Raw genomic sequence first — 225,785 nt, 5'->3', positions numbered from 1 at the left:
AAGAAAGAAAGAAAGAAAGAAAGAAAGAAAGAAAGAAAGAAAGAAAAAGAGAAAAGCAGCAACCTAAGCAAATACATTTGGTGCAAAGAGTTGTAACGATAACTCAAGAGTCCACATGTTCCAACTATCAAGATAGATAACAAGCTGAGTCATCAAGCATGGCCTCTTGCTAGTCATATGCCCTCAGAATCACTTCCCCTTTTCTACACCTCAGTTTTCCCATGTGAAAAATGGAGGCAGAGTACCTACCTCACAGGGCAAATGAGACCTCAGGTGTGATCCTATAAAGTTCCGTGCTCACTTGGGAAGTTATTATTCACATAATTCCATAAACAAATTAAGGTAGACGGTGGGCTGGCATTCATTACTGCAAGAAGGGAGCCCCCATTTTCAGCCGATGTCTCATGGTCCTAGTCAGCTCAATACTTGAAACTGCTAGTGTCTGGAGACTTCACACCCTGAAGAAGTATCATGAACTCACCTTTGGTTTCTTGAGCTCCTCCACCACGTAGTTGACATTATTCCAGCCATCAAAGGACCACAGGCCCTGGTAGAAGGCCATGCCAATGCGCCCGGCCTGCTGCGTGGTATTGTGGAAGGCAAAGAGAAAGGCTTCCGTGTAGCCATGGCCCTGGCCCAGCACCACAGCCCCACCCCCCATGATGACCAACAACGAGAACACTTTGGCGACCGTGCCTACATTCATCAGCATGGTGGTCAGCCTCGAGCTCCAGCAGTTGACCAGCATCAGCAACAGGATGGTAGCCACACCCTTGAGCACAGCCTGAGGCATCGAGGAGCAGCCAGGGTAAAAGGGAGCGACTGCATACTCAATAAAGCTCAGAGAGACAGCAGCAATGGCAGCTGGTCTGACCAACAGCACAAACGTGTAGATGACCAGGAAGGCTGGCAAGGAGCCAAAGATGTGCAGGATATAGGCATATTCCCCCCCGGATTTGGGAACCAGAGCACCCAGCTCAGCATAGCACAGGGCACCCATCATGGCCAGGACACCACAGACTGCCCAGACCACGAGACTGGCCCCAGGGCTGCCTATGTAGACCAAGACCCCCTGTGGTGACATGAAGATGCCAGAGCCAATCACACAGCCAGCAATCAGGGACACAGCACTCCACAGGCCAATCTCCCTCCTCAGCCTTAGCCCCCCACCACCTGGCTCCCATCCTGCCACCCCCTCACCGCCATCTCTTTCCTGATTTCTCTCCATCTCAGGACTTCAGTAGTCGCTGTGTCTACTTCGCTTGAGCAGAAGCAGATGCTCTGATAGATAATCCGTCTTGTGAGCTTCCTGCAGGAGTTAATGATTACAGCACTTGAAGAAGTCTGAACCAGAGACCAGACTACCAGGGCATGGCATTTAGAAGGGACTGAGCCTTCACCGATCTACCAGTCCAGTATAGGCAGTTTGCAGGAGCTGTTTGCCAATGTAACCCAGGAAAGATCAAGGAAAGGAAAGAGGGATTTAGTAGAAATCCCTGCTGCCCAATTGCACAACACTGTGTGTGGAATAACAGCTGGATGAGTGCTCTGTGCCAACAGTAAGAATGCTGAGCAACTGCACATCAGGAACCTAAAAAAAAAAAAAAACTCTACAGTAGTTTTATCAGCCAAGCAATAAAATCCCTATTTTATCAGGATTCCAATTAAAATTGCATGAGCCCTGCTTTAAGGAAGAACCAAGATGATCAAAGAAGAGAATTCAAATAGTACAGAACAGAACCTGTACCCCTAGCAGGAAGGGAGCAGGTGGTTAAAAGTAAGGTACAGGGTCTGGAATGGGATCCTGCATTCAAATCTTGGCTCTAGTCCCTCACCGTTGTGTGAACTCAGACAAGGTCTCTGAACCTCACCCTACTCATCTGTCAATTAATTACAGTTCCCACCGCATAGGGTTATTCTAAGGATTAAATAGCATAGTCCATTCAAAGCAGCTAGAATAGTAGATGAAATGGAGTAGGCGTTCCTGAAATGTTAGCCATTACTATGTGCCTAAGAGTCTCATTAGTTCCCTAGTTTCAGATATATATGAATATTATATATGTATATAAATTTAAATATGTATTTCACTGATTTATGAATAATGTTCATTTTAGGATATAGTGTATAACTTCTTTATTAACCCTCCCTTATGTTTTTTAAATCTTGGGTTATAGAACCTTTACCAGTGTTGTTATAGAAAGGTCAGTGAAACTCACTAGCATTTGGAGTAAAGATGCTGATACCCAAAGTGCGAAGAAAGGTACTTACAGCCTCCCAAACAGGCAGACCTAGCTCAAGGCAGCCAGCCAGATGGGCTACTTGGATCTCATGTACATGTGCAATTAATAAAGCTCTTGACAGATGCAGGAGCTTTGCTGTTAGTGGTTCCCGGGGTGTGCATCCTCCCTTTGTTGCACGGAAGCCTGTTTGACCTAGGTCCTCAGACAATGTAGAGCCATCTTCTTCAGAAAATCCTGAAGAGGGGACCCTCTAACATTCAGAAGGAGGTCCTCCAAGATTCCTATCCAGTAGGAAGAAGGAGAAAAAGGCAGAGAAGTAATTAAGAAGAAAAGGAGCTACAAGAATTAGAGGGAAAGAAGATAAGAAAGTAGAGAGTCCCGGAAGCTCAGGAAAGAAAATCAGCTTCCTTCCTGGCCACAGCAAAGTAGTCAATAAGACACTCTTCTTTTCCAGGGGCTGCCACTGCAGAGGCAGAGGACAGTCCGCAAGACCACCCACACCTCTAACACCGATGGCAAGATTGGAGGTTCCCAAGACTATCCTTATGTTCAATAATTTGCTAGGAAGCTTCACAGAACTCACAAAATGCTTTTATACTCAAGTAATGTTTTATTATACTTAAAGGATCCAGATTAATGTCAGCCAAGGGAGGAAAGACATAGGGCAGGATCCAAGAGAATTCCAAACATAGAGTTTCCAGTTGTCTTCTCCCTGTGGAGTCAGGACAGCAGTATTCTCCAGGCATTACTATGTGACAATAAGCCCATCATATTGCCAACCAGGGAATCTCACCCGAGCCTTGGTGTCCACTCTTTGTAGGGGTCCTATTGCATAGACACGGTTGACTGCTCATGTGGCTGACTTCAGTTTCCAGCCCCTCAGGAGATCAAGCTGATATTGCATGACCCAAAGCCCCTATCCAAAAATCACAGTGTTACTATCTGGCTGGCCCAAAGCCCCCAGGCAAATAAAGACACTGTAATCAGGCATGACATTCCAAAGGCTTAGAGATTACCTCCCAGAAGCTGAAGGCAAGGGCCAGACCTCTCTTGGGGCAAGGTTAAATTCTTTACTACAAAGATGTGGAGGTTCCTGTGACCTGAAGAACATTAGGAGAACATAAAGACTGTTTTGAATGACTCATCTTATCAAGCAGTGTGTCTAAAGAGGAGGACACTAAATGCCAGGCAAAGGAGCTGGAACCAGCCAGGAATGGAGAGAAGAAGATGATGAGTGGAAGCAAGTGGGGAAGGGCTCTCCTCAGGGCTCTTCCTGAATGAAAAGAACCAGAGACACTGAAGTTCTATGGGCGTCAATGAGCAACTCCCACTGCCCTTCCAGAATCTGACACGGGTGGTCTTCAGCTCCAGGGTCAGGCCTGCCTGTAAGGAAGGGACCTCTGAAGCAGAGCTGAGCCTCTATGGTGTCCCTCTGCTGCCACCACAGGTGATGGGGTAGCTGAGGGACCCAGTCTGAGGCTCAGTAAAATGGATGGCTTAGGAAGAAATTCAGCACCCAGGAGCCAGAGAACTGTGTTTTACCTCACTGTGCATTCGATGGGATCTTTATTATTTCCATTTCCAATCAGGAAAATGGGGCTCATGATCCTCCCACAAAAGTGTTCACGAGAATAGACCAAACGCCCTCAGGTCCCATTATCCTATGGAGATGAATGAAATTATGTTAACTTCTATTCAAAGAAATAATGGCAGAAAACTCTCCACATTTGATGAGTAAACATTAATTTACATATCCAAGAAGTTCAACTCCAAATAGAATAAACTCAAAGAAATACACAGACACCTCATAATCAAACTATCAAAAGTCAGACTGTGAGGGAAGCTTTAAAGCAGCAAGAAAGAAGCAAATCGTCTGGTACAAGTGTTCCTGGACAAGATTAACAGCTGATTTCTCATCAGAAACCATGGAGGCCAGAAGGCAGTGAGATGGCATCTTCAAAGTACTGGAGGGAAAGGTCAGCCATGGATTATATTTCCAGTAAAACCCTCCTTCAAGATAAAAAAGAAATGAAGAAATTCCCAGATAGCCAAAAGCTGAGATGATTCATTTCTAGTGGACCTGCCCTCCAAGAAAGGCCAAAGAGAGTCCTTCTGGCTGAAATGAAAGGACACGACACAGTAACTCAAATCCACACAAAAAAATAAAGAACACTGATAAAAGTATCAACATAGACAAATATAAAGACAGTATAATTAATTTTTCCTATCTAATTTATTTATTTATTAAAGATTTTATTTATTTGTTTGTTTGTTTGTTTGTTTGTTTGTTTGTTTGAGAGAGCGCACGCATGCAGAGGGGCGGGGGGAGAGGGAAAGAGAGTCTCAAGCAGAGTCCACGCTGAGCAGGGAGCCCAACTCTGGATGCCATCTCATGACACCGAGATCATGACCTGAGCTGGAACCAAAAGTTGGACGCTTAACAGACTATGCTACCCAGGTGCCCCTTTCCTATCTAACTTAAAAGAAAACCACAAATGCTGCTGGGGCATGGGGTATCTACATGAAGAAGAATTAATTTGCACCTCTGTCTCACATTATACATAAAAATTAATTCAGAATGGATCAAAGACCTAAATGTAAGCTCTAAAACGATAAAGCTCTTGGCAGGAAACATAGTTGCAAATCATCATGACCTTGGATTGAACAGTAGTTTCTTAAATACACCAAAAGCATAAGCTACAAAGGAAAAATAAATGGGACTCCATTAAAATTTAAAACTTTTGTGCATCAGATGGTGTCAAAAAAGTGAAAAGAATGGGGAACGTGGGTGGCTCAGTAGGTTGGGTGTCTGCCTTTGGCTCAGGTCATGGTCTCAGGGTCCTGGGATCGAGCCCCACATTGGGATCCCTGCTCAGTGGGGAGTCTGCCTCTCCCTCTCCCATTCCCTCTGCTTGTGCTCCCTCTCTCACTGTCTCTCACTCTCAGATAAAAAAATAAAATCTAAAAAAAAAAAAAGTGAAAAGAAAACCCACAGAAAGGGAAAAAAAACCTTTGCAAAACTTAGACCAGACAAGAGTCTAGTATTCAGGGGTGCCTGGGTGGCTCAGTTGGTTAAGCGACTGCCTTCGGCTCAGGTCATGATCCTGGAGTCCCGGGATCGAGTCCCGCATCGGGCTCCCTGCTCAGCGGGGAGTCTGCTTCTCCCTCTGACCCTCCCCCCTCTCATGTGCTCTCTCTCTCTCTCACTCTCTCAAATAAATAAATAAAATCTTTAAAAAAAAAAAGAGTCTAGTATTCAGAAGATATAAAGAACTCTTACCATTCAACAATAACAACAACAAAACCTGAAACAAACCAATTTAAAAAATGGGCAAATGATTTAAAAGACATTTCTCCAAAGACAGTCAAATGGCCACCAAGCACATGAAAAGATGTTCAGTATCATTAGTCATTAGGGAAATGCAAATCAAAACCACAATGCGATACATCTTCATACCCCCAGGACGGCTATAATTGAAAAACAAAAAATGTGAAATTTTACTGAGGATATGGAGAAACGTGAACCCTCACGCACTACTATTAGAAATATAAAGCAGTGTCACCACTGTGGAAACAATTTGCAGTTCCTCAAAAATTTAAAAATAAACTTACCATATGACCCAGCAATTCCATTTCCAGATATATACCCATAAGAACTAAAGACATATTCACACAAAAACCTGTACACAGATTTTTATGGCAGCATTACTCTTAATAGCCAAAAGGTGGAAGCAACCCAAATGTCCATCAACTGATGAATGGATAAATAAAATGTGGCATATCCATACAATGGAATATTATTTGACCATAAAAAGAATGATATATGCTACTACATGAATGAACCTTGAAAGCATGATGCTAAGTGAAAGAAGCCAGACACAGAAGGCCCCATATTATTATGTGACTGCATTTCTCTAAAATGTCTGGAATAGGTCAATCCGAGGGCCCGAAAGTGGATTAGTGGTTGCCAGGGGCTGAGGGGATTGCCAGGGACTGCTTCAGAATGGGAATGGAGTTTCTTTCTGGGGCAATGAAAATATTCTGGAATTATATAGTACTGATGATCATCCAATATTATGGATATACTAAAAACCACTGAACTGTACCTTTAAACAGTTAAAAGGGCAAATTTTATGTTATGTTAATTTCATCTCGATTTTTTATGTAAAAAAAAAAACAATTAGCTGCAGGGCTTTGAAAGAAGCAAGTCCACGTGAGGGGTCAGTCTCAAATCCTGCGTCCTGTTGCCTGTAAGGGAAATCTGCCTCTGTACCCACCCCCCACACACACACCAAGGGAGCAAGAAGACCAGTCTTTCCCCGTGGTTCTCCTTCCCCAATATCCCCAAGGCCCCTGGGGGTGCTTACACTGCTCTGTGAGCCAGTCTTCCTGTTAATCAGCTGCTCTGCAGGCATGCCCCTGGAGGCCAGATCCAGTGATTCCTAGCTTCTAGAGAGCCCCATCTGCTGGCCTTGGCTTCCTTCACTACAGAATGTACACGGAGTGCCCAGAAAATCACACGCTGTGGAGACATAAGAGACTGTTTATAAATGCACACTTTTTTTTTTTTATCTAAAACAAACTAAATATTAACCTATCCCCCATGAGGCACAAATGTACCCCCCACTGAGCCACTAAAGGCACAGGCCCTAGAGATGAACTGGTCCAATTCCATCCTGCTTACTGGGAAGGACACGGAAGGGCAAAGTAGGGCACTACAGGGCCCAGGCCACAGGGTCAGCTAATGATTCCAGCCACGCTGAGTGATGACCACAGCCTCTGCTCACTTAGGGAACCTCACTCCCAGGCGAGCAGGTCAAGACCAGAGCCATGTCAGTGGCCCTTCCTGAGTTTTCTCTCTCTTCTGAGCTTCAGTTGCCTCTGTATCCTCTATGGTATTTGTCACCTTCTCTTTCGTTTTCCGATTATTTAATTGCTTTTTTAGCTTCCCTCTCACCAGCTGAGCTCCTGGAAGTTAGAAACAGGTCTCCTTTGCTTCTATACATTTTACAGTTGAGCCCAGCAGGAATGACGAGGAAATGTTTTCTGGAGGGATGACAGAGTGAGTAAATAAATGAGTGAGCGAGCAAATAAATAGATTAGGTCTAAGCCAATAAATGAGTGAAAGTATGAATAAGAGAAGGTGTGAATGAACAAACTCCCACTAAGCCCTGAATCCAGAAATCTCAGTCTGAGGACCAAGTGATTGGTGCCCACGGTCTGGCTGGGATTTCACAACGAGGGTCCCCTGGGCAAGATGGGATGTGGCTCAGAAAATGCTTTTAGCATTACGCAGGCCTGGAGAACAGTCCATGAGAAGTTCAGAGCAAGGAGACAGGAGAATGAGCCCCTGGGCAGAACCCCCGAGGATGCTGCCTGGAACAGTCTAGAAGAGGCTCAGCTGGTCATTCTGATCACTGATTAAACACTGGGATCTCATCAGAAGCTCACCTGTGTTGTCCCTAGTCTATGCAGCATGGTTGACCTACTCTGCCCATCCACGAACTCCAGAAGTGTCCATACCCAATGGAAGCTTGAACAAGGATCTTGCTAGGTCCTTGCACACAAGCACAGACCTCTCTTCCTCCCTGACTCTCAGGGGTCCTGATCCCTGCTCCTCTCGGCCTCCAGGGGCTTCAGCCCCTCTTCTCTTTCATACCTGACCCCAACTACACAGAACCCCTAGGTTGACCTGGCTGAGGGAACCTGTCAGTCCTCACCCCTTTGCCTGCCCAGGCCCCTGTTCACCCATTCCTACCCCAACCTAACACTTCTGCCTGGCTCTGGCTCGTGTTCAGGATCTTCCCAGAAGGAGCATAAGAAGGAACAGGTACGAAAGATGCTAAAGATGGGAGCCTGGGTGGCTCAGTTGGTTGAGCGACTGCCTTCGGCTCAGGTCAGGATCCCGGAGTCCCAGATCGAGTTCCGCATCAGGCTCCCTGCTCAGCGGGGAGTCTGCTTCTCCCTCTGACCCTCCCCCTTCTCATGTGCGCTCTCTCTCTCTCTCAAATAAATAAATAAAATCTTTAAAAAAAAAGAAAGAAAGAAAGATGCTACAGACACCCCACTTCTTCCACTTGATTAGACCACGGTTGCGGTATGCAGCCGGCCTATGTACTATCTATAAGAGGGGATGGGAGGAGCCAGGGGTTGTAGCTGGGGCCTGACTCTGGGCAAGCACTCTGGCCCCAGCCTGCTGCTATAGGGGTTCCCTCCCACATCATTCCATTTTTCTTCTCCTCACTCGGAAAAACAGTTTTTCTTGGCCTAACCATGCCTTCGGAAACGCAGGCCCGGGCACAGTGCTCAGACACAGTCTCTCTGAGCTGTGGTCACAAGGAGCCTTGCAGGAATCCATGGGGCTCAGAGACCCAGGTAAAGAGACCCCAGGTGAGGTGGCATGCAGCGGCCCAGGGACCAGCACTGGGCTTTTGACACCCTGAACAGAGCCTGTTATTTCCAGGAAAAATCCTTTCAAGAACACCCTGGGACACAAACAGTAGGAATAAGGTCTAGCCACAATTTCTGAAGGCTCTGTGGACCCACAGCCCCATGACAGAGAAGGGGGATCTGATCATCAACTCAGAGATCTCAAGGAGGTCCTGGCCTTTCTCTGGGCCTGGAGGTCCCCATCGTCCAAACTCAGGTACAGCGGGCACCGTGCCTCTATACTTCAGGAAAGCAGGGCAAGGAAGAAGCAGTTCCTGCCCTCCCTGCTGAACGTGGCCTTTCCCCACATGACAGCCCTGTGAGTACGAGCCCGACCCAGGACAGGAGCTCCTGGGGCCCGGAGTGTCATCTCGGTGCTTGCTCGGCCCACCATCCCCAGAACGCAGAACACAGGCAAAGGCTCTGACGGTGGGCTTGGGGGCCAGGACTGGGAGCTGCCGCCCTCTAGTGGTCCCAGGGGAGGAAAGGCGAGAACCCCAGAGAGGAGAAAGGAGCCTCAAAGCCAAAAGCCTCAAAACAGGTTGAGGGAGATGGAGGAGGGAGGGCATGGGAGAGGGTGTGAGCTGAAGGGGAGAGTGACCCCGGGTGGGCATCCTGTCCCGGGGGCAGTTCCCCACGCAGTCACTATTCCCACCTCATTTGTACATCAGCTCAGGGAGCTCTATCCGGGTGAGTGACCAGGACTCTCGACTCCAAGAACTCTCACCGAGTTGGGAATTCCTAAACTCTCTGTTTTTTGCTGATCTTATCCAGATGTCTCCTCTTGTGAGGCCCCTGTAAGGACCGGCTGCCAGATGGTGAGCTCAGGTTTCATCTCTCCCTGATTCCAACTGCCCCAAAGATTCTTCTGATTTCCACTCCATTTTTATGGCTTCACTGAATCTGTATTTCTGCCTTGACCTTTCTCCGGAGCTTCAGACCCTATACACCCAGCTCTCCACTGGACAGCCCACCTGCCTAGCCCTTAAACCCTGAAAACATATGTCCAAAATGGAACTCATCACCTTCCCCAGACCTGCTCTTCCTATGAACCCTACCACATTTCCTAACTGTCGTAGACCCAGCGACGGCCGTCCAAATCCTGCTCGGGAGTGACGGGGTTATTTCCCCAACTGCCAGGAGTGCGGGTGCTGGAAAGCCCTCAGCTGTCAGTCTCCAGCTGCAGGGGATCCCCCCCCCACATAAGGCCACTCCTTTCCCAGGGAGATCCTCATCCAAAGACCCGTCAGTGTGGGGACATAAAGCCCAGCCCCGTTGCCTAAATTGGCACAACTCTGCAGGGACGTCCATGTGGGGGTCAGGTGAGCTCTTCACTGAGGCTGCATTGCAGCTCAGCGTTCCCATCTTCCTGATTCTTCGATCTTCCCTGCCTCAGGTGTTGATCCCATGAGAACAGCCTAGTCAATCTCTGGAATGAATCTCTGCCTCAGAGACTTCTGGCTAGGGAATGCAGGCTGCACACCTGGTCACCAGGATCCAAACCCTAAGGGTCACGGCTGACATCCCCTTCCCCTGACCCACAACCCAGACGACCAGGCCCGTCTTGCCCTGCTGTGCATCTCAGACCCATTCGCCCCCCTCACACCTACTGCTGCCACCCCAGGACCCCCGCAAAGCGACTCTCATCCTCAAACCCTTTCAGCACCAGGAGTCAGGGGCATCGCCTGAGCACTACTCTCCTCTCCAAAGCTGCAGTTGAACTCAAGCCCGAAGGCCTCACTGGGGCCCCCTTCCCTGAGCCAGAGGCCCTGCCACCTTTCCTTCCCTGGGCCACCGGTCAGGCCCCGCCATATTCCCTGAGCAGGCCAGCCTGAGGGCCTTTCCTTGTTGGAGCTTGAGGCCAGGGACCCAGACTTCAGCACTGACCAGTGGCCCCGAGAGACAGGGTGGAATCTCTCCCCTGAGGCTGAACTCACAGGGCCACTCCCTGGGCTGTGACAATTAACAGTCATGAGCAGCACCAGGATCAATGAACCCCAGGCGGAGATGGGGCCCCTGGAGCAGGGTCTCAGGGTCACCCAGACTCGTTTGTCCCTCTCACAGCCCCCAGGACCCGAGGGAGGGCCCAGGACAAGCGAGGATGAGGCTGCTCTTCTCTGCCAAGTGGCTACCTTCCTACTCAGTTCCTATCTCACCATCTAGACTTCTGTCTTTTTTTTAAGACTTTTCTTTGTCTTATATCACTGAATGACAATCAGTCTGATTCAGTGACACGGACCAAGTGATACATTAATCTGATTAGCCTCTCTGTGAAAGCAGGCCCATGAGTGCTATTTACTCTCGGAGTCAGAGGTTTTTCTTTCTTTTCATATTTTTTAGATTTTCTGTTTTTAGCTTTTGAAAGTTTGTTTTTAAAAATTTGTTTTTAGTTTTGCTTTTTACACTGCATTTTTATTTTATTTTATTTTATTTTTTAAGATTTTATTTATCTGTTTAACAGAGAGAGACACAGCGAGAGAGGGAACACAAGCAGGGGGAGTGGGAGAGGGAGAAGCAGGCTTCCTGCTGAGCAGGGTGCCCCGTGCGGGTGCATCCCTCCACTGCGTTTTTAAAAGAACATGTATTTGCTCTTTGCTCTGTAAGTTTTAAAATAGCATTTAGACAAAATTCTAAAATTCTGCCCCCTAAAAAATTAGTGAATATGTTTTCACCTTCATAAATTATAGATTGTTTTTACATTAAAAAGATGTGTATATACAGATCCAAACTTTACTTTCAAAAAAATACTTCATTTTCGGGGCACCTGGGTGGCTCGGTCGTTAAGCGTCTGCCTTCGGCTCAGGTCATGATCCCGCGATCCTGGGATCGAGTCCCGCATCGGGCTCCCTGCTCCGTGGGAAGCCTGCTTCTCCCTCTCCCACTCCCCCTGCTTGTGTTCCCTCTCTCACTGTCTCTCTCTCTGTCAAATAAATAAATAAAATCTTTAAAAAAAAAACAAAAAAATACTTCATTTTGAAGTGATTTTCAGAGTTGTGTGCCTCTTCCATTATTCACTTAATTCTTAGTGTTGCTCCTAAATATTTCACAATTATTTCCAGGGATCCTTGTTCCCCATTAAAATTAGGGATCAGAGTGATTTGCTTAAGAAACCCAGTCGCATGTTTCCATTCTTAGGAAAGGCATCCAAATAGAGGTCCTTTATATCAATCAGCAACCAGGCCAACATTTGGTGTGATCCTATTTGTTTTTCACACATGCACGCATACACACACACACACGAGCATATATATTTGTGTATGCTTGGAAATTTTCTGGAAGGACAGAGAAGAAAATGGTAACCACCGTTGCCTTTGAAGCATGAGCTTAGGAAGTGCATACATGCTTCTATGACCGCCGACCTTTCTGCTAGCAAGCATAGTCAAGGAGACGTTCGGTTTTCCTGTGGTTGCAGAAACAGAAATCTCAGTGGCTGGTACTAGCTTTGTGGTTGCAAAGAGACAAAACATGGGCATCCAATTGTTTTATGTGAAACACAGCTGAGTGGTCTATCCTCAAATCAGCAGCTGGGATAATGATTTCCTTGGCAGGCCAGCTGTGCGGTGCTGTTATAGGGGAACCATTCCTGGACGTTCAGCCTCCAGGCTGCCCCTCCTGGCCTTCCAACAATTTGGTAATCACCTAACTCCCTGTATTAAGTCTGTTTCTACTTCAATTGTCTGGAGTCATTTCCACCATCTGCAACCACACCCTGAATTGACACAGGAGATGAGGGTGGGGGGTGTAGAGAGAATTACAAATGCAGAGGAGCTCTTTAGATCCTATTTCCAATGCCCCCCATTGTCAATTTCACCAGCTGGGGAGGAACAGGATCCCCTGACACAGATCCTGTCTCTGCACAGCAATACTCACCCTTTCCTTGTCCTGGTTTCTCTGCCTCTTCAAGAAGCTATCCATGTTCCTGTCTTGGGACTGACTATTTGGTTGCAACTGACAAAAACTGTTCCATCGTCTTTAGGAAAAAAACAATACTATATAGATATAGATATAAAATTAGACACAACCAAAGAGTAAGAGGGACTAGGATGAATTTGTCTTCTCCTCTCTCTCTCCCTCAACTCTCTTTCTGTCTCTTTCATGCAAATTTCGATATGTTAGCTTTTCCCTCTGAGACTAGCTGCCCCCACAAAAGTGTGATTATGATTGCTGGCAGCTCTTGGCTCTTCACAATTTGTAAGAGAAAAAAGAGGGACTTTCCTCCCCCAGCTTCAGTTTGAAAAAACCCTGGGGAATAATTCTGACTAAATTAGCTTGGTTCGTGTGCTTGTCCTTTAGATAAATCACTGTGTTATGAGAGTGGCTTAGCTTGGTTCGTGTGCTTGTCCTTTAGATAAATCACTGTGTTATGAGAGTGGCTTAGCTTGATTCGAGCAGGGTCTATTACTAGAAAAGACTTTAAAAACCACTGCACTGTGAACCATCGACTTCTCAACACATACACAACCCTACGTGTGTGTGTATGTATGTATATATATATACACACACACACACACACACAATTCAAATAATGGTTATGCTTAGAAACTGTGACTCTCAAATAAAATTACAAAAATTCACTATGACATTTTCTTTCAAAAGCAGCTGCTATAATTCCTCTCTGTGTAGCTACGTCCTCAGATAGTCCTAGTGACATATTGGTAAACGACCTCTCTAAAAAGAGGAGAACAAAGCCCTGGCTTATAGCATTTGCCAATTCCTATGGTGTAAATACCCCCACAAGAGGACCAATTTCAAGCTAGGAGCAGTTTAACAGGTAGCTTACAAAATTCCTAGAAATTTAATAGTTGGCTTTCAAGCCGTCATATCACTGTCCCCTGCCAGACTAGTCCAGGGTGTGGCCTCATGTCACTTCATGTGAGCCAGCAGAGACTTTAAAGGTGCTTGCAATTTTTTTGTATTTTTTATTTAAATTCAATTAATTACCATATGTATTATTAGTTTCAGGGCATCAGTTGCACATAACACCCAGTGCACATTACTTCAAGTGCCCTCCTTAATGCTCATAACCCAGTGACCCCATCCCCCCCACCTCCCCTCCAGAAACCCTATTGGTTCTCTATAGCCAAGAGTCTCTTATGGTTTCCCTCCCTCTCTGTTTTCATCTTATTTTATTTTTCCCTCCCTTCCCCTATGCACCTCTGGTTTGTTTCTTAAATTCCACATGAGTGAAATCATGTAATTGTCTTTCTCTGATTGACTTATTTCACTCAGCGTAATACCCTCTAGTTCCATCCACGTCATTACAAATGTCAAAATTTCATTTTTGATAGCTAAGTAATATTCCAGTGTGTGTGTGTGTGTGTGTGTGTAAAGGTGCTTGCATATTGAAGCTTACCCTCTCATACTCCACTGGGAACTGACATCAACCATGCGAATGAGCTGGATGGGGAGAGACACAACCAATTGCCCCATTTTCCCCAGCCATTAGCTAGAAATGTGAGGTGGAACATTGACTAAAAGGCTCCCAAACTGGAGGAAGGCCACAGAACCTTGAGTGAGCCAGCCAAGACCAGAGGAACGGTCCCAAGGATCCAGCCCAAGTCGTTGACATACAGAATCGTTGGCTCATCAGTGATGACTGTGATCCACCACAGTATGTGAAGGTAATTTGTTATGAGGCAAAAGCGACCTGATACACTTATCCTATTCCTCAAAGGGAAGCAACCAAGGACTATATCCAGTCATTACACTCCAGTGAGTTCAGGATCTCTTAGTGATCTCTGTTCTTCCCTGAAAGTTCATCATGCACCAACCGGATAGTGAGAAATTGGGTCACCTCCAAAACACCTGGTAAACAATAATGGAGTAAAAACAAGACAAAAAGTCCCTTTCAGATAAGAGAGAAAGAAAAGTAAAATCTCTATCTAATAACATTGCCATGAGTTTTAGCTACCCAGCATTTGAATTCCTCTTTACATACAAGAAGTCCCTCACCTTATGAAGCCGTCTGTATCCCACTATCAAAGCCACAAAATACTCCTCAGACTCCCTTCCAGCTTGGGTAGGGGCACATGGCCTCGGTTCTGCCGATCAGATGCATTTACATTCTGAATCAGAAAACTGCGATGTGAAGAAGTAGAAAGCCCATTTGGTCAGTGAGTGGTGGCCATGGTGGCGGTTCTAGGGACGGTGACCAATGCCAGCATCAGGGCTGTAAGCAGGGCAAGCCTCACAGTTTCTCCCAGTGTCTTCACCACATCGTTTATATGTTCTGATCTGGAATATGATTCCTGATTTAATATCCTTCAATCCTGTCTTTCAGTCCTTCCCCCTCCCCGACACATGCAATGCTTCTACCCCCCATTCCACAGAGCGGGCAACAAAGAATCTCTGGAGCCCACCCACCTAGGTTTGAATCCTGGCTTTATCAGCTATGAGTTGTACGACTGGGGTAAGTTCCTTAACTTCTCCGTGTCATCTCCCCACCCAAAATGTGCAGTCAATCACAGACTCAATCTCAGAGGGACTATTCTGTTGTTTTGAAGTTTGTGAAAAGGATTATGTGAGTTCCATACACAAAGAATTTCAAAGAATGTTTGGCAAAGTATAAATGTTTAATGAATGTTAGCTATTGTTGTTACTACTTAAGATCACATGAATATATGTTCCTTTTTCTCCGTAAATCAGCTCCTGTTGCTTGCAACTAAGATTGCTGCCAGATACAATTAGTTACCAATCCAGAGGGTATACCATACCCTGCTAAATAGGAATGATAAGGTACATGTAATTATGATGTTTCAAATAAGTCACTTTGGTCACTAAAGATTCCACTGACCATGGGGATGCACCTTGTGCAGGTCCTCCACGGCCATTGCTGAGGTCTCTACCACCTTAACAACCAATTTGCTTTGGGGATAGATGAAGGATCATGGGGGATGTGTCAATACTCTGAGCCACACTCTGGAGCCATAAGAGGCCAAAAAGGATGTCTTGAGGCAGTGTCTAAAGATGCCATACCGACATTTCCACATTTCTATGGACTATGGTGCACCTTGGTCCATGGACCTGGACCATGCTGCCTTACGTGGTGGGAAGGTTCTGCCCTGCACCATGGGGGAATTCTAGGACCTGGCATGTTTTCCTGGGTCTCCCTTGGAAGATCCCCAAACCTATCTGGAGGTTCCCTTGCCTCTCTGTGACTCTTGTCCTAAGACATGTACACCTCTCACCACATGAATGTTACTGCGGGCCCTCCAATCTTATACACCAAGACAAGACTAAATGTGCAAGAAATGTATTAGGGGAAACGCCAGGGAAGGAAAATGAGGAAGGAGTCAAGAAAGGCTGGGAGATATGTCAGCCCACACCACAAATCTGGCCTTGAGTGGAGGGGAAAGGCAAGGAAGCTGGAAGGCCAGTGCACCAAGGACGATGAGGAGTCCTCAGGCCAAAGTCCACCTTCAAAGGGGCCCCAGGTCTTCCAGGAGTGGGCCTGCCGTGGTATCTCTGCCACACTCGGTGACTGGCTGGGAGCAGCTGGGAGTGACACGGGCTCAGGGGAAACGCAGAGCTGGATTTCAGAAGATGAAGGGGTTATTCAGTACATGATATTGGTACAATCAGCTATACACAGTGAAGAAAAAAACGAATGTCCTTACCTTATGTCATTAAAAATCCAAATGATTTTTTACATGAGAGATCATATAAAAAAAAACCCAAAATTATGAACAAACGTAAAGAAAATATGAATGAACCAAAAGACAGAAATGTACTCCTGTAGAAATAAGAAGTCTAAATGCCGGGGCACCTGGGTGGCTAGTTGGTTAAGCATCTGATTCTCGGTTTCGGCTCAGGTCATAATCTCAGAGTCATGAGATCGACCCCTGCGTGGGGCTTCCCACTCCGGGGGGAGTCTGCTGAGCATTCTCTTCCTCTTCCCCTCCCCCACACGCCCACACTCACTTTCTCCCTCTCTCTCTGTCAAATAAAATAAATAAATCTTTAAAAACAAAACACAAGGGACGCCTGGGTGGCTCAGTCGGTTAAGCGTCTGCCTTCGGCTCAGGTCATGATCCCAGGGTCCTGGGATCGAGTCCCACATCAGGCTCCCTGCTCAGCGGGGAGCCTGCTTCTCCCTCTGCCTGCCACTCCCCCTGCTTGTGCTCTTTCTGTCTCTCTCTCTCTCTGACAAATAAATAAATAAAATGTTTTTTTAAAAATTAATAAATAAATAAATAAAAACAAAACACAAAAAGAAGTCTAAATACCAGAAGAAAGAAGAAAAAGTGGTACCCTCTGGGATAGAAGAGGAGTGGGAAGGAGTGCAACTGGAATCCATGATATTATGATGGTTTTTGTTTTTGTTTAAAGATTTTATTTATTTATTTGACAGAGAGAGAGACAGTGAGAGGGGGAACACAAGCAGGGGGAGTGGGAGAGGGAGAAGCAGGCTTCCCCCCGAGCAGGGAGCCCGATGCGGGACTTGATCCCAGGACCCTGAGATCATGACCTGAGCCAAAGGCAGTCGCTTAACCAACTGAGCCACCCAGGTGCCCCCATGATATTATGATGTTTTAAACAATTAAATACAAATAAAGATAATTCAAAAAAAGAGGGTAAGAGAACACTTTTCTTACAAGTCTAAAATTAGGGAAAAAAACAGACGACTTGTATGCTATTATAACCATTAAATAAATTAAAATCGGGAGTTAAAAATCAACCAAAGAGGTCCAAGTGGCCTTATGGGAACATTCTGCCAAATGATAAAGAACAGATAATTCTAATACAGTGCAAATCTCTCAAAAGAAAAATGGAAACATTGCCCGAATCATTTTATGAAGTTAGGATAGTCCTACTACCACCAGACAATAGGACAAGAAAGAGAAATTAGGGGCGCCTGGGTGGCTCAGTTGGTTAAGCAACTGCCTTCGGCTCAGGTCATGATCCTGGAGTCCCGGGATCGAGTCCCACATCGGGCTCCCTGCTCAGCGGGGAGTCTGCTTCTCCCTCTGACCCTCTGACCCTCTTCCCTCTCGTGCTATCTCTCATTCTCTCTCTCTCAAATAAATAAATAAAATCTTAAAAAAAAAAGAAAGAAAGAGAAATTAAAAGTCAATCCCATTTACGAATATGGATGCAGAATTTCTGAACACAGTATTAGAAAACTGAATCCAACAATGCATTTTTTTTAGTTTATCATGAAAAAGTTGGTTTCTCTCACCAACGCAAAGATGTCTAACTTTCAGAAAATCTATTAATATAAATTGTTTACTATACTAACAAATGAAGGGAGAAAAACCTATTATCTCAACAGCTACAGAAAAAAATATTTGCTAGAGTTTAACACTAACATGAAAAAAAACTGAAAGTAACTGAAGAGATCTGCTTTAATCTCAGGTCAATCTACAAAAAAACTACAGTAAACAATGTACTTAAAAACTAAAGTAATGTACTTAATAACTGAATTCTTTCAAAATCAGGAATGAGACAAGAATGACTACAATCACTGCTTCTATTAAACACTGTGCTGGGAGTCTAACCAATGTAGCAAGGCAAAAATTAAAATAAAATTATAATAATTGAAAGTGGAAAAACAAAACTGTCATCATTCACAGGCAATATGATTGTCTACATAGAATCAACAATTATTAGAATGAAGAGGGTTTGGCTTAGAAACAAATCACAGCTTGGTACACTAATAACCAAGAAATTAGAAAGTGTCCTTTTATAAAACACACTAATTGTATCAGTAATCAATTGCCACAGTAATGCTGTGTTACAGATCATCTCAAACTCAGGCGCTTGAAAGAAGGATCTTGTATTCTTGCTCGCACACCTAAAGGTAGTTGGCATAGAGCAGATCTGCCCCTGGCCCGGCTCTGTTTCACACTGTGGGCTTGGGGTTTGGCTGGGGCAGCTCTGCTCCTCCTGTCTCTCCCTCTTCAGAGACCAGTGGGCCACATCTGCGGTATAAGAACATGCCTAAGACAGAAGCACAAGAGGGGAAGCAGGAATTCACAATTCACCCTAAGACCTGGTCTCTATATTAATTGTATGTTCTATATTGCTGATGCTCTGCCATTTGCTGGCCTTCCAGAGTTGAGGAAGAGACTGCTTCTCCCAGAGCGAATTCCCAAAGACAGTAAACAACTGAACTAGGAGTATGCCTCTCATATGCAGGGTGACCACCACCTTTATCTAAATCACCCCAGGGTCAGATACCAGACAAGGAGACACCACCCCCATAGCCCAAACCCTGCCAGAATTAGTCCATCTAGCCAATCCTAAACTGTTGACCCTGCCCTGCCTTGCCTTTCCCAGGGGAAACCCCAAGAAAGGCTGTGGTCTATGCCTTCCCCTCCCTCTTTTCTGCCTCCTGACCAAAACTGGTCCTTTCTGCTGTGGCCCTAAGTGGCCCAGCAGGCCCCCTTCGCCTGGAAAATGGAAGTAAAGCATTCTTCTTCCAATGACATTGGCCTCTCCACATCAGCACTCAGTCATTGCCATAAATTAAATCCTATGGGTACAAATGAGACAGCGTCAAAACTGGCACATTGTGACGTCTACCCAAATTCCACGGCACAAAGCAAGTCTGACATCAGTATTGAGGGTGGATTTGACTCCTTTTCTGAGAACAATTGCAAAGACACATGGCAAAAGTTCTGGATATGGGGAAGGATGAAGAACTGGAAATAACACAGACTACCATCTCATTTTATAGTAATAATTTTTAAAAAGATACCCAGGAATTACTCTAATAAAAGATATTTCATGACCTTTACAGAAAGATGTATGCAAATTTATTCAAAGTATTTTAGAACCTACACAAATGGAGAAATAATATCATGTTATTACATAGAAAGACTCAAAGGTATAAAAATGTCCATTTTCCCCAAATTAATCTATAATCCAATGCAATTTCAATCCAAGAAAATTTGGGGAGAAAAAGAACAAGGTGAAGAGTCTCAGCCTGAAGCAAGACTTACAGTAATTAAAACAATGTGAGGGGGCGCCTGGGTGGCTCAGATGGCTGAGTGTCTGCCTTCAGCTCAGGTCATGATCCCGGGGTCCTGGGATCAGGTCCCGCATCAGGCTCTCTGCTCAGCCGGGGAGACTGCTTCTCCCTCTGCCACTCTCTCTCTCTCTCTCTGTCTCTCCGGAATAAATAAATAAAATCTAAAAATAAAATAAAATAAAATAAAATAAAACAATGTGATATATTGGTAAAGAGAAAGAAAAAACACAAGGAGCCAACCTGAGAGCCCAGAGAGGTACATATGCACCCAAACAAATTTAATCTATGTCAGCAGTACATTTTCAATTATTGGTGCTGGTAAATAATTTAGCCATGTTAAAAAATAAAGTAAAATTTAATCCATATGCAAACATCAATTCTACATGGAAAACACTAAATATGCAAAACTAAGTTTTTTAAAATGTTAAGGAAAGGGCGCCTGGGTGGCTCAGTTGGTTAAGCGACTGCCTTCGGCTCAGGTCATGGTCCTGGAGTCCCGGGATCGAGTCCCACATCGGGCTTCCTGCTCAGCAGGGAGTCTGCTTCTCCCTCTGACCCTCTTCCCTGTCGTGCTTTCTATCTCTCATTCTCTCTCTCTCTCAAATAAATAAATAAAATCTTAAAAAAAAAAAATGTTAAGGAAACAAGCATAGAAAAAAATCTTTCTGGCCCTAGGCTAGAAAAATGTTTTTCTTTTTTTCTTTTTTTAATTTTTTTTAAGATTTTATTTATTTATTTGAGAGAGAGAGAGAAAGCACATGAGATGGGGGGAGGATCAGAGGGAGAAACAGACTCCCTGCCAAGCAGGGAGGCCAATGCGGGACTCGATCCAGGGACTCCAGGATCATGACCTGAGCCGAAGGCAGTCACTTAACCAACTGAGCCACCCAGGAGCCCTATTATTCTTTTTTTAAGTAGGCTCCACATCCAATGTGGAGACTGAACACACGCCCCCAGGATCAAGAGCCACACGCTCCAATGACTGAGCCAGCCAGGTGCCCCCCAAAAATATTTCTTTTTAAAACAAGACCCTGAGGGTGCCTGGGTGGCTCAGATGGTTAAGCATCTGCCTTCGGCTCAGGTCATGATCCCAGGGTCCTGGGATCGAGTCCCGCATCGGGCTCCCTGCTCCTTGGGAGCCTGCTTCTCTCTCTCTCTCTCTCTCTCTCTCTCTCTCCCTCTCTCTCTCTCCTCCTCTGTCTCTCATGGATAAATAAATAAAATAATCTTTAAAAAAAAAATAAAAAAAAATAAAACAAGACCCTGAAAGCATTAACCAGAAAAGAAAAGATTGATGTTATTCTATTTAAAAACTAAACTTTTTGAGGCGCTTGGGTAGCTCAGTTGTTGAGAGACTGCCTTCGGCTCAGGTCATGATCCCAGGGTTCTGGGATCGAGCCCCGAATCGGGCTCCCTGCTCAGCGGGAGGCCTGCTTCTCTGTCTCCCACTCCCCCTGTTTGTGTTCCTGCTCACGCTGTGTCTCTCTCTGTCAAATAAATAAATAAAATCTTTAAATAAATAAATAAATAAATAAAAACTAAACTTTTAAAAACCAAGTGGCACTACTGAAAACAAGCCACAGACTGAGAGAATTCATGTGAACAGGCAACAAATTAGTATCCAGATTATGTAACATCTTTAAATCAGTATTTATAAATGAGTAAGAAAGAGAAAAATAGCCCCTATAAGAAGACTTTGGGGGACACCTGGGTGGCTCAGTTGGTTAAGCATCTGCCTTTGGCTTGGGTCATGATCGCATGGTCCTGGGATGGAGTCCCACATCGGGCTCCCTGCTCAGTGGAGAGTCGGCTTCCCCCTCTCCCTCTGCCCCTCCCCCTGCTTGTGTGCTCTCTCTCTCTCTCTCTCTCTCTCTCTGTCTCTGATTAATAACAAAATATTTTTAAAAAAAGACTTTGGCAGTAAATTCTAATTACAGGGGACAGACAATTTGCAAAATAAGGGGGAAAAATAAATGGCCAATTAAAATATAAAAAGATGCTCTCCGTTAACAATAATAGGAATGCAAAATAAACTTTAAAAAGCAAGATTCATTTTAAAAAGTTTTTTTAAATTCAGGGAGCCTGGGTGGCTCAGTCAGTTAAGTGGCTGCCTTTGGCTCTGGTCATGATCCCAAGGTCCTGGGATCAAGCCCTGCGTCGGGCTTCCCACTCAAGAGGGGAGTATACTTCTCCCTCTCCCTCTGCCCTTCCCCCGCTCATGCTGCCTCTCTCTCTCAAATAAATAAATAAAATCTTCAAAAATTAATTAATTAATTAAAAAATAAAAAGTTTTTAAACTCTCTTAATGGAGATAGATAAAACCCTAGAACAAGGGCGCCTGGGTGGCTCAGTCGTTAAGCATCTGCCTTCTCATGTCATGATCCCAGCATCCGGGGATTGAGCCCTGCACTGGGCTCCCTACTCGGCAGGAAGCCTGCTTCTCCCTCTCCCACTCTCCCTGCTTGTGTTCCCTCTCTCGCTGTGTCTCTCTCTGTCAAATAAATAAAATCTTAAAAAAAAAAAAAAACCTAGAACAAATGGAAAGTCAAACCAAGACGTAGGTTTGGAGAATAATTTTTCATTAATTAGTTAGACATGCTGATTCTAAAGTTCTTATGCAAATCAATTAAGAATGGCCAGGGAAATTCAGAAATAAGAGTATGAGAGAAGATTAGCTCTCCAGGAGATAAAAATACAAAATTAAAATAACTAAAAGTATAATCCCAGCAGAGGAATAGACAGGTAGAGCAATGGAAAATTAAAAACCCAGAGTGAGACCCACAAACGGATATTAGTTGACGATAAAGGTGACATTACAGAATTTCTTTCCTTTAGTGCCTGTGGTTCTTGGTCACACACTTGGAAGAATGCTAAGAGGTAGACCAGATGGAGAATGGTGGGCAGCAAGGCAAAGTTTATTTAGTGATAGTAAAGTGCAATACAAAGCTCCCAAAGAGGGTGGGACCGGAGAGGGTCGACACCGGAGTTTCTAAGTCTTGGGGCGTTTTACAGACTTTGTTGGAGGGCTGTTTTAATCTGATTTACCCTCCCTGCGCCTGTCATCCAATCAGGTTTTTGTCATCTATCTATCACAAGAGAAAGGGTGGAGGGCTCCGTTCAGAGTGGTGTAAAATTCTTTTAAGGGTGGTTTCCTCTTGGGGCACCTGGGTGGCTCAGTCGTTAAGCATCTGCCTTCAGCTGAGGTCTTGATCCCGGGGTCCTGGGATCGAGCCCCGCATCGGGCTCCCTGCTCGGCAGGAAGCCTGCTTCTCCCTCTCCCTCTGCCCCTGCTTGTGTTCCCTCTCTCACTGTGTCTCTCTCTGTCAAATAAATAAATACTTTAAAAGAAAAGAAAAGGGTGGTTTCCTCTTAGGGGAGGGCGGTCCTTCCCCTTCCCTCACCTTCCCCAAATTATCCTTTATCAACCTTTAAAATTCGTTGGGGGGGGGGGGCGCCTGGGTGGCTCAGTCGTCAAAGCCTCTGCCTTCGGCTCAGGTCATGGGATCGGGCCCCACATCGGGCTCCCTGCTCGGCGGGAAGCCTGCTTCTCCCTCTCCCACTCCCCCTGCTTGTGTTCCCTCTCTCGCTGTCTCTCTCTGTCAAATAAATAAAATCTTTAAAAACAAAACAAAACAAATCAATGAGGGAAAAGATGGACCATTTAATAAATGGTGTTGAAACATCTAGGTAACCATCTAGAAAAAAACATTAACATATCTATATTTCATGCCTTATGCCAAGATAAATAACAAATGATTCAAGTATTTAAATGTAAATACAAAAATCCTAAAAGGACTACAGGAATGGAAAAACTTATCACAAAATCCAAAAGCCGGGTGCCTGGGTGGCTCAGTCAGTTAAGCATTTGCCTTTGGCTCAGGTCATGATTCCTGAGTCCTGAGATCGAGCCCCAAAATTGGGCTCCCTGCCCAGCAGGGAGGCTGCTTTTCCCTCTCCCTTTGCCCCTCCCCCCTGCTCATGCTCTCTCTGACTCTGTTGTCTCTAATAAATAAACTTTATTAAAAAAAAAAAAAAAACAGGGCGGCTCGGTGGCTCAGTCGTTAAGCGTCTGCCTTCGGCTCAGGTCATGATCCCCGGGTCCTGGGAGCCCGCATCGGGCTCCCAGCTCAGGGGGGAGTCTGCTTCTCCCTCTGCCTCTGCCTGCCACTCCCCCGGCTTGTGCTCTCTCTCTGTCAAATAAATAAAGTCTTAAAAAAAAAAAGCCATATATATCTGCCTGAGTCCAATCAGGTGACAAAAACCACACAGCAATTTTATTAACAGGAGGAAGTAAATATAAAGAATTGTTGACTACAGGGCGCCTAGCTGGTTCAGTCAGTTGAGCGTCTGACTCTTAATTTTGGCTCAGGTCATGATCTCATGGTTGTGAGATGGAGCCCCACATTGGGCTCTGTGTGGGGCTCTGGGTTAGGCTCCATGTTGGGCTTGTGCTGGGCTCGTGTTGGGTGTGGAGCCTGGTTGAGATTCCCTCTCTCCCTTTCCTTCTGCCCCTTCACAACCTCCCATTTCCGCCCCCCATTCGGCACACACACACGCTTTCTCTCTCTCAAAAAAGTTTTAAAATCTAAAAAAAAAAAAAAATTGTCAACAACATAAAAGCATTGAAATGGCAAAAGAAGAATGACCTATGTGAAATAATAGGAAATATCAAAATATCTACATCGGTGTCTGCCCCTGGTTCCTGCTAATATTTGGTCATTAAACTAAACCACGGTTCCTCACAGAGAGCTACTAAAATCCTTGTAATTTCCTAAGTGACAGGATGATCGGAGTCTTACAAAGAGCTCCTAAATCCGCATCTTTTGTTCTTTTTATTTTAAGACTTTATTTATTTATTTGACAGAGAGACAGCGAGAGAGGGAACACAAGCAGGGGGTGCGGGAGAGGGAGAAGCAGTCTTCCCACTGATCAGGAAGCCCAATTCGGGCTCGATCCCAGGAGCCGGGGATCATGACCTGAGAGCCAAAGGTGGACGCTTAACGACTGAGCCACCCAGGCGTCCCTGCATCTTTTGTTCTAATGGGATGAATCTGGGGCCTCTGGTTGGGGGCAGGTCACGGGAAACACTAAACAGGATTAGAAGCTTGGAACTTTCAGCCCCACCCCCATCTTCCCAGGAGAGGTTAGGGGCTAGAGATTGAGTTAATAATTGAACATGCTATGTGATGAAGCCTCCATAAAAATCCCTAAAGTATGGGATTCGAGGAGCTTCTGGAATAGTGAATACATCAATATGCCAGGAGGGTAAAACACTCCAACTCCATGCATAAAGAAGTTCCTGCACCCGGACCCCTGCTGGACCTTGCCCTATGTACCTCTCCACCTAACTGTCCAGTTGTACCCTTTATTGTATCTTGTTTTTTAAGCTTGTATTTATTTTTTGACAGAGAGAGACACAGCAAGAAAGGGAACACAAGCAGGGAGAGGGGGAGAGGGAGAAGCAGGCCTCCCACTGAGCAGGGAGCCCAATGAAGGGCTTGATCCCAAGACCCAGGGATCATGACCTGAGCCGAAGACAGACGTTTAATGATTGAGCCACCCAGGCACCCCTCCTTTATTATATCTTTTATTAAAAACCAGGAAACATAGGGCACCTGGGTGGCTCAGTTGGTTGGGCGACTGCCTTCGGCTCAGGTCATGATCCTGGAGTCCTGGGATTGAGTCCCGCATCGGGCTCCCTGCTCTGCGGGAAGCCTGCTTCTCCCTCGGCTTGCGTTCCCTCTCTCGCTGTCTCTCTCTCTCTGTCAAAAAAAAAAAAAAAAAATAAAAAAAAAAAAAAAAAAAAACCCAGGAAACATAAAGTGTTTCCCCCTCTTCTGTGAACCGTTCTAGCAAATAACCAAACACAAGGAGAGGATCATGGAAACCTCCATTCTAGAACCAGTTGGTCAAAAGTACAGGTGATGGGCTGAGACTTGCAATTGGCTTTCGAAATGCGTACAGCCTTGTAGGACTGAGTCCTTGACCTGTGTGGCCTTCACTAACTCCAGGCAGGTAGTGTCAGAATTAAGTTAAATTGTAGGACACCTGGTTGGTATCCTCCAAAAATTGGAGAATTGTTTGGTATGGAAAATCCCACACATATGGTTGTGTGTGTGTTCGTAGAGGAAACAGGAGTTCTTAGTATAGATCATGGGAAAAAAGAAAAAATTTCATTTTCAGCCCAATTAGGAGACAAAAGATCCATAGACTCCAAATATGCATAAAAGCTACCAAAAGCAGCTGAATTCCCTTCATAATCTTTACAAAGGTAAAATGAGGAAGCTCCCCCCCAGGGCAGAATAGGGAAATAAAATGCAAAACAGCCCAAGGGCAGTAAATCTAAGACATCCCCCCCCCCATAAAGACTTCCTTTAGGCAGAAGCTCAGCCTGAGGTGATAAATCAATACCCCTTGCATACAGTAAGGGCTGTGTCAGTTAAGAAGGCCCCAGAGACATCTCACTGGGAGAAGTAAAACAACCAGTAACGACCAAAGGAAGAAAAACATTAGCAAAAATCCAGCCTGTGAATCAACCTCTAACAAATGGGTAAGCCAGGGACATTCAAAGGCAGCCAGCATTCAAAGAAAGAAAGAAAGGAAGAAAGAAAGGAAGGAAGGAAGGAAGGCAGGCAGGCAGACAGACCAGAAATTGCAACAAAATTTCCCAACTATAAAGAATCACCCCAAAAAGCTGCCTTGAAATCTATGAAAATCCCAAACAAATATTTGGCCATGACTTAAAAAGACTTAATGAGAAAGTAGACTTAGTGAAGGAAAAGATACAAAAGAAAAATCTCTCCTCTCAGAGAAAACGGTGTGAGAAAACAAGAGAAGATAAAACTTGATCTTACCCATTTGCAGAACTCAGAGCAGAGGTACAAGGGGAAAAAGAAACATCACAGAGGGCGCCTGGGTGGCTCAGTTGGTTAAGCGACTGCCTTCGGCTCAGGTCATGATCCTGGAGTCCCGGGATCGAGTCCCGCATCAGGCTTCCTGCTCAGCAGGGAGTCTGCTTCTCCCTCTGACCCTCTTCCCTCTCGTGCTTTCTATCTCTCATTCTCTCTCTCTCTCAAATAAATAAATAAAATCTTTAAAAAAAAAAAAAAAGAAACATCACAGAAATCAAAGCAAAAGCCAGGGAGCACCAGGGGGTATAAACACAGTGGGAAACACAGGAGAAGAACCAGGGCATAAAAATGAAACAGGTGTAGAAAATGAAATGGAAATAGAGTTTTAAAATAAGTCATAAAGAGGGGCGCCTGGGTGGCTCAGTCGTTAAGCGTCTGCCTTCGGCTCAGGTCATGGTCCCAGGGTCCTGGGATCGAGCCCCGCATCGGGCTCCCTGCTCCGCGGGAAGCCTGCTTCTCCCTCTCCCACACCCCCTGCTTGTGTTCCCTCTCTCGCTGTGTCTCTCTCTGTCAAATAAATAAAATCTTTAAAAAATAATAAAATAAAATAAGTCATAAATATGCTGATACATAGAGAAGACGGGCAGTGGAGAGGCAATAAACAGATAAGTGGAGTCCGCAAAGGCAGAAAACAAACTAACGGAACCGAACAAGTAATATGAGATGATGTTCCTGAAATAAAAGGCAACTTGACATACTGTGTACCAGGGGAAATGGACACCACATGGTCACTGCAAAGACATAGTAGATGTTAAAAATAAAGGAACAGTCCCTCTTCCTCTTTCACTTCCTCTTTCTTTGTCCTGTTCCTTCTAATCAATTCAGACAAAAGTCATTTGTTGGCACCAGGTCAAACTGGCATGCATGTAGGGAGGGAGAACACAGGCAGAGGCGACCCCAAAAGTAACAGTATTGGAGCCTGAGCAGAGGAAGGAGGACGTCCGTGTACAAGAGCACAATGGATGGAATGTTTGTGTCCCCCTGGAATTCATATGTTGAAATCCTAACCCCCCAATGGATGGTATTAGGAGGTGATTAGGCTAGCAGGGTGAAGCTTCACACAGAGCCCCCTTGCTGTCTTTCTACCATGTGGGGATGCAACGAGCGAGAAGTGAGCAGTCTGAAACCTGAGAGAGCGTCTCACCCCACCTCAACCCTGTTGGCACCCTGATCTCAGACGTCTGGTCTCCAGAACTGTGGGAAATCAATTGTTGTTTATACACCGCCTCGTCTGTGGTATTTTGTTACAGCAGCCTGAAGTCACTAAGACAGAGACTGACCTGTCCTAGGATGTCAGAGCTTCATTGGGGTAAAGAGGGGACCCCATGGGGAAGAGCTGGCTGGCACAGGGTGTCACAACCCACGTGGGGTGCAGAGAGTGTCCATGTTGGAGGGCAGCCTGGCATGGGGTGCTGGAGCATAAGTGGGGGAAGAGGGCTTCTGCATGGAGGGACAGCTCAGCATGGGCCCAGGTCTTGTGAGAATGGGATCAGTGCAGGAAAGGAGGCGGCCCAGCATGAAGTGTAGCCCTCTGACAGCGACCTGCGGCCATGAGAAGCAGCCAGAGCGACGGGGCTGGTGCATATTCCGCAAAGCTCAGAGAGGGCGGCATGACCAGCCTGCCCAGACCGCGAGGCTGGCCTCAGGGCTGTCCATGGGAGCCACACAACAGCAAACACACAAAGGTGTCAGAGCTGATTGGGAAGGCGGTGCTCTGCAGGGCATTTCCATCCATCCCTGGTGCCCCACCGCCAGGCACTTGCCTGTCCCTCTCTCACTTCCATTTCTTTCCTTACTTCTCCCATCTCAAGACTTCCAAGAGAAGCGACCTCTAGTTGATCAGAGGCAGATCAGAGGGAGCTTCCTGCAAGAGTTAATGATTACAACAGCCCAAGAACATTTGAACCAAAGGATAAGCAGGCTACTCTAAAGACCTTGGTTCCGGTCCTTGGCCCCGGGTCTGGGACCTTACTGACTCAGGCTTAGGTAAATCCTGCTCCCTGGACAACTCGGCCCCATTCCAAAGGAGAGGTTTCAATGAGAGCTCCTGGCACTCACTCTCTCAAGTTGGTGCAGCACTAGTTGAAGAAATTTCTGTACCTAAAATGTAAACTCCAAGCAATTGCAGATGGAAAGACCAAATTCGTTTTAACAGGCAGTTCAGCAAAGATATCAAGAGACGTTCCTTCCAGGCCAGACGGCGTGGGACGAGGGACACAGATAAGCCTCTGAATCAAGGATGAGGAACATACAGACGGGAACTCCAGAGTGTGAGGAGGTTAGATTTAATGACATTCTAGAACTCAGCTGAGGTAAGACCGTCGAGGATGGTAGAAACGTTCTTTCCCTGGGCTGACTAATATGGCCGCACTAGCGATGTGTGGCTACTTAGTGCTGGGAATACGGCTAGTGCAACTGAAGACCTGCATTTTCAATTTTACCTAATTGTCATTAAATAGAATATTTAAATAGGCCCATGTGGCTAGTGGCTCCCATACTGAACAGCGGGCAGTTCTACAGAATTTGTGGTCGTTGCGTAATTGACTGCTGGTGAACTGTGCGAATTATTCTAGTAGTTTTCAAGTGTCTCAAATAATCAAAAAGAATTATTTTTTGTATAAATAAAATTCTGAGTGAAAGAACCCTTTTTTTCTTTTAAGATTTTTATTTATTTATTTATTTGTCAGAGAGAGCGCACACACAGGGGGAGCAGCAAACAGAGGGAGAAGCAGGCTCCCTGCGGAGCAGGGAGCGGGATGTGGAACTCAATCCCAGAACCCTGGGATCATGACCTGAGCCAAAGGCAGACGCTTAACCGACTGAGCCACCCAGGCGTCCCTGAAAGAACCCTTCTTAATTCATGTAAGTCAAATTTGCAGGGCTCTGGAGTCCTGCTGAGACAAGTTACGTGAACTCGGACGCTAACTGTGGTCCAGATGGTGGTGTCCAGAGTGGTCAAACCACTCCCAGATAGGCATTACCAGAGCTTGATGATGACCAGTTGCTATCTGGGTGTTTGTTCCTGGTGTATGAAGGGGCTTTGTAAATGGGTAAAGTGCCTTGTAGACCTCCCAGTGGGGGAGAATTCCCCAGTGTTACCATCCCTACCTAAATCTTCCCCACAAAAGCCTATCAGAGATGTGTCAGAAGAAGTAGCATGGTTTTCTTCAGACCAGCACTCACGTGGTTTCTTATGCATGGGAAGTAACACAGGGAGGGTAACAGAGATGGGGAAAGAAGAACACAGATGGGAAATGAGGGGATAGAATGGATCAACAGGAAAGGAAAGTCATCTTTTTTTTTTTTTTTAAGATTTTATTTATTTATTTATTTACTTGAGAGAGAGAGTATGAGAGAGAGCACAAGAGGGAAGAGGGTCAGAGGGAGAAGCAGACTCCCTGCGGAGCAGGGAGCCCGATGTGGGACTCGATCCCGGGACTCCAGGATCATGAGCTGAGCCGAAGGCAGTCGCTTAACCAACTGTGCCACCCAGGCGCAGGGAAAGTCATTTTCTGTCTGAGGTAAGAAACCAGCAATTTCTAAGACCCCTTGGTGAGGATTTATTAATGTGTAAACAAGATGTTCCCCTTTCAACCCCAAAGACTCAGAAGTCTTTTGGGACCCATAAACCTGCAGGAAGAAGGGGCCATGAGGTGGGCTAAGCCGCTAGGCCAGTGGAGCCTGTGCCCTGAAGAGGCAGGGAGAAAGTAAGGTTAGAGCTTAGAACTGCCAAGAAAATAATGGGGAAGGAGAGGAGCCAGCTCAGGGTTTTCTTGGTCTAAAGGGACTAGGGAGGCTGAGGCCTCTCCCCCAGTTGTCTCCCACCTGCCGTACCTAAGTGTCCTGCAGCTTCAGTGGGGGCCCCTTGGGAGGCCATTGCTGGCCTTCCATCACTTGTGTGAGGGGACAGACCCTGCCTATGGCCCTGTCTGCTCTCAGCAGTGGGGATGAAGAGGAGCACCTGAGGGCCAGGAAACTTTGCTCTCTGGCTGTTTCCCTCTCTGTAACAGAAATCCTGAGTGCCTCCCAGGACTCTTGTAAGCATAACCCAAAAGCCCCCATATCCGTCAGTCTGTGGATACAAACAAAATTATGTTTGCGTCAGTAAGTGGAGATGTCCTGCTCTTGTCCCCACTTGCCCACTCTGGGCTCCAGGGCCTGGCATGTTGCCCTCAAGTATTTTGGGCACTTCTCAGGAGGTGTGTCCTGTGTGCTCAGAAACCCATCTGTGGGCTAGAGTCAGTGTCAAGCACTTTCGCCCCGTCCTCCCTCCTGCCCTGCTCCTCTCCGCCAGCGTCCCCCGTTCACAAGCCTGCGGCGAGGGCACCTCACCTCGGCCTCGGCACAGGTGCCCCTTGTGAAAATGCAGCGTCTGTCCCGTGAATGCTCTCCCGTGCTTCTAGCGCTGTGCTCAAAGGTGCCAGGCTCTAGGCAGAAACTTCTCTGATTTTGTGAAATACTTTACAACCCTGCTTGTTTCACTCCAGTGACCAGACCTCAGCAACCTGTGGCTGCCAGAGAAGGTCATTTAAGAAAAAAACAAAAACAACTTAATTTTGAATAATAATAATGAGCTCCCCTTTTGCCTCCCAGCTCCCTCTTTCTGAGGTGGAAGCCCGGTTCAGCCTCACCTCACTCTGGGTATTTTGAGGTCTCAGGGAATGCTCCTGCTGTCCTTGATTTGCTCTTCCTTGTCACTTGCTGGTTCCCCTGCCTGGGGAACTGATGTTCAGTCACAGCCCTGTGTCCAGACTCTGCCAATGCTCTGGTCAGCTCTGCAGCAGGTCTGGGTTCTCTCAGCAGGATCTTGTACAAATATGCCCTGAAAAATACAAACCACTGCACTCAGAGCTCGGAAATGTTCTTATATAAAAACTGAAAAGTCTACGAGCCCATGAGATACATCTCTTCTCCTCTGAATCAGACAACAGCGGTGCCGGAAGCACCCCTAGCAATGACCCAAAGTCATTATTCTTGTGAGGACAGCCCCAGCCCCTGATCATGACCAGAACTCCCTGCACAGGCCAGGGAGAGAGTGCCAAATTCTGGAAACCAGGTCACGTCAGCCTTTGCGTGTTCTTCGCCTCACCCAGCTTCTTAAGATCTACAGGTGACTTCACCCCCTCCAGCTGCCAGGGAGAACACAGACATCCGCGGTCTTGCCACTCCCAGCGTCCTGTGGGAAGCCGAGCTGGCCCTGTGGCCCGTGCCTAGGGGGTGAGTGGATTAGGCCAGCCTACAAGACTTCAGGGTTAGTATGTCCCACTGAGCATTCGGTGGATCTTCCATTGCCCTCCAGGCCTTGGCAGGGTCAGAACAGGCCTTGAGTGTCAGTCCCTGGGGGGCCCGTGTCAGGGACTGGGGTCCATTCTGAATTCCCAACATGACCCACTGGCCTAGAGTTTGGTCCTCTCTTATGGCTACCTGAGACCTCCTCACCCACAGCCCTGGCCAACATCCCTAAAGAAACGCCCCTAGGGCGCCTGGGTGGCTCAGTTGGTTAAGCGACTGCCTTCGGCTCAGGTCATGATCCTGGAGTCCCTGGATCGAGTCCCGCATCGGGCTCCCTGCTCGGCAGGGAGTCTGCTTCTCCCTCTGACCCTTCCCCCCCCCCATGTGCTTTCTCTCTCTCTCATTCTCTCTCTCTCAAATAAATAAATAAAATCTTAAAAAAAAAGAAAAAGAAAAAGAAACACCCCTAAAGATATGCCCTGAAGAAACATACCTTGCTCCATTTCCTGCTTCTTGACCGGACCCAGCCGGCTTCCTCGCCCCCAGCAAGCCACAAAGCCAGAGCCAGTAGCAGGCTCTAGGGCAGCTGGGGGAGGGAGGCCATCCGCAGACAGAGCTCTGGGTCTAGAGCACAGAACAGCAGGTGGTGGAAATGACCCTCTGTCCCCTGGGGAGTTTGCAGCAGTTAGGACAAGGGGCTGAGGAACCCTCATGGTGAGAAGCCGTGGTGGAAACCTCCGGGGGCTGCCCAGTGCCTCCCTAGGTCGCCAACATCCTCGGTGCAGGTGGAGAGGCAACCCAGCCTCAGCATCCAGGGAGAAAAAAGTAAGGCTCTGAACTGAAGGGGAGATCTTGGCACTCTCCTGAGCCAACTTGGGCCCCTCCCTGTGGCCCGTGGCCCATCCCCCAGGCCTCCTCAGCTCCTGGAACTGTCTTCTAAGGCCTAAAGTCATGCTTGGCACATAGCACAGGCTCGGTAAACAGGTGCCAAATGAATGGATGAATCTGAAAGTGAGGCCGGCTCACCTGCAGTGTCTGCTTTCATGGCAAAACAGACTGCAGCTTCGATATCCTTTGAGTGTTGGGACGCCGCCGCCCTGTCCCCCTCACTGTCTCAGCCCCTGTTCCTCAGCGAGAGTGTCCTCCTTGCCCTTCTCACTCGGCGTGGACAGAATCAAGGCTTGGGAGGCCCCCATGATTCTCTCTTTTTTACTAGTCTGGGCAGAATCCTGCCCTCACTCCTGTTGGACTGGTTTGGATGGCTCCATTTCATGGGGCCTGCCCTCCTAAGAACAGCGCCATAACCTCACAGCGACATCTCTCACACAGTTGAACCTCACTTTCCTGGGGCCACAGCCCTCTGTGCTGAGGGCAGAAGCAGAGCACCGTGTGAGGGCTAGCACCCTCCTTGACCACATCTCCTCAGGGGCTCTGGAGGAAATCCTTATAAAATCTTTTTTTTCCCCCCTAAAATGCTTAAGCAAGTAGGAGTAGACACTTCCTGTGTGGAGTTTATTCATACACTCCACACATATTTCTCACCTGCTTTCCCTGTGTCAGGAGCTGCGCTAGGAGCTGGGGTCCAGCAGAGAGCACAACAAAATGCCCTCATGGAGCTTCCATTCTACTGCAGTAAGAGGGACGATAAACAAGTAAATAATACCTCAGGCGGTACTAAGTGCCAAGAAGAATCGGTCAGAGTAAAGGGGTACATAATGGCTGGGAAGGACATGAGAGAGAGAGAGTGTGTGTGTGTGTGTGTGTGTGTGTGTGTGTGTGTGTGTGTGTGTGTGTGTGTGTGTGTGTGAGAAGTTTATCTGTCCGGGAAGAAATTAAAAACACAAAGACCCTGAAGCAAGAGTGTCTGGTATGTTGAAGGAACAGCCAAGCAGCCGGTGTGGCTTAGGTGAGGGCAAAGAGCAGCAGATTTGAGAGGTAGCAGGGAGTCAGAACCCAGATGTCGCGGTAAAGATTTTAGATTTATTCCAAGTGATATGGGAAGCCATTACAAGGTACTGAGCGGAGGTGAGATATTATCCAACTTGAATTATCAGAGGAACACACTAAAGGATTGGTCTTTTATAGAAAGCTAACGAGGGAACTTAAATCCTTTTAACATCTCTATTGATATCACCATTGAGCAAGTACTAGAGATAATACCTTCAATGGCTTACTTCCTTTTTAGGGTCCGGTTATTCTTTGTTGGTCACTGGTAATTATCATAAAAAAGACTCCCACCCCAAAGCCTAGCGCAGGGGCAGGGCGGTCCGGTTTGTTTCCTTTTCCCTGGTTTTCCCACACCTCCACATTTTTGGGATTTCTGTGAGCCTGACAACCTAGCCCCACCGGTCCCTTACTCATTGTTTCATACATTTGTTACCATTCATGATCTAGGATACACTGTTTCTGCTTATGTCTCTTTCAGAGGAGGATTTGCTTCTCTCTAGTATCCTCTATAAAATGCTGAATGCTGGGCACCTGGGTGGCTCAGTTGTTTAAGCGACTGCCTTCGGCTTGGGTCATGATTCTGGAGTCCCGGGATCGAGTCCCGCATCGGGCTCCCTGCTCAGCGGGGAGCCTGCTTCTCCCTCTGACTCTCCCCCTCTCATGCTCTCTCTCTATCACTCTCTCTCTCAATAAATAAATAAAAATATTTAAAAAAATGCTGAATGCTGTCTCTACATGATGGGGTAGTTCTGTTTTCCCTGCCATGCCGTGTTTTCTCTCTAGGAGAAACTTTCTCCTCGAACTTCTGCTATGGGAGGGATATTTTAAAGCCCCTTGACACCCACAGCACACCGGGGACCATGAACACTGAGGGTGCGTAAGTAGGAAAGACTCATTTCCTCTGCTACAACAGCTGAAGGGAAAAACTCTGTTTCTTCATCTACTACCCTTAATACTTCATTCTGGTCACCAAATATGGGGGAGAGAGGTTCCCCACACCAAGCAATTCTCTAATTTTCTGTAGATAACAACTGGGTGTCCTAGAATTCAATTCTGACATGACCTACCTTGAGTTAGAGCATACCCCACTGGTTAAGAGCTAGTCCCAGAAGACTTCAGCCCCTCCCCCACTCCAGATAACAATTACAAGTCCATGTTGTTACATGTGCTTGTGACCAACTGGATATAAGTCAGAGGTTCCCAGGTTCCCACAACACCCACCTTGGGTCTGATAATTGGCTACAGCAGCTCACAGAACTTATAAAAATAGTTTACTTACTAGATTACTGGTTTATTATTTAAAGGATACAATTCAGAAGAGCCAAATAGAAGAGGTGCATAGGGCAAGGTATGGGGGAAAAGGTGTGGCGTTTCCTTGCTCTCTCCAGCACCCTCACATGTTCACCAGCCCAGAAGCTCTCTGAACCCCACTGTTTAAGGGTCTTACGGAGGTTTCATTACGTAGGCATGATTGATTATATCACTGGCCATTGGTGATTAATTCAACCTCCAAACCCTCTCCCCTCCCCCAGAGATAAGGGGATGGGGCTGAAAGTTCCAACCTTCTAATTACCTGGATGGTTCCCCTGGCAGCCAGCTCCCAGGTTAGAGGCTTTCAAAAAGTCACCTCATTGGGCGCCTGGGTGGCTCAGTCGTTAAGCGTCTGCCTTCAGCTCGGGTCATGGTCTCAGGGTCCTGGGATTGAGTCCCACATTGGGCTCCCTGCTTCGCGGGAGGCCTGCTTCTCCCTCTCCCACTCCCCTTGCTTGTGTTCCTGCTCTCACTGTCTCTGTCAAATAAATAAATACAATCTTTAAAACAAACAAAGAAACAAACAAAAAGTCACCTCATTAACATAAAGTTAGATATGGTTGAATAGGACTTGCTATGAATAACAAAAGACACTTTTATGTCTCTCATCTCACGAAATTCCAAAGATTTTAGGAGCTCAGTGCCGGGAATGGGGATGAAAATCAAAAATATACTTTTTATTATAATTCACAGTATTGCACTGAGCCTGGTGTACTACCAGGAGGTTTTCTTTCTTTATTTCTTTCTTTCTCTTCTTTCTTTCTTTCTTTCTGTCTTTCTTTCTTTCTTTCTGTCTTTCTTTCTTTCTTTCTTTCTTTCTTTCTGATTTTATTTATTTATTTGAGATAGAGAGAGAGAGCACACAAGCAGAGGGAGCTGCGTAGAGAGAGGAAGAAACCGACTCCCCCGTTGAGCAGGGAGCCTGACGCGGGGGCTCCATCCCAGGATCCTGGGATCATGACCTGCGCGAAGGCAGACGCTTAACCGACTGAGCCACCCAGGCCCCCCTACCAGGAGGTTTTCAATAATAATTTGTATATATTTTTCCTATGGGAATGCATCTCTAATTTAATGACAAATGAGAAAATATAATCAACTTGCAAAATCTCTATTCCTGACAGTCTATAAAGTAGAAGATATCAGTAGATTTTCCTTGCCACCATGGACTGGTGGTAATTTATTTTTGAATTTATGAGCATTATTTGACTCCCTGACTCACCACACAGCCTGAGAATCACCCCGATGGCATGCAAGTCATACTCTGGGAATTATGGAGGTGTGGCATGTCTGAGATAGTACAGAGTCTCCTGGTCCAGTTTTGCCCTTGCCTAAGTCAGAGACATTGGACAGAATATCCTAGAGCTCCCTGTGTCCAGGACCTATTCTTCTTATTTTAAGTCAAGGAAAGCCCTACTCTTTACTATGCCCAAATGCGAGGACCAGCCAGGTTCTCCCCCCTGAGAAACTAGAACAAGCTGGGAAAACCTCACTCTACCCAGGCATGCTCTTGTTCAGGGAATTGCCTCTGGCCCTCCCTCTAATATTCAGTTGGCTTCTCCTTCGGGGCAAAAGGACATACAAGGCTATAACAACACTGGCCTCATGCACAAACATTCAGAGAATACAAGCAAACAGACCCACAGTTACCACAGCTTCCTCATACCAGAACAACTGTTCCTAGAACCCCAAACATACCATGATTCAGATCTCCACTGTTTTATTGCCTGTCATTGGAGAATAAGTAGTTAAGGTTTACCCAACAGTGGGGTCTTTGTTTTGTATAGGCTTTAGAGCAAAGGTGGGGATTCAAGCCACCACTGGCCAAGTTGTTCCTGACAATACCACCAGAATGACAGAAGGTAAGTTCGAAATGATTTTGAGTTGGGAAATAACAGCTTTGGAGAAATGCTCTACTTAAGACTGGAGGCCTCACTTGGAGAACAAGAAATAATTCCATGTTCTGCGAGGTCACTAGCTAAGACGATCTAAGAAAATTTTCCTCATAATTTTGAAAATGAGAAAGTGATATAAACCAATCTTCCACAATATACAATTTCTTTTTTTTTTTAAAGATTTTATTTATTTATTTATTTGACGGAGAGAGAGAGACAGCAAGAGAGGGAACACAAGCAGTGGGAGAGGGAGAGGGAGAAGCAGGCTTCCCGCTGAGCAGGGAGCCCGACGCAGGGCTCCAGCCCAAGACCCCGAGATCATGACCTGAGCCAAAGGCAGATGCCCAACGACTGAGCCACGCAGGCATCCCACAAATATACAATTTCTTAAGAAACTGGGCTATGTCCTGGAAGGGGAAAGGGAAGGAAAAGGAAGCTTATTATAGCTATGCATAGGCTGTTCCGGGCTCTCACTTAGCTTTCGTACTGAGACAGGGCTCTCACAGACCAGACGGCTAGGATGGAACACGACAGGAAACAAAGTGCACGTCACCATGGTTTGCCATCTCCCTGGACACTCTGAGTTGACAGAACAAGCTGAACCGCACGGGGGTGGAATAAAATCCTTGAGTGGGTAGCATGGGCCTTGGCAAAGAATGTTCAGGAGGATCTCTACTGAGTGACCAGAATCTAGGTCCTCCAGCAAGAATCCAATTTAGTGCTGGGCGCCTGGGTGGCTCAGATGGTTAAGCATCTGCCTTCGGCTCAGGTCATGATCCCAGAGTGTTGAGATCGAGTCCCACATCGGGCTCCCTGCTCCTTGGGAGCCTGCTTCTCCCTCTGCCTCTCTCTCTCTCTCTGTCTCTCATGAATAAATAAATAAAATCTTTAAAAAAAAAAGAATCCAATTTAGTGCTGAATAAGCTTATTCCCTCCTCCACTATGGGTTCCTCGGGCTACAGAAAAGTGGTATAAAACGGAGACTCCTACTCAAACTATAGCTCTGAAGGGAAGACACATTGGTCCCGGATGAGTGAGAAAGCTCACACTTGCTCAAAGCCAAAACGAAAATGTGCCAGGTCTGCCTACTGTGACATTGAACAGCAAGAAAAATAAGTGGCTTTTCCTCTAGGCAATTAGGTGAACATACAAGGGAGAAAAAGAAAGAACACCTCATACAAAAGGCAGAAAACCCAATCGAAGAGAAACTACAATCTAAGAACAAAGACACTGTACCCAAAAACTTGTTCACGAACATTCACAGAGGCATTATTCATAATAGCTGAAAGGTGATAACCACCCAGATTTCCAGTATTTGATGAATGGGTAAACAAAATGTGATATATCTGTGCAATGGAATATTATTTGGCCATAAAAAGCAACAAGGTACTGATGCATGCTCCAGCACAGGTGAATCTTGAAAGCATTATGCTAGGGACACCTGGGTGACTCAGTCGGTTAAGCGTCTGCCTTAGGCTCAGGTCATGATCCCAGGGTCCTGGGATCGAGTCCCGCATCTGGCTTCCTGCTTCTCCCTCTGCCTGCTGCTCCCCCTGCTAATGCTCTCTGTCAAATAAATAAGTAAAATCTCTTAAAAAAAAAAAAAAAAGCATTATGCGAAGTGAAAGAAGCCAGTCACAAAAGACATACTTATATGATTCCATTTCTACAAAATATCCAGAATAGGCAAACTATCTATATAGACAAAAAGTGGATTAGTGGCGGTTTAGGCCTAGGAGGTGGGAGGACAGCAGAGTACTACCCAAAGGGTATGTGGTTTCATTCTGAAGTGATGAAAATATTCTAAAATTGACTGTGCTGGTGGTTGTACACATCTGTGGATATCCTAAAACCCACTGAATTGTACACGTTAAATGGGCAAGTTGTATGGCATGTGAATTACAGCTCAATAAATCTGTTTAAAAAATAAGAGCTAGGGGTGCCTGGGTGGCTCAGTTGGTTAAGCAACTGCTTTTGGCTCAGGTCATGATCCTGGAGTCCCAGGATCGAGTCCCACATCGGGCTCCCTGCTCAGTGGAGAGTCTGCTTCTCCCTCCGACCCTCTTCCCTCTCGTGCTCTCTGTCTCTCATTCTCTCTCTCTCAAATAAATAAATAAAATCTTAAAAAAAAAGAGCTAGCAACGTTGTCTAAGAGACTCATTTATTTTTATTTTTATTTATCTATTTTTAAAGATTTTATTTATTCATTTGACAGAGAGAAACAAAGAGAGAGAGGGAACACAAGCAGGGGGAGTGGGAGAGGGAGAAGCAGGCTTCCTGCTGAGCAGGGAGCCCAATGCGGAACTCGATCCCAGGACCCTGGGATCATGACCTGAGCCGAAGGCAGATGCTTAACGACTCAGCCACCCAGGTGCCCCTATTTTTATTTTTTTAAGAGTTTATTTATTTGACACAGAGAGAGAGAGAGATAGTGAGAGAAAGAGAGATGCAAGCAGGGGGAGCGGCAGGCAGAGGGAGAAGCAGACTCTCCGCTGAGCAGGGAGCCCGACGCGGGGCTCAATCCCAGGACCCCAGGACCATGACCTGAGCCAAAGGCAGACGCTTAACCGACTGAGCTACCCAGGCCCCCCCAGAGACTCATTTAAACCAACCAACAGAAAAAAAATAGGTGCAGAAAAAATGCAATAAAGGCATGGGGAAAGATTTTTTTTAAAGTCAAATTTTCTGCAAATGCTTATGCTATAATATTTAATCACAAAACTTTAATAAATTCTAGAAAGTGATGCATCAGTTTAGGACCAGTCAGGAAAACAGAGACCACATTGGTTATTTTAACGGAGAGAATGTGGGGAATTGGTCAGACTGACAAAACAAAAAGCATGAGGAGAAGCATGATGAGGTAGGTAGTAGAGTTAGTAACTATAGCTGCCATCCCTGGGGAAATCGAGAAAAGAGGGGGACATTAGCTGAACTTAGAAACAAAGGAGGCGCCCCACAGAGTTGGGACTTGGATCTCTGAGGAGGGGACACCCTGGTTACTCCTGCTACCTCAAGAGTTTGGAGTTTGTCCCCAGAGAGCAGGGTCTCAGTCCTCTGAGGAGGGGGCACTGTTCAGTTACTGCTTACCTTCCAAGGGAGAATCAGCAGGCTGGTTCTAGGAACAGGCAAAGAAGTTAGAAACTGGAACCAAGTGCTACACTTGGGCTGAGGTGCTGTCTTGGGATCCTTCTGACAGGAATAACAAGTGGAAAGAGCAAGAGGCTTCTTCTCTCTCCCACCCTCTCATCTCTTTCCAGGTACCCACTATTGACAATGTTTACCAGGTAGCCCACTGGTGAAGTGTCGTTTGCAGAATCCTAACCTCAGCACCGCAAGTTTGGAGCTGGGAGACAATAGATTAATAGCACAGATGATGAGAAAACATCAAAATGAGATGAAAGGGATGATTGGAGAGCTAAGGAAACATCAAAACCAACGGTGACATTGCACCATTGACAATTTGGCTGAAAATTGAATTTATAACATGGAGAAAATGCTTGATGTAATCGTAGTAAATTCAGAAGAAAAAGACAGATATTAAAGCAATTAACAAGGAGATGATACATGTGGAGGACAAAGGTGTTTCTTTCTTTGTCCCCCAAATTCTTTTTAATAGTGTCTTCTCATTGGCTTTAAGTTGTACAAGATGTTTCAAACAAGAATAATTCTTATCCCTGAAGTAGAAAAATCTATCCAAGGTCAGAGAAAAAATATTTAGGGCTGTTATACAGCCTGAATTTCCCTGAAATGATTAAAGAACTTAATTTCAAATATCAAGGTTATACTGTAATACTGTTAGGAAATCTGTTAGGAACTGACTGACAGCGAGATACATTGTGGTTAAGACATCAAACTTCAGGGGCTCCTGGGTGGCTCAGTCTTTAAGTGTCTGCCTTCAGCTCAAGCTAAAAAAAAAAGACATCAAACTTCAAAAGTAGAGAAAAATATTCTTTTTTTTTTTTTAAAGATTTTAATTATTTATTTGACAGAGAGACAGCAAGAGAAGGAACACAAGCAGGGGGAGTGGGAGAGGGAGAAGCAGGCTTCCCCTGAAGCAGGGAGCCTGATGCAGGACTTGATCCCGGGACTCCAGGATCATGACCTGAGCCGAAGGCAGATGCTTGACTGACTGAGCCACCCAGGAGCCCCGAGAAAAAAATCCTTAAGTAGGTTAAAATCAAATCAGCCTAAGACTTTTCCATAAGATTCTCATGTAAGAACAGTGTCCACAAAGTCCTCGGGTGTGAGGGTGGTTGGGGGGCAGGGGAGAGACAGCAAGACTCAAGAATAGTTGTTTAAGGGGTGCCTGGGTGGCTCAGTTGGTTGAGCATCTGCCTCCGGCTCAGGCCATGATCCCAGGGTCCTGGGATCCAGCCCCAGAGCCCCGCGTCTGGCTCACTGCTTAGATAGGAGCCTGCTTCCCCCTCTGCCTCTGCCTCTCTTCCTGCTTGTGCATGTTCTCTCTCTCAAATAAATAAATAAAATCTTTAAAAAAATTAGTTGTTTAAGTTTAAATAATACAAGAAGGCATTTTTTTGTTTTGATTTCTTTTATTTAAATTCAATTAATTAACGTATAGTGTATTATTAGTTTCAGAGGTAGAGTTCAGTGATGCATCAGTCTTATATAATACCCAGTGCTCATTCCTTCATGTGACCTCCTTAATGTCCATCACCCAATTACCCCAATCTCCCACCCCCCCCAGCACCCTCAGTTTGTTTCCTATGATTAAGTCTTTTATGGTTTGTCTCCCTCTCTGATTTCATTTTGTTTTATTTTTCCCTCCCTTCCCCTATGATCCTCTGTCTTGTTTCTTAAATTCCACAAATGAGTGAGATCATATGATAATTGTCTTTCTCCGATTGACTTATTTCACTTAGCATAATACCCTCTAGTTCCATCCATATCCTTGCAAAAGGCAAATTTCTTTTTTTGATGGCTGCATAATATTCCATTGTATATATATACACCATAGCTTCTTTATCCATTCATCTGTTGATGGACATCTGGGCTCTTTCCACAAGTTGGCTATTGTGGACATTGCTCCTATAAACATTGGGGTGCAAGTGCCCCTTCAGATCACTACATTTGTGTCTTTGGGGTAAATCCCTAGTAGTACAATTACTGGGTCATAGGGTAGCTCTGTTTTCAACTTTTTGAGGAAACTCCATACTGTTTTCCAGAGTGGCTGCACCAGCTTGCATTCCCACCAACAGTATAAGTCAATCCCCTCTTTCTCCACATCCTCACCAACATCTGTCTTCTCCTAACTTGTTAATTTTAGCCTTTCTGACTGGTGTGAGGTGGTATCTCATTGAGGTTTTGATTTGTATTTCCCTGATACCTACTGATGTTAAGCATTTTTCACGTGTCTGTCGGCCATTTGGATGTCTTCTTTGGAGAAATGTCTGTTCACGTCTTCTGCCCATTTCTTGATTGGATTATTTGGTTTTTGGGTGTTGAGTTTGATAAGTTCTTTATCGATTTTGGGGACTAGCCCTTTCTCTGATAAGACATTTGCAAATGCCTTCCCCCATTCTGTCAGTTGTCTTTTGGTTTTGTCCACTATTTCCTTTGCTGTGCAAAAGCTTTTTATCTTGATGAAGTTCAAATAGTTCATTTTTGCCTTAGTTTCCCTTGCCTTTGGAGACGTGTCTAGGAAGGCATTTTCAAAACTTAAGGAGTATAAGGCTGTCGAAAGATTGCAAATACACACAAATTCTTTGTAGCTTCTCCCATCAAAAGATGAAGTCTGTTTCTTCATCTCTTAAATCTGGGCTGGCCTTATGATTTGCTTTGGCCAATGACACAGCAGAAGGGACATGACATGAATTCCAAGCTGGCAGCTTCCATTCTCACTCTCTGCCACTGTTGTGAACAAACCCAAATAAGTCTGCAGGAGGGTCTGTCTACAGGTGCCTTAGCTGACCACCAGACCTGAGCCATGCAGCCCAGCCAGGTTTGATACTGGCTGACCAGTTGTACAGGTAGGTCTAGGAGATATCAGCTGAACCTCCCAGTTGAACCCAGCCCAATTGACCAACTCACAGAACCGGGGGCTAGGAAATGATCGTTGGGGGTGGTTTGTAACCCACATAAATAAAGGTCAACTGATAAATAATGAAATCCCTATAATTGAATCAAAATCAAGTCAGAAATGAAGAAGCCATATACAGTAAATACATTTAAATACTGAAATTAAGAAAAATCAATAGGCAGGGGCGCCTGGGTGGCTCAGTTGGTTAAGCGACTGCCTTCGGCTCAGGTCATGATCCTGGAGTCCCGGGATCGAGTCCCACATTGGGCTTCCTGCTCAGCAGGGAGTCTGCTTCTCCCTCTGACCCTCTTCCTTCTCGTGCTCTCTATCTCTCATTCTCTCTCTCTCTCAAATAAATAAATAAAATCTTTAAAAAAAAAAAAGAAAAATCAATAGGCAAATGATGGATAAAAATAGAATGTAAGTGGGCACCTGGGTGGCTCAGTTGGTTAAGTGACTGCCTTTGGCTCAGGTCATGATCCTGGAGTCCTGGGATCGAGTCCCGCATTGGGGTCCCTGCTTGGCAGGGAGTCTGCTTCTCCCTCTGACCCTACCCTCTCTCATGCTCTCTCTCTCTCATTCTCTCTCTCAAATAAATAAATAAAATCTTTTAAAAAAAATAGAATGTAAGTATTATAAACCCTGACAAAGTGAAAAATAATATGATCCCAAAATTAGGAAGTACAAGGAAGATAGCAGGGAACTCGCTACTGAGCAGTATTGAAGCACATAGTTGAAAAAGTCCCTCTGTCCTATTATGATTTTTTTAATCATTTTAACCTTTGAGAAACCTTTTATGAATCAATCTCTCTTACAATGAAGAAACATGCATTTGAGCAGTTCTTTCAGTTCTTTTGTTAAATCCAAGTTCAACGCTGTATTTTAAAAATAGCATGTGCAGGGGCGCCTGGGGGGCTCAGTCATAAAGCGTCTGGCTTCGGCTCAGGTGGTGATCCCAGGGTCCTGGGATCGAGCCTCACATTGGGCTCCCTGCTCCGTGGGGAAGCCTGCTTCTCCCTCTCCAACTCCCCCTGCTTGTGTTCCCTCTCTCGCTATGTCTCTCTGTCAAATAAATATAAAAAATAAAAATAAAATAAAATAAAAATAGCATGTGCAAACTGAGCCTATTCCTGTCCATTACCTTATGTAGCTCTCTATCTGTCCTTCTCTCTCTGTATTTATGCTTGTAATCATGCTGTTCACCACATGTGGATATTAGTGTTTCTGTGATACTGAAATTGGGATGGCTTGAACTTTTATTTCTTGAAATTTTTAGAGGGCGCCTGGTTGGCTCAGTCGTTAAGCGTCTGCCTTCAGCTCAGGTCATGATCCCAGGATCCTGGGATCGAGCCCCACATGGGCTCCCTGCTCAGTGGGAAACCTGCTTCTCCCTCTCTCACTCCCCCTGCTTGTGTTCCCCCTCTCGCTCTCTGTCAAATAAATAAATAAAATCTTAAAAAAAAAAGAAATTTTTATAAAAGGCTTATTTTTATAAAAACAACAAATTTGTAAAAAGAGTTTACAAGAAATTTCATTAGCAGTCCCAGTGGAAAGTGACATTTTCATAGGGAATATTAAAATGGCATTATGCTCTAAGATGTGGTCTGTCTAAACTAGTGGTATGCAATGGCTACATGCTATAACCACCAGGGAATGTATTTAAAAATATCAATATCCAGGCTTCAGTCAGACCAGAACCATTCAATCAAAATCTCTGGGATGGGGCCTGAGAATGATATAATTCAAATGTTCACCCAGGAGATTCTGATGTGCAACTCTGGCTGAGAACCACTTGTCTCAACAAGCCATAAAGACACATTCCTAAAATGCAATGTGTGTTGCTGGAAGTCAGGCTCCTCATTCTACCCTATGCCTTTTCCAGCCCACAGGGACATCCAGAGGATCTGTTACTAAAGAAGACAGGGAGAATGAATATTCTGGGTGGGCTACTAGCAGATAGGATGCCTGTCAGCACCAACTGGCGGCAAGATGCTTTCTTGTTTACATCCAGAAGGAGAAAGAGCCTGGCTTTTTCCCCCCAGATGCTCTGAGTTGGCAGGTATTTGTGTCCCACAGGCTCTAAATGAATCCACTACAGAACCAGTTCCTATCAAGTGAGATGGAATTATTGTGATTGGTTTACCAACGCTTCTTAAACTTTATTATGTAGAGGAATTGCCCAGGAATCTTGTTAAAATGCAGATTTTGATTCAGTAGGTCTGGAGTGGGGCCAAGATTCTGCATTTCTAACAAGCTCCCGGGTGATTAGAATGGCTGTCAGGCATCAATTACAATGTCCACCTTAACTATCAAGCACACCTGATATTTACAGTAGCTGAGGAATGCATTCTTTCCTTGTAGGTGAATATACAAGAGAAGCCAATTATAATCAGAAGGTGCCTAATGAGCTAAGCCAGATTGCAAAGTGTGTATGAAGGCACAGAAGCAAGAAACTGCTCACATGCAGGGTGAATCAGGAGCTGGAGGTAGGCAGAGTCAGATCCCTGAAGGGTTGGACTTTGATTTGTATTCTGCAGAGCTTAAAGCCTCTAAGAGATTTAGCATGAAAAAAAGTCTTTTAGAGTCAAATTTGCTTGGGAAGTGTTGTACGCTATGTCCCTCATTTGGATATTTACTATGCATAATTTGATTTTAAAGATACTAAGAAGCCTTTTGTCAAATAAATACCTCATAAACAGTACAGGTTATATAATTTGTGGAGCCCAGTGCAAAATGAAAATTTATCTTTTCCAAAAACTTAGGATTTTCTAGATGACAATGACAGAGCATTAAACCAATTGTGGAAGTCTTCTAAAGCTTCTAAAGCTTCAGGCCTTGTGGGACTGCAGGTCACATGCCTGTGAAGCTGCCCTGTTCATGGGGATATTGGGAGCATTAAATGAAACAATGTATGGAAACTGCTTTAGTGCTTACATACTGTAAGCATCACTACCAAGGCTACGGTTGGGTCTCAAGCCTGGAATCACCACCACCAAAGCTTATATACTGTAAGCTTACATACTGCAAGCACTAAATAAATAATGATGATGGTGTTCACACAGCTTTCAGTTAGGACTCTTGGTTGTAACAAAAACTCACTTCATTAAGCTTAAGCAAAAAAAGCAGAATTTATTATAATGATCCAGGTATGTGTTTCAGAATCCAAGGGTGGGGCTCCTGGGTGGCACAGTCATTGCGTGTCCACCTTTGGCTCAGGTCATGATCCCGGGGTCCTGGGATTGAGCCCTGCATCCGGCTCCCTGCTCCACGGGAAGCCTGCTTCTCCCTCTCCCACTCCCCCTGCTTGTTTTCCCTCTCGCTGTCTCTCTCTCTCTCTGTCAAATAAATAAATAAAATCTTAAAAAAAAACACAACAGAATCCAAGGGTAGACGCAGCTAGCAAGGTACAGGAACAAAGGGAAAGAGAGGCATTATTAGGACTCTCCTTTTCTCTCTCAACTCAAGTTTTCTCTATGGGTTCCCTGTCCACACTGTGGGACAAATCAGCCCAGAGATGCCAGGTTCAAGAGACTGCTCAGAGGGAGATTGGGGTCTCTTAATCCCAATTCCACATTCTGAGGGAGGGCTTCTGATGGCTCCATCTATTTTCACCCAGACTAAACAACTGTACATAAAAACTCTTCAGCTATTATCAGCCCAAAGGAAGGGGAAGAAGGCAACATATGTACATCCCAGTGTCTTCCATTCTTACTTGATCATGAGACATTTCTTGAAGGAACATCTATTAGTATTGAACAGAACATACTTGGGAGGGCGCCTGGGTGGCTCAGTCGTTAAGCGTCTTGCCTTCGGCTCAGGTCATGGTCCCAGTGTCCTGGGATTGAGCCCTGCATCAGGCTCCCTGCTAGCAGGGAGCCTGCTTCTCCCTCTCCCACTCCCCCTGCTTGTGTTCCCTCTCTTGCTGTGTCTCTCTCTGTCAAATAAATAAATAAAATCTTTAAAAAAAAAAAAAAGAACATACTTGGGAAATGCAGTTGTGGGTGACAGGAAGCAATGGAATGGCTAGAGGAGAGGCAAGAGAGCCAGGAATAAGATTTTCATTTTAGATGGCAGGGAGCAGAACTGACTAGAGAGAACAAGACTGAACACAAGAAGGCTAATTAAGAGCCTCCTATAGAAATCCAGACCTGAGATGCAAGGCTAGTATTAATGAGGATACATGAGGAAAAACTCTCCAGAAATATTTGGGAAGTGAAAATCCTATACGGCGAGAGAGGTATAAGAGAAAGAGACAAGGAAGCCTCAAAGGACTAACTTGGGGTACTCAATAGGTCATGGCACTATCAACTGTTGAGATAATACAAGAATTGGGGGGTGGGGGATGGGTGTAAGTTGTTTTTGTTTGGTGCCAGGAAGAATATTCAAGTGGAAATATCTAGAAGCCTGGAATGTGGGCCACACGTAAAGGCTTGAGACAGATTCAAATGTCACACATTTTCGATAACAATTAAAAAAGCTCAGGTATTCAGCATGATTGTTGAACACTACTATGGCCCAAGCCCTGGGGGACACAACACACCTGCGTGAACAAAACACACATGTTCCCTGCAGCCCCTCGTGGAGCTTACAGTCGCTCAGGAAGATAAATTAAAAGGCACTCCGTTTCAGAAATACAGAATGTCCGAGTTGTGCAAACCATGGAGAACAAGGTGGACACATTGCCGGTGGCCCTACCACATTACAGCTGTGTGACAGGGGCACGCTACGGTTGGGTCTCAAGCCTGGAATCACCACTACCAAAGCCACGGAGCCAGGAAGGCAGCGCGGGTTTGGTCTCTAACTGCTGGGGGTGGGGGATGGGGGGCCGGACAGGGCGGGTGCACTTGGCGAGCGCGGGTGATGAAAATCCGCGGCGAGCGAGAATCACTAGCCCAGTAGAACGACCTGACTCTCCTTTGTGTTTACCCCGGCCAAGCAATGTGCTGAGCTGGCTCCACTTGCCCAGGAGGCAACGACTAGAATGACAGTCCACGTAAGGGGTTCCCTTTTCCACCCAAAATGTGTCTCCATCGTCTTGCTGCGGGGAGAGGGTGAGGATGAAACCTAAGGGCCTGGATTACTGTCTGGCTCCTGTGGGTGCCAGCACCCCAGAAGCGAAGTTCGAGGAGTACCGCGCGGTCAAGGGCAATGACACCCGCACAGGCTGTTGGCGGAGAACAATGAGCTACCGGGGAGGAAGCGGAGGGTAAGCGAATTCGGAAGTCGAGGCCCCACGCGGGAAGACACAGGCGAACGCGGTGCTCGGCGACATCACGCCTGCGCCGCCCGAACTCAGGCGAGCGTCCCCGTCTGGCGCCGCCGCCGAGCCCGGAACCAGCGGCGAGCCCGCAAGGTGAGGGCGGGGGAGCACACGCCTGAGGGGCGGCAGAAACGCGCGAGCGCAGAGAGCGTGCGCACGCGTAGAGCTCCCGCCGGCCGGCGCCCGGAGCGCGGGAGAAGCGACGGAAGCCACTGAGAGGAGCCGCACCTCGGTGAGTGCTCCCCCTCCCCTTTCTCCCGGAGTGCCTTGCGCGCGCCCGGTGGGCGGGGGGGGGAGGGGAGGGGAGGCGGCGGTGGCAGCCATGTTGTTGTGAGTCTCTGTGTCTCACCCTCGGTACTTCGGTGGTTCGGAGGAGGAGGGGGAGGAGAAGGAGGAGGTGGGGTGGGGGGGAGGGAGGTAGGTGGAGAAAGAAGATATTGCCGCCACCGAAGGCGGAGGAGGGAAGGACGGCCAAGAGCGACGCCGCCGTGTGCCCAACGGTCGGTGTCCCCGGCTGAGGCAGCGCGGCCGCAGCAGCCCCGTAAGTCAGTCCGCCTTTGCTCCCTCTCCCCGTGCTCTGGCGCCGCAGGAGCTGGCTTCCCGGGCTTTGTGTGGCGGTCTCGGCGGGAGCAGCCCGCAGGGCGGGAGGGCGGACGGGGCCTGCAGCAGCCCGGGAAGGCTGCGGCCTGGGGCCCGGGGCCCGCTCGCACAATGCGGGGGGAGGGGTGCCGGAAGGGGGTGTGCGCCCGGCTCGGGGGGGGGGGGGCTCGGCTCTCCCGCTTCCTTTCCTCCCCCACGCCACTGCCTTTCGGCGCTGGGGGACCCACCCCACTAGTCCTGGGTTTCTCGGCGCTTGGGGTTAGGGACCGAGCTGTCCGTTTAGCCCATGGTCGTTAAGAGGGGAGAGGCCGGTAGATCCAGAGAAGTGTGCGAGTTGGAAGTGGGCGAAGAGGAAGGAGTGGGTTTATGAAAACAAGTGTGGGAATTTTCGGGGAGCCGAGTGTGTCCGGGAAAAGCTTTCGGCAGACAGGTGTGGGTATGAAAGAAACAGCGACTTGGGTTAGACACGTTAGGTGCCATTATTAAGGAATGTTATGTTTCTGTTACCGGAACAGATTTCGACACTCAGGTGTATAAATTAAAACGAAAGAAAAGATTAGAAGCTTCAGGCATTTTAGCAATAGTTTTGTGTCTGAATTGGGCCAAATTTTGGAATAATTGTTTAAAGTTTTATTCCCAAACGCGTGTAAAAGTTAGAACACAGCTCGGGAAAACCCATTTTTCTTAACTTCGTTTTTCATTCTAACACATATTTAAACATTCTGGGGGTTAATATTGCGAGCATATTAGGTGTAATAAGACAGTCATGTCAGTTAAAGTCAGGATTTCGGAGTTTGTGAGATTTTAACATAAAACTGGTGATAGGTTTTTTTCGGTAAAGGTTTTTAGGGAAAGCTTTATAAGACAAATGCTTTTAAACGCTTACGAGAAATATAGTATCTGTAAAGGTATATCAAAAAAACAATTTTAATAAAGGGAGTTACCTAAGGATTTTAAAAGCTTGTTTACTGCTTAGATTTCGTGTTTAATAGGTGACTCACCATGTGACCTGGAGTATCGCAGGACGATTTAAGGAATTCTGGCTAAGAATCGTAGGACAAATATTTTTAATTGGTTTCTTTTTAAAGATGATTTGCTTCATCTGCACAGGCAGCGTGAATAGTTGTTGATATTTCCCTTTTGCATGAATGTCTTTTAAAGTTCAATTTTTGGTGAACTTAAGTTTTGTAGAATTGTCCTTTGGTGTCCTGAAGGGCGGTTTTTTGTACCCAGTAAAGGTTTACACTGATTTAAAAAATCAGTTATATTTCAGAATCCTGGTTCTTAAGCTTTTAAGTTCTTTTTTCTTATTTGTACAAGTCTGGCTATTTAATCTTCAAGTTAGATTTGCTATTAACAAACTTGAACATTTTCAAGAAAATTTAAACTTTAATTTTTATACATAGTTAATTTGAGTGCGAAGTTCCCTTAGATGTTTTAATATTTAGTAAGATTTCAACTTAAAAGTCTAAATTACTGCCATATTTAAATTGGTCTTACAGGGTTGTACACTTTAATAGACCAGTTTTTCTTAGGTAAGCCAAACTGTGCAGTCTCAACAAAGGTAATACTAGGATTTTGTTTCTCTTAAACCTTCCATACTTGTTTATAAATCTTTCTGGTGTTGAAATAATTTGTCTTCCTGTGTAGGTACTTAGAAGTAACTATAATAGAGATTTGGGCCAGGTCTGACATCCAAATCCGATCTGGTCAGTGACCAGATAGTTTTGTTTTTATAGACATTGACAAGATCTTCATACTTTTAAGTGGAGGTTGGTTCCTGTCTCCTGGACTCAAGTTCTCCATACTTCCTAATTCAATGACCTTTAAATTTGTTGGATTTCTAACATAGCAAAATAATCGGTATTTTTTTCATGTTCTTAAGATTTAGGATTTTAAATAACTGAGTGTATCTCGTATGGCTTTGGCTTGCAGCTTGTGGCTGTTTTACTGACGTGTATGATTAATATAAAAATTGTACTAATAACTAATAAATTGGTTTGTGATGTATTAGATTTCTTGCTGTTTTTAAGGCATTAAAAACAGTCTGACTTGGCTCCTGTTGTCCCACTTGACTCCTGCCGGGTGAATTTGTAAGAAGGAACTGATAAGAGTTTGACATAGCCTCCTTTCTCTCTTTCTCTTTGGAAGTCTGCCCCCTGCAGAAAGCACTTTGTTCTGCTTCTTGAGGCCACCATGATAGACTCTGTGCCTTTTTGGAGGACCATCAGTTGTCCATTGCTATCTGTGACTGGTTTAGGATAACTAAGGGCTATGGTGGTAGGAACCCCACTGGCCTAGGTCTAAATTAGTCGTTCCATTGTAGCTTGGTCAGTAAAAGGAGATAGTTGAATTGCTATCAGTCTAGTTCCTGTGTCTCTCACTTCTGAATTCTGATGTGGTGGAAAAAGTTTTCCTTCAAACTTTATCATTTAGAAGCTAATATTTTAATAGTGATTTTTATGTTTAGGAAAGTAGATTTTTTCACTTAAAATGTATTGCTTTTGTAGTGGGAAAAGTGAATTTACAGAGCTATTACTTTGAAGCCTTTCCAGTGAAACAGTATAGAATTATTACATAGTTTCATGGTAAATGCATTTTTCTTCTCAGAGTTTCAGGTAGCAGTGTTTTTACAGACATAAGGTTAATGTATTTTTTTTTTCTTAGTGCCTTTTTCATCCAACTGATCCAACTTCTTTATAAATAAAAAATTAAGACTTGGGGCGCCTGGGTGGCTCAGTCGTTAAGCGTCTGCCTTTGGCTCGGGTCATGATCCCGGGGTCCTGGGATCGAGCCCCACGTCGGGCTCCGTGCTCCGCGGGAAGCCTGCATTTCCCTCTCCCACTCCCCCTGCTTGTGTTCCCTCTCTCACTATATCTCTCTCTCTCAAATAAATAAAAATCTTTAAAAAAAATTAAGACTTGCCTAATTAAACAATGTCACCTTCTAAAGAGTCATTTAATTCTTTTTTTAAAAAAAGATTTTATTTGTGGGGCGCCTGGGTGGCTCAGTCGGTTAAGCATCTGTCTGCCTTCAGCTCAGGTCATGATCCCAGGAGAGTCCTGCATTGGGCTCCCTGCTTGGCGAGGAGCCTGCTTCTCCCTCTTCCCCTGCTCTTGCTCTTTCTCTCGCTATCTCTGTCTCAAATAAATAAGTGAAACTTTAAAAAAAAAAAAGGATTTTATTTGTCAGAGAGAGAGCACAAGTGAGAGAGCACAAGCAGGGGGAGCGGCAGGCAGAGGGAGAAGCAGGCTCTCTGCTGAGTAAGGAGCCTGATGGCCAGACTCAATCCTGGGACTCTCCCCAGCCGAAGGCAGATGCCTAACCAGACTGAACCACCCAGGCGTCCCAAGTCATTTAGTTCTTAATGAAATTGTGGACATTTTTGTCTTTTGTTGACCTTTTTCTCAAATGAAAAGTTTTATTTGACCGTTTCCTGGCTCCTTTCTCTATTTTTCTAAAGTGCCTTTTTTTTCTCTTAAGATTTTATTTGACAAAGAGAGACAGAGAGGGAACCCAAGCAGGGGGAGTGGGAGAGGGAGAAGCAGGGCTCCCACCGAGCAGGGAGCCCGATGCAGGGCTCGATCCCAGGACCCCGGGATCATGACCCGAGCCGAAGGCAGACACTTAACGACTGAGCCACCCAGGCACTCCTCTAAAGTGCTTTAAAGAATTAAAAAAGTATGGGTTATTCAAGCACGTTGGCAAAAATCATAGTTTCTTTGGTATATTTCACCTCTGCAAATTTAGCTGCTGTAATCCCATCCATTTTTAGTTTACGTATTACAGATTATTACTTTTTTTAAAAGATTTTATTTTATTTATTTGACAGAGAGAGAGAGCGAGCGCGCGCACGCGCAGACTCCCCGCTGAGCAAGGAGCCTGATGCGGGGCTCGATCCTAGGGCCCTGAGATGATGACCTGGGCCGAGGTCGAGCCACCCAGGGGCCCCTGGATTTTTACTTCTTATTCTCTTACTATTCTACTTTAGAGAGATAAAAGATGTTGGAGTAGAGTACTAGAAAAACATGCAAAGGTGTACACCTTATGTTCATATCCCAGGATTTCGCTTCCAAGTACAGAAAAGGGGAAGTGTGAAGGGAGAAGGGGTAGCTGGAATGTCAGAATACTTTGGACTGAAAATGGGACAGGGAAAGAAAAAAGGCAGTCATGACCTACCTAAGGCGAAAGATGCATTTGAACCACAAAACTTCCCTTCCAGGAAGGGATTGGTGAAATGGACTATAAAACGTTACAAAACCATCTATTGAACACCTGCCCAGGAGAATAAAACCTGCAACTGACTGCCAGAGTATATAAAAAATGGTGTGTGATGTGACAGGGGTTGGGGTATAAAAGGCTCTTTTTACACTTTTTTTTTTTTTAAACATTTATTTGAGAGAGTGAGAGCACAGGAGGTGGGGGGCAGAGAGCATCCTCAAGCCGACTCGCTGCTGAACGTGGGGCCCAGTGCAGTGCTTGATCCCAGGACCCTGAGATCATGACCTGAGCCCAAATCAAGAGGCAGTGCTTCATCAACTGAGCCACCCAGGCACCCCAGATCTTTGTGATTTCTATTGTAGTGGACATTTCATATCAAGAGTTTTAGATCTCAAAGTGGTGATCTGTGATTTTAGGCATGGTTTTTGAAAGACTTATTTAGGGATCAGTGGGATATCCTCTTGACTGTAAGATGCAACTGGTTTTATTCATTCAGACATTAAAGAAGGTAAATGAGTAGAGACAAGCTAACCCTAAGTATAGGTCTTTTCTAGGCAGTCAGATAAGGCAAATTGTAGGTAGAGAAAAATATGGATGGTTTTGTCTGATTTTGTTAAATACCAAAAATTATATACAGATAAGGGCTACTTGTGTTTTCCATTTTGGTGATCAGGTCATTTATTAACATCTATTTAGTAGTTTATCAGCACTTTAAGCTTGAGTAAATGTAAAATAGTAAATTTTTTGTAGTACCATCTGAATCTTTAAAACTGATATAAAATAAGCAAGATTAGAAGTTTTGAGAAGATGATAGCTGCAGTTTTCCCTGGAGATGTTTTCTTGGACCACCTTGCAGTTGAAATACAGTTGATTGCTGAAAAGGAATGTAAGGGGAAAGTCTTAGGTGCCTTCATTTAATCTCTACGTTACATTGCTCCTACACTAGCGGAAATGGGAGTACTCTGTGTAGGAGCTTGCCAAAGATAAATTGTTAGCTAATTTTTATTTTAAGTCTGGTTGACAAGATGGTCGTGGAGTATTATTTGAGGAACATTCAGTCCCATTTGTTACTCTGGATATTCTAAGTTTTATCTTCTCATTAGAGTAGACTACCAGAAACTTGCACACATTTTTTTTTTGAGATTTGTAGGCCTGTGATGTGCCAGACTTTCTTTAGATATTGGTGGTACCAGATCCTTAACCAACTGAGCCACCCAGGCGCCCGGTGGTACCAGATCCTTGTTAATTGAGTTTATGGCAAAGCGAAGAGTAAGACGATTAAACTTGTGATTGCAGTGCAGTACACAAAGTGCTACGCATGTTGTGTTAAAGTGCTGTGGACTCACATAGGTAGACATTGCAGGGGTCAGGAAGAGCTTTTCACATGAGGTTAAGTTAGTCTTAAGACTTGAGAGGGGCGCCTTTTTTGGCTCAGTCAGTAGAGCATGCAACTCTTGATTTCAGGGTCATAAATTCAAGCTCCATGTTGGGCGTGGAGCCTACTTTTAGAATGAAAAAAAAAAGACTTGGAGAAATTAATTTAGTCAAGAGATAGGTGAAACGGCATGCAGCTGGAGGGATTAATATGGGTAGTGACCCTGATAAGGGAGAATAGCGGAACTTGACATGGAAGTAGGGAAAATGGAAAAGATATGACTGGGGGCACCTGGGTGACTCATTCGGTTAAGCATCTGCCTTTGGTTCAGGTCATGATCCCAGGGTCCTGGGATCGAGCCCCGCATCGGCTACCTGCTCAGTGAGGAGCCTGCTTCTCTTTCTCCCTCTGCCTGCCTCTCTGCCTAGTTGTGCTTTCTCTCTCTGTCAAATAAATAAATAATCTTTGAAAAAAAAGATATGACTGGATGGGTGCCTGGGTGGCTCAGTTGGTTAGGAGTCTGCCTTCTGCTCAGGTCGTGATCCGGGGACCCTGGAATCGAGCCCCATGTAGGGCTCCCTGCTTAGCGGGAGCCTACTTCTCCCTCACCCTCTGCCTGCTGCTCTCCCTGCTTGTGTGCATGCACACATGCTTCCCCCTCCCCATAAGTGACTGGAGAAATAAGTAGGGGGACCCACCAGATTTAAAGGCTTTTTCTGATTTGGATAATCCTGAAAGACTTCGGATATCCAAGATTATAACCTGGGAAGATTTAGACCATATTGTCCTGGAACCCTTACAGAATTAACTGTGGAATTGCTTTCCCTGGATTGTGTTACAAGTTAGGTGCATGGCTTTCCTTGAGGGACTGACTATAAAAAATAAGATTATGAAACCTTGCATCTGTTGAGAGAATGTTGTTGGGATTTTCTGTTATAATTCTGTGTCCTCTGTAATATCCCATATAAAAAATTTCTTTGAAAGCTTAGTGCTAGAAATAGGGTTACCTATGAGGAATTGTTGGTATATTTTTTTCCTATGGGTAGTGAGAATTGTAATTGTGTTTTCCCTTTTATCTTTGTATCTTCAGAAGTTAAACTTAAGAGTTTACTTACTATTTTGTTATTTTCCTAAGATGAGTTTTGTTTTAGTGTGTATATTTCCTATGAGATACTTCATGTACCTTTCAGAAATTGTTATTTAGGGGCGCCTGGGTGGCTCAGTCACTTAAGTGTCTGCCTCAGGCTCAGGTCATGATCTCAGGGTTCTGGGATTGAGCCCCACTTTGGGCTCCGTGCTCAGTGGGGAGTCTGCTTCTCCCTCTCCCTCTTCCCCTCTCATGCTTTCTCTCTCTGTCTCAAATAGATAAAATCTTTAAAAAGTTTTTTTTTTTTTAATTTAAGGGGCACCTGAGTGCCTCAGTAGGTTAAGCATCTGACTTTTTTTTTTTTTAAGTTTTTTTTATTTGACAGAGAGAGACACAGTGAGAGAGGGAACACAAGCAGGGGGAGTGAGAGAGGGAGAAGCAGGCTTCTCGCAAAGTAGGGACCCTGATGCGGGGCTTGATCCCAGGACCCTGGGATCATGACCTCAGCTGAAGGCAGATGCTTAACTGCTGAGCCACCCAGGTGCCCCGAGCATCTGACTCGATCTCAGGGTTGTGAGTTCAAGCCCTGAGTTGGGCTCCACACTCGGCATGGAGCCTACTTTAAAAAAAATTTTTGTTTATAGCAAGTTTCATTTAAAATCTACTCAGGAATAGGGGGCGCCTGGGTGGCTCAGTCGGTTAAGCGACTGCCTTCAGCTCAGGTCATGATCTTGGAGTCCCGGGATCGAGTCCCACATCAGGCTCCCTGCTCAGCAGGGAGTCTGCTTCTCCCTCTGACCCTTCCCCCTCTCATGTGCGCTCTCTCTCTCTCTCATTCTCGCTCTCTCAAATAAATAAAGAAATAAAATCTTTAAAAAAAAGTCTACTCAGGAATAGACCTTTTTTTGGTATATAAGGTAGTCCTGGAAACTTAACAGATTTGGTTTCTCTTTTCAGACATTGTAGCCTAGGCATTTGGTTTTCTTTTAAGTTATTTATTTATTTATAAAGATTATTTATTTGTCCGAGAGAGAGTGAGCGAGCACAGGCAGAGGGAGAAGCAGAGTCCTCGCTGAGCAGGGAGCCTGATAGGGGACTTGATCCCAGGACACTTAACCAACTGAGCTGTCCAGGCATCCGTATCTATCTATTTTTTTTTTAAAGATTTTATTTATTTATTTATTTATTTGACAGAGAGAAAGCAAGAGAGGGAACACAAGCAGCAGAGGGAGTGGGAGAGAGAGAAGCAGGGCTCCCTGCTCCTCAGGAGGACTGCTTCTCCCTCTCCCACTCCCCCTGCTTGTGTTCCCTCTTGCTGTCTCCTTCTGTCAAATAAATAAATAAAATCTTTAAAAAAAATAAACTGATCTCTATACCCAACTTAGGGCTGAAACTCACATCCTGGAGATGGAGTTGCATGCTCTTCTGAGCCAGCTAGGTGGCCAGTAGGCATTTGTTTTTTTGTTGTTTTCTAAGCAACAACTTGGAAAGTTTTTGTTTTGTTTTAATTGTTTTTTTGTTTTGTTTTGTTTTTTACATGAGAGAGAAAGAGAAGGAGAGCACAAGCAGGGGGAGCAGCAGAAGGAGAGGGCTGAGTAGGGAGCCCAACATGAGGCTCAATCCCAGGACCCTGAGATCATGACCTGAGCCGAAGGCAGACGCTTAACCAACTGAGCCACGAGGCGCCCTGGAAAGTTTTTTTTTTTAAAGATTTTATTTATGTATTTGACAGAGAGAGACACAGTGAGACAGGGAACACAAGCAGGGGGAGTGGGGGAAGGAGAAGCAGGCTTCCCGCTGAGCAGGGAGCCCGATGTGGGGCTCCATCCCAGGACCCTGGGACCATGACCTGAGCTGAAGGCAGACGCTTAATGACTGAGTCACGCAGGCGCCCCTGGAAAGTTTTTAAAAACTGAAACATCTTTAAGAAATTGGTTAAGTCACATCACTTAAAGTTATTGGGGGAAAAAGTGATCATCAATTAAAGACTTGTTCTTGAATATTTGAGGAATTTTAAAAATCATAACTCTTCACCTAAAAGATTACTCTTACTTAATGGAAAAGTTTATACAGCTCATATTTTTTTCATAGACTGTTCATAGTAGTCATAAACTAAATATATTTTAACTGTTTTTTTTTTTAAGATTTTATTTATTCATCTGAGACACAGAGATACAGAGAGAGAGAGCATGAGCAGGGAGAGAGGCAGAGGCAGAGGGAGAAGCAGGCTTCCCGCTGAGCAGGGAGCCCAATGTGGGGCTTTGATCCCACATGACCCGAGCCGAAGGCAGACGCTTAACCATCTGAGCCACCCAGGCGCCCCTATTTTAACTGTTTTAAGTTGTGAGGTTTTCCTAGACAAAAGTTAAGAGTTGAAATATGTTATATAATTGACTAATTTTTTTCTTTTTCTTGGAAATGACTAGAAATACTGCTCAAAATAACTTCTTTTGCATTAACATATTTACAGAAGAAAGTTATGGTAATATTGGATTAAAGTTAAGCCATTTTAACTGTAGGACTTACTGTGTGAGAATGAATTCTGTAATGACCATGTGCTCAGCTTGCAAAAGAACAAATGGGTACCAGGGAGCAGCATATAAATGTATTGGACAGGGAACCTCTTATTTCAAAGAACACTGTGAGTTGTTGATTAAGGAAAACACTTTGGAAAATTCTGGTCTAAAGAAAAAAATCCGGGACACCTGGGTGGCTCAGTCGGTTAAGTGTCTGCATTCAGCTCAACTCATGAGCTGAGAGTCCTGGGATCGAGTCCCACATCAGACTCCCTGATCAGTGGGGAGCCTGCTTCTCCCTCTGCCTGCTGCTCCCCCTGCTTGTGCACACATGCACGTGCTCTCTCTCTCTCTTCTAATAAATAAATAATACCATAAGAAAAATAAAAAGAACATTTAGAAAAAAACCCCTTTTAAAACTGCATTCGAGTCTGCTGCTTAGAATGGTTTTTATTTTTTCTCAGTTGTCTCAGATCATGCATTGAAATGACTCCTTTAGTTCTGTTACACCCTAACATTTCTTAGGATATTTCTCCTTGGTGCTATATTGATTCTGATTGATTATGTATAATAATTGAAAACTGCTAGACAACCATTTGAGACAAGTCTTCACTTCTTACGCATTCAACCTAGTACTAAAGTGAATTGAAAATAACACAGGATCACTGGTACTTTATTCTGTGATAAAGCCTCTGAACTATGGGGTGCCTGGATGGCTCAGTCGTTAAGCGTCTGCCTTCGGCTCAGGTCATGATCCCAGGGTCCTGGCATCGAGCCCCGCGTCAGGCTCCCTGCTCCACGGGAACCCTGCTCCACGGGAAGCCTGTTTTCTCCCTCTCGCTTGTGTTCCCTCTCTCACTGTGTCTCTCTCTGTCAAATAAATAAAATCTTAAAAAAAAAAAAAGCCTCTGAACTATAGTGCATTTAAACAGTATTAATATAGGACCTTTAAAAAAAAAGCTTTATTTTGCTAACTTTAGTGAGCGTTACAACACAGAAAAAATTCAAAGATAAAGCCAGTCGTACCTCCTATCCTACCAGAGCTCAGTGTTTATTTTGTTATAGTCCACACAAATACATAATTATGGTATTGCTTCTCTCTTTTAAACAAAAGGATTGGGGCGCCTGGGTGGCTCAGTCGTTAGGCGTCTGCCTTCAGCTTGGGTCAAGGTCCCAGGGTCCTGGGGATCAAGCCCCACGTCAGGCTCCCTGCCAGGCGGGATGCTTGCTTCTCCCTTTCCCGCTCCCTGTGCTTGTGTTCCGTCTCTCCCTGTGTCTGTCTCTGTCAAATAAATAAATAAAATCTTTAAAAAAAAAAAAAGGGATTGTATGATAACACCTTAGGCAACTTGGTATTTTTATTTAATATCATAGACATTTTACTGTATTTGTATATGTAACTTTAATAATTTACAGCATTCAATACATAGATTTTTATTTTGCTAAACCACTTTTCTGTTGAGTTTGTGTTCAATTTTTTTTGTTTCCTATTTTTATTTTATATTTAAATTCAGGTAATTAACATAGAGTGTATTATTAGTTTCAGAGGTGAGTTGTTCAATTCTTATTTTTGAAGCACTGGAAGCGGTGCTGCAGTAACTATTGTTATGCTGTTCATCCTTCTTGTGTTGGTGCTGTTTATGTAAGGTAAATTCCCAGAAGAGAAATTCTGGGTTAGAGGGTTTTATGTTGATTTTTTAAACAAGAAGATACTCGCGCATTATGGTAGATCATTAATACTCTAGAAAGCACTTATATTTTAATTTCATATATTATCTCATTTATTTTTCAAAGTAATCCTGTGAGGGAGGCATATTCTCATTTGCAAACGGGAAAAGAGGACCAGTGTTCAACTGTTCTGAGTTCGTTCACCTAGATTGGGACAAACATGGAGCCATATTCTAGATACTTTGATTCAGATTCATCTGTTACACCATGATGAATGATTAAAAATTTTTTTATTTGGAAAACCAGTAGAGTGTGTGTGGATATATTCCTTAGCTATAACTGATATGGTAATGTGTGAGGGTCTCAGTCCTTTCCATACAGGGAAGCATCATTTGGAGAACTTTAAAAAAATACTAATAAAAATCTGTCCCTGTTTCCCTGCCCGGAGTAATTCAAATAAGTTTTATGTAAGTGGGAACTGAGTGTGCAGATTTAAATCTTCTACCTAGATTCTGATGCACTCAGGTTTTGAGAACTAGTGGCCTTAAAATTGGGGATACATGAAAAATTTCCAAAATGTTAGCACATTTAGTTTTCTGGGAATCAGTTAACAGGTCCTTCTTGTATATACTAAGAAATGCATACCTCTGATCCGTCCCAAATCTTAATGTGGTGTGTTTTACAGATGGTTAAGCCTTTAGGGCACAGAACTTAAAAAGTTAGCGTCCTTGAGGCGCCTGGGTGGCTCAGTCGTTAAGCGTCTGCCTTCGGCTCAGGTCATGATCCCAGGGTCCTGGGATCGAGCCCCACATCGCGCTCCCTGCTCCGCAGGAAGCCTGCTTCTCCCTCTCCCTCTGCCTCTCCCCCTGCTTGTGTTCCCTCTCTCGCTGTGTCGCTCTCTATCAAATAAATAAAATCTTTAAAAAAAAAAAAAAGTTAGCGTCCTTTAGTGGTTAATCTCATTTAGTCTTAATTCATTCACATTGCTGTTAGGAATGAAAACAGGATAGAACGGTGAGTATTTTGGCTTCTATTGGGAATTCAGATCAGTGGTTGGGCGATAGGAGTAATGGCAATTTTTTTTTTTTTTTTTTTTAAAGCTCACCATGGGATGTCTGGGTGGCTCAGTTGTTTGAGTGTCCAGCTCTTGGTTTCAGCTCAGGTTATGATCTTAGGGCAATGGGATAGAGCTGTTCATGCTCAGCAGGGAGTCTACTTAAGCTCCTCTCCTCCTCCCTCACTCATGCATGCACTTTCTCAAAAATCCTTTTTATTTTTAAGATTTACTTGAGAGAGAGGGAGGGCGAATGGGGGGAGGGGCAAAGGGAGAGAGAATCTCAAGTAGACTCTGCATTGAGCATGGAGCCAAACGTGGGACTCAATCCCAAGGCCCAGAGATCATGACCGGAGCCAAAAATCAAGAGTCAGGTGCTAAACCAACTGAGCCACCCAGGCATTCCATAATAAATCTTTAAAAAGTAAGATAAAAGCCTAAAAAACAGTTTGTGTTTTCTTTCCTAAGCCTTTCTCAGTACTTACTAAGCAGAAACAATACTATGAACTTTACTTTGAAAGCAAGAAATATGGGGGCGCCTGGGTGGCTCGGTCAGTTAGGCATCTGCCTTCAGCTCAGGTCATGATCCCAGGGTCCTGGAATCGAGCCCTGCATCGGGTTTCTGCTCAGCAGCAAGTCGGCTTCTGCCTCTCTCCCTCTGTGATCTCTCTCACTTTTGCTCTCTCTCAAATAATCTTTTTTTTAAAGGATTTTATTTGAGAGAGAGAGAAAGAGAGAGAGCACATGAGAGGGGGGAGGGTCAGAGAGAAGCAGACTCCCTGCTGAGCAGGGAGCCCGATGCTGGACTCGATCCCAGGACTCGATCCTGGGACTCCAGGATGATGACCTGAGCCGAAGGCAGTTGCTTAACCAACTGAGCCACCCAGGCACCCTCAAATAAATAATCTTAAAAAAAAAAGAAGGCTAGAAATATGTAAATCCTGTTTGTCACAGCATACTGTCAAATATATATTGAGTTTAAAAGGTATGATTTGGTTGGTTCCTTTTTTTTTTTTTTTTTTACACACTTTGAGGAATATATCAAAGAGGGTAGAACTAACCTACATGAAGTGGTTAGAAACTAAGTGCTAGCTACATACGTACAATGCCTTTAAATCAGGTGATGAGAAAATATTTAGATCTACAAATTAGATTTTGCTTTCTTAACACCCAAAGTGTCATAAAGGTGTGGTTAGAGATATTGGGTATACGTGTAAATTCCTTTATATTGCCTTAAAAACCCTTAGAAGTTTACAAACAAGACCAGAATATTTTTCTTTTAAGTGATGACCTAGTTTATGGAAAAGATGTTTTTCTGGTGTGTTTCTTTGTAAGTTGTACATACCTTATGTATAGGTGTACTTTTTTTTTTTGAAAGATTTTATTTATTTATTTGACATGGAGGTGCAGGCACAGGCAGGAGGAACGGCAGGCAGAGGGAGAAGCAGGCTCCCTGCTGAGCAAGGAACCCGATGTGGGGCTGGATTCCAGGACCCTGGGATCACAACCCAAGCTGAAGGCAGTCGCTTAACCAACTGAGCCACCCAGGTGCCCCATGTGTAGGTGGACTTATGAAATACTTGAGTTTTACCATGTAAGGCCTTTGATTTCCAAGCTGACTTGACTAAGAACTATATAAATGTGTTTAGTGATTTCCAGCATGTATATATTTAAATGTTTTCTTCCTTTTTTTATGATTTTATTTATTTATTTGACAAAGAGACACAGTGAGAGAGGGAACACAAGCAGAGGGAGTGGGAGTGGGAGAGGGAGAAGCAGGCTTCCTGCCGAGCAGGGAGCCTGATGGGGGGCTCGATCCCAGGACCCTGGGATCATGACCCGGGCTGAAGGCAGACGCTTACCGACTGAGCCACCCAGGCGCCCCTATATTTAAATATTTTCCAAAGAGATAAGTAATGAGTGGGAAATATTCAAGGAGTAAATAATTAGAGAATATAAAATAAAAATCATGCATTCCCTTTTCCCAGATGTGTCACTAATAACATTTGTGTCACAGTTTCTGATTGTTTTCTATTCTATACATAAATGTTTTTTTTCCTGTTTTTACAAAGCTGGATGATAGAGTGCTTTTCACCTTGCCTTTTCACTTATATCCTGGCTTTTTTTCCCCCCATATATGCCTAAATACATTTATCTCATGCTTTTAAATGGACTCATAGTTGATAATGTGATCAGTTTCCCTCTCCCTATTAATACTATCCTTAGTATTCTTCCTTTGATCCCCTCCCTCATTTCATGGAACACTGGTGTGACCAGAATAGTTTGCATAATTGTGCTACATGTTTTTTCCTATCCTAATTCTGATATGGAGAAGTTTTAAAGTCTTTTTTTTTTTTTAAGATTTTATTTTTTTGTCAGAGAGAGCACAAGCAGGGGAGTGGCAGGCAGAGCAGGTAGAGGTCGATGCAAGCTCTCTGCCAAGCAAGGAGCCCGATGTGGGACTGGAGCCCGATGTGGGACTCGATCCCAGGACCCTGGGATCATGACCTGAGCCGCAGGCAGATGCTCAACCAACTGAGCCACCCAGGCGTCCCGAAGTTTTAAAGTCTTAACAGGTGGGCGCCTGGGTGGCTCAGTTGGTTACGTGTCTGCCTGCGGCCCAGGTCTTGATCCCAGAGTCCTGGGATCGAGTCCTGCGTCGGGCTCCCTGCTCAGCTGGGGATCCTGCTTCTCCCTCTGCCTGTCTGCTGCTCCCCCTGTTCGTGCTCGTGCGCTCTCTCTCTGTCAAATGGATAAATAAAATCTTTAAAAAAAAAAAAAAAGTCTTAACAGGTAATATGTTACTAATACATTGAAAATACCAATTAAATGCCATGGGAATTAAGAAAAAGATTGTTTGGGAGTAGGTTTTGATGGAAAAAGTGGCATTTGAGCCAAACTTTGAGTTTGTAGTATTTACATATGAACAGATAAATGGCAAAGACCTGTCCAGGGGACTTGAATAGTGTAAGCAAAAGGATGATGGGCAGGGCCGGGGGGGGGGGGGGAGCTTGAAGAGAGTTGTATAGTTAACATATAAGCTGACTTATGGTTTATGCTTGGTTGGTATGGAAAAGAACATGGAGCCTTTGGAGTCTTGACAGTATCAAAAATGCCATTTTAGTAGTTTTGTCTATTAGGATATGGAAATTGGCCACAGTTTCCTTATTTATAAAGTAAGAATACAGTACCTACTTTGCTGGATAATAGAATTAGATATAATGTGCCTAGTACAATCTCTGGGATGACATTGAGTGAAATAAACTTTGTTCCCTGGGGGCATCTGGGTGGCTTGGTTGAGCTTCTGACTCCTGATTTTAACTAAGGTCATGATCTCAAGGGTTGTGAGGTCAAGCCCCATGTTGGGCTCCACGGTCAGCAGGGAGTCTGCTTGAGATTGTTTCCCTCTCCCCACAGGTGCATGCTCACTCAAATAAATAGATCTTAAAAAAAAAAAAAGTTCTCTTTGGGGGATGGTGTCTGATAAAAATTAGTCCAAAGATGTTTGTGTTCATTTGGAAATCAGTGTTTGGGGAAAAAAATTCATATGCCACTTGTCAAAAATATAGTTGAGAAAGTAATCAGTGATACTGAGTTTATACAATAGCTTGGAACCTAAGTCCGTTAACCTTGTGGGGAGTAACTACTTTTATAAGCTGCAGTTTATAAATGTTTAAAAAGGGGGGAGTGGTTTCAAATTGTGCTTATCCCTCAAGGCCCAGCTTGAATACCACCTGTTTCACATGGCCTTCTGTCATATTGTTATATTTATTTTATTAAGCTTTATTATGGAAACACTAAACACAGAAGTAGAATAATGCATTGCATCTTCAGGTATCTATCACTGATATTCAACCTTACGTGAAATCTAATATTTTACTTTTTATAAAATAGTGTTTCATAGCAACTCCCAGACAGCAGGCCAGTTTAAGCATAAATTCTCTGGGGCTCCGAGGTGGCTCAGTTAAGCATCCAACTCTTGATCTCACTCAGTGCCCCTGATGAGAACTTATTAAAATATATAATCCTCTTGCTATTATTACCACTAACAAAATTCATGAATATCATATATACTCATTCTGCATTTAGATTTCCCTGGTTTTCTCAAAAAAGCCTTTTTTTTTTAAGATTTTTATTTATTTATTTGTCAGAGAGAGAGAGCACAAGCGGGGGGAGCAGTAGAGGGAGAGGGAGAAGCAGGCTCCTCACTGAGCAAGGAGCCCCAATGTGGAACTCGATCCCAGGACCCCAGGATCATGACCTGAGCCGAAGGCAGACACTTAACAACTGAGCCACCCAGGCGTCCCTCAAAAAAGTCTTTTTTATAGTTGGTTTATTAAAATCATGATTCAGACAAGGTTTCCACAATATATTTGACATTTTAGCCTCTTAGTCTGAATAATATTCTTTCTTCTGTCCTCCCCCTTTCCACATTCTGGATTAGATGATTACTTTCTTGTATTATCTCTTGACTTTGTGCTTTTATATTGCTCATATGTCTGATAAACAGTATTTAGATCTGGCGACTTTATTGGCTTTATTGAGATTGGGGTTTAGTGGGTTATTTTTTTGAGACAACTTTTCATAGATGGTGGTGCTGTTCCATATTTTATCATGGGGCATATATTTGCTTGTTTTACTTTTAAGATGATAGCATATTAAATTACTTAAAATGTTAATTTAGAAATACTGCCTTTGGGGGAGCTCATTTCATAATATATCTTTGATATTTCACATGTATCTTTGACTCATTGGAGTCATTTTGTGTTATCTCAGTTTTTTCAGGCATGTCATCTTCACTTCCAATTTATTTGACCTGCTTCTCTTAGGTGTTATCTAAAAGTTTGTTTGAGGTCGATTTAGTTTGGAGATCTTCTCTAAGCAGTATTTTGTGTTTCAAAATAAAAGAATTTCCTTAAGCAGTATTTTATTTCTCAATATAAAGCAATTGCGAGAATGCCTTTTAAAACAAGAGACTTCGTAAGGACTCAAATACATGGTAATATCCTTCAGGAGAATTTTAAGGAAAAAAAATCTTGCCTCATATTTGCATATAGGTAAGTTAAATATCCTGTTTTGCCTGTTTGAGAATATGTTCTCTGTGAGATTTATCCTCAGCTAACGCAGCCTTGCATGGAAATTCTTGGTAAATTTGTATTTAGTGGCTAAATGCTGATGTTGGAATAATCTAATTTCTAATTTTATTAGACGATTTGAGGTAGGGTCTTTGAAGATTTCTGGTTTCTGGGAATCTGTATTAATAGTTGTGTTTGTGTGTGTGTGTGCACACACGCCAAATTTTATTCGAAACATGAAAACTTGACTTTTCCTTAGTATAGTTGTCAGTCATACTGTTTTTTATTGCTGGGAAAACAAGCATCTATAATTACCCCATGAAGTATGTGGACAAACAAGTAGCAAATTATCAAAAAATGTTGATGTGGTTCTTGGCGCAACTACTAGCTAAGTGACTTATTCAGCACCATTAGAGAAGTGTATGATTCAAGGGAAACAAGCAAAAATGAACTTATTGGGACTTCAAGATGAAAAGCTTCGGCACAGTGAAGGAAACACATCAACAAAACTAAAAGGCAGCCTTGAGAATGGGAAAAGATATTTGCAGATGAAGGGTTAGTATTCACAATCTATAAAGAACTTATTAAACTCAACACCCAAAAACCAAATAGTCCAGTTAAAAAATGGGCAGAAGACATGAATTAGACAGTTTTCTAAAGATTTCCAGATGGCTAACAGACACATGAAACAATGCTCAACATTACTCATCACCAGGGAAATACAAATCAAAACCAAGATGAGCGACCACCTCACACCTGTCAGAATGGATACAGTTAACACAAGAAACAACAGATGTTGGCGAGGATGCAGAGAAAGGGGAACCCTCTTGCACTCTTGGTGGGAGCCACTGTGGAAAACAATATGGGCGTTCCTCAAAATGTTAAAAATAGAACTACCCTGTGATCCAGCAATTGCACTACTAGGTATTTACCCAAATGATACAAAAATACTGATTGGAAGGGGTGCATGCACCCCAGTGTTTATAGCAACATTACCAACAATAGCCAAACTATGGAAAGAGCCCAAATGTCCATCGACTGATTAATGGATAAAGAAGATGTGTATATATATGAGATGGAATATTACTCAGCCATCAGAAAGAATGAAATCTTGCCATTTGCAACAATGTGGATGGAGCTAGAGTGTGTTATGCTAAGTAAAATAAGTCAGCCAAAGGAAGACAAATACCATATGATTTCACTCATGTGGAATTTAAGAAACAAAACAGATGAACATATGGGAGGGGGGAAGAGAGAGAGGGAAACAAATCATGAGAGATTTTTTTTTTTAAGATTTTATTTATTTATTTGAGAGAGAGGGAATGAGAGACAGAGAGCATGAGAGGGAAGAGGGTCAGAGGGAGGAGCAGACCCCCTGCTGAGCAGGGAGCCCGATGTGGGATTCGATCCCAGGACTCCAGGATCATGGCCTGAGCCAAAGGCAGTTGCTTAACCAACTGAGCCACCCAGGCGCCCATGAGAGACTCTTGATAGAGAACAGACTGAGGGTTGATGGAGGGAGGTGGGTGGGGGATGGGCTAGATGGGGATGTATTAAGGGGGGCACTTGTTATGATAAGCACTGGGTGTTGTATATAAGTGATGAATCACTGAATTCTGTTCCCTGAAACCAGTATTGCACTGTATGTTAACTCGAATTAAATTTAAAAAATTTCTTAAAGCCTCAAAATGTTTAAAGTTACACTTAATAAAACATACACACAAACACACACACAAGAAAAGTGTATGATTCAATTCATGCCCCCAGAAAAAGTAAATTACTAGGTGTTGATGGTGATTAGTAGAAGCTTGCAATGTAAAATCTTTGAAGGCTAATGGTCTACTACAAATACGTAAGCCTGGATAGGTTTACTTTTGTTGTGGATAAGAAAAGATAATTACTAAACAAATTTGTTGGCAAATTTGCTAAAGTGATTTAATATGCTGAAGAAATGAAGATATTCTTGGGGCGCCTGGGTGGCTCAGTTGGTTAAGCGACTGCCTTCGGCTCAGGTCATGATCCCGGAGTCCCGGGATCGAGTCCCGCATCGGGCTCCCGGCTCAGCGGGGAGCCTGCTTCTCCCTCTGACCTTCTCCTCTCTCATGCTGTTTCTCTCTCTCTCTCTCTCTCTCTCTCAAATAAATAAAAAAAAAAAAAAAAAAAGGAAGATATTCTTAAGGATTTTAGCTTCTGTTTACATTGGAAACCACTACTGCTCAATGATTATGTTCATTAAAAACTATCCAAGATGGATGACTACCAAGAATATTTCATAAGCCTTTTAAGTTACTCTTTGTATTGGCTTATATTTAATTAAGTTTTCATGTAATTTTGTTGTTTTTGTAATTTATGCACAAGATAGCAGTAGCCTTCAGGTATTATAGAACTAATATGGAAAAGTAGTGCCAATAGGAAGTTGCTATCAGACATTTTATGTTGATAAATGTCTTCATTGTTACAGAAAGTCTGAGGAAGAGCCTTGTTCACATCTCCATTAGAATGAGCATTGTGTATTAATACATATGAAGGCATTATAAGCAGTTACTATCTGATACTTGATTTCTTGATCTGAATTTGCATTTCATACCATAAAAAATCTTTTTCATTCAATATATATTGAGTATTTATAGATAGCTGAGACACAGTTCCTAGCCCCTTTGACCCCAGAGCTTAATTTCTGCTATGGCCTTAAATACTGTGAAATTGTGATTAGTGTCCTTTGGTAGTAGAAAGTGCTTTAATACCATTTATTGTAGCTCTAAGTGGTTTTCCCCCCACCTTATTTTTTATAGTAGACATATGGTGAGGAATTGGATCAGATGTTGTCTGAGAAAAATTAGTACTCTTAATGATATAAATGTACTTATTAACGCATATTCTTGGTTCTTTACACAAACTTACTTGTAAACCTTTTGAATTACATGTTAGTAAATATGAAAACTTAGAACTTAACCAAGTTATTAACCTGTTATTCAAGGTGCTTTATCTGTTTTTCTCATGTAATTAGCAGTAATGTTGCCTACAAAGAGTTGGCTAATGTTGGTAAATTTTATAATTTAATGAGACACTGTTCTTTTTTTTTTGAAACAAAGAATCAACCTCAAGAAACTAACTTTCTAATTCAGACTTACTTAAGATTACAGAGTCTTGGCCATAGAAAAGTTTCTATTATATATCTTCTATATGAGCTAATTCCAATGGTTTATTAAATAATATTGGGGGCGTTTCACCGCTTAATGATGCAAACAAAAAAAATTTGAAGACAGACTTTACACCCCAAGTAATACTTTGTACCATAACTTTTGGATACGTTTTCTTCAAAATAACATAGTCAATTCAATATTCTGTACCTGGATGCTAGATACTCTGTTGCTTGTTAGAAGAAAAAAGTGTTCTTTCTTCCTAAGATCTAACCATTCTGGATAAAGTTGTTAAATTCATGTCCAAACTCTTTTCCCTTGCCACCAAATGATACCAAAATTTGTAACTTCATAGGACATAGAAAATTGGCATTTTCCCAAATTTTTGAGAGTCCCACTTAATGGTATATGTGTGACTCCTGCCCCCTCAGCTTTATTATTACTAACATGGAGATTATTGGCCTGAGTGTTAGTGTTTACTTTCTATCCTGTTTTGCCCACTTTATCCTCCAGTTTTTTCAAGATTGAAATAAATTGTAATACCCTAACCTGCAAAACTGAGTTTGAGTCTTCTGTGGATTTTGTTTTCTTTTGTATTTTAAAGTCTTTTCCTCATAACCTACTCAGTCGCCTCCATTTAAATGTAACTTTCATTATAAGAAGACATATGCCTGGGGATAGTGTAGATGAAAAAGTTGGAAGCAAAGCTCTAATGCTTTACTTTTGGCTTGCTCATATTTGAGAGTGGATTATCTGCTTTTGATTTTTTTTTTTGTAGAGCAAAGTGAATCCACTAGAGCAGAGGTCAGCAAACTGGTCTACAGTCCAGATCTGGCCCACAACCTGTGTTTTTTTTTGGCCCACTTCTCTAGAATTGGTTTTTAGATTTTTAAATGGTTGGGTGGAAAAAGAATATTTTGTAACACATAAAAAATACATGAAATTAAGATTTCACTATTCATAAATAAAGTTTTATTGGGACACATTCATGCTCATTTATTTCGGTATCATATGGCTGCTTTTGTGCTACAGAGGTGTCATTGAGAACATAGATCATATGACCTGCCAAACCTAAAATGTTTACTGTCTGGCTCTTTACTGAAAGAAGTTTGTTGACCCCTGCCCTGGGGCGTGATTCACCACAAAAGTAAGAATGGCTCCTAGAGACTTGTCACATTTATCTGTAGGTTCTTTAACTTAGGCATAACCTCATTTATTTGGACCACAGATGAAAACCTGGAAGTAAGGAAAAGTAAAGATTCAGTCCTGGGGCGCCTGGGTGGCTCAGTTGGTTAAGCGCCTGCCTTCGACTCAGGTCCTGATCCCAGGGTCCTGGGATTGAGCCCTGCATTGGACTCCCAGCTCAGCGGGAGGCCTGCTTCTCCCTCTGCCCTTCCCCATCCTCATGCTTTCACTCTCCCTCCCTCTCTCTCTCTGAAATAAATAAATAAAATATTAAAAAAAAAAAAAAGATCCAGTCCTTTTTCACTCTTGAGAAAATTTCTTGTCTTCTATTCTGTTCTTTTCATTTTTCTTAATAAAAATCTCCCTCCTGGGAAGCCTGGCTGGCTCAGTCAGTTGAGTGTCTGCCTTTGGCTCAGGTCATGATCCCAGAGTCCTGGGATCAGGTCCTGCATTGGGCTCCTTGCTCAGCGGGGAACCTGCTTCTCCCTCTGCCTGTTGTTCTCCCTTGCCAGTGATTTCTTTCTCTAATAAAAAAAAAACAAAAAAACCTCTCCTTTCATTCATGGACCATACAGATACATTGTAGAAAGGTAATAAAATACAGATAAATAGATAAAAAAATGATGTACTCTGATCACTTAAGGACTGTATGAATTTTGGGTTATTTCCTTTCAGTCTTTGTCTATTTTTTATTTTTTAACTTATTTTTTATTTTTTAAAGATTGTGTTTTATTTGAGAGAGTACAAGCAGGGGGAGTGTCAGGCAGAGGGAGAGCAGGCTCCTCACTGAGCAAGGAGCCCGATGTGGGGCTCGATCCCGGGACCCAGGGATCATGACCTGAGCCAAAGGCAGACGCTTAACCTACTGAGGTCCCCAGGTGCCCCAGTCTTTTTGTTTTTTTAAAGATTTACTTATTTGAGAGAGAGCACGCCAGCCGGCGTGAGTGGGGGGAGGGGCAGAGGGCGAGGGAGAAGCAGACTCCTCTCTGAGCTGGGAGTCCCAGCACAGGGCACGCAGGGCTCCATCCCAGGACTCCTAGGGCTCCCTCCCAGGACCCCCAGATCATGACCTGAGCCGCAGTTAGATGCTTAACTGACAGAGCTATGCAGCCACTCCTCCTTTCAATCTTTATTAACATTACTATCTAAGCATTTTCTTAATTGCAAACTCAAGTATTTTTAATAGTTATGTGATATTCCATTTTATAAATGTGTTGTGTCACTTAACTATTGTAGGGCAGTTATGTGGTTTGTAATTTCAGAATTTCAGTAATCTGCAAGCAATACTACTGCAAGCATGTTTGTAATAAAGCTTTATATGTATTTATATATTTGTCTTTACATGTTGTCTTTACAGGTGGTTTTCCTTTCTGAGACTTCCTTCCTCAGTTTCCAGCATCTCTGGTTGCCCCAAAGTCTGTCCTTTGGTTCTTCAAGCCTTTAAGACTGGATTCTCTATAGGAATTTTGGCGCCCCACCTCCAAACCCAGGCCTGTCCTCAGGCGAAAAACCCATTGAAAAACTCACTCTGTGCCAGTTCTTTCTTCTAAGTGTAGACTGTCTTCCAGTTTGTTTTTGTTGTTGTTGTTTCCCATCACCTTCAAATTGTTTAATATTTGTCCAGAGTTTATACTTATCTGCAGGAGGGTTTAGGTTAAAGGACTACACCTTCAATTACCAGGAAACCTATGCAGTTCGTTTAAACTCTTTAAGAACAGTGACCATATTTTAATTCGTTTTTTTCTCTACAAAATCTTTTTTTTTTTTTTTTTTAAAGATTTTATTTATTTATTTGAGAGAGAGAATGAGATAGCACGAGAGGGAAGAGGGTCAGAGGGAGAAGCAGACTCCCTGCTGAGCAGGGAGCCCAATGCGGGACTCGATCCCGGGACGCCAGGATCATGACCTGAGCCGGAGGCAGTCGCTTAACCAACTGAGCCACCCAGGCGCCCTCTCTACAAAATCTTAACACATTGCAGATGATCCAGTAAAAGCTTACTGAGTAAATGAAATGTTCACTTTGTGAGAACTGGTAATGAATCCAGCTTTTCTAACAAGAAAATAGCTTATTTGCCATCCATATATCTTCTTTGATGTAGTATCTCTTCAGATCTTTTGCCCATTTTTAAATTGGGTTATTTTTTTTAAGAGTTTTTAATATATTCTGGAACAAGTCCTGTATTGGGATATGTGATTTCCAAATATTTTCTCCTGGTCTGTGGTCTTTTCATTATTATCAGTGTCCTTTGTACAGCGTGTTTTTTTATTGATGAAGTCAGATTTTTAAGACATCAGTTTTTCTTTCATTGACTCTGCTTTTGATGTTGATCTTAAAAATCATTATCAGACTCTAGGTCGCACAGCTTTTGTTTTTTCTAGAAGTCTTATTAGGTGTTAAATTTAGGTGTATGATCCATTAGTTAACTTTTACATTAAGATTTTTTTTTTTAAGATTTATTTATTTGACAGAGAGAGAGCAAGAGCAGGAACACAAGCAGGAGGAGTGGGAGAGGGAGAAGCAGGCCTCCTGCCGAGCAGGGAGCCCAATGCGGGGCTCGATCCCAGGACCCTGGGATCATGACCTGAGCTGAAGGCAGACGCTTAACAACTGAGCCACCCAGGTGCCCCTACATTAAGATGTTTAAGTTAAGGTTCATTTTTTGCATATGGATATCTCATTGTTCAAGTATCATTTGATGAAAAGATTGAAGAGCCTTTTTTTTTTTTTTTAGAATTGTTTTTATTTATTCATTTGAGACAGAGATACAGAGAGGGAGTGAGAGAGAGCATGAGCAGCGGGGAGAGGGAGAGGGAGAAGCAGACTCCCCGCTGAGCGGGGAGCCTGATGTGGGGCTTGATCCCAGGACCTGGAGATCATGACCTGAGCTGAAGGCAGACGCTTAATCATCCGAGCCAGCCAGGTGCCCCTGAAGAGCTTTTTTTTAATAGCTAACTTTTTTTAAAGATTTTATTTTTAAGTAAGGTCTACACCTAACGTGGGGCTTGAACTTAGAACCATCAGGCGTTGCATACTCTATGGACTGAGCCAGTCAGGCACCACTTTAATAGCTAAGTTCTGAATACTTATGTACCCAGTACCAATTTAAGTGTTCTGTTATCTAATTCAGCTTTTCCAATAAGCCATGTGGCAGCTGCTGTTACCCTCCCATTACCCTCCCCTACCCCCAAAATTGAGAAAAAACAAGTTTAGATTACCTGTCCAGAGTTACAAAACTAGTAAGCTGCCAGAACTATAATTGAATCCAGTTCTATCCCCTTGTAAGGTAGGCGTCAAGGATTAAAATATAGGAGTTACATGAACAAAGTACAATTCAGGAAGATGGCTGATTACACTTTGAAGATTAGATCATATGGGAAGTTAGGAGATGATCGCAATATTTTAGGTAAGAAATGATGGTAGTCTAAACAACCAGACAGCTGGTGGGGCACCTGGATGACACAGTCGGTTAAGCATCCATCTTTGATTTTGGCTCAGGTCATGATTTCAGGGTGGTGAGATCAAGCCTTGTGCCGGGCTGCACCGCTGGGCGTGGAATCTGCTTCAGATTCTCTCTCTCTCCCCCTCTGGCCCCCCAAAACAAAACAATCACACAACAACCAGATGGAAAATGGTTAGATGTTAAGTGAGGTAGGAGGTTGATATTAGTGACTGGATATTGGTGTAAGAAAGGAAAGAATGAAGTTGTAAGTGGGGAAGAAAGAAGAGTAATGTTGGAATTTTGCCCAGGGAATGGGAAGGAGATAATTGGAAATTTTTAAGAGGAGAGAAATTTGGCTCATAAATAGAAACGTTAGAGCCAGTGTCCTAAGCATATATATGGTTTTGAAAGCAATGAGAGTGGATGAGATTACGTAGGATAAAGGGTAGAGAGGAGACTACCATGGATAGAGTACTAAGGAACTCTAACATTGAAAATGGAGTTGAAGAGACAAGTTGAAGTCTGTGAAGAAGCCTGAGAAAAAGCATCGAGACACCGGAAAGTAGAAAGAAGAATTTTAAGAGACAAAGTAGCAACAAAGAACAGTTATTATAGGAACGGAGGCGTGCTTTGTAATGTCACATGCTGTGGAGTTTTAAAGAGAGTTTTAAAGGGGGAAATGATAGGGTTATATTGTAAGGCCCAAAAGCAGGAAGGCTAAATTTGTAGTAGCTTCAGTGTTGAGTGATTTTTTTTTTTCCAGCAGTACTTAACATTAGAAGGCAAAGGACCTCTGACTCAAGAACACATTGTCAAGTGAATGATAAACTAAACAGTTAGAAATGGAAAGATAAAATACACTTTAGTTTTAGTTGAAGGAGAAGGGAAAGGAGCTACTCTTACGGAAATTTCAATATTGCTCTCACAGCTGATTAATTTGTATGTTTCTTTGAGGTTGAACTGGATCACCACTTAAATATTTTCAGTGACTTTTTATCATTGGTATAAGATCTACAAATAATGAAATGCTGAGAAGTTTTGAAAAATGTTAAGTAAAATAGTAATTTTGTAATTGGAGCTATAACAAAAAAAACAGACTGTATTTTAGTATTTGAGCTTGCTTCCTTTATTCTTTATTACTTCCCATCTATTTTGCTCAGCTAGTAGGGGTTTCTCTTGGCACACAGAATAGCCCAAGAACCTTTGACTCCAGGGTGTTAATTTTCATTTTAATGTAGATTGCTGTTATGTGCTCTATTCAGGAAAATCTATCTTCATAGAGAAATCGATTTTTGCCCATCTCAACGCATGCTAATAGCAGTAATAGCAATATAATATAAAAATATTTGTTGCAGTCTGTTTAAATTTTACTGATTTTTGTTTTTGTTATTCAACAGGTTTGATCTGTGGATGAAATGAATCATGATTTTCAAGCTCTTGCATTAGAATCTCGGGGAATGGGAGAGGTAAGTATTTATGAAAACTAAGAATGTATATACCTCACTTTGATTATTTGAGCCATTGAGACTCATTTTTTTTTAACCGTAAATATTCTTGAAAATAGTGGTTATGTCTTCCACATGATGTGGGTTTTTTAAATCTTGGATTATACAATTCTGTATTGTGATTTCAGCTTTTTTTTAACCCCTAGCAGTAATTTTTAGTGAGATTGTGTCTAGTTGATTGATCGACTTGGTTTAGAAATTAATGTTTTATATTTTGGTAATGAACCACAATTACTTTGCCCTGAAAAGAGCCTTTCTTTATCCTTGTCCTGCTGTTTTATATATGTATGCTGTTGACTTCAGCCACGCTTAATTGTTCACTATTCTCTCTTCCAAAAATCTCTCCTCATTTACTGTTTGCTTAATAAACTTCTAATCCTATACAAGACTGTGCTGAGAAATGAGAGTCTTACTATTGTACCATTGCTATCTGTAGTAGAATTAATTACTTCCTCTTCTGACTTTTCATAGATCTTTATACATATTATATTACTTTGTTACAGTTTGTTTTATATTAGTCTTCTCTGTAGATTGTTAGCTTTGAATGACTGACACACAGTGAGCACTCTGAATTTTTTAATAGATTTTATCAGTCCTGTTAATATATGATTTTCATTGGGGCATCCCACTTAACTGCACCATAACATAATATAAGGCATCAAAAATGCTGTTTCTGTATACCTAAATTATATTTAGAAAACTTTAATCGCTTATAAAAACCCTTGTGGTCACATCTTTATTTTGTCATGTTCTATGGTACTAACATAATGTGGACTTTGCTAATAGAACATAACAGTGAACAGACATAAGATGTGTAATTAACTGCTTGCTCCTGGAGATTATTTTACTTTGGTAGATTAGAGACCTTCATGAGACTTACTCCATCCAATGCTGTGTGCTCTTCAGATGCAGAAAAAGAGTCCAGTCACTCCTCTGGGCCACAAGAGGGCACCCTGCAGCTAGCTAACCCTTCCCTTCTCCAGAACAGCGTTTTCCAAAGAGTTTGTCATTTTCAGAGGACTGATTTAAGGGTGAGTTAAGGTACTTAAGCATAAGTATTGCCAAAGTAAACTTGTTAGTCTAGTGCATAAGGTAAAATTTTAGTCCCTAAGAAAGATTTGAAAGAGGGAATAATTTTTTAGTCAACAACAAAAAACTATAGAGCTTCACTGCAATACAGTGGCTGCTTAGGCATTATTTACACTATGGGCGAATAAAAAGAAGCAGTTGAAAAGGGCTTTTGTTTTGTTCACTGCTACTTAGTCTTTAAAAAGTAGAATAACCTATCTTGAAAGCAGGTTTGAACAGTGTTTCAGCCTAGTCTCTGACAAACTTGAACTTGATTTTTAAGAGCAAGTAAAGTCACACCATTAACTTAATTCTTCTAGACCCCCCCCAGCACTTTGCTTCCTAGATCTACATTGTACATATATTTACCAATTGGCTCATTTTCCCCCTCCCTTTCCAAATAGTAGTTGATAAATGCAAAGACATCTTTGCAGTTAAAAAAATGTCATGATCAGAAATAGTTGGAAGAGTTTGGTTAGTTACTTGAGGGTGGAGGAAGTACACTTGATGTTTTTGGAAAAGAGACAAGCTGGGTTGGAATAGTATGTTGATCTAAACTTAAATCTAGGCTTTCTTAATGGAAATTTCAGATATGCAGAGTACAAGTGGCTGGCGAGGGTATAGACTGCCTGCTTTTTTGGGCAGATAGCAGTAGGTCAGTGCTTCTGTGACCTTCATTCAGTAGAAATGTATTTTTAAATAAGCTGTTACTCACTAATTATTTTTTCTTAACAGTTTACCAACTAATTCTGTTACCTCTAGGAGATAGATAAGAAACCTGCTCAGGTTTCTGTCTCTGGGTTCTGTCTCCCACAAGCCTGTCTATCTTTCCTCATCTCACAGGCAGCAGGGAACCTTCTGGGATTTCCTTCTTTGCCTGTCTCTCTCTCACCAGTCTTCTCCTCCTTTCCTGACAGGTGAGGTGGTTTGTTTTTGTTTTATCCCAGAATCCATTCATTTTAGTAAATTAAAAGTAGCCCTGAGTTTCTGGCTCTTCCGTTTTCTAAACTTGCTTGTTTATTTTTTTAATGTGACATCCTTTTTTAATGGATTGCCCTATTCTTGACTTTTTCTTCAAAAATAAAGTTTTCTTTATTATGTCTTAAGTTGTTGTAGATCTCTAATGTAGAAAGCACTGCATTACATACAGGACTGTTTTCAAATGTACTGGGTTTTATAGATCATGGTATTCTGTGCTGACCCATCATCAGAAGGGCAGTCTTTTCTATTTGGTCATCCAGAAATGGGAACAGATCTGTATATTCATCCATTCATAAACTCATTCTTTCCATATTTTTCCATAGCATGTTTTTGTCAAAAGACTTCCTGATTTGTATTACATCATACCGCTTAAAAAGAGCAAAGCTCATTCATAGGAGGTTGGACTCAGTTTCATTAGCATAGTGTTTTAAAACTACACTGCAGGGGCACCTGGGTGGCTTGGTCGTTGTGTCTGCCTTCTGCTCAGGTCATGATCCCAGGAGCCTGGGATTGGGCTCCCGGCAAGGCGGGCAGCCTGCTTCTCCCTCGGCCTGCTGCTCCCCCTATTTGTGCTCTCTCTCTGTCAAATAAATAAATAAAATCTTAAAAAATAAAACTACACTGCAGAGGCACATACCTGTTGTTTTATACACAGACTGTATGTTCCTGTTTATTTTTTAAATAGGGGGAAAGAGGCCCCTGCCTGAAATTCTTTAGGAAACCCAGAATTTAACTTTAAGTCACTGAATTAATGTGTTTTTTGGGGGGAGTATTCATAACTTAGTATGATAAATAATGCCCCCTTGTTTCTTACACAGTAATATTTAAAGAAAATTATGTGCTGAGATCCTAAGTGGTGTGGTGAAGTGGAATACTGGATAGGGGAGTAAGGAGACTTCTGTTTTCTCTGATCTATCATTAGTGCTATGACCTCAAGTAAGACTGACTTCTTTGGAGACAGTAATAAGAATAACCTTTTATATGAATTACACATATCTCAGATGTTCTAGCTCTGATCTGATCTGTTAGGGATGACTGGAATGGAAACCAGCTACTTGAAGATAGATCATAGTTTTGTCTACATAAATCTTTTTCTTAACGATTCTACCTTAAAGTTTATCCGCAGTAATGAATACCCACATTATATAGGCAGAATATCATGATAATATTATTAAAGTTTATTATATCTAGTGGTATTCTAATACTGGGAATTTTCAGAAATACTGATGAATTAGACTGTGATTGAAAAGAACCATCTTCTATGGTAGTTAAGTGTAAAGAGAATGAACGTTAAAATTATAGAGATTGATGGGTTCAAATCCTAATGCAGCCATTTACTAGCCATATGTGTAACCTTGGTTCTGTTACCTTATGCAGAATGGGACTGTATTAGGCATCTGTTCTTTGTTTCACCATTCTCCTACAATACTCAAATGGACTTGAAAAAGAAGGCAAATAGCTATAGACGAAATTTTTATAATGAATAACGTCATAGTTCTTAGCCAGTTAAATATTGCTGGTCAGTGTGTTACTTTTATAATATTAGAAGATTCCTATTTTTTGTAGTAAAGATATCTAATACTTATGTGTCTGCTGTGTGCTAGATACTGTTCTAGGCAGTTTACTTATGCTGTTACATTCTAGCCTCATAGAAACTCTGACAGTTGTTTTATTATCCTTACAGATGAGGAAACTGAAGCTCAGAATGGTTAACTGGCCTAAGGTCATGTATAGTAGTGATGGAATGGTATAAACTCATGAATGCCTTGACTATTTACAATATTGCTTCCTATTGGAAGTGATGACATCTAATGTTTTCTGTTAAAGGATATGAGGAATGGAGAAGATTGAGGAAGTTGTATGATTTGAAAAAATGAAGAAGTGTTGATCTCTTTTCTTAACAGAAGAGATGAAAGTCTGGAAAAGAACTAATCTGGGGTTATAGGGAATTACCTTGTGTTTTTTGTTCTCTACACATTTAGTTATTAGCATCTATGCCTCTCTTTTCTGAACTTCCATAGATAGTCATCTTACATCCTATTTTGCCCAGACAGTCCAGATGCATATCTCTTGTCGTGGCATAATTATTAATAGCACCCCCTTCCTCAAAAGTGTTCCAAGTTTGGATGTTTTATGAACACCTTAATTTAAAACACCATATTGTAGACATAAAGCTTTTCAGATTCTTTTGATTCTTGGGATTATGTTACTTTGGTTGGTTATGTGATTTTATGTAATAATTTGTATTAAATCAGGTGTACCTCTAAATTCTAGTAGGAATTTGTTAAGTATTTTGAGGCAGTATGCTAGGTTGTTGACTGATTTCTTTGACAGTGGAGAGGGAAAGCCATAAATGCTTTTTGAAAGAAAGAACGAATAATATGGTGGACAGTTGGGGGATGAATTTGTGTGTTCACCCAGTCATTTCTCAGTTGGCAGGACAGAGGTGCAGGTTGACAAATACTGAATTGTTTGACCTTGGTTTAAAGCTTTTGTGAATTACGGAACTAATATGAAGTGGTAGTGGATCATATATTTTACAGATCTTTAAGATCTGTTAGCCCTTGTTTTCTGTAATATTCTTCCCCATTTCTACTACAGTAAAAGAGTCTCCAGGGGCAAATCTCTACTGCTATTACAACCAGTGTACTGCCTAAATCTTTTTGTTTGTTTCTGTTCTATCCTGAATTATTGCCTTCCCCTATAATTAGTTCTTTTTTTTTTTTTTTTGAATTTTTAAAACTTTAATACAGTTCAAAATCAGTGGGCCAGGTTCACTTCAGCTCCTTCACTGCCAAACCTGGGGGCAAGGACTGCTTCAGTTTCTCTGCCTTCTCCTTGTCCGTGATGACCAAGGTGTAAAGGTATCTGCTGCACCGAACTTTAAACTTCACATTATCCTTATTTTTCTTGATCTTGACGGATTTGGCGTCCTTTTGCCTGGCCGTGAGCAAAAAGTCCTTGATTTCCTCGATTTTGCGAGGCATGGCTACGGGGGGCGCACGGGAGCGCGTGGCCGGCACAGCAAGCAGCAAGAAAGCTATATTTAGTTCATTTTAATTTAATTTATTCTTGGTCACAAACTAGTAGTTTCTGAAAGTATTTGGAATCAGTGTCTAAACTGTCACAAAAAGTTGTTTCTAGAATGTACAGGCCTTTGTCAGTAGAAGTGTTAATTTTATTAACTACTAAATTGTTTTCCTCTGCATGATATCTTATAAATGTTTGCAAAATGAAAAGATATTCATAGTGTAGTGCTTGGCAGAAAGTAGGCACACTGCATAAGTGCTTAACATAGATTTTTTTCCCCTAGTTGTACAATTTGTATTTTAAAACAGTGATATATGAGCTTCTCTGCTAAAACGCTACATAGAACTTTTATTACAAAGACTTTGGAATGGTTTCCTCAAAGAGTTTCTATTACTTCTGCTACCTTAGAAGATTAGTTTTAAGCCACTTCTCTGTCTATGATGACTGCTTCTATTAAGTTGTTAAAATTTTATTCTTAGTTCCTTATTTGTTACTATACTTTGATATTGAATCTTTTTTCATGATGTGTGGGATAAAAACTTTATTTTCTCAGGAGCCATTTTTTTAATGGTATTTTGAAGGATTAAGGTGGGTTTTACTGTGAATGAATGTTCAATTATTTATATCAGGCACAGTGTTTTAGTATTAATCAGCTTTACATTTTGTACATGAACTTTTATAGTGAGATTAAAAAAAAAAAAAACGAAGGAACAGAGGTTGCATTTGGCTGGGATCTTTGTTAGAGCAGATTATTGTTTAAAAGTCTGTGCACAAATCATTTGCAGCCCAGCCCAGTTCCTAACATGGAGAAACTTTTCTTTTTAAACTAGCCCAAGTTGGTTTCCTTTAAAATTAAATATATTATATAGTTTAGCAAAAAATCTGTAGATTAGGAACATGCCCAAATTGAACTTTTCCCCCTGCCATCAAAGCTGGTTCTGGTTTTTTGTTTGGTCAGTAGTACTACATTTACCTTATTACCCAAATTTAAAAATTTTATCAATCTCCTCCCCGTTTGTAATCATATCCTGCTGACTCTCCTAAATATCTCTCAAACCATTTTATTTTTCAATTCTTTCTGTTAGTACCCTGTTCCAGTTCTTACCATCTTGGCCCTGTTGTAGTTCTGCTAAACTGATTTCTTTGTCCGTAGTCTAGAATATCCATTATTCTTATAGCTTACAACTTGAGTTGTTTTCTGAAACACAGTATCACTCTTAACAACCTCTATGGATTCCCTTATTTCAAAGTAATGTGCAGTTTTTCTTTAACTTGTCGTTAAGGTTCCTCAGGATCTGACCTAGAAAGCTTTACCAGCATCAGCTTTGACATTCCCTCATCTGTTCATCATCTCATACCTTGTTGTACACACAGTGCAATTTATTAGGTTGTGCCTTTGTTCATGATTTACTTTATCTTCCTCGCCTTCCACTCACACTTTCACACCCAACACACAGTTTTATTTCTCAGATCCAATTCGGGTTTTACCGAGTTTGTTTTATTACATTTAGTTTGTATGTTTGTGAGCTCTCTGAGAATAAGGTTACCCTGCCCCTAAGGAGGCAAACACAGGTAATTTAGTGTGGTAAGTATAGTGTTAGAAGTATATACAGGTTTAATTATGACCACTGAAAGACTGGGTACCTAATTACGGGCTGAGAGGGAGGAGGTCTGAGGAATGCTTATTTAAAATGCTAAATGCATGCCTCAGGAAACCAATCTATTGTTTTCAAACAAACATATCCCCAGTCCATCTTCTCTGAGTATCAGGGAAGGTAGACAGGAGAGGCTAGGATGAGTGATGAAGTATCATTAGGAATTAGCCAAATGTACATTTTGAATAATCAGTGAATCATTATATCAACATAATTTTTATGTGCTCTGTGTGTCACATATATGGTAGATAGAGCATGGGGCTTTTAGATTATTTCAGAAGTATTTGAGGTTCCTTTCTGTGTGTCTTCCACCATCCACAGGTTCCTGATTTGAATTGATAGATTGCTAGCATTCCAGACCTAGGAAGAGTCATGAAGTTAACTTCCATTGAATAAATGAAGTAAAAGTGAAGATGTATTTTCTATCATGGAAGCTATGGGATAGGAGGTGATCCAAGGACAGTAAAGGAGAGGAAGTAAAGGAGAGGTTTTTACCTTTTGTATAGATGTTTTTATTATCTATATTAAGACATTTAGTAGGTTTTTTGAAGAAATTTATAAAGAAAGTCACAAGATGGTAAAACCATTTCAAACATGTAGAAGAGTCAGAAGTGGACTTTGACTAGTGTTCAGGGTTAGAATTACTAGAGCCAGTACCCAAACATTAAGTGGGGAGTTATTTTATTATTAACAAGACAAAAATAGAAAATAGTTCTCTGTGAATTTTCCTTAGTATTGAAAACTCGTACATATTGGTGGTAAGTTCTCTTTCACTCACGTAGAATTAGAATAAATTTGCAATTAGAATGAAACTTAAATTAATATTTTTTTCCCTCCCAAATAGCTTTTGCCTACCAAAAAGTTTTGGGAACCTGATGATTCAACAAAAGATGGACAAAAAGGCATATTTCTTGGGGATGATGAATGGAGAGAGACTGCATGGGGAACTTCTCGTAAGTTATTGGTGTTATGTGTGAGAATTATGAATTTACTTGAATTTTTTGAAACCCTGCCTGCCCCTGGACAGACAGTATTTGGAGCAAATTTCTGATGACTTTGTTGAAAATTTTATAAGTTATTATAATGTACATTTTTAATGTAAATTAACCCTTATCTAATGGTCTACTTAATAATTAGAAGTTTTTGTCACAGTAAAATATTACTGGATGATAATTAATCAAATTAACTTTAAATTTTGAGTGTAAATTACCTGGGTGTTTCTTTATTCTCCCTCTGCCCCCCCCCCGTGCTTTTTCTCTCTCTCGCAAAAATAAAATCTTTAAAATAAAATAAAATTACTTGTGCTCGAAAACTTGATTGGTAGACATGTTTTAATTTTTGTTTTGAAGGTTGAATGCTTAATTACTTTATTTACCAGAACCAAATATTTTTTAAAGCATTCTGAAGCAAAACATCTTGAGCACAACATTACGGTAATGAGAGATTATTTTCAAGATGGATGGTTGGGAAATATTTTTGGTATGTTATATTTGGAGGACAACTCGTACAAGTGATGAAATATTTAAGCAACATTATATATTTCTTTTTAGTGTCAAGTTTGTATTTTTAATTTCTTGTGCCACTTCCTCTTGCAACTTAACTTTTTTTGGCTGTATGGATAAAATTTTGAAGATGAATATTAGTCTTTACCAAGAGATAGGAAATTAGAAATGAATGAAAAATTAGAAGTTATTTTGTTTATAGAACATTTATTGAATGCCAAGTATGTTACAAATATGAGTAAGATATTCCTTGTTCTAGAGGAATTGTTCTAAAGAAGAGTCTTTCCATGACTGCAGGAGACTTTATCATATGGTTAGTTTCTCTAACTGAAGTTACCTTTTTTTTTTTTTTAAAGATTTTATTTATTTGACAGAGACACAGTGAGAGAGGGAACACAAGCAGGGGGAGTGGGAGAGGGAGAAACAGGCTTCCCGCTGAGCAGGGAGCCCGATGCGGGGCTCCATCCCAGGACCCTGGGATCATGACCTGAGCTGAAGGCAGACGCTTAATGACTGTGCCACCCAGGCACAGTCTAACTGAAGTTCTCTTTCTCACCCTCACGTTCACCTATTTTTTGCTCACTTTAACTCTTGAGCTTTCATATCACTTCCTTTGGGATTCACTCTAAGACTGGGAAGGATTAATGCTCCTTCTTTCTGTTTCCGTAGTATCCTGGATCATTTTTACTGATGCACTTTTACTCTGTTATGATTGTCTTAGGGCAGGGACTGTCTTGTTTGTTCTTGGATTCCCCATACATAGCGCAATGCCCAGCATACGAGAGACCATAAACCAACATTTTTTTGAACTGTGTTAAAGGGTGAATGATTGAATGAAAAAATATAATGACTAATCTCTTGTGGATAAAGGTACTGCAATGAAATGTTTTAATATGCTTTAACAAAAGTAGTAGTCATTTAAAAACATAAGACTTAATGAAGTAATGGCCGAGTACCGCCGTTGATAGTTCAGCCTCTTAAGGACTGGACCTAATAGTATTCTGTGTGATAACAAATGAACCAGAGGTAGCTTATTGGTGCCTTAAAAAACAATATTTGAATGTTGCCTCAAATGTTTTTTTATATTTGTATCCCATTTGTTCTCTAATCTTAAATATTGCTTTTTTTCTTTTTGTCATAAAAATGTGTTGAAAAGGTATTCACACCAGATGAATAATTTTTTGTTAAAAATAAATGGAAAACTTTTAAACTAGGAAGGGACATTTATTTATTTATTTAGATTTTATTTATTTGACAGAGAGTGCACACAAGTAGGGGGAGCTGCAGGCAGAGGGAGAGGGAGAAGCAGGCTCCCTGTCAATCAGGGAGCCCAATGTGGGGCCGGATCCCAGGACCCTGGGATCATGACCTGAGCCAAAGGCAGACGCTTAACTGACTGAGCTACCCAGGCACCCCTAGAAGGGACTTTTAAAAATAATCTTTAGGTGACAGTTTTTACACCCAGAGTAGAAAATTCTTTGATATTAACTGATTTTTTCCAAACGTATTTGTTTGTGTTTATAGTGGTACAGCCATGTGTTCTGAATCTGTCCAGTATATAACTATGAGCTTGAGATGTGCTAGGTTTCTGTTTTGAATTATTATGAATCACAAAGAAAGCTTTAATATTTTAACAAGATGCTTGTAGGCAGCAGAGCCTTCAGGTTAATGTTTCTGTCTCCGTTGACCTTTCTGGTTTGACTGTTCATATCGGCTTTTACTTTTTTTTGTTAACCAAATGGCTCTGTCTGTATTCCCAAGAAATGTACCCAGGCCAGTGAGTCTCAACAGTATGAAAGCTTTTTATTAAGATTATAGTAACATTCAAAATAAAACAGTATACTGATTTTTTTTTTTTTTACTTCAGTATATTAATTTATGTAAATACATTTTGGTTAGTTTAAAAGTACAGATGTGTAATTGTGTTCTTCCTTCCAAACAGACCATTCAATGTCCCAGCCTATTATGGTACAGAGAAGATCTGGACAGGGTTTTCATGGAAACAGTGAAGTAAATGCAATACTGTCTCCGCGATCAGAAAGTGGAGGCCTTGGTGTGAGCATGGTAGAATATGTATTAAGTTCTTCTCCTGCTGATAAATTGGATTCTCGATTTAGGAAGGGAACTTTTGTAAGTATTTTTAATAATTAGTGGTTATTTGGTTATCTTTAAGTCCATTTATTTTTTTGGCTCTTCCAGAGCTCAAGGAAATCTTGCAGTTATTGGAGCTCTGGTTTTCTTCTCTTGGCCACTTCTTGAAATACATGAAATAGTAGAACCAATGGGAATATAACCTTAGCCATGTTACAAAAATCAAGCCATATTAATTACGAAACATAATTTGCAGGATTACAATTGCTTATTCATGGTAGTGTTTGATGTGAAAGTAACTAAAAATCATCTGCATTAAGTAGAATTTCAATCTCGTCTGTGGTGTTACTGCTTTTCCAGCACCGCTATAGTTAAGGTTGCCTTAGCCCTTCTGTTATAAATCACTGTTTTGTGCTCAATTTTTTGGCCTTTGATAAATTAGTTGATTACAAAATTAAAATAAGGTACAATGCTTTTATTGTTTACGTGCACTATAGCGTAGTTTTAGGTCACCTTATGGTGCTTTTTTTTGTGTTCTATTAAACATTCAGAATCAAACAGATTCTTTTTCCTCAGGGCACTAGAGATGCTGAAACAGATGGACCTGAGAAAGGAGATCAAAAAGGCAAGGCTTCTCCATTTGAGGAGGACCAAAACAGAGATCTTAAACAAGGAGATGATGATGATTCTAAAATAAATGGCAGAGGTTTGCCAAATGGAATGGATGCCGATTGCAAAGATTTTAAGTAAGACTTTAACTTTCTCAAGAAGAAAAGCATATCTCTTTAGGGATGATTACTACTAGTTGATGTGATTGATTTAGACATTTTCCAATTTTGGTTTATTTTATTTCCCTTTGTACCTTGTGTCAATCCAGAAGAATATTTAATTTTTTTCCTAAGGAGTATTAGTTGATTGTGAACCTTTTTTTTTTTTTAATAATTCATCAAAATAGTCTCTAAAACAGTGCATTCCATTAAAGGAGTAATGTTAGAAATGGTGTTACCTTTCTGCTAATATGGTAGTCTAAATTTTAACTTTTTCCTACCTGCTAAAATTTAGTGAATTTTAGGTTTAATCTGGTTTTTTTTGGCAAACTCCTTTCGGGGTTGCTCTTGAGCACCTTTCTGTGTAGTTTCCTCTTCCTTCTACCCCTGTATTGTATCCTCCCCCCCACCCCCATCTAACTCTTAATCTTGGAAATGAGGAAACATAATTAGCTTAGGACCTGTGACCTTTCTTCTTAGTATATATGAATTTATGGTAATACTTAATATTCCTGAAATTAGGAAGTAGGGAACATATTAGAGACTTCAGAAAGTTAGCTTTAAGCTTAGAATTCTTTAAGTTGTAACTTTTTAGTTGTCTCTTTATGGTAATTAAGTATTTTCTTCTAGCTTTGATCTCAGATCAGACAGTGTACATTTACCTAGATATTAGGGATTTGTTTCTTCATCCTGAATTCCTTTACTTTATACTTCATTAGTCGGATATTTTGGGGGCTTATACCTGAAAATGAGCTGTTTCTTTGAGATCTTGTGAACCATGAAATCTCAGTTAACTTGAGTATAACCATATATGTGGGTGGTATGCTTTTACATTTATTGCCTTTAATTATCAAAAGCAGAGTAAAATGCTTCTTAAAACAGTGCCATTTGTATCTGTTCTAAGTGCAAAAAAGCATCCGAAACCAGTAAACCTCTTTTTTTTTTTTAAAGATTTTATTTATTTATTTGAGAGAGAGAGAATGAGAGAGAGAGAGCACGAGAGGGAAGAGGGTCAGAGGGAGAAGCAGACTCCCTGCTGAGCAGGGAGCCCGATGTGGGACTCAATCCCGGGACTCCAGGATCATGACCTGAGCCGAAGGCAGTCGCTTAACCAACTGAGCCACCCAGGCGCCCACCAGTAAACCTCTTTGATAAGAAATAAATTTAATGCTTTTCAGTTTGTTTTAGAACCTTATCCTGATTTTACTTTTCTGCAGTTGCCTAATCTGAGTTTTAGTCAAGGGCCTGTATTTAAACTGAGTTGATTATGAGCCCTTCAGAGTATGCATTTATAATTGAAGTGTTAATACACCATTAACTATAGCAAGAAAATAGCACCACTTAATAGCGCAATGCCTTTTTTCTATTATATTCTCTATTTATTGGTATATTAGAGTTGTTTGTATGAAAGGCTATGCTTCTCCATATTATGAGCTTTTCCATTTATTAGCATTTTAATTTTATTCCATTAAGTTTGGGGTATGCGTTTTAAATTGTTTATGAAATATTTTACATACAGTATTATACTTCATAGTGTAAAAATGTTTCAGACTAATAGCTGTGGCCATATGGTCACTATTGCTAACATATCACTAATATGTACATTAATTGATAGCAGCATCAGTATATAATCACTGGAGTGTAGAACTGAAAGGAAGGGAAGAACTATAGCAGGCTTTATTTTAAAAGGCTAATTTTATTTTTTTAAAGATTTTATTTATTTATTTGACAGAGACACAGTGAGAGAGGGAACACAAGCAAGGGGAGTGGGAGAGGGAGAAGCAGGTCTCCCGCTGAGCAGGGAGCCTGATGCGGGGCTCGATCCCAGGACCCTGGGATCATGACCTGAGCTGAAGTCACCCAGGCACCCCTAAAAGCTTAATTTTAAAGAAGATCCTTCCAGGTTTTTTTTTTCTTTTCATATATATTCTGAATGAAAAACCTTTGAATATTCACATGAAAAATTAGGTATGGTTAAAGGGGAAAGGAAGTAGAAATTTCTTCTAAATATTGCAAGGATAGTGGTTGATTTTTAAATAAAATTTAAGTTCACCTAAATATCTGGAAACCGATTCTTACAATTAAGTATTTTTTTTAAGTAATTACTTTGTAAAATGCTCTGCACATGTTTGCAAATTTATCTTGATGCGAAGCTCCTGAACTTTGGGGCAGAGTTACATAGGTGTTAACAACTGGCACTGAAAGCCAGGTAAAATAGTTATTGTCTTTTACTTAATGTACTTACGTTTGCATATACTGTGAACTCACGTTCCTCAGAACAAACTTATTTCTTGTGAGGGAAAAGATCTTGCATAAAATATTTTTGTAGAAGAAAAGACACTGTAAATGAGAATAAATTATGTCTAGAAATAAAGTAAAAATAAGGTTTAGACCATGAAGGATGTTGATAAAAAGAGTTGATGCCCAGTAAATTTTTGAAAAAATTAAAGAGGCTAGTTAGTAGAGGAAGTTGATGTTTTGTATGAAATATACTTTTTATTGATGGGCATACTTAATTCTTGGTAAATATGTTACAAATTGCCATTTCTTTTTGATGATTTTAACTGAAACAATTTTGTGTGATAAAGATAGTTTTTGGAGAGCTGTCATAAAGGCTTTTCACACTTCGTTTTTTGTCCTTACTTGAAACAATAAGCACAAGAAGGTTATGTCTTCAGTCTCACTTAAACTGAGGCCTGGAAGATGAAATGATTTGCTCAAAATCGTATTTAAAGACAGTCCGGAGTCAGCCTTCATCTTAGTTCATGTTGTTTTCCATTGTATCCCACATTTTACACTCTGAAGTCATGAAGGCCATCCTTTATGGCCAGTGTGTTTTTTGTTGGTTCCCCCCCGCCCCCCGAACCATTATTAAGCAAGATATGGCAAAATTCTGTGCTGGTGGACAAGACAGGAGTATGGTAGGTGGGTTTTGGTTTTGAGTCTTCCCATGTTTGTTGCTTGATAGTCTGCTATTCATACACCATTCATTTTGTCTGTGATTTGAGAAAAATTTCAGGTAGTTTAAGCCCTAAATTGTGATATTGGCTCATTTTCTTATCTGTAAAATTGAGTTAAATCTTGATGCTATTCAAATTAGAGAGAATGATCATTAGTAATATGAAAAAAAACAAAACCATGTCAGTTCTTAAGAAGAAGTTAGATTAGACAGAAAAAAAAAATGATGCAGTGGAGTGGTTAGGGACCTGGGGTGCCTGATTTGCCCTCTGTATTTTACAACCTTTGTTTTTCATGATTTTCCTACTTTCCCATTCCAACTGTGACTGACTTACTACTTTTACTCATAAAGTCTTTGTTTTCTTTATATAGTCGTACTCCTGGAAGTCGTCAAGCCTCTCCAACTGAAGTAGTTGAGCGCCTGGGCCCCAATACTAATCCCCCAGAAGGATTGGGGCCTCTTCCTAATCCTACAGCTAATAAACCACTTGTTGAAGAATTTTCAAATCCTGAAACTCAGAATCTGGATGCCATGGAACAAGTTGGTCTGGATTCCTTACAGTTTGACTATCCTGGTAATCAGGTACCCATGGACTCTTCAGGAGCTACTGTAGGCCTTTTTGACTACAATTCCCAGCAGCAGGTAAAGCATGAAGCTCCTTTAATGAAGCTCCTCTTAACTATGTACTGGTGTAGCCTGAAGTACTGTGAGGCATTGACGTGAATAACAGGAGTGTTGTTAAATACTTAATGTTTTATAAATAAAATGTTTTTATAGTTGAGAAAGTGATTGTTTAAATACACTGTTCACAGCTTTTTAAATAGAAATGAAATGCTTTGAGACTAATCTTTGTATTAAATGTTTTCTCTAATAGCTCTTTCAGAGGACTAATGCACTAACAGTTCAGCAGTTAACTGCAGCTCAACAGCAGCAATATGCATTAGCTGCAGCCCAGCAGCCACATATAGGTGAGTCTTTGTAAGTTACCATTTTGATGAGACTTAGAAAATCTTGTGTTAGTGTTTATTAGAACGCTTCATTTTTCTTTTACTGAATGGTGTTATTTCGTTATGTTTTAAAACATCTCATTGAGATCAAAGAGTAATTACATGGCAAGAGTAAAGATTTAACTAGGGAAGAACTGTTTCTGATTATTGTATCCTTGATTAAATAAAAATCTAACTTGATGAAAGCTGGAAGTACATAAGTTTTTCAGTGTCAAAGTTGAGAGTCAAACACTTGGAAATTTGGAAATTCAAATGTATGTTATATCTGTTAGCAATCACAATGTTTATTTAAATAAATCAGATTTCCAAGAAAATTCCTTAAAATATTTTCTTCTTTACTTCATTATTTGGTCCTTGACTTTTAGCCTTTAATGTGAATTATTATAATTACACATTTGTTATTGCTAACGCATTGGTACGTGTTATCCATGTTGGGGTTTTATGTTTGCTTTTTAACTTTTTAATTTGAAATAATTATAGAGTCACATGGAGTTGCAAGAAGAGTACAGAGAGGTTCCCCATCCAACTTTCCCTATATAACTACATCTTACATAATTACAGTACAGTACCAAAATCAGGAATATGAAATTGGTAAATGTATATGTATATGTTACATCATGATGTAACCATTTTTATCCCTGATTTTAGCTGACCTTAATTTATTAACTAGTTGGAAAAGGTGTGAATATTCCCCACATCATAATCTATGGAAGCAGGCTTGGGAGGGAGTGATATACTAAGTTGATTCTCTTCCCTTACCTTAGTATTGTTCTGTGTCAATCCATAAAGGTCTCCTACATCCCAGATTTTATTTTTGGTTTTAATCAAAGGTGACCACGCATTTCTAGATGGCTTCTAATAGCAGCATGCATTTTTTGCCACCAGCTTCCTTTACCCTTATATTTAGTCATTCTTACTAGAAATGTAGTGATTCCTGGGGTACCTGGGTGGTTCAGTCGGTTAAGCATCTGACTCTTGATTTCGGCTCAGGTCATGATCTCAGGGTCATGACATTGAGCCCCTTGTATGGCTCCACACTCAGCGCTGAGCGCTGAGTCAGTTTAGGGTTCTCTCGCTCCCTGCTTGTGTGCACATGTATGCACATGCGCACACTCTCTTTCAAATGAATAAATAAAATTTTAAAAAAGAAAAGAAATGTAGCGATTCCTGTCTACTCACAGACTGGTATAACCCTTTTTTATTTCTTGAAGGCTCTAAGGTATGTTTTAGTATGTGACAGGCTAGTATACCCATTGCTCTTCCATTTTAAAGTTTTAAATTTTCTCCTCTTACTTGCTTTTTTAATATGAACTTTAGAATTTGCTTATTTATTTACTTCCAGAAGATTGGGTTTAAATTTTAAATTAACTTTGGGAAAATCTACATCTTTATGACCTTAAGTATTCTAACCAGGACATTTTGTATCTTTATATTTGTTCAAGTTTGCTTTTGTATTGTTTATCAGTGCTTTAAAGTTTTTCTCATGTAAGTTTGCATATTTCTTGGTAAGTTTGTTCTTAGGTATTTTATCTTCTGCTATCAATGTAAATGGCCTCCTATCTTTTATTAAATCTTTAGATATCTATGAAAGCTCTTGATCAGCAAATACTAAAATTTCTGAGTATATGTTCTAATTGAATCATTCTTGTGTTCACGGAATAAAAAAAGTGCGTATAATCTCTTAACGAGCTCTTTCAATTTGCTAATGTTTTATTTAGGAAGTCTGCGTCAATAATGTGTACATGAAATTAGTCCTTAAGTTTGTGTGTTTCCTTGCATTTTTGTCAGATTTTGGAATATGATCACTTCATAAAAATAATTTAGAACTATCCCCCCTTTTAATACCTTAAAAGAGTATTTCAAGTAACATTGGACTTAAGTTGTCTTTTAAAACTTGGCAGAACTTCTTTGTGAAGCCATCTAGGAAACCATGCATTTAAATTTGAAAACCTGAATAAAAATGGAAATATTCCTAAGCATAATTTACCAAAATTGACTCCACCTTTTAATCTTTGTTCTGTAGTTAAATATATTCATTGTTGACCATTAGTCTTATTATCCAAGTTTGCCTAGTCATCTCTTGGCTGGCTGAAAGCCCATTTTAGAACAGCATTGTACAATAGAAATATAATATGTGCCACATGGAATTTTAAATTCTTTGGTAGCCACATTTTTGAAAAGTTAAAAGAAATAGGTGAAATTAATTTGAATATATTATTTAACCCATTATATCCAAAAATGTCATTTTAAATGTGACCGATATAAAACTTACTAATGAGAAATTTAAATTCTTTTCTTCATATGAAGCTTTTCAAATCAGGTATGCATTTTTCCACTTGAGCAGATGCTCAGTAGCTGTATGTGGTTGTAACTATTGTAATAGTGTGGCTCTAGAAGATTCTTCTAGAATGGGGATTGACAAACTTTTTAATAAAGGCCCAGATAGTAAATATTGTAATTTTTGTAAGCCGTATGATTTCAGCCACAACTAGTCAAATCTGCTGTTAAAGCACAGAAGAACCTTAAGTGACATATGAATGAGTATGGCCGTATTCCTTTAAAATTTTACCATGGATACTGTAATTTGAATATCATTATAATTTTTATGTGTTGCAAATTATTATTTTCAACTGTTAAAAATGTTAAAATTGTTCTTAATTTATGTAAAAATAGGTAGCAACCTGGACTTGGCTCATGGACAGGGCCAGAAAGAGATAATAGATACAGTATATTTTTATTTTTTAAAAATAGACCTCTACACTGGAAAGGGAGGGAAAGAGGAAAGAAAAAGGATTGTTTAGATGGTTGGGAAATTTTTGTAGTTTAGGAAATTGAGAGATAAGCCATAGGAGTAAATTAGAAATAAACCTATAGTATAGTCTGCAGAGGGCTGTAAGAGGGGCAAACCCATAGAGGGCCTGCATGTTACCAGGAGTGGAGTTTGAGTCATGCTAACGATGTGTGGTAAGAGCACCCAGGTTGCAAATAGAAATAAGACTTGGTTTGGAGATTTAACTTTATGATGTGTAGTTGGCAGTCTTGATACCACCTGATGGACAGGTGAGTGTAAGAGAATCTCACAGATAGTATCGCAAACAATATTCACAGTGTAAACAAGAAAGATCAGCCAGAAAGCAGTCAGGCATATAACAAACAGTGGAATTTACACCCAAGATGTAGAAATAAGAGAACCTTAAAGTTTCAGAAAGAACTTGTAAAAAGTTGATTCACAGTCTTAGGAGATAAAGGACTTAAAGCCATCAAAGATCAGCAGTCTTAAAACAAAATGATGTGAAAATCGACCACTTCAGAATCTTGTAAGTAAAAAGACCTAGGTGGGCTTCATTATTGAGTAGTTGTCACCTAGGATGAAATGAACTGGAGAAGAAAACTTAAGAGATCTCCAAGAACACTTAACCCATAGTAATCAGTACTTGGCAGAGACGAGAGAAATGAGAGGCTAAGGAGTGGAGTTGGTAGTAACTAAAGATATGCAAGGCATAGAAGACTAACTTTTCCTCACGTCTCAGATAAATGTGGACACATACATTTTGGAGAAAACTCAACATTATAAAGATGTCACTTCACCTAAGTTAATTTGTGGTTTTAATGTATTCTTGGTTGGAATCCCAGTAGGATTTTTTTTTTAGAACTTGAAAGTTTTTGATGTTTGTCTTAGAAAAGTAAAACGAGAAAATTAATGGAAAACTAAAGTGGAAAGAGGGAGACCTACTCAACCATATTTCAAAAGTCACTATTTTCAGTGATTAAAACTGTTGTACTGGCTTTGGCATATACAAGTAGATAGTAGACAAGAACGCTTTGCAATAGACATGTGAACATGTGTCTGTTTAGTATGCAGTGGTGGGAAAAGATTTTAATTTTAATTGACATCTCAAACGATAAAAGAGTGTATGTGGAAAATAGCTTGGAGATAATTGGGTCCTCTTCCTGACAGATTAAAAATTTAAATGAGAGGGGAGGCTGGGATGGCTCAGCAGGTTAAGCGTCTGCCTTCAGTTTAGGTCATGATCTTGGGGTGCTGCTCAGTGGGGAGTCTGCTTGTCCGTCTCCCTCTGCCCCTCCCCACCCCACTCGTGCGCTTTCTCTCTCAAATAAATCTTTATTTGAGAGACAGACAGACACAGCGAGAGAGGGAACACAAGCAGGGGGAGTGGGAGAGGGAGAAGCAGGCCTCCCGCCGAGCAGGGAGCCCGATGCGGGGCTCGATCCCAGAACCACCTGTGCCAAAGGCAGACGCTTAACGACCGAGCTACCCAGGCACCCCTAAATAAAATCTTTATGAAAAAAATTTTGTTTTAATCTCTGGTTCTTTGTCTATCAAAGAGACATAACTGTTAAAGTTTTTTAAACATTTTATTTATTTATTTGAGAGAGTGAGAGCCAGAGAGATCACAGAGGGAGAGGGAGAAGCAAACTTGCCTTTGAGCAGGGAGTCCAATGCGGGGCTTGATCCCAGGACCCCGAGATCATGACCTGAGCCGAAGGCAGACACTTAACTGGCTGAGCCACCCAGGCGCCCCAAAGAAGAAAAATTTCTTAATGCTTTATTTTACTTCTCAGATTGACAACTGTTCAAAAAGTTTGGTAATGTCCAATTTGGCAGGAGTCTGGGTGACATTCTAATATATTCCTGATGAGAATATAAATTGGTACAACTTTCCTGGAGAACAATATGGAAATGCTGAACAAGAATTGATATATATTTTCCATTTATGTGAATGTTTATAAAGGTACAATGATAACGCAGAACCCCTTTGTACTTAAAGAATAATAGGAGCACTGTTATAACAAAAGATAGTGAGCCATCTGAATATATAGCAGTAGTAGACTGATTAAATCACATTCCTTCTATACGTTAGAAAGAATGACTTGATTGTTTTGTTTGTTTGTTTGTTTGTTTTTTAAGATTTTACTTATTTATTCATGAGAGACACAGAGAGAGGCAGAGGGAGAAGCAGGCTCGGGAGCCAGATGTGGGACTCAATCCCAGGACCCCGGGATCATGACCTGAGCCGAGGGCAGACACTTAGCCATCTGAGCCACCCAGGCGCCCTAGATTATCTTTTGACATAGAAAGGCATCTATGGTTAATTGGCAAGTGAAAAACATATTTTAAAGTATCATCATAGGGGCGCCTGGTTGGCTCAGTCGGCTAAGCTTCTGCCTTTGGCTCAGGTCATGATCCCGGGGTCTTGGGATCGAGCCCTGCATTGGGCTCCCTGCTCAGCGGGGAGCCTGCTTCTTTCTCCCTCTCCCTCTGCCTGCCTGCCTGTCTGCCTACTTGTGATCTCTCTCTCTCTCTCTCTGTCAAATGAATGAATAAAATCTTAAAAAAATAAAGTATCATCATAGCCTACAGTATAAAATGTGTGTGTGTTCATTTAAAAATGTGAAAGGATGTATTTTTATACTTGTGTGCATGTATAAACAGATACAAACACATATTTGGATGTGTATATATATGTGCAAACATAAATAGGTATATATGTAAATACACAAGCATATTGTTTGATGTCTAGTATGTTGTAAATATTTCTTCAATGACTCGTGAGCTTTTAAAAACATGCAAGAAACGTTTTTTTCAACAGAAGGTTTAATATGTATCCATTAGGTCAAACTAATTCCTTATTTTTCAAATATCTGAAACTTCCTATCTGCTTTATAAGAAAGTTGGAGAAAGCTGTGTTAAAATTATTTCTAAAATTGAAAAATTTAGGAGGAGATAAAACAGTGGTCAGTAAAGAGTACATGAGGACTTTGGCTTTACATTTTACATGCTCTAATAGTATTTGAGATTTTAAAAGCAGTCTTTTTAAATCATATAATATGGAATATAAAAAAAATTACATCTTGGCTTTGAGATTTTGTAGTGGTATGAGTGGTTATGAATACCACTGCATCCTTTGTTTTCTACTGTGATAAAGATAATTTATGGTAGAGGAACCAGAAAGAAATCTTGAAACCTTTGCCCTCAGGTATAGTTAAAGATGCAACTCTGAGCAAATGATTTTTTAAATAGTGCGGGGATTTTATTGAACCCTCTAATTCTTCCTCTATTAAAAGCAGATTTTTCATATGTCTTTTTTGTGCCTGTGCATGAACTCAGTGTTACGGGTTATGGCCACTATATTTAGAAATTAAATAGATTTATAGACATTAATAAAAAGAAAAATTAAGTAAAAAATAGGTTGTGTTGGAACTTTATAAGGATAATTTTTTTTGAGATATTTGTGGCGTGTGTGTGTGTGTGTATATATATATATATATATATATATGGACACTAGGTCAATGTGAAATACATTTCATATTATGGGTCAGTCAAAACATTTAAAAACTGCTATAATACAGAATGAGGTTTCTGAATCTCAATTTTTAAGATAAGTGCTCCTTTTGGATACTTTTTAAAAAGTTACTTATAGGGCGCCTGGGTGGCTCAGTTGGTTAAGCAACTGCCTTCGGCTCAGGTCATGATCCTGGAGTCCCGGGATCGAGTCCCGCATCGGGCTCCCTGCTCAGCGGGGAGTCTGCTTCTCCCTCTGACCCTCTTCCCTCTCATGCTCTCTCTCAAATAAATAAATAAAATCTTTAAAAAAAAAAAATAAATAAATAAAAATAAAAAGTTACTTATATCCACTTGCTTTTATACTCCTAGTCCCCCTTCTTAATTTAAGATTTTATTTTTAAGTAATCTCTACACCCAACATGGGGTTCAAACTCACAACCCTAGTATCAGGAGTCATATGTTCTACCACCTGAGTCTGCTAGGCACCCCATTAATTATCTTTTAAACTGAACCTTTTTGAGCTCTTTTAACTTTAAACACACCCCTTTTGTTATTTCCTCACCCTCACCTTGTCTCCATTATTTTCCAGAAGAGACGGCTCTGGCAGTTAGTACTTTATGGTAAATGGTATACACAGTGATTCCTCGAAACCAGCAGTTGTCTTGTCTCTAAGTACTGCAAATGAATATTTTAAAATCTTTCATAGCCTTTGCTAAGTTCACATTGGCATACATTAGATGCAGAAGTGGCCTTAAAATCACCATACTACTTAAAGCCCTTCATTTTTCTTCTGTTGCTTTTGGGGGGTAAAGTCCAAACTCCTTAACATAACCCAGGAAGATGTTTATGGGTCTTCCTTCTGTTTATAACTAGTTTTGTCTTGTCTTGCCCTTTAGTCCCGCTTCATCCTACCCACTCCTTCTGAAGCTTAAGTACCCCTTCTCTCTATGCCCATAGCACTTACTATGGCTATATTTTAATTGCCAATTTGCTTGTTTGTTTTTCTCATTAGATGGATTGATTTGTGAGGACAGAGCTTATCTGTCTTCCTCACTGGAATCCCTAGCTCATAGTATAGCTTAATAAAGATTGAATGAAAAACTACTGTTGAACAATAGTAGTTCTAGCTCTCAACATTTATCATGTGCCTTTTGTGCTAGTTCTATATAGTCATTTCATATTCAGGACCATTTAATTCTCACAAAAATCCTCTTAAGACGTGGTGATACGCCTGTTTAAAAAACGAAGAATCTTAGAGTCAGGTTGTGTTACATGCCCAAGGTCACTCATTTAATCAGAAGTTGAACCATTATACAGTCTCTTCCCTCACTCCAAATTTAGTGTAGAAATGATTTTACCTAATGAAGAAACTCATACTTTACATTTTCACTCATTATTTCCTCCCTTTTTAAATACAGCTGGTGTATTCTCAGCAGGCCTTGCTCCAGCTGCATTTGTGCCAAATCCATATATTATTAGTGCTGCTCCTCCAGGGACTGATCCATACACTGCAGCAGGATTGGCTGCAGCAGCAACATTAGCAGGTAACTTACTCTTCATCCTTGTTGCTTACTATGGATTTAGTTTTAATTCTGGTATAAGCTTTATTTTTGTCAATTTGAAGTTCCTAGGAAAATGAAACATTTATCTAAAATGAACTGAAGTTTCCAGAGAGTTAGTTTACTACTTTTCCTATTGTAATGCTAGGAAAAAGCCTAAGCCTGGTAACTCTTTTCCTCATGTACATAGTTGATTTATATTTCAGTTTTGTAGTTTCAGAAATCTTATATCAATCCCAAATCTTCCTTTTTGTGACTGTTTCTATTGCCCACAGAGACAGTGCAAAGTCAATTTACTTCTCATAAAATAAACTGGGGGTAGGTGCTATAAATACCCATGTCAGGGAGAGTATGAGGTAAGGAGCTTCAGCAATCTTGAAAGAATGAATATCTAGAAAGTAGTTTATTTAGCAGTATTAAAATGTGCAAGCCAACTGAGGGGCAAAATGGAGGGATGGAGTTGGAAAGAACTTAACTGTCAAAAACCTGAAGCGACCACTCAAAATCTGAAATGAAAGCCAGAACTATACAATGTTACATGTTAGTGGTATTGCAGTAAAGCTGGGAAAAAAATGTTTTTAAACCCAGAATTATATTGCTTATTTAAGTAGGGAGAGTTGTGTGCTGGTCAGGTGCTATCCTGTTAAGCAAAGCAATTTGTTGATCTTCTGTAGGGTTATGAGGAGGTTATTTTAGGCTGAGTTGGGTATAGAGACAAATGAATGAGTCTTAGGTATGGGTTATTATGTTGGTCACAGAGGCAGAAACAGGGTAGTATCAGCCACAGATGCATGTTCACTGGAGTAAGCCTGCCAGTTGAATTTCATTAACTCTAGACTACCATGATTTTTTTCACTTTGTTCACTGATGTGAATTGTCAGTAAGTGCCACTTACTGCGAGTTGTTATCATGACCATAGAACAGTTACTTTTCCTAAGAGTTTGGGACTTTTTTTTATACTCAAGACTTTGTTTTAAGAAGTGAAAAAATAAATGTTAATGTCAAATTCTTGTTTGATAGCTCGCTTAGACTGAAACTAACCTGTCATATTCAGTAGTGTTTGGTGTAGATCTGCATGTGATTCCATAAAGAAGGGATGAACTGTCTTGGTGCCATTTAACTGGATGTTAGTATGTAAAGTTCTGGTGTATCATACAATCTGTGGAATCAAAAGAAGCCCCTTTAAGAAATTGTTAGTTTTGAGAGTAAGTAGGCATTCTGGACTGAGGCTTTATGAGACCAGTGCTACCTAGTAAAATACAGTGTGAGCCAGATAATGTAATTTAAATTTTTCTAGTAGCTACATTATAAAATAAGTAAAAAACATGAAATTAATTTCAGTGTTTGATTTAGCCAAAATACCTAAAATATCATTTTAATACAATTTTAAGTTACTAATAGATGTTTTACACACACACACACACACACACACACACACACGTGCAAAGTCTTCAAAATCTTGTGTATATCATACTTATAGCACATCTCAGTTGGGTTATCCACAAGTGGCTTCTCGCTACTGTTTTGGGCAGACAGGTTTTAGGTAGATGTCTGACTCTTGTTTTGGTAATGTATTCTTCCTTCATAAATCCTGTTAATAGTTCTCATTGTAGAAATACATTTTATCTTTAAAATTTTAAATGCTTTTTACTTTAGTTGATTCAGTACAGTTGTGTACTGGGCTCTATTTTTCTCCAAAACAAAGTAAAACCAAGAGTTTAACTTTATAAAATGTTAAATAGCTATACTAAAATCATACCAGTGGAATTTTAGACCATCTTTATTATATCAATCCATAATCATGACATCTTATTCATCAGCTTAATGATGGGGCTATATGTGCATGCTATTTCCTCTCCTGGAAGCAAATTTATCTTAAATAAATAGAATAGAGCAATAACAATTCATTCTGTTTTTCCTACTTTGCTTTCACATGTCTGTGTCTGTCTGTCTGCTTTATATTACCTAGTTCTTTCTTGTCTTGACTCGCTAGTCCCATTTTCCTAACCATATAAACACTGAAGTTTATTTGTTTTCATGTGATTTTCAATTGTTTTGGGAAAATTGTGACTAATTCTGTTTCAAATGTGAAGAATGTGTTTAATAAAAACTTAAAAATATTTTTAAATTCAAGATTTACAATTCAGGTAACAGTTGTAGCAAGCTTGGTACCAGGATGTTCCCTAGTTTTATGTTCTAGATTGCAAAGAAAAAGATAAAAGTGTTTTTATTGTTGTAATTCTTTTCAATAGTCAGAAAATGATCTTTCTTAAGAGAATTTGAATTGAACATAGTAAATCTTAAAATTTTATGATGTCTAATGTTCCCTAAAAATATTATGTGTTTGCCAGTATCAAACCCATAAACTGGCATTCAGTAAATGTTGGATACATTGCTAAGTATCCTGTCAATTCATTGGTCCTCTTGACATTAGCTTTACCATCTCCACTAAGGCCGCTGCTGTCACTCCTGAATACTTTCTCTTTTAATAAACATGCCTGAATGAGACTGTCCCCCTAATAGAATCAGAAAAAAATAGAAAGTATGTAGCAGATGTTAAGTTTTTACTTTACAACTAAAGTAAGAAGCAGATTATAAGGACATTTGCTCTAAGTCTTATACACTGTTCTTTTTATGATCTAATGGTAACTGACCTCATTTATCTATAAAATGTAAGTAACTTTTTTTTTGGGGGGGTGGGGTGGGGTGTGGGGTTTAGGTCCAGCAGTGGTTCCACCTCAGTATTATGGTGTTCCGTGGGGGGTGTATCCAGCCAATTTATTTCAGCAGCAAGCTGCAGCTGCGGCAAACAACACAGCAAATCAGCAAGCAGCATCACAAGCTCAGCCTGGACAGCAACAGGTATAGGCCTGCCTTCATTAAATTAATACCTGAAGAGTCTCTGAAATTGCATGAGTTCCTAGTCAAGATCTGTGTCTTTTCATCTTCTTCAATATGTAGTACAGTACCTAGTATATAATTGATATACAAGTATTGATTACATTTTTTCTAATTATAAGAATTTAAAGATTTGGATGTACTCCATTTCTATGTTTCTGTTATTGAAACTCTTGAAATCTCTAGGAATTTTTAATTTTCTTTTCATCACCTCTTCAAGTGTGCTAATTTTCCTAATTAACACTTCATTTTCTTCTGAGTATTTAAATTACTATTTTAAATATTAGTATATATCTGAGCAGAAAAAGATTAATTACTGGGTACTTTATATTTTTAAGCAAGATGAAAATATATTCACTAAACATTAGATTTAACTTCTTAAAATAGAAAATCTTTATTACAAAGTGCTGCCGCGCCCCCCCCCCTTTCCTGGAACTATTTTAATAATGTAGAAACACTATTGATGATTTCAGAATTCTGGTTGTCAATTTCTTCATATTAATACCAAAGAAGCAACTTAATTCCAAGAATAGTGTTACTTGACAACTAAATTTTGTTCTAAATTTCCTTTATATACTTGAATACTATATTGATGTTCTGTTGAAGCTGTTCTTTGGCTCAGTCCTTGTAGATTATACCACAGCATGATTTAATAAATTCTTTCTTAACCTATATCTTCTTTGGGCAAACATGAAAATACCATACTACCTGAACAATATACACACCTACATGTGAGGCTTACTTACACAGGTGGTGTTAACAGTAAATCCCCCTTGTCCTGAATTTCCCTCTCCAGATAAATTTCTCTTATTTTTAGTACTACATTGGTGAGTTAAAGAACACAAATACTAGAAATAATTTCCCCCAAAGGCCTTCTAAAATTTCCATGTTACTTAATAAATTGTTCTAGTTGTCAAGAGCCAGTGATTGTGTTTTTGATTTTAAGTATTCTATATTTTTTCATGCCAAATCAACATTTCATTGCACATAAATATGTTCAAAGAATATCCAGAGACCGTGTGTCATACATAGAGAGTTGCCCAGGATAAATTTATTTATCTGTTACTTTATAATTTCATTTTTAAGGAAATCATTTGTCCTTTGTAGGTTCTTCGAGCTGGAGCAGGTCAGCGCCCTCTTACTCCCAATCAGGGCCAACAAGGGCAGCAGGCAGAATCACTCGCAGCAGCAAATCCAACTTTGGCTTTTGGTCAGGGTCTTGCTACCGGCATGCCAGGTATATAGTTATAGTTAGTTAATTGTAGAAATTTGCATAGGTTTGAAATGTTAAATGTAGCCACATTGAAGAGTGAAAAAAATCAAGAAATGTCTTTAGAGTCTTGCCTACCTTGCAATAAGTTATTTAGAACTCAGATGCCAATAGTTGAAATCAGTACTATTCATGAGACTTAACATGAATGGCATACATGTACTAGAATCCTCAGTGCATCCATTTTTTCTTCTGCATATGGCATAAGCTGTAGCATTTTCCCATCCTAACATAGCCCAGAATTCTTGAAGCAGTACTTCAAGAAATAAAATCAGTTAGAGTTGGCATGTAAGGTAAAACTTCTGTTTGCCATTGCTGCCAAAGAAGGAGGTCACTTCGTTAATATTCAGAAGTTTGCAGCTAAAATTTACCAATTTGAACATTGTTCCTTTGTGTTCAGCCCATTTATAGTATTTAAACTGTTACTTATAACCTGAATAGTGTCTTTGAAAATATGCCTTTGAAAGCCTAATACAAAGAAAATTATAAAAATTTCTTCCCATTGCCACACTACAACTTTCAGAAAGGGCCAACAAAATATATTTTTTTGTGAAGTAGGTATTTATGAAACCAGATAGAAAATTACTACTTTAATAATAATGGAAGGAGGAAGGTATTTTTCTTAATCCAATAAAAGCAGCACTTGCTATGTTTTTAAAGTGAAATTTAAAGCTGCATTTGAATATCAGTAGGTAATAGGTCACTTCCTATTCCTTCATTCTCTCCACTCCTAAAGACTCACATTCTCTTTTTTTCCCCCCTCACATTCTTTTAAATATGCTGCTTTTTCACTTTTAGTATATGAGTAGTTATATAGATTGCTAATTAATGAAATGTGAGTTCCAGTTTCCATTTAATTGTAATGTAGTTACATTTTCTATTCATATCACTTAGGAAATGTGTTTAATATACTGGAAAATATGTGTAGTTGAGGGTTTCTTTTATGTGTTACGCTGCTGAATACTTCTGTATGTTACTTTAAGGACTTCTCAATCGATTGCATTCATTCTATTTTCTCTGAGATTCTGAGGTCTGATTTTATCATCTTGCGTAGCCCTCTGGATAAAGAGAAGATGTTAATAAACTGCAGTCCCTGAAGTACAAATAATAGAATGGAAGTGTTCTCGTTCTTTTTTTTTTTTTTTTTTTTTTTTTTAAACCCAGCCATGTACTTGCTTTGGGGAAGCTGCTTTCCTGGAGCCATTGTGGATTAGAGACCTTTGAAAATGTACAGTGAAGCTGAAGTTACAGATGTGGAGGGACATGGAAACAAGGCTAAAGGGAACTGAGCTGAGTTTATGGAAGACACTGATAAGACTACTCTGGGCTCCTCTTTCTACCCCTTACTTTTAAGCCCTGCCTCCATGATTCCTTTGCAGTAATCCTAATATTAACTCAGTAACAATTGCAAAGTATGACCTCCTCTCCTCCATTCTTATTTTTCTCAGTTCTTTGTTGTATTTCATCATATTGATGATGTCCAACTCTTCTACAACTGCTCTCTACCATTACATTACCTTCTGTGATATTTTATTCTCCTCACTTTCCTTTCTCATGCTTTTTATCAGTCTCCCTTTCCTCTTTGTATATCCTTAAAAATGAAAGATAGTCTGGCTTAGTGACTAGATGCTTTGGAGTCACATCTGCCTAATTGCTGTAGCACTTAGTCATGTGACCTTGGCCAAGTTCCTTTCCTTTTTGAACTTAACTTCCAGTATTGGGACAATAGATACTTTACTTTTTTGTAGGGGAACGTCTGTCTACTTTCAGCTTTCCAGCCATCATACCTATACCAGTAAACTAATTGAGTTTACATCTACATCTTGGATTCTTTGCTGAACACTGAACACATTTCTGCTTTTGTATAGGACATTACTGTGTGTATGTTTCAGCCACTCCTCAAACTGACAGTGTCAAAAAATGAACTCTCTCCCAGATTTACTTACCTTACTGTTTACTCTATTTCACTATTAATATTAATTCCACTATCCTCTTTTTTTTCCCAGTACCAAAATAGTTTTATTTTCAACATTTACGAAGTTTAAGTTGTGCTAATTTCTGATACGTAAAAATTCGTATCCACTTAACTAGATATACACACACATAAATACATACCAACATAATTCATATCCATACCAACATAATTCATATCCATAGTAATACTTTGTTTTATCTATACAATTTCAATTCAGTTCAAATATTTTATCTTTTATGATAAACCTAATCTGTTCATGAGAATCTTCATTCCCTCTGAGGTAAGGAATATAATCCTGGGTAGAACTGGGATATGGTACTGGGATGGTCAGAACTGCTCCTAGCCCATACAGGGTACCTTGGTACAACTTAGGAAAGAAGCCACATTGTCTGAGTAGATACGGCCATATACCCATAAACTAAGCTTGGTGAGTGGAGCCTGATAGGATTTCAGCTCTCATTGCTTATCTCAGCCAGGTCCCCTTGTATAGGACACAACCTGCATGTAGGAGGCCATCCTAGAGAGCGCTGCTCAGTGGTGTTGCAAGCAGAAAGTGATCAGGCCACCTTTGTACAGCTTTACTCCTTGCTCCAAAAGACTGATCTAATTTGGCTGAGTTTGGTCAGATAGGGGGGGTCTCTTCTTCAAACCACTAATGCTAAATTAATTCAAGACAGCGGTCTCCTTGATGGAAGATCATTTTCACGCTTAAGTGTGTGAATGGCTGTGCCATATGCAAGTGGACTTTCAAGCTTTAGTCTTAAGAAAACAACCCAGTGTGAATTCTTGACTCCTAAAAATTACGCTGTCCAGCTGGCTATGGGGGAGCTATGCAATTCCCTCTTTTAAGTGTCTTTAGTCTTGAAGTACAAACTGTAAGGAAGGCTTTTTCCAAAACTATTAAGATGAATTCACCACTTGGAGTGGGAGCTCAAACCACTGCTTTCGGAGCCTCGGCTTGGCCGCCTTTACCCAGGAATAGTCTGGACTGTCTGAGGGGAGGAAAGAGGAGCCAGCAAGCAACCTCGGGCCTACAGGCCAGAGGACCAGGGCCATGGACGTCCCCATCTGCACACCTCAGCAAGGCAGATGCTTGGTACCACGCCCTCGAGGCTGTCCACTATCCTCTTGAACTAGAAACTTTTGGTTTCAGCCTCTGTATCATCTTCAACTCTTGATTTTCTTCTGTGCTCCACATTCAGTAATTTGTCCGTTTTTTTTTTTTTTTTTTAAGATTTTATTTATTAGTGAGAGAGAGAAACAGCATGAGAGGGGAGAGGGTCAGAGGGAGAAGCAGGCTCCCCGCTGAGCCAGGAGCCCGATGTGGAACTTGATCCCAGGATTCCGGGATCACGACCTGAGCCAAAGGCAGTCGCTCAACCAGCTGAGCCACCCAGGCGCCCAGTAACTTGTCCGTTCTTAATTATTCTGTCTCCTATTCATTTCTTTTCATCTGTGCTATTCTTGTTCAGCCTCTTCCTTACCCTCCCACTAACTGTCTGCCTTCAGTCTTTTCTGTTCATCTTTTTATTCTTTCATTTACCTTTCAAAAATACAGGTTAGTTTATACCATTCTGGTTCTTAATACTTTTAGTGATCTAATCCCAAACTATCTAATTGGTAGTATCCTTCTACAGTGCTATGCTTTAACACACTAGATCATATACTGCCCCCCAAAAATGCTTGTACTTTTATGCCTCTGGCCCTAGCTGATGACTTTTCACTTAGAGTACCTTTTTGTACATTTTAAGCAAAATTGAGATAGAGTTTAACATTTTCCTTTTTTTAAACTAGCTTTATAAACATTTTGTAATTAGCTTTGCTTGTCATCCTTTATATCCTTTCCATGATGCCTTCCCAAATCTTCCTTTCCCAGTGCTTTTTCATCAATAATTATCCTTTCTTCTCTGTTCTGTAGCACATAACTTGACCTGTCTTTAGTACTTCTGTCTGCCTTATTTCATTTAGCTATTTGATTTATTTTCTCAATTCTGCACTTATTTTTACCATGTTTAAAGGTAGAAAATGTCTTAAAATTAAAGTGGAACAGCTTTTTCTGTTTCTCCCTGAATGGCAGTTAGTAGATCAGTGTCATGTCTTAAAACAAAGTGGCATCTTAGAATTAAGGAAATAATACATTACACCCTCTACTAGATGGTACAGGTTTTGAGTGTGGGGACCATGTCTTTTTTTTTTTTTAAGTCCTTGGCTCTTTTTAGACTCTCTCAGTAGTAGAGAGGTAAGTACAAATTAGAAGCTTTTGAATTGAAAGATCATGAAAATGCTAAAAATTAAGCTTGTGAACTACACCTAAAACAACAGAAGACGAATATAAGAGGCTCAAATGCATACATTAGAAAATAAGTTTCTACTTAGGAACTATGAAAGGAAGAGAAAAAACCCAAAGAATTGTAGAAGGAAACCAAATAATAAAGATGGGAGCTGATGTGAATGAAATAGTTGGCAAACATACAATAAAAAGAGTCAGGCCCTCTGATTTTGCTTGATTCGACGTGCCGGCGGTTTGCAGGGCTTGCTTCCGTGGCCCCAGGTGGGAGAGATGAGCATGCTCAGGCTTCAGAAGAGGCTTGCCTCCAGTGTCCTCCGCTGTGGCAAAAAGAAGGTCTGGTTGGACCCCAACGAGACCAATGAAATCGCCAATGCCAACTCCCGTCAGCAGATCCGAAAACTGATCAAAGATGGGCTGATCATCCGGAAGCCTGTGACTGTCCATTCCTGGGCTTGGTGCCGTAAAAACACTTTGGCCCGCCGGAAGGGCAGACATATGGACATTGGTAAGAGAAAAGGTACTGCCAGTGCTCGGATGCCTGAGAAGGTCACCTGGATGAGGAGGATGAGAATTCTGCGCCGGCTGCTCAGAATCTAAGAAGATCGACCGCCACACGTACCACAGCCTGTACCTGAAAGTGAAGGGGAACGTGTTCAAGAACAAGCGGATTCTCATGGAACACATCCACAAGCTGAAGGCTGACAAGGCTCGCAAGAAGCTTCTGGCTGACCAGGCTGAGGCCCGCAGATCTAAGACCAAGGAGGCTTGCAAGCGCCGTGAAGAGCGGCTCCAGGCCAGGAAGGAGGAAATCATCAAGACTCTGTCCAAGGAGGAAGAGACAAAGAAATAAAACTCCTTCTCTTTTGTCTGTACATAAAGGCCTCAGCAAGAACACAGATCAGTTACTCAATAAAACCAACCTTTATCTGCTTTAAAAAAAAAAAAAAAGATTATCCCAAAAGTTACTGTCTTTGAAAGACAATAAAATTGATAAGCCTCTGAGAGACTTATAAAAAAAGATTTAAAACAGGCATAAATAGCTAGTATCAGATAAATAATCATTGGAAGCTATTAGGAACAATCTCCCGTTAACAAATTGGAAAATGTAGACAAAATGGACAAATAAATACTGAAAAATGTAACCAAACAGACTTGAGGATATATAGAAAATCTGAGTTCATTACTATTAAGGAAAACAGTTAAGTAATCAAAAATTTTCCCCCACAAAAACTTTAGGCCAGCATAAAACTTCAGTGGTGAATACCAGGTATTTGAGGAGGAAATAATTTGAATTTTTAAAATTCTAGAGAATAGAAGAGGACAGTGTACGTCCAAAGTCATTTTACAGGACTAGCAAAATCTAAATACTAGAATGTGTCACATTCAATGCAATCCCTGTCAAAATCCCACCAGCATCTTTCACAAAGCTAGAACAAACAATCCTAAAATTTGTATGGAACCACAAAAGACCCCAAATAGTCAATGCAGTCTTGAAAAAGAAAAGCATAGCTGGAGGCATCACAGTTCTGGACCTCAAGCTATATTACAAAGTTATAGTCATCAAGGCAGTATGGTACTGGCACAAAAAGAGATACATATATAAATAGAACAAAATAGAGAACCCAGAAATGGGCCCACAACTATATGGTTAGCTCATTTTCAACAAAGCTAGAAAGAATATCCAGTAGAAAAAAGACAGTCTCTTCAACGAATGGTGTTGGGAAAATTGGACAGCCACATGCAGAAGAATGAAACTGGACCATTTTCTTACACCACACACAACATTAAATTCAAAATGGATGAATGACCTAAATGTGAGACAAGAAGCCATCAAAATCCTGGAGGATAACACAACAGCAACCTCTTGAACATCAGGCCATAGCAATTTCTTACTAGAAAAATCTCCTGAGGTAAGGGGAAACAAGCAAAAACGAACTACTGGGACTTCATCAAGATAAAAAACTTCTGTATAGCAAAGGAAGCAACAAAACTAAAAGGCAACCTTCAGAATGGGAGAAGATACATGCAAATGACATCTGGGGGTTAGTATCTAAAATCTATGAACTTATCAAACTCAACACCCCCAAAAAACCAGATAATCCACTCAAGAAAGGGGCAGAAGACTTGAACAGACATTTCTCCAAAGAAAACATACAGATGGCTATAACAGACACATGGAAAGCTACTCAACATCACTCGGCATCAGGGAAATACAAATCAAAACTACAATGAGACACCACCTCACACCTGTCAGAATGGCTAAATTTAACAATACAGGAAACAACAGATGTTGGCGACGATGCTAAGAAAGGGGAATTCTCTTAACACTGCTGGTGGGAATGCAAACTTGTGCAGCCACTGTGGAAAACAGTATGGAGGTTCCTCAGAAAGTTAAAACTACAACTGCCCTGTGATCCTGTAATTGTACTGAGTAGATACTCGCCCAAAGGATACAACAATACTGATTCAGAGGGGTACTTGCACCCCAGTGTTTATAGCAGCAGTATCAACAATAGCCAAACTATGGAAAGAGCCTAAATGTCCATCGACTGAAGAATGAATAAAGAAGAAGAATGGCTTCTACTCAGCTATTAGAAAGAATGAAATCTTGCCATTTGCAGTGATGTGGTTGGAGCTAGAGTGTATTATGCTAAGTGAAATAAGTCAGCCAGAGAAAGACAGATACCATGTGATACACTCATATGTGGAATTTAAGAAACAAAACAGATGAACGTAGGGGAAGGGGGGGGGGAAGGGGAGGCAAACCATAAGAGAGCATCTTACTGATAGAGAGCAAGCTGAGTGAGGGTGGGTGGAGGGATGGGTATTAAGGAGGGCACTTGTGATGAGCACTGGGTGTTGTATGTAAGTGATGAATCACTAAATTCTACTCCTGAAAACCAATATTACACTATATGTTAACTGGAATGAATCTGTTTATTTATTTTTAAAGATTTTATTTCTTTATTTGATAGAGACAGAAACAATGAGAGAGAGAATACAAGCAGGGGGAGTGGGAGAGGGAGAAGCAGGCTTCCCACTGAATGAGGAGCCAGATGCGGGGCTCGATTCCAGGACCCCGGGATCATGACTTAAGCCGAAGGCAGATGCTTAACGACTGAGCCACCCAGGCGCCCCACTAACTGGAATTTAAATAAAAACTTGAAACTTTAAAAAAAAAAAAAGAAACTTCAATATTAAGAAATAGAAATAAAAACATCTAAATTTACATCGGTTAGAAAGTCAAAATTATTCTACTGTAATCCTTCTTAGTCTTCATCTCTTCGTAAAATCTGCTTTCAGATTACAAATCCTTAGAAATATCCAAATAGTTTGGGGGGCGCCTGGGTGGTTCAGTCGGTTAAGCGTCTGCCTTCGGCTCAGGTCATGATCCCAGGGTCCTGGGATCGAGTCCCGCATCAGGCTCCCTGCTCCTTGGGAGCCTGCTTCTCCCTCTGCTTCTCTCTCTCTCTCTCTCTCTCCTCCTCTGTCTCTCATGAATAAATAAATAAAATCTTTAAAAAAAAAAAATACAAATCCTTAGAAATATCCAAATAGTTTGGGGGGCGCCTGGGTGGTTCAGTCGGTTAAGTGTCTGCCTTCGGCTCAGGTCATGATCCCAGGGTCCTTAGCAGGGATCCTGCTTCTCCCTTTGCCTGCCACTCCCCCCTTCTTTGCGTGCTCTCTCTCTGTCTCTCTGTCAAATAAATAAAATCATAAATAAACTTCTAAAAAACCATCAGTGTCCAGATATTTTTTAAAACAAAGATAATATGTTGCATTTAGAAAATAATGTAAAACCTGTCAAGGACCATGTATAGATAAGGAAAATTACAGGCCAATCACACAAATACGGATTTAGAAATCCTAAATTATATATTAGCAAGCCAGATCTAGCAGTATATAAGCAGGATAATATATGAAGAATAAGTTGGTTTTATCCCTAGAATTCAAGAGGAACTTCAGGAAGTCACATAGTGTAATTTGCCACATTAAAAGATTAAAAGAAAGCAATCACAGGAACTTAAAGCCTCTTTAGCAAGTTAGGATTAGAAGATAACTTAATATGCTAAAGGGGGAATCGACACCCTCCCCCCAATGGATAACAAACTACCTCTTTATGGGAAATACTGAAAGTTTTAAGACTGGGAACAAGACAGGGATTTTTATTTACACTCAGCATGTTAGAGACCCTGGCCAGTGCTATAACATTAGAGAGAAATGAGAAAATTCTGTAAAGAAGAACTAAAAATGTCATTAAGAAAAAATATGACTATATTAAATGAATCTGTAGATAAAGTATCAGAATTAAAATGTTTTTTTTTTTTTTTTTTTAGATTTTATTTATTTGACAGAGACACAGCGAGAGCAGGAACACAAGCAGGGGGAGTGGGGGAGGGAGAAGCAGGCTTCCCACCCAGCAGGGAGCCCGATGCGGGGCTCGATCCCAGGACCCTGGGACCATGACCTGAGCCGAAGGCAGACGCTTAACGACTGAGCCACCCAGGCGCCCCAAGAATTAAAATGTTCTTGTTAAGGTTTTTGGATATGAAAATCAATTTAAAAATCTTTTCTGTTAACAGCATACTGTTTGAAAATGAAATTTTAAAGATTTTTAATTTATTTGAGAGAGCGAGCATGAGGGGTTGTGGGGGAGGAGCAGAGGGAGAGGGAGAAGCAGACTCCCTGCTGAGCGGGGAGCCAGATGCGGGGCTTGATCTCAGGATTTGGAGATCATGACCTGAGCCGAAGGCTGATGCTTAACCATCTGTGCCAACCAGGTGCCCTTGAAAATGAAAAATTTTAAAGCTAGTTACTTAATAGTAGTAGCAAGTACCTACGACTAAATTAAAAAAAAGTGTGCATGATTTCTATGGGAAGCAGGTTTGCTTGGACATTAAAGGAGACCTAAAGAGAGACACCTCTGGACAAGTAGGTATTTTAAATATGTTACTTCTCCCCCTATTAACCTGTGGTTTCAGTCATTCACAGTCAAAATTGCTAACACATTCTTCCTATGGTATTTTGACAGTTGATAGGATAATTTAATGAAAATACAAAGGGTCAATCAAGATGAAGCCACAACACTCCTAACAAAAATAACTAAAAAGGACTTGCTCTATTCTGAATTATTCTGGAGTCAGATTTACTCTAAAGCTGCAGTTAAATGCATGGAGAGAGAAACAGACCGGTGTAACAGAATAGAGACCCCAAAGGTGAGATCCCCAAAGAAATGGACAGCGAATAGCAAAGAAACCCTACAAAGCTGCGAATAGCAAAGAAACCCTACAAAGAAACCCTACAAAGCCCTACAAAACAGACCGGTGTAACAATAGAGACCCCAAAAGTGAGATCCCCAAAGAAATGGACAGCGAATAGCAAAGAAACCCTACAAAGCTGTAAGGGAATGACTTGTTTTACAAGAAAGATGAAATGAAATTGGTTGTTTTGGAAACTGAACCCTAGCCCTGCCTTGTGTTCAGTAACCAACTCCATTTGGATTTTTAGACCTAAATATGAAAAGTGGAATTTTAAAGCTATTATAATACAGGGAAATTTTGTTATAAAAATAAAGGAAATAATAAATTTGACACCATCACACCAAACATCACCATAAAGAGAATAGAAGGTCAGGCTAGGAATGGAAGAAGATATTTGCTACATATTAAAATTGTGAAAGATTTAGATACAACATAAAGAATTCTAAACTAGTAAGATACGGCAGCCCAGTAGGAAAATGGGTAAAAGATTTGAACAAAACTCTTCGAAAGAAAAATCCAAATGCCCAATTTGCATATGAAAAGAACCTCAGCCGCCTCAGTATGGGGGGGAATCAAAACCACAACAGATTACTTCTGCTTATCTTCCAGATTAGCCAGATTTAAAAGTCTGAGAATTAAAGACTTATTAAAGTCACAGAGCAGTTGAAACTAATACCAAAGTAGCAAGAGTGTAAATTTGCACAATCGGTGTCAACTCCTTAGATATATACCTTGGAGTAGAGAAATCTGCACACTTAACATACCAAGATACATGTACCAAATTTTTATAGCAATACTATTGGCAGTGTCCCCAAACCGGGAATGCTGTAAATGTAGAACAGATAAATGCATTGTGGTATCCATTCAGTGAGGTGCAGTAATGGAAATGTATATGTACATATACATGTACATATACGATAATGGAAATGTATATCTGTATACAACCACACGAATGAATCATACATGCAAATTTTTGAGTAACCCAAAACAAAAACGATGGTTAAGGAGGGATGCATTTATGGGTGGTAGAGTAGTGTGTAACACAAAGAGAAAGAGGAGATTGCGGTAGAGCAGGGACCTATGAGAGGTAGGGTTCTGGGCAGTGGTTCTGTTTCTTAACTTGGATGGTGGTTACGGTTTTTTTGGTTGTAGGCATTATATTGTACTTTTGGGTTTTGTACTCTTTTTTTTTTTTTTTTTTTTAAGATTTTATTTATTTGACAGAGACACAGCGAGAGAGGGAACCCAAGCAGGGGGAGTGGGAGAGGGAGAAGCAGGCTTCCCGCCGAGCAGGGAGCCCGATGCAGGACTCGATCCCAGGCCCCTGGGATTATGACCTGAGCCGAAAGCAGATGCTTAACGACTAAGCCACCCAGGCGCCCTGGGTTTTGTACTCTTATGTGTTTTATTTCACAACAGTAGATTTTTAAACACAAAGTATTGTGCTTTGCTTAATTGAGTACATTTTCTGTACTTTAAATAAGAAATTAACTCTCAACATCCTCTTTCTCCCCTCTGGCCCTTTTTACAGCAGAACTCCTCAGAAGCATTGTCTGTACTTGTTTGTGGTTCTTCCATTCTTGACTCAATTCACCACAGTTTGGCTTTCATCCCTTACCATAATGACTTCCATGTTGCTAAACCTATTGGTCAGTTCTCAACTCTTCTTAATAGCTTTTAGCAGCATTTGACATTGTTGATATCTTAGCCTTCATTGAAATTCTTTTTTCTTTGGCCTGCAACACATCACATTGTTCTAATTTTCTTTCTTCTTACTGGCTATTCCTTCATAGTTCTTCCCTGGTTCCTTCTCTCTCCAACCTCTTAATCTGAAGTTCTTTGTCCATAGATCCCTTTTTAATTTTCTTGGTGATTTCATCCTTTACAGCTCCAGCTTGGACCTCTCTTCCAAAGTCAAGACTTTTATATCCTATTTTGACATCTCCAGTTGGATATCTAATAATCTCTCTTCAGATTTATCACATTCGTTCTCTGAGGAGAGGGCTTGAAAGCTCTGCCTTCCCTCCTAGGTTTTGCCCTATATGTCTCTTTATTTGGCTGGTCCTCCTAATTTATATCCGTTTATAACGAAACTAATTGCAAAACAGAATTATGTATTTAATTAAAAACAACCTTTGCATATGAAAGTGTTGGCCCTAGTGGTGAAGGTAGTGTTTAAACTTAAAACTATCAGAGGTTGCCAGTGCCTTTTTGCAAATGGTGTCAGGCTGCTGAACCTGAATCCTTGTCGCTGTATAGGACAGCCTTTCTCAACCTGACTTCTGGGAGGGGAGCTTTCCTGCATTGAAGTATCTCTTGTATGTAGTTAACTCCTCTCCTGTGCATCTAGAGTGGTACTTGTTTTATACTATCCTTGGGAGAATTGGCAAAATAGTCACTTTTCTGTTCACAGTAGTTACTTTCTGTTCTGTGGTTAAGATAAGGAATCTCCACTGAGAAAGGCTGCTAAGATAAAAACTTCACTCTTCTGTAGTTCTGAATAGTGCAAATTGTCACCTGTCTTGTGCTTAGGGCTATGATAAAAACTAATGCCTGCATGATTTTTATTCAAACTTTAGCTTGAGAACCTTTACAAAAAGAGTTACCTTAATGATTTTAAAGTATCTGTTTATATCATGACTTAAGTTTTTAAATGAATGCTTACAAATGAAAATCTAAGGGAATGCTGGTAATGAAGCACTTGGTTTAGAACTTATTAAAATTGCATAATTGACAATTCTTATAGCATTCTATCTCACATGCCTTAAGTCTTTCCAATCTCCTCTCAGAACTAATAGGTAATATTTTTCAAATATCAGTGCTTGATAGCCTATAGTTTCTGTATCGAAGAAGGTACCTTGTTATTCTGTGGTCCGTAAGTGGAAGCCAGCTCTTAAAATTCAGAGAAAACAATTTTACCTACACTCTTAATACATTTCCATGTATTTAGTAAGTAATATCTTCTCAGATGTGTTTGCTTTTCATATCATAACTAATGATTTTAACAGTATACGATTCTATTTTCTGGTTGATAAAAACAAATGCAGGGGGAAATAAACATGCATGTTCCTATAATAAATGTTTTCATTAGTAAACATTTATTTTAATATTATCTAGGCTATCAAGTACTAGCTCCAACTGCCTATTATGATCAGACTGGTGCCTTAGTGGTTGGCCCTGGAGCAAGAACTGGCCTTGGAGCTCCAGTTCGTTTAATGGCTCCAACACCTGTTTTAATTAGTTCAGCAGCAGCACAAGCTGGTAAGTGTAACTGATGTTTTCAGGGATAATATTTTTCTGGTGTTCTTTGAGATAGTTTAAAAATAGTCTTTTGAGTAGTTTCAAGAAGTATCTGAAATTTATTTTCCAGCAGCGGCAGCAGCAGCTGGAGGGACTGCAACTAGTCTCACAGGCGGCACAAACGGTCTGTTTCGGCCAGTTGGCACTCAGCCACCACAGCAGCAGCCGCCGCCGCCACCAAGCACCAATCTACAGTCTAATTCATTTTACGGGAGCTCTTCTTTGACTAGTAGCTCCCAGAGCAGTTCTTTATTTTCTCATGGACCCGGCCAACCTGGAAGTACATCTCTTGGCTTTGGAAGCAGTAGCTCTTTGGGTGCTGCTATAGGCTCCGCCCTCAGTGGATTTGGTTCATCAGGTAAGTTGCCTTTTAAGATGAGTGTACTCTGCTAAGTGGACATGAGGTATATGTATATTTTTAATAATAAATATTAATAAATAGCTTGTAGCGTAGAAAAGACAGGAATAAAATACTGGTTTATTAGTGTAATTCTGTATGAAAAAAACTACCTCCTGCAAATCTTTAAGTATTTATGAGTGTATTTATGAATGTTTAGCTCATTTCAAACAGCCCATCTTTTACCCAGATATAGTACATTTTCCCCTGGCTTTAAGAATTGTATTACTGTAATTTTTGTTTAGTAAGGTTTGTTTGGAGCAATATATTTTATACTAATTACTAGCTCTTCCTTATTCTTTATGTAATAATGATTGAGGAAGTAAATATTTTGCCATCTTAAATTTCTGGTATTTTAAAAAATTGTCTTTGTGTGCTTATCAGATATTCTTATTAAATGCTAGTGGTTCATTATGGTTTTTTAGTTGGTATGATATATAAAAATAAAATACAATGAAATGTTCTAATCAGAAGCCCCTAGGAAACTACCAATGTGCTTATCTTTTAGACTAAATAATTTAGCCTTTATCACTAAAAATTCATCTAAAAGGATGTTTCTTCTCATATCCTGGTTTTATATATAATACTTAACAAATTTAAATATGAAGTAAGCTTCACAAAATAATTCACCCACAACAGACTGATTCTGTAACTGAGGAATGACTAGGTGAAGTCTGAAGAGGCCCACATTGACTCCCTATTGATACACCTTGTGGTATCATTCTCTGAGGTTTCCATAGTATTCAGGAAACATTAGAGGAAAAATAACTTTGCCTAGTTCTGTTGGTACAGTTAATTGGCAGCCCTTTCTTCCTGAGGGGCAGGGCAATTTATTCAGACCTCAGGAGATTTTCTATTTCTATAAAGTTCTAGAATGTTTTAATACCTGCTTCTCATCTGTTTTCCCACCACCTTAAAATACTGTATGCTTTTCTGGTGTGGAAAATGGCAAAACTAACACGGGCCAGTTATTATTAAATAGGTTTGCCTGTTTTCTAAGAAAGGATCTTCTGAACTTTCAACACTCATAAGAGGAATGGTCTAAAACAGCTATAAACTTTTAGATGCAGAATGCTTTTTTTGTTATAATGAAGTACAATAGGGAAATAATCACAGTTGTAGAAACAAAGTTACCTAAAGAATGGGCACAAGAACTTCTGAGGGAAAATCAGGTGAACATGTAGACTCTTCAATCTTTTAATTTTCCTACTTGAGTTTTTCATTTCTTTTGGATTTCAGTATTTTTATTTCTACCCAAGCACTCCCACAGGACTCATTTTTTGTTTCTAAAACAGTTGACAAGCATTTTCCCCCAAATAATCTAACATGCTGAAGAAAACTGAAAGAACATATAACTTTTAAAAGATAAACTTTGTAGAAATAACTAGTTTCTAAACTAGAGATTATAGACTGTAAATGATTCAGAAAAAAACAGAAAAGCTTTGATAAATCTCCTATTCCCTTTTCTAATAAAACATGTCACTGATGGTCGGAATAGATTTGTAGGTCCCCTTATCCAGTTCTTTAAATTCCCATTTGTCTCTTAGTTGTTAAGGTCCTTTCCCCCAGCATTCAGGAACTGGTTGGCATGAACATATTGTTCCCTACAAATACTTCCTGCAGATGCCTCTTTCCCCAAAACTGATCTTCTTCATGCCTCCCTTATTTATAATCATTGCTTATGCAATTCTGACTACCAGTTTGGGTGCCTCTGTTTACCTTGCTTCAGAAGGCATTAGCAGTTGCCACTCCTGGATGCCAGTACATAGCCTGTCATCTTCCCCTTCCTCTTGGACATTTTGTGAGAGTTCATTCAAGTGCCGCACGTGTGTACTCTTAAAACAGGTCTACCCGCTGCCGTTTCAGCACTATGGCAATTCCATACCTCTATGAAATCTAAAACGATAGTATGGTTATGTGCACATACACACACACACAGAATCTGACACAGTCATTCTCTTACCTATATGATGAAATTATTAACACTTATCAGTGTTAAATACCCCAGCTTATAACACAGTTGCTAGGAAGCTTAGCCATTATAATAGAGTAACGAAATCATCCTTTCTATGACCCATTATTTAGAAAGTGTTGGAAGTTTGTAATTTAGCATTTTATGCACAGTTGACAAGTTAGTGACTCCACTGTTGGTCTAGCCTTTTAGATATTTTAGGTATACTTTGTTTCATATTTCATAGTCACACTGTTGGAGATAATTTAGGCATATAGTAAAAGTTAAAGGAGCCAGATTTTAGGTTTAAAATAAAACTATTTCTGATTTAGTTTTAAATGTTTGGCTTGGCTTTTCCTTTTTGGAGGAAAATAATATTGCATGTATCAAAACTGTGGGGTTCTTTGGTTATTTGCCAGGGGAATGACAGTGCCACTGCTCTCATTAGAGAGCTGTTGTCTTTTTCCTTGTCAGTTACATTGTTTTCTGAAATAAATAGGAATTCTAATTGTAGCCATGTTCTAGAACAATCACTTTGACAGTGTCCTTTTAAATTAGCATAGTTAATGTAGCATATGTTGACAGTTTTGCCAAAAGCAACTCAAAGAAGAAATATTTATTACATTAGTGTTTATATTTGGTTTTGCTATTAAAATGCATATAGCTGTATAGTATTTCCCTGTTAACGATGTCTTAAAATGTACAATTTTCAATAAAACATATGATCAGTCTTTCAGAAACCACACTGGCTGGTATAAAAGGTTGACTTGTGTTTTAATAATTTGCGTCATACAGTGGTGTGAGCCTGGTATTTTTCTTTTATAAGAATCTTGAATTTGGCAAAACCAATGTAATTGTTTTCTATCTGTATTACAAGCTTAACTTGGTCTACCCATCATGTGCTTTGCTTAATTTTTCTCTTAATTTTTTCATTATACCCTAATGACCTACTTAAAATTGACTTATGATTAGAAAACCAAGACCTAATAGAAACTTTAAAAATTCTCTTGAAAAATGTTACCATATTGGTCCGAATACAGAGCTTGCTCTTTAAAAACTTGACAAGAAACATAATATGAAATTCCCTTAGGTGTAAAAGGCATTCAGTTAAAAAACAAAAAAAAGGCCAGTGTTTAGAAATAGGAAAGAAGCACTTGAAAATGTGGCCGCTGAGACTTCAGAATTGGGAGTTTTGAACAGCCCTTTTAAACACTTGGTAAAGAATTTGATTATCCAATGTGTCGATTAACAGATCTTGGGGTATTTTTTTGAGCATGCATCAGTACATGGTAATGAGATTCTACCATTGTTTCATGATTTTGCGGAGTACAAAAGGAAAAAAAGACTAGAAGGTTGAATTTGGGATTAAGTAAAAAGAATTTAGTATGTAGTTCAGTAAGAGATGTATTATGAGAGAATTGTGTATTATCTAAGAAAAAAAAGGCTTATCAGTCTTCACTTGAGTAAGGGCCTTGTAAAACCGGTAGAATCTTAGGAATGGACGATCCCAAGGGGTAAGTGAAAACATGTCTTTGGTGTGATAACAGTAATGAGAGCTATTAATTTTCTAAAAGGACGGTTAGTTTTTCATATCTATTTTATAATTAGTTGTTGAAGGATAGGGAGAATGTGTAATGTGAAAAATACTGAGAAGTTAGTTGTCATCTCTATTTCACAACTGACTGATATTCGGGCCAATATGGACTTAAAGGACAATGGTTTGAACACAAGCTAGAAGCAAAATTAAATGTGAATGGTGAAGGCAATGTATTATTAATCTATTTATCAGGGTAATCCTTTCTTGGCATTGAGTTGAAGTCTAAGAACCTGATTCCAGAGATTAGGACACTACCAAAATTTAACCTTATTGGAATTTAATCTCTAGCGTCTCCTAAAGCCGACACCTTACAATTCCAGGGTTTATAAATCATACCAGGGTATTAAAGCACAGTAATCATATGTGTCAGTGGTAAATATGTGTGATATGAGTGCTCTGTTAAGTATTTGGTTACTTATTGGGGTGCATTTATACCCTTTTATGATTAATAAGTTAGTTTATATAGTTATCACAGTAATTATCTTCTCCATAATGTTTCTAAAAATAATTATTGTGATCACTTCTGTTATTTCCCAGCAAGAGTTGGGGATAGGTTTTATTCAGTTAACACATGTATGTAATTAGGGTTTTTTTTATTTCTTCTTCAGTTGGCAGTTCTGCAAGTAGTAGTGCCACAAGGAGAGAGTCTCTATCTACTAGCTCTGACTTGTACAAAAGATCTAGTAGCAGCCTAGCACCCATAGGGCAACCATTTTACAATAGTCTGGGATTTTCCTCCTCTCCAAGTCCAATAGGCATGCCTCTGCCAAGCCAAACTCCAGGACATTCACTTACGCCACCGCCATCACTTTCATCACATGGATCCTCATCCAGTTTGCATTTAGGTAAAAAAAAAAAACCAAAACCCTTTTTATTTGTATGTATACATGTAAGTGTGTTTGTGTGTGTGTTTATAATATATGTAAAATATTTAATGTTGGATAAAACATGCCAAATTGCTTTTGCTTTTAGATATTAGCCTTTTGAAAAAGTTCTACTTTCGTGAAAATTCAAAGTGAGGGTCTAATGTACAGTAAGGTAAAGACCCCTATTGTATCTTATGTTTCTTTTATGAAATACAGTGGTGTGTTTTTTCTTGTCTGTGCTTTTGATTTGTGTGTGTTTTAGATCATCTGAAAAGTCAACTGTTTAAACCTGATAGTAAAAGAAATTTTACTGTTGCAAGTTTTTGCACACCTAAAGGAAAACATTAGTCACATAGTTAACTGAGGTTCAAATAATTTAGATTAGTACAATGGTTTTTGCTTTGGCCTTTGAGTGCCTGGCCATTTTCTCAAAGGTTGTATCAGGGTATATGAACTTAGTATGTTTATGAGTTGAGTCTTATGGGTTTGGTCCATATACTCTTACTTTTGAATATGTCGTTAGTTTAAGAAAAAAAATGTTTTAGGCTTGTTATACCCTTAAATTTGGAGCATTTAGAACTCTTGTTTCTATCTATATGTTAAAATTGCCCCCCACCCCAAGATGATTGAGATGGTGGTTACCCTTTTCCCTCTCCAGGACGTATTTATTCATGTAGTTAACAGTATTTTTAAGAGATTTTGGATATCAGAGGCTGTGTATGAATCCCTGTCTCTTCAAGGAAAGTTATTTGATTAAAATTAGATTTTGAATTTTTGTAACTTTAGTAAACTCAAAACTGAGATTCTTTTTTTTTTGATTTTTATGTGCTTGGAAAGATTTAAATCAGCTTGTGATTTAAAAAGTAATGTTGGCTCTTGTTAGCAAATATAAGTTAGTGATTATATTTGACCCCCCCCGTCATAAGCGTATAGCAGTTTTTTCCTTAAGTTCATTAATACATAAGTGTCCATGTAACAAAAGGATCTTTTGCAGTGATCATTGTTTAGATATATGTCATTGTGAAGTGGCCTAGAGTTTTAAAGGCTGGTCCTGTGCCCCAAATTCTGGGTCCTTGCTCTTTTGTAGATATTAAATATATACAACTATTAATTTATTTGGGTGGGGTCCTAAGATCTCCTATACAGCACTATTTGTGTAAACTTAGTTTTTAGCCTGACACCTTTGTTCATTTACCATCTTTTCTTGGTCATAGGAGCTGCTCAGTTCCTGATCGCTATTATATCTACTCAGACCCACTCACTCCCACCACCCCCATGTAAGACATGCCTTTGAAACTTTGAAATGGACACAAAAATTTGGAACATAACAAGCCTAAGAATAGGTCTTTCATAATAGTTTTGTGTTTTATTTGTTAAAAATTATATTTGTCATGTCCTGTCCTTACCTAGGTAAGTTCCAGATCAGATTCCTGTCAACTGTTAGTGCTTATGTTGTGCTTAGAGCCTGTAAAAATGGCATTATTTTACATAGCTTACTTAGAAATTAAACACAAATGACTTTTTAGATGTATCTATAATTAAACAGCAATCAAGATATTTTTCTTCAGACTGTAAAGAACCCAGCTGTGTAGATGCTTAGGGAAGAAATTCTTGTCAGTTAAGAGAAATAATCATCATTTGGGCCAGCATTTCTGCATTATAGCCTGATACTTTTGTACCCAAAGTTAAACCCCTTAGTTTAGCTTCAGCTGGAAATCTGGTTAATACACCTCTGATTAGAATTATCTGTAGATGACTTTCTTTTGTGATCTCCCAATTTCCTTTAGTTTTAGCTATAGTAAGATTGGCAATATTGTTAACAAGGACCATATGGACCCTGCCAGGTTGGAATAATTTAATAGATTTCATAAATTTGCTCTTTTTTTTTTTTTAAAGATTTTATTTATTTATTTGAGAGAGAGAGCACATGAGAGGAGGGAGGGTCAGAGGGAGAAGCAGACTCCCTGCTGAGCAGGGAGCCCGATGCGGGACCCGATCCTGGAACTCCAGGATCATGACCCGAGCCGAAGGCAGTCGCCCAACCAACTGAGCCACCCAGGCGCCCTCATAAATTTGCTCTTTACATAGTGTTCATGGAAGTAATCTTTGCTTTCATCTGATTAAATCACAATACAAGACTTACATGTTCTCTGGTTTAAGAAAATAATTGTATATCCTTTAGGTGATTTCTTCATGAATCAAGTTAACAAGGCAGATGATTTAGAAAATACCTATGGAAATGAATTTGCATATCCATTTTTAGAAATCTTAGCTCACATACTAAGAATAGAATATCATGAGATAGGAGTTAGTTCTCAGTTTTATTTTAATTGGTTGGAATTAATTAGTTCCAGGTTATTGTGTTGTAAGATTTTCAGACAGGTAACCATTATAATTATTGATAGGCCCTCCTGATAGCTATATTCTAAAAGTATTGAATGACACACTTTTTTTTTTTTTTTTTAAACCAGCTCTCCCTTTGCTAGTTATTTGATTCACAGAAAGGGCCTAATAGCAACATTGTGTGCTTCTGTCTTTCCAAAAAAGATGTTTTGTTTTTTAAAATAGTTGTCATTTGATCAACATAAGTATTTTCAGCTTATGACTACTATTCACTTTTTCATTAAAGAACAAGCATTTCAATTGATAGGTTTTGGTTGTTCATTTTTTAATTTACTTTTATTTTTTTTTTTAAGATTTTATTTATTTGATAGAGGAGGGGATAGAGCAAGCACAAGCAGGAGGAGGGGCAGAAGGAGAGGGAGAAGCAGACTCCCCGCCGAACAGGGAGTCCTGCCGAACAGGGAGTCCTACGTGGAACTCAGTCCCAGGACTCTGGGGTCATGACCTGAGCCAAAGGCAGCCGCTTAACCAACAGCCATCCAGGCGCCCTGTTCATTTTTTTATAAACTAAAATATTCCTGGTTTGCAACCTTGTTATATTTTTAATGAAGCCAGGAACATGAAATATTTTATTCCTCCATTTCCTAGGACAAAATTTCCAAGAGATAAAATTCCTTTTTAAAAACAATTACAGGGGCGCCTGGGTGGCTCCGTTGGTTGAGCGACTGCCTTCGGCTCAGGTCATGATCCTGGAATCCCTGGATCGAGTCCCGCATCGGGCTCCCTGCTCAGCGAGGAGCCTGCTTTTCCCTCTAACCCTCCCCCCTCTCATATACTCTCTCTCTCTCATTCTCGCTCTCTCAAATAAATAAATCTTTAAAAAAATAACAATTACAGCCACAATATCATCATATCTTTTAAAATCAATAATTTCTCATTTTTCTGTGTTCCCTAATTGACTTAAATGTCTTTTTATGGGTCCTTATAAGGCCCCATACATTGCATTTGTTTGATATGCCCTTTATTTTAGAGCCATTTCCCCTTCTTCTGTTTTTTCTTTCATTTCTTTGTTGAAGAAACTTTGTCCTGTTGAATTTCCAACATTCCTAACTTTGCTGACTGCTCCCCCATGGTAATATTTATTTATTTATTTATCTATCTATCTATTTATTTTTAAAGATTTTATTTATTTATTGGAGAGAGAGAATGAGAGATAGCACATGAGAGGGAAGAGGGTCAGAGGGAGAAGCAGACTCCCTGCCGATCAGGGAGCCCGATGCGGGGCTCGATCCCAGGACTCCAGGATCATGACCTGAGCCGAAGGCAGTCGCTTAACCAACTGAGCCACCCAGGCACCCCCCCCATGGTAGTATTTAATGTGTTCCTCTATTTCCTGTATTTCTTGTAAAATGGAATTAAATCCAGAGCCCTGGTCTTACTGTTTGTTTTTTGCTGTTTTTGGCAAAATGGGTTCTGTATTCTCTCCATTGCACCATATCAGAAGACATGTCTCTGGTTGTCTCCATTGTGAACTTGTCAGCCTGATCCCCCTAATGGCGTGCAGCCTTAATTGTTGTCTGTTTTTCCAGAGGTTGCAAAGTGGTGAAACTCTAATTCTCTCATACCTTCAGCATTTATTAGCTGGAAGTTTTCTATAAAAAAGAACTTTCCATCAGTTGTGAGGTTATCCTTGAATATAGTTCATACAGGAGTCAGGATAATGCTTGATTTCTTTAACTTTATTTTCTAACTTTGAGAATTAACTTCTGAGAATGAGTTGATGGCCTAGCAATTTCTGTTTGTAACCCGTGTTCTTTTAATCATCGTTACCTGTAAATTGATGACTTTTTTAGGGTAGTTTATAGGTTTTAGTCCATTGCAGCCTGAGAGACATCAATTTTATACCTTTTTTTGTTCCTACAATTTTTACCATCTGGGGTGTTTGGGTGGCTCAGTCAGTTAAGCATCTGCCTTCAGGTCAGGTCATGATCCCAGGGCCCTGGGATTGGGCCCGGTGTCAGGTTCCCTGCTCAGTAGGGAGTCGTCTTTTCCCCCTCCTTCTTTCCTTCCTCCCACTTGTGTTCTCTTGCTCCCCTGCACGCTCTCTCTCTCAAATAAATAAATAAAATCTTTTGTAAAAAATGTACCATCTTTGGCCATTTGGGAGCCCTTACAGTTGGCTCCCATTTGACTATAGCTTTTTAAAAGCATTTAAATACTGGGAATCAGAAACAGTGGGAAAGAACAAGGAAAGAGAAGAAATTTAAAATTAATGGTTTTTATCTTGAAATGCAAAGAGCAGTGCCATATTCTGTGCTTCAGGTTAAGTGTTCAACATGAAATGAATTATTTTTTCATGTTTTCTTAATCTGTAGAGATGGGGGGGGAATCTACCTGCAGTTGTTTCTTTAATCATTCTCTCTGATAGAAGTCAGTATCTTATTTTGAGGTACTTCATCTCTGTGAAAAAAACATTAAATATTTCCAGTATTATTTTATTCTCCTTGGAGCTAGCTAACAAATTCTTTCCTTCTCTATATTTCCTTTTTTAGTAAGCTTTTAAAATGTTAGTGATTTCTGATTTACTCTAATCTTTATGCTCATACTAATCAGATTGATACGCAATTTCCTGGGTATAAAGCAACATTCTGTGTTTTTATTTAACTTAGGACTTGACAAACTGATGGCTTATTCTTTGGATCTCTTCATTTTTGAACTGGCTTGTGTTTTTCTTAAGCACAGGGTACTAAAAAGTGTAATTCAAGCTTTGAGCTTAGTGAAATTAGTTTATTAAATAAAGGTGGCTATCAGTTCTGACTTTATGTCTTATATTCAGCAATTAAATTCAGTACTTTAGCTTGTTATGGATTAGAAGATTTTTATAACCTATTTTCTCTCTCTTAATTTTATTTGAGAGAGAAAGCAAGCAAGAGCAGGGGGACAGGCAGGGGGAGAGAAAAAGGGAGAAGCAGACTCTCCACTGAGCAGGGAGTCCGACATGGGGCTTGATCCCAGGACCCTGAGATACGACCTGAGCCAAAGGCAGATGCCTAACCGACTGAGCCACCCAGGCGTCCCACCTATTTTCTCCTCTAATTGCAGAAAATTTTATATTAAAAATAGGCAGAATAAAATTTGTTAAGATCATTTTTTCCTATTAAGTACAGGTTAACATCTATTAAAATTGCTAAACTTTGGCAGATTTTTGTAAGCTCCTTCTCTTAGAATGAAATGTTTACAAATTAAAACAAGTAGGACCAAATTGGTTGTAAGGTGATGTGTTTCTAAGTGTCCTATGTGGTCCTTAAAGCAGAAAACAGTATAAATTGTTTTGAAGCTTTCATTAAAAATACTATTATCCTTTGAGTGCTTGGGTGGCTCAGACGGTCAAGCGTCTGCCTTCGGCTCAGGTCATAATCCCAGGGTCCTGGAATCGAGCCCCGCATCTGGCTCCCTGCTCCGCGGGAGGCCTGCTTCTCCCTCTCCTACTCCCCCTGCTTGTGTTCCCTCTCACTGTCTCTCTCTCTGTCAAATAAATAAATAAAATCTTAAAAAACAAATTAAAAAAAATACTATTATCCTTTAAGTAATAGGTTCCCTATAATTGAACAGCATTTGAATAGTTTTCTAAAGCATCTTCGTATTCATTATTTCATTTCATCCTAATTCTTAATGTAGACTGGCTGAGCGATGTGGCCATTAAAGATAAGAAAAGTATAGGCCTTAGGAGCCCAAGAGATTTGCCCAAACCAGTAAATGATGGAATTGAGGCTAGAATACCACTTGACTCCTGATACTATCCTTGATTTTTTTGTTACACTATTCTATAATAAACTGAACAGTTTTACAAAGTGTATAAATAACAGTAGTCTCATCAGCCTCCAAATCTGGTGCCTCAGCAATGGCATAGGTTATATTTTTTTAAAGTTCTATATAAGATTACTAAACTTCTAGATCCCTTTCTTTCTCATTTTAGTTATTTATTTATTTTTTTTTAATTGAGACAGAGAGCACATGAGAGAGGGGAGGGTCAGAGGGAGAAGCAGACTCCCTGCTGAGCAGGGAGCCTGATGTGGGATTGGATCCTGGGACTCCAGGATTATGACCTGAGCCAAAGGCAGTGGCCTAACCAACTGAGCCACCCAGGTGCCCTCATTTTAGTTATTCTTGAGAAAGTCCAAATATATTATCTACTCCATGAAATAAGAATAATATGTGTTAATCATAAGTCAGGCAACTCAGGAACTAGCTATAGGACAGCAATTCCAGCTCTCAACAGAATATTATTTATAGGTTCTCGTGGAGATGTTAAAGCACTGCTTCACAGCCTTTGGTGTGTCTAAAAGTCCTTTATTTATTGATTGGTATAAATATTCTGTGAAGAGATCCCAAAATTACATTATTACTCACGGAAGAATTTGTTTCATTTCTGTGTACAAATTTATTGATCTTAGTTCTAGTTGAGTTACAGTGATGGATTTTTACTCCTGTGTTTTTAATAACATTATCTGTGACTTTGTGGTTCTAATTACTGAGAATGTTTTCACCAGTTAATTCAGTTAAGATAATCTCAGGTTTAGAACTAGCAGATACTTGATGATTTGAGTCAGTGGTTCAGCATCAGAATCACTTGGAGCAGTTGTTTAAAATACCAAGTATGAGGAGGTAAACAATTTGGAATTGTGTGGCAACAGTATTTGCTTATCACAGTGATTGTAGGGATTCTGTTGACATTCAGTAACCAGATGCTAATCTTCTCATAACAAAGAAAAAATGATTTTATCCCACTGAAATTTCCAATAGCACCCACAGGGAGGGAGATACCTTGGAAGGAAATAATTCATAATTTACACATGACCTTATTCTAGTTCACATTTCCTTTTTTATAGTTCCTGGATCCCTTGGTTGTTCATGTGAACCTTTGATCTTGTCCTCCATTGTCTCCCTAATGCCTTTTTTTTTTTTTTTAATCTGAACTCTGCTTGCCATTGCATATTTTAAAGTTGTGGGAGGATTTGGGGCGCCTGGGTGGCTCAGTCGGTCAAGCATCTGCCTTTGCTCAGGTCATGATCCGAGGGTCCTGGGATTGAGCCCCGCATTGGGCTCCCTGCTCCTTAGGAGCCTGCTTCCGCCTCTCCCTCTGCTCCTCCCCCTGCTTGCGCTCTCTCTGTGTCAAATAAACAAAAATCTTTAAAAAGTTGGTTTTGAGGGATAAAAGTTTATAGATGAGAGAAAATTAAAAAGTATTTTCTTTTTGTCCGTGTTCTTTTTTTTTTTTTTGTTTTTGTTTTGTTTATGTGTTTTTAAATGCCTTTTTCACCCTTGATACGAATTTTGCAGATTGGAGCTTTTTTCAACTTTTGCTCGTTATATGTCATTATTTACTGTCATCTTACTGTTTTTATTTTTTGGCCTTACCTTCACATTTGCATTTCAGCTCTCCACTCAATTTCTCTACCTTTTTCTTTTTACTGAGATAGCAAGTAATCCTTCATGTGCCTTAAAAATTCTTTTAATCTGCCAAGACTTCACCTAGAATTTATATCATTGTTTGTTTATATACTAACCAATGTACATTAAATAAACATGGGATCAGAAATAGAGCTCTTAAAATATATGCAGATATACTTCAGGGGAGAGATCTGTAGCTTTAGCCAAATAATGTTTGAAAATGAAAACAGCATGTGTCTCATGGGGTGACATTGAAAATTGACTAACATATTGAGAATATCTTCATGTGTGATTGTTTCCTTATAATGTATCCAGGAATAGGTCCAGTGGAAGAAGGGCAAGATCTTTCACACTGTAAACTCTAAAACACTGACAGAAGTTAAGACAGGGCACCTGGGTTGCCTAGTTGGTTAAGCATCTGTTCTTTGGCTCAGGTCATCATGATCTCAGGGCCCTAGAATGGAGCCCCACATCAGTCTCTGTGCTCAGCAAGGAGTCTGCTTCTCCTCCCTCTGCCCCCCCCCCCGGCTTGTGCTCTCTCTATCAAATAAATAAATAAAATCTTTATAAAAAGAAAAGTTAAGACAAATAAATAGATGAACATACCATGTTTGGGGGTTGAAAAATTCAGTGTTATAAAGACAACACCTTTCTTCAGGTTGATGTGTAGATTTAAAACAGTTTCAAGAATTTTTCAGGCTTTTTAAAGAAATTGACAAGCTGATTTAAATAATGTAAATGGAAAGACAGCTGAGAACAGTCAAGACGATCTTGAAGAACCAGTTAATATCAAAATTTATTGTAAACTTACAGTATCTAAACTTGTGACATTGACACAAGGATAAGTAAACCAGTGGAGTAGAATGACAGATCCAGAAATAAACCTAGTCATTTAGTTACCTGAATTGTGCCCACCATGCCACTCTGGCATATTTGGGAAGGACAGTCTTTTTAGTAAATTGGACTGGAGCTGGAGCAGTTAAATACCCAGATAGAGAAAAGTGAACTTTGACTCCTCTTACACACTATACACACACACACACACACACACACACACCCCCCGCACACATACCCGTTACTCTCCAATAACTTGCTTACAGTCAAGAAGTTAGTAAAGAACAAAAATCTTGGGCCCAAGTCTATCTGGCTCATTCCACGATGTCACACTGCTTCTCAAAGAATGCTTTTATTTCTGTCTAATATCTGTCTCAATAAATATTCCCTAAGTTTAGAATTTTTAATAAAATTATGGTAAAATATAAGTTAGCCTTTTGTGAGTTGGTGGGAAAAGTGAGTTTGAATGTTGGTATATTGGCTGCTTTATGGTTTTTCACTTGTTAACAATTGACCTTTAATCCAAATTAAATAATTTTTACCTTAGGCTCTTAAAACATTTTATAACTAGTTTTTAAATAAATTAAAACTGATTACATAGGGTCTTCTTTATGTGATGTTTTAAATAGAATAGGAATAAGCTTAATTTATATTGAGACTAACCGTATTTTATGTTAATCTTTTGTGGGTAGTTTTATTGACCTCCATTTTAGAATTTTTATGTCTGATCAGAAGTTTTGCTAATATTAATTCATTCAGCCAATAAAGAATACGTACATGCCAGACTGCTTGACTAGAGATATTTCCTTAAGGAAAAAGGCACCAGCCTTACCCACCGTCATGGCGTTTGTAGTGTTGTGTTGAATGTAGACATGTATACCAGCACTTTAATAATTGTAATGCTCTTTTCTTATTGCACTTCAGTTCCATTTTATAAAAACATAGTGAGTCTCTCCATTAAAATTACCATCTTTCCTTCATGGTTTTTTTTTTTTTTGTACCAAATTTACCAGAGACTGAACTTCTATTAGAGTTACTTCTGGGCTTATTTTAGATTAGAAGCAAGAAAGCCCAGGCCTTTCTCTACAGCTTTAAGAGTATTCAGATCGCAACAGAAGTTTGGGTAATTGAATTTGAGGGGTTTTATTTTCTTCGTTATTTTATTGATGAATCTATTCTTCGACATTGGCTACTTTCTTGTTTAAAAATTATTTTACATTCTATTTGGATTTCTACACTAAAGCATTATTTGGCTGTTCAGTCAGTGTTTTCTGATCAGTTTGTTAGGATCATACTCTTCAGAATACTGCACTTTGAAAAGTTTCATGACAGTTGTGGAATTTTTTTTTGTGTGTGTGTGTTTTGTGGGGGGGGTTGTTTTTTTGTTCAGTTTGTTTTTGGTTTTTGGAAATGAGTTTAGGTCTAGGTTTTTCTGGGTTAAATGTATCTTTCACAGTACCTTCCCAGTTCAGCCCTCTTCCTACCAGTGTAACAATCCCATCAAGAGAGAAAATCATTGTGCCTGTGTTTGTGTGGGATCAGAAAGTTTTCGTTTACCCCAATTATTCAGAGCAGCTGGCCATGAAATCGCAACAGGAATACATTAAAAGAAATGCAGATGTTATATGTAGCCTGATGGTTTGTTAACTGTCACCAAAAGTATTAACCAAAGAGGGGAATTCAAGTCAGATCTGAGAGGGTGGTTTGAGATGTGCAGGGAGATACTTTTGCCCACATGTTTATATCAGGCAGTCAGTGAAGTTTACCCCACTACTTAGGATTTTGGGCTCATAGGCAGTTTTTAAAGTGTCCTCATTTTCAGCAGAGAGGTAGCTTTCACTAAAGATTAAGGTTCAGGCAACTTTGGAAACCAAACAAAAACTAGCCTTTTTGTTGGAATAATGGGAATTAGCAAGTGAGTTAGTGATAGAAATAATGTAATACTCGTCTGAATTCTACAGTTCATGTGTTAATAACTCAAGTCTGTAAATGCTCTTTGATGAATGAGGGAAGATTATCCAAATATCTTTTGTCATGATGGTCTCCCTCTTATATTTTTAGAACCTTTACGCCTAACTAGAGGCTAAAAGATAAGGTTGCTTAATTGCTTTTAGAAAACAATTTCACGCAGTAGAAATGGAAACAACAGATTGTTATTTTGGTTTGTAGTTTGCATCTGATGTTTGCTGTACATAATTATCATAAGATGTACAACTTTAAGGTTGTATACCAGCCGTGTTCATGCTTTTTGCTTTTTATATTAACCTGTTAAATATTACGTGGAAGGCTATGCTTTAAACCAGAATAACATTGGTGTTTGGGTCACCTGGGTGGCTCAGTTGGTTGAGCATCCAACTCTTGGTTTCGTCTCAGGTCGTGACTTCAGGGTCGTGGGAATGAGCCCAGAACGAGCCCAGAGACCAGAGTCAGGCTCTGCGTTCAGCAGGGAGTCTCCTGGAGATTCTCTCCCTCTCCCACTGCCCCTCCCCCTGCTCTATTGCTTGCTCTCTAAAAAAATAAATAAGGAATATCTTAAAAAACAAAACAAAACACATTGGTTTTTAAACTCAGTGAAGCCTCAGTCTTTTTCCGGTAAAATTTTTGTGTCTTTATATGGCAAATACATATTTAATAATGATTAGAAAAATTCTTTGTGATTTATTCCCCATATAACTTGAAGCATATTCCAGATTTTAAGAACATCATATGGTGTTAAATGTTCTTGATGAGGTATAGCTGGATATAACTAAAAGCTTTAAGTGAATTGAGGCATAATGGTTTAAAAAAAAAAAAACCCTCAGTCTCATTATTATTTATGCATCCTCGAATAAGGTATTTAGCTTCTCCAAGCCTATTGTGTGACACGTAAAATGGAGATAATATCCTTGTCCCATAGGGTTGTTAAGAAGGATAGCATATGTATTAGTTTTCTAGGACTGCTTTAACAAACTACTACAACTAGGTGGCTTAAAACACAAATTTATTGTCTCACACTTCTGAAGGGTAGAAATCAAATCAAGGTGACAGCAGGGGCATGTCCTTTTGAAGACCAAAGACGGCAGTCCTTCCTTGCCTCTTCCTAGCTTCTGGTGGTTGCTGGTCAACGTTGGCATTCCTTGGCTTATTGGATGCATCACTCTCATCTCTGCCTACCTCATTATGTGACGTTCTCCCTGTGTGTCTCTGTCCTGATTTTCTTCCTCTTACAAGGATACCAGTCATTGGGTAAGGGCCCAGCCTAATCCAGAATGACCTCTCTTTAACTTGGTTACATCTGTAAAGACGCTATTTCCAAGTAAAATCAAATTCACAGGTACCAGGAGTTAAGAATTGAACATACTTTTTTGGGAGACCATTCAACCTAGTTAGGCTGCCCTCTGGCTCTCCCAATTTATGTTTGGCCCACATGCAGAGTACATTCACCCAAAACCAACATCCCCAAGAGTCGGAACCCAAAAATACTATAGTAGGACAGGCATAGTATAGACAGTCCCATTGCAAAAGGGAGAGATTGGAAGGAATGAAGGGATTACCAGTCCCAAGCAAGTCTGAGAGCCAGCAGAGCAAATCCTGTTTGTTACAAGGCCTGAGAATCATCATCTGTGGCTTAGATGCTGTGTCCTCTAGATCTGTTGCTGCCCCACCCCGCTAGCCTCTGCATCTCTGGCTCTGCTCTCAGTCATTCTTCATTTTGTCCCATCTCTGACCTTTCAGACCAGGCTGGCAGTGTTTCTGTTGATAGGAAATTCTCAAAAACATCGTTGGGCTGCCCATTAATGTCAAGAGACTGTCTAGCCACACCCGTTGGCTCTTTGCCCTCAGTGTTCTATCTCGATAAGCTAAGATTTTTTCCAGATCATCAAGTGCTGGTTTTCTTTGGCTTAACAGTTCCTTCTTCGAATTATGTCTTTCTCTTATTTTACCATAAGCATCTAGGAGAAACCAGAGCATACCTTTAACATGTTGCTTGGAAATCTTAGTATCCATACCACTTCTGTTTTCCACCCAGCATAACACATTTCAGTCTAGTTTCCCTGTTTCCAGTAACATGTTTTTCATTTTCTTGAGACCTCACTTGGAGCATCTTCAGTATTCATATTTCTACCAACATTGTTCATGACAAACATACGTACTCTCTAAGACAGTAGCAGCTTTTGATAAGTGCTCCTCACATCTATCTGAGCCCTCACCAGAATTGCCTTTAATATCCACATTTCTGCCAAACCTCAAGGCACCTTTTTGTTAAGCGCCTCCACATTCTTCCCAACTCCGAAGTCACTTCATTTTTAGGCATTTTTTTTTTTATAGTAGCACTTCACTCTGAGTACCAAAATCTGTGTTAGTTTCCCAGGGCTGTTAAGGCAAGTTACCCCAGCTGAGTGGCTTACAACAAAACAACAAACTGCAGGAGGCACAATTTCAACACCGAATAGCATTTTATTATGCAAAGTTCACATTCTCAGTGTCCAAGAAAGAACACTTACTAAATGGTTCCTGCCTTTTAAAAAGACCCTCGTGGACCCTCAGGGTCTAGTGCATAGTATCAGTTATGAATATTAAGTTATTAAGTGGACTTTCTAAAGTAGGCAAAGAAACTGATTATATTGAACACATAAACCCTATTTAAAATGAGACGCCAGAACTCAGGAATAAGGTCTGATCAGTGTTGTCCTTTGAGAAATTTTTAAAGTTAGGGATGTGTAACCAATACCCCGAAGTGATTCATGTGCATATTGAGAAGCACTGCTCCAAAGTCATTTTCCTACCAAAGTCCAACATATGCATATAAATGTATCAATAAGTCAAATTATTCGTGGTTGTTACCATCTACTCTAAATGTTCCATATACTTCTTTTAAAAAGTGATCATAGAAAAAAATATTGGAACTAAAAGTACTAAGCTGACCTGTTTATGGGGTAGAAGTAACTAAAATTAATGTCATAAAATAAAATAGACTGTCCTCATTTTAGGCTTTTTTTCTACCACTCTATATATCACTGATTCTTTGCCTGCTCCAACTAACTGGTCATCTTTGGTTATCAGCTTACCATTTCTTGAGCTTTCTAGAGCCTTGTCTTCTGAAACAGACACTGTCTAGTAGCCTATATATGGTTGTACCCTTTTTGGGGTCCAAATCTACTAGGATTACCATTTTTATTTGAAATAGTGGTTGACAACCTGGTATAAAATGAAACCTTGAATTATGTTGAATTGTATTTATTAGCCTCCAAACTCTTCTATCAGAATAACCTTCAGATTTTTTTTTTTAATAAATTTTTCCACTGAGGGTAATTCAGTAGGTCTTGAGTAAGGCTCAGAAATCTGTATTTTTAAAAGATTACACAGGTCTGATAGGTTGAGGAACTGCCTTTCCAAATCCTCGGGAGGTAGAAAATCAGGAAAAGACTAGTCAGGTTTATTTATTTTGTGGTGGTTCCAGTTTTACATTGTTTTTCTTCTCCTGTGTTTTTCTTAGTATTTTATAATCTTGTATTTTTGATTAATAATAGGAAGGATTCTAAAACAACAGACTTCTCAAGGAAATTAATGAAAACTTATAAAAATATCATATTATTTCTACTAGGATAATTGTATGGTGTTTGCCTTCACTCAGTTGTTATGAATGAACTTGAAAAATCCTTACGTAAATAGCATGTAAGTGGCAGCACACTGTTGTGTCATAAACTTTAGCCAAGAGTACTGGCTGACTAGCTTGCATATCACATTTGGATCCTAGTGACTTCATCTGTGAGATTATAGTACAAATGTCCATGTCCAATAACATTCTTACCCAAGTAGTGATTAAGAATTGGTAAGTAATAAGGGGGGATGTCAGTGATGAATTGAAGGACTGTTACCCCTTTAACACATTTGGTGCAGAAACATCTGCTTATAGACTACCACTAGCAATGGTATGAATATAGATGGCCTGCTTGTATGTTTGGTTTTAATTAATTTTGGCATAATTTCAGACTTATGGGAAAGCTGTAACACTGATAGAAAAACATTCCAGCCTACCCTTTATCCATATTTTCCAAATGTTATTTTACCACATTAACTTTATCATTCTTTTCCTCTCTTCTCTCCTCTCTCTGCCTAATCCTTTCCACTCACATCTAGTTTTTTTTTCTTGATACTTTGGAAAGGAAGTTGCAGATACATTGTCCTTTACCCATAAATATATCAATGTATGTTTTCTGAAAATGAGTTCTTTTATGTAACCACAATTATCAAAGTCAGGGAATTAACAATGATACAATACCACAATTCAAACTTTGCCAGAGGGGAAAAGGAAAGAGTAAGGATTGGGAAGGAGATTGATTAGGGGGGCTCACATATGACACTCATTTGTCATGGCTCTTTATTCTTCTTTAATCTTGCACTATTTCTCAGTCCTTTATGACTTCAACATTTTTTGAAGATTATAGGCCAGTTTTGTAAAATGTCCCTCAATCCCAAAATAGGTTTTGGGTGGCATGCTTTGATTGTTTAGATAACTAGATTTAAAGTGTTTAATGTATATTATGAATTGGGTTTTAAATGCTTATTTAATTTGTAAGGAAAGAAAGGTATCCTACCCTGAGTGAATTTTTTTCAATTTTGTAAATACAAATACTAATTAAGGCTTCCAGAACTGAAATTCTAAGGTTTTTTTAAACTCAAGACAGTTTAACATTATTAGACTTTTTAAGTTGTCAAAGAGTGTATCAGGAGTTTGGTATTAGGGAGCTTGATAGAATATAATCAAAGAATATCTAGACATGGGAGAAATTGCTGTGGATATTAGAAGTAGCAATTGGCATAGTCATACCTGGGGGTAAGTATGTAGGATTGGGCCTTATGTTTGAGGTAATGATTAGCAGTGGTACAGAGATAATAATAAGTGAACAGTTAAATTAGGGTTCTACTAGAAAATTTGGGAAATAGGTTCAGCATAATGACTTGAAAATTAGGCTGAAGATTTTAGAGAATGCACTTTAGCAGGATACTTTAATGCAAAGTGACACCATCAAAGTGGCCTTTGGGACATTATAATTTTTCTTTGTAAAAACAGATTGGAATGATAAGCAGAGCACCCCTACCCTAGAAAAAGGAGAATTGTTAGAGATTCGGATGGGCTAGTGAACAGGTCATGGCACTGTATATTCATGGAACTGTATAAATAGAAATAATAGTAGGAGCTAGAGGGTTAAGAGTATTGAGGAAATCAGTCAGCTGAGGTCACGATCTCGGGGTGGTGGAATCAAGCCCCTTGTTGGGCTCTGCACTAGCCGTGGAGCCTGCTTAAGATTCTCTCTCCCCCCCATCCCTCCCCCTAAAAAAAGAGTATTGAGGAAATCAAGACAGTATTAAAACACTGAATTCTTTCACTTTTTAGATTTTTTTATACATCAACACTGAGATAGTTACATAGACCTTGAATGAATGTGAGAATTTGATGTTAGTGGTTTTGGTGTATAAAAATGTTAAATTACACACTTTTAAGAAAGTACAGAACTGGACCTTGGGCAGTTAATGTTACGTAAAATCCCAAGAATATTATTGTGTACCCACTGTCTGTCAGGCATTGTTTTAGGTGCCATGTATCTAGCATGTAGGTAGGTGGATGTAATTTTGTGGCTCTTAACATTGGAAAGGGGACTGGAAAGTCATATAAATTATAATATGTATAATCTGGATGGTGGGAAATTCAACAACAACAATAAAAAGCTAGAGCAATGGGGACTGTAAGTAAAGGAGGAATGTTCTAATGGAATTCACTGTTCAGGATTATAACTCTCTTACTGCTCCTTGTCCTTATAACTCTTTTTGCCTTTAAATGCCTCTGTATAACTTGGCAACTTTGCACTGACAGTGTGTCCTTGGCATCATCTCTGCCTTGTGGTCTCGATTGTATATATAGCACTACTCTACATTGAGATGGTATATAGTAGCATAAAGCTGATGGTAGACTTTATTTGAGCTACTAAATCTGCGCTTTATGGTTTTCTATACATTTTTCTTTTTTAAAAGGACACTGTCAAGTACTTTTAAATGGTTATTTGTAGTAGCAATTTCCTGCTTGTATTTTTTGTTTCTATTGACTACCCTTTAATTTTTTGTTTGGAATGGAATATAAGTTAAAGAGGTTTTTTATTTGTTTCAAATGATCAAGATTAAAGTTCTAGGAAAAATAAATGTTTATTTCTATTTCTTGTTGGTAAAATAATAGTATTTTATGGAGAATATTCCTTTACAATTTTTAAAATAAGATGTAATTTGGATTTATTAGTTAACTGGGTTTTTTTTTTTAACTTCAAAAATTAATCAGTGTGTTAACTTCTTTAAGAAGGTTTTTTGGGGCTCTGGCTGGCTCAGTCAATAGAGCATTCAGCTCTTGATAATCAGGGTTTTGTTTCAAGCCCCACCTTGTGCATAGAGTTTACTTTAAAAAAAGGGGGGGGAGGTTTTCTTTACCTAGAGGTTTATACGACTTAATGCATTTTTTTATATAGTCCAACAAAAGAGGACCGATTTAACCCTCAGTGTTCCATTAACACAGCAGGTAAATTTCAGCCCAACTCTATTTCAGTGACTTAAAATCTGAGTTTGATAGCTATTTGTAATCTTGTTAATAAACTGGAAATTTTGTTGGTGGCTTTAGTGTTCTGGTGTTGATCCTAGTATGTATGACGTTACTTGCTATAATTGTGTTTTAAACTAAGCTTATAAGAACATATGACATTAGATGTTATCATTATGATTCAAATTAAACTGCCAAGAACAAATACAGGTTGATTTTTCTCATGTTTTCTAGTCTTTTCCCCCCAGATCCTATAGCCATACACACATTAAGTAAATGTGTGAGATTTCTCTTCCAATTTTAATTTCCTTTTATAACATATAGGAATTAGTGGTTAGTGGAATGAATATTTCTTGGTTGAATTTTTAGTTTAAGTAAACTCTTATTTGAGGAATGGCCTTGTCAAAAATATTTGCTGACCACAGCTGCTTTGTTGTAGGAGGCCTGACAAATGGTAGTGGTCGATATATCTCTGCAGCACCTGGAGCAGAAGCAAAATACCGAAGTGCTTCAAGCACTTCCAGTCTATTTAGCTCCAGCAGCCAGCTCTTTCCTCCTTCTCGGCTTCGGTATAATAGGTCTGATATTATGCCTTCTGGCCGAAGTAGATTATTGGAAGATTTCAGGAACAACCGTTTCCCAAACCTTCAACTTAGAGACTTGATTGGACACATAGTTGAGTTTTCTCAAGACCAGCATGGTTCTAGGTAGGTGATTATCATTTTTGCTTTGAAAATTACTGCCTTGTAAGAGCATAAATTTTTCTTGACTGGGGTCATTTAATCTGCATGGAAGTTGGAAGTTTTTAAAAAATAAATACCCGATACGGATTTTTTCTTTGATATTAGGACAAATGATAAAAATACAGGTTTTTAAATTATTTATGGTTTCCCAGTTTTCTATAATGAGAATATTTGTATAATGAATATATAGCAGTGCCTTTTTATTGGATTATTTTTATTACATTGACTGACTTTAATTTTCCTTTTAAAACTGCGCTGAATTACATTTGTGGACTTAAGTGTCCCTGATGTAGACTTTGTCTAAAAAAAATATTAGAAAGTTAAATGCTTTTGTGTTCCTTTATAGATTTGTATTTGATGTGATGTGGGTTAAGTTGAAACATTTCACTTGTAACACATACATTAAATTTGAATTGTTTTTTCCTTTTATAGTTTTATCTCCCTATGTTTGAAAATTCTTAAGAGTAGCAAATCAACCTTGTATCACTCACAGTGGCTAAGAATTTATTTGTAAGAGCTTCTTTTATTATGCTCTAAACTTAGATATTATTTAGTAATACTATGAAAAAATATGTGAATAACCAATAAAATCTAATTTTTCTTCATTGATTATAATGCAACCAGAACTAACTTAAGTGTTAAACCTCTTTATGTCCAGACTTTTTGCCTAACTAGTAGTTATTTCAAATTAAGGTGTTCTACAGGGAAAAAATAATTAAGGTGTTATAAAGAAATGCTTCATAACTTTTGTCTTCTTTGCTTTAAATTGGCTGTTCACAGTACTAAATGCGTTAGTACTATTTCTGGAAATAATTTTATGTGTATATATGTGGGGGCATGTAAATCTCAAGTCAGATTTTTACAGAAGCGTGTTTCCAGTGTGCTGTCATGGCATGTAAAATTTTTCTACATAGATTCATTCAACAAAAACTAGAGAGAGCTACTCCAGCTGAGCGACAGATGGTATTTAATGAAATTCTACAAGCAGCCTATCAATTAATGACAGATGTTTTTGGAAACTATGTTATACAGAAATTTTTTGAGGTAAGCACACATACATGTTTGTATGTCTATCCAACTATATGTTTTTAATGCTTAGAAAAATCCAGAAAGTTGGTAAGAGTCATTTTCATATAAAAATATATGAACTTGGGAGGTGCCTGGATGGCTCAATCCATTGAGCATCCGTCTACCTTAGGCTCGGGTCATGGTCTCAGGGTCCTGGGATTGAGCCCCGCCTTGGACTCCCTGCTCAGTGGGGAGTCTGCTTCTCCCTCTGCCCCTCCCCCTGCTTGTGCTCCCTCTCTGAAATAGATAAAATTTAATATATATATATATATATATATATACACACACACGTATATATATATGTATATGAACGAGCTTGGGAGAAAATATTTGCACATCCTCAACAACCTTAGTCATTAGGGAAATGCAGATCAAAACCACAGTGAGATTCTACTTTACATCTACTAGCATGGCTGTAATGAAAAAATAAAGGAAAATAACCAATGTTGGTGGGAATGTGGAGAAATTGGAAGCCTCATACATTAAACTGATAAGCATACATTGTTCGTAGGAATGTAAAATGGTGTAGCTGTTGTGAAAAACAATTTGGCAGTTCCTTAAAAAATAAACATAAAATTATCATACAACCCAGCAATTCCACTTCTATATATACACCCAAAAGAATTGAAAACAGGGACTCCAAACACTAGTGTCTGTTTCAGCATTATTCACAATAGCCAAAAGATAGAAACAACCCAAAGGTCCAGCAGATGAATGGATAAACAAAATGTGATATATGCATACAATAGAATATTATTCAACCACAAGGAATGAATTTCTGTTAACATGCTACAACATGGATGAAGCTAAGTAAAATAAGCCAAATGTAAAAGGACAAACACCATAGAGTTTCACTTATATGAAATAACCTAGAATAGGCAAATTAATAGGGACATAAAGTAGATTGGGGCTTGCCAGGTATTGGGGGAAGTGGAAAGTTACTGCTTAATGCATATGGTATTTTTGTTTGAGACAACAGGGAAGATTTGGAAACACTCTGTGATGATGATAGCACAACATTGTGAATATAATTAATGCCAGTGAATTATGCACTTAAAAATAGTGAAAATGGCATTTTATACTATATATTTTATCACAAAAATAGTTTTAAAACACATGGGCCTACTTTAAATGAGAAGTTTAATACTAACCTGATTAACATTTGAAAATATAAAGCATTGGGAGTAAGTCGTAGGTGAAGAAATTAATAATAATATAGTCCTTTTGATTTTGTTAGATGTCGTGTATTTTGTGATTTAGCTAATTTTCAGTTTATAACTGAGTTTCTGTATTGTAGCCTGGCTTAAGTTTCCTGCACAGTTAACATCAGAATATAGTTGAGAATTATCTGGTCTGAATGTATGGCTCAGAAGTTAAAGATGAAGAGATTGTTTAAAATGAAGAGTAAAGATGTTTATTTTAAAAAGAATAACAGATGGTTAATGTATTAGTAACAAGGAAGTTTTAGATAGTGAGACTTAACCCCACAAACAAGCAGGACAGTTATTTCAGGCTGCTTTGGATCTATCTTTATTAGCTTTTACCTAAATCCTCCTTCCTACATGATTACCAAATGTGATGTTTTTAAAATACAGTGAAGAGGCTGCAAAAAGCGGGTTATTCAGGTTTAACAAAATAATATGGTTATTTTTATTAATATTAATTTTTTTCCATCAGTTTGGGAGTTTGGATCAAAAATTAGCCCTCGCTACTCGTATTCGTGGTCATGTTCTGCCTTTAGCCTTGCAGATGTATGGCTGCCGTGTTATTCAGAAAGCATTGGAGTCTATTTCATCTGACCAGCAGGTAATTGTAAGTTAAGACAAAATTTTTGTATTTTATTCGGTTTTTAAATTACTACTTTATTATGTTAGAATGTAGAGTGAAACATTAAATATTTCCACAATTAGAATAAAATACTTTAAAAAATGTGTCTCAAACAGTACATTATTAATTGTTATACAGTGGATCTTTGTTCTGTCCTCTTCATTTTCTTCAGCATCTTTTCATCTTTAAATGAAGATATTTGAGTGCCTCCTGTGTGGTAAGCGGAATGCTAAATGATGGGTATTTTTGCTACACTTGCTTATTTGATTTTCTGTAGTATCAGGAATACCTTTTACTATTTCCAAAGTGTATTTGGATTGTACTTATATTTCTATCATAAGAATAAAAAAATTTTTCATTGAGTAGAGTGCTCTTTATTTTTAAGTTTTATTTTAATTCCAGTTAACACAAATGTGGAACGCTTCATGGATTTGTGTGTCATCTCTGTGCAGACACCATGCTAATCTTTGTACCATTCCCATTTTGGTATATATGCTTCCAAAGCGAGCATAAGAATAAAAATTTTAAAACCAGTTGCATTCCTATATGCCAGTTAAAAATTATATAAAGTTCTTAAAAATTTCACTGAGTAGGAAAAGTAACCTAAGAATTCTATTAACAAAATTCACAGTTTTTAAGAGGAAAGAGAACACATATAAATGGGAATATACCGTATTCTTGTATGAAAAAGTCTATTAAAATTGGGAATTAAAACTGATCAGAATAATTTTTAAAATTACTTGAATTAGACAAGAATATTAAGAGGATGAGGATAAATGCTGATCTGCTAGTTTTTTAAAATGTGAAGCATCACTAGTGTGGCTCTTGTAGCAGATTAAGCAGACTTTAGAAATGAAATTTGTAACCCAAATAGATACTATTTCATATATATATAACTAGTTTATGTATTAAATGAAACTTAAAGGAAATAATTATTTCTTAAAAGGCATTGGTAATTAGTAAAATTGGAAAGAGATCACATTTGATTCTCTACCCACATACATTATTGTATAATAAATTGCAGAATGAAAAACAGTAATAACATTTATATGGTTATGTGTGTGTTTATGTGTAAAAATTTGTGAGAAGAAACAGTATTACTTCTTTGGAGGAAATACTGAGTAGAATAATTGGAGATATGTTACAATGGAAAGATCAACAAATTTTGATTATTGTCGATGTTACATATCTCCTCTACCATAAGCCTCAAGCTGGTTTAGATACCTTAAAGATATTTTAAAGAATGTGATCTTGGGTGCCTGGGTGGCTCAGTTGGTTAAGCACCTGTCTTCGGATCGGAGTCCTGGGATCGAGTCTTGTGTGGGGCTCCCTACTCAGCAGGGAGTCTGCGTCTCCCTCTACCCCTCCGCCTTGCTCATGATATCTCTCTCTGTCTTTCTCTCTCTCAAATGAATAAATAAAATCTTTAAAAACAATGAGATTTTGCCATTTGCAATAACATGGGTGGACCTAGAAGGCATTATACTAAGTGAAATAAGTCAAAGGAAGGACAGATACCTTTGATTTCACTTACATGTGGAATCTGATAAACAGAAGAAACAAACTCTTAAATACAGGGAATAAGCTCTTGGTTGCCAGAGGGGGTGGTGGGTGGCAGGTGGGGGAGGCAACAGGTGAAGGGAATTAAGAGGTATAAACTTTAATTATAAAATAAAAAGTCATGGAAATGAAAAATACGGCATAGGGAATATAGTCAGTAATGTAATAACGTTTTATGGTGACTATACTTTTCGTGGTGAGCAACGTGTAGTGTGTATAATTGTTGAATCACTATGTTGTACACCTGAAACTGTCAGTTATACTTCAGTAATAAATAATAAAGATATCTTAAATGTCTTTAATATTTGAAAATATAAATCACTGGGAATAAGCCTTACGTGAACCTGTTACTGAATAATGGTATTTTTTGGATTCTTTAGAATATTTTATTTTTTTGTTTAGTTTATAGCTAAACATCTGTGTTATATCTTGGCTTAACAATTCCTCTAGAATTATATCAGTATGTAGTTGAGAGTTCTTTGGGTGAGAGAGACTTTAAATGTGTGTACTCCATTTCTTCACAATACTATTTCCTGTTGTACTAATAAGGCACACAGATTATCTTGTGCCTACCTATATTTTTCTCTAAGGATTAAGGTGTTTGTTTAGTAAAGGCTTAACAAATTTATTTTAAAAAATGATGATCACTAGCTAGAAGAAAACGCAGTTAGTAAATAAACCTTACTGTAAATAAGCTTAACCTTATTAGTGAGCAAAGAAACAAAGAAAAGGGGTCATTTTTGCCAGTTAAACCAGCAAAAATCTAAAATTTCCCTAGAATTCATTTCCAAAGAGGCGCCTAGATGGCTAGGTCAGTTAAGTGTCCCACTTTTGATTTCACTCAGGTCATGGTCTGATGGTTGTGAGATCAAGCTCCACGTGGCTCCCTCTCTGCCTGCCCCTCCCCCCCCACTTGCATGCACTCTAAATAAGTAACTTTTAAAAATTAAAAATTTATTTTTTTGAGGTAAGGGGGGTTGCTAAGTAGAGAAAAAGTGGAGAATTCTGAATTATATATATTGTCAGCTGAGAAAGGAGTAGAAGGTGTATACAGTGAAGAGAGTTGTTTAAATACGGCAAATTTAGCATCACTAGGTTACTTTTCAGCAAGTGTCATTTATATTACAATCCTGCAAAAATGTTTTGCTAATACCATCGTTGGCTTCTGGGGGTGGCAGATTTTAAACTCTGATATCTAAAAAATTGCAAAGAAACTTTTAGTGTACTTTTGTACTCTATTTTTAATCCTGATAGCTTGTTGATGAGGTAATTTTTTAAATGTCATCTTTTTGCAGAGTGAAATGGTAAAGGAGCTAGATGGTCATGTACTCAAATGTGTGAAAGATCAGAATGGAAACCATGTTGTGCAAAAATGTATTGAATGTGTTCAGCCACAGTCACTACAGTTCATCATTGATGCTTTCAAAGGACAAGTAAGATTGATTTTTGGCTTCTAATTAGTTAGCAGGGCATTCTTTTAGAATTTGAGCATTAACACGTTTTTCATAAGTCACAAGATATATAATACCCAGTACTGTCATACAAACATAGGAGACAAAACAGTAAATATACAATGATTTCTGCCTCTTTCATAGAGTACATCAATAGATAGCTTCAATTTTTTTGAAGCTGAAAACTGTAGAAATAGTTTAATACTACTTTAGGATCACAGCTCTTAGAATAATGAACCCAGCAGTGTTTTCCAAAGTTTTGAGAAGGAAAGGAACGAAGACTTCAGATCCTTTAGTATAAAACACAGAAAATAAGTATCAATTTGTAACTAATACATAGTAATAAATACCTGCTAATTATATTGTGCACTACTCTCACCTTGCAGTCTGTTTGTTTTCATTATTACATGCCCTCCATCTTCTGGTTTGGTATCTTTTGATCAAAATGTCTGTTAGCTCCTGGGGCGCCTGGGTGGCTGTCAGTTAACATCCTACTCTTGGTTTCAGCTCAGGTCATGATCTTGAGGTTATGGGATCGAGCCCCCCGTTGGGCAGTGCTCAGTGTGGAGTCTACTTCAGATTCTCTCTCCCTATCCCTCTCATTCTCTCTCTCAAATAAATAAAATCTTAAAAAAAAAAAAGAGGGGTGCCTGGGTGGCTCAGTCAGGCGTCTGTCTTCAGCTTGGGTCGTGATCCTGGGGTCCTGGGATCAAGACCTGCATTGATTGGGCTCCGTGCTCAGCGGAGAGCCTGCTTCTCTCGCTTCCACTGCTTGTGTGTTCGATCTCTCTCCCTTTCTCTCTCTCTGTCAAATAAATCTTTTTTTTTAAAAAGAGCGAGAAAAGAAAATATCTGTTAACTCCTAAATTGAGCACCCTGCTTTCCAGTCTTTACTAACAGGGTGGTGGTCTTACTGAAGGTGACTCCCCACCCTTCTATTTTAAAGAAATTCAGCATGTCATCAGGAACCTGTCTGCCTCATAGAGCTTTCCAAAAATGTCAGATAATGGAAATGTATTTCTTCCAATTGTTTTAAGGTGTTTGTACTTTCAACTCATCCTTATGGCTGCAGAGTGATCCAGCGCATCCTAGAGCATTGTACTGCAGAGCAGACTTTACCTATCTTAGAAGAACTCCACCAACATACAGAGCAGTTGGTACAGGTATAAATTCCCTAATAGTTTTAAATGTTTATGTATTTTTGAAAATGCTTCAAAACATAGGCAAATATTATTTATTGTTAAGTTTAGGGAAATATAACTTATTCCTAAATTAACACACTATAGAAACACATAGACAAAAAGCTTGGTATGTTCTCCTGACTATATACTGCTGAATTTTTAGAAAAAATAATTAACATCTTTTTAAAGAATAATTCTTAACAAATGACTTAAGGAAAGTAATTTTTAAATATCTGTGCTTAGGATCAGTATGGCAATTACGTTATTCAGCATGTACTGGAACATGGTCGACCTGAAGACAAAAGCAAAATTGTTTCTGAAATCAGAGGAAAAGTCTTAGCCCTGAGTCAACACAAATTTGCCAGGTATTGCAGTACTTTCAAATTCCAAGGGTCAGTTCTTTTAACTTTTTGGGTTTTATCAGTAAACAAAGAAATGCATGTAGACTATAGCATTAGAACATAATCTTTCTTGGGGTACCTGGGTGGCTCAGTGGGTTAAGTGTCTGCCTTTGCCTCAGGTCATGATCCCAGCGTCGTGGGATTTGAGTCCTGCATCGTGTTGTGGCTGAACAAGGAGCCTGCTTCTCTCTCTGCCTGCCACTCCCTCAGCTTGTGCTTGTTCTCTCTCTCTCTGACAAATTTTTAAATAAATAAAATTTTGAAAATAAAAATTAAAAAAATAATAACCATAATCTTTCTGAACATTCCTTTTATTACATGACAAATTGGTTTGCCCACATATATTCCATTTTAAAGTCTGTATTCAGAAAGTGATTTGTCTCCCCAAACCTATCAATGCAAATTCTCTTAGTGCATGTTAATGAAAATCTTAGACTTAATAATGACCTGATTTCCTCCTTTTTGAATTACAATCATTATTTTAAGAGGCATATAATTAAACCTGAGGGTATCCAGTCTGGGTTCCTCTGTGATACTAATTTCTGTTTTAAAGGTAAAGGTAAGAGAATTAAAAGAGAATACCATCTTGACTCTTATATCTTCGGATGTGTTTAGCAAATTCTTTCAAAACCAAGGATATTTTGCTATAAAGAAAAAAGTAACAATACAGGCGCCTAGGTGGCACAGTTGGTTAAGTATCCGACTCTGTTTTGGCCGAGGTTGTGATCTCAGCGTCAAGATCAAGTCCCGAGTTGGTCTCTGTGTTCAGCCCGGAGTCCAGTTGGGTTTCTCTCTCCCTCTCTTTCTACCCCTCCTCCCCCTGCATGGGGGTGGGCCCTCTTGCTCTCAAATAAATAAATCTTTAAAGAAAAAAGTAACAAAATAACTTTTTGGGGGTGCCTGGGTGGCTCAGTTGGTTAGGCATCTGCCTTTGGCTCAGGTCATGATCCTGGGCTCTCTGCTCAGTGGGGAGTCTGCTGCTCCCGCTCCCTCTGCCTCCCCACCCCACTCCTCCTCCCTCCCTCCCTCCCAAATAAATAAATAAATAAATAAATAAATCTTTTAGGGTGCCTGGGTGGCTCAGATGGTTAAGCGTCTGCCTTTGGCTCAGGTCGTGATCCCACGGTCCTGGGATCGAATCCCACATCGCTCTCTCTCGCTCGCTCTCTCTTTCTGTCTCTCATGAATAAATAAATAAAATCTTTAAAAAAAAATCTTTTAAATAACTTTCTGTGTATATACTTAATTTTTAGCAACGTAGTAGAAAAGTGTGTTACTCATGCCTCCCGTGCCGAGAGAGCTTTACTGATTGACGAAGTTTGCTGCCAGAATGATGGTCCTCACAGTGCCTTATACACCATGATGAAGGACCAGTATGCCAATTATGTGGTTCAGAAGATGATTGATATGGCTGAACCTGCTCAGAGAAAGATAATCATGCACAAGGTAATATAGTTTATAGCACTTAAAATAAATGATTCAATATGTGTGACTTTCAGGCTACAATTTTAGCTTTCTAGGTTTTAATTTCCTCTTTTGTTGTAACTGGAGAAAAAAATCTAAAATCAGTGGATAGACAAATGTAGGTATGGTGTACTGTTTCATTAAATTCCTAAAGTCTCAAAATCACATTCATTTCTCATCTGTTTACCTATCTTTACTTTAGCATTGCCCATCCCTATCTTATTTAAATATATTTGGTTTGCCATAATACATGGGTTGAACATTAATTTTAAAATCTAATTAGGTTTTCTCGCTAACCCAATACATTTTCCTAAAGAGAGAATTTATTTTGGTTTGATTGGGTTTTTTTTTTTTAAACAAGCTGTTTGCTCCCTAGAATCTAATGATTCTTTTAAACGACATTAATTTCCATGGGAAAACTGTTAAAAAGAATACTGGAAGAAATATTAAATACCCAGTCTTTCTCTAAATCAGTTCATTTAAGAAACAGGACAAGGGGTGCCTTGGTGGCTCAGTTGGCTAAACGTCTGCCTTCGACTCAGGGTATGATCCCGGGGTCCTGGGATCGAGTCCCATGTCAGGCTCCCTGCTTGGCATGGAGTCTGCTTCTCCCTCTGCACCTCACCCTTGTCATGCTCTCTCTGTCTCACTCTCTCTCTCTCAAATAAATAACATCTTAAAAAAGAACTGGACATACAACTTCTTTGGACCTCTTGTCATATAAAGAGAAATATAAATTTTTTTACTTTTTAAAAATAATATTTCTGCTTAAAAAATATATGACTTCAAAAATTGTCAGTCTTATTTTTAATAACTACATTATTTAACCAATATCATTTATGACATTCGGATTGTTTCTAGTTCTTTAACTGTCATAAGCAGTGCTGTATATGAATGTCTTTGCATAATTACCTGTTTTTGTAGAAGGAAACACCTAAATAAATTCTTAGGTGTTTCCGGAATTGCTGGTTCAAAGTATGTAAACATTTTACGTGTTGGTAGATACTGCCAGGTTGCTCTCAAAAAATCTGTACACGTTTGCACATCTACCAGGATATAAGAAGAATGCCTGTTTTGTCATCATCTCATCAGTACCAGTTGTTATTCCTTATAAAATTTTTTGCCAGTCTGGGGCACCTGGGTGGCTCAGTCGGTTAAGCATCTGTCTTCAGCTCAGGTCATGATCCCAGGGTCCTTGGATGGAGCCCCACTTTGGGCTCCCTGCTGAGGGGGGGAGCCTGCTTCTCCCTCTCCCCCTTCCCCTCCCCTGACGTGCTCACTCTCTCTCCCTCTCTCTCATAAATGAGTAAAATCTTAAAAAAAAATTTTTTTGCCAGTCTGGGTGGAAAGATAATGATATGATTCTTTTTATTTGCATTTTAAAAAGTATTAGATACTGAACAATTTAAATGTATCAGGCATCACATATCTGCTTGCTCATTCATGTCTTTTGCTCCATTTTTATTGAATTTTTATCCAGCAGACTTGAGGTAGAAAATTCTGCCTTCATCAACTTTTTAAGAACTTAGTAGTTAACTAGTGATGCTTTCCTGCTATGTTTGGAGCCCCTCTGCTATTTGCATTTGTAATAGTTTAGAAGTAACGGTTTGTTTATTCATTGAACAATTTTGAGAGTAGAAGTTTGGAGAGATTCAGTAGAATGAACTGCTTTTGCAAACAACTTTCTTTAAAGAATTTGAATATTAAAATCCACTTTCTTTAAAGAATTTGAATATTAAAATCCAGTTATTCTTCTAAATCACTGATATTGAGGAGTGATTTTTTTAAGAAACCAGAAACTAAAATAATTAAGTTTACTAAGCAGATTATTTGTTTTTCAGATTCGACCTCACATTACTACTTTGCGCAAATACACATATGGGAAGCATATACTGGCCAAGTTGGAAAAATATTATTTGAAAAATAGCCCAGATCTAGGGCCTATAGGAGGACCACCAAATGGAATGCTGTAAAGGGAAAAGAGAAAGAAGATGATATAACCATGTGAAAAGAACGTTTCTTTTGTGAATTATCAAAACACAACTCAACCATGAATCTTCAAAATTTTTTTTAAAGCAAAACTATTTATTGACTTTATTCATCCATTTGTAAATTTTTTAAGGTTCTTGTGTATATTTGGGGGGTGGGGGTGGTGAATTATAAATTATATTCAGCCCTGAGTGGAGACCTATCAGATTGGATTGCTGGCAAAGCACAGAATGCCTGTATATGATGTAACTATCAAAAAAAAAAAAAAGCTGTCACATATTTTGTAAATTTTTACCTTGTAAAGTCACAAAAATAGTTTTTAAAGGAAAAAGTACAGTATTCTTTTAATAAACTGGCTTGCAGTCTGGTAGGTCTATGGACCCCATAGCACAACAGGTTTATAGAGATGTATATAGAAATATAGTCCTTATTTTTTTTTTGTCCTCTGTGTGAAGCCTTTTATAACCAATTAACAATCAACTGCATAAATATTAATATTTTAAAAAGAAAGTTAAGTTGTATTTTGGTAATTCACAAACTTATCATGCAAGTAAAAACTCGGCAAGTAAGACAAGAATTAAATGATTTGAGATGAAAAGAACTTATATTATTTACAGTGGATGTGATTTTAATACAAATACTGCCCTAAAACGTCTCTGGCAATGTATAGAAGTATTGTATATACTTACATATGTAATTGTTGTAAGAGGTAGAAAAAAAACAAAATCATGGTGACACTTCCATTCAGTTAAATGCACTAATTGAAAAGTTAAGTCCCTTTTTAACTTTTCAGTTTGGTTTGCAATCTGAGAAAGAGTGGAAATTTGTATATTGTTTTGCTTATAGAATTACAAGGACATGTTGAGGAAGTGTTGAGCTTTATTTTGCTTTTTCATAGTAGATTTTGAGAAAGTAGGAACCAGATAGAGGTGAAAGGGGCCACTGAAAAGTGAATTTGATAGCTCAACATTTAAGCATGACTGCATATTCAGATAGCTTTTTTTGCTTCCTATAAATATATGCATTGTGTGTGTAGTAATAGATGTAAGTTTACACTTTGAAAGCAAATCTTGTTTCAATGTTTATTATAAAAGCCTTGCTAATTTAGTAGTGATGCTTTCCTTGGTTGTACAGGTGTACATTTGTAAACCTTCATGCTGTAAATGGAATTTGTTTTATCTCTTTGGGAAACATTTGCATTTTAGTGTACATTTATGTCCCTGCCCTCTTTGACCTGGCATATAGTGTTGTATAATGTAAATTTATTTCTCCAAATCGAGAGTGATTTTTTAAAAATTTTTTATCTTTATATGGTTTCACAAGTATGAACCAGCTTTCTTTTTATTATTGTGGGAAACATTTTCTTTTATAACATAGTTGTTGACTCTGTTAATATGGACATACTAGGATTTGGATCACTTTCAAGAAGTCAGGGTATTGTGCATAATAAGAAAGTGTTGGACTGAGATGTTTGGTTACCATGGAGGCCAATGCTTTTTCCATCTTATTAAATGTGATGTGACTTTTTTCTTTGTACAGAAGAATACTGTATTTTTGAATAGCCTATTCCCAAGTAAGAGCAAATCTGTATGATAACATTTTTTTCTCTGAAAGACATAACAGTAACATGATGTACATTTACAAGCGGCCTTATGTACATTTCCCAACAATCTTTTTAAGGCAAAATTGTGACCATATGTGTATAATTAAAATCGTTTTTAATCCTTTGCCTATGAAAATATTTTGGAAAAAAAAACTTGCTTTGTATATTCAGTTTCTGAAAGATAAAGAAAGTGCTTTGTATTTTGTTGAAGTCAGTATTTTGTATAAAACCATTTATGTTGACCCACTTCTGTTTAGTGCTGAAAACGAATGAACCATGCTATCTCCTTCGATTGAACATGTAAGGGATTTTTTATTGGAAGTCTGCAGAAGAAAATCATTCTTCTGAGCACAATATTGAATATAAAGGTTTTATCACTTAGCTGTTCCTATCATGGGCCTAAAAATAATGGCATAAAGTTTGGGGTGCCAGGCATACTTTTTCTTGTTTGATGTTGAGTTACTCTAGTTTTCTAACCCAACATTCCATGTTGAGTCCACTAAATCCAACCACTTGTCACTGTCCCCTCTCATCATAGTCATACTGGTTCATCAGCATGTCCCAGTCACAGAGGCAGTGCTTTTCCCCTTACATATAACGCTGCTCTTTCACCCCGTCCTACTTTGTTTTGCCAGCCTCAGAGTGTCTTGGCCCCGTGTCGAAATTTGTTTCCAGTATCAGCTCATGGTTGTGAGCTGATCATGATCCAAGTTGTTCTTGTTGGAGATTGATAAGTGACTTTCCTGGATTTGCACAGTTGAATTCCTGGTTTTCCTTTTTCCTACCCTCTGTTGGCACAGGCAGTTATCTCTGCAAATTTAGAAAGCCCTAGGGGATGGCTGGGAAATAGAACCTTTCTAGGGTTTTGATGTTCCCATGTATCCCAGTATTGACAACCCCATCTTCCCAATACTTTGGGGCCTGTTCTAGAAGAATATCTATTGTAGAAATTTTATGGTCTGCCATTTTGGTGTCCACCTCTCTGATTCCACCATTTAATAAGTTGGCATGGAATTTTGCTAAAATCTGAACATCACATTTCAGAATAAAGAAACTTTAATTGGGCAGAACCACTTAGACTTTACTCTTGAGTGTCTCCTTTTGATATGGATTGTTTCTGGACCAGTTTGTCTAAGTCCTGGCTCTTCTTGGTTCATATGAAATAATGTTATCTTCACTTTGTATATTATGTATAAATTAGAAAATGAAAAATGTGTGAATAACCTTGTATGAAATAAACCTGGTCTTGTGTTTTTCTCTAGCTAAAATACCCTTCTGTACCTCAATTACAATTCAGATTGCCCATTCAAGTTTACTCTGATTTAAGGAAAAGCAAACATTTTTATCACATGGATGCTAATCTGGGGCTACTGATTACTCTGATGGTATTCCTATCTTTTGATTAGTATTTAGGATCTCTGTCTAATTACATAGAGTGATTACACACTTCATAGGATTAAACTTTCAGCCTGTTTCCTTGATATTTCTTCAAGGTTGTTTTGAGGATTAAATTAAATCACTTACCTTTACCTATAGGTGTTTGTTTCCTTTCCACATGAACCTCCAGAGACAGTGTTGTCTGAAGGAGAATACAGTTTGGGTTCAGGCATGGATTTGAAGTTTACCTCCCAATTCACAACCTTGTGAACTTGGGTATGTTAACTCCACCTGTCCCATGGATGAGTACTATTTAGGTCATTGAGTTTAAGAATTGAGAGGATCTTAAAAAGGTACGTAGAACCCAGTCCTCAGCTAATGCTAATACCATTTCCATTTTCCTCTCCCTTCTATAGCTGTTCATTTTGTTTAAGCCATACAGATAATTTGATAGACTCCAAAGCAGAGATCTACATAAAACTACGTGGGAAAAGACATGTTCATCATACACTTTTAATTTTATGCCAGTTTTAATTTTATCTTGTTTTGGTTCTGTTCTGAGCTGAAAGCAACCCCTCTGGAATTGTTGACCTATCCCACATCATAGAGATGAAATTACATCCTCCCACCCTAGCTTTTACGAACCTAAGAAAAGCAAGTTTCCTAGGTGGCCTGGATAGTAGTCATTCTCGGCCCTCACGACTGATTCTCAGGAAGGCTGGGGTTGGCGGTGGACCATGGGGAAGGGCACAGGAACCCCAGAGGAGCAGTGTTCACTGTCTACTTTACCTAGCTAGCTTTCAAGGACCGATTTAACCTGACGGGATTTGGATGCTCCCAGACAGTAAATCTGCGAACACAGGTGAGAAGCATGGAGCGCTGTGGCACCGGTGCACACCTCTAGGAGGCTGTGTGATCCTGGCCCGCTAGGCCTCGGTGTTCCCATCTGTCAAGTCACATACTGTCGGGGCACCTGGGTGGCTCAGTACATGAAGCGTCTGCCTTTGGCTCGGGTCATGATCTCAGGGTCCTGGGACTGAGTCCCGAATCGGGCTCCCTGCTCAGCGGGGAGTCTGCTGCTCCCTCTCCCTCTGCCCCTCACCCCACTGATGGCACGTGTGCTTTCTGTCTCTCAAAATCTTAAAAAAAAAAAAAAAAGTGGGAATACTATCTTGGCTGCACCCAGAACCTTGCATCTGAGGAGTGCTTGATGCTAAGAACCTAAGAACTGTAGGACAGATCCTACAGGAAGCTCAAAATTCACTGGAATTTTTATTTAACGTCATTACCTCCATATCCTGTAGACAATTTCTCATTTCCTCTCTGTTTCAGTCACAGGACATTTTTCTAAATATTCACCAGGAACTTAAACCAAATGAAATAGCCCTGTAGTTTGAAGAAAGAAATTTGCTAGGTTGAGTTTAATTCAAGTTTTCTTGGACATCAGAGTATAATGGTTCAGAGTCAGGACTCTGGGATTAGCCCAGGTTGCAAGCCTTTAGCTTTACGTCATTAGGCAAATGGTTTTCATCTTTTAAGCCTTAGTTTCTTCATGTGTAGATAAGGGAAATGAGACCTACCTCCTAAAATTGTGAGAATTAAATGAGATCTGTGTCCTTCTGGGGCAGTGAGTGACTCCTGTTACAGTGAGTTAACGAAAGGTTGGGGGGGAGGGGTTTTTAATTTGCCTACATGCAGCCTCAGAACATTGGGATTGGAGCTCATTTATGTTTCTGCATATGAGCTCTTGATTCAAGTTGCAGAATAAATCACTAAGTAGGAAAACTGTTGAAGAAAGGATTAAGGAACTTAACAGCATTTTAGTTGTTAGTACATTTATTCTTTTTTCTTGGTACTAATACAGTCCTGATGACTGCCAGGATGTTAACAATAGGGAGTTGCCCTATATCCAGGAGCAGTGGAGTGACCTGTCTGCCTGATGGGCGAAGCGTGGAAGTAGCGGGAATCTGGAGGGAGGGTGAAGTCAGCACTGCGGATTACAGAGGAGTTCCATCGCGAGGGCCAAGCCCATCTCACCTCAGTCTCACCCCAGGACTTTCATGGGAAGAAGCCCTGAAAAGTTGTGTCTCAACACCTGGTGGGCCCATCTTACATCGGGGGTCGGGGGTCAGGGGGTGGGGGGGAGCCTGGAGATCACCCTAGCGGAGAGGAGGGATGTTTGGGAGGCTCCCCCACCCCCACTTTGAAAGTCAGTTCTGACATCGTCCAGGACACAATTCAGTTGAATAGAATGCAGTAGTTTTCACTGAAGAGAATTAGAAAAGAAGGCCAAAAATACAGCTTAGAAATACATCTTAGAAATGTTTAAAATACAGTTCTTAACTCCTAGGTTAGAGAATAATCTGGAATAAACCATTTGGGGCAACTTCAAAATGAGTAACAGTGCTATATATCAAAACTTGGGGGCTTGGGCCAAAGGCTATTCAGAGAAAAATATTTAGCCAAGAAAGTCTGAAGATAATTTAAGAAGCTAGTAAGGGGCGCCTGGATGGCACAGTCAGCTGAGTGTCTGACTCTTGGTTTCTGCTTGGGTCATGATCTCAAGGTTGTAAGAACAAGCCACATTCCGGGCTCCCGGACCCATGCTCAGCACAGAGTGCTTCAGATTTTCTCCCTTTTCCTCTGCCCCTCCCCCCTCCCTAAAATAAATCTTTTTAAAAAAAAGCTAGTAAAATAACAAAATTACAAAAAATATAGGAAGGATTAATAATAAACGTCACAACAAAAATGAGACATACGTTTGGCAAATCAGAATTTTAAAAATAGGTGAAAAACACAAATGGGGATTTATGAAACTGCAAGGTTTTTTTAAATTATAGAACCTTGTGTAAAAAGTCTACCTATAGGGGCACCTGGGTGGCTCAGTCAGGTGTCCTACTCGATTTTGGCTCAGGTCATTATCTCAGGGTGGGGAGATCGAGCCCTGTGTTGGGCTCTGCGCTCAGTGGGGAGTCCGCTTAAGATTCTCTCTCCCTCTGCCCCTCCCCCTGCTCGCTCTCTCAAATAAATAAATCTTTTTAAAAACAAGTCCACCAAAAAAAAAAAAAACAAGCCTACCTATAAATTAAAAATCAAATTTTCTATGGAAATATAAAGTTCCAGAATTAAGGAATAATAGAAAAATAGACTAATAACTATAAAAGTAAGAAGCTAGTCAATAAAGGTGAAGGAAGGTCTCACATTGCCTGATGTCAAAACTTTTTACAAACCTACAGTAATCAAAACTGGATGTTAACTACACATTGTGATCATTTTGCAATATATACAAATATTGATTCATGCATGTTATATGCTTGAAACTAATATATAATGTTATGTTTCAATTATACCTCAATTTTTTATTAAAAAAAATATGTGGTACTAGCATAAAGACAGACATATAGACCGATAGGATAGAATAGAGAGCCCAGAAATAAATCCTTGCATATAGGGTCAAATGATCCTCAACAGGAGTGCCTAGACCATTCAATAGGGAAAGTAGATGTCAGGAAAATAGGATATCCTCTTGCAAAAGAATGAAATTGGACCCTTACCTTACACCAAATACAAAAAAGAGCTCTAAATGGATTGAAGACCTAAAATGAAAGACCTAAAACTATAAAACGCCTAGAAGAAAACGAGAAAACTTCATGGCTTTGGATTTGGCAGTGATTTTTTGCATATGACACCAAAAGCACATGCAACGAAGCAAAATGAGACTACATCTAACTTAAAAAAAATCTGTGCATCAAAGGGAATAATCAGAGTGAAAAGGCAACCCACAGAATGAGAAGAAATCTTTGCAAATCATGTATCTTATAAGGGGTTAATATCCAGAACGTATAAAGAACCATGATTCAAGAAGAAGAAAAAGAATCTGATTTTAAAAAGGGCAAAGTGAATTTCTCTGAAGATGTTCTATGCAAAGATCTACAAGCTTTTGAAAAGATGCTTAATATCACTAATCTTTAGGTAAATGCAAATCAAACCACAGTGGGATATCACTCATCATGGCTTCGGTGAAACGGAAAACAGCAAGGGTTAGAATGTACAGAAACTGGAACCCTTGCGCACGGCTGGGAACATCAAATGTCACGTATCTACCCAAAGGTGCAGCTGTTATTGAAAACCGTTTGGGGGTTACTCAAAAAAATTAAAAATCGAATTACCATATGATCCAACAATCCCAATTCCAGGTGTATATATTCAAAAGAATAAGAGATATTTGCATACCCATGTTCATAGCAGCCTTGTTCACAATAGCTAAAAGGTAGAAACAATCCAAGTGTCCATCAATAGATGAATGAATAAAGAAAACGTTGTCCATACATATAATGGAATATTGTTCAGCCTTAAAGAGAAAGGAAGTTTTGACACATGCTGCAACATGAATAAACTTGACATTATGATATGTGAAACCACAAGAAGACATACTGTCTGATTCCCCTTATATGAGGTTATTTAAAGTAGTTAAAATTATGGAACAGAACAGTGGTTTCCAGGGACTGGGGGAGGGGTAAATGAAGAGTTGCTGTTTAATGGGTATAGAGTTTTACTTTGCAAGATGAAAAAGTTCTGGATAGCTGCTGTGTAACAATGTGAATTACTACTGAACTGTACACCTAAAAATGGTTAAGATAGCAAAAAAAAAAAAAAAAAAGAAAAGGAAGGAAGGGAGGGAGGAAGGGAAAGAAAGAAAAGGAAAGAAAGAAAAGAAAAAAGACAGTCGAAGATATATAAGGTCATGAGCCCAGACTCTTTTAAGGGACAAGTTATGTAAGTCTTTTTTATTTAGGATTTTATGTATTCATTTGAGACAGAGAGAGCATGAATGGGGGAGGGGCAGAGGGAGGGGAGAAGCAGACTCCCCGCTGAGCTGGGAACCCAACGTGGGGCTCGGTCCCAGGACCTGGAGACCATGACCTGAGCTGAAGTCAGATGCTTAACCATCTGAGCCCACGCAGGCACCTCAAGTTCTGTAAATCTTTAAGGAATATATAAATGCCTAGCTTATATAAATTTTACGGAGCATGGAAAACGAAAATTTCCCAAGTTACTCTACAAAACTGTAATGACCTTGAAAAAATCCAAACTGTAGTGCACACAAACCATAAACATGGGCTATTTTCATATATGCATATAAATGCAAGACTCCTAACTAATATGTGTATCAGTTGAATCCAATGTGATTTTATTCATGTATTATGAGATTAAAAGGCAGTCTTAACATATTGCCCAACCATCATGCTCCTATGTATTTACCCAAATGAGTTGAAAACTTAGGTCCACACAAAAGACTGCACGCAGATTATGTTTATAGCAGCTTTAATCATAATTGCCCAAACTTCGAAGCAAACAAGATGTCCTTCAGCAGGTGAGTGGATAAGCAAACGGATACATCCAGACAATGGAATATTATTCAGAGATAAAGAGAAATGAGCTATCAGACCGTGAGAAGACATGGAAGAAGTTTAAATGCATATTGCTCAGCGAAAGAAGTCAATCTGAAAAGTCTCCATACCATATGATTCCAACTACATGACATTCTGGAAAAGGCAAAACTATGGGGACAGTAAAAAGATCAGGGTTTGCCAAGAGTTGGGGGGTGGTAAGAAGGGATCAGTACCTGGAGCAGAGGGGATTTTTAAAAATTTTCCCACAGTGTGGTTATGACCTGGGGAGAAAACAAAACTGTCCAAATCAAGGAAGGCCCTTTCCAGTCTCTACCGAGGTCAGTTTTTTTTTTTTTAAGATTTTATTTATTTATTAGAAAGAGACACAGCGAGAGAGGGAACACAAGCAGGGGGAGTGGGAGAGGGAGAGGCAGTCTTCCCGCCGAGCAGGGAGCCTGACGTGGGGCTCGATCCCAGGACCCTGGGATCATGACCTGAGCCGAAGGCAGACGCCCCTACCGAGGTCAGTTTTGATCCCGAAATCATGATCTGGTACCAGAAGCAGTAACAGCAAGGTGTTAAGTGATTTGCATATATTATCCCATTGCCCCCAGAACAACTGTATTAGGATGGGACTAGTCTCTCCCTCTCTCTCTCTCTCTGTGTATATATATATATACACACACACACATATATATTTTTAAAGATTTGATTTATTTATTTGAGAGAGAGTGAACGAGAAAGCACAAGCTGGGAGGGGAGGGAGAGACAGAGGGAGAAGCGGGTTCCCTGGGATCATGACATGAACTGAAGGCAGACAACCCACTGAGCCATCCAGGTGCCCCCTGCTTTTTTTTTTAAAGATTTTGAGAGCAGAGCTAGGAAAGAGTGGGTAGGGCATGGGAGTGCACGGGGCGGGGGGGGGGGGGGGGGGGGCGGGGGGGGGGGCGGGGGGGGGGGGGGGGGGGGGGGAGAGGAGCAGAGGGAGAGGGACAACCAGACTCCCCACTGAGCAGGGAGCCTGATCCCAGGACCTGGAGATCATGACCTGAGCCGAAGGCAGGCAGACGCTCAACTGACTGAGCCACCCAGGCGCCCCAGGAAGGGACTAGTCTTACATGCCATTTACAGATGACAAAGCTGAAGCTTAGAGGGCTTGTGTGACTTGTCCAGGGAGGCAGGGCCAGAGCGCACCTGCAGTCTCAGGCCAGAGCCAACACGCTTCGATGTTGTGCGGAGGCTCTTGGACGTCAGCCTCCTGCAGGGCCCATGAGGTGGCAGATGTGCTGGAAATGCATGCACTTCACGAGTCGTGGCTTTAGCTGGTCGCAGCCCTAATGGGATGGGGGTCCAGGGTTACTAGCTCTTCTGATTCTGCTAGAAAATCAGAAATCTGGATTCTCATATGCAATTTCCTTATGGAAATCTCTCCTTGGGAGCTGTTTGCCATCTCTGCCGAATACAGTCCCCGTAATGGAATGCAAAGGCGCCTCCACATCTGTGGGGTGAATTTGCCACGCGCACGTGCGCCACACGTGTACCTGCATCCACATCCCAACGTGCCTTTCACAGCCGGGCTGCTGTGAGCTCCTTCCTCTTCAGAGCCCACCCCACAGTCTCCCCTGAGGCCTTAGAATGCCTCACTTCTCTCCTAGCTCTGTTTACCAGGCCTGGGGCCAAGTGAAGTGCTAAATGTTGTGCGTGCATTCTCTCCAGTAACCTTCACTACAATCTGAGTTCAGGAGGCTTAAGCACCTTGGCCCAGGTCGCAGGGGAGAGGGCTACGAAGCTGAGGTTCTACCTAGCTCTCCCAGGCCCACTGTCACATCCTCAGCATCACTCACATGCAGGCCCCGTGTGCCAGGCACTGTGCTAAACCCTTCACGGTGCTTCTCTCTTAATCCTCACCGCAACTCTCTAGTAGGTACTAGTATTAGGGGAGCAAATCAAAGCACAGAGAGGCTAATTTACTGGCTCGAGGTCACACAGCTAAGGCAATGCTAAGAATGTGTCGGAGGAAATTGCGTCTTGTTGCTAGCTGAGACGGTGGGGGTGGGTGGGACAGACATGGTGTGCAGCTTCCCTGCTCTAGGAACATCAGCACCTGAGCCTCTTGCCAACAGTGGGCTGAGTCAGGGAAAGGCCCAGTCGCTGGGAAGTAGGGACGGGCAGCTGTGGGCCAGAGACAAGCAACCCCAGCTCAGGAAGTAGCTCCGTGTGAATCAGTCTGTCGGCACCTGGGAGGGCGAGGCTGGCGTTGGCTCACCTGCCTGAGAGCTTCCTGTCTGAACCTCCAGCAAAGGCTGCTCCTGAGGTGGCCGGGCAGCATGGCAGCTCCGGACACGCTTTATCAAATGAAGGAGCAACAGTCCACCTTCCTCCAAAAAAAAAAAAAAACAAAAACCCCTCATAAACAAAGAGTCCTTAGGTCTCCTTAGGGTGGTGGGATGGGCAGCATCAGGTGATAAACACAATCATCCCCCAAGGGGAAGGCTTTAGGGAAGTAACTCTGATGTGGATGTGTAAATGCCAATGATATTTATAAAGGGCGCATTTATGCTCTTTTTCTCCTAACATTGTAGCAAATATCAGAGGCAATTTAGATGCGCAGCAAAACTACACATCAGAAATGGACAGGTGGTGTCGGTGCGGCAGGGGTTGGGGATGGCAACAGAGAAGCAGCACAGAGAAGTTCAGTACACTCACAATACTCCCCCGCAACCCCTCCTTCAGCGCTTCCTGAGCACAGAAGTGCAAACAGATCCCATGTAAGTTACGGAGTTCTCGCTAGCCATGAAAACAAATATGCAAGTTGCTTGGAAGTAACAAAACCTTCCCCTGGCCTTTCACTCTTCAAGGGTCCCCATGGACTCAAGCAGAGCAGCGCTGCAGACTGGGGTGAGGGCTTCCTGTGGAGCCCCCTTAGCATGCCTGCCACCCTGTGAGAGTGGTCCCAGCTGCATGAGCAGAGTGGAGGGACCGCATGGGCTTCAGCCTCTGAAAACATCCCATCACTCCAAAAACTTCTCATCAAGACTTCTTTTGGGGGGTGGTGGCTGGGTGGCTCAGTGGTTAAGCACATCGGGCTCCCTGCTCCGTGGGAAGCCTGCCTCTCCCTCTCCCACTGCCCCTGCTTGTGTTCCCTCTCTCACTGTCTCGCTCTGTCAAATAAATAAATAAATAAATAAAATCTTTAAAAAAAAAAGACTTCTTTTGGGGACAGAGGTTGTTAGGTGACACGAGTCAGATCCAGAATGTAATACAGTCCAGGACTGGGGAGCTAGTGGGGTCACACACACACACACCGCCACCCTGGGCACTTACTGGCAGCACCTTCAAACCGTCCCTTTCCCACCTCCCCACACATGGCTGTGCTCCCCACACTCTCTTGGGTCACATGCAGAAGGACGGATTGACCAGTGTATTGTCAGAGTTAGATTCCCCGGCGGGGGGTAGAGAATCCGGGATAATCGTGTCTGAAGAAACGCAGAAGTGTGGCTCTCCATCACGCACACAGCTGCATAGGCAGTCCCAGGCTGGTGTGCTGCATCACTGGCTGGGGACCCACGCTCCTTCTAACCTCGTCCTCTGCCATGCACGGTCTCTGTTCTCAAGTTCACTTCATGTCCGAGATGACTGCTCCAGCTGCATCCATCATATCTGCAACCCAGCCAGGACGAATGAAAACAGGAAAGGAAAAGAACCTGTTCCTCCCTTTGACACTTCCCTCAATGTATGTACACCATCTCTGCTCCGTCCCACGGGCAAAATCCTCATCAGGCAGCGACATACAGCTGTAAGTGATGGTGCGAAAGAGAGTCTTTATTTCGAATGGCCAAGAGGCCAGTTGAAATGTAGGGGTGGTTTTACTGAAAAAAGGAGAAGAAAACAAATATGGGGAGTAACCAGGAGTAACCAGGCCCAAGTAGCCAGCAATAAAAGGCTTCAGTAAAACGTTTCGTAACAGTAGGGCCATTCAAAATCATTCTTTTTTTTTTTTTTTTAAAGATTTTTATTTATTTATTTAACAGAGATAGAGAAAGAGCATAAGTAGGCAGAGCAGCAGACAGAGGGAGAGGGAGAAGCAGGCTCTCCGCCGAGCAGGGAGCCCGATGCGGGGCTCGATCCCAGGACCCTGGGACCACGACCCGAGCCAAAGGCAGCGCCCAATCGACTAAGCCACCCAGGCGCCCTGGCCATTCAAAATCAAATGACAATGAGATTTTTTACTTGCTTCAGATTGGCAAAATATAAAATGTCCAATAAATGCCATGTTATATAGAAGATGTAGAAAAATGGGAACTCTCATAACTCCTGCTGAGAGTATAAATTGCTATGGACCCTTTTGGAGAGCAATTTGAGCAATTAGAGAATTTAGAGCAATTCCTAAGAAGCTGAATGTAGTTGTACCTAAAACCCAGTTTTATCTACTTTTAGAGAAAGTCTCCCATGCACTGGAGGAGAAAGGTACAAGAATCGACTGCAACATTGTATATAATATTGAAAAACTGGAAACAACCAAAGGTCCATGGATAAACAAACTGTGATATATGCCTACAATAAATGATAACACAGCAATTAAGGTAAGTGACCCAGAGCCACATGTACCAACATGGATAAATCTCAAAACAAATTGAGAAGACTCAATGGAATCTATAATTATTCGTTTCATACAAAAATAATAAAAGAAAAAAGATCATGTTAAGAGTTGATAATCAGTAGTAGTTGCATAGGTGTTTATTATTATTTTGGGGGGTAGGTATTGATAGTGAGGTGGAGTTTTTTTGCATTCCTTTTTATTGTAAAATATACATAATGTAAAATTTACCATTAAAAAAAGATTTTATTTATTTGACAGAGAGAGAGCGAGCACAAGCAGGGGGAGCGGCAGGCTGAGGGAGAAGCAAACTTCTTGCTGAGCAGGGAGCCTAATGCAGAACTCGATCCCAGGGCCCTGGGATCACGACCTGAGTCCAAGGCAGACACTTAACCGACTGAGCCACCTATGCTCTCTCTCTCTATAGATCTATATATCTAAAATTAAAAAACTGAGTAAACTTAAAAAAAATTCTCCTACACTGTCCCCATCCCATTTTCCTCCCCTAGAGGAAATTTTTTTTACTTACATAGTCAATGTACATTACACACGTTTTTGTTTTAAAAAAATTGTGGCCATACCATATAAAGATTACCCTTTTTTTTTTTTAAAGATTTTATCCATTTATTTGACAGAGAGAGGGAACACAAGCAGGGGGAGTGGGAGAGGGAGAAGCAGGCTTCCCACGGAGCAGGGAGCCCGACGCGGGGCCCGATCCCAGGACCCTGGGACCATGACCTGAGCCGAAGGCAGACGCCTAACGACTGAGCCACCCAGGCGCCCTAAATAAAATCCTTTTTAAAAAATAAAAAGCGTTGTATACTTTTCCACAGGGTGGGAATACTCACATTTATTTCACTTTTGCTTTACCCGTGAACATTTAGGCATGTCTGTTTGGACACTAGTGAAAACACCTGGGAAGAGTAAGCTCGCCAAGCGGAAGGCTAAATGCATTTTCAGTGTTGATAGAGGTCCACTTGCTTAAGGCTGCCTGTGCCAGTTCAGGCGCCTACCGCAGCAAAGGGCAGCCCTGCACCCAGGGCCCCACATACCCCGGCGGCAGCAGTGTGCGTTTCTCCCATGATGAAGTCCTGGGTGCCCAGGGGAAGAATGAGAGAAATAGGGTGGGGGAGACGCTGGCCCTGCCTTTCTGGAACTTTCTTTCTCTTAGTGGGAAAAGGAAGAAACATTTAAGGCAGTTAGGGATTCACCAGGGATGATCCTGAACATATTTAATAATCCATGTTAGCAACACAAATCAGGATGAGGACCCTGCCTTGGTACCTCCAGATGGGAGGCTAGAGGCCCCCTGCTCAGCCAGATATTAACACTTCAGTTGCATGATTTATGAAGGTCTTGGAGGAGGTGGGGGTGGGCCCCAAGGCAGGAGGCTGCTGTACTACTCACAGCAGGGATGGATGGCCATACCTGTGCATATGGGCTGATGTCACTGTGGCGTTCCAAAGGCCTGTAGCTCTGAGACAGCTTTCAGGGAAAAAGCTAGTTTGCTGACTTTGGGCTGGAGGAGAAGCAAGCAGGCCAGGGGGCAGCTGGGCCAAAGGTGAGTCCTGACCCTCTACTTCCCTTCTTTCTGTCCATGCCTCCTTGGGGGCCCTCTGTTGGGTCCCTTCTCTTGCTGGTCTGCCCAAAGAAATCCACATTGACCTCGGGCAAATGTGCTGTTGGAAAGAAACACTAAACTGGTGATTTTTGAAGACTCCATCAACCCCGCCCCCCACCCTGCCCCACCCCAATTTTCTCTATTTTGTGCAGTAGGGAAAAGCAAGATTCCAAACTGACCTATTTTTCCTCCACATTGGGTTGAAAGGACTAAAGCATGAACTTCAGACCCATGGAGCCAGCCCCCCCCCCCGGGAGACAGGGCCTTTCTACTAAAAGGGCTTTTTATCTCACCAGGACTCCCTGAGTTCCCAGAGAGACCCGGCCTGGTGCCATGCTATTGGATGATCCATGATACCAAGGCACTCAGGGACCCCACATTAGGCCCCCAAGACCCTGATGAGGATCATCATCCTCCAAAGACAGATCTTGGGAAACAGACCCCAAAATGGGGAGCTGCCCAAGGTCACACAGGTATTCAGCGCAGGGACAAAAACAGGGCTGAGTGCTGTTAGGGGGCATCATGTTTTAGTGCTCTGACCAGGGAGTGTGACTGAGATGGGGAGGCAGGAGGCTGCATAGCTCTGGACACACCTGCTGGGTGGGTGGAGAACCCAGGGGCCCGCAGCCGATTGTTCAGGCCTGCCTGTATAACCAAGACCCAGGAGTGTTTAAATCATATAAAGAGAAACTCGGGGGACTGCTGAGAGGCCAAGACACTTCAGGAGACCTTCTTGGTTCCCAGTTCAGGCCAACTGGCCCGGAGAAGATGGGTGAGGAAGACGCCATCTTGGGTCTCCAGGTCCAGGTACGAAGGTCATTTGGCACCATCTCTACCGCCTACCAGATTGCAGGCAGGGCTGGCAGTTCTTCCCCTTTTCTCTCAAGGCCATTTGTGCTACACCCACAGGCCTTCCATAGCCTTTTTGCACAGAGGTGCCTGATGGGTGTTGGACACACTAGGGCGCGGGGCCTCTTAGGGAATCACGAAGGGGCAGGAACTCAAGTGGTTCTCCTCAGATCTGCAGGCCAGAGGAGGTCCGACCTGGGAAGAAAACCCTTTATTTTTCCATTTAGCTCAGAGGATGAAGAGAGAGGGCAATCTTCTATAGAAAGACACAGAAAACGTTTTGGGTTTTTTTGTTTTTTCCTTTTACAGCCAGTCCTGAGCATGTCCTGCTGTTCAAAGTAAGGCGCCAAGTTTTCAGCACTTTCTGGAGTGCTGGCAGAAGGCGAGGGCATGTGGGAACCTGTCCTTGGGGAAGTGGGGACGCAGGGATCCCTTCCGAAGCCGGAGGAGAGGAGTGGGGGGAGGGCACCATCGGTTTAAGGCCCCATCACCTCGAGGCTCCCGCACAGCCTGTAAAGTGTTCCCGCCGCCAGCATCTGGGGAGTCTAACGCACCTGGAGGACGCTCGGTGCCCACGCCCAGAGGGCGCTGCAGACTGGCGCCCATAGTCGAAGAGCGATGCCCGCCCCCCCCCGCCCCTCTCCCGGCCGGCGCCCCACTATACTGGGCCGGGGCGGAAGGGGGTGCACCCGGGACCCCGCCATCCAGGAGCAGCAGAGCTGAAACGCCGGGCACAACGGCCTGTGGGGACCACTGCTCCGGAGGAAGGCGCGGTTCTGCCCAGCGGGGCGAGAGGGGGCGGGGCTGGGGGGCGGGGCCAGGATACCGGGGGTGGGGCGTTCCAAGGGGGCCGCGCTGGGTGGCTCAGGGGGCGGGGTCCTAGGGGGTGGGGACTGGGGCTGGCCGGGAGACCTGGCGAGCTGGGGGTGGGGGGCTAGTTTTCGCAAGGACTAAGGGCCTGTGGGTTTATGATAAGGCAGAGCTCGGCGGGAGTGGTGCGGGCGGGAGCCGAGCGGAGCCGAGCGGAGCCGAGCGGAGAGGAATCCAGCGGTAGAGAGCGGACTGCAGCCGGCGGGTCCCGCAGCCCTCGCCGTAGACAGCTGCGCGCGGGGCATCGCCGGAGGGTGCGGAGCGCAACGACCCGGCGGAGCCGGCCAGGAGCCCCGCGCAGTCCGTGCCGCGCGGCGCCGCCCCGATCCCCGCAGCCTGCCGCGCTCCCGCCGCCGGTCCGGGCAGCATGAGGCGCGTGGCGCTCTGGCTCTGGTTCTGCGCGCTGGCGCTGCGCCTGCAGCCGGCTCTCCCGGTGAGTGCGGCCCGGGGCCGGGCAGGGAGCGGCGGGAAGCCGGTGCTTGCAGACCCGCCGATGCCGCCCGCGGCACGTGGAGGGGGAGGGGAAGCGGGGACTTGCCTTCCCGCGCTAGCCCGGCGGGCCGGGGACCGTGACCGCGGAACCAGGGCTCCCGCCTCGATTGCTTCCGCCGTCGGTGGGCGCCGCGCTGGTTCCGCCGCTAAGGGCCGGGGGCGCGGGCGCCCCACGGAGAGGAGCCTGCGCCGGGGCCCCGCGCTCAATTTTGTGAACCCGCTCCACATGCGTCGGAGCCCGCCAGCCTGCGGCGGCGCCCGGGGTCGCCGGCTCCCCTCCGGTCACCCCAGGCACCGCAGCGGCCGGGGTCCCCGCCGGAGACCCGGGAAGATGCAGTGATCGCGGCCACAACGCCCCGCCCGCAGACCCTAATTTAAAGCAGACGCGCCGAGCCCGGGCGCCCGGCCCCTTCGGCGGAGGCAAGTTTGGGAGCAGCGGGGCCGGCGCGTTGGCAGAGGAGCTCGGGCCAGGGCTGCGCGGGGGTCGCGGTGGGCGGCGGAGGTGGGGCCCTCGGCTTCGTGTCGGCTGCCCTAAGGGAGCCGTGCCGAGCTGGCAGCGGGAGGTTCCGGGAAGTTGGCCCCCGAACACCGGAGCCCCGTAGGAACCCAACTTTGGGGCTGCTGAAGTTGTGCTGCCCGCGAAGGGGCGCGTGCGGGGCGGGGCACGGCCGGCGCGGGCTGCGGCTTCCACGCGAGTGGACCCCGGAATGGCTCTTCCCCTCCCCCGGCCTGGCTTTGTGCTGGAGCCGCGCGGAGGGAAGGCGGGTCCCTTGGCCCGCCCAGTGGAGCCGGGGGGAAAGAGGGACAAATGCGGAGCCCATGGCTGGGGGAGGAGGCCTTTGGGTAGGACTCCAGCGTCCACCTTTGGCGAGGGGTGGGTCCCCCTTTAAAGAGGGACTTGGCCGACAAAGAGCATCCCGAGGGCCCCCAGAAAGTGATCTCCCGCCCCCGCCGCCGTCCGCTAGCCCGCCTTCCCCAATGGGGCGCTTTGTTCTCGGCCCCTGTAACCCTTTCCTGGGAACCGCCCCGCAGCGCCGGCCCTGCCGTGGGCCGGGCGGGACCTGGGCGGCCGCCAGGTGTCAGCGCTGGCCGCCGGGTGTCCACGTCCACCCCCAGCCCCCACGCCCGCTGCCAGAGTCCCGGGGCCCTCCCCGCGGGCTGGGTCGGCCATCCCCGGGGCTGGAGAGGGGAGGTGCGGACGGAGCGAGGGGGCTCTTCGCCTTCCGGAAGTGGCGGTCTCTCGCCACCACATCTGGACCGCTCGACTTCCCTAGCTCTTGGTTAGGGAGGCACGTGGGCAGAGAAGAATCGCGGCCGGGGGTCGGGGGAAGGTGCCGGGTCTCCCCCTGATAATGTGGCATCTGCACAAGTCTCAGCAATGCCGACCGTCTGGAAGCAGTCCGTCTGCAATAATAGAACCTACCAGGTATTGAGAGCTGTGGGGTAGTTTATAGGGCCTGGCTCAGGTGAGGTGTTTTCCAGGCTCTTCTGTGAAGTGCCCTCCCTGCTTTACAGGCGACTGTTGTGTCTGGAAGTATTTTGAAGTCCAGAACAGGGTCCCTGATGCCTCTTGAATTGCTGATGAGTTGGAGGTGGGGGGCGGAGGGTGCCAAATCTGGGCGAGCCATGGGGACTGATAGGATTTCTGAGCTCCATCTCCAGTGCAGTCCTGGCTTTCAGGTCCAAGAAGTTGGCATCTGGTCTCTTTTTTTTTTTTTTTTTAAACATTTTATTTGACAGAGAGAGACACAGTGAGAGAGGGAACACAAGCAGGGGGAGTGGGAGAGGGAGAAGCAGGCTTCCCGTGGAGTGGGGAGCCTTATGTGGGGCTCGATCCCAGGACCCTGGGACCATGACCCCAGTGGAAGGCAGACGCTTAACGACTGAGCCACCCAGGCGCCCCTCTGGCTTTTCTCTTTAGGGTTGCAGCTTCTGTGGGACTCAGATTGTGCCTCGAATCGTAGTTAATACGCCGGAGAAGAGAGTGGAGGTGTGTGGCTTACTGCCGTGGCCTATGTGGCCTTACCTGACTGCTGCACTCTCTCCAGGCCCAAGATTGGGCCTCAGCAGAGACTGCTGAGGTGGGGTTCTCCACCTAGTTCCAGCAGAATCAGGAGAAGTGCGGGTGGTGGTTCTTTTGCCCGCCTTGGTGGAGGCTGGCATTCTCATGGGCTGGCATCCCAGCGTGCCTGTTGACAGGGCAGAGGCAGATGGGATGGGAGGTTCTCTGTAGCCCGTGTTTCCCAGGGTTTCCTGTGTACTGGGTAAGGTTAGATGCTGCAGTAGGAGGCATTATATCTTGCCTAGAAACTTTGACACATTACAGAGGGAGACAGGACTGGGAGGCGGTTGGGTCTCAAGGGGGAAAGGAGGAAGGAGGGAGTCTCATTAGAATATGGTGGTGGAAGGGCTTCCTGGAGGGGGTGGCTGAGTGGAGCCTGAAAGCACTAAGCTTTGGAGTCAGACCTTGGCTTGGAGCTCAGGTTTTCCTTTTTTTTTTTTTTATGAAGTGTAGTTTGTTTTCTCTTTCCCGGCCCTGCCTTTTCCCTCTTACAGTGGGTGTCCATGTTGGGTTAAAAGTGGGGACATAAAGTGGCATAAAGTACCCTCCCCTCCCCCCTTCCTAAAAGAAATAAGGCAATGGGGTTTGCCCGAAATAGGAGGAGGTGTCTACAGGTTGCAGAAATCTGGTCCTCTCTCAGGGTTCACTTTGGTCCCAGTGGGAAGCAGGTCAGAGCCCCCCTGGGGACCAGTGAGGTAGGGCGTGATCCTGGGCACCTGACTTTGAATGGGCAAAGGAAGCCTGCTAGGGCAGAAGGTTGCTTGAAACCACTCCCAAGAGACAAGAACAGGTTTGTCTAAAAAGGTTTCTGTGTGTGTGTGTGTTTCCCGTGGTCTTTTGTTTATTCCAAGTCAGAAAAATTGCTTGTTCTGGAATAGTTATTTGCTGTTTTGCTCTCTTTCCCTTTTCTCTTTCTTGAAAGGCATAAAATCTTTTTTTGCCCTAATTATGGGGGCTAGTAGAGACATTTCCCAAAGGCCTGGCCGAGTGGGTGGGGGGTGGGGGAGGCACTAACTGCCTCCTCCTCCTCCTGGGCTCGGAGCCTTCTCGAGGTGATGTCACTCCTGGCTTCAGCTCCACCAGGAGGGTGGAGCTGGCTTAAGTCTCTACCTGTGGCTCATGGTGGGTTCCAGTAAAACCTTATTAACCGAGGCTGGTGGGGAGAGGGATGAGAGAGAAGAGAGGCCTGGAAAGAATTAGTGAAAAGCTTGAATTTTGTAGTATTTTATAGAGGACTGTTTCCTACTGCAGAATTTTGGATTCTGAAATCCCTTGGGAATGAGGTATCCTTGGTATCCAGGTTTTCTTAGTGAGCTAAGAATCCATATTAACCTCAAAAGTATTCTTACTTTGGGCAGGACTCTGCAGTATTTCTTTTCCTTTCTTTATTAACAGAAGACTCTGAAGCATAATCTAATCTGGGGATGCCGGGGTCCTCACGGTTGTCACTGTGCTGCGTTAGGCACTTAAACTCCTGGGTCTGTTGAACTACAAAGACCACTTTGCCCCTTGTGCATGGTGCCCCCGGGTCGGTACGTTTTGAATTCTGGCTTGCTCTTTTTTTCCCTCCAGCTCTGATAGCTGTGGGCCGAAGTGTAGCAAGCAGCTTTTCTGCTCAGTTCTAACTTGCACTTTTCTCCAGCAGCTAAGACACTAATCAGATTTGTGAGAACGATTTCTGAGACGTGAGTTTTCAGTGCTGAGTGAGAGTTTCGCTTGTGAGTAATGTTCATGATCTGTGACAAGTGCAGTTTGTGCCTTTGTGGACCCAGCTGGGACCTCTGCAGTATCCCCGATGGTACCCAGAATAACAGGCTGTCAAGGGAAGTGCGTACAGGCTCCCTCGGGGAACAGGTGTAAACGACCTCTGGGAGGAGGCACCTGATGACCCCCGTGTTCTGAGTTCCTCCATCTGGCTTGAGTTGTAAGTGACTCACTCTAGTCACAGGTAGCCTGGACCTGGTGAGGCTAAGTTGCTATAAATCTTAACTGGAAGGGCCCTCGTTCTCAGCATGGGTCCCGTCTCCATCTCTTCACCATGTTTTATTTGGATCGAAGTGCATCTTTCTTAGTGCACCCATACTGTTGGGCAGGCCAGAAACCGCTTTGGATTAAGCAGAGGCCCAGGACCGAGTCTCAACCCTGCCACTGATTTACCATGTAATCTTGAGTGAGTCACTTCACGGCCAAGTCTTGATGTCCTCTGAAAAGCGGACACCGTACCTGTTTTCCTTGTCCTCTTTCTGTCATTTGCATATTCATTTCATAATGAGCGCTTGAAGGTGTTCGGAAGTGAAAGTGCCAGAGAAAAAGGGAGCTAACGATAGAATTACAGGTCCCTTTGATTGAGTGCCTGCTGTCGAGCGCTCGGGGCTTTCCTTACATTCTTATTTCATCTTTACCCCAAACCTTTATGAGATATGTCTTTGCCCTCCTTTTGTGGTTGAGGCCTATAGCGGTGAGCCCCTCTAAGGGGCCGATGTGGAAGAACCAGGATTTGTACCTGTGTGGGGGCATATGTGTATGGCATGAATGAATTGATGGACTCTCAAGTCTCCGCAGCGAAGCCCAGTATAGGAGGCTGCCTGAAACTTGTGAGGCCCTGTGGGTCTTTGCTGTTCCATCCCAGAGAACCATGGGTGTGCATGTTTTGGATGGGGAGGGGGCAGTGGGCCGGGCTGAGCTGGCCTGAGCATTGGCTAGCATCCTCGGCTTGGGTTGGGTTCACCTGATGGTTCAGGGACAGAGCCTAGGTCAGGAAACAGTGGGACCCATGAGAGGAGGGTAGGACATGCTCCCAGGTCTGATGCCAGTGCAGGGGCCATATGTCCTTGGCTTGGTGCAAAGTGGCCTGATGGGGTGAGTGTCCCCCGGGCAGCAGTCTCCCTTGACTTTCGTCTTAGGCATGGGGGAGACATTTTCGGAATTGGTAGAACCGTTTTTAAGCTTGGGAGGCAGGCACCGTGGTACCAGCCAGATGACCAGATACCCAGGACTCCTGGCGCTCGTGCTGGGTTCCCCTGCTGGCCCCCTCCCGCTCTCACTCTTGCCGTAGGAGCAACCCTGTGCGAACTGGGCATTCAGTGATTTCTAGTCCTGGAACCCTGCTAGCTTTACAGAACAAACGATTTCCTGATTTCTTCCTTCTTTTCAACAACCCATTTTGGAGGCTTGGGTTGAAAGCCCCCCCCCCCCCCGTCCCCCGCCGCCGCCCCCACCCCGCGGGCTTGCCTAAGTGTGTCTAGAGAGAAGGAACGGGATTAAGGGAGTCTGTGGAAAGAAGGCCTTTGGCGCCAGGATCCTGCTCCTGGAACAGACTCAGCACGGTGTCATTTCTCTCTCAGCTGCTCCAGCAGACGTGGGGCTTTAGATGGGAGTGTGCCTTCTGGAACCTCCCTCTGAGCCGGCCGGGAGTGCCCTGATGGTGCCGAGGGAGGGCAGGCACGTATCGCTCAACACAAGGGAGGCCCGTTTGAGGCCCCAAAGGCAAGACCTGCGCCCGGGTCACCTCAGTAACTGTGTGACTTCCAATCCAGGAGACACAGGAGCGTCCCATACAGCCTCTGGGAGGCTGATGGCACTGCTTCGGCCTGTCCTCACGAAGCTTACATTGGGTGGGGAGTAGGCTCTAGAAGATCCCCTGTATTTCTGGGCCTGAGACAGGGGAACCTAGTCAGCTCAGTGCTCTGGGGCCCAGAGGAGTGAGCCGGTGATGGGGGGGTGGCCTGAGGGAAGGTGCGCTAAGCTTCCTCTGGAAAGCGTCCAGCTTCCTGTCCTGCTGTGCAGGTTTGAGGAGCCAGGGGGTCTGGAGGGGCACAGGTGCGTGGAGGCAGGCTTATGGGGGAGGGGAGCGCAGTGGGCATCCTTGGGGCTTGGGGCCACGGGGTCAGAAGAGTGGAAGGCTGGTGGCTGGACCTACTCCTCCACTCTGTTGTCTGCCCAGTGGTTCCTGTGACTCATGAACTTGGAGGCTTCCAGATGCACCCCTTTCTGCCTCTGGAGCTCCTTGGGGGTCTCTTTCCTCCTGGCGTTTGTTTGTGGCTCCGAGGGCTGCCTGCTCATATGTAGAGGCTACTTCTCCTCTGGCCTCGTGACTCACCTGAGGGGTGCAGCCTCACCAGACTCTCTCTCTCTCTCTCTCTCTCTCTCTCTCTCTCTCTCTCTGTGTGTGTGGTGGACCCGCAGCGTGGGTTGCAACTACACCTGAGCTTTGCTTGGGGGGTCCTGACTCTGTTTCCCTATTGGGCCTTCCTGCTGGTCTGTTTCGGGGGGCACCTGGTTCCCACCTGTCTGCAGCTTCCTCTTCAGAAGCCAGCAAGTGCTCTTCTCTCTCTCTCCTTTTCCGGTGGACTTTTCCCTCTTCAGCTGCAGCTCTGACGCTCCTCCATCGCGGGCGTTAGAAGTCTTTGGGAGTTCTTCCTACAGAGAAGGGCGGCCAGGACACCTGTCCTTCCTAGGAGTCCCGCCCTCGCCCCTGACTGGCCTGCGCAGGTCTTTGCCTCTCTGTGCCTCAGTTCCCCCATCTGCTCAGGGTGTCTCCGTCCCCTTCTTCAGCTCTGATGGCCACGTGGTTGCAGAGAGACCTTGTCCTGGGGAGGGTGAAGGTGGCAGTGGGGGACTTGGCAGGGGCTTAGGATCCTCTGCTGTTATTCTTCTGGGGCCTTGAAGGGACACTCACTGCCTGAGGAGTCACCTGTGGGGGCAGAGGGCAGGGCGGGCTGCTTGGAGGAGGGGGACTTAGAGCTCAGTGTGGGAACCAAAAGTGGACAGGGGACCCTGGGCAAGGTCAGGCTTGGCTCTCTGCACACACCCAGGCATCCTGGCCACGTGCCCCGGGTCCAGACCGCTCAGCAGCAGGAACGGAAGCCATGTCGGGCAGGTTGGGGCAGTGGGGCAGGCGGGCATGTTCACCGCTCCGCTTGTCAGCTGAGTCACAGTGCCAGGCCTACAGTCATGGGGACTGGCCCAACCAGTCTTGACCGTGAGCCCACTAGTGCCAGGCATGGGGTGGGGAGCAGCCCAGCGGGGCTGACTAAGGCTCTGTTGCATGGCCTCCAGCCCCAGCCCCTCCTCTTTGCTGCTGAGTGGCTTTGTGCCAGGGCCTGTCTTGGCCTCAGTGAGCCCATCTGTGAAATGGGGGGGAGGGGGCAAAGAAACCAAGGTGACCATCCTGCCTTGGGGTGTTCGTGATGTCCTGTTGCGTCACAGGACTGGTGAGCATCTGGGCAGGACCTCCCTCCGCTTCGGCTGCCTCACTCCTTGAGGGGCCTGAGCCCTCCCTGGCTTGACCAGGTCTAAAGCCCAGAGCCTGGGCACCTGCCGTGTACGTAGCCCTGTGCAGGTGGGGAGCAGTCCACGCCTGGTCCGGGGGCACATGCAAGGGAGGGTGGCTGTGACTGGGACCAGACAGGAGGGTTGGCCTGTGCAGACAGGCCAGAGGGGCCGGGACAGTAAAGGTCATTCACTGAGACAGGGTTCATCCCAGAATCCCTCAGCAGTTTCTAATCAGGAGCTCAGACCTCAGCTCGCAGGTCATTTTCTGGCCGTGGGAAGTATCTGGGGAGGTGGTGCCCTGATGGGGGCAGTGGGAGTGGCCAGTCCTGCTCTGGGAGTGTCCATGGGCACCGCGGATCTCCAGCGGTGTTAAAGAGACCTGTCCCGCCACAACGATGTTGAATTCACCGTCTTTCCCACTTAGGGCTGCCTGGCACTTTCTGTGTCCATGCCGGCCCTCGTTGGGGTCCCCTGGGCCTGGGTGGGTGGAATGTGGGGAGGCGAGGAGGGACCTTCTGCAGGGCCAAGGTGCGCTTGTCTGCCCCAGACCCAGCATGGCCCTGGGGGACTCGAGGACTGCTGTTTCCAGGCCACCTGCACCATGGTGGCCGCTGGTGCCCGGGGCCTCGCCTGCCTGCTTGGGGCCTGGACTGTGTCGGCAGCACTGGCTCTTCTCCCCGTGGCTTGTCAGCATCCCTGCTGCCCGGGAGACGGTCTGGGGCCTTGGAGTCCCATCTCTGGGGAGTGTCCCCGACGGATATGTGATCAGGTTTGGGCTCGCAGGGCCGCAGGCTGCGGGTGTTTTGGGAACCTCTGAGACTGTGGCAGAGGCTGACGTCACTCCGCCTTCTCCCAGAGAGAACTGCTGGGGCGCGGTGCTGCCGTCTGTGGGGACAGCACCTCCTCCAGGGTGCCGTGCAGGGACTGTCGGGGCAGCAGGACCTCCCAGCTGGCAGTGGGCCAGGCTAGGAGAATGGGCACACCTCGGCAAAGGGAGCTTCTCAGACTCTGCCCCTGTGTCCTCTACCTGCCTCCCACAGGCACTCTGGGGGTCTGGGGGAGGAGCATAGTTGCCACGTTTTCCTGGGGTCATCCTGGTTGTTGTAAGGTCCTGGGAAGGCCCTGAGGTCTGGGTCCTGGTCTTGGCAATTGTGTGAGGAGCAGAGAACCTGTGACTTCACTAACCCCCCCACCCCAACCCGCTGCAAAACAGGGCCATTCTTCGAGACCCCTACCCAGGGGCTGGGCATCCAGGGGACACCCTGGTCCACCTTTCCTCCCAGTGTGACGGCAACAGCCTGAGTCTGATTGCTTAGGTCTGCCTACTTTTGGAGTAGGTTCTGGGGTCCTGAAGCTGTGGGGCCGGGCAGGCCAGGTGGGATCTATAACTGGTGGGCTAGTGGGTATAGGTGAGTGTCCCCGGGGACTGGAGCAGGGAGAGGTGTCCTGTGGAGGCTGGGAAGAGCACCGGACATGGAGTTACCTAGGGGGTACCTCAGGCATGTTTCTTCACCTGCCCCTAAGCCTCAGTTTCCTCTTCTGTAAGTTGGGGGTTTTTGTCTGCCTCAGAGGGCTTTGGACAAGATCCCAGGAAGTAATGTATGTGGCATGAGTGAGAGCCTCTGCCTTGCCTGGGCTCAGAGGAGTAAGTCTGGGGGAGCTTGGGGGCTGACTCTGTGTAGGGGGTCCCCTGGGGAGAGCCCCTGGTGGCTGTGACTGGGGGAAGGAGTACAGACCTGGCCTGGGCATGTCGTCACTTCATGTGAGTGGCTGGCTGGTCTTACTCCAGTGTGCTGATATCATAGGGTCCGAAAACAGGGCTTTTGCCCCTTCTCAGAAATTGGAACCTTCACTGGCAGGCCAGACTCCGCTCGCCTCTGCCTGAGCCTCTGCCAGGGGCCAGCTCCTGACCCCGAGGAGGTGTGGGCTGGGCTGGTGGGCGGTGGGAGGAGGCCGGACACCAGGGCCCCTGGGCAGGGGCTCAGGCCAGCTGAGCAGACTGGGGCAGGGGTGACAGTGGCTTGTCCCCAAAACTGCAGACTGAAGGTCGCCCAGGAGAAGGAGCTGGGCTGGGCTGCAGGATGTTGGGGTGGAGGGAGGGCCCCACTTCTGTGGTCCTTCCTTCTGCACTTTCGCCTTTGCCACCTCCCATGGAAATGAGGCTCTTCCTGAGGGTAGGAGAGCCACGTGGTCCTCACCGAAGGGTGGCTGGCGGCGCGCCTGCTGGATTGCCTGGTTGCAAGCCCTCTCCTTGGCACTTGATTGACTGTGTGCCCTGGGACTAACATCTTGTCCGCTTTGCCTCGGTTTCTTTATCTGGAGGATGGATATGGTCCTTGAATCTAAGGTTATTGTGAGGATTAATTAATTCAGCTAAAGTGCTTAGATTAGTGCCTGGCACAGAGTATACAATAAATATTCACTGTGATAACTAATTTTTTTTCCCTAGGGCCTAATTTGGGTATTTCTGTTTTTCGAGTAAGCCCCAGCCCAGGTTAAAGCCTGAGGTTCTTCCTGCACCCCTGACTTATCCCTGAACCCTGGGCATGGAGTTAGGGCTACTCTCCCCCTCCTGGGTGCCTCTGAGCTCCTAAGACCTGGGGCTGCATCCACAGTCTCCCTTCAGCTGCTTTAGGCCCCAAACTCCCAGTTTCACTCTGCCATGGTACCCCCAGGGGACTCCTTCAACGACACTCTGCCCTTCCTGTGTCTTTGTCTGGGCTTCTAGCAGCCTCAGTGCCTAATCAGTCTGAATTGTACTTTATCCCAGAGGCAGGTTCCCGGGCTAGCCCGTTCTTCTGCATGTGGGAGGAGAAGCCCTGTACATCTGTAGCTCCAAAGTGGGAACAAAGGGAAGTTAGTCTTTCTTGGGTATGGGGTTGGCTGGCAACCATATTCTGACACAGGTTAAAAAATTTGCTCTTGGCATCGCCCAGCCTCTCTTTTGTAATCCTTTCCCATCCTCCATAGCTCCTACCCACCCACAGTGCCCCACTTCCAGAACCCTGAGCCCCTCCCCTGTATAGAGCTGCTTTATACTCTAGTGAGAGTGACTAGCACCAGCTAGCCTTCCCAGAGGCATTTTAATGGGGATACGCTGCAACTGCAGGGACATCGATTGGGTAAATTTGGGTGATGAAGAGCTCACCCTCCCTGCATACACAGCTGGAACCCTGACTGGTTGCAGGTGTGTCAAAAGCTACAAGTTTCTGCTTCTGTGAAACTTGAGGATACTTTATTTAGACAGAGCAGGGGGAGGGTGTCTCTAGAAGCCCATGTGCCAGAGGTGTCAGGCCCCCAAGCCTGGTGGAATCTGGAGGTTAGTCAGCTAGAGAGGAGTGCAAGGGGCCCCTGGGAGGGCTCTGGGGAACCCTGCACTGAGCTTCTGGTCTTAGCTGTCTTATTGGGATAGCCAGGGCTGGGGAGGGACAAGGCTCTGGAGGCCTCAGCTGCTCCCTCTGTCCTCTTGGGTTTGCCAGTTGCCATCCCAGAGTCCCACTGATTTAGAACATCTCCAGCATCCTGCCTAGGCCATAACCCTTCTTGGGAAGCTGAGAGCAATGACCCCCAGTCCCTGTGATCAAGAGCCCTTCTCCCCACTAGCCACGGTGGGTCCTCCCCCCACCGAGCACCGTGTTTGTGGTGCACCCCTTGGAGGGGGGGCGTCTGCTGTGGCCGCTGCACCTGGCTGCCCCTCAAGGCCCGGCCTTGACTTCCCAGCCATAGACTGGGAACTAGGAGCCCCATTGCCGTCACTCATTGGACAGATGGGGAACTGGAAATGGTATCTTTTCCAAGGTCATCCAGTAGTTGGGAACAGAGCCCAGGCGACAACCAGGTTTTCCTGGTGTTGGGTTTGGTCACTTTCCCCTGGCCAGCCCTTATCTGGCTCCCAGGGCAGCCCTGGCCACAAAGGCTGGCCGGACCAGGCTGCACAGCCTTGCTCAGTGCCCAGCCCAGGGCGCTCGCGGGTGGGGGTGTGGGGGGTGGAAGCTGAGGAACTGGTCTTCCAGCTCTGCGGCCCCACACCCAGCCCTCAGTTGGGCCCGTTCTGAGACGAGTCCCGGCACGTGGGCTGTGAGGCGGGCGCCAGCTCTGGGGAGGGGTGGGTATGGGGGTGCTGGTGGCAGCCCTGACCTGGCTTGGGCATCGGGCCTGGCCCTGGCTGCCAGGATCCTCCCTCCCTCAAGGCAGCCTTGCCCTCTCTGGGTACTTGACATAGGCAGAATGGGCCAGGGCCAAGGGCTCTGCAACCTTGACCTCAGGTTTCCCATCTGGAAAGGCCAACATTTAGTGTGGTGGGAGATGCTACTGCGGAGGGGCTTTTGAGCCTGGTATGGATGCCGCCCTGCACCCCGTCCCTGTCCTGGAGTCACCCACACGGTGAGGCCTGTGTCCGACTGGCAGTGTGGGGACAGCTCAGGTGGGTTGTGTGTGTGAAGATGGGGGAGGGTGGTACCCTGAAAGGTGCTCCTCCCAGTGGAAGTGCTGATGGGGGTTGGGGGCCCTGGGGTCCTCATGGCTGCTCAGGGTGAGGGCAGGATAAGTCCCCTGTCACCCAGCTGCTGTGCCCCGGGCCAGGCCCATCACGCCCTCTGCGAGTCCCAGCTTGACTGGGTTCTGGTAGAGAGACACTGAGCTGATAAATCACTGTGCCTGTCAGGCCGGAAATGCTGAGGTGGCTCCGAGGCACTGGTGGGGCCCCCGCCTCCTGGGAGTGTCTTCAGTGGGAGAGATTTCAGGGTCTTGAGGCCAAAGCTGGGAGATCGGTGCCTCTCGGTGTCGTAAGCACGTCTCCCTGGCAGCTCCCAAGTTAGGAAAGAAGCCTCCGGAGAAAAAGGGATTTATCTGCCACCACTCGGGTAGCCTGGGGCAGGAGGGAGCCCCGTGTCTTCCTGGGCCCTGGCCTGTAGTCCTGCCCCTCCCTCTACCCCGCGTGGCTGTCTGCGGCCACCGTGACACCCCTGTACTGCTCCGGCCCCACTGACAAGGAGTTGGGGCTGCTGCTCCCACATGCCAACCTAGCCCGTCAGAGCACTGAGGGAGTTTCGGGTACTTTAGCCAAGCCCCTTCTGTTGTCTGAGAGAGGCAGATTGCTGCGCAGGTCCCCTGGCAAGGGAGCAGAACTAGACGTGCCCCGGGACAGCCACCCTGCTCAGGCTCTTTGCCCCGCCAGCTCTGGCTCGGGTCCTTTCCCTGAGACCCTGGATCCAGGATGCTTTGGGTTTGACCTGCCTGGCTCCTTGGGTCCCTGCTTAGGCCATGTTAGCCAGGGCTAAAGGAGGGGGGGGTCAAACGGTGCCCCAGACGAGGAAAGCAGTCACAAACTCCACTGCCTTAGGGTGCTAGGGTGTTGGGTGAGCCGCAGGGTGGGGCTGCGTGTTCTGCAACATTCTCTCCCCTCCCCCCCCCCCCTCCCCCCCCCGCCCCCCCCCCCATCCCCCCCCCCCACCGCCCCCGTAGGGCAGGCAGATGCCCCAGGAAGACTGCAGTGAGGCTCTGCAGCCCCTGTTCCCCTACCCCGCTCCTGCTGCCAGGTCAGTGCCTCAGGCCTGAGATACCATGGAGGTCCTGCAGCCCTGGGCAGGCAGGGCAGGCTGGACGGAGGCTCAGCTTTGTACCCTGCTGCTTGTTGCTAGCAGTTGGAGGGCCCATGCCTCTGGAAGGTCAGGGTTTCCTCTGCTCCCCGGTGAGGCTCTTTTGCAGACCAGGCAGGCGCTGTGGTGTATTGTTTGCAGAGTGGATGCATCAGAAATGCAGAGAATGTTCCAGAGCCATCTTGGATCCCTTTGCCACTAGGGCTTGTTTATGGGGCTCTGTTGCTATTTGGTACCTCTTCTTGAACACGACCTGAGTGAGGGTCTTGGGACCTTTGTAGGGGTTTGCCTCCCCCAGCGCCCAGCTTCTGGGCAACTCCGGGCTAGATGTTTTCCTGTCCAGATGAGTGTTCTCCAAGTATAGTCTGCATCCCACCTACAGGATCGGGGGCTTTTTTCAACGCCTTTGCCCCAGACCCACTCAATCAGCCTCAGGGATGGAGCGCAGAAGACTTCATATCTGATTGTCTCCTGGAGATTTACAGGGACCCTGAGGAAGAGAGCCCCTGGCCTGGGCAAAGGCGATGGTTTGAATGTCCCCTTTGGTCAGTTTGGCATCTTGATGCATAGGTGGGGGTAAAGCCTGCGTTCTGAGTCCTCAGGCCCCAAGAGTTATGAACTCTAGGGGTGTGTGTATGTGTTGGGGCAGGGAATCAACCTATTTCCCTTAGTTCCACAGATCTGACCAAGAAACTGAGGGTGTAAAAATTTCTAAAGAAAATATGAATCTCTTAACCCTCCTGAGAATGTCTGCTGCCTCGTGGGATCTCAGTGGGTGGGAATGATAGGTATTTGTCCTGGCATGTCTTTGGGGCCCACCTGCCTTTTGACCCCACAGCTGGGCTCCTGGAGCAGCTTGAGGGCCCCTCTGGTCAACAGCCCTAGAGCCAGCACCAAGGCTGGCTGCTTAGGAAAAGCTGTGGCCAGCCCCTTTATCTTTGGCTTTCCTCTAGACTAGGAGGGCTGTGGATTCAGTGACTTGTCTCCTACCACAGCAGCCCAGGCTTTGTCGTCCCACTGGGACAAATAACGATCAACAGATACCTAAACCTTCCTCCCTGCTGGACGTGTAAGCCTGCCACACTCCTGAGGTTCCCAGTGTTGCCGAGGCTAGTGACTTGGGGCTGAGCATTGTCTTATTCTCTCCAGGTCTGCCTGGGGGGTTTCAAGGCCCAGCCTCAGTGTCCCCTGGAAAGTCACCCTCTGTGCCCCAGCCACCCTTTTGGAAGCCTGAAGTGGGGTTCCTGGCTGTGTGCCCTGGGAGCTTGCCAGGACCAGACCAGACCATGTCTTTTCTCTCCAAAGCCCCTAGGTGGTGATCCCCTGAGTTTTGATGTCAAGGACCCTGTTTATTATCAGTCTGTGACCTCCTTACACGATATCGTACTTTTAGCAGTGTGTTGGTTGAGAGAGTAACACAGTCCTGTGAACTCAGTAATGCTTTCTAAACGATCCGTGCTTTACCCATCACTTAAGTCAGGCAGCAGGTGACACACGGTGAGTGACTCAGGGTGTAGGTTGGAAACCACAGGTCTTTGGACCTGTTGGCTGCAGCTGATGGGGTGGCAAGAGTCTAGGAAGCAGGTGGACAGGCAGCCTCTTCCCTTAGTCCGGAGTTAGAAGCCCCTGGGTCTGCCATCCTCAACTGAACCTCTCTGAAATGTCCCCTCACTATCCTGACTTGTGACCCTACCATGGAGCTCTTGTCCCCGAGATGTCTGGGAGGGATGCTGCCACACGGCCTCGGGCCTCTCGGCCAGCCAGCGTGAGGGGGCTGCTCGGATGGAGGTTGCCCAGGAGAGTGGCCCTGTCTATGGCCAGTGCAGGGTGGGAGCTTGCTGGGCTTGGCTCGAGGCTCTGCCTCCTTGAGGCTCCTCCGCCGGCCCTCTGCCCACAGGCTCCCGATCTGTTCTTGGGAATGGCCGGCAGCAGCCCGATGCAGACTCCCAGCCCTCGGCAGCTGTGAGGTGGGGGCTGGCACCTCGGTCCCCTCAGCTGCTGGGGTAGGAGGCAGGAATTCTTTCTCTGCGACACTCTCATCCCGGGGCTCTGGGGCCGGCGGCTGCGTCAACAAGATTGGTGTCTTTGCGCATGTGCTGCGGAAGCACAGACAGGCACCTTAAACCAGATGGGTCAGCCAGGGGGTCTTTCGGAGCTGGGGATGGGAGCTAGGTAGGTGAGGGGAGCACGTGCACCCACGCCCCGTGGCCTTGGGCAAGTCCCTCACCTTGTCTGTCTCAGTTCCTCATCTGTGCCAGATGCTAATCTCAGGCCTGCCTGCCTCAAATAGAAGGGTAAAGGTGGAAAGGGATAGAAAGTGCTTCCAGTGTGCGAGAATGCCTCAGTTTCTCACAGTTTCTTCCCTGCTCTGCTGGAGCCCCGGCCCCGGGTCCCCTCGCTCAGTCCTTCCCACGCAGCTCGGGTGTGGCCGAGATGGAGATGGGCTAAGCTTATCTCATACTCCCTGTCCCCCAGCCTCCATGTGTCTGCCCCACGACCCCCGCCCTCCGCTGGAGCCAAACCAGGCTTTGGCCCTTTAGGCCGGTGGGTTCCTAAAGGCTCTGCGGCAAATTGGCCCTTACTTTGAGCAAACCGAATGTGCAAATGTTTAGATCTTACTATAAGGGTTTGGGGTGTTAGATGAAAAGCTGAGCTTCTGGGACTCTGCAGAGGTTAAAGAGCCCCATTCAAGGTGTGAACTGGCCTGCCTCTACCTTCCCAGGCTGCTTGAAGTAGGTTCCACGCTGGGCCAACCTGTCCCCAAGCAGCCCTGAGCTGTGGCCACGTGGTGGTCTCCGAGGGACCCAGGGCAGAGGCAAGGCTGCGGAGAGCCCTGCAGGAGGCCGTGGGGGCAGCTGACCACAGGCTCTTAGCACAGCTGCCTAAGTGAAACCGGAAGTCTCACCCCACAATGCCAGTCATCTGGTACTAGTGATTCAAGTTCAGACTCAGCAGTTTCTGCTGATTTCCTCCCCAGGGAGTTGAGGCCCTCCCTCACTAAGGTTCAGGCCGGAGGGGATCTGGAGGTCACTGCAGCCCTTCTCTGGCTGGAGACCCAGCCCTGAGAGGGGAGGGGCTGCCCCGAGGCCAGGGAGCTGGTTTCAGCAGAGAAAGCGTTTGCTTAAGAGCTTGTTGTGTAAACAAGATCGCACAGGGATAAGCTGAGCAGAGGTGAGGGAACAAATTGTTTTTAGGGACTGGGCAGATTCACAGTCTTATCTGGTGATGAAAGAGGCCCCATTCTTGGGAAACTGCTAACCTGTTGGGGCTTCTCGGGGTAGGTGAGAGGCTGGGCCTCCTCGGTGTCTGCCTCCCCTCACCTGTGAAATAGGGCCTGGGCCCCAGACTCTGGCTGCTTCTGGAGGATTTGGCTCTCAGGTCGGTGCCGCGGAGGCTGCTCTGGCTGGAGCCCTGACCTGCTCCGTGTTGAGCATCCTCTCCAAGGGACCAACGGACGGAGGCAGTGCATTGGGGGAGGTGCTCTGCTCATCTCCTAGGGCCTCCTTGGGAACGGTGAGGGCGGGCAGAAGCACTGGGTGAGGGGAAGTGGGATCTCAGGGAGTGTGGGTGGGTGGGTGTCCCCTGAATGCCTGTGTCTCCCCACCCCGCCCCCTGCCAAGATGCCCTGTGGGCCTGGGATGGGAGTGTGTTGGGGTGGGGGGTCCCCACTCTCTGCCTGCCTGGTGAGCAGTATTCTTTGCGTCTGAAGGGTACACAGGCTTGGGGGAGGTGAGGGGCAGCTTCGAAGCTCTGTGGAGACGGGACAGGTGTTGGAAGCACCGCCTGGGTACAGTGTAGGCAGGATGTGGCCTGAGGTGCAGGGGGAGGACAGGGACGAAGCCAGTTCATGTGCATGGGCCACGAGAGCCCAGACGGGCCCTTCTGGGGCCAGAACCTTTTTCCTGGGGGTAGGGGGAGAGGTAGCGTTTGGGTTTTGTACTTTCAGAGGAAGCTCAGTGGTATTTCTAGCCTGGTGGTTTCCACACGCGTCGGAAGCTTCCCTCTGACCTGAGCCCCTGGATGCGGAGCCTCCACCTGGTCCAGCTCTGCCCCAGGCAGCCTCACGAGCCCAGAGGTCTTGTCTGTCCCCTCCCTGCTCTGCTCCACTCGAGTGAAACTCCGTGGCCTGTGGCCAGGACCCAGTGAGGCCTCTTGGGCTGAGGAGGCCTCACACCCTGGAGCCCAGCCTTGGGTCTCCTGTGACCTGGCTCCGTCCTGCCTCTCCTTGAAACCCCACCACCTCCATCCCACCTCTTCCCAGCAGGCACCCGAAGCCCGTTACCCATGCTGAGCAGCTCTCACTCCCCGAGTTACCGCAGCAGCTGCTGTCGGTGCATAACCTCAGGGAGTTTTTGCAACAGGCCTGGAACGGAGATATTACTACTGTCCCCATTTTACAGATGGAGAGACTGAGGCCTTAAGAGGTTAAGTGTTGTCCCCAGGGCCACTCAGCTAGTAAGTGGCCAAGGTCAGGGGTCTCTAACCCCGTGTGCTCTGAGCTATGTTGCTCTCTTTGTTCGTGTTTTGTTTGGGCCCCTGACATCCGGGCCTTCTAGAGATGGGTGTGTCACGAACTCACTTGTTGCCGAACAGGACACTCATCGCTACGGTTCCTGCCACTTGGCTCTTGGGTCTTCAATTCAACTGACGTTCTGGAACTAGCATTGGGGAGCCCTCCACACCCCCACATCGCCCTGCTGCAGGCTTCTGTGTAGCCTGCTCGGCTGTGTGTGCTGAGACTTGCCTCCTCCCGGGCCAGCTCACTAGTTTGGCAGGTGCAGCTCCCGCCTCTGGCCTCTGCAGCCGCTCCAAGCTGCACCGGGCAGGCAGGGTTCTGGGACAGCCGTTTGCACACAGGTCGCTATCAGGCCCCTAGACCGTTTGTCGGTGCCTCCTGAGTGCAGGGTCTCTTCGAGGTCAGTCTCATTTGTCCCCAGCCTAATGGGCACTCTGTCCTTCCTTCCCCAAGGGGGCCTGGGCCCAGTCCTTCCTGTGGATGAGATAACAGGCCAGGTATGGGAAGGAACACGGTGGTCAGGCCTGGGCTGTCCTGTGTGGGCATGTCCCTCGCCCATCCCTGACCTCTCCCCCTGTGGGGCCCTTGATGTCTGTACCCTGGTGCCCAGCGTGCCTGGAGAGCTCCTCTCTGGAGTCAGGTCACTGGGGGATTGTTCCTGGGGCTCTAGAAAACCCCAGTCTTGGATCCTGAAGCTCCCTGGCCAATGGCCCTAGGACCTGATTTTCAGTGTCGGGTGAGCTGACAGGGTCCCATTGCGGCCACAGTCTCTGTTCCCAGTAATGGCGTCTTCTGCTGCTCTTCTAAGAGGTCTGGGGCTCCCTTACCAGACTGAATGTCTTGGGGCAAGAGCCCTGCCCCCTCTGGTGTGTTTTTGCACCCCCACCACCTGGTGCAGGGCTGTGTCATCATAGCATTTGGGGGTATGTGGGGGACCAGAGGGCTGCCCCAAGCTGGGGGTCCCGGAGCCACACACACAGGTTTATTCACTGTGCTGTGTGTGTGTGGTGGGGGAGCTCACCCAGCTGTCTAGGACAGGGGCCCCAGAGTAGCAGGGCCTTGGCCAAGCCTCCCCTCATACCCTTTTCTGATCCTTTTCCAGCAAATTGTGGCCACAAATGTGCCCCCCGAAGATCAGGATGGCTCTGGGGATGACTCTGACAACTTCTCCGGCTCTGGTGCAGGTGAGCTGACATGAGGGCCTCCCCCAAGATGGCAGTCAGGCAGGCCCCCTGGCTGGGTCTGGAGGGTAACGGTAGGAAAGAGAATGGGCCCACGCTGCGAGAAGAGGGCATGTATGGGTTGGGGAGTGAATGTTGTGGTTTCAGGGGGCCCCGGGGGCTGTCCACTGCAGAAAGACGGGCTCATATTCTACTAACTCCCCAGGCAAACTTTGGAAAGGTGGACTTCTCTGGGCCTCTATTTCTTCATCTGTAAAATGGGAATATATCTTGACATCATAAGATTGTTGGGAGCTGTAAGGTAACACAGAGCCGGGTGGGGTGTAGATCTTCCATAAATGTTCCCTTATCTTCTCCTATTTCCCCTTTCCCTGGGGGAGTGAAGTCCTTGAGTGGGAGGTGATCAGGGAGGCCTCCCAGAGGAGGTGCTCTTGAGCAGGATTTTGGAAGAGGGTTCTGACCATCCGAGGGGAAAGTGGCTGAGATAGGGGCCTGGGAGCTGGAAGGTAGGACACGGCCTCTGTCTTGGGTGTGCTGGGCCTTGCTGGGGGGAGGGCAGGTGAACAGGGAGGGGGCCGGAGAGGTGTGTGTACCGGGGACAAGGCATTCGGGCTCCCGAGAATGCCCCCACCCAGGGAGCGGGCTTCAGCAGCTACTGGGAATGTTCCTTCCCAGACGGCCTTGCTGTGTCTTGGCTCCCGAGACCACGCTCTCCCCAGGCACGTGCAGCAGCAAAGGGCAACTTTCTTCGTCCGTTTTCCAAAGCGGAGTTTCGCCGCCTCTAGTTGTCCCCTGGGGAAACAGCTTCGCACGAAAGAGTTTGCAATGCTGGCCCGGGAGCAGAGTGCAGGTCTTCGTGCAGGCCTTGCTCACTGCATGAGCTTGGCCCATCTAGATGTTCTGGGCCTTCCCCGCTCCAACAAGCTCTGCTTCTGGGCCTCCAGGTGCTCTGCAAGATATCACCTTGTCACAGCAGACCCCGTCCGCCTGGAAGGACGTGGCGCTTCTGACGGCCGTGCCCACAGCTCCAGAGCCCACCAGTGCAGGCAGCACCACCACCTCCACCTCCGACCTGCCCACGGGAGAGGCACCCGGGGAGGGAGAGGCAGTGTTCGTGGCCGAGGTGGAGCCTGGCTTCACCGACCAGGAGAAGGAGGCCGCCCACCCACCCAGTGAGACCACTCCGCACCCAACCACTCATCGGCCATCGACAGCGAGAGCCACCACGGCCCAGGGCCCGGCCACCTCCCATCCCCACAGGGACATGCAGCCTGGGCACCATGAGCCCTCGGCTCCGGCGGGACCCAGCCAGCTTGACCCTCACACTCCCAGTGTGGAGGCCAGAGGTCCTTCTGCCACCGAGAGGGCCACGGAAGATGGAGTCTCCACTCAGCTCCCAGTAGGGGAGGGCTCTGGGGAGCAGGTGAGGGCCCCCTGCTGCAGTCGTCTATGTTTCCTTCCACTCGGGGTAGCTGCCGCTGCCTGGGAAAGCATAGTGCCTGGCGCTGAGGGGCACCGGCTCGGTCATTGGGCACACCGAACCCCGTGTCCTGTAAGCACGCCGCATCCCCCACCATGAACACAGGGTCACGAGGTCCCACCTTCCCCCTGCCTCCAGGGCCGAGCCCAGAGCAGGGCAGACTAAATAAGAGACCAGAGCAAAAGAGTCCTTCAAGGGCGCCTGGGTGGCTCAGTCGGTTGAGCGTCTGCCTTCTGCTCATCTTCTGCTCAGGTCATGATCCCAGGGTCCTGGCATTGAGTCCGGTGTTGGGCTCCTTGCTGAGGGGGGAGTCTGCTTCTCCCTCTGCCTGCTGCTCCCCCTGCTTGTGCTCTCTCTCTGTCAAATAAATAAAATCTTGAAAAAAAAAAAAGTTCTTCAAGATCGCCTGCAAGAGGGCTTCCCAAACTTAAGCAAGCAAGTATAAAAGTTCTACCTGGTCTAACTTTCTATCTTATAGTCATGGTAATTTTACACTTTACATTAAAATGAGTGTATTTCTTTTCTTTTAAAGGTTTTCATTTGTCAGAGAGAGAGAGTGCGCAGGCACATGCAAGTGGGGGGGCAGGCGCAGAGAGAGGGAGAAGCAGGCTCCCCGCGGAGCAGGGAGCGCGATGCGGGGTTCGATCCCAGGACCCTGAGATCATGACCTGAGCCGAAGGCAGACACTTAACCGACTGAGCCACCCAGGTGTCCCCCTATCTGTTTTCATATAAATACATGTGCCTTGTATCACTTGATGTGATATCTCTGCCACAGTCCAGGGCCTGGTGTGATAGGATGAGAGGTGCCTGGCTTTGGGGGTCCAGGAGATCTGTGTTAGGTGCGTCTGAGCTGGTGGCGGTGGTGACCAGGGAGGCCCAAGCTGCTTCTGGGTTTGGAAATAAAACTGGATGCTGCTGCTGGCAGAGGCCCACCCCAGCCTGAGACCGTCCCTGCCCCCCCCCCCTCCGCCCCGTAGGACTTCACCTTCGACCTGTCTGGGGAGAACATGGCCGGGACGGCGGTGGAGCCTGACCAGCGCAATCAGCCCCCAGTGGACCACGAGGCCTCACAGGGCCTCCTGGACAGGAAGGAAGTGCTGGGAGGTGAGTGTCTCTCGAGTGGGCGGGAGGGGGGCTGTATTTGTCTCTGGAGCGGGGGCTGACCACGGCCGCCTTGGGGGCCCCGCCTGGTGTGGGGGGAGACTGCTGCTTAACCCCGGGAGCCCCACGCTGAGCCGGCCTCCCTGCCCCGCACAGGAGTCATCGCTGGAGGCCTCGTGGGGCTCATCTTTGCCGTGTGCCTGGTGGGTTTCATGCTGTACCGGATGAAGAAGAAGGACGAGGGCAGCTACTCCTTGGAGGAGCCAAAACAAGCCAACGGTGGAGCCTACCAGAAGCCCAGCAAGCAGGAGGAGTTCTATGCTTGACGGGGACCATGCCCCTCCTCCCCCTGCCACTTGCTAGGCCCCCGCTTGCCTCTTCCATGAAGAACTGCAGGCCCTGCCTCCATGGCAGCCCCCCAGCGCCCTGCCCGCGGACCCCCGGGGCGCACTGGGGGCTCTCGACGCTGCTTCTCTGACTTCTGCCTGAACACTTGGGCGCAGGGGCTTTCTCGCGCGTGACCCTTCCACCACAGCCAGCACCTGGCATCTCCTGACTCCGTTTCTCCAACCTGGAGCAGCCCCTCCCCAGGCCCAAATCTGGAGGGGAAGGGGACCCTGCAGCTTTGGCCCTGGATGGGGCCGCTGGCTGGGGGCTGGCACATCTGTCGCACTTGCTGGCGGAGACCCCTGATCTGGGGGCGTTTCCATCCCCGAGGGGCGGGGAGAGGCGTTCAGAGCTCCATCGGATTCACATTGTTTTGCGGGGGGGTGGGGGGTGGGGGGTCTCCTTTAGATACCAACTTGTTTTTGCACATGTTTCCTCTAGTTTCTCTGTTCGTAGCCCAGTAGACTTTGTTACTCCTGAGGTAAGGTAAGTAAATTGATTAGGTTACCCCCGTCTTCTAATCTACAGCGAGGAGACAGCATCAGGGTTCAGACTTGTTTTTTTTTTGTTTGTTTGTTTGTTTTGTTTTTAAACTAGGAGAACCAAATCTGGAAGCCAACATATAGGCCTAGTTTGTGTGTTGTCTCTGAGTTTGTCACTCATGTGTGCAACAGGGTATGGAAGGCCTGCCGGGTGGCCCCGGGGCTGGGCTGGCTGATCCCGGCTGCCCACGGGCAGTCGCCGCTGGAGCAGCGGTGCCCGTGGCCGTGGCCATGGGGCCGCCGCCGTGGCCAGGCTGCTGTAAAGCCGAGGAGCTATGGGAGAATGGAATCCTGGCACCTCTGGCCAGGGACCAAGGAGAGAGGACTGTGGGGCGGGAGACGGGGCAGTGGGCCCAGAGAGTCTCCCGTGGACCGAGCCCTGCCTTGGGTGCCCCAGAAAATGTCTCTGGGGGACATTTTCTTCCAGAAGGTGACGTGAGGGGCCTGGGCACACACCTGGCACGGAGCCATTCCACGCAGGACCAGGTTCACCTTCAGTTCGCTCCGGTGGCCCTGCCCTGGGCTGGAATCAGGAATGTTCCAAAGAGTGATAGTCTTTTGCTTTTGGCAAAACTCTACTTAATCCAATGGGTTTTTCCCTGTACAGTAGATTTTCCAAATGTAATAAACTTTAATATAAAGTAGTCACGCAAACTCTCCTGCCCTTTGCTGCTTCTGTCTGTGCTGGTCGTGTGGACGTGACCAGCTCTTTCTCTAAACAGAGATGATATTGGGAAAACTTGGCCAAGAACTCTGTGCCTTTATCTTTCCCAAGAGATGAGATTCTGGGATCGGAGTCCCTCTGGTTGGTTTGCTTTTCGTTTTTTTTTTTTTTTTGTCTTTGCTAAAATTCTTCTGAAGGTCAGCAGGTTCAGCCAAGGTTATAGAAGGCCTGATAGAAATTTCTGTGTTGCCAAGCTCGAAGCACTGTCTCCTCATCGGCTGGAGAGGCTGTGGTGGCTCAGCCCAGCCTCGGTGGACACCACTGGCCCCCCGGCGGCCTGCCTCTCAGACACCTTGGACGGACCTCCCCTCACACATTTGCTAGGACCCGAGGCCCCCGGCCGAGCCCTCCTGGGAGCCCCTGTGCTTGCCTATTTAATTTGACCTTTCCAGCCGCTCTGTTGGCCGTTCCAGGCGGGGGGCCGTCGTGACGCAGAGCGATGCACCGCCAAGCGAAGGGCACCTGTGCTCTGTGTTCAATACTGGGACTTTCTGCCTGGAGCGTGTGACTGGACGTGACTGGGGAGGGGGGGTGTGGGGAGAAGGGTGGGGAAGGGGTCCGTGACTGCTCATCTCTGCTCATCCCTGGGATGGCGCCGAGCCTGTGGCTAGGCCCATTTGTGTAACTGTAATAAACGGCACTTGTCATTTTGGGCTGTGGTGGTGGTTGAGTCTCTTCTTGGCCTGGCCGTGCCCTCCCCTGTCCTCTTCTTGGAGGGTGCCTGGCTCTGGCCTGCGCTGTCGGATGGTGAGGAGCAGCGGGATTAGGGCCGGGCCCTGTGCTGTAAGGGAGGGCTGTGTCCGCCTCTGCCCTGGGTCTGGCCTTTGTCATTTCACCTCCTCCCAGGGCTCTCGGTCTGTCTCCTGCCCAGCCCGTCCTTCTTGCTGTCCTTCTAGATCATTCCCTACCTTGTGAGAGCTCCCTACCAACTCAAAGTTTGCTAGCTACTCTGTGCGCCCATCACCCTGCAACTCCTGAAAGCCCACCAGCAGCCGGTCTCAAGTGCCAAAAGCCTACAAATGTCTACATGTTAAGGAAAAACGACTGAAAATTTTGGAGGTTGGAAACGTGTAATGCACTGTAGGAGCCCTAGTGTTCTAAGGACGTCTGGCTGCCCTCCCCTTACTCAGAGTCCCATCCGGGCTGCTGACGCCCACCTGGCCCCTCAGCCGCCCCTCCGTAGCAGGTCTCTCTGCCTGGGGCCCTTGGCACCCGCCCCTCCGGCCCTGGGTTTGGAGGCTGAGACAGTCCTTAGCTCATTCATTTGTTCAACATCAAAAACCCTGAATGCCTGTTTTCTGCCAGCCCCGGTCTGGATAGTGAAGGTTCGGTTGTAGAACAGGCAACTTCCTACTCTGACTGAGTTCACTGTGGGCCAGATGCTGCTGGACACCACCCCTGGATTATCTCTCCGCTACCCACGTCTCCTAACCGGTCTCTGAGACCGCGCTACTGTTGTCATGCCCGCTTCGCAGACAAAAACTGGCCCAGGGAGGAAGCAGCTTCTCACAATTGCATGCCCGTGAGCAGGGGAGCTGGGCTTCGGAAGCAGGCAGCCTGGCTCCTGAGCCCACAGCCGGCTGTGCCCCCACTGAGGCGACACTAGGACCCAGGAGGGCTGATGACCCTTCCACGTGGGACCTGCAAGGTTCCAGGACCCAGTGTCCCGGGCCACCCACTCCTGTCCTCTCCGAAGGGCAAAGCTGTGCCACTGCCCGGAGCTTCTCTTGCCCTCCCTGCTCTGAGCCCCTGCCGGGGTCACCCCGACCCGAGGGCACCACCGGTACAGGGTGGTGCAGGAAGGTGTCGTAAAGCCGGCTTTACAGGGAGCCTAAGAGGGAGAAAACTGCAGTGTGAAGGGGTTACACGGCGTCTCCAAGTTCCTCGGTCACCCGGCCTCAAGGAATTTCTCTACCTCTTCCTTCTCGGGCCTCAGCTTGCTGCCCTACCCTCCACGAGCTTGACCTGCTTTCTCCCCTCTTTTCTGCTTTCCCAAGACTCTCCCTCCCCACTCCTGGGGATGGAGCACTTGACCGCTATTTCCTTTTCTCCTCACCTTTCCATCGAGCCCCTGCGCGCCTGGCCCCGTCGCCTGGCCATGTGTCCGGGCATTGTGTGGGGATGGGGCACTCTTGGAATTTCCTACCAAGAGTGCGTTCGAGCTATTTTCTAAACTAATGAACCATCTTCTCTTACATCGATGGTGTTGCTTTCTTCCTTTAAGCCCGTTTCTGCTTTAAATGGCACTTTCTGCCTTGTTTGCCTCTCAGGTTTTTCTCCAGCTCACGGCTCACCCTGTGCTTGCACTTCCAGCAAAGATGCGCAGTGTTGCTCTCGGGTGTCGCGGTCCCGGGGCTCGGTGTGGGCTGGTGGGGGAAGGTGGGCACCCAACCCCGCGTGGCGCTGGGGTCAGGGGAGGTGCCCGGAGGTGGCATTGGAACTGGGTCTTGAAGGACAGAGGTCTCTCAGACAGGGGGCTGGGGGGTGGGGTCAGGGGGAGGCATTCCGGGTGGAAGGCACGGCTTTGGCTAGAAGCAGGGACTCGGGAGACTTGGTGTTGCCGTTGGATGAAAGCAGGTGTGGGGAGAGGTGACGCGGGGATGTGGCAGGAAGTCACGTGCAACTTCTCTGAGGGTCTCTGAGGAGCAGCTCTGGGAATTGCAGAGGGATTTGGGGCCGAGGCCCGGGACAGTAGAGAGATGGGGAGGACGGGCTGGCTTTGAGAGCTGGTTCGGAGGGAGAACTGGCAGAACCTGTGAGGCCTGCCCCCACTTCGCTGGGCGTCACCTTGCCCTCCCCCAGGTGCGCTTCTCCAGTGGAGTCTGAGGTTGTCCTCTGGGCCGGCCCGTCACAGGGTGGGGGCAGGGTAACGGGCGGCAGGAGGGACAGGCTAGGCATTGTTGGTAGGTGGACCCCAAGCAGCATCTGGGGAAATGGGTCCGCAGGGGGCCCCCGTGCAGACAGGAGTGTGGGGCCGTGCTCCCAGCTCCAAGGCACCGTGTCCTCCTCTCTCCCCATCAACCGTACGCCGTCCTGCCCCTCTCCAGCCTGGAGAGCAAGGCAGAGGAGCAAGGAGGGCGGGCCGCCTTGGAAGAGGGGGGCGCTGGTTCCTGGAGTTGTGGGGGCAGGAGCTGGAGGAGAGGGTCCTGAGCCACGGGACCCTCGAGGGGCTTGGGATCCCGCCAGCCCTGCCTGGCCGTGGGCACCGCCCTTACCTGGCCTCCTCCCACTCCCCAACACCATTGCACCCTGTCACCCCGGGCCATCCTTGAGCCTTGCCAGCTCTACACCCACTCTGAATGTGGGTGTGAGGGCAAACGCACCCCTAAGTGAGCCCTGCTATCACACACCTGCTTCACTTCGAGCCTGGGCCCACAGCTCTAGGGAGAGGCCCTGTGTCCTCCATGCCCCTTAGCTTCGGGCACCTCTCACCATGTCACCGAGGGATTTGCTTCCACAGTGGCATCCTGCTATCCTGGGTGCCTCCTGAGGGCAGGCGCTTTATTATGATCCAGCATGACGCATGGGCTCACTGCAAAGAGGGGGTCTGCCTTTGGGGCGCTCATTGGAGCCACCTGGTGCTGCTGTATTGCTCTGAAAGTCAAGTCGTCTTTAGAAGCTTATTCACAGCGCAAGACACCATCACACCCACCACAAAGGCTGACATTAGAGATGGACGATAGTGGGGGGGGGGGCGCGTGGGGAGGCGTGTGGTTGGAGAGCGAGCCGATGGGTCTGAGCCCTTTGGAGCAATATCTATTGAAGAGAAACATATGCCTTCCATATAATCCAAGTAGAATGAGCGCGCGTGTGTGTGCTGGAAGCTTCATTCACCATAGCCCAAGTGTGGAAACAACCCCCAGACAGGACAATGGATGAATAAACTGATAACATTCATACCGTGAAATGCTACTCAGCAGTCAAAAAGGACAAACCGGCTTCACACACAACATAGATGAATATCACGGCAATATATAAAGCTCAAGAAACCAGACACCAAAGAGCCCGTACTGCATGACTCCACGTATATAAAGCTCGGGAACAGGCAAAGCTACTCGATGTTAATAGAAGCCAGTGGTGCCTCTGCTGGGGGTGTGGGGTAGGCAAAGCAGGGACATGAAAGGAACCTTCTCTGGAAGTTTCTCTGGCTTGATGTAGGTGGTGATTACAAGGGTGTCTGTGTATGTGTAAAGAAATCATCAAGCCATACACTTCAGATGAGTGTACTCTGTGTATGTTATTCTGCAATAAGAAAGTTAAAGTGGGTGGTGGGGGCTGGGGGGAGCTTTTAAAAGGGCTTCTGAGATTCTAATTAGTTCCTTTAAACCCCACTGTAGCTTTTTCAGCAAAACCGAGGGAGGCCCACATGGCCTACGTTTTCTTCAGGATCCCAGAGGATTCTAATTTATGGGCGGAGAGGCCCAGGGCAAAAGCCTTTCCCAGCCGTGAGCTGCACAGAGCAAGTGGGCTGCTTCCTGCGAAGGGTGACGGGCTGGTGGAGTGGCCCGACCGCAGTGGGCCCGGAGGGTGGGCACCGTGCCCCGAGGACGGGCCCCCCCCCCCCCCCCCCCCCCCCCCGGCTGCAGCCAGACCCCGCTCCTCCTCTGGTTCCTGGAACCTGCCCGACCCGGCGGTGTTTCCAGCACTTAGGGCTGGGAGTTAAGCCGCTCCTCCACTCCAGGAAAATATTTGTTCAGGGCCTTGGCGCCTGCCGCAGAGGAAATAGAAGCCGGCGTGGAGCGAGCGGGCGGCGCGGCTGTGGGTTGCTCCGTTCGCCCCTCCAGCCTGCGTCAGCGGGCCCCAAGGCCCCGGGACCCCAGGCCGCAACCAGGCCCGCCGCGGGGATGAGCCTGCGCGCCAGCTGTGTTGTGTGTTCATTCCCTTCGGGGGGTCCATCCGTCAGTTCGGCCAGCGGCCCTTCCTGGAGCGTCCTGTGTGCCAGGCACAGTGCTGGGCCCTGGATGCCGGGGACGCGCGCCCTGGCCCTACCTTCCAGGCCCTTGTGAGGTAGTGCGGGGGGGTGCTGGCCGGCAGAGAGGCCCTCCGCGCATAATAGGCGCACTGGCTTGGCAGAGGTGAGGCCAGGGTGCTGGGGAGCCAGCCAGGCAGGGCGGGACTGCCGGCGGGGGGAGGGTGGGCAGGCGCCTGGCGCCAGGCTGGAGGAGGACGGCGGAAGGAAGAGGCCGGCGGAGGAGGGGCCGAGTATTCCAGGTAGATGGAACAGCACGGCCAAAGGCCCAGAGGTAAGAGAGTGAGCAAGGGGCTCTGGCGTGGGGAAAGCGGATGGGGCTGGCTGTGGCTGGCTGTGGCGAGGACCCAGGAGTCGGGAGACCGGAGGGGAAGCTGCCGCTGGCGCCAAACGACCTCCCAGGGCGAGCTCAGGAGCCCAGTGGACTTTATCCCCAGGGCAGCGAAAGTTTTTGTTTGTTTTGCAACATTTAAACACATTGATTTTGATTCTTTTTGATATAGAAAAGTACAAAGAAGAAAACCAAATTGGCCTCCCATCCCACCACCCAGATATTTCCCGATGACATTTTAAAAATTAAAATACTCTGTGCCCATGATTAGAAATCCAAGCAGAACAGCAAAGTACACCATGAAAAGAGAAAACCTCCTCCCCACCTGTCTCCCTCGCCAAAGGCAATTTCATTTAACAGGTTTTTGGTGCGTGCTTCCAGAAATTTTTCCGTGCATACACTTGTGAGGATAAGCCTGCGCTTTCAAGAGTTGCAAGCGAAGGAATGGTTCTCACAGGGGGAGATCTGCAGCTCCTTTCCCTGACCAGGGTCATCTCGGCCCTACTCCGTTCTTCTTAATGTCTGCGGAGCCTTTGGTCTGGACAGAGCATTACTGACTCGACTCTCCCCTCCTGGGGGGCATCTTGTTCGCAGGCTTTCACTCTTGCACCCACTTCTGGAAGCCGCCTCTGCAGGCAGCTCTCACACTGCAGCTCAGGACACAGATATAGGGCACTGTTCCGAGTACACACCACAGGCCCCTTTCTAGCACTGGGTTCTGGGTGGAAGGGGCTGTCCCTCACGACGACCCTCCAAGAGTTTCACCACTTTGCCACAGCTGTCGCCACGCTCAGGCTGCGTGTGACAGACGCATAGACACCCCCTCACAGGTCACCACGCATACTGGCCACGAGTTACATTTTCCTTTTCCACGGAGGTGGGGGATGCAGACAGTATCACACGGTTGTTTTGGTTTTCATTTATTTAACTGTAAATGAACTTAGGAATGTTTGTATGGGTTTTTGCTATTTGTGTTTCTTTTTTTTATAGGGCAACTGCTTCTTCACATGTTTTGGCCTATTTCTCGAATGGGCCTTTTGTCTTTTCCTAATGGATTGGCGCAGGCTCCTGGTGTGCCCATGATTTTGAGGGAGCAAAATATCCCTCTGGCTGCAGGGTGAAGGGAATGGGGGGCTGGTCAGCTGGGAGGCCGGTGCAGAGGTCCCTGTGAGAGGTACATGGCCTGGAACGAGCGGTGGTCTTGGGAAAAGGAGGTGTGAAGACATTTAGAAAGGAAGACCAACAGGACGTGCCAGTGGATTGATTTTTTTTTTTTGGGGGGGGCACAACAGTCCAGGGCACTTTGGGGTCAGTGAAAAAAACAAAAAAACAAAAAAACAACATTGCCAATTGCCTTCCTCAAAAGTTGTGACATAGGATTCATATCGATAAACCACCACGTAGGCCTGAGCCCCCTCAGGACACCTGCCTGTTAGTTTGTGCTCCCCCCCTTCCTTGACTGTGTGGGGTGTGGGAGGGGCGGGGTGACAAGGAGCAGGGAGGTGTCAAGGATGGTTTGCAGGTTCCCACTTCAAATATTATAGTCCCATAAACCATGGAAACGTCTCAGAAATTCCAGTATTTCAGCACAGAGTTACCGACTGACCTTCATCAATCAGCATGAGGCCGAAGCAATCCAGAGTCCCCTAAGAGGGAAATAGGGGTGCACTGGGCCTCGGCACGCACGTTGGGAGGTGTGGGAGGAGGTACGAGCTGATGACACAAGCTGAGGAGGGGTGGGGGTGGGGGGTGTCCCCGAGTGAGCGCAGTCTTCTGGGTGCCACTCCCCTCTCTGGGCAGAGCAGAGGGCCTGGCACACAGGAGACACACTGGAAATATCCACTAAGTCAGATTCGTTGATATTCAAATTTCTGTTGAGGTCAAAATGAGTGGAAAAAGGGGCAGAAAAGGAAATGTAATTTTCTTTCTGTTTCTAAAAAAACTGAGATCTATTTTACATACAGGAAAACCCATTCCTATTGTCATACAGTTCTTCTACAAATGCAAACAGCCATGTAACCCCCCTCACAAGTACAGCATAGAACAGTTTCATCACCCTGAAAACTCCCTGGTGCCCCTCTGTCGTCAAGACCCTCCCCGCCCAGCCCCTTAGCGACCACTGATCTGTTTTCTGTCCTGGGAATTTTGCCTTTTCCAGATGTCCTATAAATGGAATCATATAGCATGAAGCCTTTTGAGTCTGGCTCCTTTCATTTAGGAGACTGCCTTTGAGCTCCATCCAAGCTGTTGGTGTATCAGGAGCTTGTTGCTTTTTATTGCTGAATCATATTCCATGGTAGGGATATGGTGACTTTACTCATAATCCCCCAAAACTAGAACAACCCAAATGCTCTTCAACTGTGAGGATTTCCTTATTTCTAGATTCATACATCAATACTGCCTTTGTCCAATTTCAGATCCTGATTTCAGATCCAGAAGGCATGATCCCTGTAGCCTGAGGGAGAGAAGTTACCTGTGAGAACCTGCCGAGATTCACAGGCCCCTAGGGAGGAGAGAGACTCGGGCCAGAGGCTAGGATGGGACACCTACTCCAGGGGGCTCTTGGGCTGACTGTCTCCCCTGCTTTGAGGCCGCCCATGCAGCATCTCTGGTGAATTAAAAAAGACTCCCCATTTGGGGCCTGGCTCAGCGGATTATACCTTTGTCCAGTAAGAACAAGGACCTTTTCCTCCAGGCCCGTGAACCTCAAACCTGGAAAACAGGATATTGGCCCCTGCTGGCTCCTTGACCCAGGCAATGCTTGCACAACCACAGGGGCAGGCCAGATTGGGGCCTCTCACGCTCACAAGCTGCAAAATGCTAACTCTGCAGACCTGGGAGGCTAGCAAGCATGAGGCCCTGTGTGAGCCTCAGAGGAAGCCTGCGTGGCATCCCTGGGCTGCCTCAGAACCCCCCCTCCCCGCCCTGCCGTCCACCGGGTGGTCTGGACCCCAGAGACGGTGGCAGGGGAGCATCTTCAATCCTGGATCTATAGAGCCCTTCCTAGGCCGGATGCCATGAGCGGCCAGGACCCACATTGGCTGGTACACCTGCCGCGGCAGCCGCAGGTCTAAGGGCTTCTCAGGATGGGAGCTGTTAGTGCTCCTGTTAACCCCCAAAGTGAAGGTGGTGTGGGGAGGAGCAGATGTGGTCACCCCTTCACGGGTCATGGAGAAGGCAGAATAGCATGGTGGTTGCGACAAAGACTGGAACCAGATGCTTGGGCTCAGAATCCTGGTGGTTTCATCTCCCAGTCACGTGATCTCCCTCACAGGGCGTCCTGAGGCCTCAGTAAGGTACGAGGTGGACAGCATCTGGTCTGTTGCTGCCTTGTGGTAACAGACACTGTGGTTAAACCAGGGACAGCACCACGGGCTAGCAAGGTGTCAGGGGCCCCAGCGTGGACATCACCAGCTAGTGTTCTCTCCCTCCAGACCCAGTCTCCCCACCTCCTAGGATGTAGCCAGAGGTGAGATCACCCCTCATACCTTCCAGAATCCTGCCAGGGCAGGGTGACCAGACCTGCTGCTAACCAGGCCCAGGGGCTTTGATGATGCAGACCCTGGTGCTCACCCTCCTGGGATGGGGTCCCTGCAGCCTGAGGGTCAGGGGAAGAAGGTCTACACCAGGCCCCAGGGGTCCCCAGTGCAGAAGCAGCTGAGCCTCCTGGGTGGGTCCAGCCTGGCTACTCCTAAGCCACAACAGAACCTGAGGACGTGGGTTGGTTCCAGATCTGCTAGTGGCTGGCTGTCCATAGTCCACAGAAGGAGGAAGAATTTTATCAAACGCTTTTCCCTGTACGATGGGTTCTCAAAGCTATATGAAATGTTTATGTATTTTTCTTTTTAAATTAGGATGTTTTGCCATGCATATGAGATGTGCTACCACTGGAACCTATTAGAGAAGTCTCGTCTCCTGGTATGACAGACAAGAAGCTGTCAGGCCTTGGAGTGCAGACGCAGAGCAGGGCTTCGCTGTGTGCAAGGTGGGCTGAGCTGTCCCCGAGATGTGCCCTCCAGCTGTGGCTCAGTGCAGCCTGGCAGGGCCCTCTCCAGCTGGGCTCCCGCCCGTGGAGCCAGGGGAGTCACAACCACGAGCCCCTCACATTCTCATGATGCCCCGGGACTGGGGGTGGTGCTGGTGTTATTAGCATTTTGCATTCTCCAGGTGAGGGTGCAGGTCTGGAGAGAAGAGAGACATGCGCAAGGCCCCAGGCCTGCAGCTTCAGGCACCCCATGCTCCCCTGCCCCCCATCCCAACTCAGTTATGTGGCCCAAGGTAGGGGCAGAAGAGAGGATGTTGGGGGAGGAGGTGCGGAGCTGGCCTCCCTGCCCCCTCTCGCTCCAGGCCCAACGGTCAGCCCTTCTCGGCCCTGTCTTTTCAGCCTTCTTCCTGGCCTGCTCCTGCAGACACACCAGGTTTCTCCCAGGAGCCAGACACCAGCCCTCCCCCTGCAGAGGGCAGGCCCAGAGCCCGGGCCGGGTGCTCAGCTGGGGTCTTTGGGAACTAGCTGCGGGGCTGTGGAAGCCCACACCACCTCGGGCCTCCGTTTTCCTCATCTGAAAACCAGGAGCACAACTGCCTACCTTCTGGTTCAGATAAAACTTTGAAAGAGATTTTTAAAAAAAATTCCATCTCCTGATATATGCCAGACAGCAGGATTTTGGATAATTATTGATAAGAGCTACCATCTATCATGTGCTTAGAATGTGCCAGGCCCCCCACACACCTGCCCTCTAATTTTAGGGACACTGGGGTAGCATAGTGGTAGGAGAAGGAGCTTTGGAGTTATACGTCACTTGCTGTTTTCTCATCTGTGAAATGGGGCTAATAGGTCTGATCTCGTAGGGCTCCGGGGGGATTACATAAGTAATTGTGAGTCAAGTACGTTTTGCTGTGGACACTTCGAAAGCACTCCATAAACAGTGGATGTTACTCTTATGTTCACAAAAGCCCTGAAAGGCAGGCATAACTACCTCCATTTTACAGATGAGGAAATCAAGGCCCCACGCCGTTACTTTGTACAGCTGCTGAGTGGCCAAGCTGACATGCAAACCCAGTCTTTTTCCCTCGGAAGCCCAGGGCCCTCCCTGTACCACCACTGCTTCCTGTCTCTCCCATTCTGGTCACAAAGGACCACCTGGGCAGGACCTGGGGGTGGGGGGCTCTTCCAGGCCGGGGCTGCCCCAGCCACCCCTGAGGCTTTTCCCAGGCATGGGAAAGGGTGGCCTCCCCGAAATGCCTGGGTGCTGGTGCCAAAGTCAATAATGATAGCCCGCCCTACAGGAAACCATGGCCACCAGGATACAAACAACTGGGAGGGGCAGCAGGTCACTTCGGCCCCAGCACCCGCCAGCTCTGTGCCCCTTTGCGCCAGGGGGCAGGCTGGGGCTGGCACCTGGTGAATCTCAGACCCAGGAGCAGGGAGGATGCCCCTCCCCCCAGTATGGGCCAGGTCCCCTGTCTCTGTCCTGCAGCTCTCCTAGAAAGCTGACCAAGAAGGTGGCACTGGGCTCTGCTGGAAAAGATCCAAGGGAGTGCCTTGAGTCCCCGGGTAGCTCCTCGCATGGAACCCTGGGCCCCAAGCTTGCTACTCCATGCATCTCACTCCCTCAGCTCAATCTTGAGGCCCCTTCCGGATCAGGGGCTGAGACCCAGAGACCCCAGAACATAGCACTGGCCTCTGCAGAGCCGTCAGTTTTGCGGCAAGGACAGACATGCGTTATTAAATAATATAGATGTCCAAGGGCAGTGTTCTAGGGCCACAGGGGAAGGGCGCACTAATCGGGCTTGGGGAGTTAGAGAAGACAGTCTGGAGGAGGAAACATCTGAATTTTGGGTTTTACCAAAGAAGCTGGCCAGGCCACACGGGAGATGGTGTTTCTGGCAAGTGCTGGGTGCACTCAGGGACCCACAGGTGCCCTCCTGCGTGCGGTATCTGCGTGGGGGGTGGGAAGGCAGTGAGAGATGGGGCTGGAGGGACAATGGGGGCCAGTAGAGGCGGACTTTGCATCCTAGGTCAAGGGGAAAGGGGTAGAGATGGCTGTGTGCTGAGGTTAACAACTCCTGGCCTGTGATTGCTGATGGGGCACGAGTTCAGTGACCTCACGCTGTTATTCTGAAATCAGCTGAGGTGGGAATATTTACACCATGGCACCTGGTCAATGCTACAAAACAGAGCCAGTTCTTAACAAACAAAAACACACACACAAACACACAAACACACAAAGGGCAGCCTTTGGTGGATTTAATAGTAAGGGCATGGGATAATTAGCTTTGCTCCACAGAAGGACGCTCTGGCTATTGCAGTGTGAAGGACGGGTGGAAGGAATGGGCTTGGAGCCTGGAGCCGGGCCCTGGGTGACCTCCCAGCGAGGGCGAGAGGCTGCCCATAAAGGGCTAGGTGGTGGGAGAGGACAGGCCCCACCGTGTCGGCGCAGCCCGGGGTGGGGGGCGTGGAGGATAGGGTAGCTCCTTGGGCCTTCTTCAACCAGAGCCCGAGACTCCGCAATAAAAGCCTTAATGGGAAACACCTGGGCTCTGCTGGCTGGGCTGAGAGCCGGGGACGGGAGGGTGAGCGATGGAGGGTGAGCGTGGAGGACCTGGCTCCCCATCCCTTCTTTTGCTCGTGCTACAGCTCTTGCAAGTGTTCCGCTGGACTCCCTGGGCCTGGGCTGGTGAGCATAGTGAGGTGGGGAAGGAGGCGCGGGAGGGGTCGCGGGGCATGGGCCCCTAGGGATCACCTGAGCCAAAGCGCTGGTTGTGTGGGTGCTGATTCTAGGCTTCTAGGGAAGGTCCCATGCGTCAGAGCCACAAGCAGGCTAGGTCCTGGCTCTCCCCTGGCTTCCCCACAGAGGCTTGGGGGTGGGTGGGGGTGGGGACCTGACTGGAGGGAGTGCAAGGAGGAGAAGGCTGAGGCCCTCCCCATCTGTGCCCCGCAACCCCAGCCCTGGGATGCCGGGGGGAGGGAATATCTGAGGCCCCAAACGGGAGCCTTGGCTGATCCCAGAGCCCACCGGGGCTTGGCCTTGCCCAGCCTGGCCTTCAGATCAGAACTGACCAGAGGGCTTCAGTGCCTGGAGATGTGGTTGTGGGAAGGCGGCGGGGCTCCAGGCCCTCCACCTGTCCTTCCCTTGAGGGAGGTGCTCACAGGGCAGGACTTGCCTTGGGTGGGAGGGCACATCGAACCACGCATTTCTCTTTGGCTTCCCAAGATAGCTCAGCACTGGCCGGGCGGCAGCCATGGGGCTCACAGGCCCTGTGCTGACTGGCTGAACCCTTGGTCTCCTGGCTGGGAGTGCTGGGGGTCAACAACCAGGTGTGTCAGAAATTGGGAAAAAGATGTTCTGGCTCCGAGAGGATGCCACTTTGTGAACTGAGTTCCCCCCTGTTGTGTGCCTTCCAAACCTTCCTCCCTACGCAAATTCCCACCCAGGGATTGGTGACCCCCAGCCCAGCCTCAGGGCATCCGGGGCGGACAGAACATCTCTGCGCACATTAGAAGCAGTGCCCCCTCTGGACAGATCCAGCTCTGTGGGCAGAGGGCTTGGTGAGGGGGACATGCCTTGGTTTTGTCATTAGAAAGGAAGACACTTCCTTCAAGGTGTGACCAGTGGGCACAGAGGCACTGTCAGCCTTGAGGAGACCCTCCAACCCAGAGGAGAGGGTTTCCCTTGCACACCCGCAACTCCGCCCTCTCTGCCCTTCCGCCATCCTCTGGCCACCCCCGGCCTCCCCATCTGTGCCCCCCAACCCCAGCCCTGGGATGCCGGGGGGAGGGAATATCTGAGACCCAAAACGGGAGACCCGACCCTGGAAAGGCTGGGAGGGGGCTGCGGGGCAGAGGCGAGGCCCTTGAATGCAGAAATCCTCACACACTTCAAGGGCTGTGGGAGGTGCAGCCCATTGGAAACCCCACTCTAACCATCCACCCCCCCCACCCCACCCCCAACCGCAGACGGTTCTGCCTCAGGCCGCCTTCCAGGAGGGGAAGGCCCTTGCTCCTTCTGGGCACCATGTGGGGAGGGAGGCCCCCGGCATCTGGAGATGAAAGGCATAGGGCCGGCTGCGGCCCCAGCTGCCCCTCCGGGGTTTCCCTCTGGTGCCATGTGGTCCCATCCAGCCCCCACCCCACCCCAGACACATGGAGTCACCAGCGTAGCCATAAACGCTCCGGGGCAGAGGAACTAGCCTTACCCGCTGGGCTGTGAGAGGCAGTGCCTTCATCCCAGCTCTTGAAAGCCAGAAGCCCCTCCCCATCCTGGTCCTCTTTAGGACACTGACCCTTCAGGGTGCGTCCTCTGGGGAAGAGGGACGAGGAGCCCAGAGCTTCAGACCAGCAGGCTCAGGGACACGCTCTAGGTCTTGGGGACATTCCTGCCCTACTGGGCTTCAGGTTTTGTCATCCGTGAAATAGGCTCAGAGAGTTGGGTCGCGGGCAAGTGACAGGTGGCGCTAGGGTGGAACCCATAGCCACGGCTGCAGGCTTCCTTGAAGCCAGAGGGGCAGGCAGTGCTGCCTGGGACATGGCCCTCGTGGATCCTTTAGGACGTGGCTGCCCCTCAGCGCTTCTCCACATACATGAATTTCTGGAAATCACAACCCGGAGGATTCTTAGGGCTCTCAAGGCCATACCCTTGAAATGGAGGTTCAGAGAAGGGGAGTGATTGACTACTCAGAGGGGGAGCCAAGAGTTCCTGGGTCCCCGTGCTCCCAGCACAGTGTCTTTCCGCTGTTTGGGTGGTTGTCTAGGACCCCGTCTGGTTAGACTGCATGCATGTGGCACCTGTATCGTGACTGGGGCCTCCTTCCCGCCGGTGGGGATGGAGGGGACGGTCTCTCTGGAGAAGCAGAAGCAGATGCGCCTTCCCCCATGACTGTAGCTGTCACATGAGGCCACCCTTTCCCTTTGTCCCCAGTTACTGACTCACAGAATAGCAGTTAGTTCCTCGAAGAGAAAGGAGCTGTGGCCAGGGCCCGGTGGGAAGTGGTTGAGAGTTCCCTGGGCGGGTCATTTGCTAAGACCAGGCCCCAAGTTCGTGCAGCCGGGCTCCTGCCTGCAAAGCCTGGGGCAGGGCTGCACCCACAGGCAGGCATTCCTGAGCCCAGCAGGCGTGGGGACTGCGGAGGGGGGGGAGGGGGCAGAGGGGCTACAGCTGAGGATTCGGTCCATCACTGAGTTCCCACTGAGCGCCTACAGGATGCCCAGCCCCAGGCTCCCCAGCGGAATAGACCATTAGGGACCCCACGGTCCTGCTGGGGAGACACCCATCAGACTTGAGCGCTTGGCACTGTGAGTTGACTCCAGGCCCTGTAGGAGCCAGGGAAGGAGGGAGAAGCCTGCTGAGGGCTGTGGGTGTTGGGGGGTAGGGGATGGGGGTGGCTCTCAAGGCTGGTCTAGGAGGATGGGTAGGATTTCTGATTGGGAGAGGTCTAGAGATAAGAAAAAATAAGGAACTAAGAAACCAAGCCTGGCGGGGGCAGTGAGTTGGTGGGGGGCTCCAGACTTTCTGGGCATTGCTGAAGTGGGTGCTGGTTCTCCAAGAGCAGTTTCCCTGTAGCAGGTGCTACAGTGGCCAAAGCAGGCCACCCCATGGGCATGCTGGTGCAGGGGACTGTGATGTCATGAGCTCTGGTGCGTCAGGGGCCAGGAGTGGCCCGTGATTCCCAGCACTCCCTCCTTGTTCGGGGAAGACGTCCTGTGAGGGTTCAGGAAGAAGGTTCAGGAAGAAGGGGTCAGCTCTGTGGGGGCCCCCAGGCAGGGAACTCAGACTCCATAGTTAGTGAGGGTGTCCCCCACCCAGCCAGCACCACCTCCTGGGCGGGGGCAGCTTCCCTGTGGCCTTCTGGATGCCCCCTTTGTCCTGTCCAGGAAAGCCGTCCCTCTTAACCTGCTGCCTGTCCCCACAGTGCCACCTGTACCACAGGCGGGCACCTGGAAGAAGGACCCGTGGGAGCTGGGGCCACACACCAGTGGAGCCAGCCTCCTAGGGAACAAGAGCCCAGGATGGACCCTGTGGCTTCTCCTCATCCCACACACTCTTCCGTCCTCTGCTCCCCCTCATTACTTTCTCAGCAGCTGCTCACTGATTCTAAAACTGCCCGCACTCAGGGGCGGGCTTCCAGGAGGAGATGTCACTCAGCCGGATCCTGGAGTGCTAGGAGGACCCTTGTGTAACGCTAGAAACTTCCAGCAGTTTCTGGGAGCCTTCCAGGGCAGGGCTGAGGCTGAGTGGAAGCAGCTCTGCTCCTCATCACCCACCCTTACACAGACCCACAGATTCTGCTCAAGCACAGTGGGAACGGGGTGCGGGTTTGAGGCGTCCTCAGTCTGTGGGACAAAGAATTGCGTCTGCCTGGTGGGATCTGCGGGTCTGGGGCAGCTGCCTGGGGACACGGCAGGAGGACTTAGAACCCAGAGGGAGGGAGAGACAGGAATGGGCACAGAGAGAGAAGAGGGTGAGGCCATCTCTCCTTGCTGCCTCCGCCATCCCGAACGCAGGAGCGTCCCTGGCGCTCACGCCAGTGTCTCGGGGTGCCTTTGCCAGACGCCCTCTTTTCAGCTTTTTGCTGGAGCTCCTGGTGATGGTGATGTCAGTTCGGGCCTTGTCCCTGTGCTGTGCTGTCGTGGGCGGTGTGCGGAGAGCTGGTGCTGTAGCCAAGTGCGCAGACCGGGGGGGGGGGGGGGGGGGGGGTGGTGGGGACAGCTAGACGCTACCTACTCGTGACAGTTATGATACCCTGCCCCTCCCTGATCAGGCCACCGAGACTGATGACTTCCTGAAAAGGGGTTCAGTGGGGGATTTGTGACATGGAACATTTGATGTAACCTGAGAACTTCCTGTTCAAATGACCCGCGGGGCCCCTGACCTCTGGAAGTGTCCCGTGCGTGCAGTTGGAACGATCCCTGGGGGTCACAGTTTCCTAAGAGCTGTCTGCAGGCCGCGCCGACCCTGGGGACCAGAATCCAGGCTCATCTGACTTTTTGCCACAGAGGCTGCTTGGTGACCCCGAGGCTCGGGAGATCAACAGGGGAATCCCAACAGGAAGCAGATCTTCCCATCAGGAAGGTGTTTCCTACACCCCTCCCCGCTTCCTCGGGGCACTTAGGAAAATGGATCCCAAACAGAGCCTTGGGAGGTGGTACCAAATCCCCAGGCCCTCAAGGCTCCCGAGTGTGAAGGTGCCCTGGGCTGCTCCACAAGGCTCGTCAGATTTCCTGATTTCCAGCGGGTTTCCCGAGAATGCCTGATGAAGCACACACTCTATGGGGACCCCTGTGTCACCCTTCCTTACGTGAACTGGACCATGAGGGATGTTTACCCTCTTCACACCAAGGAGTCTTTGAGAAGCCTTAATCAGGGTGGCTGATTCTCAACAGAAACATCCTTGTTCAACACCATCTTGTGTGAGCTGGGATGTCCATGCTTTGTGTTAAGAAAAAGTCTCTAGCAACTGATTGCTATGGAGACTTGCATCCCTCCAATTCTGCGATACTCGGGCTATTCTGCGATGGGATGTGGAGCCCTTAGTTGTAATCTGAGCCCAGGGGCTGCAGTCTGTGGGGCACACCTCGGTGTTCCTGGGGAATTTTGTGGTGGGAAACCTGCTTCTTGCATGAAGTCTGAGCCGAAAATGCTTTGGCCGAAACAAAGATGAACAAACTTGTATAACGGTCTTTTCGTTCCATCCTCCACCCTGACCCCCGCAACTGAGCTACAGGTTAATGACTTCATGCCCACTAAGTTGTAGGTTCAGTAGCTGAGCACCTAATGGATCTTCTGGAAAGCTCAAGTCCTCCGCAGTCTCTAGCATGTCACAGAAGAATGATCCAGAAAGCAGTGCTCAGCCAACGAACACCCTATGGTCTGCACGGACCAGGCAGGAGTGATTGCTGGGTGCCTGCCCTAAGGAGAGGTCCCAGGCCTGATGGCAGAGCCAGGAAGGCTCTCTGGGAAAAGGCCTTCCTGTGTGTTTCAAGATTTCAGTATCACCTGGTGAGTCAGAGCAAGGGGCTGTTCCACGGGCCCTGTCTCAGCCTCCTAAGGCTGAGGTCCACATAGCTGTTCCTGTTAGCTCCATGACCATCCGACTTGACCAACCAGTTGGTCAGACCTGGGTTGCCTAAGGCATTAGCTGTCTGCCCGCTGGGCGGCCTGTGGAGCAATGTGTCTGAATCAGGCCTCGACTAGACACTAATGAATACCAGACCTGTGGACTGGGGCTTAGGTGGTGGGGGTGGGGTCTTGAAGGCAGGCCAGCCTCTCAAGAGAAGGAGATGTGGTAATTCATCGTGGGCACATGGAGAGAGGTGTTGGGCAAACTGCTGAGCTCTCAAAGTCAGTGAATCTGAGATAAGACTCTAACTGCCCAGTGCTCTGTGGGTGAGAGACAGCAGAGAAGCCTAAATGCCCAGCCCAGGAGAAGGTCAGGCATGACTATGGTCAGAATGATGAAGAGGCAAAGCCAGAGTATGTTTGATTTCCTGGGAGAAGAAAACTGAGCAGTGACTCAGCTGAGAAATATTCAATCAAGTGTTTGTTTGGGGAAGGACAATGTAATCAGAAGGCAGTGCAGTTATGAAGGAGATGGAGCCCTGGAGAGGTCTGAAGGAGGTACCCCTCCCCTTGCCCCCCACATGTGCCAACACCAGGACCCCCTCTGGAGGAAAGCCTGTATCTAACTTCCTGCCTCCTACAAGCCACAAGGATGGGTGGTTAAAAGGAAGATTTAAAACCAAATATATCTCAAATTGAGGTGCCTCATCGTGTTCAACATCCTTGGCTGATGGGCAGAAGCATCCCTTGTCAATATCACTGGCTGGTGGCCCCGGCTTTAATTCACCCGTGGCCCCTTGGGGATGCAGGCCTCCTTGGGCCTCTCCTGAGGGCCCCAGCATGCCCTGTCACTCCTCCCTGCTAAGTTCATGGATCTGAGAGCCTTCTCCCTGCATCTAAAGGGCTGGCGACCATTTATGCATTGACCCCTCTCCCAGGCTCCCAGGCTCTTCCCAACATGGTGGCTCGCCTGGGACAATGGAATGGGTGGTGGTTAACGGTTGGGCAGAAAATCAGGACTGCAGGAGGGCTGGGGTACACCTGTGCATCCAGCCACCTGGGTGTCCTGCGGGTACTACTGCAAACTCATCGTTTCCATTCCGAATGCCTGCCTCTGCCCCTGGGTATCCTCTCCCCCTGGGTACCTCCTGGGGTTCCTGAGCATCTGCGTCTTCCCAGTTCCAGCTCTTCCTTCCCCTCACAGTCCCATTGCTTCACCTCCTAACTGGTATCTCTGTCCTGTCTCACTCTCTTTGAGTCAATCAGCCAGGTTGCACTCACATTCAGATAAACAGAAGAATTTGCAAACACGTGAGCAAGGGGTAGGAAAACATTGAGAACTAGTGAGGTCCGCCAGGCCTAGTGCCTTGGCTTTCCCTCATGGGCTCAGCCAGCTTGCAGACACCCTGCAGGGAGTTAATGCTGAGAACCTTAGTCTCTTTCTCTGCCCCCGCCTCCTGCTGGGGCTCCCTGTTGGCTGAGTCTGTCTAGCGGGGGGGGGGGGGGGGGGAGTGGAGGAGTCAGCTGATGCTGTCCACACCGGTTGGGCTTCCCCAGCCCAGGGCAGCAGGGGGAGGGGGGATCTGGAGGGCGAAATGGAAGGTATTCACACCTAGGCTGACCCGTTCTTCACATGGCCACCAGGGAGATGCTTCCCAAACCTGTATCTGAACTAAGTTCCCGCCTAAAATCTGCAAAACAGTGGTATGAATTACTAAGGGCCACTCCCCCACACCCCACCCCAGCTGGTCCCATTCATAGGACTTTCAAGGTCAATGGCATGTTCCATTTTAACAGCTGAAGTGACTGAACCTCAGAGAAGCAAACACCTGGGTCTCACAGTTAGGGCCTGGTGACGTTGGAACCGGAGCCTGGGGCTGACCCTGCTGTGACAATACCTCCTCTCAGGGCCCTCGAGGCACCGTAGGGGTGGTTCCGGGTCCCCCCCAATCTTGGCCCATTCCTCACTCCTGAGGCTCCAGGGCTCTAGCCAATCCGCGTAACCCGTTCTCTGCAGCTTCCATTTGCTCTCACCTCTGTGAGCCTTTAGGTCAGAGGTTGGCAAACTGTGGCCCATGGCTCCCCACCTGCCTGTTTTTGTATAGCCCGTGAGCTAAAAACACCTTTTACCTTTTAAAGGAGCGAAACATTTAAAAGAATCCTGTTTTGCGGCATGTGAAAGTCGTGTGACATTTCCATGTCCATAAATAAAGTTTTATTGGCACACAGCCATGCCCATTTGTTCACATCCCGTCTGTGGCTGCTTTGGAGCTCCCATGGCAGAACAGAGTCATGACAGGAAAAGTATGGCCTACAAAGCCTCAAATATTTACCATCTGGCCCTTTACAAGAGACGTTTGCCAACTCTTGCTTCGGGGTGTTGCTTTTTGACATGCTACTCAGTCTTTATCCTGTGTGTTTCAGTTTTACCTGCAACACGAAAATATGTGCTCACTATGGGAGACTCAGACCAGACAGGGGGATGGGCGTCCACGGACCCCTGACCCCGTCTCCTCCCTGGGGTTGCCGGTACTATTTCTTCCATCCCGATTGCCCCATGCTCCTTCTCTGACAGACTCCCACTCACACCTCAGGCCCAGCTCTGCCGCCGTCTGGTTCAGGAGCCACCGGGCCATCCCTTTCTCTCCTCTGCCGCTTCCGAGGCGGCCTACCATGGCGGCTAAGAGCACAGGTGCCCAGGTTTGAATCCTGGCCCTGCAACTTACCTCCTTGGGCAAATTGCTCAGTTTCTTTGCTTTTCCTTCATGAGCTACAGTGGGGGGCATACCCTGCTGTGAAGCTCATGGGATAAAAACCAGTAACTACATGGGACCCGCCTAGAACAGGGCCCGGTATCCAGAAGGTGCTGTGTAGAAGGCAGAGCAGCTGGGACAGGCCTCCTTCATGGAAATTCTGACCTGTTCTCTGCCATCTGTTCACGTGCCTGTCCCCCCCACGAGGTCACGTGCTCCTGGGGGCAGTGAGCACGTTCTATTCTCTTTACATCGGGAGTGGGTGTCGAGTAAAGAAAAGGATTTACTGTTAAGAGGGTCGGCGGGAGGGGTGCGGGCAGGGGTCTCGCGTGGCCCTGAGAGGATGAGACCCAGGCTCGGGCGTGGGATGGCACTACGAGGATGGCTCAAAACTTGAGTTCCCTGAGGCTGGGCAGAGGAATCTGGGACAAAAGTAGCCAGGAGGGGCCCACCCTTTGTTTATTGCTGAAAAGTTTTTGGAAAGCCTCGGGTCACGGTGTCCCCAGATCGCGAGGAGAGGCCAGGCAGCCCAGCCAGGCCCAAGCCTTCCTTAGTGCCCCCACCGCTGGGGACTGTAGGGAGGTGGGGGGCACCCGCAGGCCAGCTAAGACACCTCGCTGGCCCAGCAGACCTGGCCTTCCTGGAATATTGAGGCAGGGGAGAGGATCAGCCCTGTGGGTGGCACCCCCTCTGAGCTTCAGAGAAATTATCTTTCCCTCCCTCACCCTATCTCCCACCCACATAGCTCAGCCCTCCCTGGGCTTCTGAAATGGTGGAGCCAGACCTGAAATGGGCACAGCCTTTATGCAGGACAAAGGACATGCCTAGTCCATTCAGCTAAGGAATAGGCGTAGCCTCCAGTGAGGCTGGGCACGGGGGAGTGGGCCCAGCAGCACATCTGGAGGCAGCTTTGGCCCAGTCTAAACGGACTTCACTACCACCACCGCTCCAGGAACCAGGGTGCTCCTGCGGCAGGGGCCCTGGGGGTGACGCGTGGGTGGGTGCGCCAGACCTGGAACCTGCGTGTGCCTATGCTTCCTGGTGTAGCCAGGACAGGGGAGGGGTTGCTGAGGAGCTATGTGTGGCTCCATTAGCCAAAGGCCCCGAGTGGGGGTGGGGGGACCCTCAGGGTGAGCTCCTGCCTCCTCCAGCCCCATCTGGGTATGCTGATCTGTGGCTGGAGGGGAGGGGACAGGCTCAGGTGATAGGATTTGAAAAATATCTCCAGCAAGGCTGATCCCACCAAGTCCTGGGGCCGGAGTCTGCTCCTGGGACACACGGGAGCGCCCGGAAGCGGCCCCACAAGCTGGGGACCAGGGGCTCAGAATATGGTGGTGATCACCAGCAGCCAGGCGGTCCCTTGTCCTTCCTGGGGCCGTCTCCCCAGCTTCTTGGATCCTGCCTGGCCCTGCCCCCCTGGGTCGCCCCTGAGCCCGGCAGGTGGGTGCGGCAGCCGTTGTGCAAGGGGTGAGCTCACCCACAGAGCCCGTCCCGGCCTGCACTGGCCTGCCCATTGCAGTTAATCATTGTTCAAAGGCCCTGGCAGGCAAAGAGGCTGCAGAGGAAGACGTGATGGGCAGGGCCACCCCCGCCAGGTCTCAGCAAAGCTCCTCCTGCAGGCCTGGGCTGGAGCCGTTCCCCAGGACCCCACAGTGAGCATCCAAAGGTGGGCCTGAGACCACCTCCCCTAAGTCTCTAGTAGGAACTCAGCCATTATGTCTGATCGCAGCAAAGGACGTCCCTTTGTCGATCTCCTTTTTGAGTCCGAGTGGCCTTGGAGCAGTGTGGTCGCGGAGCTAGGAGGGCAGGTACCGACACCGAATGCCTTGGTTCGAACCACAGCGATGCCACTTAACAGCTCTGTGACTAGGCCAAGCATCATCAGCTCTTTGGGCCTGTTTCCCGGGCTCTGAAAAGATGATGTTGTTGTTGATGATGATGCTTTCCTCAAAGGACCGTTGTGAGGATTAGCATCTACATAAAGTGCTTACTGTGCCAGTAACGCAGAAAGCCCGGTATCCAAACTGAGACTAAAACACTCATCACTGGGCACGGCTAATCCCCAAGAGGAAGCCAAGAGGCCACCAGGCGCTGAGCTGGGCTATTTGTGCACGTTGGGTAATCGCCCCTCATGCGGGCCCTTGTGAGTTAGGTACAACTGTCCCCACTTCCCAGACGAGGACAGCCAGGCTCAGGGGAGTGAAGCGACCGCCCGAGGTCACTCGGTGTAAGTGACAAAGCCGGGATGCAAGCCCCGGTCTGTCTGCCCCCAGATCCTGAGTTCTCTCCTCTACCCGCACTGCCAGGTTTGCAGATCAAAGATGCGAATCCAAACTTGCCAGGCAATTAACTTCTGCCCACACTCATTGACATCCTCTGCGCGTGGGAGCGGGGGTGGGGACAGGGCGAGGGGATTCGGGACTGAGTTCTGTTGTGGGAAAGACAGAGATCAACACCACCCAGCCCCGGCCCTGTCCCCATGCTCAGGGAACCCCAGATGGATGAGGCCAGAGCAAGCACCGTGCACCTGCCCTGTAGAATCCGAGTGCTACTGTGGGCTGGGATCTGGCGGAACTCGGATCTTTCCCACTCGGCTGGTGGGAAAAGGGCCTGGAAGCAGCATACTGGTTTGGGGTTTGTTTTGTTTTGCTACAGTATATATTTATTTGTCATGGTTTGGGGAAGGGGACTATGGGGATGATGGGAGGCCTAGAACCCCTTCTCCTCCCTCCGGAAGCTTCCCCACGGCGCAACTCTTGGCCATGATGGCCTTGTGCCAGAGATCCCTGATAAATAGAAGAACACACGCCTCCAGGGGTGTCTCGGCCTCCTGCAGGGACTCTTCTGTCTGTTTTAAGAGGTGCCCCTCGAGGGAGCTTGTCTTTGGGCCAGTGGGAGCATTTGGGAGGCCCCATGGGAGCCGGCACCCCGTGGGATTAGCAGCTAGGAAAACTCCGTGTCAGACATGTAATCTGAGACCTTGGGAAAGAAAGGGCCATGAGGCCAACTAATGCAGCTCGGGGACCTCTTGGGGTGCGTGTGTGTGTGCGCGCGCACACGTGTGTTGGGGACTGGCTAGGGCAGCAGTGCTTCTCCTCAGAACGGTGACGTTAGCAGAGCTCATCTCGTGACAGCTCTAGAAGGTTCTCTCTACATCCTCCCACCTCCCTTGATGCTGGCATTCTTCCCCTGCGATGCCCACCCCTTTTCCCACTCGAACACTCAGTGCTCCGCGCCCTCTCCACCTCTCTCCAGACAAATAGGCTTTCAGAATGTGCTCTGATAAGCTCACTTTCCCTGAGCTGTTGAGGGCTGAAAAGAAGGTTTCCTGAGTGGCCTTCCCAGCCACTCTCACTGTTCCCTGATGGTCCCCCTTGCCCCCTTGATGCATGGCGACCACTTATGACCAGGCCAGCTCAGCCGGGGGCAGGAAGTGTGGCACTGAGTAGCCAGGCCCCCTGGCTTTCTAGGACACAGAGGCAGCCTGTTCCTGCCTCCGTGTCCTAGAAGAAAGGACTGGAAACTGATGAAAGGAAGCTGAAAGCCAATCTTGGCCACCATGACGAATTCCAGCCGCAGAGACCAGACTCGGGCCCCAGAGGTGTCCTGGGTGTTTACTGCCTTGCCTCGGAGGCCCTGGGCACAAAAAGACCGTTCCTGGCCGTAGCTGAGGCCACAGATGTGGGTGTTGGGAGACATGGGTGGGACCCTGGTGGATGGGAAGAAGTGTGAGACATAGTACTGGTGCCAGGGTGGTAAGGGATATTAGAAAGATATTAGAAAGATGCAGAAGGACGGAAAAGGTCCAGTCTCCTCTGCCATCTGACCCCCGCACACACCACCAGCATTATCCTGATCTCAGTCAACATGGCCGGCCATTCCCTGATTCTCAGGTTCTTAAGTAAACGTTGGTGTCCCCGTGGACTAGGTGGGGGTTCTGAGTCTTCAGGTGATGGGATGTTATAATGAAAGCAAATTTCAGACCAGATTCTGCCACAGTGACCTATTTTTAATAGCTAGTAGGCACACGGGCGCCTGGGTGGCTCAGTTGGTTAAGCGACTGCCTTCGGCTCAGGTCATGATCCTGGAGTCCCGGGATCGAGTCCCGCATCGGGCTCCCTGCTTGGCAGGGGAGTCTGCTTCTCCCTCTGACCCTCTTCCCTCTCATGTGCTCTCTATCTCTCATTCTCTCTCTCTCTCAAATAAATAAATAAAATCTTTAAAAAAAATAGCTAGTAGGCACAAAAACCATCATTGACCCTCTCCATTAAGCCTGGGGGCATCCCCCTTCTTTGTCCTTAGGTATGCCAGCAAGCACACGCATGAAAAATTCAGTGCCCCAAAGATAAGCCTATGTGCTATCAGCAGGACCAGCCCACCTTCCAGTTGGATCAGGAGACAGAAACTTCTATTGGAGTTGGGGGGTGGTTGGGGCTCAGAGAGAGACCCAGAACCAAACGGGAACAGACCCAGAGCACTAGTCCATGGGGCTTGTTCAAGTAAAGGCATAGGTGCCTGTACCATCTTTCTAGCCAAACACATTTTTTGAATATCACTTACTTCACCAATGAGAAATTATCTAGAACACCTTTCATGCTAACTAATGAATTTTGGGGAGCAGATTTAAGATAACTGGGTTTGAAGCTCTTGCGAGCCACTCCTGTAGTGTGAATTCCTTTAAGTGTTAACTAATCATCCCTAGAGCGTAAATTACAGTGAACTCCTCCGCAAACACACCATCCCTCCTGTTCATGGATTGGTGCTTTAAAGTAAATTACAGACAATGGCACTAGCCCAGGTCCCCCAGCCTCAGAACCACTCACACTTTGGGCTGAATAATGCTTTGTTGTGGGGGCCGTGCTGTGCGTGGTAACACTCAGCAGCTTCCTTGGCCTGTACCCGCGAGATGCAGTAGCATGCACCCCCAGCCCACGTCGTGACAACTCAAGATGCCTCTAGATGTTGCCAACTGTTCCTTGGGGGCAAAATCCTTCCTGGCGATTGAACTAGAGTGACCCATATTTATTGTCCAGTCTGGGATGCTTTTTTTTTTTAAACTTTTTTTTTTAAGAATTTTATTTGTTTGAGGGGCGCCTGGGTGGCTCAGTCGTTGAGCGTCTGACTTCGGCTCAGGTCATGATCCCAGGGTCCTGGGATCGAACCCCGCATCAGGCTCCCTGCTCATTGGGATCCCTGCTTCTCCCTCTCCCACTCCCCCTGCTTGTGTTCCCTCTCTTGCTGTGTCTCTCTCTGTCAAATAAATAAATAAAATCTTTAAAAAAAAAAAGGAATTTTATTTGTTTGAGAAAGAGAGAGAAAGAGCATGGGGGTGTGTGTGTGGGGGGGTAGGGGCAGAGGGAGAGGGAGAAGCGGACTCCCCGCTGAACAGGAAGCCCAGAGACTCAATGAGTTGAGTCGGGGCTCAAACCCACGACCCTGGGATCAGGACCTGAGCTGAAGGCAGATGCTTAACCGACTGAGGCACCCAGGCGTCCCTCTTTTTAAACTTTTTATAACACAATCTCAAACAAATACTGAAATAGAGAGAGTGGCATGATGAACCCCCGTGTATCCACACCAAACCTTGACAATTATTAACTCAGCCAACCCCGTGTCATCTCTACTCCTGCCTATTCCCGGCTGCCATCCCACCCCTCAGATTATGTGGAAGCAAATCTCAGACAATCATCTATAAATATTGAAGTGTGTATCTTTAAAAGATAAGAGCTCTTTTTTTTTTAACATAACCGCAATGCTCCTATCTTGAAAAATTAAAAATAATTCCATAAGATCATAAAATATCCAGTAAACAAAACCAGGATACTTTTGAGAGTGTAACAGGGAGTTAATGGGGATAGCAGGCATAAATCGGGACCGTACCGGAAAACCAGGATGGAGCCAGGCACACTGGAACATTTGGTTTCCCTAAATAGAACACTTTTAATGCACATGTCTAAAAACTCACTCTCTGGGACGTCTGGGTGGCTCAGTCGTTAAGCGTCCACCTTTGGCTCAGGTCATGACCCCAGGGTCCTGGGATCGAGCCCCACCTCGGGCTCCCTGCTCCGCGGGAAGCCTGCTTCTCCCTCTGCCACTCCCCCTGCTCGTGTTCCCTCTCTCACTGTGTCTCTCTCTCTGTCAAATAAATAAATAAAATCTTAAAAAAAAAAGAAGTCACTCTCCTACTCAAAAACCTCCAAAGGCTCCCCAGTGCTGAAGCACAAAGTCCTGACTCAAGCAGACCCCAAGACCCCCGTGATATGGTCCCATGTGCTCTGCTTATCCTCCCATAGTTCGTCTGCGGCGGCTGCTGAGGTTCTGTCTGCTGACGGAACCTCCTGAGAAGGCCAAGCCCTGCTCCCTGCTGCCCAAAGGCCTTGCTGGCACACGGGACGGGGGGGGGGCTGTGCATGCAGGGAGCCACCAGGACTGACTGGGGTGTGGTTTCTTTGCTCACTTAAGTTCTAGCTGTCGCTTCCAGGCACTTGAATTTGAATGTGGGCGGAAATAGGACGTTCGATGTTTTCTGTAAAAAAAGTGCTGGGCTAGAGGTGCCTGAATTGCTTTTTTTGTCTCTTTTTTTCCTTTCTTTTTTAAAACATACATATCCAGGGGCTGCTTTGCTCTCATGGGGCTAAAAGGACTCCCTCCTGGATGCCAGGGCTCCTGTCCGTGCTCAGCCAGGCCCAGTGAAGGGGCTGTGGCCCTGCCGGGCATGGAGAGAGAGCTGCTGGGGCAGTTGGTGCCGTCCCCCGCAATGCAGATGGACAGACAGACATGCAGAGTTCGCCTTGTTTGACCAGAGTCAGCCCTGCTGCTTTCTGGAAGGGGCCCCCAGTGACGGAGTCTTGCCCTCTCTGGCTAGAAGAGGCAGAATCTCTTTCCTCTCTGGCAAACCGAGCTCCTGAGTCAGACTGGTGGAGTGTGACCCCATCTCCACGTGCCTCTACAGATCTCCTGAAGGTTGAATTTGGGGGCTTCTGGCAGAACGCAACTCCGAAGAATGACAGCAAGCCTTACTGCTTGAGAGGAAATGAAAACATAACCAGAAAAGTCTTCCACATCCTTCAAGGACTTGGTCCTCAGCTCTGGCTCACCCCACATGCCCAGGACAGGCCGGAGACCAGCCCTGTGGGTCCTGGCCACCCATCACCAAGATGCCTTCAAGATAGACCTGGCCCTGGTGCTTCCGGAATCCCACTTCTTGGCTTCACCCCGTCTAGAAAGTCTCTCTCTGTCTACCTCTCTGTCCCGATCCCCAGCCAGTGCCTGGCCCAGGCCTTTTGTTGACCTGTGGCCCAGGTCACGTTTGCCTTGTCCTCCTGGTGGGCGCCCTTCTGAGCCCTTGGAGTCCTTTTCTGCAAACACTTGTTCATGTATTCCCTAAACAAAGATTTATTGAGGACCTGCTCTGTGCCGGGCCCAGGAGCAGGTGCTGGGACCTGGGTAAGCAATATAGACCAACCTCCCTGGCCCGTGGGCTCACATTCAGGAGGGCACTGCACCCAGGCCACAAAGAGGGGTTTTCATACAGGTATTGGGACTCCTTCTCTTCTCGGAAGCCCTGGGGTTCTCATGAACACAATTCCCCTCTTCCCAAGGGACCAGGTTTACAGAACAAAGGGCCTGAAGACAGATGCCTGCCCTGGTCGGGCCACAGTAGGTTGCGTTAACCACTTACCCTGGGCAGAGGGTGTCTGCAGCCCCTATGATGACACAAGAGAGAAATCTGCCCCGTGGCTTTTGTCTAAGGAAAGGAGGCCCGTTCAAGGTGACTTGCTTTTTCTATTGGTGGGGACGGGAGTGAGTGCGTGTGCACGTGTGTGTGTGTGTGTGTGTGTGCGCGCGTGCATGCGTGGGCATGTGTGTGCGTGCGTGCGTGTGTGGCAGTGGGGATTTAGGCTTCCCAGGAGCAATCTGGTGAATTCTATGAGGATTTTATATGGCTTCTGAAAGGGTTCTATGAAGCTTCTACATGGATTCCATTAGCATCTCCTAAGGGTTTTATGTTCATCCGGGAGAAGTCTACGCGGCTTCTATAAAGACTCTAAGAGATTTTAATGTGTCAAAGCGCTGACGCCTTGAAGGACGAGGTGGATGAGCAGGTCTTTGCTCTCAGCTGTGCCCCACTCGCCACCGATGGGCTTTCACCTCCCCTTCCCCTATAAACTGTAGCGTTTTTCTTCTCCGCTGGGTTCCCTCTTTTGCTCTTTACACAACCAATTTAACGAGATGAATTTAAAAACGAATAAAAGGAAAACCCCAGAGCAAACAGCACATGGGGAGCACAGCCAAGGACATCCTCTGACATCAAAGGCTCTGAGACCATTGAAGATGTTTTGAAACAAGCACACAGTGCCCCCCCACCCCGGGGGCAGCGGTCGGGGATGGGGGGTCGGGGGGGAGGTGGGGGGTGGGGGGCTGGTGGCCAGCATCTTCTGGGTGGCAAACAGAATCCAAGTGCCTGCAGCCCCCAGCCAGCTCCCGTCCCCAGCGTTAGGTCTGTGTCCCTCGAAGCTCTCTGGGATGAGGGCAGGCGGGGGTGCTCCTGCCGGCCCCACGCCAGCTGGGCCACAGTCACCAGCTGCCGCATGCTGGCATGTCCCCACAAGCCCCATTCTCCGCCCCTGGGTGATGGGGACTGCTGCAGATGGGCCTCGGGCCAGGTCAGGCCTGGGGCCGGGGCTGGGGCCTGGCGGGAGGGGCAGGAGGAGCAGGAGGGAGGACCTGGGCCTGGGGGTGGGCCCTGCTCTGGGTTGCTGGTCCTCATGGGCTCCTCCAAGACCCACTCCTCCGCATGTGGCTCAGTTCCAGCGGGTTTGAGCACTGCTTTTCATTTCATCTGACTTCTTTCCAGGGCCAGTGCTGGAGCAAAGTTTTCTGTGATGATGGAAATGTTCTGAGTCTGCACCATCCAGCACATAACCCCCGACCAAAGGTGGCTGTTGAGCGCTTGCAATGTGGCTATTGTGCCTAAGGAATGGAATTTTATGTTTTGGTTGATTTTAATTAGTGCAAATACAAGTTGTCAAATGTGGCTAGTGGGCAACTGAATGGAGAGTGTGGTCCTCCCCCCCCCTTTTTTAAAGATTTTATTTATTTATTTATTTTGACAGAGAGAGAGAGACACAGCGAGAGAGGGAACACAAGCAGGGGAAGTGGGAGAGGGGGAAGCAGGCTTCCTGTGGAGCAGGGAGCCCGATGCGGGGCTTGATCCCAGGACCCTGGGACCATGTCCTGAGCCGAAGGCAGACGTGTAACGACTGAGCCCCCCGGGGGCCCCCCCCCCCCTTTAAGATTTATCTATTTGAGAGAGAGCACGCGTGCATGCACCAGTGAGGGAAGGGGCAGAAGGAGAGAATTCTCAAGCTGACTCCCCGCCAATCACAGAGCCCAAAGTAGGGCTCCATCCCACGACCCATGAGACCATGACTGGAGCCAAAGCCAAGAGTCCCACACCCAGTGGACTGAGCCACCCAGGCGCCCCCCACATGGACAGTGCAGCTGGTGGGCAGGGCCTTGTTGGGTCCATTGCTGTTCTCCTTCTCACAGTGCCTTCCACGGGCCTATGATAGCCCCTCAGCCAGGCCAAGGCTGACTCCCGTTCTGCCCTCCTGAGCCTCTCTGGGCTACCGTTGGGTCTGAGGACCAACTTCCCCATCTCTGATACCAGGAATAAAGTCGCATTTCGGAGCATGTCCATGCCAGGCTTTGGGGACATTTCCTACCCTCAGCAGAAGGCCAGCAGGTATCCAGCATCTCCACCCCACTGTGATGCCACAGGGACCCCACAGAAGCCCTGCAAAACACCTTGTCAGAGACTTGTAATATTTCTGTAGGAACTCTGCAAGGGCCATACTTGGAATGGAGCATTTTCATGTATCCCTGGATACGTGACCTGGAATGAGCTGACTTCTGTTCATCTGTGTGTCTCAGCCCTTCTGGTGGTCATTCAAGACCAAGTTCAATGTCGCTTTCCCAAACGAATGTGAGGTTTTACTCTCTTGCTCTTTCCAACTTCACTTGCCCGCTGCATATCCCTTTCTTAAAACCCTGTGGGATGAAATTTCTCCGCTCTGCCACCCTAGGGGCACAAATGAGGCCTTCCACCACTCCACAGCATGGCAGGACTTCCGGGCAGCACAGAGTCACCCTGCCCCCACTGGGTGAGACGTGCTCAGGAATGAGTGGCACCTGCTGGGCACTGCCGTGTTCTCTCCCCGCAGGGGGCATCTGTCCCGCCTGTTGTCTCCTTTGACACCTGCTCCTTCCACTTCTGCGGCCCATGCATCCCAAACTGGCAGAACCCTTGAGGCACCACCTCGGGGCTGGGCCCCCCAGGCAGGTCCTCTCTCTTTCCAGTCTGCGTCACATTTTGTCACCTGGGCCGTACGGTAGTTAGCTGCTGATGTCGGGCTGTCATAAAGTTCTTTATTTCAGAAAAATAAAATGAGACAAAACTCTTTTCAGTTTTTGTCTCTAATCCTTATGTCCGCACAGCCTCAAAAACTAGCCCGGGGACCAAAAGAGGTCACATCCCCCCATGGCGCTGTGTTCTCCCCACCCCTTAGCCAAATACCTCTTGCCCCGGAGGCTTCCCTTCTTCGGCACCATCGCCTCCCCAAATAAATGAAAGGGGAAAAGAAAACCTTTGGGCAAACCTACTCACTGAAAAGGATACCCATAGGACTGCCAAAGAAACTCACTGTCAGTCTCGTCCAGAGAGTCTGTTTAGGGGGGCCCTTCCCATTCACCCTGCATATGTGGGATCCCACTTCACTTCAACCCTAAGTATAGATCCGGGAACATGGCCAGAGTGGGACTTGTTGAAGTCCCACTGACTTGTGGTCAGTGCCAGGGACAGTACCACAGTTTTCCATGTATCAAGCCTCTATGTCTTCTACTACTCACATGATTCCTTTTTTTTTTTTTAAAGATTTTATTTATTTATTCATGAGAGACAGAGGAGGAGAGAGAGAGAGAGAAGCAGAGGGAGAAGCAGGCTCCCAAGGAGCAGGGAGCCTGATGCGGGACTCGATCCCAGGACCCTGGGATCATGACCTGAGCCGAAGGCAGACGCTTAACCATCTGAGCCACCCAGGCGCCCTACTCACATGATTCTTGACGGCAAGGATGAGTGGGGGTTATTTATTACAATCACCCAAAGGACTTTTTGACAACCCCTACCCCTGCAGGATGGGGATGTACACATTCCTCCCTCAGGCGTGATCGGCAGGAAAGGAGTTCCGGGACCCACCATACCACCCCTCGCTGTATCAAGGCCAAGAGAACCCTTGTTCAATGGTGTGGCTGCCCTGGGACCCTGGCCAGGCTGCTCCGAGGTATAAGGAGACTGGTGGCTGCTTTGAGGGGCTTCTGGGTTCTGGTTCTCTCCTTTTGGGCCCTTGGAGGCCATCCACATGAGGAGCAGGAAGGGGATCCCTCCTTTTCCTCCATGTGAGGTCCTGGTTGACACAGCACCGTGGTGCACCTGCAGAGTCAACTCCAGAGCGAGGGTGACCACAAGCGAGGCCTTCCCCGAGCCCCCCAGGGTGGGTCCCAGGAGAGGTCTCCAGGCTGCTGGGCAGGTGTGGGGACAGGAATCTGCTCCTGGCTCTGGCTCTGTGCTGGAGGCATGTGGAGTTCAGAATCGATTAGCCTGATTTGGGGTCAGGCTGTTCTGCACCCCAGAATTTACTGAGATATTCTCAAGCTCAGAGATTCCTTTTTTTTTCTTTTAATGTTTTAAATTGAAATATAGTTGATGCACGACATGCCATTAGTTTCGGGTGTACAACATAGTGATCTGACACTCTGAGCGTGAAGCTGTGCTCGCAACTAGTGTAGCCCGCACCCGTCGCCATCCAGCACTACTGCAATACCATCGGCTTCATTCCCCGTGCTTACAGAGACGCCTAGCTCTGTCCAGTCTACTATAAGCCCATCAAAGGCATTCCTCATTTCTGTTTGTGGTTTTGATCTTCAGCATTTCTTTTGGTTCTTAGAATTCCCATATCTCTGTACATTGCCCATCTGTTCTTGCATGGTGTCTACTTTATTTATTAGCGTCATTAGCATCTTAATTATAGTTGTTTCAAATTGCTGGTCTGCTAATTCCAACATTCTAGCCATGTCTGTTCTGATGCTTTTGCTCTGTCTCTTCAAACTGTGTTTTGTTTTGTTTGCCTCAGTACGCCTTGTAACTTTTTCTTGCTAGCTGTGCATGATGTATTGGATAAAAGAAATTACTATAAGTAGGTCTCTAGTGATGTGGTTGTGAGGTATGGAGTGAAGGGAACGTTCTGTGGTCCTGTGATTAAGTCTTGGTCTCTCAGTGAGCCTGCGCCTCTGGGCTGTGAACTTCACAAGTGTTTCTCCATTTTTCCTCCCTGCTTAGGTGGGACAAGATGACTAGACCGGGTTGAGTTGGGTATTTCCCTTCCCCTAGGTCAGTAAGGCTCTGACAAAACCCCAGTAGCTTAGGTTCTGCTTAGCTAGTTTCCCCCAGGGTAGGGTTTGTTAAGAACTTTCAAAATGGTTCCTTTCCCCTCTCCCTGCCAGAAGCAAGGGGATTTTTCTCTGCTTCTCACTGTGGGAACCTGGGAGCCCTTGGAGATAAAACTCACAAAAGTACCCCTCTCCCCAGGACTGGGTCCCCTGCAGCTCTTCTCTCTCAGCCTTGTCCCCACTGAGCCTCCAGCCATCTGTCCATCACCATTCCGTTTCCCCGACCAGCAGGCTCCCATGGAAGTTTCTGCCCCTGCCACCTGCCGTGCATTCCCCTATCACTCTCCCAGTTCTGGGGGCAGTGGTTTGCTCAGTGCTCCACCTCTCTGAAGGATAAGAAGAGGTGTTGAGTTTTCAGTTTGTCCGGCTTTTTACTTGTTGTTAGGAGTAGTGACTTGTAGCTTTGTACATGTGGGAAAGAAGAAGTGCCCTCACAAGTTTATAGACACACATTTTTATATATCGACATTTTCCCCCTGAGAAAATCATCTATAGGTTTCATCAGATGCTGCAATAACTCAGTCCTTTGTCATTGAGCCAGGTGGTGGATAGAAGGAAGGTTTGCTTTGGGAGCCATGGCTTAGAGTTCTCACCCGATTCCGAATTACTGTGTGAACTGGACAAGCCACTTTATGCTAAGCCTCTCTCTAAAACAGGACAATAGCCCTTGTCTTGTGTGGTGAGTTAAAAACATGTTCACAGTCATGTCCACATATTTTTTGACATGCTTCCCATTCAAGGGTTAATCTAATTGTCCTCCCTTCAATATCAGGCGGCTTTGATGACATGCTTCCAATGAAGAGAGGCAGCAATGATACGGTGCGGCCCCAGATTCTAAGTTGGAAAAGGGGATATGGTGTCTGCCCAGCTTTCTCTTGCCCAGGAGTCCCAAGTGCATGGAAAAAGCTTGGCTACCCAGCAGCTGCCACGGAGAGAGGTGGGTGTGAGGAGTCCCAGCTGCTCCTGCCGCCAGCTGTTGGCTCTTCCCAGGCCAGACCCAGCATGTGAGTGGCCTCCGATGATGAGTGCACGCAGCCATCGAGCTGATGCCAAGTGGAGCACAGACAAGCTGGCCCCACTGAGCCCTGCTCACTTTACACATTCACAAGGAAGTCAGTGTGTTTGGGTGGTTAGTTAGGCAGCATTAGATGATAACCCAACACCCTGCCTATCTTTGAGGGACATTGTAAGCACCACTTAGCACAATACCTTCCACATGGCAGGCACTCAATGAAGCTCAATACATGTGATCTGGAAACCGGGGTGGGTGTGCAACTGTTGGTCACGTGACAGGAGAACCTGGTCACTCCTGCTGGGAGCTCTGTTTAGCTAAGTCACTCTGGGTTTTCCGGAGGTGCCTAGTGTCCATCACTCCAGCCCAGCCAATCAGCTGGTGCCTTGAAGGGGGGCTTGTGTCCCCAGGCCAGAAATAGGCCCTGTGGGGTAAGTGTGGAAGGAGAGGGTGTTCTTTGTCCTGTTACTCCCAGCAGGCTTCCCAGGAAAGGATGGGAGAGTGAGGAGGGCCTGGGAGCGGTGGGCTGAGGCTGGGCTGGGGGGATGGTGGTCCCCGCAGGATCCACAGTCTGCCCTTCGGCCCTTTGGCGTCTATACCCTCACCCTGAGTCTGGGGCCTCCCCTCTGTGCCTCCTAGACCAGCTCTGCATTCTGTTACCCTTGCTCCCCTGCAGATCTGTCTGCTGCTCCTAACCACCACAACCAGGAAGGCACTGTATTTTATTTATGTTGTAACCCGAGAACTTAGTACACAAGCTGGCAGGAGTGTGGTGTCCACTAAATGTGTGTTGAAGGGCTCTGGGCATCTTACCACACAGCCGGGGAACAAGGCACGGGCTGGCTATGAGATGAAATGGCTCCCCAAAGCTCACTGGGCTGGTGGCAGAAGGACCAGAGTGGGAGACCTCTAAGCCCCCCAACCGCCTTCCCAGTGGGGAGAGGAGACCCCGAGGGACAGCACTCTGACCTCAGGCCTAGTTTCGGGGTTCCTGCCTGCTCTGAGCCCTGCATTCTACGATCAGATCCCTTGGCAGTAACCTGCCCAGCACTGCCAGTCCTGTAGGATGGGGATCCCGTGGCTGGGCTCCCCACCAGCTCCCCACTCACTGCTGGGACCTGTGCTGCCTGCTGGGCCGGTCGTCTGGATCCCCTGCTGGGTCACAGCTGTCTCCCTGCCTGTCTCATCCCACAAGCCACAGTCTGATATCAGTTCTGACTGCTGTTTTCCCAGAAAGGGGTTTGCCCAGACCCAGAACTCAGAATCCACGTGAAGAGCTACCGCAGAACAGGCGGAATTGTCTGGGGGCACTGAACCACTGAACTGGCTGCCCCCCTCCCCTCCGCCAGCCTGCCCTTCCTAGTAGACCCAGAGCTTTACAGCAGGAAGGCCTGCCCGCCAGGCTTCTGGACCCCGGGGCCCTGGCTGCTCTGTCTGCCTGCCTGCCCTGTGCCTGGATGTCTGCCCGAGCAGATGCGATTTAACTTGCTGCCGGAGAAATAGCTATAAACGTTAACTATCAACATAAAAGCAGCCCGTCCGACTCAGGACGGGGCTGTCGGAGGAGCACTGCGCAGCTGGGTCGGTCTCCATGCGGAGGCTGTGACTCTCCCGCGTGCACATCTCTCTTCATCCCCCCCCACCCCCACCGCAAGATGTCTTGGCCTGAGATCGTGGAGCTACCCTGATGGAAGAGCAGGCCAGCCTTGTGCTGTATGACACGGCCGTGTCTCAGTGATTGCTTTCAGGCCAGAAGTGCTCCCGAGGCAGGGGTGGCATCTTCGTGGGAGTGGAGTGTGGGCTGAGGCTGCAGCAGCAGGAATGCAAGCTGATTGTCTGAAATCAGCGGGAAGCAAGGGGGCAAGGAAGATGACATTCGCCTGGCCGCGGGGCCAACCCTGGGGTGCCTAGAGATTGTGAGGACCAGGCTCTCCCTGGAGCACAGACTTGACAGTGGGCATGGGGGGTGATGTCCCTCACCTCAGGAGAACAGCTGCTGGGGGGCTCTCCTGGGTCCTCTGGGTCTTCCACTCTTGGCCCACCTCCTGCCTGGAACTACCACACAGCTTTCAGGAAGGGGGAGGGGCAGAGTTGGGGGGTACCTTATAAGCTGGGGAGGTTTTGCAGATCACAAGTCCCAGGGTTCCTGCCTGCCTGCTTGCTCTGCAGTGCTGGGGACAGATGCTCTCAGAGCCTGCTGCCCTCAGTTGGAAAGGTAACTCTCGCTCAGACGCAGGAGGCCAGGCAACATGAGCTGGGCAGGCCAGTGGGGCCCACTGTACTCCTGTGTCCCCAAGTTGAGGGCTGGGTTTTCCCTTTCTTCGTACACTGCCCACATCCCCCTTGCTGGGGCTCAGCAAACACCTTATCCCTGGCGCACACCAAGGCTGGGGTAGTAAACGGGCCATTGGACTCACGGTGAAGACAGACGGAGGTCCTGAGCATAATTTCACACCAGCTACGTGATAGTAGGTGGCCCGTTGTGGCGATGCGCGTGGCCTGTGGATCCGGGAGAACTGTAGCGGTGGGATCTGAAGCCAGACTCCCGCCCTCGGGGCATCTTTAGAGTGAGGCCAGATGGAGTGCAAGAGCTGACCACACAAGCCAGTGGTCGGGGACAAGGGTCAGGGTCCTGCCAGAAGGGAGAGGAGCAAAGAGCCTGAGCGGCCATGCCAGGGGACAGAAGAGAGAAGCCTGAGCAGGTGGGGGCTTGCTCCCCTGCAATCTGCAAGAGGAGGGTGCTGTGAGAAGGAAGGGGTGAGTGGAATGGAGCAGAGGGCTACAGCAGACCCCCTTTCCAGCCAGGCCTCCTCAGGGGCTGGTAGACATCATCCAGACATAAGTGCCTGTGTTTGCTTCAGGGCTCTCTGGATGCAGCCGATGGACACGATAATAATAAGACCGTTAACAGCTGATGGTGGGGCTAGACCTGGGGGCTTGGCATACACATCTGTGTGCACGCATGCGTGTGTACACACACACACACACACACACACACACACACACACACACACACACCCTGTTGGGATGAGGTATGCTGCAGACAGAAGCCCTGAGCAGGGCCGGCCGTCATCACTGTGTACTTACTGTACCTCTGCGGAGCCACCAAGGAAGAAGATCTTTCTGCCCTGGGGGGCTTCAATCTGTCTGGGAAGGACACCCTCCCACCCCCCACCCCCACCCCCACGCCAGACACCCAGGGGATAAGCAGTGCGTGAGTAAGCCCTAGGCGGTAGCTGTGTCACCCTAGTCTGTGGTGTGAGTAATGGGGCTAAGCAATGCCATGGGACAAACAGAAGGTGCTCTGGGCTCAGGAATCTCTTTCTTCTTGGCCTGGTGTGAATCACAGCCACCGTTTTCCAGACATGAGGATCCATAGAATTTTGAGGTCTTTCTCCCTAGAGATCGTGAGATTCTCCTGCTGTCTGGGGTGAATCGAGTTGCCATCCATCTTTCCTACAATATAAGTGGCAGGCAGCGTCAGCGCCCAGGAGACCGGGAGAGTTGAAGCGGGGTCTGTGGTAGAGTATGGAAGTGTGGCAGGAGAGGGGGCACCGAGTACCCAAGCCTACGTAGTTACCACACCATCCTCCTGCCCGGCTGCTGGGTTTAGCTGTGGGAATGACCAATGAGCTGGCCTGTCGTCCCAGAGACTGATGGCCTGGAACTCTTGGTTTAAAGTGTCCCCCATACCCTCAAAGAGCTGAGGCAGCAAATGGAGGTGATGAGGCATGTTTTGCTGTAGTTGATGCTCCGTGTGTGTGTGTGTGTGTGTGTGTGTGTGTG

The 225,785-nt window shown here is 45.0% G+C and overlaps 3 protein-coding genes, 1 non-coding gene and 2 pseudogenes across 11 annotated transcripts in view; 3 read left to right on the top strand and 3 right to left on the bottom strand.

The window, feature by feature from the left end:
* The window catches only part of LOC112821261 (b(0,+)-type amino acid transporter 1-like), a 9,928-nt gene extending 8,700 nt beyond the window's left edge, over positions 1-1,228 (bottom strand). The window contains exon 1 of the mRNA XM_025868623.2: positions 482-1,228. Coding sequence (XP_025724408.1) covers positions 482-1,228 — 747 coding nt within the window. The remainder of the gene's footprint in view (positions 1-481) is intronic.
* Positions 1,229-48,340: 47,112 nt separating this feature from the next.
* Positions 48,341-151,574, top strand: PUM2 (pumilio RNA binding family member 2). 7 transcript variants are annotated; one of them, XM_073897033.1, is made up of 21 exons: positions 48,341-48,463; positions 74,990-75,058; positions 82,676-82,784; positions 85,276-85,463; positions 86,001-86,170; positions 89,522-89,792; positions 90,025-90,118; positions 97,883-98,008; positions 100,743-100,885; positions 102,029-102,158; positions 114,835-114,978; positions 115,088-115,375; positions 119,571-119,807; positions 137,459-137,726; positions 138,677-138,806; positions 140,508-140,642; positions 143,513-143,650; positions 144,706-144,831; positions 145,093-145,214; positions 146,504-146,696; positions 148,556-151,574. In XM_073897033.1, the coding sequence occupies exons 2-21, from the start codon at positions 75,008-75,010 to the stop codon at positions 148,685-148,687; spliced, it is 3,195 nt and encodes a 1,064-aa protein (XP_073753134.1). In that variant the 5' UTR covers positions 48,341-48,463; positions 74,990-75,007; the 3' UTR covers positions 148,688-151,574. The 7 variants fall into 7 exon arrangements, with proteins under 7 accessions (XP_073753134.1, XP_073753135.1, XP_025723579.1 ...); XM_073897034.1 differs by lacking the exon at positions 48,341-48,463 and adding an exon at positions 48,617-48,772 and having other exon boundaries at positions 100,797-100,885; XM_025867794.2 differs by lacking the exon at positions 48,341-48,463 and adding an exon at positions 48,617-48,772 and having other exon boundaries at positions 140,508-140,636.
* On the bottom strand, positions 79,890-80,198 carry LOC112820801 (large ribosomal subunit protein eL38 pseudogene; annotated as a pseudogene).
* On the top strand, positions 106,710-107,399 carry LOC112820800 (large ribosomal subunit protein eL19-like; annotated as a pseudogene).
* On the bottom strand, positions 141,065-141,168 carry LOC112821380 (U6 spliceosomal RNA). Its single transcript, XR_003207432.1, has one exon. It is a non-coding gene; the product is annotated as a U6 spliceosomal RNA (small nuclear RNA).
* Positions 151,575-165,070: 13,496 nt separating the features above from the next.
* Positions 165,071-188,291, top strand: SDC1 (syndecan 1). 2 transcript variants are annotated; one of them, XM_025867790.2, is made up of 5 exons: positions 165,071-165,446; positions 184,057-184,138; positions 185,080-185,558; positions 186,595-186,721; positions 186,875-188,291. In XM_025867790.2, the coding sequence occupies exons 1-5, from the start codon at positions 165,381-165,383 to the stop codon at positions 187,042-187,044; spliced, it is 924 nt and encodes a 307-aa protein (XP_025723575.1). In that variant the 5' UTR covers positions 165,071-165,380; the 3' UTR covers positions 187,045-188,291. The 2 variants fall into 2 exon arrangements, with proteins under 2 accessions (XP_025723575.1, XP_073753131.1); XM_073897030.1 differs by lacking the exon at positions 165,071-165,446 and adding an exon at positions 166,637-166,931.
* Positions 188,292-225,785: the final 37,494 nt, after the last annotated feature.

The sequence above is a fragment of the Callorhinus ursinus genome, unplaced genomic scaffold (assembly GCF_003265705.2).
Source record: "Callorhinus ursinus isolate GAN/ISIS: 27379988/994484 unplaced genomic scaffold, GSC_fseal_2.0 scaffold10, whole genome shotgun sequence".
NCBI classification, from domain to species: Eukaryota; Metazoa; Chordata; class Mammalia; order Carnivora; family Otariidae; genus Callorhinus; species Callorhinus ursinus.
Note: the sequence above shows the minus strand (reverse complement) of the source record. Positions and strands in the feature narration are given on the sequence as shown.

Excerpts from the sequence above, each read along its gene's own strand:
- PUM2 (XM_073897033.1), top strand. The coding sequence starts at position 75,008 with ATGAATCATGATTTTCAAGCTCTTGCATTAGAATCTCGGGGAATGGGA. Across the intron at positions 115,376-119,570 it reads CAGTGGATTTGGTTCATCAG|TTGGCAGTTCTGCAAGTAGT; the intron begins GTAAGTTGCCTT and ends TTTCTTCTTCAG. Across the intron at positions 137,727-138,676 it reads CAAGACCAGCATGGTTCTAG|ATTCATTCAACAAAAACTAG; the intron begins GTAGGTGATTAT and ends TTTTCTACATAG.
- SDC1 (XM_025867790.2), top strand. The coding sequence starts at position 165,381 with ATGAGGCGCGTGGCGCTCTGGCTCTGGTTCTGCGCGCTGGCGCTGCGC. Across the intron at positions 165,447-184,056 it reads GCCTGCAGCCGGCTCTCCCG|CAAATTGTGGCCACAAATGT; the intron begins GTGAGTGCGGCC and ends ATCCTTTTCCAG. Across the intron at positions 185,559-186,594 it reads GGGAGGGCTCTGGGGAGCAG|GACTTCACCTTCGACCTGTC; the intron begins GTGAGGGCCCCC and ends TCCGCCCCGTAG.